At 44.8% G+C, this 288358-nt stretch overlaps 3 protein-coding genes across 10 annotated transcripts; 2 read left to right on the top strand and 1 right to left on the bottom strand.

Annotated features, from left to right (window-relative positions):
• The first annotated feature begins 102897 nt into the window (after positions 1–102897).
• Positions 102898–154468, top strand: FN1 (fibronectin 1). 7 transcript variants are annotated; one of them, XM_085585493.1, is made up of 47 exons: positions 102898–103150; positions 103375–103503; positions 104953–105090; positions 106909–107040; positions 107161–107298; positions 109672–109830; positions 111244–111444; positions 111901–112080; positions 113515–113691; positions 114137–114289; positions 116126–116254; positions 117727–117870; positions 119585–119706; positions 120913–121090; positions 121212–121388; positions 122930–123058; positions 123181–123270; positions 123808–124002; positions 125305–125577; positions 128503–128769; positions 130316–130410; positions 130724–130892; positions 131163–131249; positions 132000–132191; positions 134509–134781; positions 135827–136009; positions 137287–137376; positions 137507–137776; positions 138129–138245; positions 138603–138767; positions 139415–139570; positions 140288–140401; positions 142049–142318; positions 144062–144249; positions 145301–145388; positions 145561–145737; positions 145960–146049; positions 146257–146436; positions 146978–147067; positions 147884–147983; positions 148119–148350; positions 148901–149039; positions 149895–150059; positions 151113–151238; positions 151797–151903; positions 152429–152539; positions 152863–153712. In XM_085585493.1, exons 1-47 carry the CDS (start codon positions 102994–102996, stop codon positions 152935–152937), a joined length of 7317 nt encoding a protein of 2438 aa, XP_085441619.1. In that variant the 5' UTR covers positions 102898–102993; the 3' UTR covers positions 152938–153712. The 7 variants fall into 7 exon arrangements, with proteins under 7 accessions (XP_085441619.1, XP_085441618.1, XP_021392899.1 ...); XM_085585492.1 differs by lacking the exon at positions 152863–153712 and adding an exon at positions 153754–154468 and having other exon boundaries at positions 147884–148350; XM_021537224.3 differs by having other exon boundaries at positions 147884–148350.
• Positions 154469–157218: 2750 nt separating this feature from the next.
• On the bottom strand, positions 157219–177264 carry ATIC (5-aminoimidazole-4-carboxamide ribonucleotide formyltransferase/IMP cyclohydrolase). Its single transcript, XM_021537219.3, has 16 exons — positions 177227–177264; positions 176744–176870; positions 175521–175597; positions 174466–174532; positions 172119–172207; positions 170647–170798; positions 170373–170529; positions 169115–169240; positions 168916–169023; positions 167597–167682; positions 166378–166467; positions 165301–165429; positions 164315–164407; positions 159636–159818; positions 157972–158127; positions 157219–157530 (listed from the first exon to the last, which is right to left on the bottom strand). Exons 1-16 carry the CDS (start codon positions 177246–177248, stop codon positions 157411–157413), a joined length of 1782 nt encoding a protein of 593 aa, XP_021392894.1. The 5' UTR covers positions 177249–177264; the 3' UTR covers positions 157219–157410.
• Positions 177265–177353: 89 nt separating this feature from the next.
• Positions 177354–284712, top strand: ABCA12 (ATP binding cassette subfamily A member 12). 2 transcript variants are annotated; one of them, XM_085585491.1, is made up of 56 exons: positions 177354–177613; positions 177692–177779; positions 193935–200603; positions 204384–204477; positions 216351–216498; positions 218762–218850; positions 220377–220486; positions 221195–221380; positions 222216–222394; positions 225320–225432; positions 226489–226585; positions 226714–230853; positions 231462–231577; positions 232190–232296; positions 233746–233999; positions 234110–234222; positions 234691–234815; positions 235592–235765; positions 236652–236816; positions 237853–238054; positions 238644–238783; positions 239343–239462; positions 240595–240685; positions 242020–242199; positions 243079–243385; positions 245394–245508; positions 246825–247154; positions 248117–248186; positions 248287–248421; positions 249088–249243; positions 249995–250172; positions 251693–251911; positions 252551–252747; positions 253351–253511; positions 254273–254497; positions 255306–255444; positions 256721–256973; positions 258623–258709; positions 259506–259599; positions 261097–261224; positions 262078–262165; positions 262621–262726; positions 266092–266146; positions 266848–267025; positions 269272–269387; positions 270138–270297; positions 271546–271814; positions 272372–272582; positions 274095–274204; positions 274743–274887; positions 275016–275150; positions 275922–276025; positions 276268–276360; positions 276811–276916; positions 277555–277692; positions 278909–284712. In XM_085585491.1, exons 3-56 carry the CDS (start codon positions 200535–200537, stop codon positions 279026–279028), a joined length of 11940 nt encoding a protein of 3979 aa, XP_085441617.1. In that variant the 5' UTR covers positions 177354–177613; positions 177692–177779; positions 193935–200534; the 3' UTR covers positions 279029–284712. The 2 variants fall into 2 exon arrangements, with proteins under 2 accessions (XP_085441617.1, XP_077641321.1); XM_077785195.2 differs by having other exon boundaries at positions 177354–177779; positions 193935–194097; positions 194609–200603.
• The last annotated feature ends 3646 nt before the right edge of the window (positions 284713–288358 follow it).

Here is a 288358-nt window from a genome sequence, read left to right as displayed (position 1 = left end):
TATCTTCTCCTCTTCCTCCCACCCACCTGATCCAGCAGATGCAGCTGGTCGGGGCATTCCTTGCCCGTGGAATCTGGAAGGAAATCTGCAGCAAGTCACCAGTGCTGGATCTGCCTCTCTCCTGTGGGGATCAGGACTCTGCTGAGGAAAAGCAGATAGGGTTTCACACAATCCAAAGCACATGTACAGTAACTAAAGCTGTGTAAGCACTTTTCTTTCCTGGGGAAATTTTCCAAACGTATGTTTCAAAGGAATGTGAAAATATCCCCCCTCCTTCCTTGCTTGCTTCCTATAAGTCCAGCCCAATGTGGACAATCCCCTCAGACTCTGCTCTAGGAGAGATTTAAGGGCCGGTAAGAGGTAGGGATGACAAGGCTGGGAATTCATGTCCTGAGCAGCCAGTGCAGAGCAGGCCCCTAGGAAAGGACTTACCAGTCATAAAAACCACTTAAGGTTAATCATACAGTGCTGCTGTGAGAAAACACACTGAGGCACTCAAATCCAGTGAAAATGGGTATGTTTGGGGTCATTTCCCTCTATTTAAGCACCATCAGATATTTGTGCCCTTCACAGACAATTCAACTTTTTGGACATCCCCTCCTCCTCCAGGAATGTCCATGCAAAAGGAAATTTCTCCATGGGAAGTAGTTTGTTTAAAAGCCAGTTTTCATGGGGGAGGAGAAAAGCAAAGCCTTGAGCAAACATTCTGACCAGCTGCTTGGTGCACGTACTGGCTGCAGTGGCTGGGGGCTGCACTGGGCTGCTAAAGACAGAGCTCCAGGGGGATGAGGCAAAGGTCTGGGGTCTCCAGCACAGGAATGACATGGACATGCTGGAGTGAGTCCAAAGACGAGCCATGAAGACGATCAGAGAGATGGAGCAGCTCTGCTCTGCAGAAAGGCTGGGAGAATTGGGATTTTTCACGCTGGAGAAGAGAAGGATTTGGGGTGACCTAACTGGGACCTTCCAGTGCCTGAGGAGCTGACAAAAAATGTGAAGAGAAACAACTTACAAGGGCCTGGAGTGACAGTGCAAGGGGGAATGGCTCCCCACTGCCAGAGGGCAGGGTTAGATCAGACACTGGGGAAAAATTCTTCCCTTTGAGGGTGGTGATGCCCTGGCACAGGGCACCCAGAGAAGCTGTGGCTGCCCTTGGATCCCTGGACTTGTTCCAGGCCAGGCTGGATGGGGCTTGGAGCAACCTGGGATAGAGGAAGGTGTCCTTGCCCATGGCAGAGATGAGTTTTAATGTCCCTTCCAACCCAGACCACTCTGGGACTCTATGAGAATGTTTGATGAGCAATGCCCAACCCTTCTGCAGGAGCTGAGCAGGGAATCAGCTCTCAGGATGGTGCCCATGAACACGGAGCCAACATGCCCTTCTGATCCCATGATGGCTGCTCCCACATCCTGCACCCTTCCCTTACTCTGAGAGAAACACAGATCTGCTGTGCTGAAGTGGGTATGGTATGCCCATGTGCACTGACACATGAGTGTGTATGTGGATTAACAGACTCCAGTGTCCCCCACTCATCCCTAGGGGCTGAGCATGGCCCTTGTCCAGAGTGAGGGATGCAAGAATCCTCAGGGCCATGTGGGAAGCAGATATCCCTTGGGAAATGGCTGAAAACCCCATCTATATCCACAGCTTTGCACTACATATCCCCAACATTGAGCTGAGTCATTCCAGACAGGCTTATCAAAGATAATTTCCCCTTTAATTCCAAAAGCATTTGCTGGTTATAATTACTCTTCTCTTAAAAAAGAAAAAAAAAAAAAAAAAAAAAAAAACAAACCAAACAAAAAAACCAAAACCAAAACCAAACAAAACCCCAGGAAAAACTCCAACCCACTGAGAAAAAGCATCCTCCTCCAAGCAGTGTACACATAAATTCATGGAGAAGGAATGACAAACTCCCAGTGGGAGTTTCTGGTGGGTCACCACATTAGGTTGTAGACTTTTGTATTCTCACAAATTGTCATGTAAAATGACATTGAGGGTCTGCACAAAGTACCCATTACGGCCATTTTATTTCATATCTGGATTTAACCAGTAAACCTACAGGTCAGCTTCCACAGAAGAAGAAGAGCTATAGGTTTTTCAGGAGCTTAAGTTCCAAAATCCTTCCCAGTGTCCCAGACTGTGTGTGTGACTGAAACAAGCACCAGAGGTGAGGAGAAGGAATTAAATGTTTGAGCTTAATTCCCAGGGAATGTCACTCAGCAGAGCTGCTTTGTGTATTTGTGTCTATTTACATCCACTGAGGATCTAAAATTACAGTTTAAGCAGGAAGCTAAACCTGTAGTTTTTATCAAGCCTAAGCAGTTGAATTTAATGCTCAGGAGCAGGAAGGACTGGGAGGAGAGCTAGACTTGAGAAATTATAATAAGAGACAATTTTCACCTTATTATCCACCTCAAGAAAACCAAGCCTTTTAAATATGCCTCAGGATAGAAGCCACAAAATGTTATTTAACATTGGAAAAGCCTTTCTGGAACTTACAGCAGCTTTCAGTCATGGAAAGCCAAAAATACATCCAGATCTTCTTTTTTTCTTTTTTTTTTTTCCTTTTTTTTTTTCTTTTTTTTTTTTTTTTCAGACAACTCCAGTTTAGAAACTCCTGACACCAAACCTTCCAAAATTGTCCAGACTTGCTCAAAATCACAGACAGAAATGAACAGCAGTCTCAGAAATGGGAAAGGCCAGAAGCCACTAAGCAGGAATCTACTTTTGTAACCAGGAGCTTTCTTTGATCTCTTTTACAGGTAATGGGCAGACCTCAGACTCAGCATCCCTTTGGGAGGGGTGAGAGAGGCATGAGCTGAGTGATCCTGCAGAATTCCCGGCGTGGGGGAACTGAGGTGGGCAGCTGTAGAAAGACTTAGTGATGTGCTGAGGGCCAGGAGAGCTCTGCAAAGGAAATCTGCCTCTCCCAAGGGCACACAAATGCAGGAGCTGAGCTCCACATGGCCTGCAGGAAGGAACGTGAGCAGGAGCCAGGTGAAAGGCCTGACCTGTCATCAGCTCCCCCTCCCAGGGCCCAGGGCAGAGCAAAACAAGATGTCAGGAGAGCTCCCAGCCCTCCCCATCCCTGCTGGTTGTGCCTGGGGCTGTGTCCCCTCTCCGCTCTGGAACCCTTGGCCCAGTCGTGCTGGCCACTGCTCCAAAGCTCAGGTGCAGGGGGAGCAAGTGAACACAGGATTTCTGCAACCCCAGGCAGGGGAGCAGCTTCACTTTGAAGGGAAAACAGCATGGAGAGAGCTGCAAGATCCTGTCCCCAGCAACAGAACTGCTTCCCACTCTAGCATTGTTTTTATAGTCAGCTTTTTAACTGGAAACAGCCTTCCCTCTGCTACAGCTCTGCTCCTCCAAGCTTATTCCAGAGGGATCTGGTAAGGATTTGTCTGTATCTGAGCTCAACACACAACCCTCTGGCACAGAGGGAAAAGGCTTCCTTCAGTAGGTCACAACTAGATTTCAGTGTCAGTTTAGTTATTATTCACAACATCTCTGCCTGGAAATTTCTACAAACACAAGCAAAAAGTACCAGGCTGTGGGGACAGCCATGCAAACTTCCAGGATGAAGTTTCTGTCTTTCCCACCCTTTCTGGGAGAGGCTGAAGGACCCTTTTTCTCACTGTGGTCCAACAGTGTGATCCTAAACCAGCCAGGACCTGATGCAATTCCCAGGAATGAGATTTCCTTTAATCCATGGGCTCTTGTCTTTGCCCTCTCAGCAGTATCTGCAGCAGAGTGCACTTCACAGCACAGCCTGATTCCTGAGTGATGCACAGTTCACAAATGCTCAGTAGAGCTCCTTGAGCACGTTACGGACAGGAAAATGATACACTACCGACAGCAAGCTGCTGGGTGCTACCCATTGATTACTCCTTTATTGACCACCCCTCACCCCCCCTTCCAACCACTTGGAATAAAAGACTTGCTATTAAAACTGAGCTCTTTTGAAAGCACAGAAGTGCACAGAGATGAAATTTCTTCCCAGACGTGGAGGTGACCTCTATTTACTATAAACATTATCCCACATTTAAATTTGGAAAAGAAACAAGGGTGAGGCAAGGAGTCGAGATTCCGGTCAGAGCTTCCCTGCAGTCAGAGGTGAGCTCTGGTGCCAAGGCTTGCTCGAGCCCTCCTGCCTGCCTGCTTCCACAGGATCTTTGGATCACTCTGTACATGTTTCAGACTGGGTGGGGGAAAGGTTCCTTTGCACAGACATCTGATGAGGCTTACTCACAAGTGTTACTCACCAGCCACTTGCTTGTGGGCAAGGAGAAGTTCAAGCCCCATTCTTTGCTCAGACCCAAGAAACAGCCACAAATCACCTTAAAGCAAAAGGGTTGGGTTTGACTCAAGATCATGTACCCTGTGGTTTGTATGAAAAAGCAACATCAGTTAGAAGGAATTTCTCTCAGCTGAAAGTCAGGAAAAACATTTTTGCCACACAACCCCTCTGCAGCAGCACAAGCCTAAGCCAGGCCTCAGTGAAGTAAGACCCTACATCCCATTCCCTTTATGTGTGTGCTTGCAATTCCAAGTCAGGCTGTTGCATCCCACACACACAAAAGTGAACAAAAGCTGATGCTGCCAACTTGAAGTCTGAAGCTTCAAATACCCCCATTCCACGAGGGGGTCAAGAGGAAACCCAACTTGCTGCAGCCTGAAGGTCCTTTCATGTGAAGGAATTTCATGTCCAGGTCCTGCTGGCTTTGGAAAACACCTGGATCTAGAGCCAGCTCAAAGCCCTGTCTATAAACAACCCCTGCAAACCCAAAGCTGAAGCCTGAAGGCACTGGTGTGACAGCCTGAGCTGAGAGAACTGCAGTGAAGATCCAGGTAGCCTGCAGAGTACACATTGTCCTTCTAACTGCCATACCTCACCTTGCACAGCTTTTTCTTGAATCCAGCAGTATAAAGGGGTCAGGAAATAAAAAAATAGCTAAAATCACTGGTAATTTAAAATTAATTAAAAGAAAGGAGAATATTATTTTACATATTCCCCCACCACTGTACAGACCCTGTTTCCTATTAAAGGCAACTGTGTGTAGTGTTTCCATTAAGATTCTGCTTCCTGTTGTGTAACATGGAATGTTAAAAATCTCAATATCGCTTCAGAAGTTATTACAAACTCCAGAGAGTTTTCTATTCCCAAGAAATCTCTCCCAGTGGGAAGCTGGAATAGTTCCTGCAGAATTTACAGCAAATGCCTCAGACCCTATGTAATATTTATGGTGTCCCTCTCATCTTATCCAGGCTGGTTTGTTTCTCTGCTGCTGTGAAAGAAAAGCCTGTTTCAATGGTTCAGGGCTGTGACACTCACTTTGAAGGATATTGAAATGGATACAACAGCCACAGGAAATGTTCCAGTCTCACTGAGATACCTCGGAGAGGTATTCAGTCAAATGAGAATTCACTAAGCTGATTCCCAGGAAAAAAAAAAAAATTAAAAATCACTGTAACATAATGAAGAAAGAGAAAGAAACATGACAGATCTCCATTCATGGCTTGCCAGATCTGGATTCCATGAAAGACAGGAGAAAAATTCCCATTCACTTTCATGGGAATAGGATTTTGACCCTGAAGGTCTTCCATTCAAACAGAATTATGATGCATCTTTAAACCTTGTGAGAATTAGGTGACATTCTATTTTACATTAAAAAGAAATCACGGTATTCTGGGATATATTTGCATGGCCACAGCTCACAGATACCACAGTCCTTCTTACAGAACCATAAATTGGGGCAGCAGAACAAGCCAGGTGGGGTCATCAGTGCTTCAGTTACTGAGTCAAGGGCAGAGGTGCCACCTCCAAACTGCTGCTCCAATATTGCTCCACATATCAAAGTGCCTGGGCTCTATCAACTGCAGAATAAATGTCTGCTCCAGAGCTGTTCTCACTTTGCTGCCTGTGGGAGAAATGAATGTACAGTGGCAATAGCTGTGTGTTCTAACCTGCCAGAAGAAGTAGAGATAATAATGCCCCTTTGGGTTGAGCTTGGTACAAGATATAAATGACAAACAGATAATCAAACTGACAGAGAGGAGGGTTAGATGAGAGATTAGCAAGAAATTGTTCCCTGTGAGGATGGGGAGGCCCTGGCACACAGCAGCTGTGCCTGCCCCATAATCCCTGGCAGTGTCCAAGGCCAAGCTGGATGGGATTTAGAGCATCCTGGCATAGTGGAAGATGTCCCTGCCCATGGCAGAGGGTGAGACCTTCCCAACCCAAACCATTCTGTGATTCTCTTATTCTATGTGTGCATACTGACAACTCCTTCAGTGAATCCTTTTGCAGTCCTACATCCGAAACTTTCAGAACTAGAGGTCACAGCTCAAAGTCCATATTTAAGTCCCTAGATCAGACTAGGATTCCCATGTGCTGGGCACTCAGCAGCTTTCACTCATCCAGAGGGAAGATGATGGGTACACAGTACTTTTTAAATACAAGTATTTTCTGTGGAGTTGTGAAGCCTGCAACTGCAGACAGCTCGTCCCAGAGGTGCTGGAGGCATCAGTCAAGTTGAAAGTTAGGGAAATGGGATGTGGCATCTGGATGAAAGGGATGAAATGAACAAAGATGGAGCCAGGGGCCAGAACTGAGTCCTGGCTGTGCAATCTGCTAGATGGGACATCAGCTCTCCGAGGGAATGGCCGGAGCATGAGTCATTGCAAGGTGGTCTGAGCAAAGTCCTGGGAAACATTGCCAAGATCAACCTGCCCTGCTCTCTGTGGATGGGCGACTCAGCCCAACAGGGCAGCCCATGTCTCTTTCTGTCTCCACAAACAGAGAGGAGATTATGTGGGAAGGAGGATCCCACATTAGCTGTATCCTTGAGGGCAGATTATAGTTCAGGAAACAAACAGTCCTAGAAGCGAGGAACAGCAGGAGTGCTAAGCCTTCATGGTCATTTTTAGCCTCCTTTGCATATTCACACGTACACAGGAAGAGAATTCATCACAGCAAATAAACCACAGCCCTGGCTTGGACATGGACAAATAGTTCTGGATGACTGGAGGGTGATGTTGCAGTGAAAGGAATCAAAATTTTAGTATGATGTCTCAAGAGACATTTAGAGTGGAGAAGATGGGAAACTCTTCATCCAGAGAGCACATTGATGGAAGATCCATGGGACAAAAAGAAATAGTAGCTGCTCCATATTGAAAAGCAGAGATACTGAGGGGAGCAGTAAAAAGATTAAAGTTGGTGTCTGGTTTTATTTAACAACATCATTAATTCCTTGAGAATCAAAAGGAGTGAGTACATTCTCATCTGAAATGACTTTGAGACACGTAGCCAACATCCGTATTGCACTGAGCACTCAGAAATACGAGGAGGAAACAGTGAAACAAGATTTCAGTTCAGTATAGGGAATGCCAGAGAGAGACAGTGATCCAAACTGCAGATATTCTGTGGAAGAAATACAATTTGAGAGCAGGGACTGGGGTGAAGGTTGTCCTCTGAGACATGGATTTATAAAACAGTAAGGCAAGACAGCCGTAATAAATTGGACATAGCTACTGTGTGCAACAGAGAAGGAGCATCTCTGGCAAAGGGATCACTAGTGAGATTATAGGGATATTACTGATGAATCCAAACTTAAATGGAAAAGAAAAAGAAAAGGCAGGCAAGAATAACAGGAATGATTAAGGGATGTGTGAATATAACTTTAGGGCTCATTGAAATAAATTTAGAAAACTCTTAACAGAAGACAAAATTACCTTTTACTTTAAAAACATTGATAATCCCTCATTAGAAACTACGTATTTGTTGAGAAAAATGTGCTCAAAATATCATGATTTCATAAACCTAGTACAGGATGCAGATGAGGGAGAAGTCAACTAGTATTTCCATAAAACGGCAACAACCACAGTGCAGAGACAGACTCATAAAGGTATTAAAGACAAGTATCAAATCCTGGTATCCAAAATGAGTCCTTAGCCAGCATAAATGTCTGTTTACCTATTCCCTGGGTTTTAAGAGGGAATTTGTGAATTTACTATTTGGGAGATATGGGGGAAAGCTGAATTTAAGGAGAAATGGCCTCTCTTTGCATATGAGAGCTAGTCCTGGTTTGTTTACATTTTCCTTTCCTGGGATGATTTCAAATGAGTTTGCTGCTCATGGCTGTCGGCTGCAGTCGGAGCGTGCAGTGAGAAGGAATTGATAAAAATGCCTCTTGGGATTTCCATGCTAAATATCAGAGCATTCCCCTCATGTCGAGCAGCCTGATTAGACCAGACAAAGCACTTGAAGAACAGAAGTCTAATGCAGGAAGCAAGTCTGTGTGGAAGGAGGCAAAGACAGGCCTGGCTCACATCACCAGCAAATCCTGCACCCCCAGGAATCCTGTATTTCTCCATGGAAATGATACCTTATATTTTAAGCTTTTCTGTTCTGTTTGGGTGTGCAGTTTTTAGCTTTATATTAAGTGTTACTAAGGTCTTTTCACAGGGTGGTGAAGACAAAACAATCCTATTCTAGCTGGAGAGTCAAGGACAATCTCTTCAAACTTCAGGACCAAAGCATAAACAACATGAGAACAGGAGGGTGGGCAAGCAAGCAATGAGGATGAAACTTCATCATTTGAAACTATTAATTGGACAGTTAACTCCTGTATGCAAATGGACTAAAACTTATAAAAATGTGAGATCTTGTGACCAAGCCCTCTTTTGCTTCCATCTTGGAGCCATCCAGGCAGAGCCACAACTGTGGCTCTGGTGGGAGCTGGGCTTGGGTATGGGCTCTCTGCAGGCAGCATGTGGTTGGGGCTGCTTGGACAACACGGTGTATCCTATCTTTCCTGCACGATGGTAGGGAATTTCTTGTGGGACTAATGGCTTGATCGTTAGCCAGAGAGGGGCTGAATTCATCACGAATTCCTCTCACACCTCATTACCGCCCCGCCACCCCGGGCTGCCTCTGTTTGTTTAAGTGGAGCTCCTCAAGTCGGAGGATGCTCGTTAGGAGCCGGCTACGATAAACACAGCACTTGTGCACTTGCCTAATTTGGTACCTCTGATGAGCCAGAACTTAATAAATGCAAACTGCTACCCAAATTACTTAGATTTGTTCAGTCATTTTCTGTCTTCCTCAGCATATTCTGTGGGCTGATCTCATTACATTCTCCTTCATGCCAGGTTTTTTTGTCTATCTGAACTTTCTTTTTCCACTAGAAGCCTCCAAGCTGGGCTCCTCTCAGACACTTTGCATATATTATTTCACTGCTTCAGTGGAATGGTTCAAATTATAATTTTCCAGCTGAGATACAAAGACTAATTCATTCAAGACCACCTTTTTTTTGTGCGTGTGTGCATGTGTGTGCGACAGTGTAGAGTTCTCTGTGGCCCTTGAGGAAATAAAATGCACCCAAAGTGCTCTGGGAAAATTGGGAGCAAGACAGAGAAAGCAATCTGTGGAGCAAAGTCATGTGCTATCAAGTGTATCCCATGCACTCTTTGGGGATGAGCTGATTGTCTCTGGATGGTGGGAGAGAGGACAAGAAACCAGACACAGAGAATGCTGATTGACAAATACAAATCTGGGCTGAAATCCTCTGCTGATACTAATCAAATCAAATCCACAGCAGGAGTCAATACCAAGAAACTGGCTGCTAATTTTTGTGGCTAAGCATCCAGCCACGAGCACCGGTGTTATACTGGGGAGCCCAGGAAGGGATGTGCATCCTTCTCCTTGTTCCTGGTCTGAGTAAGGCAGGAACCACCAAGAGCACTGCATTCACTTCTGGGATCCCCAGCAGAGCCCAGAGGAGGTCACAGAAATGATCAGAGGGATGGAGCACCTCTGCTATGAGGAAAGGCTGAGACAATTGGCAATATTCAGCCAGGAAAAGGAAAAGGGGACCTCACTGTGGCCTTTCAGCTCTGAAAGGGGGCCTGTAAGAGAAATGGAGATGGACATTTTAGCAGGACCTCTTGCTTTGGGACAAAGGGGGATGGTTCTAAACTGAAGGACGATCAGTTTAGATTAGATATAAGGAGGAAGCTTTTAACAATGAGGCCCTGGCACAGGTTGCCCAGAGAAGTTGTGGCTGCCCCGTTCCTGCAAGTGTCAAAGGTCAGGCTGGACAGAGCTCTCAGCAACCTGATCCAGTGTAAAATGTCCCTGCTCACTGCAGGGGGTGGGACTGAATGACCTTTGAAGGTCCCTTCCTACCCAAAATATTCTGGGATTTTGTGATCTCTGCTCTGGTGTTTGTGCCAGGGGTGATCTCACCTCCAGCTCTTGGGAAACCAGGCTTAGGTGCCTTGTCCATTTTTCCTGGGATGGACAAACTGGACAGGGAGGGCTGGTGACATGCCATGGGGCCTCTGGATACAGCAGAGTGCGTCACCATCTGATCGTCAGCATGCAGGTTTAGAGCTCCAGGGACTGTTCCATGGCTGTAATCCCAGAGAAGTCATTCAGGGCAACTGAGAAATGTGCCAGGTAGGTGCCTAAAATGAAGATGGAAGTGTCTCTCATTGCCTTGGCCCCACATTCCTGCCTATCCTGGAAGGACACCAGGGAGATCATCCATGAGAGCATGACTGGCAAACAGAGAAACAGTGTGGGCAGTGGGATGTCACAGGACAAAGGGAGACACATGGGAAAGGCTGAATCTAGCTTTATTTCTACCATTCCATGGCCATAATCCTGATATTTGACAAGTAGCTCAAATTCACTTAGTGTAATGTTATAAAGTAAATAGCTTTGATCCAGTGTGTTTAATTTAAAGCACTTACATGTTATTTATTCTTTTAGTGTGAGGAACAGATTGCACTTTCTTTAATAATGTCTAAGAAATAAGGATTTCCAATCCCCACACAGAGCAAAATTCATACCAGCAATACAACTGTGAAAAGTGATTTCCTCGAGCCTGTTTTCATGCAGAAAAAACAATTCTTGTGCCTCAGGAATCAGTGTGGCCTTGTATTGAAATATAGTGCATCAAATAACTGGAAGAATATTTGGAAAATTAACTCATGAATGACTCGTGAAGTAGAGAAATTGGTAAGTGCTCAGTCACAGCAACAGTAAAGAATTGATATGATGATAAAAATAATGGAGAATATATTAAGGGCCTCAGGGGAAAAAAGAAAAAAGGAGAAAAAGAAGGAATTAGTTTGCAAGATATGATTGTTTTTGAAACGTTTGCCTAGCAACAGCCCAACAAATGCTCCAAGTATCGCTGTATTTCATATTCTCACAGCAATACCACATCATGTTTCAACACAAGCCAGCCCTGAAATCCACCCTGGTGACCTCAGCTGCCCTGCTCTGGTGCTTGGGCATCTCGCAGCTCCCACCCTTCCCGAGCCCTGGCCGATTGCAGCCCCGGCTGGCCATGGCAGGGCACAGAGTGCATCTGTTTCCGCTATCCTACGTTGCAACAGCCTGTTCCCCACTTGCTGTCGCCTGGCACTATGGAAGAAAACAGCTCAATGTGCCAATTTCCCTGTCTGTGCCCTGGTGGCAGCTGGTGGTGTCCACCTCTGCCCACTCAGCTCTGCCTGACCTCACTTTCCCCACATGCTGTCTGAGCTGGAGAAGTCAAAGTCAGGTCAAGTTCTTGTGTTCCAAGCCCAGGTAAAATCTCTTCCTCACTCAGAGTTATAACTCTTCCTCAGAGTTATGTTTATTTTCCCATCATCTCACTCATGGCTTTGCTTTTCAGAGCAGACCTGAAAATTTGAGTCTAACAGCAGAAACAAATCAGGGGATTTAAACAAAGTCCAATGCACTGCTGGGAAAGGAAAGGTGCCAATCTGCTGGAAATTTAGCCTGTCAGAAATAAGGTTCGGATCCATTTGTGTCCCTGCTATGCCACAGAGCTTGGATGTAAGTGAGAACAGTTTTCAGCATAAATAGTGGCCATGCAGTGAGAAGCAGAGTTGTGTACATGGAGGGAAGGCTTGGGATGGCACATGGCTCCCCTTAGTTCTGAGCCTGCTGTTTCCACAGTTATACCACTATTTTCAAAAAGGGGGTGGATTTAGATGCTCCTGTCTCTCAGCAATGGTGTTTGTCCCTGAAGATGAGCTCAGGTTCCTGGATTGCCTGCTAAGCCCTGTCCTCAGAGGGAGCTGGGAGACCCTGGTGCTGTGGAGGCATTATCTCAGGAGAATGGCAGCTCGTGCTGCACTCTGAACTCCGAGGCAGCTGTGACCAAGAAGCCTTCATCCAGACACACCTCTCCAGTCTACTCTCTTGTACCCTTGGCCACTAGAGCAACAGGTCTCATGGCAGGCAGCAGGGACAGCACAGCCTCACCACCCCAGAAATGGACAGAAGCACATTCTGTCTCCTGCCAATGCGGTTCTGGAGAGGTGACCTCTGCCAGAGGGATGAGGCAAACAGCCAAGCAGGTACGGCTTTAATCAGGTGCCCTTTTGAGGCAAAAGGCCTTCATCACCTGTGTCACTGTGAAATTTGGGCAGGCTTCGAGCAGAGGAGTGGGCACCAAACACAAGACAGCTCCATGTACCTGCTATGCCTGGCAGCTCTGCTGTACTCAGTAGTGCACCTGAGTGTGTACTCCAGATGGAGATCCTTTGCCAGGATAAATTTTGTCCCCAGCAGGAGGGCCAGGCAGTGTAATTAGATCAGCTAACCCTTAAAATACAGAGAAAGCCCAGCCCAAGGCCACCCAGGAGCAATTTTGAACTGAGAGTAGTTCAGCAGCTGTCCTTGGGTGGCTGCAAACTGCTTTTATGAGCGCAATTGCAGGAAGCAGGGACTGCACATCATCACCTCTGTTTTCCAGGTCCAGGTCCTGCAGGCCTTGGTTTCATGGTAACTGGAAACAGATCTTTGTTGTTGCATTTGTGCATTTGTGTTGATCTAACACAACCCCTTTTCTGTTAAAATTACCTAGACTATATGAGGTAGAATTTAGTCTCACATCCTGCTTTTGCGTATGTCAGAACCCACCCAATTCCTACCACAGCATAACATTTACCAACATGGAGCTCACCCAGCAGCATTTTTAGAACATTTCTGAGATAGAAAAATTACTTTACATGGAATCACCTTGCTGTCATCATATTTAATCTAGTGCTGGGAACCTGAGACATCACAGTTTTCACATCCCTATCACAGATCAGATGCAGAGGGATCAGTGCATCAATGGCCCATCAGCTGCTGCCTGCAAAGCACACTGTGGCCCACAGAGGAAAGTATGGCAGTGACAAGTGTTATTTATTAATCTATGAGTTAATAACCCTTTATTTTGTAGCATATCTCTGACTTTGGTCATCACACCCTTCCCACCTCCCGATTCCAAACCACAGAGGGTTGCGATACAGAATACATCTGTTTCCTGTTTCAAAAATTGCAATTACACATTTACAACCAGCACATTTACAACCAGCACCCTCATCTGAGATTCAGAGGCAAGCAGTCTGTATTTACAAGTATTATGTGCTCCTGAATATATCAGGCTCCTTTGCATTGCACTGCCTGCTGAAAATGCAGAATAGACAAATACAGGAGAAAGAACATTCCCGTTCCTCTTTTTTCTCTTATTGCTATTAAAATTAAATAGGTGTTTGGGATAATCTATCTAACAAAAATAAGTAATTGTAATGACACACAGGGAGAAAAGACAATTATTTAAATTGGTCATAAATGTTCTTTACTAAGATATTAGTAGTAGTAGTAGTAGTAGTAGTAGTAGTAGTCATGAGAACCTGTAGGCCAAGTAAGGGTATGTGCTGGCTTCGCTACTTCACTGAAGCAAGGCTAGTGGGTAAAACCTTGGCCAAAAGAAATCAGTGGTTAAAAGGCCCCTGTGCCTTGGCTCCAGGCTCCATCACACACCTACAGGTTCTGTGCAGTGCAGCTCCTCAGGCTCCTCAGATGCTCTGGGAAAAAGCCTGGCCAGCCCACAATTTAGGCTTTCCATCACCTGCTGACATGTTGGGTGGAAGCTCTTCCTCCTGCCATTCTGGTAGGTAGTGAGGCTGAGGGAATTGCATCCCTTTGACCCTTCCTTTCCCTCTGCCTCCTCAAGTTAAACAGCTTGAGACTGATGGGCCCAGCCCTGTGCTCAGGGATAAACACTGGTGAAAGTATTTGCAGACACAGGACCATAATCTTGAGACCAGCACTGATCCCAGATATGATTTTGTTTATGACTGTCAGTTCTGGGGAATGACTGAAATCCCAAGGGAAAAGCCTGTGTTTCAAGATGCTTGCAACATCTTATCCCCCAGCCTGACTCAAGTGAGCAGCCTGACTTGCCAGAGCAATCAGTATGTAAAATCACAATCAGAGGTAAAATCACACTGATGTAGGATGGATACGTTCTGCAAGCAGAGTTGGGAGTTGGAAACATGCAGACCTGCAAAATGCTGGCACTTTGCAGGCTGAGAATTTGCAAATGCTTTGGCCAGCTGTGGGTTCATCCATGGTGAAATCTTGTGTGGACTGGCTGTGTAAGAAAAGAGAAAACAGACTCCTGCACAGGCATGCTGCTGCTTGAGCAAGTGAATCACCTGTCTCCTTGGCTCATTACTTGGCATATTCCCTTCTCCTTGCTAGAGCATCAAATGTAAATACCTTTATTGCTCGTGAGCTCCATGGTGTGCCAATCTGCAGGGGATCAGCTCTCTGCTACCAGCTCTTCCCTCCCCAATTCTTTCTTTGAGCTCCTGAGTGCAAAACAAGGTCTTCCAAAAGAGTTGCTGCTGCCCAAAATATGGAATAGGAACCAAACCTCTGAACCTCAGGTGCACACAGTATATACATCCTTCTTTCCCCCCCTCCAGAATGTGAATCAATACTATTCATAAATAATATAAGCTATGACACCTTAGCTTTTAGCTTGGAAAACAGTGGCCTGGATTTTCAGGGTAGTTTAAACCTCAGCACACACATCAACACAATGGCCAGCACACACATCAACACAATGGCCAGCACACACGGCTTCCTGTAAAGGTCTAATCTCTTTAGATTAGAGGGAATTTTAGCAGGCACTTCCCAGCCTCAGAGTAACAGTGCTGCAACACTGACAAACCCATCAAGAGAACAGGCAACAGGAGGGATTCCTGAATTGCAGGAGCTCACCTGTTTTTCCTGGGCCAGCAACCAGAGTTTGGGAGCTCCAAAGTTAGCTTGGTGTGTTTACAGGGAGATCTGCTGCTCACACAATTTGCTGATGTTTCGCAGGCTGCTTTGCAGATGTGACTGGGCTAAGGAGAGGCCCCTGGAGACCCAACTCACCTACAAAAAACGCTCATATTTGCAGTGGCTCTTTCCCTTTGGGACAGCTCATGGCTTGTATGAGTGCACTGTTCCCTGAGTAAAAGCATGTCTGGATGACTGAGCCCAGAGAGTTCCACCCAGCTGCTGACTGCTCAGCAGGGCTCAGTCTTGGGGCAGTTCTGTTTAATACCTTTACTGACAACCCAGACAAGGGGATCGAGGGCACCCTCAGTAAGTCTGAGCCAAGCTGGCAGGAGCATTGATCTGCTGGAGGGTAGGAGCTTGGACTACTCTGATTTTATTTCAGGAGGCCATAGCAGATTAGGGTAAGGAAAAGAGAAAGCATTGTGTCAGATCAGCATTAACTCCAAGAAAAGGAAGGGGGGAATCCTGATGTGCATTTCATCTGCCACAATCAGGAAGTGCTGCAGACATCTCCTCAGCATCATCTGCTGTCCTTATTTCTTCTCCGGGGTTGAGGCACACTGGAGACAAAAGATTTTGCAGCCCCAGCAGAAATGTTTGTGGAATGTTTATCTGATCAGCTAAAGCCTTTGAAGGCTTGCTTTGGTAAAGAGTTGTAACACTTCATCATTCAGATGCAACTGAAACACTCCATGTCTCATTTTTGCAAGAGAGGCTTTTTTTTCGGGCAGCAAATTGGTGTTTTGTACCAACAGCAAGAGCTGGGATGAAGTCAGGGTACCACAGTTCATGGAATTATTTATTTTTCTGGACAAAGCTAGAAATGGGGCTACATGCTGTTTCATGTTTGTCAGACACACTGCACTGTACACCAAACAAGCAGTCCCTGAAGGGGAAAAGAGTCCCCAAACCCCAGTTTTGCTGCTAACTGTACAGTGAGATGTAAACTCCCTCCCTATGCTCTGCATGGAAAGAAAACCTGATGCTGGTTACTCCTTTCTGCATCACAAAGGAGACTGCACAAAAGGGAAAAAGCATCTCTGCTAAGAGTAAGACTGCTGGCCGTTCAGCATGGAAAAAGTGATGTCAGAGACACAGTTTGGGAAGAGCCAGATTATTCGCCTGTTCCACAGTTTGGGAGTAATCCCTGGGCAGTAACCCCTGGGCAGCCAGGTTCTGCTTCCTGCCCTATCACATGTGATGGGGTGAAATTAAAGCAAGCCTCGTTATCATCCTGTAACACCACTTAGCATATCCCAATTTTGAGGCTACCGGAGAGATACATGGAAAAGTCTTGGTGTGATCAGTCTCCAAGCTGGACAGTTACAGCTCACATGGAGCAGGGCTGTGTGGGTCTCACAGTCATGTTCTGTGGTCAGGGTTACATTTGCAACCGTGTTTCCTGGTGCTTTCTCTGCTTTCCAGGTGTTTTTACAAGCTTGGCTGCTTGATACATTGCAAGGGACAAACACTTCTGGTTTTCCATATGATGCCCAGCAGGGACACTTAAGACATCCTAAATGGCAGCTGAACTGAGCTCACCTTTCTGACCACTGCTCCAGCTGCTTTCAGCTTTCTCCCCAAGCTAAATCGTTGATCACAAGAGTTCTCTGTGCCTGCAGGTGCTACATATTCATTCATGTCATCTCAAAGACCACAAGCTCGGACGTATGTCAGGCTGAAATTCCAGCTTCAAGGGGAAAAAACAAACTTCAGGGAGACTATAATGTGCCTGATCTTACTTCTTTGTCACAGGACATCAGCTCACCATTCTGAGCTACAGCAGATCTGCTTTTAAAGCCCATCTGCCCTCTAGTCCATTTTTGTCCAGGACATGTGCCCTGTTCTGAGCTCAGCTGGGCAGTGGTGGGGCCATATCAATACTTCAGCTTGACACCAGCCCCTTCTAAAGCTCAGTTCTGTAGCAGAGGCTTAATCTAGGCTGGGTCCAGCTTAGTAGTTCCTGAATTGTCAGCAGAAAAATGCACACCATGCACATACAAGACTGGTGGTGGGAAAGTCTCCCAAAAATGACTGATGATCCCTGTAACTTCCACTAGCAATAACTTGCTTCAGTGCAATTAATTCCTGTAAATCTCCTGATGATACCAGCTATCTCCTACAGACACTGCTGTAGTCTCCTCTAATCTTCAACTGCAGAAAGAATTTTCTTTATAACTTTCTTGTCTCTATGGGGAACATTGTCATTTCTGCTTTCTGACTTTTGGTGTCACAGAGTTGCTCCAAACCTTCTCCCAAGTCTCTTTCCTCTCACCTTACTTTTTTTTTTTTCCTTATTTTTAAAACTTTTTTTAGGCTTTTAGTTGCATTGCTCCTGGTATTGCTTCATCTGTGCAACTTTTGTTGCTGAAGCAAATGGGGCTGGAGCTTGAGCAATGCAAGTTCAGAGCAAGAAATGAGATAACTGAGGCAGGAATGAGACAAGGCAATGTCCTGTTCTTGCGAAAGAGAAATATAAAATATAAATTTCTGAGGCTGCAAACAAGCCCTTTCTGATGGATTAAACCACAGCATTACAGGCTGCAGCAAAGGATGCTTTCAACATTTTCAGGGCTGTGGTGTTTAGGATTAATTTAGGATATTTTGCTTTTGCCATGATTTGAAATCTTTCATACCGCCACAAGGCAAAGAGCAACAACTGTGTACTTTAATCTTTGCAGTTCCTCAAAGATATTGAAATGTTTGAAATCCACTGCACTCCACGGGATGCTTGAAAGTATTCCTTTAAAAGGAAATTATTGTTGAGACATCAATGTCAATACAGTGATAGCTTCGCTAAAGTTCCACTAGCTACAAAGAAAATGTTTATTTTATGTATCCTTCCATGATTCCTTGAATGTACTGAGCATTATAAATTCTTCTAGGAAAAATTACTGTTTATATACAAGTTTTATTAGCACAGTACCACATGACCTGATGTTAATGGGCTGGGGGGACTAGAAAGAGGCAAAACCATTTTGCTTGGAGAAGAATAAAATATAAAGGGACAAAATATTATTTAGATGATAAGCTGAAGCCCAGAGAAATTGAGGAATCTGCCCAAAGTCCCATAGACACAGATAATCCTACATTTTCACATTCTTACCCTGACTTACGTCCGGGGTGAGCACCATGGATATTTCCTAGGGAGATCTTTGGCCCCATTAGCTTAGATTTTAGAAAATCTCAAGCTATGCTAATTAATTAATTAATTAATTGCCCTGTACTATATACAGGATGAGGAGCCATTAAAATGAGCACAACCTACAGTTCTGCTCTAGAGTTATGTGTCTGCAGGGCCCATCAGTAGTGCTGCATTGTTTTTTCTTTCAGCCAAAATGCAGGAATTAATATTGGACTATGAACTTTCCAAATTCACTCACAATCTGATCTCTGCTAAGCAGATCCCTACAGATAACTCTTTCTTCTTAAAAACTGTCTTCCAAGTTCCCTAATAAAGAAATCAAGGTAAACCAATCATAGTTTTTTTCTAACTTCTACTGAGTTTTGTTTTGAGTTTCTATATTGAGTTTTAGATATCAGTTAATGGCACGAGTATGATGACATCTATCAGTATGATTTGCCATTTGACTTGAACTTCGAGTAAAAAGTCTTTCTGCCCCATATCCCATATCCTTGTGTTTTGATTATTGACAATATGGAGGAAAATAAAAAAAAATAAATGTTTCTGCCCCTTTTTCACTACTGTATAGGTGAACATCCTAAAGTGTAACACAACTATGGAGAACCATGTGTGGGAAGGAAGTGGGAACAAGCAGTACTTGTGAGTGGGTGATTTTAACTCGAGTGAAACATCCTTTTCTTATCTATACCCCCTGCTGAATTCACTTTGACTCAAACCACTCCCACGAGGCTTTGCTGTGTGGGGAGGCTGAAGTCAGGGTTCAAACTCAGGCTAAAAGTGCAGTGGAAACTCACCCTGAACAGTTCAGAAAACTTTAGATTTTTGGCATCCACATTTCTAAGATGTCATGAGCTATCTCAGTTATGCTGGGGAAAAGAAAAAAACAACCAAAGGAAAAAGAAGAAAAGAAAAAGTATTTCTGATGTTGCCAGTACTGGAGACCAAGAAGAATTTTTTTTTTTTTCCTGGTGGTACAAAAACATTTGTCTGCATTTTTTTCAGAGAAAATGCTGCTCTCTGTTGTTGCGAGCAGCAGAGACAGGTTTTGTTTTTTTTTTTTCCCACTGTAGCACTACCCTGCTTTGCACAAAGCATCCTGATACAGCTACAGGTAGGATGAACCTCATCTTCTTCTGCAGGCATCTCTGCACTGGGAACATCCCCCACAGAATTAATTAACTGCTCCCAGCTTCCCTTGAGCACAAATGATACTCATTTCTAGAAGTTAATGCCCATTTCTGTGGGGAAACTGCCCATTTTTCCCTGCAGAGCATGGCCAGTCCCTGCCACCGAGGAACACGATTAACCTGACAGCCAAGCAGCGATAGAAGGAAATTATGGATGACAATTATATCCAGAGTTATCTAAATCAAGCAGAAGCACTTGGGAAAGTTATAATGCATAATTCAGGTTGAAGCTGACCTTTAACTACTGCAGGCTGAAATCTTTTTCTGAAGCAGGATATCTTGAGAACTGGTTCATAAAGGGCTTTCTGCACATTTCTCTGATGCCCTGAGCAAAAACACACTCTGGTAAACAAGAAACCAGCTCCAGGAACTGTTGGCCTAATCTGGACTTACAACTCCTGATTGTTAAAAGTTTCAGGTGAATATATGTGTTTAGTTTAGGAGAGAAATGAAGGACAGATGCTGCTAAGGTCTTACAGGCAATCAGGATATCATTACCAGAGCTGTAGTCAAGTTAAACCGTTACTATTCTCAGTTTTATTTGGATTTTACTTTAATCCCACAGAATCCAATAAAATATACCTTCTTGGAAAATATAATATGAAAGGATCCTATTGAAGCACCTGCTGTCCTTGCCAATAAGCTGTAAAAGAGGGAAAGACATTTGGAAACTAGTGTTCAGAGACTGGGCAGGAGGACTGGAAACTTTGTGGAGATGCTGCTGTGTTGTCCTGTTTATCTTCTTTCCCTCTTCTTGCTCAGCTGGCCAGCAGTTAAGAAGAAGTATTTTGCCTCTTGTGAGTCATACTTACCAGAAACATTTTGCTTTGGGCATCTCCTTGTTGCCACAATCCTGGTCCCCTTCTTTCTGTATTTCTCATTTAAATGGAAAGACACCAGCTACTCTTTGGAAATATTACATGCTCTTGTATGAGGAGCACTACATTGGGCATGTCCAAATCTTTCCATTACAGCAATTCAGGAACAACTGCAAATAACATTTGTAATCAGAGTAGGACCCATAAGATGAGTCACTGATGTCTGAGAAGTTCCTGATTATGGCAATTCATGGGGAGGGGGTGGTTAAAGAGAGGGAGAAAAGGAAGCTTGGCTCTGATCCAGACTCATATCTCTACTGGAAGAGCAGGAGAAATAATAAAACCTTTCCAAAAACACCACATGGGGAAACAGCCATTGTTTCCTCCAATCTTTTCTATCCTGTGGGGCAGAGCAGTAGACTCAGGAGAGGAACTCTCACCACATACAATCAGCTGCTCCAAGAGGTTTCTAAGAGGGTCAAAGATTATGCTTCCAGTGGAATGTGGTGGAGGAGGAAGTGAGTGGCCATGCTGCCCTGTCTCTGCCCTGTGTCTGCCCTGCAGGACCTCCTTGAGCAGGGTGTACCCTGCCTCCTGCTTTGGGTGCTGAAATCAGTGGAAAGTCCCTCAGCACTTCAAGCTTCAGTGAATCACATTCCCTTTTCAATTTGCAATCGGGGAAAGGAGTTATCCACAGGCTTGGCCTGCTCAGAAGGCTGTGAGAGCCCCAGTCCCACCTGATGGAAGCCACTGGCCTTCACCAGCCACCAGAGAAGAGGCACCAGCTTAGAGCTGGTGACAGCCACTGCCAAAATAGCCTTGGAAGCTTCCATGCCTACCTCTAGCCTTTCCTGGGTGCAGGATGGACTGTGACATCCCTCTAGGCTGGCAAACCTTTTAGTTTTCAATCTAAATAAGCAAGGTCCTGTTGTTTCTGGCATTTCATGTCAAGAATTGCATTACAGTTGATGGGGACCTACCAAATAGTCACGTTGAGAACAACCCCAAGTTACTTCTGATCCACCAGTACTGATAGTTGTGAGGTATTCTGCCTCTCTGAGAAGTTCTGAAATTCAGAGTGATTACCTAACTCAGGCATGGCTGAACCCTCGGCAGATGGTTTCTACAGTGTTCCTCACCGTCCTTCCCAGAACTACAAACTTAACTGAGGGCAAGCACATCCTCCTTGTTGTCTGGTCATTGCCAGTGATACTGCTGTGTGGATCCCAAACCTTCCTGGAAGGAGCCCTTCCCTGTACTCAGCATGGGTCATTTTTTAACATATGCAAGTGAAGGATGGTGCCTTGAAGGTGACCCACTCTACATAGCCTAGCAGATGGATCTTCAAAGAATATCTGGAACCACTGTGCACGGGGAAAGTATTAATAAGGGCATCACAAATTTGCATGACTCCACCCAACAACTCAGTGGGCTTATCCTTCCTTTCTCCAACAGCTGCTTCTGAGTTATGGTAACTGTTGGAAAGAGCTGGAGGTTTGGATCATAACCGCTGCCTTTTGTAGCAGGGGACGTTAGAATTTACAATAATACGGTACAAAACCAACCTTTTCCAAAGCTTCTGATTCCAGTAATAACTTGTCTCTCACCCTGACATGGGTCTTGCTGTTGTGCTGCCACTGCTTCCACTACTTGGATTGCTCAGCTGATACAATCAGTTCCTCGAGTTTTCTGCCCCTCAGAGGCTTATCATAGTCCTGAGTCCAGAAGAGGGTCCCTGCACCAGAAGTTTTCCTTTTTTTCTCCCTATCTCATGCTGAATTTCCATCCTCTGCCCCATGAAATTACTACAGAAGGTATTCCTGTGTTATTCCTTTCCTGTCAGTGATCAATCAAAGCCATGCAGATCTGTTCTCACCCTCATTTTAATTTGTCTGCACCAGGACCTGAAGTTCAGGCTTCTATTTAGACCTGACTCTGCTATGTTTAACTTCACATTGTATTTAACCCTCTGAGTTTCTTGAAGGAGCACAGATGAGAATTTTCAACTATCCACCTTTCCCAGCTGAGGTCATGGGACCAATTCCCGCCCCTTTAAACACTGAGATAACCATTCCAAGACAAATCCTGTATACTTTGACACCCAGCTGAGGCCAGGCTTGGTTTGGGGGACAGTAATTCTCATCCAGTCAGGATGGACATGCTTCTCTGCTAGAATAGGAAAAGTTTCTGTAACACTTGTGGCCTCACACCTGGTTTGAGTGTAGGAGTCTGGTTTAAGTCCTGGAGTCAGGCGCTGGCCATCTTTGGTACAGATTTAAACCAAGCCTCTGGCTGCTGTAATTTATGCTAAAAGTCAGGACGAATGCCAAGCCAACTCACGATGCAGTGATTCAAAAAGTGACTGAGAGTCACATTCTCTCCATTATTCTTCTAATGATGAGCCCATTGCTGCAGATCTGAGCTAGGGAATGAATACCCCCGGAAGGCAGCAGAAAGTGAAATCATCCTGACGTGCCTCATTGCTTACCTGTGGTTTCTGCAACAGGCCCAGTGAGCACTCAAACCTCGGGGCAGAAATCTGTAAACTTGGCTGCTTCAGCTACAACTGAAATCAACTGCATGCAGGGAAATGTCTGCATCCCAAGAAAAGACATGATGGGAGGGCATCCAGGGAATGTGCTTGGTGCTAGAAACCAAGAGTGTTAGAGTTCCCATGAATTAGCACAGCATTGTTTCCAGATTAAAAAAGTGAACTGGTTTGGGTTGCAAACCAGAAGCAATTGTAGATTTCTTCAGTGCTCATCTTAAAGTTTTCCATGGATATTTGTCCACAGTTTGCAATCTTTTGGTTAAATGAATTACATTTACTTTTTTAGAAGTCTGGTTCTTTGGCCAAAGAGCTGGTAGGCCAGAGCACTTCTGATCAATTACACATGGTGCAAAGTTATCTGAGTTATCACTGAAGGATCTTTAGCATGGGATGAAAACAAATATTCCACCTTAGCTAAGCAGATGATGGTTTGGGGAGGTGCAAGGAATGGCAAAAGAAAAATGGAGGGCATGAATCGCTAGTTCTTGTCTCACTTTTCTCATGCAGCTCTGTGGGAGGCATTTCTGTGGGACATGATAATAAAAGCTGGGATGTTTTTCCACCCTATTTTTTTCATGCTTTCTTTGATTTTGCTGTAGATCCCAGAGGCCAGATGTCTTATATTAAAGGAAGAGTCACTTTGCTTCTCTTTGGGGACATATTTGGGGAAGGAAGAGAAGATTTTTCTTTTTGAAATGAGAGTTAAATTGACACACAATGGACAAATGGCAGGCAGAGGCCAGGCATACTGTTGATAGAGAAGATAACCCTGAACAGTGAGGTTGATCACCACAAGACCTGAAGATATTTTATTAAAATAACTTTCAGAAGCTTTTTGGGCCATCCTACAACTAAGGGTGATCTGACATTGTGAGTACCTTTGCCTCCCAGGGGATCCTTCCCATCTCCCCAGTGGGATAAGGATGTGAGGGATGACATAACTCCTTCCTCTGTGCAGCTGCCTCAGCTCTGACGGGAACAAATGATGGCAGCCTGCTGATGGCAGACACATTAGTCATGCTCCCACTGTTAATTGGGCTTCTGCATCTGGCTGGCTTCATCTGCTACCCCTTGTAACACACTGACAGCATAAGCCATGTCCGTGCCAAACGAATTCCTACACTCCACAACTTGGGACCCCAATCCTGCATTTGAGCTTCTCACCGATACTTTGCATAAATGTCATCATTCTTGAAGGAAGCTGTACTCAATAAATCGCTCCCTTGATGCTGCTTTGGGAATGGGATGTGGATGTCATTGATCTCCACTGGACCGGAGAGCAGCTGGGGCACTGAGATCACTCCCCACAAATCCCAGAGAAGCCTAGCAGAGGTGGTTAGCCCAGTTAAAATCTGCAGCACATCCTTTCCACACTCACCACAACCTTTAGGCAGACCTAACAAAACAAGGCGGTGAGCATGAAACACCAAAAGCCTTACTAACTAGAATGTATTACTGGAAGGGAGTGAGGGACCACAGGCATTTTGGTGTCCTGAGGTCCTGTGGTGGCATGTCCTTCAGAAAGAGACTCCAGCTCATTCCTGCCAATGCAAACTCAAGAGCGCTTCAGTAGTGGGTGGCAGCGGCGCGGGGAAAGCGAGCAGAGAGCGCTGCAGTGCCTCCAGCTGCAGATGTGCCCAACAGCTGGAGCACCACCAGGGTCCTCAGCTCTGCCCAGCTCCCTGCAGCCCTGAGTGTCCACCATCCACCAGGAGTCCCAAGGGAGCTCATTTCCTCCATCTTTCCTAGAGGCATCCAGCGGCAGCTACTCCGCTAGGATTTATGGAGCTCCCGCTGGGAGACGGAACACAGATTCACATGAGTCATTAAGTTCTGCCAGCAGGATGACCTTAAAAATGGATATTTTAGAAGGGTTTTTGTTGGCATTGCTTACTCAGTTAAATGCTTATAACATAATTGCTAAGGGGGAAAAAAGGATGTTTTCAGGAAAAAAAAAAAGTACAACCCAAACACAAAAATACTTCACAGAACCTAAACAAACTACACACATTTCTGCAAATTATTTATGGTGGAATTGGCTGTTGTGCTCAAGTGAGTTACAAGGATCAGGTTGTCTATGTCCACAAAAGCAGGATCTTACCCAGAAGCTTAATTTTTAACTTAAGGGAAAGCAATAGAAAGAGCTGCTGCAGAAGGCATTAGCATCAAAATACACCTGGTCATATATTACTCTCACAATATTGTTGTCATTAAAGGACAAACTCAAAAGAATGCTTGATTTTTGCAAATCAGATTTTTTGCAAGTCTGATTTTTGCTTTCAGTCAATTCTAGAAAATCTGAACCATTTAGCCAAAAATTGTTCATTCAATCCATTCAAATATTTGAATTTTTTTCTTCGTTCTGAAGTTTTGACTACATTGAATGAAAATATATCCTAATTATAAGTAATGATTACCAAAAATCACCAGCAACAAGTTAAAACTGTCATTCTCTCTCTTCCACTGAATTTTTCTTTCCTACAATTTCAGTATTACCAGAAGTAGCCCAGCTTCCCAAAATACTCGGATTATCCGACTGCCTCTGCACTGACTCACAGGGAAGCTGTGGACAGCAGCTTGCAGACAATACTTTCCATCTGTCCATAAAATCCCCCTCACTGACCATGGCAGGTTTAATAAGACAGGTTTAAGGGCTGCTATACCTTACATGCTGTACCTGCAAGGTGAGCTGCTCTCCCTGCTTTTGGGAGTGCCCTTATTCCTCTGCCTGCTCCTCCAGCAGGGCTCCTTCTCCCTCTCCTGCATTACTGAGTCCCTTCCCTGGAGTATCTGAAGGAGACAACAAGAAAGATGGAGAGAAACTATTTGCAAGGGCTTGGAGTCACAGAACATGGAGGAATGACTTCCCACTGCCAGAGGGCAGGGTTAGGTGGGATACTGAGAAGAAATTCCTCCCTGTAAGGGTGCAGAGGCCCTGGCACAGGGTGCCTGGAGGAACTGTGGCTGCCTCATCTCTGGAAGTGTCCAAGGTCAGGTTGGATGGGGCTTGGAGCAACCTGGGGTAGTGGAAGGTGTCCCTGCCCATGGCAGGGGGTGGTACTGGATGATCTTGAATGTCCCTTCCAATCCAAACCATTCTGTGATTTTCTGATTCTGACCAGTTTAGCAAAGGTGCTGACACAGTAATGGGCACTAAGGAAGGAGTTTGAGCCCCTGATCCCACTGCTACTGTCCAGCTGGGAACCATCACTGCTTCATAACATAGAGAGAAATGCAGGTATCTTGGATTTTGGCTCAGCCAGAGTCATTGGCTCCTGCTGACCACCTAAGTGAACCCACCAGAGCAACAGAAGGAATTGATTGGACTGAGAAAACAGCTATAATTAGAAATGGGTTAAAACAGATGAACAGACCTCATCACTTGTTTTTTGTTTGCTTTAGCAAAACCAATACCAAGAATGGTTTGGCTGCAGGCCTCATTTCTGAGCTCATCATATTCACGGGTGGATCTGGGAATAAGAGAAATGGTTTCTGTCAAAAGCTGTCAGCAGAGAAAGAGCAAACTATTCTCCATTTCAGCATGCTCCCACATTTGTATAGCTGAACCCGCTCTGACCATCACCACAGCTGTCACCACGGCTTTGCAAATTCAGTGGCTGGATGAATCTGTGAAGCTGCTTCTCTTCACTTCAGCGGCGAAGTATTCACTCTGAATTCAGACTGGGACTCTACAGAAGGGGTCCCTGTCCCTTAGCCAAGGATCATCAGCTCTGGGGAGTGACCCAGGGCAAACTAACACTGCAGACTCTGCTCAGGTGTCACCAAGGGGCTTTGGTGGTGCAGGAGGAAGTAAATTATAATCCAAAAGCAGGAGGAAGTAAATTATAATCCAATCCAAACTAATTTCCCTTCTGCCTCCCTCTCCTTCCTTACCCTCATTTCTATGCAAATCCACACATATGTGAGTGTCTGACTGAAGTCAAGTGCCACTCAAAGGTAGTGCTACCAAGTTCAAGAGTTTTATTTAAGCTGCAGCTACGCAAGCCAATAATTGCATAAGCCCCTTTATTGGAGGAGCTCTGAACATGGAATAAGACAGGTTTAAGTGCTATTACAGCTCCAGAATTTCTTATGAGTTCTACAATCTGAAACTAATCCAGGAAAACACTTTACCAAAATTTATCTTCCACACCACATACATCCATTGAACTACATCTTTATCAACCCATTGATTTATAAAACATTAATTAGCAGAACCAGCTGTGATATTTTTGGTATATTCATTTTTATGGAAAAAACTCCTCAGCCATTTTACCATTCCAGTATCAAGGAATGATGGAATGTTATTATTAAATGTGTTTCCTTAGGCACTATCAACTCTCACACATTCCCACATCAGCTGCTTTTTTAAGAAGTTCTTCATCTGTATGGAAATATTAAAGCCTTGCTGCACAAGAGGTCTCCCTCATTTGTTGGTTCTACAAGTACCAGGGACCTTTTTTGCAGCTATTGGGAGTAACAGCTCTGCTCATCTCTCCCATTCACTCGCAGAGCTGGGCCATTGATGTTTGCAGTTGCAATCCAGCCAGAGCCACGCTGAGTTTTACTAACAGAGGATCTGATCTAATCCGTCTGAACTCCTCTGCTTGCTCAAGCACAGCTACAAAGCCTTTGCTGTGATTCTGCCAGCTTTCATCAGCTACCTTGGTCGGGGCTGAACTCTTCCTGGATGGGAGTTTTCCAAGAAAAATCCAGCAAGAAGCCAGCCCTCCAGCACAGCGCTCGCGGGCATGGTGCTGTCGGAGGAGCCGCATTTCAGATGTGGTCACCAGCAGGCGTGGGTTCAGCACTGACTCAAAGGGAAGAATACCACCCCCTGAATCACCAGCACAGCTTCCTCCAAACCTTGAGGTTTCCTGGCCCTACATGAGAAGAGGTTTCTGTCCCTTCTGACATTTTTGTTTACTTTCTGTAATTTTCCACTATGCTAGACATCCATGGATTTTTTCTCACTGGAGCAAGACAGACAGTGCCCCAGTCAGTTCACCTGGATTGTGATATGCCTAAGGCCTGGCATCCCACCACCAACCTCTCATGCCAGAAGCTGGCGCTTTGTAGCCTGTTAAGGTGGGCACGCTCACTGAAAGTCTCATAAGGGAGATTGGTGACACTGGCTCACTTTCTGTAGACCTTCTTGTGACCTTCTCCAAGGTTAATGAAAGAAAAAAAAGTAGGAAAACAGGGAAAATGCAGAGGGAAAGGAACAAAACCACCATTCCTGCTACTCCTCAGAGGCTGTGGCAGTCCAAGTAACACTCACTACAGGCCCTGGTGCAGCAGGAGCTGTGCATCCATCACTGCACAAGACCAAAAGCAAGACCCCCTCCACCTGCACCCTCACAGGGAGCTCAGACACAAATCTCTGCTTTCTCTGGGATTACTCCAAACTCAGTGCCAGGCTTTGCAGCTCTGCACTTGTGGGTGGCATGGAATGGCATCCATAGTTCATGATAATGGATAATGGATCTCCTGCTGCTCCCTGAGCTACAGAAACAACTTTCCAACTAAGAAATTTTTCCTCATCTTCAACCTGAACCTCCCCTGGCCCAGCCTGAGGCCATTCCCTCTCCTCCTGTCCCTGTTCCCTGAGAGCAGGGCCCTACCCCCCGGCTGTCCCCTCCTGTCAGGAGCTGTGCAGAGCCACAAGGGCCCCCCGAGCCTCCTTTTCTCCAGGCTGAGCCCTTTTCCAGCCCTCTCAGCTACTCCAGGTGCTCCAGCCCCTTCCCTGGTTCCATCCCCTTCCCTGGACAAGCTCTAGCATGTCTTTCTTGTCATGAGGGGCCCAAAACTGGACACAAGATTTGAGAGCCCAGCACAGAGGACAGGCACAGGGGACAGGCACTGCCCTGGGCCTGTGGCCACACTGTGCTGCTTCAAGCCATTGACCTTTTTCTCCATGAACCAACTGACACTCAATGACCAAGTGAAAGAGGAATGTGAGACCTCTCTCTCATCATATTTCATCCTGAAAATGAATGTACATGGGTAAAGGCTGCTTTCCCCTGTTCTGGGAAGAGAGCTGCTATCTCTTTTGAGGTTGTGGGCTTTTTGTGGGTTGTTGTCAGGGAACCCAGGAGATGGGGAGGTCCTTACCATAAGGGGGAAACGTGCAAGATTCTGTAAATTCAGAGTGAGAGAATCTGCATTCATTGCAGTCCCTGTGTTCTTTTCCATTAAATACATTGATGCAATGGCCCAAGGGCCTCAGAAGCCAAACAGCATTCAGAGAAGGTTCTGAAGGGGCATAAAATTCCTGCAGAATTTTATGAAGCCGGGATCAAAAAGCCCACACATATTCTTATACATGTCCTGAACCTCATCATGATGTTCAAAGGAACAAACCAAGCTCTTTTATCCATCTTCATTACCTGAAAATGATGCTTCCCCTGCCCTTACATTTAGAATACAGGATCCAGTCTTTATTCCAGGACATGGTTTTGAGCTCAGAGTTGGTGGGCTTCTGGGAGTCTGGGTATTCACTCAAGACTGTGAAAATCCCTCCCACTCAGAGGCCTTTTTAGCCAGACTGCTGCTGCTGTTCCTGACTCGAAGCTGACTCACTGAGCTTCTTGCTGTGCTGATGCTGCAAGACCATTTACCTGTGCCTCCATTCCCTCCTTGTCCTCTCCTTGCTGCAAGGAAGGGGATGAAGAGGCAGCAGGAAATGGGCAGTGTGAAATTCTCACTTGTGAATAAAAAGGAATAAAGCAAGTAAACATTTACAAGGGGGAAAGAGGAAATTAGATATGAAGGCACCTTAATAGAAAAGTTCCCAGCCCTGATAAGGACTCAAAAGAAAAGCAAACACAATTATTTTGAATCTGTTGGTCTATCCTGGATTATTACTGTTGGAAAACACTACATCAGTAAAGGAAAAAAGCAACGATGCCAGCAGAGGCAAAAGAATGACAAAAACCAGTTGTCCTAGAGGTAGGAAATGGAGGAGAATTTCTTGTTGACTTCCCAAGAAAATTCTTCTGCTAAACTTAGTAGATCTTGTCACTAAATATCTTGCAAAGGAAGGCATGCCTTTGCATATGCCTTTAGTTAGCTTAAAAGAACACATACTAGCAAACCTATTGTTTCTCAAGCTGACTCGAAATACTTTCTTGGAGGGAGTAGAAGCTCAGTGATATGGTTTTAAGTAAAAGGATCACCTGGTAAGGGAGGCAGCTGAACTATTCCCCTGCTGAAGAGCTCTCTACACCTAGGTCATATTTGATCAGCAAACATTTTCCTTTCATGCTGTTCTTACTAAATCTACTTACTGCAAGATATGTGCTGCAGCCAACTTCTGTGTGCTTCATCTCTTCCTCAGTTCAGCAAGAGCTTTGCTCAGGCCAAGGGTAATTTGTGGATTCAAATATTTTCCGAAGGTCAGAAAGGACCCATTTGCTTGTACATCTTCACCTCTTCCATCATCAAGACAGTGAACCTTATATCTTCTCTGTGGGTGGAAATAACTTTCTTTTCTACCTAAGCCACTTCCACTGGGCTCAAGAGTTTGTGACTGACCTGGGACATAATTTTCAAGAACAAACACTTGAACTTAGGGATGACTGTGACGTGTGATTTTGCCAGAATGGGCAATGTTGGAAGGGAGATCATCTAGTCCAAACTCCCTGCTCAGGCAGGGCATGTTACTAAAGATTGTGTCCAGACAGCTTTTAAGTATCTCCTACGAAAGAGACTACAATGTCTCCTTCAAACAGGATTTAATCTCATGAGTGCAGAAAAAATGTAATAACACAATTCCTTTTCCCTGTTGTCACTCCCCAAAACTCACAGGTCATTCAGACTCAAATTCCTGCTTAAATTGGTAAGAAACTTTACCGATTTCACCTGGATCTTTTGAAGGGAAGACTTCTGTATACAGGTATCAGCTTGATGGTCTTGTCCTTATACTCCATGCCTGCTCAGGTAGCGTCAAGCTGACAGAAAGGAAAATGCCCTCCTTTTGCTCCATTAATTCAATTTATTTACTCCATCCAGTGAAAAGTGACCCAAGACATTTATTAGGCTAAGGCACTTGTTTGGTTTTCCTTGGTCATAAACTCCTGGGAATGGTCAGAAGCATTTCCTGTTATTTCACCAGGCTCCACACAGGTGTCCACAAAAATCCTGGAGAGAGGGAAGAAGAGAAGAGCCCAGCTCTGCAGTTGTTGGTGAGCATTGCAGTGGACATACACACCGTCTCAGCCACGTGGAGATTGGAAAAGGAGCTCTGTGCTTGAAGAAGGAGCCTTGGCAGCTCCAGATTCTTCTGTGGCTCTCCTGGCCCTGCCACCAGAGCTAAACCTTCTGAGAGAGATGGTGGATAGGGATCAATCTGGTCGCTGCTGGGAATATTGGCCTCCACAGCAAAGGAATCCTCCCCTCCCTTTATTCCTTGTGTAAAACACAAAATGTAGAAGCCAAGCAGGTATAAAGTTACTCATTGGAGACACAAAATCACTGCTGGAAATGAGCAACACAGGTAAGGGGAACACTCAGACAGTCACAGCTGCACCCACAGAGCCTCACAGTGCAAGAGAAATGTGTCCAAATAACAGAGGCAGCTGCTCATAATCCCTGTGTGTTCCTTGCCTCCCTGAGGCCAGTACCATCCCTGTGCCAGGCACAGCAGAATCACATCCCATGAAAGGACTCCTGGGCTGGCAGCAGTTCCAAAAACACTTCCCTGCTGCTGATGGCATCTGGGCATTTCTCAAACTGTGTTGATTTATTCTCCTTGCAACCCTTTGAGGTAAAAAAACACCAGTGCCTGCACTTTGCACAGGAAAATTCGGGCATTAAAAGGTCACCGAGTAGCTTTGTACATCCCAGACAAGTCACTTATGCAGGAGAGCTTCCTTCCTCTTTCACTGGGAACATTCTGCTCCAGCTGACCCAGAGGAAAAGGCTCCAGCCCTCTGCCACCCATCCAAGGGCTCTCCAGTGTTAGAACAGTTATTTCCCAACAGCTCCAGACAAAATGACCCTGGCTTGGCTTTACTGAATTCTTCTCTTCCCCACCCTGCCCTAGGTCATTCTGAGAACGGACTTCATGACAAAAAAGGAACTGAAACACCAAGATGTGGCTCTGGCTTTTGAATACATATTGGGGAATTTCTTAAAAATGCCTAAGAATTAAAGGCATGCTGAAGTCAAGAGACCTGCTCCAGTCATCTTTGGGAAGCACCAGGTCAGGCAGCCAAGCCCTGCTTCCACACCATTTGTGCTCCCAGATTTTGCATCAAAAAAGTCTCAAAGACAGCACCACGACAACACAAATGCACTTTTCCACCCTTCTCTGCTTCCCCTCGCAGGGCCTCCTGTTTCTTTTGCAGTTCTGATGGGACTTTGACTGGAGGCTCTGGTGCAGGCATTAGTAATCCTAGAGCCTCTGTATCCTACAGCAGGCAGGAGCTGGCAGGTAGGGAGAAGTTGTAAGGAAACTTTGCTAAAAGCCAGAGCACTGTTCTTGTGCAGAGCTCCAGCTTTTCAGACCTCCCCTCCTGTCCCTGCTGACACTGTCTGTGCACAGCCATCTGTGTCAGGACAGCTGGGAGAACAGGGATTCAGTGCAGACAGGGAGACACTGCCAAAAACTTCTGCAGAGTCACCAGATAAGCCTTGTGGCCAGATAGTCCATGAAGGAATAAATTCTGCTTGTATTTCCCACAAGAGCATGACACTAAATTCACCCCTTCCTCATTTTTTTGTTGTTTTGTTTGCTGTTGTTGTTGGGGTTTTTTTGTTTGTTTGATTGTTTTTGGTGTTTCAGCACCTTCTGCATCTGTTAAACAAGGTAATATAAGGATGCAGAAGAAAAAAGACTCATCAGTGTCCCTTTAGCATAACTAGCTGCTGCTTGAAGAATTATATAATAACATGCAATAAAATAAACCTTCACTTAAAATGAAAGTTTTTCATAAAGCCCCTTTACTTTTGTTCAGTGGAAACTCATTTAAACTTGATTTATTGCACCTTGGAATCTAAAGCTTCAGATGAGATTAATGGGCTGTTTTTTGGTTACATCATCGTCATGGATTGTCAAGACAAGCCTACAGTGAATTCACAAAGGAAAGTTTGGTTACAGTACCCTGTTAAAACACTGGAGCAATTGCTGTTTCTAAGTAACTCAATTGGATAACATAACAGATAGGCTTCATGAGAATAAATATGGAATTTCCACTGTATTAGAACAGTGAGCTGTAGCCATGTTTTACATTACAGGAATAGGTCATATATTTTTAATACATTAGACATGACTCATTCTTCAGTCTACACTCTGATTGGCTGAAAGAACATATTTTTCCCCTTTTGGACTGTGTTTTTGAGGGATTTTGAGCTCTGTACTTACACTTTCTAGTATGCAAGTTGACAGTGGTAGTAGAGAGGCTGGAAAAGGAGGATGTTCAAAGGCAGAAAAGACCATCCTGTACCCTGCTGCCATGATCTAAAGAAAGGCTGTAGGGACAAGCAGCACTCATAGAGCAAAGGGTTTATCTATAATAGGGCAGCACCCACAGACTCCTTGGAATTTGGATCCCACAGGTTCAAAGCCAGCACCAAACGCATCCTCCCACCCTACAAGTGAAACAGCATTTTTCATTGCTGCTGGAAAAAAAGAAGATTCACTCCACAACCATGTCCAGCAACTACAACTTTGACACATTTTCTGAGGTTTCCTATGGGAGAGAGTGTGATTTCCATCAGATATCCACGTAAAGAAGAGTGAAAACCACTCCAAGTCCCAGCTTCAGCCAGCAAAGCCTGAGGGCCACATCACAAGTGGCACGAGGGGGCTCGAGCCCCCACCCAGAACTGCCGGACAGAATTCCCCATGCAAAGAGAAATTCCCAAGGGACAACAGGACACCTTAAAGTGGGAGCCTCCCCCCAGCTCTCCAGCAGGCTCCACATGTTTTAACAGCTTGACAGGCTTCCAGAAATGCAGCCTGGAGCCAGTAAATAAAGAGCTTAGTCAATAGGAGATGCAAAGAGTGATACTGTTTGCTAACTTACATCCAACCCATACAGATAGCCAAGCAATTGGATTTGGCTTCGTTTCCACACAATCTCCATCCCTGGGGGTATCTAGTTTAGAAAGCAAATTTCTTTACAATGAAATGGATTTGGCAGACCTGCTGCAAATTAAGTTCATCTTGAGGGCAAAGAAAAAAACCCACCACCACCCTCCCAACACAGCTAAGCAGTTTACTGTGTAATTTATGTCAAATTATTGGTTGCTAGGAGGAATAGATCCAGATTTGCCTGCATTTGCTATAGGAAAGGATTATAGATCTTTCATTCAGGCCATCAGAAGCATTATCAGAACTGCTACTTAGTCTGCCAAATGTCTGATAAATGACCTTTGGGGGATTTTGTCCTTAGAGGTTTTGTTTCTTTAACAGCCTTGTTTAAACCATGGTGAAGGACATGAGCAGGCTGTAAGGCTGAGCCATACATGGAGCTTTTGGAGGACGAATAAAATCAGAGTATTTGAGCTTATAAATATCTCAGATTCTTAAATCTCCAGAGGGGAAGTTGTGAGAAAGTGCAATAAAACCAGAAAAGTTCATATTTCTCAAAGATATAAACTAAAGAGCGGAAAAAAAAAAAAAAAAAAGAAAAGAAAAAAGGAAATTAAACCAGACTTTAAAATACACAGTTTTATAGGCGAAAAAAAAAGTTTTTAGGTTTCTTTTGGGATTAATGGTGAACCAGCTTTACTTCCTACCCTGCTATAAAGAGCTTGTATTCAAGAAGGAGTTGGGTTTAGTCAAAAATTATCAACAGCGCAATTTTGTTTACAATTTCACATCTACAGACATGCTTGCACTTTGCTTGGTGTCAGATTTGATCTGAAACAATTATAGGATCCTACCAAGTAAATGAAAGCCAGCTATCAACACAGGCCAGACTGTTCAGAATTGTTAAATATATATCCTTTCCCAAAAGGATGAATCTTTGTAGCACATGAGCATCTGTTATATTCAGCTCTGATGTATTTTCTTTGAACGTTGGAAGCACCCAGAAAAGCAGCACAGGGTAATTAAGCCTGAGACTAAAAGCCAGCACTTTTATAGGCCTTAGCAGACATTTCTCAGTAGTTCACAGGGCTTACCATAAATTTGCATGTTTGTTTAACTTAACTGGGACTATATGCTGGAGGAGGTTTCTCTTCTGCTTTTATAGATAATTTTTCTAATCAAAGAAATTAAAATTCATTCAAAAGCAGCATGGTGAAGCAGAGAATTCTGCAGCTGTGCTCTGGCACAAGTGCTGGGACAGACAGAGATGAAATTCAGCTCCCCAGTGCCATGGGCCAAAGACATTTAGATTGTGGCCCATGACTTGATCTGTGGTTTCCAAAGCAGGAGCTCATGATCAGGGCACAGGTGAGCCATAACAGGGTCCTTTTTCACATCCTTTGTGGCCACCTGCTCCCTCCCTAACTAACCTGGGGCCAAATTGTGCTCAGCCCAAAGGTGTTTATTGGTGCTTATAATGGTCAGACTAAAGGTTGTGCTCCAGCAGCTGAACTGAGGCCATCAAACCACCAGCAGGAGGGAAGCTGGTCTTGACGCTGTGAATTTACCTTGGGGCCACCTATGATTGAGGATGAGACCTGTTGTAAAGTCAGGATAGAACAGTTAGAAGAGAGAACAGTTTGAAAAGTTTCTATTCTGTAATTTCAGCTCCCATAATCACCTGCACTGGCCAGCTCAGTCCCTCTTTAGAGCAAGTTACCCTCACAACTCCATGATGCAAAGAGCCACGGCATTGCTTTTGAATTAAAGCAAGTGCATCCACATACAACACATGAGTGGAAAGTCAGTTTTATGGAATGGGAATTCCCTTCGTCTTAGGGCCTCCTCAATGATCCAATCAACAGAGTAGAAGTTGAGAAATTCCAAAAGGATTTGCACATGTATTTTTCTGTCCAGCAGCTGAGGCAACTCCACCATCCAGGCATAAAAGGTCACCTGCCCTCCACTACAAGTGGGCTACAGGACAATGTCCCATTGAGCAGGTGTGAGTTTGCTTTCAGGTAACCATTAACAGGAGCTCAATGTACAGACAAACAGCCCCTCTTGCCACCCACTCTTCCAGGTGCCACAGGGATGAACCCCAGCAGTGTCTGCAGTTACAGACCTGTGTGGGCCCGGGGAGTCCTTCACAATCCTTCCTTTGACCTTCATTTCGCCCTGGTCCAGCCTTGTTCAGGAATTACTTAATACCCCATAACCCCACCCCTGTTTTCTCATGGGGAGACACAGCTCTGGGAGAACAAGCTGCACTTTGCACAGTTCCTGAGCAGGTTTTCCTTTGAGCTGGAAAAGCACATGCATTTGACTAAAAGACAACAGAGGCTGTATGGATGAAAAATGTACTTGGGACCAACAAATCTAGTGAACGTGTTGAATCAAGACTTTGAGTGCCCTGTTCTCGGTGGTGATCATTTCTTTATGTGACTTAAGATGTGTTTTTTGACAATAAACCCTGAAGTTGTTTCTAAGTGCTTTGGGTTTCTGGAGCCTTCTGTCACATAATCTACTGATAGGGGAGGGTGTGTAAATAGAGTTGGGTGAAACTGTAGAATTTTTGACCAGTTAGTTTGGTCAAGAAAAATGCAGCTATGGCTGTAGATGGTTTAAACAAAAATAATTGTCAAAATGAACAGGATGGCACTGATTTATCAGAATTTCTGGTCTTTGTGGGGCTAAAATATGCACTGTTAGCAGCAGTATTTCTGAAGCAACCAGGTGCTTTCATTGTACCTGTTCACAGCACCTGCGTGAAAGGCATTTTAAAAGTCCCTCAGAAAAATAATCTGTTCTATATATTCTTCATGCTTCCTTGCTCATTTCATTGCAGGGAGTTGGACTAGATGACCTTTGAATGTCCCTTAGAACTCAAACCATTCTATCATTCTTCAAAAGTACCATGAATCACTGCCCAAAAAATGCTTTCTGTAGCTTGCAAAGGTTTGTCCTCTGCAAATTACTGCAAATTAACTAATGGGAATGAAAACACAATTAAGAAACCTTCATGGTAGCCCATGACCAACTCCTTGATAACCTTCTCAGGGCATACACATGTGATTTGGTTATGTCATGTGTCCCGCTGTTTCCAAACTATTCCATAGAAACCAAGAGAATCTGGGGGCATGAATCACCTCAATACAAGTTCTGTTACAGGTCGGCAAAGGAAGGGGAGGGAATAGCCAACTTAAACAGCACAGGTAATTGATCTCACATTCTTCTGTTTATACACCCACTGCCCTGAAGGCACATTGTGAGTCCCTCCAGATTGCTTGAAACGTCATTTCTTTCCCGTGTTTCCTTAGAGACAGAGGTGAATCAGCCTGGAGAAAAGCAGCTGGAGTCAATAAAAATTCCAGAGGGATAACCTGGCCCCTCCACCTCTTTGCCTAAGACATTCAGAGCAGGGCTCTGCTTTCTCCTGTTACTTCAGTCTCAGGGGATTCTGTTTTGAGGGAGGAATGCAACACCCTCTCATCAAACTGGAAGGATCTCTGGGGGGGTTCCTCTACTCTTTCAGCTGTTTCCCTGTTTTCCCATGCTGTGTTTACCCTCCTGTATGTGTTGGTAAGTGAATGGCTCAGGCAATCCTGCCTGCCTGTTCCTGCAGCTCTGAGCACCAGCTAGTTCGTCTCCTCTGTCCTGCTGACACAGAGTTATTACATTAATGCCTTGGTGAGGCACTTAGGGACCAACGATTCCAGGTGTCATTTGCAACCCACTGGATTGGAGGGAATCTCTCACTTGGCTGGATCAGGACCAGGTGCAGCAGAGCTGGAGCTTTATTCCACCTCCCAGCCTCTTCACCTTCAGCACATGCCTCCTCCAGGTGTACCCTGGAGGTTACTCAGGTGATAAAAGACACTCCTGTTCAAATCCTCTCCCTTCCAAGCTCATCACCTCTGCAGAGATGCTGTGCTTGGTGGAAAATGCCCCAAATCAGCAATGAAGGACATGAGATGTGACCACCTTTAAAAGGCATAATAAAACATTCATCTGGAAGCTGCACAGCTCCTGAACCTGTGGGGCTTTTTGTAAATGCCACTCAAATTACTTAACTGCTTCAATTCATTTAAAAAGATGAGGAATAATCACAGAAGGGTCAGGGCATGGAAATACAGTTAAAACAAAAAGAAACAGATGCCTCTAAAAGAAATGGCATGTTTGTTATCATTTACTTCTGGAGTTAGAATTAATAGTCAGTGGCCAGAGAAATACTTCCAACTTGCCTCTGGTAATTCTTTTAAATTGATTTCTTCCATGCTTAAATTTGCATTTTACCTTTATCTCTTTTATGAACTTAAACACAATCTACAGCCCCACATTTTTTGTTCTAAATTCTAAGCTTTGAAGCTACTACCACACAGCTCCAGACATTGTGGTTGTATATTTAGTGTGTTAATGTATAACAGGTTTCATTCATAAGCCTCAATATATTGTGGAGCATAACACAGCCAGAGTCAGATCTGCTGTGATCAGCAGAGGCTCCATTCAAGAAGAAGGAAACTCAGCCTCTTTGCCTCCTTCCTTCTGGGGAAAGCCTTTGAAATTCACAGCAGAGCATAAAAAAATGAGAAGTTCCCTCCTACTCCTTCCAATTTCAACACGTTGCCCTTTTTTTTTTTTCATTCATGAGTGTAGAAGCTATTAATAAAATCCCTGAATGAGAGTGGTTAACCCCCAAAAGTGACACATACCTTAGGATTTGCAAGCCAACATGACAACAGTCAAAACAGAAATCAGCCTCTCAATATCTCAACACATAACGCTGTCTGCACTTAAAAAAAATCCATGAGACTGCATCATATCAGCTGCAGACAGATGAGTCACTAGAAAGCCTGAGACAAGCAGACCTAGAGTCACCTCCAGCCTGGAAAACACTTCCTGTCTTTAATGAAGAAGTGGAGGATTCTGTCAGTGAAGCAGAAGTCCTGGCAGGCAGATGCCCTGGGCTTCCCATCCTCTCCTGGGGAAGGAGGAACCGAGGGCAAAGAGGAGTTGGGGGAAAGGAAGAATGAAGCTCTCTGCAGCTGGTACAGCAACCAGGTTTGCTCATGAGCAAAGAAACAGAACAGCCCTCAAAGGAAAAATATGGCATGAGGCACAGACATTTTGTTTTGCAGGGCAGCAAAAGTTTTGGCTGGCTGGATTTCTCATTCCTGTCTCGCCCAGCAAAGCTGGCATTTTGCTTTTCCTCTCCTAAAAGCACCTTTCCATGGCAAGATTTAGTGCCAACAAGGAATAGCATCTATCCAATTGACCATGTGTGTCCCAGCAGGCAGTGCTGGAGGGATTGCAGCGAGACAGGACATCTGTGTGGGGGCCCTCTGCCCTTAGCAGGTCAATCTGTGACTGTAACACCTTCTCTCTCCCCCAGGCACTCTGATAATAAACCAGCAAAAGCCCAAATTACCAGGTCATTCCCCTTTCCTGGTGCTGGAGACCTCCCAGGTGGGATTCATATCCCAGCTTTCCTAAGGTAGTGTGGGCCTGCCCTCAGTACAAATGGCTTGGGTTAAAACCTACTTCTCTCTTGATTTGTCAGCTTTATTTACACGGTTCCTTTATTGACAAAATCTTCACCAGTCCTACCCTTACAGATTTTCAGGAGAAATGGAAACAAAATTTCTTCAGTCAAACTGCTCTTAGTTCTTATTAAAAGAAATCAGAAAAATAACTCCTGTCACTACCTCTGCTTGCACTTCTCAGACCTCTCTTGCAAGTTTTAAAGAGAAAAGGGGCTGCACAACCTCAGACCTGTCCTTTGAGACTGTCAGACCCCAGACCCAGTCACGTTACCCCATTTTCCCTTGGCAGCTGTGCCCCACAGCACCGAGCCTGTCACAAGAAGCTTTGAGGGTGGAGCAGGTAGGGCACAGCTCCTAGCCCCAGGAAAAACATCCCTGAAAGTTTGTCTTGCTCCATTTCCAATAACTCCACACCCAGAAGGGAGCAGCAATCCAGGGCAAAGGAGCTCTCAGCCCAGGAGGGAGCAGGAGAGGGGTGCCTGGGCTGAACCAGGGCCGTTTGCTGGGCATGGAGGGAAATCCAGCTGCTTTGCAGCCTGGTGAGCCCCTTGGACACAAGGACAGGAGCTGTTTTGATGAACAACACAGCCAAGGTGGGTTCAGACAGAGGCCTTGTTTTGACCCAGTCCAAGTCTTTAGATGCCATCTGAAAAACAAAGAATGAAAGGTTCGTTATCACCCAGAAATGAAGGGACAAGAAGAATAAAGTGCAAATGGATAACAGTGAGGGATGGAGAAGAGACATATTTGGAAATACTTCATACTTGGAAAGAGTAGCACAGAATCCATTTCTCTCAATGGGATAAATTAAATACCTCGGCTCTGAGCAACCATAATGCTTGAAATACAAATATTTATGAGCTCTAGTTTGCTCTTTCTTGCCCCTTTTATTTTCTTCTGATTAATGCCTTACCAATAGTCTGGGGTGCTGGGCATAGTACCGATCTACATCAGCTCCTGAACATTGCAGAGCTCAAAACAAGCCAAGAGGAGAGGAACGTGCACCAATAAACTACAGAAAATCTACAAGTTTTCCAGCCCTAGGAAACTGGAAAGCATTTGTCTGGGAAAATACCTGCCTCATGTACTTTATGGTCAATGTGGCCTTTTCTCAAACCTGCTTGTTTGGACCACAAACTATCCCCTAACAAAACAATTTCTAATAGGAAAACACAGCTTCCTAACCCTGTTTAGCTCTATGGGATACAGCAGCCCAGATAAATTTTCTTTATGGACATCTGTAAAGTGTTCCACTTTTGAGGACAGGGTTAGTGGCCCGTTGCCATCATTTGAGTGGAGATGGGGAGGCTCCTCATTCCCAGTTGGGCTTCCCAACCACTGGCTAACTATTTCCCTGCCATATCCCAGCTGCTCAGGCTCTCAGCAGAGCTAGAAGCAACATTTCATGTACATTCAAAGCACTCCAAAGATAGCAGCTGAATTTCTTAGCATGTAAAGTAGTTATTAGTGTTCTGCTCTTGGCTGAAGGGATTTCCCCACAAAACCCAGGTCCTGAATGAGGAAGGAGGGGGGTATCCAGTGCTGTTTCTTTGAGGACACCTGGCCATGCAGCAGCACAGGATCTCTGGGTTACACACTGCAAAAGATGGGGAAAAAATGAATGCACATTATCTCCTATATGCACCACTGATCCCAAGCACCTGACTCTCCAACTGCAGAGTTCCAAAGAAAACAACATCCTTTTTATCCTGTGAAAAACATTACCTCAAAAATTGTTTACCCATAATCTCCAAGTTTCTGGCAAAGAAGAAGAAGCAAGTGCTGATTTTTTAAATCCCTAGGTGAAAAGGAGAAAAGATTACCTGCCTTAACTCCATCCTTTGTTGCTCTTTGGAGTTAAGACAGGGAATTATTTCTGCACAGCAAAGGACCAGCCCATCCAAAACAAGAGCAGACACACACAGACACACCACCCAACACCTCATTTTACTAACACAGGTGCCTTGAGTGCTATCATGGTCATCTCTCTGTAACTCCAACAGTGTCTGAAGAAAAAAATAGACAGGAAGAGAGGCAGGGAGTATGAATGGTGTAAAGTTTTAAGTGTGGATACATGTGCTTTATTAAATATTGTCTGCCAAATGTTCTAATGCTGGAGGAACTTTGCCAAGCAGGAATTTGGCTCTGTGTGCTTCTTTGTCTATTTATTTGGTTTCTTTAAGCTTTATCCCAGCTCTCAGTTTAATGTGTTCTGGATACACAAGTAGGTCTAAGACAGTGATGCCCCTCCTAAATATTTATCAAGAAAGTCACAGGCTGGTCCTTTCTCAGGGAAACCCTTGAGCAGAATTTAACTTTTTGGTAAAGGTCCCACTGCTCCACATGATGGTTGCTCTTATGCCTGTACTGAAGATTTTACAGATACTCAGCAAGTCCCAGCTTTGCTTTCTGACAATCATGAATATAAAGAAAATTGCTTCTTCCTTCATCCATTGGCTGGTATTTACAGCAGCCGATTCTTTCCTTTCTACAACTCAAACCACACCATCTCTTTGTTTGACTAGACAATAAGCTAGCAGCAAGTGATGTTTACTTAAAGTATCTTCAAAGAGTGTCAGAGCACGCAGGCCCCATACAAAGCTATTCTACACAATCCACTTGCCTGTTTACAAAGCTGCAAGGCAAACCAGTGTTTTCATGTTTTATCTGAGATAAAACTCATGTTGGGTGCTTTGAGCAGTGCATACAACAATACCAGATATCTGGGTTAAAACAAAACCACAGGTCAGTATTGTCAGCTGAGTAAAGGAAGTAAAAGGAAGCTTTTAGTCTTTCTCCTCATCAGCTGCTCCTATTTGCCACTGGAGCTAAGGACTGATGCTGAATGTATGAAGTCCTTAGAATCCTTTTTATGCCTTCCATGCCAAAGCCCTTGGAATCCCCTTTCATTTTTCCTCCCAAGCAATAAGAAGCAAGGCCACCACTCTGCTACAAGCCAGGCATGATCCTCACAAAGTGGTTTTTAACAACAAATTTCAAGAAGTATAAAAATGCTCCAGGGTCAAAAAGACCTTTCTGGAGCAGGAGGATCAATCACACACAGGTCAACAGCACTGAGCATAGCTAAAGGCTGGAATTTCCTATAATTAATAGCAAGTGTTTAAGAATATAATTACCCCTCACTAACCAAGAGTGCAGAGTTGCACTTTTACATACTAAAGTTCAAGCAGCCAAGTCAGATGGACTGCTCCGTCCCACCATCAAAATTTTAGCTACTAGCTTGTAAAACAAAAAGCAAAAAACATCAGGAGGTGGATGGGGATGATGTGCTGGGTTTGAGTCACCCTGAGCAGACCTGACCAGCATGGCCATCCTTTGAGTGTGCTACAGCCATCAGTTCTTGGGTAGGGGCAATGCCAGTGCTGCCCTGTGTGCTGTGCCAGGTACACAGTGTGCCCCTGTGAGCTGTGGAAAGATGCCCTAGTTTGAACCCTGTGCTTAAGGCAAACCAGAGCTAATTTATGGATGAGGGATGAAGCAAATGCTTCAATGTCTGTCTGGCTGCCCAGCCCACAGGCATGCCTCGCTGCCAGAAGGATTTTGGGTGGTTGGGGAAGTCAGCCCAGGTTGGTCTCAGCAGCTACACCAGCTTAAAGAGCTCCCACCTTTGCCTGTCTGCCATCAATGATTCCCTCTGCTCTGACAGCCCACTTGACCCCAGAGCTTGCCAGGACACAGCATGAGTGAACAGATCAGGTTAGACTTCACTTCGAGGATTATTTTACAGCCTGGAGCAGTTCACTGATGAATTTACCTGCTGTTTTACCAAATGCATGCCAGGCACTGGGTTACAACAAGCAGGTGAAAGGAGGGGACAAAGGGGATGCTTTAAGCTACTATTGCTCATGGGGAAGGAACAGTGGATCTACCCCTGGGATTGGGGAGCAGCTGCAGAGGATGTGGGAATCCTTTCTGGATTCAGGTGACTTTAATCTCTTCTGGGGCAATCTTGTCGCCTTGAACTAAGGAGTCACTAGCAGACAGACACTCTTTAATGCTGCTCAGTTAAGTTATTCATAATTAAAATTTAAACATTCCCTGTGATAATGCCACTGTGCCAACCTTCTGGATGCTCTTTTCCCTAAAATCCCACTAATTTGCCAGTATCATGCTGTTGATGAGTTGCTCAAAACAGAACACATGTTGCTAAGGGTCATAAACACTGGGCTGTAAGCTCCATGCTTCAGAACCCAGTGCTTGAGGGCACTGAGGCTACCATGTAATTAACAGCCAAAGGAGCTGGGAATTGCACGTGGTACAGGAGCAGCCAGTGTAGAAACACCATCTGTGCAGACCAGTTAGAAAAGGGGATCTCTCATCCCTGCAGCCTGGGGAGCACAGAGGTGTCTGGGTTTGATCTCCATGGCTGCCTTGCCACCGCACTTGTCAATGCAAGGCTCATGCCAGCACAAAACTATTTGTGGTTTAAGGCTACGAGGCAGTTCTAGGTAAGCCACAAATGTTTGTGTCCCAGAACAAGCATTTCCATGGTGCCCAGACAACCCAGAAGAATGGCTGTGATTGAGCTGTCAGGCAGATGCACAGACTCCTGTCTAGACACACAGAGCACACGTCAGGCCAGGGCAGGTGGATGGACACAGGATGGCAATGTGGGTGGCAGCAGGAGGCTGAAGGCAGCACTGTTCCACAGCACAGCAGATATCTCAGCTTCCATCTGTGTAACCAGGGCCAGATGCCCTTGCAGAGAGTATCTGGCACATGTCCTCCTTGGTCTTCCTTGAGGCTACATTCTGTCACAAGCCCACATGAGATTTGGTGTTTGCTGTCGTGTTCATGAGTGCAGCAGCATCATAACCATGGGCACATCAGGACAAATGGATTTGAGCAGAGAAAATAATTTGAGGGTAAATTAAGCTTTTGAAATTTGCTCCCAAATTATAACTCATTTCCTTGAAAGGAAGCCTGTGTACTGAATTCTCAAAAACTGGAGCCTCAGCCCTTTGTTGGAGATTCACCTCTTTGGGAACTAAAGTGGAATTAGCAATTGGACTGCAATGCACCTTTCCCTCTTGCCCCACATTTAAGTGGGACAAATTATGCCAATCCATGCTAAAAGCTCAGGCTGGGCAGATTTCAAACCACTGCTGAGCAGGATTCACCAGTCAAGTTATAACTTAGCAACAAAACCTTCCATCCAGCAAAGTATCCATACATCCAGCTGGACATCTGCCCAGACCACAGAGCTGTTCAAACAGCCTTGCTGGAGAATTCAGTGCCCCAGAAGTCAGTCTCCAAGCCAGAGTCTCCCAATAACTTCAACAAAAAAATATCTGCACCCAGTCATTAAAAGGAGTCAATGCTGTCAGTGACTGAAGGAAATGGCAGGTCCCTTGCTAGTTCAACAAGTAATTATGTATCCTGTTTGTGAAAATGTTCCCTGCCAATGGAAACATCATTTTTAATAATTTTTAAGAGGTTGTTTTTTTTAATAGCCACTCTATAAAGCAAGCTGGGAATAAATATCCATTAAAATCAGATCTAGAACTCAGCAGTAAAGCAAAAAGCAAATGCAATGGGTTTCACTTGGTAAACTTTCTCTCCCATGGTCCCAGGCCCCACAGAGCTGCCTCACTGTGCTGTGCTCTCTGCAATCCTTTCAGCAACTCCCTCATCTCCACTAAAACTCAAACTGGGCAGGCCAAGCTCTCCAGTGACATCAAATCATATGGCTTTTCACAAATTACCTAGATCTTTAGCCCTCAGACCCCTTTGCTAATTTTTCCCAGCCCTCTCCTGTCTCATTTCCATCTGCAAGGAGCACAAACCAGTCCTGAGAGACAAACTGGATCAAACAGATGCCACCCATCACAGCACTTCAGACACAACAGGCTGTGACAGAACCCCAAAGAAGAAAAATGCCTTAAAAAAAAAAAAAAAAAAAAAAGGCATGGTTTTGCACTCATATCAAGCAAATCCCTAAGCACCTAAGCATGAGCGTTAAAATACAGCCTGCCCTTGGGAATTCTGTTTTAAATAAGGTTGATCAGGTTTGGACAGAGCAGAAGAAACTTCTACCTTGGCACATAAGCAATGCTCTCCTGAGGTTGCTGCTGACCACTTCCCTTGGGACACTGGCTCAAACTGGAGGCATGAGGAAGCCAAAGGGACAAGCTAGTTAGATTATATAAACTTATTTTGCTAGTATAAAAATAAACAGAATTTGATTTTTTTTTCTGAAAGCACTTAAAGCAGACATTGTTTTTGCAAGCTTTCCCAAGGTTTTTAAGGATGTGCCTCAAATTTTTAATGCAAATACCAAGAGTACATTTTGACTACCAGAATGAAAAATATTTTGAAAAACATTTTTGCTGGAAGTTTTATAATTAAAAAAAAAAAAAAAAAAAAAATCAGCAAAAAAAAAAATACTTCACAGAGGTACATTTCTGTGGAAAATTTTGTTTTTAAAAAGCCCATTGATTTTCATATAATTTTCTGGACTGCTACTAACAGGAGAAAAGCTGCTCTCAGTCATAAACAGGAATGTGGAGACAGAGGTTTTGGGTCTGTGCAGGTAAGTGCATCTTCACCTTGGCTTTCAGCTCCACGTAGCCTCATCTGGCTGCATTTCCTGACAAAAGAGTCAAGCCATAGCTGGAGTTGCCTACTGTAAAATACAACCTAATCTGCTACAGTGATCAGCTGAGCAGCAGGGCAGTGGTCAGTCCTGCATTTCCATGGATGCAGAGCTCCCGAGGGCTGGAATGCCCTGTCCATGCACCTGGACCCCAGAAAGAGTCATGGCTCTTTTGAAGTGTGATTACAGCTGTGCAAATAATTACATTTTGGTTCCAGGGCTGGATCTGAAAACATGCTATTCTCTTTCAGATCCATCCAAAATTATTTCAAAATTTTGAGTGCACCAAGAGATAGAAACCATCCGGCTCCCACCTGGAGTCAAACGAAACGTTGCATTTCCAGAAGGACAGAGAGAAAATATCATTTTAAATGTGAATTGTTAGTCAGCAAAACTTCCCTCTGCACACAGCAGCAATGAAACAGTGTGGAGGGGCTTGCAAATCAGCCCCTCCAGAAGGCACAGATTGCCACAGCATGGATGAGAAAGGCAGGAGGCACCATGAAGTGGCTGTAGAGCTCATGCCAGCCTGGCACCTTCCCTCGCCCCTGCCTGTGTCCCAGAACACGCAGAGCTGGGCTCAGGGGTGCAGATCGTGCCCATGGCCCTGCCTCCTCTGCGACTGCTCTGTGCAGCCAAAACTCCATCCACACACGCACTCCTCACAGCAGCCCGAGCTGCAAAGCTGGTTCTTCACTGCATTTCCATTTGGCTCCTCCTCTCCTTTGTAGGAAGGGCTTGCAAAGGGGACTTCTGTCAAGTCCCTGAAGTTTGTGGAAAGGGAAAGGTTGTGCGAATGCTGAACAGCAAAATATTAGATGCTAGAGTCCAACATTAGCAAGTCCAACAGTATTATGCCAAGGCGAGTGCTGATCCAAATCACACAGTATTCCCAAACACATTTGGAAAACAAAATTTGCTATTTATGCCTTTCCTGCCAGTATCATCTTAAAATAATCTGGAAACTGATTTTGACTTCTTACAATTAGCTTTCTATTAGCTCTTGTTGGCTCCCCAGAGGCTGAGGAAGCCACCAGGAGCACTGCCATCACTCACTGTGTGACCCCATATGAGACACCAGCTAGGACACACATGGAACAGAGCAGCCAGTGCCCTGTGAGGCCTCAGGGCATGGATCTCCTTTTGGAGAAACCCCTCATGCCAGAAGAGCCCCACAGAAGTCAGCAGGAATCCATATGACAGATTTTGTAACCTGATGTGGGCTTACATAGGTGGGGTGGATGAAAGATAACAAATGACATTTCCTGCCACAGGAAATGCCAGTTCTCATCCCTTGGGATTGTCACCCGAGCCTGGCTGGAGCAACACAGCTCCTGCTGTTATCCTGAATATAAATCTGCATCGAGCTCTCCTTCAAGTAGTTTGCATATAAAGTGAAGCTGGCATACTTTGGCACATGAAAACGGATTTAATGAAGGCCTGGTCTAAAACTGCTTGGTGCTTGCCAAGAATATTTCACCAAATCCGAGCAGGCAGTGGGCCAGGCTCTCGCTGTTCCAGATGCATCAGGCTCCTATTCTGAGAGCATGGATGACTCACCCAGACAAACTCCAGGCTCGGTGTGGAGGGTGGAGGAAACAGCCTGGTCCAGTGTGAAGACACAGAATCAGTGGGAGCCTCTGCATTGCTTCAGCAGCCTTGGATCTGCACCTAGGAGTGTTTGTATTCCCAGCATGCATTTCCCTAAAAATATCCCAGCACTGAGATACCTCCTCCAATTCTCCCTCTGTCATCTCCTCTGATTTTAGTTTGATGATCAGAAGTCAAATTCCTCCGGTGTTCATTCTCTGTTTCAACAAACTTCCATGTTTCATTCTCTGTTTCATAGCAGAGAATAACCCAAAAATCCCATCCAATGTTCTTCAGTCCCTGCAGACTCAAGTCTAACAGTGAGTATGAGATACTTTAATTTGCCTTTTATTTAAATTAAAGCTGCCATATTATATTGAGAAGAACCTCTGTTAATTGTTAAATCATATTCCTAACATAACATCAATTATAATTGATAGTTACCTACCTTGCATATGCAACAGAAAGAAAAAGTGACAACATAAAATTCTATAATAAAAATCTCCAGGCACCACTGTTTAGAAATTTGTGATTTAAGGTTTAGATTTGCTTTCCAACTCCTGGCTGCAGCAGAGGATTGAAGAGAAATGGTCTTGTATTCAACAGCTTTAACAAGGTGTGAGAAAAGGGTCTGAGGTGAACATGCTGGATTGGAGAAGACAAAGGTGGAGGATCAGTCACAGCAGAAAGGGGACCTGGGTGTTTGAAGATTTCTTGCACCCAGCCTAGCTCAGTCTGGAGCTGAGGATAGAGAACCATGAAGACAACATGCATGGAATGGCTGAGGTCCTCAGTTAATGCACATGGTCTGACACGTTGGTGCAGCAGTAAATTGTTTTAGAAAACAAGTCAGTCCTTTGGACAGGACTTACCCTGATTTCCAAGGCCAGCAGCCCCCCCCCCACCCCCCCCAGCCCGAGTCCTGCACTGCCAAGGGGTGCAAGACTCCTTTGCACTCCGTGATTTCCAGCCTTACAAACTGAATGTGCCATAATCACAGTTTGCTACTGCAGTCTCTCCTTCACTCCTTGTGCTGATGCTCCAGGCAAAGTTTCACTGCAATGCACATACCACCAGAAATGTGCCTGTGGTTCATGGAAGCCTAAATTTGAACTTCTTAATAGCATAACAAAAACAACTGAGAAGTAACTCAGTGCATCATCCATGGCATTTATTAATCTTAGATCACACATGCTCACTGGCTGCTTTTTGGTAGCCGTCAGCAGAGATTTATTTCCTTCCAAATGATTTCTCCCTTCTTGAGTCAGAAGGGACCTATGTGAAAAAGTCATCCTTTGGAAAAATACAGTAAAAGCAAAATCCTGTCCTAAATTGCTCCTTTTCAACATAGCCTGCATTACAGTAGCTTGTAGCAGAATAACTCAAGAAACAAAGCTGCCTTTCTGCCACAGAAGAGGCTGAGAGAGACAGTTAACACTTAATGTTTACATCCTTCTCTAGACAGACGATTGTTTTTCTTGCCCAACCAAATATGTATATCTGGCCTGTCTCCAGTGCCCAGTGGTGCTGCTGTCATACTTTACCCTGTCTCCAGAAAAAAAAGAGAAATGCCTGATGCTTTTTCTAACAAACCAAGCTAGACACTATTTCCTAAGTTCACCATTTGAGCACTCCCTGCTTACTCTGAAAATCCTGGAAATGTCCAATGACAGCAGCTGAGTACTCACTACCAGCAGTCTTGCTTCTTCTTATGGTTCAAATGCCTTCAGCAGCAAAAATGCTGCAGATTAATCTTCTGCTAAACAGGGTAAAGGTGTCAAGTGCTCATTTACAGCTTTCTCCATAAATCTGTTTTTTTCTCAGGGCTGAGAACTTTGCTGATGAAGAACTCCAGCAGAGGCCTTTCCCTTGACACCAGCAAGAGTTGGATCAGGCCTAGAGCAGCTATAAACATGAGACTTCCCTGCCTCAAACAAAACTTGTGAGCTCTTGTGCTTGGAATTTTACACTTTTCAATCCAAACTCATCAGAATCTATTTCTGGAAGCTTTCAAAAAATCCCAGGAAGCCTTTCTTGGACTTGGAATTGTACAATATATCTTTACATCCATCACTGAAGAAGTCAAGGCAATAAATAAATAAATCCATGAATTCTCCTTTTCTTCAGCCTGCCATTAAATTTAAGTGCCTCAGACAGCAGAAGTTTATATCCACAATTAAGCTGGACCTCCATGAACTAAGAGGTTGCAACTTTCATTTTTATTATGGGTTGACTGAGCCATTTGCAAGGGATTTCACCTTAAAGCAGAAAACCTGCCAGCACCAGAGGATGGCTGGGTTCATGTTAAAAGTACCAGGTCCATGAGTTTTCTTGGGCCTGGGAGCATGTCCTAAGCCTGGTCAAGTGTTAAAAGGAGCCTTTCAAAACTCTTTGTGGACTGAGTTAGGCAAAAATACTACCTTAAGGTTGCTCTTGCAACATCTCTTTTCCTTCACATTAGTCTCAGAATCACTTGGCCTAAGCTAGCTGTACTTCTCCAGATGAGGTTCATCACTGACTTCCCAACAGCTTCCTTCCAAACTAGAAGTGATTACATGAACATAATTAAGACACTATAATCCTCTTAATTTAATGAACACCTCTTAAAGTAATGGTTCCCCACCACAGATCCCAAATCAAGGGGAACTTCATTCAAGTACCCAAATGAATTTGGGCTGGTCTCCAAAAAGCTGATCCATGCACAATATTATGTATTTCCACAGGAGAAAAATAAACTGAAGCTATGGCTAAGGCAGCATTTTCCTAGGGAATCCCCTATGTCCTTTCTCCACCAGCACAAAGGATGAATCATTTGTAAAATGAGACGATATAGCACAGACACAGGAAGATTTTTTGAAGATGAATGGAGGGATCATATAAATACTGCACAGATAAAATTAGTGTGTATTAGTCAGATATATTTACTTTTCACAGGCAGCCAATTTCACCTTACTGTCACATAAAAGCCTGGCAAACTTCATGTGAAGAGTGGGCAAGTGTATCAAAGGAAAAATTGGCAGAACATCCTCCTAAATTTAGTATTTACATTAAGTGGAGCTATTTCAAAGAGTGATTTTTTTTCCATTTTAAATTATTAATAAACCCCACCACAAGATCAAAAATCAGAACTTCAAATACTCTGAAATCAGGACTCCCACCTTCATTGAAAGAATGATTATGCAAGTGTTAGCAGGCGGAGGGATAAAAGGGGAGATATAGAATTGGGCCCTTTGGTTATATATAGAAAAAAAATGGTACATCAGTTCAGCCCTAAGACTGGACACTGAATTCCCAGAGAAATGAAAAAACAGTTGATATTTTTAGTGAAAAACAGAGAATATACCAAAGAGTATTCTTAGCTTCCCACTGACAAAAGCACTAAAAAGAAACCTAAAATCTTTGAATTTGGCTGCCTGGCTTTGCCTCTAGACCTAAAGAAGAGACACTCAACATTAAAAGCAGCATCTGTCTGGAACTCACACTGAACATCAGGAACAGGAATGCAGAGTGGAAACAAAGATAAAGAAAGACATTCATTTGTACTGCCAGCAGAACACCAGAGAGTAACTTATAAACTAGCAGGAGTGTACACCACAACCAACAAGTGCTATAACTTCCTTTACAGAACCTTTTTCTTTCCTTGACAGCCCATGGAAGAATGGGAATACAGCAAAACCGAGAAGAATTCTGCAAGGATTAAGTCAAGCCACCTCTGCATTCACAGGCAGGTTGACTACAGGTTTTTATGTTAACCACCCTGAGGGGTGCTATAAAGGAAAGAGACAATTTCAGGTACCTCTAGCAAATCTTAGAGCATGCAGGCTCTGGAGAGTGAGGGGATGAGATCCTTTAGGCTCTCCCGTGGGAAGGATGTAGGACAGAGTGGCATCAACACTAGATATTGAAGCTGTGTTATAATAGGTGCCTCTTGGAACAGTCCTTTGGTTTCTCAGTGCATCAGCACATCAGCTCCTTTCAGGTGTTCACACAACTATACCCATGTTGCCTGGCAGTTTAATGAAGATATTTTTGTACTGTTGGTAAAACAGCAGAAAATTCCAGTCTTTCTGGATATGTAAGCCATGGTTTCCTGCTGTCTCAGGAATCTCTGTGGACCTTTACCATTAAACTTTAAACAGAAAGTGATAGGAAGTGGATATAAATCCTTGGAGGTGAAGCTAAACCATTCCCATCAACCAGATATTGTCTTTTCCCCTCATCAAGACCTCTGGGGCCAACTCTTCCCCAGTTTTCATAACAGCAGGAGTTTGGATTCTTAGTTCATAATTCCCATTTATCCCTGAAACAGACCACAGAACTCAGGATTTAGAATCCTTGTGCATATATTTAAATTAAAGACTATCAACTTTCAAGCAGAAGCTGAGTCAAGTAACTTTAGGCAGATACTAGATGGGGACAAAGTGTGCACTGATGTACACACACCCTCTGTTAATCAGGATATCCCAAATGAGCTGCTGCTACCTTGATGACTGAGAAGGAGGGACTCAAGGCCTCTTTTTCATCCCTAGATTCACAGACCTGCAGAATCATTCCATCCCTGCTTCCATAGGAGGTATATCTCAGAAGCTGCACATCAGGATATCCTGATAGGCAGGAGGGAATATTTTTAAGCAAGAATCATAATTCTTTCCTGACTGCTAACATCTGTTTGCTAAAGCCTACAGAACTTCCCTGGAGTTTTGAGGTTTAAAAACATTGCTTGAAGATGACATACTAAATATTATTAAAATGTGCCTCATAATCCACACCCAAAACCCCCCAAAGAACATTTCATATTTTCAGTCTTCGGTCAACAAAACTTTTTTGGACTGTTTTTAGCTCCTTAAATGATGACTATTTAATTAAAAATGAGCCTATATACCAGTATTGAGAGGGAACTAGACAGCCATAAGCCCACAAGACCAACTTTGAACTAAGCTATGATTGGAAAACAGTGGTTACATCCAACATCATCACCTTATTGGGAACTGGGATAACTTGCAAACACGCTCACTGAGCCACTGTGTAAAGGTAAATAAATGGTAGAAGGATATTTCCCATCTCAGACATCCTTGGAAGGCCTGCAATGGTGCAGCATTACTCCAGGAAACTCTAGTCACCATTCAGGAACCTCGTTCCTCTCTGGGCACAGCTGTGACTTTAAGCACTCTGCTGCCCTTCTGCAGCCACCACTCCTTCTCCTCCTGGATGATGTGCATTGACACTGATCTCCCACAGTCTTGGTCTGCATTCAGATTGCTGGGCTTTTTCTCACTCTTCCCTTTCCCCTAAAATCAATTCTATTCACTTTTGTGATTTAGGAAGCTTCTCCTTCACCATACCTCATTTGCTTTGTGTCACTGAGTGATTGGCTCAGGTAGATGGATGAGACATTTTTAAGATCCCAGGTAGAAACTCCCATGTCTGGAAACCCAGAAATTGGCAGAATGTGGTGAAGAGAGACCTTCACCAAGCAGTCAGAGAAAGACACTCCTTTCTGCTGGTAACACAGAGATAAGACATAGATGTACACCACTATTTCAACATATGTGACTCATTTTTGGAAATTTTTTTGAAGATTCTAACTAGAAATTTAGCCTTTGATTTTTAAGTCATGAGTGACTACTCCTGCCCTGTTGATCTCCTCCCTGCAGGTTATGCAGATAAAAGAGAGTTCTCTCTTGTACCTCTCTTCAAGCTAAAACAAATAACATTTTCAGACACCTCTTGCATAAAAGCCGTTCTGCACCCTTGATCTATTTTTGTCCTTCTCTGTATACTTTATTCTCTTTTTGGGTATCAAATAGCACACAAAGTCCTTAAGGGAATGATGTGCTGAGGATCTATACATTGCCACAAGTTTAGTTTACTATGTTTTCTGTTTTGGTAGTTCTTAAAATCTGTGAGCTGAGTGACTATTTCCATACAATCACCTATTGCAGCTTTTACTGAAAAAGCTGGGTTTAAAACATTCCAACTCACTAGGAGCTAGAGCTGCACATGGATGATGAAATCCCAGACTGGTCACATAGGGGACACAGCCATATTGATCAGGGGGATATGACAGTCTTAAGTGGCAGCTCTCTGAGCTCAGGGACCAACAGAGCATCCCAACCTGACCTGTCACCTCAGCACCTGGATGTGCACACAGTTCTTACAATCTGACACCACCTCCACCAGCAAAAGACTGGGCAGGACCTCACCCTTTAGGCAGGCAACAGGCAAACATGGTCTGGCCATAATGTGTTTATGTATGTATAAATATGTATGTTTATATAGGTACACATATAGGGAGATCTTAATAAAGTCCCTTTGAACTTTATTTTTAGGCCAGCTGAAAACCACAGATGTAGGGGCCTGCTTTTTGGCAGGGATCCAGCTGTGCACATTTTCAGCATCTGGAATGCTAATGAGGCCAGCTCTGTCTAAATGAGCTCTTTAGCACTGCTTGTTGCCAGCTTCCCAAAACAGCAGCCAAAGAGCACTTAGCATAACGTGCTTCACAAAAGATGAAAGGATGGTTCAAATACCTGTTTAAGCCTTCAGTGAATCCCCTTTCTCCAACGAAACTCAGGTTTTTTTGACAATGTCAAAGCTATTTCTCATGTTTGTTTCCCTTGGACCTATTGGAGTCTATCAAAACACATTGGACTGGCTCAGATCAGCTCTGATGCTCCGTGTGCCGCTGATTGGGCTGAAAAACTGCTCCTTTTCAAGGCTACCCAGCACACAGCCACCTCTGGGGTTCCTATCCCCACTTCTCCACATCAGCAGGGAGAAATCACTTGCAACCAGAGCAGCAGAAGGAATTTACCTTGCCTGGGCATGCACCAAGTGTTTGGAAGCTTCATCATCGTCGTACAGTGTAAAGCCTGGGGCCCAGCTTACACAGGTCACCTTCTGCCTTTATAGTTCTGAACAAGCCATGCTACCCCCAAGATATAAAAATCTTCCAGATACAAATGAATCTACTTCCCTCCTCCATATATCTGATACCTTTGACAACTTTGCTTTGGTGCAGGTTTACGTTAAGACCTGGCTTGGTGCAGTATTTCTTATTTATAGACAAATGGGGTAAGAGTTTCTCAAATACAGCAGCCTACGATAGGCCAAGTGCATTTGCTGTAATTGAACTCCAAAAAGGAGGCAGGAAAAGGTTCTCTTTTTGCTACCCAAAGTCAAGGCCATTTTACTAATGCCTTCCCAAACTCCCTTTCCAGTCAAGCTGACAGTAATTCATGGAGCTTCATGCCAACACCAAGACAGCCATCAAACATGATAAGTATTAACTTTTTATATGAAATCTAAAAACTAGCTCTGTCTAGACAGGAAAGGATGAGTAATCAAGCTTGCCAATCAATCCAGCTGCATAGGTTTGCAAGGATATTTGTTTTAGTCAGCATTTCACTTCTCACTGGCAAGTTCCACCTTCTGCTGATACTCCTATTATGCTCCAGTTTAATTTTCTAACCCCAGGCTCATGAGGCCTCCAATGAGAGGTGTCCCTTTACTGCCAACTGGCTATGCCTTCCAGCTTTGCAGAGCTCCTGTTTCTCCTGGCCTAGAGAACAGAGAAAACCTTTTCATGTATGGTTAAAAGCCAATCTGGTGAGTTACCCTGATACATCTCAGGAGGAGTCATCTCAGTCAAGCCAGCAGGAATCCCATGGGAGTATTCTGCACATGGGATTGCACATATGAGATCAGCCACTCCACTCAGCGCCATTAATTGCTTTTCGTTTTGGTGTTACCTGATTTTTCAAAATTCAGCAGAAAGTATTAATATTCTCTGGAGGAGAGGGGAATCTCAGCCTTCAAAGTCTTTATGAGAATATCCTGAGTTTGTTTAATGATGAGATTTTGATCTTTCCTTTGCTTTTCAAAGGAAAAGTCAAAGGTTTTCAGAGGCTGTTTAAACCTTGAGATAATTGGTGACTTTAGGAATTTTAGGAGAGCTTAGGACAAACCACTGCTCTCAAGACCTGGTGCAGAAGAGGTTTCAACCCATGGGGCCCTGATTGTCATCAGCTGCTTACAGATCGCCCATCTATTACCCTGAATTTGGAAGGTGACCCCATTTGTGGCCATTCCTGTTGGCTCCCTGCAAAGACATCCAGAGACATTGCTCCGAAAGGAGGAGGTCATGTTTCCAAGACTGCTAAAAGAGTTCCCCAGATGAAAACACAAATTCCAAAAGCTTTGGTTCCCATAAGGGCACTGGCTTAGGGTGAGTGCCAGTTGGAAGAACTGCTCAAAAAGACCATTGGGATTTTTTTCCTCCATATGTGTATATTGTAGAAGAGTACCTATGTTATGGAAGTGCTTCAGAATTTTTCTTCTATTATTTGTGGAACATGAGCATTCAGTATCTCCAGGTACTGGACAACAGCCCAAATTCCCAAAGTTTCACGACAACAGAGCCTTTGTCTGAAATCTCATCCCAAAGTTTATTATTAAGTGCTTGGTGCTGTCACTCAGAGGTGTCAGTCACTCAGCCAGGGCACAGACACAACTTCTGATGGCAGAGGTAACTGTTTACAGCTCCTTCCCCTCTCACCTCCAACCTCCCTCAGGAGAACCAAGAACAGCTACAAGCAAATTCACATTTGCCAGCCCAACTGTGGGTGGGCTTCCATATAACACGTGATATTTCATTTGCCCATGTCAGTGGTGGAAAACTACTATGTTTGTGTAGAAAGCAAGCAGCCAATAATCCATATTCTCTTTTTAGTTCATTTTGGATGAGTTCAACTTGTTAGAAGAGAGCTTTTGGCTCTGATAAGCAGAGGAAATGGAAAAGCCCAGCTTGGCCTTTGTCTGAGATTTGCTTTTCTCAGTCTGCAGTAGGTTTGAAACTTGTGAATTTTTTGGATAGCACAATGGTTGGCTTATGCAGCCATGGCAGGTTTAGGCTCAACCTGAGTGGCATTCAAGATGAGAAGAGCTGGTAGAAATGAATGGCCAGATAAAAAGCTTTCTCTGGAGAGTTTCCAATACTGCCACCTATGCAAACTGAGCTCTGGCTCAAATTCTGGAAAAATTGTTGGCTTTAATTTGTCGTGTTTCCCTTATACTATGGGAAGCCTGTAACCATAGCTGGTAGTATTATTATCACCTCTGCTTTAAATATAATACCTAGCTCAGCCTAGTTTTGTCTACAGTGATAAATGCCAGCTCAAAATGTATATTTATACACCAAATTTCATCAGAGGATCACAGAATGGTTTGGGTTGAAGGAACTTTAAAGCCCATCCAGTTCCACCCCCTGCAATGGGCAGGAACATCTTCCACTATCCAGCTTGCTCCAAACCCTGTCCAGGCTGGCCTTGGACACTTCCAGGGATCCAGGGGCAGCCACAGCTTCTCTGGGCACCCTGTGCAGTGCAAGGAGAAAGCTGAATATGAAGGAACCTATGCCATTTGTAACTTTAGGACATGAGTTGTATTCATACAAAAGAGAATTTTTTAAGGTAACTTTAAAGGGCTTAAAGGGCTCACTTTGGGAATGGGACATTTGGCTTTCCAAGCTGTTGAACACACCAAGTCTCTTCTTTTCCTATGGAAACAGCAACAGAACAGGCAGTCATATGACTAAGTAGAAGAATGACTGCTGTCTGCATGACAGCATGGATGAACGTAAAATTTAAAAAAACCGAAGTGTTCAAACAGCATTGGAGAGCAAAGTCACTGTGCTGCCACTGCTGGCCCACCACTGTGGCCTGAAAATGGGCCAGGGAGAGAAGAACATAAAGCCATCCTCCCCTCAACATTGCATATAAATACAAGCAACACTATTAAGACACTAGCATGAGAACTATGGAAAATTAAAGATGCCTAGAAGAGAGGCACAATTTCCAGCTCTTAAACAGCACATTTCAAAAGTGTATTTAAAACAGGCATTTCTTACCCACACAAATCTAACTCTGGAGTTAGATGAGCTTGGGACATGGGAAGTTGGACACTTTCAGTTCAGGCACATATTTAAGTGTATTTTGAGGCTGTTGAAGAAGTCTGTATTTCAGGTATTAATAGAAATCAGATACTATTTATACAAAGAGGTTTGGTTCAAACACCCCCTCCCCAAGTTTAAATGTGAAGAACTGAACTCCAGCCTGGACTACCAGCTCTTTGCATGGCACTGGCAGCATAAAAGGGATCTGGCACTGGCAGCATAAGAGGGATCTTTTCTGCAATCTTCCTCAAAATCATGCAGAAAGACTTCATACATCATTAAGCCTCAAAAGGTTCTTGGTTTCAAAATGTGCATGACAGTAATATATTGATATATTTTTACCAGGAATTTAAATGCCCCACAAAAAGACACCATAGACACCATAAAAGATCATAAAATATACCCATCACCTTTCCAACAGCAAAGTCATAGCCAACATTTTCATCCACACTGAGTTTGCATATGCAGAACAAGACTCACTAGGTAGGTTTTGGTGACTTGCGCAGAAGTGTAACATAGCACTCCTTGGTTAGTGGAGAAAGCAGCCAAAACACACCAGTAAATTATTTGCTAAGATTATATTAAAAAATACTAAGCCTTGCTGAATAATAAAAGAATACTAATGACTAATAGAAAAAGCAACCAGAAATTAATGATTAGACAGGCAATCAAATCAACTACAAAATGGACCTGGTTCTAGATAAATCAAGTTATTTATCCATGCTAGAAAATACCCAATAGAATAAGTTTCTGGAGGTCAGCAGTTGACTATTATGATTTCTTTTACACCAGCTGGCTAAAAGGTTTTCTATGAGAAAGCACCATTTGGTTTCAGAGTGTAAGTTTCATTTTCTTCTAAACTGAATTAGGTCAGTGGCAGATATCTAAACACCCTAAAGGCTCTTGGGCACACAACCAAGTTAGGAGCTACTCTAGGCACACTAAGATGCAGACAGTGATTAAAAACTTGTTTTTTAAAACTCTTAGTGAAAGTATGGTCAAATTTTTAAAGCATCTCAGAGATTTGGAGGATTAAGTGATTTGTATTCCCTTCAATGTATTTTAGTCTCTCTCAGAAGATGCATAAAGAACAGAACATTTAGTTTAGCTCACTCATTTTTGCTTTTCTTCCAAACATGATTATTTTTGGATTCCCCATCTGAGCTAGCTTAAACTTCAGGGAATATTAGGCAAAATTGTAGATAAAAACCCTAAAACTTAGAATAAGTATGGTGTTGCATCCTTCCCTAAATCAGGACAAATGCAAGATAAAAAAATAAGCAATTCCTGGCTAATGAAACCTGGTCACAACCCATCCCTCAGAACATTCTTAGTACATTATAGAAGATACACACAATGACTGAAAATAATGTTTGCAAAAACAAAAGGAAACCAAGACTATTTCCATTTCCTGGCTCCTGTTTCACTCTCCAGTAGGAGCTGGTTATTCATCTGAGTTGCTGGTCATCAGGACTCATGGACATTTTACAGGTTCTTAGTCTGTAAAAAACTCAACGAGATGTGAAACAGGTCAAGGATTTATCAACTGCTTATAGGATAACCTTTCATCAGCCTCTCAATTTCACACCTTTTTTATATATGTTTTATATAAATTTATATTTGGCTTGTAGCAAAATAGGTCATGTTCAGTAAAGAGCATATTCTGAGTTTTGCAAAGTCAGCCATTGCACAGATTTCCACCCAAGCTGTAGTTCCCACACCACTGTTCACTTGGGACAGGAACTCAGTGAGGGGTCAATTGTGCTGCTTGATGTAGATGGTGACCCCTGTATTCACTCCCTGAGGTTCTAGAATGTTCAGCTGGATGGGGGAAGAGAAGCAGCCCCACACTGCTGGCACCTTCTAGGCAGAGCCAGGAGAGGTACAAAACCCACACCGAAACTCCTTCAACTCTATTAAAGTCGTTGTTAGATGATATTGAAGGGCAAGACTGACTCCAGCCCTATGCACCACCAGGAAAATAACGTGTTGTAACCTCCCAAGGTGCTCTGACATCCTTTTTCAGTGTCCCTTGTCTTTCAAGGCTGAGATTCTGTCTGTGCCCTACAGCATCACTCAGGCAGGGAGTGGTGGCAGAGGTTCTCCCCTTGGACCCACACAAACAGAGCCACATCACTGCAGCACAGGCAGGAAATGTCTGGAGCCTCCAGGCTGAGATGGGGCATTTCGGCACTGCCACTGCAGACAAGGCGTTCACTGCAGTCAACTACTCAGCCTGTGTATTTAAGGGCTCAGTAAATAACTATTCAGGTGTTGGTTTTTTCAAACATACCGATGGTATTTTCATCAAAAGACCCTTTCTACAGAAATAGATGAAGGAGAAAAAAAAATATTTATTCAGAGTGTGTTTCAGGGAAGCGTCACTGGCTGGTGTTTTATGGTAAATGATTACCGTGTTCTGGGACAAACAGACCTGGCAGGCCAGACTTACTCCTGTCCTTGAACTGGGACAGGTGCAAGAGGAATAGCCTGGACTTTGTCTGCTCAGGCCCTGCTGAAGGAGAAGGAATTTTTCCATCCAGTCTACTTGAGAATAGCACTTGAGTGCCCAGAGTCACTAGAGCACAACACTGTCCCCATCATTGTGACCCTCCTTTTGCCATCTCTTACTAAACCTTCCCAAAGAGGTATCAGTAGTGATGGGTTCACCCTCACACTCTTCAGAACTTCTGAGCTACTGGGTCACACAAATATTCAGCTCCTCTTTTGAAAGAAAAGCTGCAGACACATCTGTGCCTGGTATTCAGATACATGTTCTAGGCCCCAACAGAAAGACTTCGAACCATATAGCTCAGAAAAGTTTCTGAAAAAGGAGAAAAAAGTTGTTCTAAGGAGTAGGCCATAATATTTCTTCTCATCTACAGAAGGTTCTTCCCTAGTTACTGTTCTGATCTTCAGGCAGGAATTTTAGGTGGTCTCTATTTTAGGAGCACTTAGGAAATAGCCCTCTAGCTCTGCAGTCAACTTCTTCTAAGTCTGCCTGCAACATCAGATGCTGGGAAATGGCAGGAAAAGATGGATCCAGTTGGACTGACACTCTGACAGCTGCTCCTACCAGAACCTTTCTCACAATTGCTCACACAGCCTGGAACAGTATGAATCTGAAGTGACTCATGTGATGGCATATAGTCAGTAAGGCCGGGGCCTTTTGTACAGGGATACAAGGCCATGCTGTGCCTCTGTTACAAAGCAGGGAGACAGGCCACAACTGCTCCACATCCAGTGAGCAAGCAGAGGCTTGCTGCCAGTTGTGCCAAAAGGGGCACTTAAACCAGCCAGCAACTCAGTCTGGTCTCAGGAAGGCACGCAGCCAGCCAGCCTGACACTTGCAGCAAGGTCTGGAAGCTGTAGTAATGTGAGGAATCCTCCACGTACATATTTTTGGTTGATCCCAAAAGCTGAATTTTGACCTGTGCGTTAGGATTGGAGACCAGACTCCTGCATTGTACCCCCCTGTATAAAATAGGGGCTCCAAGGAAGTCAGCTAGCTATAGAAATGTATGTGCTCTGGAGCTCAACATGCTGCTTGTGACCCATCCATTTTGGAGGTTTCACCTCTTACAGTTCCCTCTGTCACTCCAAGGACACAGGCACTTTCTGTGTTGGCTCAGCCCAAGCGGGTCGCCTCATTCAGTGACAAGTACCTCATCCTGGAACAAGACACAGAAGTTCCACTGGGGGCTAATAAAGAACACTGATCCAAACAAAACTCAGTAAAATGGGCCTGGCATCCCAGTTTGGCTCATCTCACTTGACAGAGTGCTTGGTGAGTTACACAACTTCACTATGAAAGATCACAAATGTTTATATCCAACAGATTTCCCAGCACTGGCAGTTAGAGCATGGCAAGACTCCTTTGCTCTACAAGTGTCCAACAAATAATCATGTGAGCCCCTCCCAGGTGACCTTTTAAGGCAGGTTTGGATAAAGATCCCTCCAAAGTGTCCATAAAAGATTGTTACTTTACCAAGAAGCATCCTGAAATCACTTACACCAGTAAGAAAAAACCCCACAAGGCAGTGGGCATCAGATTTCATTCCATGACAGAATCTTTATAATGTATGTACAAGTCTCTCATAGCTGAGCTGAAGTCAGCTACTGCACAGTGAGCATCTGCCCACAAGCCAGATTTAAATCTAAACTAAATCTAAGTGGGAAACAAACCACTTGATTTGGCCCTGAGATAGGTAAGAAGCTGGGTTATGCACTCAAGAGTTGCAGGGGGAAAAGAGATTTTCAGGTGGCAAACAAAACCAACAGATCCTTATATCCAGATTTTCTGAGGATAGAAGGTTACTACTCACTGTTTCATGTGCTATACAACACAAAGCCTTCACGCCCATGTTACACTTTGCCATGTGGTTCTTGCATTTACAAACTCCCCAGAATTAACTCACAAAATGGGGTTAGGGTTTCCCTGGGAAACAGTGCAAGTCTGCTCAGAAAAGCATTTCTGGGAAATGTAGACAAACACTGGGCCAAAGCTTCTGCTGGCCCAGCTCCACTGAAATCAGGGCAGCAGCAGATAATTCAGCCATACATTCTTAGAGCATCACTGCTCAAAAATCTCTCCCAGATGGGAACAAAGAAACAAACAAGATATATTCTCATTAAGAAGAAATTAGATAAATTTATTTAATCAGAGATAGAAACATTCAACTCCTACCTCTCACTATATCAAGAGTTTCCCAAATGACCATCAGCTGACACTACAAAATCTCTGAACTTCAGAGGAAACAGGAAAAAGAAACAAACAGAAATGAAAGGGAGGTGCTGTTAAGGGGAAAACAATAAATTGTTTTCCTCAAAGCTAATATTCCTTTTTAGGAGGCCAAATTGATCATTGTTTCACTCAATTTAGCAAACACCAGACCTATAAAAAAGGATTTTAAAGGCAAGTTGAAATTGCTTAATATACCCAAACTGGCATAACTTCAAGAAACAAAACACTGTAAAATTAGTGCTGCCAATTAGAACACCACAATCTTTCAAAGGGCAACAAATAACCACATCGGTTCTGCTAATCTTTCTGATAGCATCAAAAACAGAGGCTTCAATTCATCTTCCCTGCTCCAGCAGCTCCCCTCCTTCCAGAGAAGGTGGTGTCATTCACAGGAAGGGAAGCAGGACATTCCTGCCACCACCATGGGTGTTTGCAAGAGCTGGCTCATGCCTCCAATGAGTGGTACCACAACTCTGTGGCTGATTTACACTTCTGTAATTAAATCACAATTCACCTCAAGGAGAAAGTGCATAATATTCAACCAGGTCAAATTTTCCCAAGACCTGTAAACTCTTCACATACCTGCCAAGTCTCCTGGAGTAAATGCTCACAGCATCTAGGGGAAACCAACCTGCCCCTTAGCTCATGAAAATGAAGGGATGAGAACACAAAATACCCCAGCACCCTCTGCCTTCTCCGTCCACACAGGGACAAACTCCCAAATGAATGTCCATAAAACATCCAGCACTCTGACTACATTCACATTAAAGGAAGCTAATTCCCTTCTACTGGTAAATGCTAAGGCATGCCAGTAGCATCAAGAATTAGGATGCTTTAGCAGGTTTGAAATGGCCAGAAGATATACTGAAGTTGTTAATTTTTTTGTCTGCTGTATCACCAGCATCCAAAATATTCTCTCCTATGGAACAATCCACCAGATGTGCTCAAACTGTGCATTGCTCCCATTTCAACAGCATCACCCCTGCACTTTGTGAGACATTTAACAGATCTGAGTGTATCTGAGGCTTGAGGTGTCCCCAGGTATCTCGGATTCCAAGCTGCACAATGGCTTCTGGCTGCAGCCATCCACAGTGCTGCAGCCTCAAGGTTTTGCTGGAAGACCCATGGATTATGACACCTCATTTTTCAAATGAGGGTGATCTTTTAAAGGAAAGGGCTCCAGATATAAATGCAACTGGAAACAGAATGTCATCACAGGGAAGAGATGCAGGCTGAGAATATCCAGCCAAAAGATTTGCGCTCATTTCAACCTAAATTCTGAATCCTTTGGTGCCTTTCAAAGCTTTCACAATACCAACGTTTTATGATACTGATTGAGTTTTGGTTTTACTTTGTTTTTCAGTGCCTGAATTCACTTCCAGTTCAAGTATTACAGCTCTAAAAATCCTCCTTCAAGATACCACTAAGTAGTGTCTCATAAAAAAGCTAACCACTCAAAAAAAAATTTTTTTTTTTTTTTTAATAGAGTTTTCATTAGCTGTGGTGGTACCTTAGCACTGCATTTGCCTTCCTGTAGTTCCAAACAAGCACCAGGGCAACACTTCCACTTCCTTCCCCCTCTGTACTTGGTGGGACAGATTTCCCTTTCCTCCCTTTTGGGCACAGAATTGCTGCCATAGAAATTAATCAATCATCAGAGTCTCACAGTGGTTATCAAGTTTATATATGAAGTGATGATGGACCTTGAATAGTTTCAAACACCAGCTATTCATTGTGTATTATTCTCCACCTTCTGATTTAATGAGCATTTGTGACAGCTCAATCAGCTCCCACTGAGACACTTGCACTGTCCCTCACTTTATCCAGCAGCTCTTGTGAAGCAGCAAAGCAGCTGGACTTGGAAAAATATCCACTTATCAGTCCTTGCAGTTCTTAAGAGTTATGTGAGGCTTCATTATAAACCTTGGAGGTAATTAGAATTAGAGATTTGATTAATTTGTCAAATATGAGCTACATAAGCAGTTCACACACTTTCTCTTGAAATTAACCTTAAGTGCTTATTTTTCTATCAAGAAATATTTGGGAAGGAAAAGTAGAGCAATCTATTCTGCTGGAATTATGATATAAAAAAAGTTTCATTTGTACCTAAGATGGAAGAAAGAGGTATTAATGTAAACCAAATATTATAAAGGGCTAAGATTTTTACTGCTAAATATGTTTGTTCTCGTTCCAGTTGTGGAAAACAGCAACTTGCCTCTTCTAGAAAGCAGTGTAATTCCAGCAATAGAAGTCAAAAGAAGTGGATTAATTCAGCTAAACCCTGACTTCCCTGGAACAAAAGCTGGTTTTGTTCCACATCTGTCTGGATTTCTCAAGGAAGCCTCTGACCCCACAACACTCTACAGAATATCCACTACCATGCAATAGCTTCCTTTTCCATTTTAAATTGGGAGCACTCGTATTTGGACATGAGCTAAACAAGGTGAGATTAAATTCCTCAATTCAGAGTTAAGCTATCTGATGGCACTATTATGTATTTTTTCAGATTCAAAATACTGCCTTCATCTTCCACCACATGAGAAAATCACTTTCACCTGCTACAGCATTTTTTAGCCCTGAGAAGCAGCCTTCTGTTTAAAATACAGGTAGAACTGAGCACTAAATAAATGTATTCTCTTACTGTTCTCTTGGATAACTGTGCTTTTTTAGATTTTTGTTGGTTTGTTTTGTTGCTACATGAAGTACACCTGCTCTGGAGAGATGTGTCAGGAAGCTTTACCCTGCTGAAGTCCTTTATTGTGACATTTGAACTGGAGACATCAAAATCTCCCATGTAAGTTTTATTCCAAATCCATCTTATCTAGCAAGCAAAGTCTGGAGGTTTTAGCTGCTTGTCTCCTTTTTCTGAAAGAGTAGAATTCAGCTCAAAAACTGAAAAATAAGGAGAGCTAAAATCCCAGGCTCATCTTTAGGCTAGTACTGCAGTCTGTGACATCTGACATTACTAAGAACAGTCAAGGTGAACTCCAGCCTTGCAGCCATATCTTATCACAGCTTATCAACCAAAAGTATTGAGAGTTGATGCCACTCTGGAAACTTCTCCCCCAAAAAATGATGTGGTTTCAGAGACTCTAGCTGTTCTTTAAAATATTGTGTTTGTTTTTTTCCTATTGATTGCTTTGTTTGTCACATACAATGCCAGTTCACATCTTGGGCACTCTGCAATTGGGTTTTGTGGGGTTTTTTTGATAATTTTTAACCCAAGGGTTTTGCAAGCAGATGAGTAGAAAGAAACATGTTCCTAACAGCCAGATGAGATCATCCCGTGTCATGTGTGATCTCTCACCCTCCCAGATTCAGACAATACCCTATAGACTTTGAATGTAACCATGTGATGCGAGTGTGTATCACAACAGTTCTCGGAAATGGGGGAATCTGGAACATGTCCTCTTTGCTTGCATTCAAACTGTTGATATCTTGCTGAAAAAGGACATTGTGAGGAGAGACATGCTGCTCAGCAAGACAAGGGGGTAGGCAACAGCTGGATGGTATCCCTGCAAATCCAAACATTTAGGAACAGCTTAACCCAAGGAAAGTCATGGCTGTCACTGCATTTCGAGGTGCCCAAGGCAGAGCTGCCAGATTGGCGCAAAGTCTGCCATCCTTCCTCAGCCTGTTTTATCAACACCTGGAACAATTTGCTGTCAAAGATTAAGCTGCCAGTGCCAGGATGGTGTGGGAGGAGTACAACCCAGCACTGCTCCTTTTCCATGCCCCAGAGCTGTTCAGCCCACCCAGGCACTGCCACAGCTTTCTCTGCCTGAAGCACAGTTCAGCAGCCACTCTGACAGCATCTACTGAAAAGGAATGCTAATTTCTTCCTTAATTCAGAGTTAAGCATCACACAGGGATTTATTGGTTACAGAAATGCTGTAAATAAAGACTACATGCTCCAAATATGGCATATTTTTTCTACCATGAGTGCTGCAGAAAAAGGAGTCTTGCCTGTAATATATTGGTTAAATAAATATAAACATCACAAATATTAATACAAGAAGTGTAGTGCAGAAGAGAACTCAGAGCCAGCTCAGCTGAGAGTGCAGGAGCACAGGGAAATTGCCCAATGCGTGCCCCAGGGGTGTAGAGCCACCAAGCCATCCCTCTTGAAGTTTGATTAGTTATTACTTAGGTGGATGCTGCATAACAGTGACCCCAGGATGGAACTGACCTTCCTATTAAGCAGAAGCCAAGTGTTTTAATGAGCATTTAAAAAATAATAAAGGCAGATGAGCATCCAGCATGAAACATTTCACCTGTCCCCAGGTATGCACAGAAGTATCTTCATGTCTGATTAGCCTGGAAATCTAAAAATTTGATCTCCAGCTTCAACTGCAGCTTTTCCTTAGCTTGGACCATTTACAAAAACTCTCCCTAGTGGGGAACTCCCAGGTATCCTCTGAGCAAGAGGTTACAGTTCACAGCGAAGTTGCTCCACATATATTGAATAATATTCAAAACTCACATTTAAAGAGTGATCAGATATCAGCTATTTGATTATTGCATAATCATAAGAGTTTTAGAACAGAGCTTGCTTTTAGGATTTAAGCACCTGATAAAAGAAATGGGGTCTAATATCTAAAGAGAAACATTGGGAGATTGGAGAAGAAAAACAACAAGTTTAGGAATGGGACAAGGATGGCTTTCTACAGAAAATCCAAGTGTTCAAGAGAACACTGGCTGGCAGAAAGCAAGGAGAAATGTGTGGAACAGATGAAACTACGTGTGGATTGACCAGCCTCCTAAGATCATCCCTACTGGAAATTCACTGCTCATCTGCAAGAACAAGGGATTATTTGACCATAGCTGGATAGAAATCAAAACCCTCAGGAACATGGTCTAAAAAGCAAGACAGCATCATCCTTGATATTTTTCTGTTTTGCTCCTTACATAACAACAGTAGAAAGACTGGACCCACTGTGTTTGGACTTCTTATGGAATACACAGATTATTCTGTGTTTGGAGCTGGAGAAATGCCTGTAACAGCTGGAATCATACTGAATGACAAGCTATGGAAGGAACACCCTGATCTATGAAATAAAGATGAGAAACAGCACAAAGTCTCAGACAAGGTCACTGGAAGCCACAAAAGGGAAGATCTCAGGAGAGATGCCCAGGTGAAGGTGCAGCCCTGGAAGCAGCAGGGTGGCAGGAGCTGGCTGTGTTTGAACAGGCGGGTCTAGGAGAGGCTGCAAGTAGTGTGGGGTTTGCCTTCCATCAGCAACTTTCTCACAGCTGCACAGGAAAATAGGAAAAACCCCAAATTTCACTGAAAATATCTCTAGCTCTTTATGAGGATCATGCTTTTTTCTAACAAAGACAAGCAGAATTTATGTACTTTTCTTCATACCAAAGTAATAGTACAAGGCTTTACATAAGTGTTTAGATAAATGTTTGTTAGTCTTACAGTCATAAGTGATGACTAAACCCAGATGAGAAATCTTGGCAGAGAGCAGCAGCGAGGATTGAAGGAATGTTTTACCAAAAAGACAATAATAAGCTTTTTTCTTTGCTTTAGTTCAGTAGATAAGGCATTCAGGGATATTTGAAATCTTTGTTCAGATCTCTGCTCTACTTTGCTGTGCCCAACACACTGGGCTCATCTGCAGGATTGTCAATTCTGATATAGATCTTGATACAAGCTTCTAAAGCAGAATCTTAACTGAAGTGGTTTGGGATAAGCTTTTCATCAAAATATGTATGTTTGTGGTCAAGTTCTGTGTTAGGGAGGCTTTGCTCTGAAAAGAAAAAGAGTCTCAACATTGATGATCATCCAGGAGCTAGAAAATAAATCTGTGCAAAGTGTAAATTATCTCATCCAAGAAATCAGATAATCTTCTAGGTCATACAGATAAATACTTTTCTATTTAAATCATTGGTTAAAAGTAGAAAATGATGGATATTTGACACACACAAGTAACAAGAGTGGCTGAGACCCGCACGGTTATGGTTATTGTGCCATAGTGCAGCAAGTCTGGACAGTTATTTTGATTTCTGCTTTTCCAAAGTGTTCTTTTCAGGTGGGAAATAAATTATTTTCAGAAGTTAAAAACTTCCGAAGAAAGAAAAAAAAAGTTCTTCAAATGCTTCATTTTAGTTACAAAACTGCATCCTTCCTGATCTGAACAAAAACCAGGTGAATCCAGATCCCTGATTTGGAATTAATATTGTCACAAATCTGTAGTGTCCATTACGTGTTCGGGGGAAGAATTTACTGCTGTTATACATAATTTTTACAATTATTTTACAGCATTTTCTTGAAGATGCCCTTTCAGAGCAAGTTTTCAGGGTTTCATGTTTTTAAAGCTTTTGTTTTTTAAAAGTATAGGAATGTCAAAGCAGCAGGTATTTCCACATGAAAACTCCTCAGTGTTGACTGCCAAAATCTAACACTGAATCCCACAAACTCCAGATAAAACTATGGATACAACAACAATCCCTCCCAAGCCTTTACCACTGTCTAGTTGAAAAATCACAGCTTGCAGAGAAACTAAACCCAGTGGGGTGGGTGTCTTAAGTCTGAAATGCACAGCAAAGAATTTTTACTTTTGTTTATTTATAATGATATTGATCAGACTAGCATTGAGGATATGTAAAAAATCTACACTGTCATAGGTAAAATAGCATTCAAGAGCAAATAATAAAACCTGGGATGTGGTTCTGAACATAGACAGTTGATTTAAAGCTGCACAACTCTACAGCCACACCATTTTCTGAGGTACTTTTATTATTATTTATTAAACCCTACAAACCAATTTGTCGTTGTCCTAAAGTGCATGCTCTTAATTATGCTCCTGTTCAAAAAGTCTTATTAGTGCTTTGTGAAATGTGTGTATTGCAAATGGAAAAATTAAGAGAAAGAGACATTAAATGTAAGCCCAAATAAAAGGTTTTCTCATTAATAGTTAAACTGACTGTATTTAATTTGCTTTTCTGTTTGTGTGTTTTTCTCTTAGCAACAAGGGGGAAAACAGCCTTTTAACCATAAGAAACTATAACTGTAAGAGCATAAAAACTGACATAGAAAATAGGATATCTGGAAGTACCTACCAAAAATCACTTACACTGTTTAGGCTACAAATTGACGATATTCCTCTACTTTTGAAGGAATGCAGATTTGTGTAACTACAAACAAACACTTAGAATTGTATTTTGAAGACATTCTTCCCAAAAAGCTTTACATGTGGAACCCATTCAAATCCTGTGAAAACCCTGAGGACTTTTATTCAGACTATTTCCAACTCAGTGAGATTATTCATTTATTTTAAATTAGTCACCAGTTTATATATTTGCAGAAGTGAGTGTGCATGAAAGATTTCTTACATCCCACTGAAATACAGACATCTCTGCAGCAAGACAAAGCTGTTCACAAGCTCCACACCACAGAAGAAATAAATCCATCAGGTTCAAGAAAGGCACAATACAACAGCTTAAATTAAAACTTCACCAGGACTAGACTTTACATCATTTCCCCAGGCAAAAAGCACAACACAAGCTATTCAGCAATATGTTCACAAGTCAAAACTTTGCCTCTGCATCTCTGATGTGGTTTATCTTAATTTAGCAAACCCCAGAGGAGAGTGCCACTGATTTGAGTGCTATTAGCATCACCTGCATGGGATGAGATATTGCACAGCAAAGCTGGGAGGGGAACATGCTCAAACATTTCCCAACCCAGAGGCTGCAGAATTTCTGAGTAACTAGAGGAGGTAAGTTTTACTAAGTATTAGCATACAGGTGACAGAAAAAAATAACCCTTTGTACCTGTTATCATTCTGTAAATCTCAGGATGGGAATGACTGCCACAGCCTGTTAGGCAGGTCTCACACAGCCTTAAAGTCTCCCTAACACCTCACCACAGACTGGTGTGATGAGGAGCTCCAAGGCAGCCCTGGGCTCTTCTTTTCACAAACATATTTCAAACAAGTATTTGTTGTTAGTAAACACCAAGGAAAACATGCACACCTTTGCACCTTCCAGCATGGCTTAGAAATTAATGATCCATGAGTTGGCAGCACACCTTCTCCTTCCTTGAGGTTGAAATAACAGCAAAGTGCAGAACAGGGTTTTAACAAGAGACTTCCCAGAGCATGGAGATCTCCAGCAAATCCCTTTTCCTTAATCTCCATTACTGTATAACCAGCTGCTGTTTGTGAGCTTTCTGAGGAAGCTCTTATCAGGTGGGGGAAATCAAGGGTCAGAAAAAGAGCTGGGCACTGCTTAATCCTCTCTCAGGGTTTCTTTCCTCCATCACCATGCTAATCTCAGCCTGAACATTGCCCACAGGTAAGAACCAAGCCCCCCTGCAGTTAGGAGAACAAAAAGGCAAAGAAGATTATGATCTTGAATCAAGATGGGGAACGCAGGTGGAATTCGCTGCAGTGGCTTGAGGGGTCAGAATGGCTTTAGCAGGACCAGTGATATGATTTAGCTGACAGCAGGGATGGGGTGGTCCCTGCCTTTTTTGCTGTAAAAACTTCAGCAGGCTCTGGTAACCTTGCAGCATCACCATGACTTGGGCTGCTCTTAAATTCCTTGACTGAGCAACACTTAAGGCTGCAAGTTATGTGCATCAAGCATTAAGCAGGCTCTCCAGCATTTAGAACATCCCTGCAGGAGCTGTTTGTAGAGCCAGGAGAGACCAGCAGGTGCACCTGTACTGAACCTGCTCCTGGGTAGCATCTTATCAACAGAGCACCTTTTTTGCAGCATATTGCAGGAGCAGTAACTTCCTCCCGCAGCCTATGGCAGGTTTGTCTAAGCAGTTCTACACACTGAGCTACGCTATCAATATTGGAGGAGATACATTATCACAAAAATGTGTTTCCTTTTAGCAAACTCAATGTTCCTTGTCTAACTTCAGAGAGGAAATAGCTGCTCTCATTCTGGATTTTCAGTTTGACTCCAGCCCACAATTCAACTGTGCTTATTGGAAGTGGCAGGCTCTGAAGGACTGGTGTGCCTCCAAGTTTGGGAAATAACCAGTAACCAGTTTGGGATGCTCACTGCATCCTGCCACATCCAGGGGAACTTAGAACCAAGTCCCACCAGCCCCTCTAACCTAAAGCACCCTCACACTGTGTTTGGGCAGGCCCAAAACAATCAGTGATACCTGTGAAGATCAAGGGGTCATCAGCAGACAGGATCAGCTGATCCAGAATGCTGGAATTCACATTTCCTGGTGAGATTTTGCTCAACAAGCTGACTGCATCTGTGACTTAGATAAAACAGCCTGATCCCTGCTGATGTCCTGCTGCCTGTGGTACACACAGAGCAGCTGGTTTTAGTCCTTTTGGAAACCAGATCTACCTCATTCCCTCTAATGCCTCCTGGAAACAATCCCATCAAGGAAGAATTCAAGACAGGGAGGCAAAGAGGTAACAGCATGAGGACAGGGTCTGCAGGCTTCATCCACAAACTCTTTGGGGTTAATCTGTGACCTAGAGAATAGAATGGGGAATGGGATGTAAATCCTGGATGCCCCATGAAGGTATCATCACTTGATGCAATGGAAATTGATACAAGGCTGCTTCATGAGTGCTGGGGCTTCCAGCACTCAGAAAAGTGGGGAGGTAGAGGCAACGTCTCAGATGCATTTAAACAAAGCCTTATAAGTTCTAAATTTTAGAACATATAAGTTTAGAACATTTAGTTCTTAAATGTTATAAGTCCTGTGTTTAATTCTAAGTTTTGGTTTACAGGCCTAGAGTTCTGGGAATTCCTTAAATTTCAGATTTCAACATCTCCCCCTTCTTTTTGCCCCAAGAACACTCCTTTGGTGGCTTTGTCAATCATCTTTTGTATGTACTGGAGCAGGCAAGGCACAGCTATAAGTACAAATATGATCACAAAGCTTTGCCTGCAGCAGGACTGTATGGACACATTTCAATGGGAGTATAACTAAATTCATCCTTAAGTTAGCTATAGTCTGATGTTCTCAGATAGCAAAGCCAAAAGCAGTTTACAAAAATGTCCTGAGCAGAAAGTATTTTGTTTGGACAGACAGACAGTGCACAAATATAACCCTACTGCTGCTGACTAAACCTTTTCAATACAAAACATAAGCTCCAAGTACATGCAGGAGCAAGTTTTTAGCATGAAACATGGAACTCAAAAATCAACTGTGCACATGTATAGTAGATATTGGAGAGAGAGCTAGCAGGATGAATCAGAGGTGGCTTGGAAAACACTCCCAGGACTTGCTTTTAACAAGGCTGACAACCTTTTGGTTTCTTAAATGATTGCATAGAGAGCTTTAAAGAAACAAAGAACACTGAAAAAACACATCACAGAGCCAAGTAAACACTCCACCCTAATAGGAAGTCTCTCCCCCCGCTTCTGATCAGATATTTCTGTGTGTTTTCAAGGCTGAATTTCAGATCCAACCTCAGAAGTTCCATTCTAATGGCTATTGGACAAATCCCCAGTACCATGCAGTGAGGAACCTTATTCCAAGCAGTGTTGTCGCAACAAAAATAAATTCAGTACTCTGGCTTTATGTTGGATTTCCTGAGTGACATATCTTGGTTGTAAGGTTCACAGGAAAATTCAGACTCAAGCTAGTTACAAACAACAACTTTAAAACTCCAAACTGAAAAGAAAGCTTCCAAGTCAGCATCAGACTTACACTGATTTGAATCCTGGGGGTTTGTGACAAACTCACACCAACACCATACATGACCAGTGGCTTCTAAAGTCTGGTGCAAAATACATCAGTTTTAGAACAACTAAATCATCCAACCCCTTTGGATTACTCTTTATTTTGTATTAAAAGAAACTTATGCATGATATGCCAAGTTTTTCTTCCCTGAGATCCTCCTGGAATGCCAGTGAAGATTTTTGCCTTCAGACCATTGAACATTTCTTAGTGCTGCTTAAGCCCTTCTGCACATTTCTGCCTGGGATTGTGCCTACCACTTAATTCCACTGCCAGGCTTGCACCAGGTCTCGTGGCTCACTTCATGTCCAAACCCAGAGTTAACTGCTCTCAAGTGAGAGGGGAGGATCTACTTACACGTACAACAGCCAGAGATATTTTTTTCCCCAAAAAAAATGTTTAAGAGAAGACACTTTAGTACAATTAAGAGAAGACATTTTTGTACAATTACTACAGGGGCAAGGAGCCACACTCCCATAGCAGTCCTCAGATAACTTTGTCACCTCAAATATTAGCCATGTCCAGGGAGGAGCATGAACCAAAACATTTGGACATCAAAAGAGCACTGGATTGGAATGTTTTCTCCATCTGTGCATTTGGAATAGGCAAGATTACTTTCGGCTTGTAGAGTATGAGAAAGTTCATTTCCAAAGCTTTTCCCAGAGAGATCAGGAGCAAAAAGCACCTTCATGCAAAAAATATTTGTTTCCAGAACATTACAGTAATTGTTGGTAGAACCTGTGAAAAACTGGATGAGCATTAGTTCTCCTAAAAGCAAGATCAAACTCCAGATTTTCTGAAAAGGTCTATCCTCAATAATTATTGATTATTGCAATTGTTTTTTGTTCTGTTGTTTTTCAGTTATTGTATGCTCTCAGTACACATGCTTGAAAGTACAACCCTGAAGGCTTCAAAGATTGAAAAATTAGGAAGTGACTTTCCACTAGTTTAGCCACTGGACCAGTATGAGCTGTCTGAACATTACCATAACAAACCACCATTACACCACTTCAAAATAATATTTGTATACTGAAGTTGTCTGTTATAAAGTCATCAACCTTTAGCAGTTTAAAAAAGGCACTAAATTATAGGGTGGAAGTGCTTAAACACAGTTTCATTTGCAGAGAGTTTGCAGAACAGTTTTGCTCTTTTATCAGGAGCTGGCAGACAAGGATTTCACATGTTTTTAAGATCCTGGCATGGAGGGGATTTTGGCTGATGTGACCATTTATGGCCTGATTCAAATACTACCAAACTTTGCCATTTACTGACATTCAGTACACTCAGACATTTACCTCTAATCTTGCAAGAGTAGTCCCATCAGCCTTGGCCCCAGTGGGATTGGTTTGTTTTGGTGACCTAAACACTCAGAGCCAGCCAAGTGCCATTAGTCTGGATGTGGGGAAACATCTTATTGCAGCACTGGCATCAGCACCTACTCCACCCTCCTCACAGCACCCAGAGCCAGGGCAAAATGAGGTAGAAAATACTGTTTCTAGGCAAGGACCACTAGGAATGCTCCCAAATCTTATTTTCTCAGCCTAAACCCAAAGTTTTATGGCTGATTGGATGGACACTGATTTATAAGGCAAGATTTCTCAAGCTGTTCCCTGGGCCACCACATACCTTGTGATCTAGGACAAATTATCTTTGCTCCCTCTGCCTCAGAAGATTTCTTATCTACTTCAAGCTCCTTTGGAGAAGCCAAGGACAGGGAAGGAAGGACACAGTTCCTGGTTTATTCATATGAACCAGAGGTACAGGATTCCTCCCACGTTGTGACTAATATCAGTAAGGTGTACCAGTATCTCCCCACCATTATATCTGCAAAGCCCAACATCATCAAGAAAGCTTAAAGTGATAAAGTTCACTGCTCTCATCATGTGCCATTCCCTGTGCATCACAGAGCTCTCAGATTAACTTGACCAAAGAGGAAGGAGCCTTTCAGTGAAGAGAAGTAGAGACCAGAGCAGACAGCTGGCCAAGGAGACAGACACATAGTACAGAATATTTTAAGTCAGGGAATTAACTCCTCAGCGCTGACTGAAGTATTTTGAGGGCAACAGGAGGCTGGTTTGCAGGCCAGGCTCTCACCTCTCCTGCCATGCTCCAGTGATGTGTCAGCAGGCTGATTTTTAGTCAACACAGCTGAAATGTTTCTTCTTTGCTGTCCCCACTCATGATGCTCTGGAGCAGAGTCACAGTCAGCTGTTCTGGGATGAGGCAACAGCCAGCTCATCCTACAGCTGGAGAAGGGAGCAGTCACAGCTTCCCCTGTGGCATTCCCAACAGGCCTCAGGTCTGAGAGCACAGCTCCTGGGACACAAATGGCACCCGAGGAGAGGGAGCTGTGCAAGCATGGACAGCAACAGCTGTTCAGCTTGGAGGTTTCTTTTCAAGTACCCTCCCTTTCTGCTCACCTTTGTGGCTTCCCTCACAGCTCCCACACAGGCAGACTTGGCTAAAAGAGCCCCCATGGGACCTCCTCCGCCCATAACCCTACTGGAGCAGCAACTTAAATAAATTCCTTCTATAGATGTGTTCTTCACCCAACACTTAAATACACCCCTCACCCCCAGATTCAGACACAAAGGAGCTCAGCTGCAAGGCTGATTCCTGACCATAGCATTGACACTTGGAATTGGCACACAGTCATTGATCTCAGGAATTAATTCCTGGAAGTCACATTCTTGGAAGCAGATGTTTAACACAGGGTTTGGCATCTCCCCTACCCTGCCATTCAAAGTTTCCTTCTGTATGTTGAGCATGGTCAAAACTCCCAATTGCAGATTTCAATTTTACTTGAAACCTCCAAGTCAGTTTTCACCCCAAATTAGAGAAGTTTTCTGTTTCAACAATTAAATTACCATCTCAGGAAAATGTCTGCTGGAGTTTAAAAAAAAAAAAAATTATATTTCAATAAAATTGAGGAGGTTTGTTCAAACAATGGTGTTTTGAAGCTTGATAAAACTAACTCAACATATTCCCCATGAAAGCATTATTGTGAAAGGAAATCCTTCATCTTTGTTTGCTTACTTGAGAGAGCTACACCAATGCCAGCATTTTACCATCAAAGTTTTGGATTTGTTAAAATAAATTTGTTTTGTGTGGAAGCTTTCTGTCAGAAGGCTTCCATCCACATGTGTTCTCCAGAGCTGTCAGCACAAGGCTCTGTCGGGCAGTGGGCTCTGGAAGAGGAGTCAGGAGGTTGCAGACAGGACCCCCAAAGATCAGCACCTCCCCACTGCTGAGAGACCATTGTTTGTGTGTCAATAAATATTCAGAAGCACAAGTTTTATATTCCTTACACTGAGCCCAGATTCCCACTTATTGCTTCAGCTCCATTTTTGCATGGTTTCCCCACCTCAGTGATTTTTGATCAATAAACCAAGAAGAAAAAATAACTCCAAGCTGTAAATACACTGTTTATAAAGCTTCTCATCTCAGTTTCTCCTAGCCATGCCTCAGGGTGGTAATTATCCAAGCAATGTCTCTGTTGAAGACACCAATTTGCTGCCCTGCAGGTTTCAGCCAGGTAAGAAGAATGCTCTGTGTTTCCATAAATCATATTTCTATCCAGGCTTTTGAAAGAGATACATAACATTTAATAAAGGTTGCCTTTTTGTAACTGAGGATCAGAACCTTAAAATATTTATGTTCAAAGAAATGATGGCAGATACTGCTCTTCTACTCTAGGAAAAAACCAAAGGGATGGCCAAGAAAGAAGAAATAAACAGATTTAAGAGCAGTAATATTAAGATTGGGATAATTCAAATAGTGGAAGGAAAATAATGAGGACTATTGAGTCACAGTCTGCAGCCTTTCTGCCTCTGCTGTGGTGTGGTGCAAGGACAATGCATTTCAGCCACAGTCTGTAAAATGAGCAATCTTCTGCCTGGGTGTAAAGCCAGAGGCAGCTGTAGGGAGCAGGGATAATGTGTGGATGACCATAGCCCAATCTCCCAGTTACCTCCTGACAGGGAGATTTTAGTTTGCCATCACTGCAGAAATAGCACAACCTCCAACTCTGTTGTTCCAGCCAACTACTGCCTGCACTCAAAATACTCCAAACTGACTCTCAACATAGACTGGGCTCTCAGCTAGTTAAAAAAATGAATAATACTGAATTCTATCAAGCTTGTAACCTCCCCAAGGTTCTGAACACCCCAAGGTGAGCTGAACACTGCTTTCAAAAGCTTGACCCTGATAACCCTCCCCACCATCTGGCAACAGGTCAAAGAATTCATTTCACCATGGGGGACAGCTGCAGGGTGAAGCCCAAGGACACTGATGGCTGCAGTTGAGTGCAGTACAAGCATTTGGAATTGCCTGGGCTGGAATAAAAGTACCAATAGAGCATTTCAGCTTTAAATGGGTGAAACTCACCATGACAAGCGTTCACACTTCGCTTCTTGTTGAGCCCTTAACAGCCAGCCTTGCCACAGCTGTAGAAGCCAGGAGCAAGACAGGATGAGGCCATAAATCTCCAGGAGGGATCCTAGAACTTCTCAATACACAGGAGGTATTAAAATTGGTGATTGAGTTTATTTCTTGCCCAAAATCTATCAGTCCTGGGATAAATTTCCCACCAGCTTGTATGACCACGATCAAAGGCAAATAGAACACCAGCAAACAGAGTCATGAATTTGGACAAGACTTTGCAGCACAGCTCCTTGTTCACAGATAACCCAGATGGCAATTACACAGTTCGTCTCCAAGAAATTATTTACAAATACTGCCTATCATCTATTTAATTTTACCAGATACAGTTCCCCAAACAGGCTGTGAACAACAGGAATGAGAAGAAACAGTGCTTTGCATTGGGATTTCACTCTGCCTGTTCCCCAGGGACCAAAAGCATACAAGATAGGTGGGTCTGTGAGTGGAAGACAGAAGAAATAGAAGGATTCCTCTAACCCTTAACTACTCCAGATGCTCTCTGTGCACCGTCCAGAAACAAGCCAGTCTTTGTCTCAGCCTGGACTTCTGTGCTGTGCTCAAAGAGGGAAGTATCACTCTGTCTAAACCTCATTACAAAAGCACTTTCAGTGGTTTCTGTAGAAATATTAACACTTCTCCATATAAGAAAACAAGACTTTCACCATTTGCCTACATGAACAAAGGACCGAGTTTGAATTGGTTTTTTTTTTTAAAAACACTAGAATTGGGATAATTGACAAAATATTGTAAACTCCTATTTATACACCACATTTGTTTTTCAAAGAAACTTATTTCATTGTCATAAAGGCCACAAACTGAAGAATTTTTTTTCATTCAAAGAAATAAACTTAATTTTTCTTCTTTAATAACAGGAAGTCTTCAAGCACTGTGTGAAATGTGCAGAGAAAACAACTCCATCATCTTGGCCAGGGAAAAAGCAAGGAAAACCCCCTTTGTAAAGCTCTTTCTCAAGAACATCATAGGCAATGTTTCTGTGAATCAGTATCTCCATGGTCAATCATTGACCATCCATTTGCTCATTTCCCACACACAAGGACGTGCTGTCTTCAGGCTTCTGTACCATGAATGGTCTCAGCTTTCCCACATGAAAACATGGAGAGATGCTTCTGAATACCTGTATTTATACAGTTTTGTTTGCTCTTTTGCACATCAGCACCAAGAATAGTTGTCTTACGTGCACAACTCATGGAACTACCCTGAAAAAAATTCCATCAAGAATACCCAAAACTTGATGAAAGGCATTACCTACTAAAAACTTCAAGACCGCTCTCTTTGCTCAGTCACAGAACTGTAGCTGAGCACTTGCTGATACTAGATGTAAGTTTATGCATAGCAAGGCACTAAATGAGAGCACAGGAAAAAAAAAATCTTTAAATTACTTTCATAATTAGTCTTCACAGGGGCTTTTAATCAGTCTCACACTTCAGAGGTACTCAAAGCAAGCAGGCCAAAAGGAGTACAAGGGTTTATTCCAGTCACAGCAGTTAGTAGCAGCAGAAAACACAGGCAGCACTACAAGCAGCAAGAGAGTCAATATTCTCTATTTAAAACATCATCCTGGGCATAAAGGAGATCCAGATAGTCAGCTCAGCTCTCTGCAATACTTTTGAGTTTTTAAGGAGAGAGTGCGTAATCAGAACAAAGCAAAATAGTCAGCATCCATCCCTTTTACACACAGACACAGCAGATTCTGCAACACAAGTTGTTCTCCAGAAAAAGCTCACTGTAGGAAATTTTTACACTTTTGAGCCTGGAGGAAGCTTCACGGCAGTCAGATAAAGCAATAGAAAGCCAGGGAAAATGGACACCATAGCTGTTCCAGGAATACCTCTTCCAAACCATGACCCACAGAGAATTTTGCACCAACAAGGACAGCACCTAGAGGAGACTCTGCCTTATAAAACAGCAGCTGCAGAGCTTCTTCTCCATTTAAAGGTTGTGAGCAGCAACCACGTGGCGCTTACCTTGGAATCCACCTGGCGTCCTCCCCTCCTCCCGTCCGGTTGCCACCCCAGTAATGAGCTTGCTAATGAGTTCGCTAATGAGCTAACTAGCGTCAGCTTTCTGCCGTAGCTGGGCACAAACACCGGGCTCCAGGCTGACAGAAGCTGAGGTTAATTTATGTCTCCCTTCCTTTTCAGACAACTGAAAAGGCCCAGTAAATCCCAAACTTAATTTGGTTCCAGTTTTGTTCAGTACACGCTAATATTTTGTATTTCAGAGGCAAAGATTCAGTGCCTCTTGCACTGCTCTCCCTTTGGCTCGAAGCCCTCTGTCATGCACGGGGGTTTGTCCACCTAAGCCATGCCATAAGGACTTGAGAAAGAACATTTTCCATCATAACCCTGCTTTGACCAGATTTTTCAAACCAGTTTTCCTTTACCCCAAATATATTAGAGGCAGCAGGAAGGGGCTGTCTGTTTCAAATCACACTCCTCACCCAATTTATTTTTCATCCTATTTATCCATTTATTTCTAATCACACCCTTTAGAACCATCAGTATTCCTCTTATTAATATCACAAGCCATTTGATTTTAATTATCACTCATTTACAGGAAGGGCATGGTTAAATTAAATTGTAATTTGTGAACTGACAACTCTCATTTGCAAAAAAATCAGCTGTACAGCCAGATTTTTCACCATCCCCCCACCAAGAAAAGCTGGGAAAGAGAAATCCAGCAAGGGAAAAATATGACAAAGAGCTTTAATAGTTCTTCTGGACACTATTATCACCCTTTAAGAAGCATATCAATCTCCCAGAGGGATGAACAGCAAAACTTTCCCTGTTTCAGTGGCACTAAGGTTGATAGCGTGGCTGGAAGGGAACCACAGATGATATTTCCAGGTTACTGCTCCAGGAGCATCCCACATCATCTGCTATGCAGATGTGTCCAGATGTGGGGGTGGCAGCCCCCATGGTCTGAGGCAGTCACATTTTAGAAAAAGGCAGCTCCCAGGCAGGGCAGGGTATGGCAGCAGACCCTCTGAGCCTGGGAATTCCAAGGACCACCCTCACCTCCATCAGCAGCTTTTTCATGAACCTTTTATATGTAAATCATATGTAAATTTTCTAGAATGTAAATTTTCTAGGGTCACGTTTTCTAGATCATGGAAGATATAGAAAGGGATTTTTCTTGTTAATCTGCAGACAAAAATACAAAAATGTGCTCTAGGAAGGGCCAAAGGAAGGCAGCACAGGGGCCTGCCCCATGGCTGCACAGACAAAAGGGCTTTGAGAGGAAAATGTATCCGCAGAGCTGCAGGAATGATTGCTTCCAGAAGAACATAGGAAATCCTCACCAGAGGGAGGTCTGAGGCCACTGACTCATCTGGTGCAAGGCAAAATTACTACTTCACAGTCATAAACCATTTAGGTTGGGAAAGACCTTGAAGATCATCAAGTCCAACCACTAACCCAGCAGCACGTCACATCCCTGAAATTATGCTGATTTGCAGAAGCAGATAGTCTGTGTCTAATGAAGTTGCATAGACAAGTTTACTCAACCAGCATTTTCCCTCACAGTCTCCAAGAACTTGAGTGTCCCCCTCAGATTGGTTGGTGGGTTTATTATTTTAGTAACATTCCCCACCACCCCATGGAGGAAAGTTGAAAGTTATCCTGGAAATATGCATTTACTCTCAGTTAGAATCAAAACATCAGAGGCTCTGCATCAGACAAAGAGGCACTCTGGAACCAAATTTGTCACATTTCTCACAGACAGTCCTTGCCAGTAATGCTATAAAAAAATGTTACCATTTCTTGCTATTTTAATGGTTCTTTCAACATCTGGTTATTTTCCTAAACACCCCAACTTCTGCATAACATGGTAAAAGACTGGTCCTGTTGTTAAATTCCTGTTTCTTTTTTAAAGATACATAATAAAGCTGGAATCTAATCTAAGATCTTTAAAGATATCACCCAGTAGGGAGGAAGAACAGGATTTTCTGAGCCAGCAATAAGAGTGGGAGCATCAGGCTCAGAGGGGCATCAGGCTCAGGCTGATATGGATTGGAGTGGATTTCTGGAAGTCAGCTGGTGCAACCTGCCTTCCCTTCTGAGGAGGGACAGTTTTGCTCAGGTCCTTATAGGCCTTTTCTAGGCAGGGTTTAACATCTCTAAAGCCACTTCAGCTATTGCAGGAAGCACAGCGACACCTCAAAGTAAATGCAGGGAGGCAGGAGAATAAGTCCATTGATGGGAAGTATAGGAAAATGGATGGAATTGTATCTAAAAACCATTTTTTTCTATCAATGCTACCCAGAATGACCATGAAGTTGTTTTCTGAGAGTTCATAGAGTTCCCATGGCATATCAACTCTGGATCTCCATACTATTATAATCCAGGATTCTCCAAAGACCTCTTCTGTGCTGTCAACGCCTTTAATTTTACCATTCATCTCAATTTATTTGGCATTTTTCTTAACAGCTCAGCTTCTAAAGACACAGAGCGCTAGAACAATGTCAACATTCATGGTGAAAAACCCCTGCTAGATTGTGGAGGAAAGCAGAACAGAGAACCTTACAGATTCCAAGGCCACAAGTCAAAAGCACCCCCAATTAATTTTATTAGTTCAACAGGCAGTGAAAGCTGGTTTGCTACCGAGCCACGTCAGATATGGGGATTCTCAATCATTTCCCCATTAGTGGAGCTTTCATAACATCTCTCCTGGGCACATTCAGACTTACTCACACCTGAGCTCACAATTCAATTTTTCCTTTCAGTCACAAGATCTCTCTCTCTCTCTCTCTCTCTCTCTCCTACTCAACAATTTATTGCTGACTCTTACAATGACAAAATTATCCTTGACATTTCTGCCTGGTGCAATGGTTTGGATTTAGTCAGTGGGTTCAGAAGTTGAGGGGAGAGGAGGATGATCAGCTAAGGAAACAAAGTGTGGGTGACACAGCTAAAAAGATCTCATAATCTTTAATCCAACCTCATATTTTCTAGAGATGTGACTCTCTTGAAATGATTGCTTGCAAGTAGCAAGACTCAAAGCAGAATTTATCATAAGGAGGCTCAAATGGGAACTTTGAGTGTTATTTTTTAGCATTATTGTATGGGTGCATAGACAGAATATAATGTTTTATCTTAGGAATTGGGAGGCATGGGAAACATCTGCTGTAAGCATGACCACTTCTTTAATATATTAAATACAGGCATGCTATAAAGGCAGATCACCCCATGTACTATTGAATTAAAAAATAAATATTGCAAAGCTTTATATCCTGGTTTCCTGTTGCTCAAGAGACATTTGTGATGAGGTTTCCAAGGAAGCAGTGTTTCACAAGCAGCTATCTAATTCTAGCTGCTGTGTCATGTTATAGAACAAGACTTTCTTCAGAGTGTTGGACTCACCACCCATTTGTCGCAACAAAATTTCCTACAAGTCTTTTTCCTTTTTTTTCTCTCTGCTACCAATTCTGCCCTTCATGTTTGAGTGATGTTTCTCTACCAAGAATGAGAAACCCTGTCTTTTCTATGATCGCTTCACTCTTTTTCTAATAAACACCTACTGCTATTAATCACTAGCTACCTAATTAAGCACTCTGCTTAATGTCCTGCAGTTGGAAAGCAAAATGTTATTGCCTGGGTTTTTTTTCCCTTTCACTATGGAAAGTGTTTAGCTTTTGACATATCCTGACCCTGCTTTTTGCAATAGTTTTTGCCATAGAAAAGGCAAATTCCCAAATCCTTGTTCTCAGAAACTTCTAAGGGTCCCAAAGCCATGAACAGAACAGTGTCTTGCTGCAGGAAATGGGGTAAATCTCCTCCATTTTCAGACATATTGACTGGTTTTATACTTCTGTCAATTCATCCAGCATTTAATCCAATTAAGAGTCACTCCATGGAGTTTTAAGATCTCCAGTGTACTCATCTCATCCTATCTCTTTGATCTTACGTTATCTTGGTCCACCAGAGACTCACAGTATTGCTTTCACATGTAATTCTGCTCTGCGTAATTTACCCCAGTGGAGGATTGTTATTTCATTTGTGTGGGTCCATCTCTTAAGGATCCTTCCTCCTGTTGCTGAATCACTTCCTCTACAACAAACTCTTTTTTTAAAATCAGGCTATGTAAGAACTGATGGTAAAGCATTTTGCAAAATGCTCTTAGAAAGACCCACTGGGGGAAAACAGTTATATGACAGTATTTCTGAGTGCAAGTTGCATGTCAACAAGGACTCCACTTAAAAGTCATATTAATGGAACCACCCAAATTCATAGAGCCAGCTTTGCAGGCATTAGTAGACCTTTGGTGGTCAAGATCAGCTGAATGTATTCCAGCCCCAGAATACTGAGTAGGCTGTGTAAATGGCCTCTGAACTGCTAAATTACATGGCATTGTTTTTACTGAATGATTAAAACACTCCAACACCCACAAAGAACTTCCAAAACAGCTGAGCAAATGCTTTCAGAGGGTGTCATGCTTTTTCCTTTCCATTTTTTCAGATATGCTCTTTTCCAGTTTTGTAACTGTTGTAAATAAAAGTGCTCAGACAGATGTTTGGCAAAAGCAAAGAAAAGGGGTCACAAAACCAATTAAAGCAAAATCAGCCTGTTCAGAGCTGAAGATATGGCTTCCAGTTTCTCTTCAAAAATAAATACAAATTCATGTGTCTTTATTTCAGTGAGCACAACCCAAGCTCATTTTACAATGTCTTCTGAGCAGAATGAAGAGCAACGAGGCATCACCCAGAGAAGGAAAAGCACAGAGGAAAGAATAATAGTAGAGTAGAAAGGCCAGAAATCCTTCTAAAAACAAAGCACATCATTAAAGGAGAAAAAAAGCTCCATTAAACATAATATCTGAGACAGCAATGTTTTTTTATACTTTATGATAGCTAAAATGATGATCAAGAATTCTAAAGCATGATGTTTTGTAAAACAAACTACAAGACACTCCTTGCCTTGAAGTATTTACTGCTTCATCATGGAAGGCAAGAGGCAGAGGAAAAGAAAATCCAGGCCCCAAAGAGTTGTAGGAGAGGGAGTGGGAACAGCACACTTATTCCCCTGACACCAGTTAAATGTTCAGTGCAACAACTCCCTAGTCTGTTATTTTCCTTCAGGAAGAATAGATTTCTACCACTTAAGAAGTGTTTTTTTATTTAAACCTATTTCTACTTCAAAGCCTGAAGTGCTGTTTTGTAAACCCATCAGGCTAGTCTCTCACCAGTGACATTTTCTATTAATAAGGAAAATAAGAAACGCAGCAGGAAGGAATTGATGAGAGGCTACCCCAGGACACAGGAGTGGCCCAAGAAAGCTGCACTCCTGTGGTCACAGAGACCAAGGTTTTCCAAAATCAGTAGGTGCACAGATGGGATGGCCAGCTGGGCTGTCCTGAGGTGGGAATCAGTGTCATGGTGATATGACCTTGGTCATGCCACAACACAGTCACAGTTCTCAGCTGTCTTTCATCACCATTTACAAGCAGCTATCAGGGCAGGGTATTCCATACTGGTGTGTTCCTGGAAACACTTGGCATTCCTGCAGCACTCAAAACAGCTATGGAGGAGAGGACATTTTGGACAAAAACCTTCTGGTCTTCATCAACTCCAATTGGTGCCCACCAGGACAGAGCTAAAAGTGAACTGGTACCAGCTGAACCTCTTGACACTGAATAGCAGACTTTGAAGAAATAGAAGTGAAGGGAATTTTGGTATCCACATGGCAAACATGAAAATAACACCTCTTTGTACCTATATGCAGCAACAATGCCGCGCTCTAACAACAGGGACCAACACTGAGTTGTGTCAACATATGACTCAGAAGAGGAGGAGGAGTGGAAGATGGAAAAACAGGCCAAAGGAAGGCAAGGCTGCTGGAAGAAAAGCAATCAAAAAGCAGCAGAGAAAGCAGCTGTATTCTGAAGGGAGCGTGTGCAACTCGGAAATCAGTTAAATTACGGGGAAATTCACCTTTCATACTTCCTAATGCTCCCAGCAAGCCTGCCTCACATTTTCAGAGGGGGCAGGGCAATGAAAAACATACTTGGGGATAATTAAGCAAACATAGGATGGTTAAGAAGGTAAAGCTGCTCTCCCTTCAACCCAAACCACCATTCCCAGCACCCCAGCTCAGAGCACATTCCATCCTTATTTTTCAAAGCAGCCCACTCCTGAGCTGCCAGCTGCTTTCCTAAGCAGGGAACACAGCAGGTTGTACAAGCAAGAAGGACAGAAGTCCAACCATGCAGGAAATCCATCAGGAACTGATAAACCCCTTACAGGTATGGGATTTCAAGGAAAGCAGGCCCATTCCTACATGTTGCGACTCCTATTTAATAGAGCAGGGCAAAAAATGCCAGAGATCTCATGTTTCCACCATTTGAAAGATCCTGAAAAAATAGAGACAGTTGCTTTTTTACAGTGGCCTCCTCGAGACTGTAACACAGAAGCAGCATTTAACAGATTCAGGGACATACCTGTGCAGAAAGTTAGCCCTAAATCATTGGAATTTCTTACGTGTCACCAAGGCTCATTACAGACATGTGTTTCAGGTAATAAACGAGCAATCTGACTTTCCAATCAGAGCAGACTCACATCCAAGGCATTTCAAAAGCCCTGCAATTTCAGCATTTATTTTCATTCCAAATCAAATGGAAATATTGCTTTCCAAGATTCTGATCAAAACAGAAGCAATCTGACTTTCATACCATGTTTTAAAAGAAAATTTTCTTTAAAATTTTTAAATTAGCATAAATTTTAAAAATCAGATTTTCTGCCCTTTTAGGGGTATTTGATATTATTAAAATGCTGGATCTGATTGTTTGGGAATTTTCTGGACATTTTGCTTACATTTCCAAAGTTCTGACTTTGAGGATACAGTAACTTCCAATAGCAAACTATTTCATAATGGCATTTGAGTCCCACAGATTCTCACCCAGGAATGCACTCAACACCTTGGGTCATGAAAGAATTAGAAGTAATAGCTATTAAGTTAAGCAAAAAGAAATAATACAAATTCCTAAGAGACACACAGGGCATTGCCCAGCACTTTTGATGTCACCTAATGACAAAGACATAGGGTAAAATCCACTAAGGAGGTAGGAAAAGTCAATTTGAGGGGATCTTCCTGCTTCTCTCAGGAGGCACCACTCTACATCAGCTGTATGTCATCATTAAAAACCCCATCCCATTTGCCACAATCGTAGGAGTGAAAGCCCACAGCCCTGGCTTAGTTTCAAATGGGATTTCGCCTGCTTATAATTTTACTTGTGGTTTTAACCAGAAAAAGTTGCTGTTCCCCTCTTGTTCCTGTAAATGCTGCTCTACAGGGATGTATATGGTGAATATGCTGCTTCATTCCTCCTGAGCCTACTTTCTCTTGAGTGATTATTTCCTTTGAATAAGTGTTTCCACTAAATAAGTTTTCTAGTGAATAATCATCCTTGTGAATAAATAAAGCACTTCAGGACCTTACAGGGTGGAGCTGTGGAGCACTTCTCCCATCCCAACTGTGGAACAGCTGGAAGAGATGTACCCTTGGCCTCCATGCTTAACCCTACATTTCAAGCCTCTTTCAGATTTGCCTATGATAAGAACAAAGCTCTTTAAGAGACATCTCATGAATAGCGAGGTCCTTGGTGAAAGCCTTTCTGAGGATTTCCACCCACTCTGTTTCAGGGACAGTGGCTCCTCTGGAATCAATTAAATTATTCCCAACTGCAGCAGCTAAAGATCTGGTCAGGTTATTCTCATTCCTGCCTCTTGCCCCAGCTCTGCAGCAGAGGAATTCATGCCTCCACAAACACCCTTGATCATTCTCTCCATGAAATCTGTCTCTGGCTGGTTTGCCCTGCTTTGCTTACTCAACATGCTGGCTGCTGTAACATCAAGGTGTTTGCAATACCAGGAAAGTCTTGGGTGTGAAAGGAAATTTTTATTGCCTCCTTAGCTGAGCACTTTACAATATGTGTTTTAATAAAATAGAGAGAGTCAAATTATTGCTGGTAAATGCCAATGCACAAGAGAGTTAATTAGGGCAGCAGCAGTCTGGCTGTGGAGCCTCTCTTGAGGGGTTCATGTGCTCAGGACAGCCAGAGCATGGATTCCCTGAATAAATGTCTCCTAAAATTGCAAGCTTATGCATTTAATCTTGATGCAAAAAATCACTGCTTTTGAAATCAGACTCATGATACACCAAGGGCCAAGTTTATCTCTGTTCCTACAGTATCATCCATCAGCCCTGAAGGAAATGGTGATCCTGATATGAGGGAGGTGTGCCAATGTGTATTTAACCTGGAGGAGATTACAAAATATTTCTTTATAGCTTCCAGTGAGAATAACTTTTGAGAGGTATTAGGCAAGATGGCATAATAGTCCTGCTAATCTCCTCCTCCACAGATTTAGTTTAGGCCAGTACATAATGATTTATTCAAAATAACCCCCAAAAATGTAGAGGACAATTGTCTGCTATGAGTTTATATCCAATAAATACCCTGGGTGTTTAATTGTGCATCGTTTTACATGCTGTAATCCCTCCACCAGCACTTCAGTGCAGATCAAAAGGCTGTCAGTCATCTTAAGCTTTTGCAAATCCTTCAGTGACTGTCAGAGCAAGACACTTTTTCTGTCTCTTGGAGATCTCTTGGGGCACTTCTTCTGTCTCTCGGGTAGAAATTCTGGCCCACCTGCCATAATTAAAAGTCAGGATACAAAATTAGGGGGAAGTGCAGGATGGTGTGATAGGCAGGATGAGTGTGGCTCCAGAGAAGGGAACAGGAGTAAGCAGGATCTCATGCCCGAGGGTGGCTGGGGTGGGTCAGAGGATGGAGGATGTGCTCCTGGAGGCAGTTTGGGTGCATGAGAAGAGGCTGAGAGTGCCCAACAGGAAAAGCATCACCATATGGGACTAAAAAGTGAAGGGAAAACCCCCTCGAGATTCGTGCGAGTGAGTAAACAATTCTATCCCTACCTGCCTGCAGGCAAGAGGCTTTGGTGTGAGTCTGCTGTTCCAGGCTTGGCCAAGGACACAGCCTGGGAAGATCCTGCAGTGTGATTCAGCCCAGTTTGTTTTGAAAAGCCCCACAAAAACACAAGCACATGTACAGGAGGCATGGAAACTGCAGCTTGTGTTGGGAGCACAGTTGCTGGGTTTATACACTTCAGCCAGGAAGAAAGGAATTCTCGTTGAAACTTGTTCTGTCTGTTGCTCTCTATGTAAACTTCATATATTTTGTGGGATGCTAAATCCACAGAGTAATCAGAATGCGTGGGGGGAAAAAAGAGGCAACATTTGCACATAGTCCAGTTTCCATTTCTGCTTTGCTGCTGCACATGATTAGCACATTGAACATAACTGCTAGCACTCACTTACAAAGACTATGAATAAATCATTCCTTTGATCTTCTTCAAAAAATAAGAGAAATAAAAGATAGGGTAGGATGAGGATTGCATTAAGTATGATAGTGTTTTGAATTTCTTCAGTCTTGAACGCTCTTTATTCAGGGACCGACATATTAAAATTTTAAATTATTCCCATTAAAACATTGTTCCCTGGTACAGCTGTCAAGAAGAAATAGAACATAACTAGGACATTTGTGTCTGTCCAAAAGTCACCAAAATTTCGAAGCATTCCCAAGGAGAACTCTCAAGGAAAGTGTCAGAATCCCAAATGACCTCGATATCACCTCCAAATCAATAGCTTGACATCTGATAGAGACAAGTGGAGAATGCTCAGCGATAAAGGGAGCTTATGCGGTGCAGCAGCAGAACTCAGGCAAAGAATTAAGGGATAAGGAAAATAACAGACTATAAAAATCAATGAGATGCTGTTGCCAAAAATTAGAACTCTCACTTTGGGCTGTAGGAAAGGAGAAAAGCGGTAAGAGAGTGTAGGCAAGACTCAGAGGCTGATCCCCATCCTCTGCCTGTGGTACCACTCCTGTTGTTCCGAAGCTTTTCAACAATTTGTCTAGGAACAAACTGTAAAGAGTCTAGAAGGGAGAAGGAGGAAAGGAATAAAAGATGATCAGATCTGAAAGTGAGTTTTATATGGGGAAAGAAGGAAGGAAAGAAGGAAAGATAGGGAAGGGAAGAGAATGAGAGAAAGAAAGAGAAAGAGAAAGAGAAGAGAAAGAGAAAGAGAAAGAGAAAGAGAAAGAGAAAGAGAAAGAGAAAGAGAAAGAGAAAGAGAAAGAGAAAGAGAAAGAGAAAGAGAAAGAGAAAGAGAAAGAGAAAGAGAAAGAGAGAAAGAGAAAGAGAAAGAGAAAGAGAAAGAGAAAGAGAAAGAGAAAGAGGAAAGAGAAAAGAGAAAAGAGAAAAGAGAAAGAGAGAGGAAGAGGAAGAGGAAGAGGAAGAGGAAGAGGAAGAGGAAGAGGAAGAGGAAGAGGAAGAGGAAGAGGAAGAGGAAGAGGAAGAGGAAGAGGAAGAGGAAGAGGAAGAGGAAGAGGAAGAGGAAGAGGAAGGAAGGAAGGAAGGAAGGAAGGAAGGAAGGAAGGAAGGAAGGAAGGAAGGAAGGAAGGAAGGAAGGAAGGAAGGAAGGAAGGAAGGAAGGAAGGAAGGAAGGAAGGAAGGAAGGAAGGAAGGAAGGAAGGAAGGAAATCAAGATCTGTCACTCTGAGGCTGCAGGGGAACATCCACAAATAGCATTACTGAGCAGAGTTTTTATCTTTAGTGGTTTAGGAAAAACTTCCTTCAGTACCAAAGTGCAGCATGTGCACTTGAGCAAACTGGAGACTGTTATTTTTTGGATTCTCTAACCTTACTTTCCAACTTTCCAACAAGAACCAGCAGTAACCAGGTCTACATGTGATTCCTCTCTGCAGTCAAGATTAATAGCTGAAATCTTGAACTTCTACAAACTGAAGGAGTTCTGCACCAGACTTGAAGGTAGTCCAGATCTCAAACTTTGAGTCCCAACATGTTCACTGTGAAAGTGAAGGTCAAAAACCAGTGAAATTCAAGTTTTCTCTGTTGCAAAGGACTCACGTCCATCCTTTCACCAGTAAAGCTGAACATATATAAAACCGGAGACAGAAATGATAGTTCTTGAAAAATAGTATGTTGTTTTTTGAAATGCAGAGGGGTTATTTTGAAGACTCAATTTGACTTCTTTATTTGTTCCCAAGGGAGAGTTTTTTATAAATCTAAATCCACCTGAGACACTGAGTGTTCTTTCTACCTTGAAAACAAACCAGTGTGAATTTTCATACACACAGACCCATTAGCAGACTAAATGGTTGACATCAGGATCTGCAGAGCAGAGATTTCCATCTTTTCTTTCATTTGTTGTACATAAAGTAATTTCCACTTACAACATCCAAAATAGCTATGTTTATAGCCCTTTGCAGGAAACAATTCTTGCATTGACATCTTTCCTCCCTGAGTCCCCTCAATATTGTTTTCCAAGTGAGTATCAGGATACCTAGAAATTGTAATAGTTTTTTTTTTATTATTATTATTATTTTATTTTTATTTTTTATTTTTTAATTTATTGCTGGTTGTTTTTCATTTATTGCTAAAAATTGCTATGACATTGAAGTTGAAGCCTTTATCTTTTTTCTTTAAAAATAAATGATATATCTTCTGTAAATTATACATTTATATAAATGATACATTTATAAATGATATATTCTAGAAATGCTACATTTAGTTTGTTCAACAGTAAGACTTTTTTCCCTACAAAGATGGACCTGAAAACTGATTTTCTCCCTGTTAACTTTCAGTTTTTCAAAGGGGAAAGCTGTCAGATTTTGCTGGCTTGAAAAGGACTTAAAATTGAATTTGAAAATAATTTCAAAACTTGAAAAGAGCATCATGTTATTCCATGTAGCACCTGACACTAGAGATAAGTGACCTGTGATTCTCTGAGATGCATTTTCTTCAGGAAGGGCAGTAGGCTTTCACAAGCATCTGGCCACAAATGAATTCCTGTGGAACACAGGGGGAACAGTTCTTGCAATCCAAGTATTTCAGTTCTTTAAAAAAAAAATGAACCATATTTCTTAATGCAAATTGGATAAGGGAAAATCTGCACAATAACGGAGGTGTGTTCAAGAGAGGATTCCTGGAAGAAAGGGACAGGGATGGCTGAAAATACAAAACACACAAGGAATCAAGGTATTTTACCATAGTAGTAGGAGAGATGATTAAGACAGAGATGTGTAAGCCAAGGTTTGCCCATAAAAGCCTTTGGTCCTTTAAACAAAATGAAAACAGGCTGTCACACCAGCAAAAAAGATGGTTATTACTGTAGACATAATAGACCTGCTATAAATTCACTTTTTGTCTGGCTTGGCCCTCTGCCATAAACGTGTTGCAAACTGTTGCAATGATGCCTCATAGCCTTCCTTGACACAGCATCCTAAATTTCTTCCTTAGAAAGTGTGCCTCCAAATTTTCACGTGCATACTGCTGGTTTAATTCCTCTGGCCATTGAGACAGAAAATAGTATTTTTAAGATGTCTTGCAGGTGAAGAGAGGTAAGTATACAGTAGATTAGGGGAATCTCACTTGTTCTCAGGAAAGTTTTTCCAAGATGTTGGATATCAGATCCAGGCCATATTAGAACCTGTCCACCAGTAACACCACAGTTTAGCAGATAAAATTAACACCTTCTGCCTGTGTTACTGCCTCCTGCTCTGAGCCCACTGCAGCAAAAGGGAACATTTGCTAAAAATGCCACAACCCTAATTTTAAAAGAAGTTTTGTGGTCCAATGTAGCAACAATTATACTTCAAGTAGCATCTGGACTTTATTAGATGCAAACACAGTTGGTAGACTTTGAGGAGGGGGAGAGATAAAAAATGTTCTCTCTGGAATATTTTAAACCAGAAGCATTCATCATGCACAGCATACCCTTATAATCTAACACAGGGCTTCAGGGTGATGGTGCAGTTCACTGCAAAGCTCTTGCTACTGCAGTGAGTTATTGTATTTATACTTCCATTGCCTCTGGCAACTTGCAAATGGTAACAGGTGAAAAGTTTTCTTTCTTCTTCACAGGATTCAGCAGTTGCTTGCAGCCTCATTCAGATTCCTTTGCAGCAGGAAAGACTGAAGACTGATTTCTGGTCCTTTCCTGACAGTTACGGACATTTGCTGAGCCTTTTCACTACAAAAAAACCCTTTATTTTTGGAAAGGCATCACTTACAGGTGATGTTTGTGATGCTCTCTCTGGTCTTGGCTCTTCTGGCACCAGTTTAACAAGGCCATGTCTTCTAGTTCCCGCTCAACAAACATGATGTAATTTGTTCATTGAGACTGAATTTATATTTAGTAGACACATTCATACAAATTTAATTATGAATCTAAATTAAAATGCCCAGGTCACAACATCCCGAAGTTATGCTTGGACTTAAAATCAATATCAAAAATCAGTTTTGTAAAGGAAGCTTCTTCTTTCAATAAGGCAAAACAAATCAGTGACTGATATCTAGTGTGGGATTTGAACACCAGAAAGTGTTACCTTCCATGGAGGTGAATGTGGTTCAGTTTATTTATATTCTACCATTTAGGAGAGAATTTCACCTAAAAGGACTTAAAGATGTAAGCAGTCACCCTTAGCTGAGGCATGTCAGCAGTGTTTCTGTGCACTCACAGAAACAAATAGTGTGCATAGCACTGAACACACCATGGGGCATAGAGTTTTAAAATTCATTTTATCTCTGTATGACCCCTGATTTAAAGTGCTGTGACTTGTACATTTTTTCCAAGTGCACTCCCCACTAACAAGGCATTAAGTGCACCTGGGATGCTGTGGCCTATTCTGCCATTCCTAAAAAAATGTATGCAGTAATGTATGCAGCACCAATAAATAAACAGATTTCTGGAACAACTCAGTAGCACTGAAACCTGCTGTGTGGCACTCGAGGACAACCGCAAATTAATCACTTTAAGATTGTCCTGAGGATGGATTAAGCTCAGGCCATTTCCTCTTTCCTCCTGCAGCTTGGCTGTAGCCAGCAGTGTTGGAAGGCACATTGTGTGTATCTGAGAACTGGATCTAAAAAGCCATTTAGCACCACTCATAAAAACTAACAAAGAGCATAAGCACACAAATATTAACTCATGAGGTCTCACTGATTCATGGAATGAACCTACACAGCTCTCCAGGGAGGGGGATTTGGCCAATATGCTTAAATCATGGGAGGGATTTTTCTAGATGCCAAAAGGATTAGGACGCTCCATTTGCATTAATACCCAGGCACTATGCAAGGACCCACAATGTCTTTGAAAATTCTTCTCCACGTGTTTGTTTCAGTATGAAATCATCTGGTGGGCTGCATCCTCCAGTGGGTGCATATCTGTTTGTTTCTTTTAAAAAGCTTGACTGCTTCCAAGAGCAGGAATAGACTCTTAGAAATACCTAATCAGTGTGTTCAGATCATAACCAATACAGCATTATGGGGTTTTATTTCCTGTTCTGTGTTGATTTTTAATTAACGTTGACATTTATATATAAAATACTTGATTTTCAAAAGGCTAACTGGAAACCCTCTTGTGGATTACCTCACCCAAGCACAGATTTTTTTAGTGTGCATATTTGTAATTGTTTGAAGGTTTTCCAAGCATGTCTTAAAGTCACACCACAGTTTTCAAACACACTTATGAGACTGTTATAAGTGTATGAAACTTCAAAGAAAAAAAAATTAATTTTACACAGTAATGGTGCTTAGAGTTTGTGATGGACATGGGATGTAGAAGGAATATTTAGGCCCACATCCTGTGAAGGCTGGCACACAAATTTAGGGATATAGCTGCAGTCCATGGATGTGGAGATGGGCATGGACAGTATGTATGCTTTTGTGAGGTTGCTCTGGCCTGCTTCAAAATCAGTGCCACTTTATGGTATTGAGTTTGGCTTTTCTATAAAGAAGGAAGAATTTTTAGTGGTCTTAAAGCATCAACCCTTTCCTGAGACTTGAGACAAAAAGAAAAGCATTAAACAGAAATTAGAAGACTGAGCCTGCTCCCAAAGAAACCAAGGTCAGAAATGGTCTCATTTCAGTGCAACAAAGTCTAGTAGTAAAATTTCTGCCTTCCTCTTAAATATTAGTCTTCCTTTGCTTCTCTCCTCATGTGTCTGCCACAGCTCTCATCTGTCCAGTAGCTGTGATCTGCTGCCAAGATTTGCTCTACTCTCCCTGTAATTGATGACCCTGTCATGCAGTTTATTCATACACACTTTTCCAGTGGCAAGGCTGAGGATACCAAGGTATCTAAATGCTGCTCACAGAGTGCAGGGAGTGAGCTCTGGATTGAAAAAGCACATGCCTGCCTTTATTCAGGTGACAGCTAAGGCAAATCAAATAGTGGAATAACTGCAGCAGGTAAAGCTACACACTTTAATTGGTCTTTGCAGGGTCAGAATGTGAGCCCTTCAGCTGTAAACCCTCACAGATCTCCAAGCTGAGAGCCAACAACAGCAAGGAATTCAGTGCCTTGAGCTGCCTCTGGCCTAACAGTGCTTCTCCCAGCTGATGTGCTTCCCACTGACAAGGTTTCTACCTGACACTGTTTCTACAGGAGCCAGGGGCATAAAGGACATGGCTGTATAGACTCGGGCACTAGGACACCAAAATTTACTGTCTTTCAATGAGATTCAGTCTCTCAAGCCTCTGGAACCTGGCCTGTCAGACAATCTTAGGTCATAAACACATGGCAGGCAGATGTCCTTAGGCTGTCCTGAGCCCCCTGCATTCAGAGGGGTTTAAACACCAGTATCCAGAGCCCATAGCTCTGCCACAGAGCCATCTTAAAACAAAGTTGGTAAAACACTACTGCTTTGTCTCTGATACTCAGGATTCTCTTGTCTTAATGATCTCTTTCCCATGCACAGATGCTCCACCTTCTATAAAAATTCCTATCAAAGGTGTGTGTCTCTCTTCCCCACTTTTTCTTCAATATAAGAAATGTCTCCAGCTGTTTTATTTGATACAGGAAAAAGAGTAATTTTTCAAATTTATATTTCAGGAAAATTTTCTCTAAAGAAACGAGACTTATACAGGCCCTTTGCAGCCTTCCATTTCTATGTCCCTGTGCACCAGTGAAAAAAAAAATTGAAAAAAGGAAGAAGGAAGAGTCCATCAGGAGATAAATTCTTTGTGTAGCACTAATTTTCAATACTACACATGCCACTTTTTGACTGTAAATTAATTGAAGATACCTTCTGTCAAAACTTCCCCTTCATTTTATGAGCATGTAATCTTCACTTTATACTGATGCACTCTGTGGAAAACGTGAATGTTGTTCCTGGAAAGTGAGCTATGACCTCTTTCCACATTGTATATAAATCTGGAGACTGTAATCAGATGCAGAAGCAATGTATATCTCCAGACTCTGAAGCTTCTACCTTCCCCTATAAATCTTTCAGATGGACAGCAAGTGGGTTTATACTAATCCCGCCGGATTAATACCCTAATCTGATGATACGTATTTAGGTAATGTTTACTTCAATTTCTGCATGATCTGGCTAAGCAAAAATGTGCCTCCAATAAATATATCTGGCTTGGGACATATTCAACCAGTACAAACACCAGATACATCATCAAGAGCTTTGGGATATTTGTTTTTTGCATACGACCAAGATATGATGCATCTTTGAAACACTTCCTACTTCACTTAATAATAATGTTCAGCTTTTTTGGTCTTGCCAGAAGCTATCCTGGACAACATAAAGAGAAACTTTCTCTTCAGACAGTGTCAAACTCTTCAGGTTTTTTTTGGTTTTTTCCCATTTATAAAAGCTTTTTTCCCCTCCATTTCCATCCCTATGGAAATGATAATCATTACTCTAGAACATCCTGCGAACAGGCTGAAATTCTGCACCTTTTAAGAAAAATGTGAATTTTTTGCTCAGTTCAAGGGGCTGGACTGCAATTACCTTATTATAAAGTAAGAGATTTAATTTTTCATCCATTACATGCCTAAGTAGCTGCCAGGCCACTGCTCCCATGCCATTACAGGAAAAGTGTAACCAAGAAAGTGTAGGCCAAACTATGAAGCCATTCCTCTGCCCAGCAGTCAAAGTGTTGGCTGGTCTTGAGAGGAGAATTCTGCAAGAGAAGAGATGTGTCTGAATCACTAGCTTTCCTGCAAAACACTTTGAAGCTTTAAATCAGTGTTTTAAGTGTTTGGAAGTAGTGAAACAGTTTCTTGGAATATGGGCATGGCTGCTTGTTCCAGGCAAACTGACTTGTTTTCACTTGTGATGTCCCAGTGGAAAACCTCTTGCAGCATCTCTCGCTAAGCCAACACACGTCAAGCCTGAATCCTATCAGTGGTAAAGCTTCCATTTCCACACAAACTCCTTTGGTGTGGCTGTATCAGGGTAGATGGCAAAAATAATTATGTAAAATGGCCCATGAAAACCATGTATATTTATTGTTACTACAGTCATTCATCATCTCAAGAGGGAGGACACTGCAAACTATAAATGCTGTCAGAAAGGCAAATGAAGTGAGGGACAGCTGTTGGGAAGCTCCAAATCAGTATGATTTCATGGATAGGTAGTTCATTACAGACTGAAAATACGAGCTCCAAGCCAGTCCAAGATGCAAAGAAACCCCAAAACCAAAATCAAAAAAATAGGCCAGAATCAAAAAACAGATGCAGACTATTATCAGTTTTGAGTGCCAAAAAAAAAAAAAAAAAAAAAAAGTCTAACCCACTATAATCAACAGTTGAAAGTAAAGAAGAAATTCAAAGGATTAATGACGGAGCAGAAATTTTCTGAGTCAGTATAGGAAGTCCTTTGCCATAAGGCTCAACTTTCAACCAAAATGAATACAAGCACAACTAGAAGGTAACTCAAAGCCACCCCAGAAACAATTGGGTAATGGGACATCAGGAATAAGCCAGCTCCATTTGCCAACTTGACTCCCTTTAGGGGTTTCCAATGAAAGTGATGGGAGGAAAAAAAAAAAATTCAATATTAATGCCTATAAAGAACCAAAATTGTCCCTTGGCAAAGCTCCCCAGAGAAGAATCATACCTGTAAGAAGCCCTGACTTCAGACTAATTGTGAGTTGACAGATTGACATAGAATGATACTCCAGCCTGCTTTATTACAATTTCTTGCTGGAAGCTCAGCCTCCACAGAGGGTTTGAATAAGTCAGAAACAGCCCTTCTGCCTTATTCTGGGCCTCTCTCTGGGCTGGATTCCCATCCACAGAAGAGAAAGAATTGTGAAAGTCCCACAGGAGAAGTGACACTATTGCTGGGCCATAGAAATGGCCAAATTAAAATAAATACATCAGAAACCAAGGAACATCATTCTGGCCTGGAATACCAGAAGGCAGAGGGTGGAAAAGCAATAAGAAGAAAGTGATAATGAAGACAGGAAGAAGACTCAAGTTCTACCCCAGAAGCTGAAAAGTGTAGAGCAGAGGCCAATGAGAACTTCTGGGCAGGGCTGAAAAACAAGTGAAAGTGAGAGCTTCTCTAATTTCTGAGAATGCAGCCAAAAAATCAGATTCTTCACAGTAAAAGAAGAAGAAGGAAACAAAAAAACCCAAAACAAAATAAAAAAGAAAAACTCTCAAAACTGGCAGCAAAAACCTATCCACACTCTTGACTCCATGTAATGCTGGGTGGAAGGGGTAAGAAAGAAACAGGGGACAAACTACAGCTTGGAGCCAAAACATTTCCCTTCTGCATGCTCCTGGCTCAGTTCAGCCCTTTGTGACTCTCTATTTCAACCCCTTATGCACTCCCCTATAATCATCATAATATGTGGCTGTTTGCTTGCTCAGTGTATTCAACTTCCTCACAGCAAGCCAAGCTCAACCCAGCACTAGCATTTATTTCTGGATTTTAACCAGGCCTGCCTAAAACCAAACAAGACTCAGTGCGGTTTGCCATATTCACTGGGAGAGAATAAAAGGAATTGCACTCAAATACCAGGGTTTGTGGCCAAGTTCACCTCATGCTGCTGATGGTGATATCACCATTATTTCACTTCACTTTAGTACTTTTAAAAATGCTGTGGAGAAAGGGAGGGGCTCAGCTCTGTTTCTGTGCTTTGAGGGAGATGCAAGTGTTCCTGACAAAATGAATATAACTGACTGTTGCCCTTTCATTAAAAGAAAAAACCCTTTATTAGTCAAAAGTCAAATTACTGTTAGAAACCCGTAATGACTGAATAAAAATGGCCAACAGAATGTGAGCAAGGCAGACATCAACTGGGAGATGGAACAGCCCTTGAGACAAAATAGTTCCAACTTCGCCTAAAATAACATTTTTCAAGAGCTGGCCCCGCTATTCTTGGTGTGGGACACCAAGCCAGGTCCCACAGTCCCAATCAGTGGTGCTTGTGACACATCCTGAAACGCCGACTCAGACTTCCAGAGCTGTCCTGAGAGTTCCCAGAGGTGCTACAGAACTCCCTGTTAGGGGCATCAGGATGGGGCATCCAAAGTATTTAGGGCAACATGGGTAGGATTCAGGCATCTGTGAAAGTCTCTGCCAAACATCTCAAAATGTGATGAAGAACAGGTTTTCAGCTCTTTGAAGATGGTGCTGCCCATCTGGAAGCTTCACCTGGGAATGAGGGACTTGTCCCATGCCACTTGCCTGCCAATTCCCACTGTTGTGGGTCTAATGAGAGTTCTCATTTTTGTTGATGTTTTGGCAACAGGAAGCATGTCAGGATCTCAGTTTCTGTTCTTAAATCACTAATATGTGATATAAACACCTCATTGAAAGTCAGGAAAACAAACAAACAACTCGAAAGCCCCAGGAGAACTCCTCTACCCGGGAAAGAATGGAAATCTCTTCCCCCTCGCCCTCCAAAGCTGCTCCCCTGATTTTGCAGGGAGTGGCTCACGAGGGTTAAATGTCTGGGGCTGACAGTACTGCAGACTCTAATGCAAAACAAGAGCTGTGGCTGCAAACTTCACTTCACTGGCAAACTACAACAATTTGGGTAGACCAAACTAAATCTCCTAATCCACGGACAGCTAGAGAAAGGAAATGCATTTTTCCATGTTGATGATATTGAACAGTTTGTTGGGAAGGACTAGGGAGGAGGGAGAAGTGAAGGAATTTCCATTGATAATGCCAGAGATGTAGTCAATGTCCTGTCATGGAGTGTTTATAGCCCATAAAATTCATTCCTGTGCTGTAGCCGGCATGGAGTTACATCTCCCTGAAGTTGCAGCTAACAGGCAGAAGGAATGGATTTCATTTCAAGAGCGATGTTCCGGATTCCTGGACAAGACACTCAGCAGTGAATGAAGCACTGTGCAGCACAGCCTCAGCAGCCTTGAAGTGAATTTTGCTGTGACCTAACAAAAACCACAGACTTGAAATTGTGATGATTCAGAAATTTTCAGCTCGCAGCAGGGGTTCTTGCAAAATATTTAGGAACTGCAGGAAGCATTTAATGGTCTCCCTATGTCAAGGAGAGGAATCCTGACCTTTTTTCTTCATGGTTCTTGTTCCTTATAAGCAATAATTTTAGAAGGATATAATTAAGCCCAAGTGGCCTTTTTTTCTAAGGTTGCTTATAGAATAACAAGTGACTTGGATTGATCCTGAATGTACTGATTCATCCTCTCTTTGCTGTTGGAATGTGCTGAAGAATGGCTACAGGGACAGACCATGCTCCCAGTCACACGTGTGGCTCCCCACAAGTGTGTGCAGTGAAGGAAATCAAGTGGAGAGGTTTATCTGCAGAGCAATACGATGGAGCAACAAAAGTCAGGAGAACCGTATAAGGGTATGTGCCTTTCCTAGCCAAGAGCCAAAAAGGTAGGATTTCAGTAGGAAAAAAATTTCAAATAAACCAAGAACATGAATCAGAATACCGATGGCTAAAGCACAGGTTTGGGACATTCCTAATCCTTATTTGGATGCAGAACCCATGAACGGGTGGTTTATAAATTCAAACTGATTTCATCTGAAGGAAGACTTCAGGTGAATCTTCCTTTCATTTCCTGTTAGCTTGAGGGACAAACTGACAGAGGGACGGAAAAGGAGATACATCCCTTTCCTGAAATAAATAAGAGACCTCTCACAAAATTTAACAGCATGCAATATCATAATTACTACATGCTTGTATTGTAATTACTGTCAGAGATTCCTTTAAAAAAGAAACCAGGCTGTTCCAAATCACATTGAGAGACTATAATCACATTGTAAGACTATTTCTGCTGGCTTGCAAATGATGGCTATGCAAGAAACTAATTTGAACACCACTGGAAATTATAATTTTGTTTTGTGTGCTTCCAGTAATGTTTTCTCAAACAAGGATCTTACATTTGTCCCTGTATTTGTGTAATTAATTCTGTGGAAAGCACTAGCACAGTCACACGCTTGCTGACACTGTCTTTTCCCATTCAAATTTCAGACAATACAATTTTCATTTTGTGTAAATACTTATACTGCATTTGAATACCTAAGTGCAGTGCAAAATTACATGATCTGGATTTAAAGTAGACAGAAATTAGGTCAATGTCAATAATTTAATCTTCATGGGAACTACACCTGATACATGAACCTTTTATATACCACTTGCAAATAATTGCTAAAAGCAGATATTTATTCCTCATATTTGCATATTCCACTACATCCTGTTCCTTGGGTACTTAGCTCTTACATTTAGCAGATTTCCCTGAGCAAATTTTATATATCATAACCCTGCTGTCCTTGAAGACTTCTCATAACCCTTTCCTTTACCATGCCAGCTGAGCTTAATTAGCAGCTTGTATCAGCAGCAGAATCTGTTCACACATTCATTGGCTCTTTATTGAGTAACTGGAAAAATGACCTCAAATTGCTTCCTCATTGCATATATGGATCGAAACTCCTCTTTCCCACTGACTTCCACTTAGTAATTCTTCCTTTGGAGCAAGCTAGGTAAAGTACATCCAATGCTCAAACAGCAGCATTTTCTGACAATGTGCTTTTCACCTGGCTTTTATCAGAGACTTCCAGACATAAGGTGGAATGTGAGATGGAATTTGAGGATGACACATCATATCTTAGGTCTTGGAAAAGCAGCAACAGTTTCTGAAAGCAGGTTCTCATTTCAAGAAACTGGATATTTGCTGGTTTATGATGCTATGTCCTGCTTCAAAAGCTAATACTCTCCCTTGCTGTGGCCACCTTAGTTCTGTGACTATTATGAGGGATAATGTGTGTCTGGTGACTCAAAAAAAATAGATTAAAAAAAAAGGCAGTGCAGTGGATCTAAAAATAAAAATTAGGAAAGGTGGGAGTTAGCTCACCACAGCTCACCTCAATTTACAGGTCAGGTTTCAATTTCCAGTAAGTTTTCAGCAGAGTAGGTTGTGTAAATGTATCTGTGGACACTCCTCATACAAGGGAAAAGAAATTTCCTTGAAAATAGATACCTGACATCACAAGTCCGTATTTTCCTGGAACAGAGCACGTGCTGGATCAGTACTCTGCCTGCTGACATAGCCTTCATCCCAGGAGTGATATTACTGCTTGCACGTCAGTAAAGAGAACACAATGGGCTTGCAGGAAGTGGAACCAGAGCGTGCTGCTCGGCATGCTGAAGAAGTCTTATGGAAAGCTGTGGATATTCACCTTAAAGATGTCTGGAAACAATGTACGCTACTTCACTCTCAGGTTTGTCTGAAGAGTTGCTTTTATACATCAGGAACTGCAGCAGACTTTTTAGGTTAACAATCCCTTTGCCAAGACAAAATATGTGTGAGAAGCATGAAACACAACCTTCCTGTATGGTCTGAACTTGGGTGCTGGTCGAGGCACCGTACCAGAATGGGGCATGCACTGTGCTTTGTTCACTGGCAGCCTGAGAGCCACACTTACTGTTCACACTCTCTGCTCTCTGCTTTGCAGTATTCCTTCAAACTAGGGAAAAGAAACACCTCCAGAGCAGCAGAGATGCCCATGGGAAGAAGAGAGATGGAAGAGGTTGACAAAATTTGTGTACAGCGAGGTTACATTAGGGCATCACGTTGAAGAACCCTTCTACTTAATAAAGGTTCAACACCTAGTATTTCTTTCACCTTTTTTTTTTTTCTCAGAGTTGATTTTAGACAGCAAGAAATAAAGTCAGACAAAGAAGGTGCTAAATTTATTTTGAATGGAATGCAATGACACCGATTTTCCAAGTGAGGTGTGAAAGCTTTTAACCTTGAGCTCTCAGCACTAGATAAAACATAACTCAGGGTTGCTATTTCCCACCCGTATGTTACACTTCACCTTCTCCCCTGTGCAGAACACTACTCCTCCTCAACGGAGCAGTATCCGCTTACAGGCAGCGCTGCTCCACGGGAAAAAAAGAAAAGTTTGCCTCTCCCCTCAAAAAAAGCCATTTTGTTCAGCCAGATGTTTTACAAAATGGCACGGCCGCTGTGCCTGAGGGGGGCCGGGCCTCCCACCCCGGCGGGGCTCGGCGGGGCGGTGGCGGCCCCCGCCCGGCCCCCGGCGGCGCCGAGGCCAATGGGCGCTGGGGCGGCGGCGGCCGCCTCCTCCCGCCCAGCCCGCCCTATATAGCGCCGGGCAGCGGCGCCGTGCCGTCCGTCGGGCTGTCCGTGCCGAGCCGTGCCGAGCCGTGCCGAGCCCAGCCGTGCCAGGATGCCGGGCCGCACCGTGTGGCGGCTGGCGCTGCTCGCCCTCTGCCTGGGGGCCGCGGCGGCGGGGGGACAGCGCCGCGGAGCCGGCGGCAAGAGCCGGCGGCAGGCGCAGACCCAAACCACCTCGCTGCCGCAGGGCACCGCCGCGCAGGGAAAGCGTGAGTACCGCCCGCGGGCAGGGCAGGGCGCGGGGCTTGGCACGGCGCGCCGGTGGCCTCGGGGCGCTTTGTCTGACCCCCGCGCTCGCCCGCAGCCGCCCCTCGGCTCGGCGGACCCGCACACGTGTGCGCCCCGCGCCCCGTCCCTCCCGGCTGCTGCCCTCGGTAACGCCGAACTTTGCTTTCTTTCCCCCTCTGTAACCCCACTCCTCCTCTTCCCCCAGAGACCTGCTATGACAATGGACGGTACTATCAGATAAACCAGCAGTGGGAGCGCACTTACCTGGGAAACACTCTGGTCTGTACCTGCTACGGTGGGAGCCGAGGGTTCAACTGCGAGAGCAAGCCCGAACGTAAGTTGGTGGCCCCTTTTGTCTGCGTCGAGACCCCAGCGCTTTTGGTGCCGAGTAAGCCAAGCCTTGTACGAGTTAGGGCTGGCAGCCCGGGTTTTCCACTGAAGTTTGGTACTTAGGGTCAGTAATGGGATCTACACTCAATTACACTGAAGATCTGGCTTGGGATTTTAAGAAATGCTTTTCATTAGCGATGGGCCTGCCACCAGAACCCTGAGCCAAACATCGCTCATCTCTCTGGAGGATTGGATCTAAACATTAATTTTGGAGCCAACCTCTTCTTTATAATGAACTGAACTGACTCCTGGACTCGCATGGGGAAGTTCAAATCTGGAGTCACTTTGCAGCTCTGGCTCTGCTCTGATTGCTTCACCCCAACTTTTCATAGCTGTGCAGTGTCGTCAGCTTGTTTAAAAATATTTCAACTTACAACTTTCCACAGCGTCCCGGCCATGCTGTGAGCTTTCTATAATTGAGTGTAAAATGAGATTGTTTAGTCTGTGCAGAAAAAGTTTAGGGAACAGAAAGAAGTTTAAATGCAAGGTCTGCTGGAGGATGTGTCTCTCCAGGATTCGGTGTAGTTCAGTTTATCAGATGCAATCTATCTCTATTGGTCTGAAGCCACTGGTTTGCCATAATTCCTTTATGTTGCTCTGGAGATAGAAGAGATGAAAATCTGGTTCCTGGCTGACGGTGTTCATGTAAGACAGATGTGAGCATCTCAGCCATCTGTTCTGTGAGGTTTGTGTGCTGCCTGGCTCACGACTGGAGTACTCTAAGGAGTCCCCTTACCCCATAAAAGAGGGTTCAATGTACTTTCCCTTCCCCTGCAGAGATTCCCAAGTTTTACAATTTTGAAATCCAACAGGAAGGTTTCCTTATGACACAATGAACTTTATCTGCCCAGCAGTGAAGAAAATTGTTCTGCTTCACATCTTGAGTCTGGTGGCAGCACTGATGTTCTGGATTCACTCACCTATGCATGAGTATGAGCAATACACAAGCAGTGAAATTTGCTGTTGACTTTGGTGGGACTGCTGCAGAATTTGGGATTAATCTACTCCATTTTTGCTAAGTCAGAGCAAGGAGGATTAGCATGACAAAGCACACAGTTTCCAGGGGTTGTTTGCTCCCTCCTGTCTTCCCTACTGTTGGCTTCAAACAGCTGGGATTGATGCTTTAAGGCATGCCTGCCATGTGCAACTTGTGGTTCCCTGAGGGAGGGAAGAAGAGGTTATTGAGCATCATGGGGCCCTTGAGGGGGCAAATTTCACCCAACTTCTTCTCTGCGGTTTTGTCCCATGAGGAAAGAGGAGGCTGATAGGCATTTTTCCCCAGGAAAAAAGGAGTATCTGTGTGAGGAGGCAAGGAATGTGTTTCCATTGATTGTACGTGTTACTGGTGTGGTTGCATGAAGCTGATTATTTAATTTTTTTTTCTCCCTCATAGCTGAAGAGACCTGCTTTGACAAATACACTGGATCCACTTACCGGGTCGGGGAGACCTATGAGCGCCCCAAGGACTCCATGATCTGGGACTGTACTTGCATTGGAGCTGGACGTGGGAGAATCAGCTGCACCATTGCCAGTATGTAACTAAGAGCCTCTTCCTAGAGCTATTGTTCCTTAGTGTCATATTTTCCACAGCAATTTACACACTATTCCCAGTGCCTGTTAGCTACAGTTGCATGGGGTTTAGTCCAAGGCTCACTAAAGCTTTGAAATTAAAAGTCCCTGCCCCATGTACATATATTTGCACAACCAAACTCCTCTTTTGTTTAAGAGGTCAAGTGCTATGTGAGGAAACATAGGCCAAAAATTACTGTTAGTGTCCAGCCATACAGGCTAGTAAGTTACTATGTACAAGAGTGTGTGGTACATCTTCACAGATGCAAGTATAAAAGTAGTTTTTTGACTGGAGATAGTCTGCTCTGGAGCTGATGGGTCAAAATAACACTGTCAGCATTAGTGGGACTACTCAGAATAAATGATAATAAGTGAATGCCACCTGATAGCCAATCCTTCATCCTCCAAAAACATCATTGAACTTGTCTCAGGGGGAACTGGGATTTGATATCCAGACAGCAGCTTAACATGTTCTGTAACTCCTTTTTCACTAGCCTGACCCATACTTTCCTCTTGCTCTTCCCTCTCTTCCCTTGGTCCTTTCTCCCCAGCTCCTGTTTCATGTCTCTGTCTGGAAATCCTTTCCTTATTGAGTCACTGAATTGTTCACAATTTCCCCTTAGTTCATAATTGGACTTTCTGTGAGCACAGAGGAAGATTGCTGTGTGTCAGGATTTCTAGACTGAGATTTCAAAGTCTCTGAGGTACCTTTTGAGAAAAGTCTTGCTGTTAAAAGTATCTAGTTTCTTGCTTAAGACACACATGCAGACCCTAGTAGTGTTGCCACAGAGGACTCTGAAACCAGCCATCATTGTAGCATGGGAAAAAAACAATGCATTGAATCTAACAAGTAATGCTGGAGCCCTTCTGAATTTAATGGCACTTTATTGGGCAGGGATGCTAAGTGTTGTAAGAAAAAGAGTCAGTAAGGAAATTGTGAGTGTAAGAGCAGCCTTGTTTCCTCATCATCAGCCTGGTTTAGAGCTCACTGGAGAGTCTCACTGACTGCAACTGGCTTTGAATCAATCTTCAGAGCTCTGAGATTCCCTGCTTTCACAAATGAGCCCACAAAACATTTTACTGGCTCTTAATAAATGATGGGATGTGGGTGTTTTCTTCTTTCTTTTTTTTCCTTGGATTCTTCTAAAGAAACAAACCCTATGTTTGCAAACTGCCCTGTACCATGCTGCCCTCCCTCAGCCTGGGCTGCCTCAGCGCTGTGGGGCACTGAGGAATCTGCCTTTCTGGGAAAAGCTTTCCAAACCCCAAAAAGAGGTCTGATTTCCCACTGGGCTGTCACACCAAGCACCTCCTTATCCTCTACGTGCTGTCCTGGCCACCATGTCCCTCATGAGTGGCCGCAGAGAAGCCCAAGTGGCATTGCCTCGAAGGAGATGGAGGCAAACCCTCTCTCGCCAGCCCTCAGCCTGAGAGCAAGGTGTGAGGTAGAAACAGGACCTCATCGCTCCCTGGCATTCCCTTTTTCACCAGCCAGACTTCGGCTGGGGTTTGGAGCAGGAGAAGTTAGCTGAGGGATGAGGACAGGGCCTGGGAAGTGCAGAAAATGGAGGGCGCCAATGGAAAAAGCTGGGAGCCAGTGGGAAATGGTGAGCGCCACTTTACAGGCTGATGTCCCCCCTCGTTCTCCTCAGTGTCCCTCCTCCGTGCTGCCCCTTACCCCGGCTGACTCCCTTTGCCCCTGGCCAGATCCCCTTACCTTGTTGCCACCATGCCATCCCCGGCGTGTCCCTCACCTCGGCTCCCCTGCCTGCCCCCACAGACCGCTGCCATGAGGGCGGCCAGTCCTACAAGATCGGCGACACGTGGCGCCGGCCGCACGAGACGGGCGGCTACATGCTGGAGTGCGTGTGCCTGGGCAACGGCAAGGGCGAGTGGACCTGCAAGCCCGTGGGTAAGCGGCTCCTTCCCCCTCAGCGCAGTCAGGGCGCGTGGGCCCTTTCTCCTTGTCTTCCCCGAGGTGTCCCTGCGTGGGAAGGCTCTGGGTGGGCTCTGATCCACTTTTCCCTCGCAGCCGAGCGATGCTACGACAACACGGCGGGGACGTCCTATGTGGTGGGAGAGACGTGGGAGAAGCCCTACCAGGGCTGGATGATGGTGGACTGCACCTGCCTCGGTGAGGGCAGCGGCCGCATCACCTGCACCTCCAGAAGTAAGTGCCAGCCTGGCAGCTGCCAGCTGCTCTGCTTTGTTTAGCTTACTTATTGTTTTATTTTCTTACTTACTTTTCATCCTGCATGGGAAAGGAAGGTTATTCCTTCCTCTGCCCTGTGCAAGTAACAGTGGTTTGAGAGGGATGGCCGTCCCCTGGGAAGTGGCAGGAAGCAGAGGAGGGGAGGGGGCCTGTGTGGTGCTCCAGTCACCGTTCGCACTCTGGGAACACTCAAGGGTGCCTGGATTCTTTGGGGATATAATCTCACGGAGAGAGAAATGTTTAAGGAATCTGTATGTCAGCTGAGCCACAGCCAGGCATCTCCCAGGAAGTCAGGGAAATGGCTTGGCCCACAAAATGGCAGAGCATTTAGCTTAGGATGCTTATTTCTGTGCTTTCGAGGAGCCTTCTGAGGGACAGTCGAGTGGTTTTTAAGTTAAAAACCCTTTACAACAGCTGGATCTGTAAGATTAAAACATTTTCTTACTTCTTTCTCTCTATTACTGTTTCATTTATTTGCTAGCTAAACTAGGGTTTGTTTTGCCTGCTCTCCCATCTCACCTATCACTTTTCCCACACCATGTCCTGCTCCAGCAGCACAGGTGGTTTTTTTTCAAAATGTTTTTGCATCATTGAGGGACATTACCATAAATACTCCATTTTATTTGTATTTGCAGAGCAAACAGGACTTTTAAAACCTAAAATCTTGCTTGTTTATTGACCTTCTGTTCCAGTCCTTTTAGCTCCACCACAGAGCTTACTTCTGTCTCAGGTTTATACCAGCTGCCTCAAGAAAATTTAACTTTGTACCTTACGCCTTGGTTTTGCAAGGTTTGAGAAACTCTTCTGTAGCCTTTCAATTGCCTCATATTCAGTTGCCTTGGGGCACACAAATAATAGATTTTTGCTGATGTAAACAGCAGACCTGATGATTTAAAAAGCAGTAAAGAATAAGACACTAAGGAGGGTTGAGAGTAAAATGGAAGATCTGGTGACACTTGGTCAAGAAATAAGCTATAAAAATCAACCCAGCCTTGACACTAATAAGTCTGTTAAAGACATGTGGGAAAAAAATCATTAGCTGTTAAATGGGAATGAATAAAACAGAATGTGTTGTTTGTGAATTTTGGAGGACTTATTATTAATAAAATGCATTTGGCAGTAGCTTTCTTTCCATAACTCGAGTCTGTGCTGTTGTATCATGGGGGAAATTGCAATATAAGGAGCTGTTCATTTTTCATTTTGATTTTTCAATTACATTTGAATAGAGAAATTCAAATTTATGTATATAAAATGATACCTCTAGCCCACAAAATGGCATTACACTTCAAGTGTGTGCTGCTGTTATGTATCTTTTATGGCAAGTATTTTCCAGAATCACAGTTGGTTGCTTCAGTGACATTTCATCTTTTCATTGGGAAGTGTGTCCATTAGATGCATTTTTTTCCCATTTGCAAAATTGTATGATGAATACCTTACCAATTTACCATACTTCTGGCAAATGCTCAATTTCTGGTCATTCTAGCAGTGTGAGTCAGTAACATGTTTTCTACATTCACATTATATCCCATGTGCTCTCTCAGTGGCAATCTGGCTTAATGCATATGTCCTTCCACAGTTCTTCATAAATCCATGTTCATTGATCCATGATTATATTTGAACCACGGTATCGGTTTTCCCTTGAATTAGAAGATAAAATGTTGTAGTGGAAGAAGAACTAGTTAATCCATGTGGATCTGGCATCCAGACAAAAGTAGTTTGTTGTGCTGTCCTTTGAACCCATTTGCTCAATTCACTGGGGGCTGTGGGTTATTAAAGAGATTTAGAAAGTCCTGGTATTACTTGAGCAGCTTGGATTTACTTCACTGCAGCTTCATGCAGGTTTCTTTTGAAAGAAATGGGATTTTATGTGTTGCCCTCAAACAGGTTTTAGTCCCTTCCAGATGAGAGAGAACCCTGAACTTGAACTGTGCCCTTTGTATAGTATTAAATGACCAAGCTGCAAAGACCTGTGTTTTTTTCTTAAAAGAAAAAAAGGGTCATTAAAACAAGTTTAGCTTTAGAGGTGTGTGCTAGACAGAATGGAGTTAGAATGGCTTTAAAAAGTAGCTTATTTTGACAATGGCTGCAAAGTGAAAGCACAGTTCTGGAAATGAATGAAAATCTTTCCTTAGGCTAAAGCACCAGGATTTTGGGATGCTCTCAGTCTGTGCAGACTTTAGTGCATGTCGGAATTGCAGCAGTGAGCTCCAGAGAATTAGGTGGGCCTTTTAAATTCAGGCTTTGAAGGATGAGCTTGGTTTGAATAAGTTGGCTGTCGAGTGCTGGAGCTGCCCAGTGCAGGCTCAGCTGAGAGTCACATTCCTCACACAGATCGCTGCAATGACCACGACACCAAGACTTCCTACAGGATTGGAGACACCTGGAGCAAGAAGGATAACCGTGGGAACCTGCTGCAGTGTGTCTGCACTGGCAACGGCAGAGGCGAATGGAAGTGTGAGAGACACACGTCCCTGCACACCACCAGCACTGGTAAGTGGGACATCGTGCCATGGAACGTTGGGAAGGGGAAGAGGAATAGCGCATTTTGGCATGCTAGGACTTGGAGTTGAGTTGTTCCATCCTAATTCAAGTATTTCAGAGTCTTGTCTGGGAAAGATCAGCAGCAGAGAGGGTCAGAGTTCAGAAGATGCTCCTTGTTTGTGCGTGTGGAGATAAGATTAATTGGAACCTTGCTTCCATGCACAAATGGGGCTGGCACATACAGATGGGATTGCCTGCACAATCACAGGGCAGTAAATCACATTTAGGGCCCTCCATCCACAGGAGCTATCTTTGTCTTGGGAGCATGGCTCTCCAAGTTAATGTTTGAACTTCATGTATTCGCCTCAGGGTAGCTTTCTTGAAATGTCCCTTATTTAAACCCCACTGAGACCATCTGGTTTCTTTGACATGATAAATACACCTACTAATGACTGAGCTTTAAAAACCCAAAAATGTCAAAGAATGTATACAATGCTGTTTAATGTGTACATGACATAGCTTGTAATTTCGGTATGAAATATTGCCTAGTTTATGGGTAGCATATTTTTTGTGCCCAAGGTTTAAATCTTCAGCTCCTAAATTCTTTTTTTGTCATTTTAAGGATCTAGGTTTCTTATCAGTGAGTGCAATGTAGAACTTCTATTTTCCTGCAGTGCCTGCACTAGATTTTTTTCTTGGTAAATGACCTTTAACTGTTTGGTACCATCAGGTTAACTTAAAACTCTCAGAAGATCTAAACTTCAAAATGTGTAACACTTCAAGGATGTCAGTATTTTCAAGGGTTTGTGTTATTACTTCCCCTATTTCAGCAGAGCTGATTTTGTGGAGATGCCTGTGGGAATCATTAGCAAAATTTTATATGATGTAGACAACAACAAGCCTCTTTGTCTCAGTATTATTCCAAATCAAAATGTGCTAAAAACTTTGATTCAAAATTTAAAAATTGCTGAGTAAAAGAATCCATTTTAAGTTTATTCTTCTTGTTTATCAATGAAAAAATCAAAATTAATCCTTTTTGCATTATTGCCTTACTTCCTTGGTAATTTTTATTCTCTTGTCAATGATCTTGATTTTTCTATTCTACATTTCCTTCAACTAATTTTTTTCCCAAAAAAAATCTGTTTTCTAAAGAATTGTATGAAAAAGTGTTTCTAAATGCTTTCTAAAGCGACTCTACAGAATTGGAAGCCAGAGGCTGTCATTAGCAGAGAGGGGGAGTCATTCTTCTAATTTTGAAATTTGCTAAATGGAATAATTAAGCCGCATTTTGGGAAGCTTAAGAGTGCCGTGCCTTCTGTCTGATGGAGTGCCTGAGGTTTTATTATCCCAGCATTTAATGGCAGCCTTCTGTTGCTGAGTTTTGAGTGCCACATGTCCCTTCTGTGCCACGTTGTGCTGCAGGCTCTGGCTCCCCCAGCATCACGAACGTGCAGACAGCGCTGTACCAGCCCCAGCCGCAGCAGCCGCAGCCCCAGCCCTACGGCCAGTGCATCACGGACAACGGTGTCATCTACTCGGTGGGCATGCAGTGGCTCAAGACACAGGGTAGCCAGCAAATGCTGTGCACCTGCCTGGGCAACGGAGTCAGCTGCCAGGAGATAGGTATGAGTTGCTGTGAGGTCTCTAGGACTGTTCTGTGGCTTAATTTCCAAGTAGACTCCTTCGTGTGCGTGTCAGAAATGTCCACTGAAGAAGACATACTGGAGAAGGGTGCAAGAGGGAAAGAAATGGTTTGGTTATTTGAAGCCTTGTTGTTTAGGGCAGAAACATTTCCCAGTGAGCTATTTATAACCTGCTGAGGGGAAACAGTGCCCTTGGGGAGCAGCATTAATAACTTTATTCAAATGGAGCTGCAATAATATATGTTTGGAAAAGAATGTGAGAGAATGCCACAGCTATGGAGCTGTCTGTTGGTGTGTATTGGCCCAGATCCATGGCAGTCAGTGTGGGTTCCCAGCAGCCAGCAACTTGGCCTGGAGGGGCTGTTGCTGTTTTGGAGCCCTGAAATTTGGGGATTGCTTTAAGCTGTAGTCTAATGCTGTGATTTTCTTTTTGAAGCCGTGACCCAAACGTATGGTGGCAATTCTGATGGAGAGCCCTGTGTCCTGCCTTTCACCTATGATGGAAGGACTTTCTATTCCTGCACCACCGAAGGCCGCACAGATGGGCACTTCTGGTGCAGCACCACTTCCAACTTTGAGCAGGACAGGAGATACTCCTTCTGTACCGAGCAGAATGGTGAGCTCTTCTCACAGGCTCTTCACATGCATGTGACCCTGATGGAGGTATGGAGGAAGGAGCAGAGGACACAGGAACAGGCTGCCTGACCAATTCCAGCAGCCTGGAAGGACTCAAGGCAGCAAGGCAGTGCTGTAGATGGAGGGCTGCCTGATGACAGAGTACTTGTATGCTCCTGGTGTCTTTGGAGGGTGCTACAGATGTCCTATTCTCTGTGATGAACTTAGAGCAGGAGTACCTGATCATGGTGGAGCTTTGGCCCAAAGGATGCTTGCTTATCTCTGGCTTTGCTCGGGTGAACTGCTTCAAGCAATGCCCATATTAGGCTGCAAAGAAAGGATGTCCATGGAGTACATTTTGTGCAGTCCTGTCACTCCCTCCATCCTGGCTGTCTAGCCAGGCTGCCATATATAGCAGTGATCTTGTGATTTGTGGTCACTGATCAGGATTTGGGGCATGACTAAGGCATCAGCATTCCCTGTTGTCTGTGGATGGTCAGTGTTCACAGCACAGATCTATCTACCTTTGTGGTTGCATGTCGTGAGTGTCTGTCAGACATGCATGGAGCAGTGTCTGTCCAAGCAGCTTCTTGGGATCTGACCTTGGAATGAATATTTCATGTTCCCACATGAAAATACTGCTTCTTACACTGCGTAGACACTTTCTTTAAAATTCTGTTCTACTTTGGTTGTTTTTTCCTGATAAGAGTCAAGCCTTTTTCTGCAGGGCATAAATACTTTATTTTTTAAAAAATAAACTAACCCCCCCAAAAAAACACCCAAACACTGTCCCTGTCCATTAATATGATCATGTTTCAGAGAGGCTTCTTGTGATACACTTTGGAAAGAGAAATGTGTTATAGAAAAATCTCAGTAAATATCTTGTTGTTCTCCAATATTTGTAAAGCAGAGTTGCTCAAGAGGTGATTAGTTCAGGTAGATTACAGCCCTCTTTCTACTGCTGCTTGCAAAACATGAAGCTTCCTGCCTGCAGGGAGGTTTTGGCTTGTCCTGTTGTACATAACTGAGCCGTAACCCTTTCCTGATGGTGAAGGCTTCCCTTAGAGCTGAAGGGCACCACTGGGAAATAGCTTCAGAGATAATACAGGTATGCTGAGAGCTGTGAGTTTATTTCATTCCTTAGGCCTTGAGAGAAGGCATCCTCAAAGCTACTTCCCAAGCACAGTAAGCTTTGGTTTTCCCTGTTTCCTGGGAATTCCCATGGCTGGCTCTACAGCTCGTTTCAGAGCAAAGCTTGAACTGAACTGACCTTATGCAAAGCTTATGTTTCCACATCTGAATTAATTAAAGCCAAGAAAAAGGCCTGTGGATTATATACAGGGCACATGTGGGGAAAAAGTAGTGCTAGTGGTTTGTTTTCCAAGCTCTTCCGTGCAGGCTGAATTTGCATCTGTTCTCTTCATTTTTCATACAGTTTTGGTCCAGACACGTGGTGGCAATTCCAATGGTGCTCTGTGCCACTTCCCCTTCCTGTATAACAACCGCAACTACACCGACTGTACTTCTGAGGGACGGAGGGACAACATGAAGTGGTGTGGAACCACTGAGAACTACGATGCTGACCAGAAGTTTGGGTTCTGCCCCATGGCTGGTAAGGCTGAGAGCCATAAAGGGGTTATGAAGCACCTGTATGTGGTTCTTTGAGCTGGAAAGGGAAGATCTCTCTGTTGTTGGTGATGTTGTACTGATGACTTCTAATGAGCTGAGTCTCAGCCCAAAGTCCTTGAAGGCATTTCTGAAGTTCTGTTTTGTCCTTTTTTCCCCTCATTATCTACCTCTAGCAGAGATTTAGGCAGTGCCAGGAGAAGGCAATTTTCATTGCTTCTTTGCTACAAGCCAATGATAGGCATGTTCTTCAGCTGGTGCAAACTGGTGTAGATCTGCTGGAGAACCTAAATTGGAGTGTGTGCCTAAAATTTCCTTGTTAAGATGCAGAAACCATTAGCTGATGTGAAGGGGCATTGCAAATGGTCTCAGTCCTCAAGATCTTGTCAGTTCTGGCCTCATGAATATCCTCTTGCTTTCTTCTCACCCAGCTCATGAAGAAATCTGCACAACCAATGATGGTGTCATGTACCGTGTTGGGGACCAGTGGGATAAGCAGCATGACATGGGCCACATGATGAGATGTACTTGTGTAGGAAATGGCCGTGGAGAATGGACCTGCATTGCCTATTCACAGCTCAGAGGTACTGATTTTCATGTTGATACCACCACTTCAGTCTAAGTGGGAGGTGGGAGAAATTGGTAATCTTTGCTGTCATTGTGGGCTTGAGTCCACACTTAAGAGCTGTGGATTACTCTTTGGAGTAGGAAGTGGATTAGAGCAGCTGTGAAGTTCTTGTCTTGTTTATGTGCTGGAAAAGTATATTCCAGCCTTTACAGGCTCTCAAGCAGAAGCAAACCTTGATTGTCTTGGTTGTGGTATCCCTCCTTTCTTTAGTCTACATTTAGGTATTGGCAGCACTGTGACTTTACATAGAGCTCAGTATAGGCACCTCCCTGCCTCAGGAACAGACGAAACTCCAGACTTGTCTGAAGTTTGAAAGCAGAGCTGTTGTGTTTTATTGTTCTGCAGTGAAATGTTCAATTCCTCTGTGCTGGATTAGCCTTTTGCTGGCTAATCTATATGAAAAGCTGGCAGGAAAACACGGAGATTACTCTTATTTATTTACTCATTTGTGTGAGTGGTCCAAGTGGAGAAGTACTTAAGCAACACCAAAAAAAGACTTAAAAGCACAGACATTTGATCATCCTGCAGCTAGCTCACAGCATTGGCTTCATGTCTGGAAAAGGCAGGGGGGTTGTTGTCAAGAGGCCAAGAAAGGACTCTTTAATACCACTGCTGAAGTGGGATATAATTTATAGGGAAAGGCTCACTCAAGGGCTTTGGAAGGGGTTTTTTAATGTGTTCCCTTCAGTGTGAAAGACACTGCTCAAAGTTCTGGTCTGTGCAAGTCCTGTTTCCACTTCCACAGCTAGTTCTCTGCAGTTCCATTCTGGAGATGAAGTGGTCTTACTTGCTGAGGAGAGGGAAGAGGTGCTTTGTTTTTTCAAAAGGCAAAGGTTATCTGAGTAGAGCTGTTGAAACACAGCAGCCAGACCTTGGTGCCTGCAGGAGAGTCTGAGTGCTCCTTGGTTTATCCAGATGCTGTGCCCATGGTGTGGGAAAATACCATGGGGAACAAAATCATGGGAATCGTGGACTCACTTCCCCAAGGACAGCTGGTCCAGGATTGACTCCAGACCTGAACTTGGGTCTCTTGGGTCCCACTTAACAAAACAACTTGCTTCTAGGCTTGTTTTCATGTTTGTTTTGTCTTTCTGCTCCTTGATGTGATTTAGGAGTTCTGGGCCGGCTTTAGGATGGCTTTAGGAATTCTGGGCCAGATCCCAGATGGACATTGAACCTAACAGAGTGATAACCATTGTACTACAGCATGGAGTCTGGTTACTGTGTTATGAGGGAAGAGTAGACTGGTGGGCACCAACAGCATCTTGTGTCTGTAAAAGGTCTGCCTCTGCCTTCAGATTACTACAGAGGGTAGCAGAGATACCCAGCAGCATAACATCATTAAGATGGCTGTACTTGATTGCATCTTCATAAATTTGGAACAGCCCTTTTCTCCTTGTGTAGTTGCAGTGGTTTGAGGCTGGAGAGTTTCAGCTGAGATGTTCCTCAGAGATGGTCGAAGAGTCAGTGTGATGCTTTAGATTTTTGTTCACATGTGGAATCTGTCTGAAGGAGCAACAAGGCAGTTCTGTAGCTGGATTGTGTCCTACAGACCTCTTTACTGCAAGTGTTGCTTATTTGTACAGTGCTGATAGATGAACTCGGAAGCAGGGCTGTGTGTGCAGCACTGTGAGTGTCACAGACTACAGAAAGGAGGGCTCCTTTCTGGCTTGGATGGAGCTGGTCATGGTCAGTCTATGTGCTGATCAAGCAGAGGGAATAATGTTCCAGGCAGAGGGGTTCTGTCTCAATGCTTAGACCTATTGCTGATAAACTCTACTCTCTCCCCCAGACCAGTGCATTGTGGATGGCATCACCTACGACGTGAACCAGACCTTCCACAAGCGCCATGATGAGGGGCACATGCTGAACTGCACCTGCTTTGGCCAGGGCCGGGGGAGATGGAAGTGTGATCCTGTTGGTGAGTCACCAGCTGTCCCCACTTGCCACACACCCTTTGTGGCTCTGTACAAACTGGCTGTAGTATGGAGAAACTGGTGTGTGAGTTTGGGCCCAGTCTTTGTCCACTTTCTGTCCTGAATTGTACAAAAACAAAAGTAAAAGCAGCTCTGCATTTGCTGGAGGGTAAGTGAAAGGGCATTTGTTAATTTAGGACATGTGCTTGGATTATCACACCTGCCACAGAAGAACCACGACTGTGGCAAGCATATGTTGTAAAATATAACAGGTTGTGGTAGCAGGGCAGTTAGCCTCAGGCTGTGGTGATTTGGCTGGATTCTGGTATCTCAGCTGTCAGCTTAGCAGGGCTCTCAGCCTGAACACTGATAAAACATGCAGCTGGGCCCTGATGCTAGGATCAGTTTTCTTACCTTTCTCTATCCTAAAATCTTTGAGAGTTTTCTCCCTGAACTGAGGAAGGAGCACTAGTGTATGTTAACTTACCTTGGACTGAATTGATTTTTTGGCTGCCCTTTGTTCTAGCAAAGAGAAAGCTCAGGATGAGAACACATGTTAATAGGGCTCTGGAGGTTAGTTAAAACCATCAAGATTCTCTGCAGGAATGAGATTTCATGTCTTCTTCCCCCCCACTTCCCTAGCAGACCTTGACTGGAAGATATGACCTGGTTCTTTGGTTTGCAATTACTAAGTCAAAGAGAGCTTCAAGCTATTGCCAAGAAAATCTATTAGAAATTACTAGTTGTGAAGCTCTGCTTTATTCACAGTAGTATCTGTACATGTTTGCTCAAGGAACGTAGATTGTGAAGCTCCTGAAAATTACTAGTTTGAAGGAAGGGGTGGGGGGATGATTTCAGCTATCTGTATAAGTGCAATTAAAGTTTTAATTTTGTTGGCTCTCTAAACCAAGTTCTTATTTATCCAAGAAAACAATGCTAGTAGTCACTGAAAATTTCTGTAGAGCCAGGCATATATGCCGTTGTCAGAGTAGAAAGTGTGCTGAAGTGCTGCACTGTGCTGTATTTCAGGATCTGTCCCCCTTTGGTTTATACAATGGTAAATCTGGAAAGATTCTGCTGGAAATAAAAGCATTCTGGGAACTATTAAAACATAAATGAATTGTGCTGAAGGCAGGAGGAATTTTTGCCTTTGATCTCTTTGAGAAGCAACATGGTTTAACTTTGGATGAGAGATGAACTCAATTGGCCAGGGCAGAATTGAGCTCCAGAGTGGATGGAATTCTTTCTAGAAGATAGAACCTACTGAAATGCATCAGAGCTGAATTAGCCCCCTAATATCCAACTTAATACATGCAGTGCTGTATTAACAACCTTGATTTGAGACTCAAGTTCTGTTGCCACTTTATGTACCTATATTTGCAAATAAACATCAGTGCTGCATTTCCTTGTGCAAAAGTCTTTTGGGACTTTTTTGTAGCTGTTTCACTGTGGTGAACTGTCCCTCTTGTGCCCTCAGACCAGTGCCAGGACTCAGAAACCCGCACCTTCTACCAAATTGGAGACTCCTGGGAGAAGTATGTCCATGGGGTCAGATACCAGTGCTACTGCTATGGTCGTGGGATTGGAGAATGGCATTGCCAGCCTCTGCAGACCTACCCAGGTAAGAAGCCCAGCAGAAAATGAACTCATCTGCTGAGTTGAGACATGAGGGAGGTCAGCTTTCCACCCCTCACCTGTTCAGGTTTCTGTACCTAATGCCTTCTGGTTTCCTTTTAAAACAAAGACACAAGCAGGTGTCAGAGGTTTATAAAGAGGGGCTCAAGCTTTTGCAGCTATTCCTGAGGGCGGGGTTATTTCAGAGGATCACCCTCAGAGCTCACAAGAGCTTGGGTTTACATTGCTTCTTGGTATTTAGTGATATCACAAGTGTAATCTTTAGCTTATATTTCCTGAAACTCACATATAGTTCTTCCTTTTTCGCTCATTACAGAAGCAAAAATCCATCATGGAACAAAATGTTTTTCCTGATCATTGCCCCAAAGAAATTAAATATTTGAACTCTTGTTTGTCCAAGCAATTCCAGGAACTCTATATAGGGATGGGCAATGCCTGTTTGTTGCTCAGCTTCAGTTCCCCGAACAGAATATAAAGGGGAACCTCTCTACTTGCCTGTTTAAGGTTGCAGCTGCCACTGCCTTAATCTGAATAAGATGAAGTATTAAAGCTTGCTGAGCTTCATTTACTCCTGTTGGACTGCCTAAACATCTCCCTGAGCTATGTGAAATATGCATGCCTCCAGCCTGGAGACCAGGGCTCAAGGCTGCTTTAGACATAAGAGTAACTGAAAATGTGTAAATAAACCAAATCTAATGTTTCTGAATGTAGATTTGGGTTAGGTGAGCGTTGAAATTTTCTGCCTGTGGGCACAGGTTTGTTTTTCTAGAAATCCTGTTAAATGGGAACAAGTATATATATTACATGGATGTCCAAATAAATTGTTATTAGAAATGTTGGGAATGGGGTGAGGGTGTAGGTATTTCATGGCTAAAACACTTTCCTGTAGATTCCAGGGATCTCTTTGCTGAGATTTTCTGAGAACAGAAATAAGGACAGTGCTGCTGCATGTTCAGTGACACCTCCCCAGTGAGGCCAGAAGGGACTGAAAGGATAACTATAGGCTCATAAAACCTGTCCTCCTCTATTGGAGAGCTTGTTGGAGGAAATAGGCCTGAGCCTGACCCAGCTAAATGCAATCAGTAGTCTTAAGCATTAGAGTGCTGCAGAACTTGTGTTTTCATCAGTTCATAGGCCTGTTTTGTCTCAGGACTTCCACCTACCCTTCTGATGTGATTTGTGTGTGGAAGAAAAGTCTCACTATCTGTGGAGTCCTCTGCAGAGTCATGAAAATTCAGTGTTTCAAATGAACTGATTAAGAAATTAAGTAAAATAGTAGATGATTAGTGTGTATTTTCAGGGTGTATTCAGTGTCAGATCAGAATTTTTCCCTCACCATGCTGCATGATTAAACTTGGATTTGGCAGATGGTTTTTATCAGCTTCCCTGCTGCCATTGCAGGAGATATTAATGAAGAAAATAATTATTTGCTGAGAAGTTCCCCCATCTCTTTGAACAGCAAAACTTTGCCTTGCAGACTTTTTCTATACTAGACCTTTCCCATTTTCCAGTTCAGTGGTAGCTTACAAAAAATGGACGTTAACTTCCCCACAGAATTTACTGGTTTTCTAGGTAGCAATGAAGGATTAAGGATAGAAAGAAAATAGAACTGATTTCCCATGTATAGAAATAGTGAGTCATGCAAATTTCTTGCTTTTTGATGACTCCACAACATTAAAACCAGCAATTCTTTTTTTTAGGCTCAGCTGGACCTGTTCAGGTGATCATCACAGAGAGTACAAATCAGCCAAACTCCCACCCCATCCAGTGGAATGCTCCTGAACGATCTCACATCACCCAGTACATCTTGCGCTGGAGACCTGTGAGTGCCACATTTGTCATCATTTGTTCCTCAAGAGCACTTTATTTGGCTTTTTGTGGTGTCTGAAAGAAGTGGCTGACACAATTTCGGTAAACTTGAGTTGCTTATTCAGTGTCTTTGTCCTCTTGAGGTCAACAGCTACTCTTGAGCATCAAGGAGAGCCAGTGCTGTATAAACACTTGAAGTTTTCTTGCCCAAACTTCACTGGTTGCTGTGCTCATAAAGTATTTTATTAAACAAAGCACTAGTACAGCAAGTGGACAAGTTTATATCCTTCCATACTGTAGGAATATAAATCCTTGTGGAAGCTTCTTCATCCAAATAAATACTGTGTATATCCAGAAACTACTGGGAAACATTTTATTCTAGTAATGTGGAGGTAAAAATGACTAGGATATGAAGTCATAAACAGCTTAGTCTAGGATTAAATAAACAGTCACTCCCATCTTTTCCAAAGTCTAAACCAAAACTGGTTAACCACAGCTTGTTGGCTGGTTCCTCTGTGAGCAGTGATTTGATTTAACCAACACAGATGAGCTGTCTTCCAGCTCCCCTGAGTACAGCTTCACAGAAGACCACTTAATGATTAAGAGCATTAGTATCTCAATGCTGCCTGTTATTAAGAGAACAATAAAGGCCCTGATCCAAAGCCATTCAAGGCACTCAAGACTTTTTACTGATTTCAGTGTATCTTGGATGAAGGCCTGAATGAAATGGACTTTAAAGCACTGGAGTACAAACCTCAGAGGATGGAGCATTATTTTAAAGCTTCCCATAGAGTTCAAACACAGGGTAGAAGTGAAGAACCTCTCTGTATATTGTTTTCAGATGATGGCTTAGTGTATTATTATGAACAAGCTTCAAAAGTATCTTTTCCAGGCACTACTTCATGCCTTACTGTGCTTTTAGTGAAGGAATGAGTTGAATTTATAACAAATAATGCCCCTTTTAAATGGCAAAGTTCATAGCTAGGTTGTTTTTAGTTTACCCATGTAAGACCTAATAACTCAATGCCATTGGTCCTGCTTCTTGGCATACTTTTCTCATCTCCTTTGAGTTGATTCTGTCTGTGCATTAAAGCCATTCAGGTCATACCTGTGTTTGAATATTACAGTGAGTAGTGACCACACAGCAGGTTAGGTCACTAGACTGCCCTGCTTGCAGCCTAGGGAGTCTCTCACTGTCTGAATGTCCTTTTTCTTGCAGAAAAACTCAGGAAGGCAGTGGAAGGAAGCCACTATCCCTGGCCACAGAAACTCCTACACCATCTCAGGCCTGAAGCCTGGTGTGATTTATGAGGGACAGCTCATCAGTGTCCAGCAGTATGGCCACAAAGAAGTCACCCGCTTTGATTTTACCACCACCAGCACCACAGCAGTGACAAGTGAGTTGAGCAGGGGGACATCCAGGAAAACCTCATTTCCTTCACCCATGTCCTAGCTTTGTGCATCCCAGTGAACACAAAAGTGATGTTTAATGCAACCTCTCTCTCCCCCCTCTTGTAGGCAACACTGTTTCAGGAGAGACAACTCTTCTTCCTCCCGTGGTTGCTACTTCAGAATCTGTCACTGAAATCACATCCAACAGCTTTGTTGTCTCCTGGGTTTCTGCTTCTGACACCGTTTCTGGATTCCGTGTTGAGTATGAGCTGAGCGAGGAGGGTGATGAGCCACAGTACCTTGGTGAGACAATACTGGAGTGTGCCAGACCAAAGCATTGCTCACAGCCAGGGCATCACTGCTTTGTGGCAGTCAGTAGAGCTGGTGTCAACAGTGAACATCTCCCTGTCTTTCAGTAGGATTCAGTTAGGATATGAGAGTAGCAGGAGCAGATCAGATCAAAAACTCACTTAGTTCATTGTCTTTTCTCCATTACTAGCTGGAAGAGAACAAGGCAAGTAAATAGCAATATTCCCTCAGAATACTGTACCCAAATTCTCCAGAGGAAAACTGCCTGAGTCAGGAGTAGTGGATGAGTTATTACTCTGAGTAGATAGAATTATTTTTATCTCCATGAATTTACTCAGTTTTTTTCCTTTTATAATCATGTAAAGTTACTGGCTTCTCACTGAAATGAGCATCAGATGAGAAGAGAACCAAATCTGTTTTTTTTTTTTTAACCTGCCTCCTGGATAATTTCCTTTGGCATACCTTTGTCCTTCTCCAGAGAGAACTCTTTCTGAAATGTCCTCTCATAGCTGCTTATCTCATGGATATCTCATGTTCCAGTCTGCTGTGTCAGTTTTGTTTGGATCAGATCTTCCTCATCTCTGATAATAAGGCAATTTAGCTGAGCTGGGAAGCTGGTTAAAGGCGCTGGACTCAGACACAGGAACTGAAACTTTTTCCAGTGTTTACTGTAGAGCCCATGGCACCACTACGTGTAATTTCATTTTAACTTCTTTTTCCTAATTTCCTGTATAAACAGTGGTAATACCAATATCTCACCTCAAGCATTTGAAGTTATAATAGTTACTGGGACATGAGTGTGGTAGAAGAACATGACAAAAAGAACAGCAGTCTCCTGACCTAATAATTCTTCCTAGAATCTTGCTCCCCTAAACTCATGGGTTTGCACACTGAGCAGAAGTGGCTCTTGTGGGGACTGCCAGCATTGTCACCACTTTTCTTTCTGCCCAGACAGCTGAGCTGTGCTGTGAAGCAGCTCCTGAGCTTGTCTGTCTGCAGACAGAGGTTTACAGGCAGATTGAAAGGCAATCCCCAGTTTCCCCTAAGATGCTTGGCTTCAGTCTGGTCAGCAAGGAGCTGCTTCTTGGGGAGTTTTCTACATCTGGCATGTAGGTGGACATCTGGGAAAAGGGAAAGAAGTTCACCAGCCCTCATAATGTCATTCTTCTTCACTCATGAGTCAGTGTTTCCACATAACCTACTGATGTGAAAGTTTTTCCATACATTTCTCTACTGAAAGTTCAACAGTCAGGGTATGAAATGAGTATTCAGCTGAGATGGCTACAATGTGCAGGGGCTGCTGCTCAAGCTGCCCTGCAGTATCCCACATCAAGCCTTGCTGTCCTTGGTTGCAGGTCCCAGATCTCCACACAGCTCTTCTGAGGTGAATCAAATGTGTTGCAGAGAAACTGTTGTTTTATTGCAGGAAGACTGTACTTAGCCCAGATTAGAACAGCCTTCTCAATTATTTAGTTTGGAGAGAAGGCAAGAAGATGGAATTGCTAAAACAAATTTTTCTCTCCTGCCTTCCTCAGATCTTCCAAGCACAGCCACTTCTGTCAACATCCCTGACTTGCTTCCTGGTCGCAAGTATATTGTTAATGTCTACCAGATTTCTGAAGAAGGAGAGCAGAATCTGATCCTGTCTACTTCACAGACTACAGGTATGTGTGGTTGGCTGTTGCTGCACTTCAAAAGCTGTTAGAAATCTGTTACTGTTTGCTCAAGAATTTTTTGTTACCTCTTACCCTCACACTTGCTGTTCTCCTGTGTTTGTCTTAAACAGCTCCTGATGCACCACCTGACCACACAGTGGAAAGTGTGGATGACACATCCATTGTCATCAGCTGGAGCAGACCACAGGCTCCAATCACAGGTTTGTCCACTTGGAATGCACTTATTCTGCATTATTGGTAGAATCTGAAATGTAGGTGAAAAAGAAAATTAAATATAACTCTGGGACAAAGGTGGTGCAAAATTCTGCCTGGTCAGAGAGACCAGCTGGAAAGCACATGGGCAGTTTAGCATTTCCTTGGCTTCAGTGGCTGAACCAAGCAATGCAGAAGGCTGGATGTAAAACAATTCCTTCAGGATTTGTGTTAAATAAAAACAAGCCCTGCGACCTTATATTTGTATCTGTCATCCAGACCATCCTATAATGAGCATGAGAACAGTACAGGCCTAAATCCACATGTCAGACCTCAGAGATTCTAACCCAGGTCAGATTGTGCCTTGGAAGGTGGTGTGAGTGTGTGGTCTGTAGATGGGACGTGAGCACAGGCAGGCCACAGGTCCTGCTGAAGTTCAAGACTATTTTTATCAAAGCTCAGCAGGGAGATCAGTTCAGCCCTCATTTCTAGCATTCTTTGTGCTTACTGTTTGTGCTGAGGATTACATATTTATCTTGCTTCAGGCTACAGGATTGTCTATGTACCCTCTGTGGAGGGCAGCAGCACAGAGCTCAATCTGCCTGACACTGCCACCTCTGTGACACTCAGTGACCTGATGCCAGGGGTTCAGTACAACATCAGCATCTATGCTGTGGAAGAAAACCAGGAGAGCACTCCTGTCTTCATCCAGCAGGAAACCACTGGGGTCCCACGCACAGGTAATGCTCATCTTCTGGGTTTCAGTCACTGAGATTTCTGTTGGTAGCTAAGGGAGTGCTTAAATGAACTCAGTTCTGGTTTTGTGGGTTTGACTTGGAAGTTTCACTGGTATTGAAGTTATGTAGTAAAATCATACTTACTAACACAGTCAAGACACCACACTGCATTAAGAGGGTTATCATTCCAGGGATTGGACTGCAGGCAGGTCTTGCATTGTCTGAAGAAGAGAGATCAATTTCCCAATTTATCTTACAGGGATTCTGCTAAGAAATCCTCTGAAGTGCCTGGTGTATCATTTTGACCCAGCACTTGGCTTGCAGGTGTTCAGGGTTATGTACTCAGACACCACAACAGATATTCAGATAGTTCACCTGACTTTTCCCTCTCCCTTCCAGTCCTACCCATTATTTTCCTTTGCAGTCAGTGGGGATAGGAGATTGCTCAGCATTGACTGATGTGCCAAAACAACACTGTAGGATCTAAACTTGAGGCACTCAGTATTTAAATAACTTCTGGTTTCAGGGTTCTTTAGTTATCCAGTTGGACTGAGTAACCAAACCAAAAGAAGGGATAGTGAAAGAATTGGGATTTGATGTGGTAAGCAGTGGAATTTCATGGTCTTGCAAGTTGCAAGCACGTGTTTGCAAATGGGAATTTACCAGGAATGAACTCAGCTCAATGATTTTACGGTTTGGCATCTGCATCTTCCAAAAATGTGCACTGGTTAACCTTAGGGCACTATCAGTCCTAGTCTCAAGGAACTTAATTTAAACACAGGAATTCAAGGGTACAGTACTGTGGCCCAGCACTGAGGGAACTGCATTTTGCATTTGACTATAGTAAGGCCAGATCAGCCCCTGAACTTGTTTAATTATAAAAGGTGGATTTCAAGTTAATCACAGACATTCAGAACATGCTGTGGGTTTTTAAAATCCTCTCTTTTAATTTTAGAAGGAGGTTACTGTTTCCAACCCCTGGAGTACTTTTTTTCCCCTCAGGCTTTGGTTCTGCATATACGTGAAGTTCTGTAGCATATTACATCTGGTTTTTCAGTCACAGAAAGATACCTTCTGAAGACATAGTATGCTTTAAAGTAGATTGTGATGTTTAGAATTGTAGTCTGCTTGTCTGGGAATGTGTGTAGGCATGTTTACAGTGAGGTTACCTTGACTGTTTAATTTGGTAAATATTCTTGGGCAAGTCGTTGTTCTTGCAAAATTCACTCTTTTTTTCCATCCGTGGAAACCTATAACTTCTGCTAAGGACTCCCTCTGACAATTGTTGTACCCCTGTGTTTTCAGATGAAGTGCCTTCCCCCAGAGATCTGCAGTTTGTGGAGGTTTCTGACATCAAGATCACCATCATGTGGACCCCACCCCAGAGCCAAGTGTCCGGCTATCGGGTGGAGGTGATCCCTGTCAACCGCCCTGGCCAGCATGGCCAGAGACTGCCCATCACCAGGAGCTCTTTTGCTGAAGTCATTGACCTGATCCCAGGAACAACCTATCTCTTCAAGATCTTTGCTGTAAACCAGGGCAGGGAGAGCAAACCTTTGACTGGAGAGCAAACCACCAGTAAGTGTCTTTCCTCTGTGCTTTTTTCAGCCTTTTGAAGTGTGGATTTCTCTGTTGCTTGGAGAAATGTATAAACAGAGCACTTGAAGTGCAACAGTTCTAGCCCAGGAGGTATCCCATCAGTAGGATGACAGGGCTGGGAATTCGTTCATTCTAACAATGATCTCTTCAGCAGATTTATCCTCCTCCAGGGCTTTCCAATGGGAGTTTAAGTCTCATGGTGCTTTAAAACAATTTTGTATGGCTGGAATTCAACTTTTTTATTACTGACTGAGAATTGATGGACCCTGCAGTTCTTTTACAGCACAGATCACAGCCTGTGATTTTTATATTTTTTTTCTTTTGCTGGTACCTTAGGGCAAATTTCAGTATGACTTAGAAGCCTTGCTGAGATTTCTCTGAAAGTCCCCATCTCCCTTCTGACAGCTCCATACCTATCTGGTTCCCCTGGCAGCAGTAGCAGTTGTGCCTGCACATGCAAGGAAGGATCATGCATGATTCCTCAGAACCTGATTGCTAATGATCTAGTGGCAGTGCAGCACCTCACCAGAGTGAGGAGAAATGCACTTTGTCAGGCATTGCTTTTTGCTTTGCAACAGGGCAGAGAAGAGAGAGGAGCAGTGGCTGGGCAAGATGTAGGTTTTCAGATGGAAGAATGTGTTTTATCTGGGTGGTTATCTCCATTTTTGATTAAGGAGGAGCAGATCAGACAGAACACAGGACATAGTTTGATCAGGTCCTGTTTATTGGGCAATAGAAGGGTGAGTGGGTATTTGTGATGTTCTTTGGCTGGGTCACTTTATTCAAAGGGACAAAATTCAGCTATGTGCATCTGCTGCTCTCCTGATGCTTTTCAGTAAATAAGACCAACTTCTGAGAACCCAGCCTGGCTCTTAGTAATATGAGAGGGAAGGAAATGGGATAATCAGCTGAATATAGCCATGCTGTTTGAGGAATATCTATATTTCCATCCATAAAGTTATGAGCAATGAATAGTGCCTGTCCCTTGATTGTGCAGGGAGAATGGGATCCTTATGTCCATCCTTTGCCATAAGTGTCTAATTTGAGCACAGCACAGATGGTGTGAGCACCCTCCCTGCTCTTTCAAGCGAGGCTTTCAAAAGCAAGGATGCGACTTAAGAATCTGAACTCTCTTGGAAGCGTTTAGAACAAGAAGGGCTCAGTTCCCAGCTAGATCTGTAATTTTTTGTGGTTGTTTTGAGGAGCCTGGGCTAGGTGTAGGGTTCCTCTGAAACTCCACAGAGGTGTACATTGGAGTATAGACATTTAATTCAGACAGCACAGTGCCCGTCACAAATGTCTGGAATCATTTTCCATAGGCTGTGATCATCCGCTTAACTGCTTTGCCTAAACCACATTGCAGAAACTATTCACATAAATTGCATCCTGTAATCGAAAGTCCTGGGAAACAGAAATCATTCAGGGTTCCCAAGGAAAACTCTGCAGCAAAAGTCTCTTCCCACGGTGTAAATGTGATTCTCTTTTTGGCCTTCCGTTAAAAAGCAGTCTACAAATAAACTCCAAGTGTGTGTGTGTGGCTTTTTAATCTTCCCCTTTTTCCTCTAGTATGGGGAGAGGAAGTGATAAAAGCCTAATAGAGCTGGCAAATTAAATTGTGCAGAAAGGAACTGACTTTAGGCTACACATTTTAGGAAGATACGATCTCTGTCAGATGAGACTTAGCCCAGTTCTAAAGTTCCAGCAGGGGATAAACTTGACTTTCAGCCTGTAGGTTGGAGATGGGCTTAAGCAGGGTTACACTCACCCTTTTTCTATTTGAATTCTCCCCAGTTTTTTCCAGGAGTGGAAGAAGGAAGGCCTCACTTCCTTTTTCCTTCCTTCTCAAAAAATGGGAGAAAACAAGAAGAACAAAACCATTCTCCTGCTGAATCACTGGGAGAGTGATGAAACATTAGATTTTTTTGCCAAAATATTACTTCTCCAGAAGGAGAAAAAAACATTTGCCAGCAAAAAAGAGCACTGATGAAACCTCATTGCTGTTAATTTCAACATCTGGTTAGAACCTAGAAAAAGTGGGGAGACTTGCCATGTGAACTCCTTGCTGCAGCCAGTGCTACCCTGCCTGCTGTGGGGGCAAATTACCCTCCAGAGCCTCACCTTGCCTCAGCCAGAGGTGGTGACATCTCCACCAGTCACTGTGGCTCCAGTGAAGGAGCTGAGCTGCCTCAGCCTCTTGTTTATGTAGTTATCTGGGTTATCAGCTTCAGCAGCTTCCCAGGGGCACTGATAAAAAGGGGAGGAAACTTGCTAAGAGCTGTTCCCTGAGTCCCCGGGGAGAGATGAGCATGCTTGGAATTGCTGGATGGTCGGTTCCATGGTGTGAATATTTTTAAGTAGATCTAGGAGCTGGTTTTCTGCAGAAAGTTGCTGACTATTACTTATTTTGACATTTGAATGACAAAGTAGGGATGGCTTATTTTGGGAAGGGATTTTGAGAGGACTGGGCAAGGATTTAAAAGAATAAATCTTTTTCATGGAAAAGGGCTAAAATTAGGTTTCCGTGCTTACACTGACAAGTCTAAACCAAGCTGGTTTTTAAAAAATGCTCAGAGCTCATGAGAAACTGTTGAAATTCCTGAGTGTGTTGGGGTCAACCTTTAGGCTGCCTTCCCCATGGGATGCAGAGATGGCAGCAACCCAAAACATTGCAGCCTGGAGTGCTCAGGTCTGCCTGTCTTGGTGTATTAATTGATGGCACTGAGGCATGGATGTAGAAGTGAAACAACTTTCCAGCTCTCTCAGGGTCCCACCTTCTCTCTTCCCTTCTGCTGCCCTCACACAATACATCAGAAACACAGGCCCAGTGCACACCATGGTTTGGAAGTGGGGGTGAGGTGGAGATTGAGCTGGGAAGCTGATGGGTGTTCTGCTTTGCCTCCCCAGAGCTCGATGCCCCCACCAACCTGCGGTTCCTCAACACCACGGAGCACTCGGTGCTGGTGCTGTGGACGCGGCCCCGCGCCGTGATCACGGGCTACAAGCTGACAGCAGGGCCCACCAGAGGAGGGCAGCCCCGCACCTACAACGTGGGACCCTCTGCCACCAAGTACCTCCTGAGGAACCTGCAGCCTGGCACCGAGTACACCGTGTACCTTGTGGCGGTTAAAGGCGACCTGCAGAGCAACAGGGAGACCGGGGTCTTCACCACCTGTGAGTGAGACGCACACACACATCACAGTCTCCTTTTGTACCATGGCCCTTCTTCAGAACTTGTGCTGAAAGTGCCTATTGTGAGTTAGAGAGGCAGCCTTTTGAAGTAGCATTCCAGCTCCTTGTTGTTCTTTCTAAACTCAGTGGCAGGAAAAAGAGCTATTTGCATCAAGAAGCTTTTAGTAAAATACATTTCAGCTTTCCTGATTATTAAAAACAAGAGGGAAAACTTACTACTGGTACCTCACTTTTTCCTTAACTGAATGTCAGAGAAATTTAATTTTACTCGATCTTCCTAATTGCTTGGTTTTGGCATGACAAATCAAGGAAAGAATGCTTTTAAAATGGACAAGGAATAATTAGTCTGGTACTTACATAAAGCTGAAAGCAGTCATTTCTTAAGCTTAGCAACACCATCTAAGGCAGCTCAACTGCAGTTACCCAAACGGACATACATGTTGTATTCTGTAGGTTTTTTTGGTTGTTGTTTTTGTTTGTATTTCAGTCATCTTTATTTGTGATGCTGGTTTGGAAGAAATCTTAAGCAAATTTTGGAGGGAAAGGGAGTTCTGTAACAGCCCCCACCTATGTCTGAAAAGAACAAATAGATCCAGTATTTAAATAATGATGATGCCATCACATAAACTAACAAAACTCAAAGCCACCCAAGCCCAGAACCACATCCTCTTTTCAAAAGAGAATGTGGTTTCTTTTAGAACAATATGAAACTAAAATAAGAGCTTAAACTTTTAATCAGAGTAACATTGTTGACATTGGCAAGGTGCTTTTTGCTGACAGTCTTATCTATAAATATTCCTCAATGAGAATGTGATTTGGTATCTTAGACTTAATATTGCCTTCAAATTCTGGCTTGTCTGAATGAAACCAGTCCAGTTTGAGACTATAGATTTGATTAAGCAAGCCTCTTCATTAATAACATTACTAACAAGGCCACTTCAGATTAAACTCAGTCTTGTTATTTAGGCTGATTCTGGCATGCACAAAGGCTTTGGCTTCTGTGTGATGCTTCTGACAGATGTCAGTGAGACCACAGATGCCTCAGACTGACGTTGGCTCCTTTCTGCTGACTTCACAAGATGTTGTTAAGGGATGAGATGGTCCTTGCTGGGACAGCTGGTTGACAGACAAAGGGTGTGGTGTTCTGCTGATTGGAAGGCATATGGTGGGTGAACCAAAAAAACAGCTGAGTTTTGAGGAACACTTTAGATATCATGCCAAAAACCAGGATTCCCCAGATTCTTGAAGCTGGATGCATAGAGCATCATGCATCCACTTGAGTATTTTTGTTTACCTCAGGATTAAAAGCTCTGGCTATTATTAGACCACTTGCATACTGTGCCTGTCAAGCACAGCAGCAGACAAAATCATCTGTCAGATCTCTTCCAAATCACTGGATTTTCAAAAGTGATCTAGTTCAGCATTCATTTCATACCTCTGGCTGTTCTTGCTGCTGTAGGTCAGGTTTTCAAACTGTTTGGAGGAATCACAGCAGGTAGACTTGAACTCTGGTCAATTCACTCCACAGATCAGCCTGCTGGCTCTGTTCCTCCTTTCAACACAGAAGTGACTGAGACCTCTATTGTCATTACCTGGACACCTGCCCCAAGGATTGGTTTCAAGGTAGGAAGAGCTGAGTCCTGTGTTGGTTTTTCCTCTTGCTTCACTGTGGTGGGGGGGACAGATTAAAGCCATTTCCTATGGACTGTGGTGAAGATGGCAGCACAGATGGGAGAGGTGCAAAGGGCCTGTTACTTACAGGGAGCTGTGACAGAAGTCAGTGCAGGGTGGGGTTTCAAGTCAAGTGGGACAGCTAGACCACAAGTTACAGGCCTAACAGCTGGAGTTCAGCATGAGAGCCCATAGTGCTGCTGTTGGATGATCAGACAGGGTGCTGACAGCTTGTGACTGAAAAGCAAACCTCTCTGCCCTGCAGCTGGGAGTGCGCCCAAGCCAGGGCGGAGAGGCTCCCCGCGAGGTGATCTCCGACTCCGGCAGCATTGTCATCTCTGGGCTGACCCCTGGTGTGGAGTACACCTACAGCCTGACAGTGCTGATGGATGGCCAGGAGAGAGAGACCCCCATCGTCAGGAGAGTCACTACACGTATGGCACCTGCTTTTCCACCATCATTCCTTCTCCCACTCCCCGCTGCCTTCTGGGAGGCAGTTCTGGTCTCTCCTCCCTGTCCTGGTCTGTTTTTTCTTTTCGATGCATAGGTGATAGTAGCACTGGTTCATGCAATGCAGGGACACAGCTTCAGGGGAGTATTTTTGGCTAATTCTAAAGGTTGAGGATATAATGGGGAAAGGGGTGTTGAGGCAGCCAGCATGATTGTCAGTGCTATCAGTGACCCATTTGTCTGAACACTTGCAGCACTGGCCCCACCGACCGGCCTGCGCCTGAAGTCCAATCCTGACACTGGCATCCTGATAGTCTCTTGGGAGAGAAGCACATCTCCAGGTAACCATGTGAACTCACTGTGCTCAAACTTCCTCTTGTAGCAGAATGCTAACACTTCTTTGGTGGTTCCTTGCAGTTTGATGAGAAATTAGCTGTTGATTAATTTAAAGAAAAATGTACATGTTTCTAGATATATTTAAGGTTCTAATTCACAACTTGCTGTAGGAATCTTAATGATATACATTCTGTGTAAAATGCTGCTTTGGAGCATGAATGTGACAGAATATTTCAGCAGTTTTAAGGATTTGAAGGTTTTCTTCAAGTATCTCCAGTGGTTGAAAAATAGTCTGAGGGAAGGAAAGAGAATAGGCAACAAAGATTTCTGCAAGTGACAAATGAGTTTGTGCTGTGGAAAGTGAATGTGGAAGTTCTGATAATGTTCAGGATGAAGTCTTCTCCCACAGTAGCTGATGGGAGCTGCACAACTGACTCCCATAAAAGACGTATTGAAAGTTTTTGAAAACCTCTGTTGGTAGCTGAATCTTTTCCTGAGTGAGTCCTGAGCGAAATTCCTCTCAACTCCTGAGATTTTCAGTTTGGTGAGGTGTCAGAAGGAAGACAAATTCCATGAGGGTGGCATGGCTAGCTCCTGGAAACTCAATTAGGGGTGCTTGACAAAGCAACCTCCTTCCTGCTGGGCCCAGGGTGACAGAATCACTTGTAAAATGTCACTTTTGCCTCAGCTGTTGCACTGATGAGTAAGGGAAGCGGATCCATTAGGAAACTCCTGACATGGCCTCTGTATTTCAGGCATCAGCGGGTACCGTGTGACCACTGCTCCCACAGATGGGCAGCAGGGCTCTACCCTGGAGGAGGTGGTGGGTGCAGATCAGACCACCTGCACCTTTGAGAACCTCAACCCTGGTGTGGAGTACAATGTCAGTGTCTACTCTGTCAAGGACGACCAGGAGAGTGTGCCCATCTCAGAAACCATCACACCAGGTAACGAAAGGATGAGCAACAATTTCAGCTGCCCAAGCTCAAATGGCACAAGAGCTCTACAATGCAGGACTTGTATTAGGCTGATGGTAGAGGGCTTAGACTTCACATTTAGTCTCAAGAAGCAGAATAGCCACATTCCAACCTGTAAGAGAATTTCTTACACCCGTGTACTTCTCTACATGGGCAGCCTGTGTTGTGCTTCACAGGCTGGTGGTCAGCACATGTATCTTCTGTATCAGTACACTGAGCTGGGCAGCAGCAACAGGGATTTAACTTAGCCCTGAAGTGCCCCAGCATCTGGAGCACAGCTGGTGGGAACAAGAAGTAGGTGAGCAGAGATATGAGTGGGAAGTGAGCACAGGAGAAATTCTGGCAGTACTAGTTGCAGAAGATCACTTGAGCACAATAGAGAGGAAAGCCAAGATGGAAAGGTTCATCACTGTAGCACTTGAGACACAGTGTGGGGTGTGCCACCTCAAATGACATCTGTGGGGACTGCAGAAACTGCCTTTGTAGCCACAGTAGAAAAATTAATATGCATTTCCCCAAATGGTTGCATTTAGTTCTCCTTTGTGAGGGCTTTGTTTGTTTTTGTTTCTGCTCTGAGATGATGCCAGCTACTATGTTTGCTTGCTCTTGTAACACTGCTTTAAAATTTCTGTGCTTCACTGAAGTGCTGTGTGCTCCCTGGGGTTAACTAATACTGTGATGCTGCATAGTTATGCAGTAATAGCTTTAGCCCTTCACCATCTTCTGGTGGGGGAAAGCTAAGAATGTATGTGTCTGGCTTTTACAACTCTTTAAAGGTGATATGGTACATGCATTCCATGTGGATAAACAATTATTTTACAGAAAACTGGCTTTTTTGTTTTTATCTGCTCTGTAAAATAAGTGTTTTCCAAAGACATCAAAATAGAACAAAACCACTGTTATTAAAGCAATATTTCTGTCTCGTAATTTCTTTTCAAACTAACTTGTAATGAGCAGGTTGTATACAGAGTCCTGCATCTTTGACTCACTGATGTCTGATCCTGAGTGAGGAAGAACATCCATTAGTTCCCACTGATTTCAGGATCACCCTGATAAAGTTACACAGCCAAATCTTGTGCCTTAAATCAATACCAGTTTATTGACTTGAGCAACTGAAGGTTTGGCCCTTGTCAATTGAACATGCATCTAAAATTCCCCATTCCCTGCCCAATTCTGCTGATCCTAACACGCAGGAAATGAGCACCTTTGCTAATGGAATAATATCAGTAGGGAAAACAATCCCAGCTGTGCTTATTTTCCCTATAGAAATTTAGGCAGCATCCAAAAGGTCATTAAAGGGCATTCTTATTCAGTGGCTACAACTTGGTATTTTGAACAATTTTAGCCACGTATGTCAGGCTCTTGGCCACATCATATGCTGGGCATAACCTCTGAATTCGGGGATGTTGTTACTCTTACAAAATTAATACCATCTAAAGGTCATTTTTAACAAATTCCATGTTTCCAAGGGGAGTGTTCTGTTACTTAGTGTTTCATATCATCTGTTTTCAGTGCATATATTGCAGTAGTTAGTTGGTAAGTAGAACCTGAGGAATTCTGGGCCAGATCCTCAAGCCATTGCAGGGATTTGAGGTTTTTTTCCAAGTGCACCGTAAATAGTTCAGACAGTGGATGATCTGCCCTGGAACTTTGTGAAGGTTCTCACCAGCTGAGGGTCTGATTTAGCCTCTTCATGTGAGTTGATATTTTTATGATCCCAGTGATAAAAGTTAGATTCACCATTTGAACAAAACAAGAATTTTAGAGGGTCAATCAACAGAGTTGTTGTTTTATTTACACTTCAGGAAATTTTGCTCTCTTGTAATTTACCTGTAGAAAGAAAAAAGGGCTGTGTTTTTTCTGCTTCTGTTTTTGTCAGAAAATGATGGGTCTTTGTGGCCTATCATTGCTCAAAGTAAATTTGTTGTAAGTTAAGTGCCTCATATAGGGCTCTTTAAAAATGATATGTGTAAAGATAAACTGGGGTTTCAGCTTCTGAGGGGATTGGGGTTTCAGCTTCTGTCTGCCCAGGGAAGCAGCTGGAAGACTGCATTGAAGGGTAAATCTAAGAAAACAAATGGAAACTAGCAAAAGCAAAAACACAACAAAAACCACCCCACCAAAATTCTTCCTTTTCCCCCAAACCCCAGGAGAAATTGTGCATATCACCACAATTGCTTCCAAAGTTCTGTCGATGTTAATAGTGATGAACACTGCTTTTTTCTCCTTTGTCTTTCTTTTGCCTCCGTGTGTCTCTGCCTCTCCCGTTTGCTCTTTAACTCATTAGAGGTGCCCCAGCTCACTGACCTAAGCTTTGTTGACATAACTGATTCGAGCATCGGCCTGAGGTGGACCCCGTTAAATGCCTCCACCATTATTGGGTACCGCATCACAGTAGTTGCGGCAGGAGAAAGTGTCCCCATTTTTGAAGATTTTGTGGACTCCTCAGTAGGATACTACACAGTGACAGGCTTGGAGCCGGGCATTGATTACGACATCAGTGTAATCACACTCATTAATGGCGGAGAGAGCGCCCCTACCACTCTGACACAGCAAACGGGTGAATTTTGAAAACTTCTGTGTTTTGTGACATGGATGGTGTCACTGGCTGTCACTGGCTGTTGGGGTGCTGGGGCTTTGTCCAAAGAGGAATTGAGCCGCTCGCTCGGGGAAGCCAGGCAGACCCAGCTCGCTCCTTTCCCCACATGGCAGCTGGGGATGGATTTGGCGCTGCTCCTTCTTGAATTGGAGGCATTCTAATACCATGAATGGCTGCAGACTTGCCAGGCTCATTCACCTTCTGCTGTTCAGTTTTCCAGGATCCAGTTGGAATCAAGAGCCTGAAATGTGAGCTGTGTGTTTGCCAGACTTTAAAACTGTGATGCCTCAAAATGGGTGTTAAAGGGCAGAGCAGCTCAGTAGACACCCTCCAGCCTTGACAGCTGTTTGTGCTTCCAGCAGCTTATTTCCATGGTGGCCCCACTCTTTCCACAATGCCCCAATGGATGCAGATGGACACCACTCCCTGAGTACATGCCAGTGACAGCCATGCCACACCATTAAGGGTCTCTATAGTGCATGAGCTGAAGGAGAGCTGGAAACTGGTTCTTGCATGAAATCCTGTTGTGTTTGAAAGTCCTGAGGCTGTAAATCCTTCAACATGAGTAGAAGTAGAGTCATAGGAAATTAGTGATATACCCTCTCCTCTCCTGTGTGTGCATGTATGGATTCTAGATGAGATTACTTTTCCATCTGTAAGCTGCTGTATGGCAACTTTAAACCTCTCTTGGCACCACATCTGTAATGCAAAATCCAGCTGCTAGAAGCACATTAGTGAAACTTGCTACCTTGTTTTTAAATTAGCCCCGTGGGGTACATTTAACATATCGGGAATTGCCAGGAGGTTAAAGCAGCCTGACAGTAGTGCAGACACATTTTTCTCTTAACTGTAGTAGAACCAAATGTAGTTTAGAAGTCTGTTTGCATGAGTCTGATGCCGTAGTCAGTTGTGCATGAGATACTTTCTCTGGTGGTTGACTCCCTTAACAGACATCTTGAGCAATATGAACCTGACAACTGAGGTAGGTTTGTTCTTTGCCGTGTAGCTGTGCCTCCTCCCACTGACCTGCGCTTCACTAACGTGGGGCCTGACACCATGAGGGTGACTTGGACTGCCCCGACTTCCATCGTGCTGAGCGGTTTCCTGGTTCGCTACTCCCCCGCCAAGAAGGAGGATGACGTTGCGGAGGTGACAGTCTCACCCTCAGACAACATGGTCATCTTAACAAGTAAGTGGGTTACCTGCATAAGTCAAACTAACATGAGAAGCCCCTCATCATAAAATTGTAAGATTACTAAGAGAAAAGACCTCAAAGGTCATTGAGTCATCAACCCAGCACTGCTGTTCTCACCACCAAGCCATATCCCCAAGTGCCAATCCACACACCACCTGAACACTTCCAGGGATGGTGACTCCATACCTGACCAACCTTTCAGGAAAGAAGTTTTTCCTGATACCCAACCTCAACCTCCCCTAGTGCAGCTTGAGGTCTTGTCTTTTCACTTGTTACCTGGGAGAAAAGACTGACCCCCACCTTGCTATGGCCTCCTTTCAAGTAGTTGTAGAGGGTGAGAAGGTCCGTGTGATGCAAGATGAGGCAAAAAAAATTGTTTAAGTGTGGCTGGCCAAATTCTCAGCTGATCTAAAGTGATGTTGCAAGTAGCCTCATAGAAACCCACACCAAATGGGATGTGGCCTGTAGCTTTACCCAAGTTAAAGCCAAACCACAGGCAAGCTTTTTTTCTATCAATCCAAGGACAGTGGTGAATCAGGCTATGAGGCAATTGCATTGATTTGTAGCCTGGTTAGGTATTAACAGTAAATACATGTTGTTAACCTGGTTTGCCAATAATGTCAAGGACTTGCAGTGTAGAGGTTCAGGAGAGGATCAGAATATGCAAAAGGTCATTGCTCCTTTGACTTTGTATGCTCAGACCAGAAAGCACATCCTGTTTTGGAACCTTACTGGACATGGCAGCAAAATATGGGCATTTACCAAAAGCTGACATTAATTTTTGGGGCAAAAGTTGTCTTGTATTTATAGCTGGGGATTTTTACTCTATCTGAGAATCTGGTTAAGTGAGATACAAGACCTGTGTTCAGAATAAAAAACTAAGTCTAGAGCTTGTCTGACTTAGGACAGCTGTTTTTGAAATCCTTGGCCCTGTTTCAGCTTATGTCAGCTAAAGCTCTGGCCTGGTGCATAGCTAAACTAGTAGATAACTAGAGTGGACCCTGTAAAAAGGTAATTGCTTCTAGTCAATCTCCACAAACTAGTGAAGCAATGAAGTAGGATCTCATGCTCATTCATGATAAAGCACTGCAAGGAACCGTAATGCCACAAAAATAACTGATTTAAACTTTGATTGTCCCAGAGGCTCAGATCTTCCATCAGGCAAAACCTGATTGTCTCCTCAGAAACACAGTTAAAATTGTATAGGTTGATTAACTTCTTGATGTTAGCAAAGAAACATTAACCCAGATTCCTGTTCTTCAACTCCACAGACCTGCTCCCTGGCACTGAATATCTGGTGAGAGTCTACAGCGTTTCTGAGCAGCATGAGAGTGCACCTTTGTATGGAATCCAGAAAACAGGTACTTGGATACACATGTGGGTAATGCCATCCTTTAAGAATTCATTAATGGGACTGATTTACATTTTTTTTCCTGTGATGATGCCAAGCAGTTTGGTTGAGATCAGCCTTGTGTCTCTTGAAACACCCAGGTCTTGATTCCCCCACTGGCCTGGACTTCTCGGATATAACGGCGAACTCCTTCACCGTGCACTGGATCGCTCCTCGTGCCACCATCACGGGCTACAGGATCCGCTACCAGCCCGAGCAGGGCGGGGCCCGGCCCAAGGAGGACCGTGTGCCCCCCTCCAGGAACTCCATCACCCTCACCAACCTGCTGCCAGGCACCGAGTATGTGGTCAGCATCGTTGCCATGAACGGCAGGGAGGAGAGCCTACCCTTGGTTGGCCAGCAGACAACAGGTGAGCCTGGAGGGAATGCCAGATTTGGATCATCCTCTAGCAAAGTCCTTGCTGGTAACCACATCTCCCCTGCCAGCTTCACTTGTGAGGAAATGCCTGTGTACTGAGGTAGGCCTGATTTAGGAGAAGGTGGGAGGACCCATGCTGCTTTCAGATGTTTCTAGGGCCAGCAGAACTATTTTCATTAAATCCAGTCCAATGCCATGTGGTTTTTAACCAGATACATCTCTTTGGAGAGGAGTATGCCCTGAGCCAAAGGATGGACAGACAGATGAGTAGCAGAGGAGCATGGTATAAGTGGAGTTTGTAGCTGATGTACAACTGCATTTAAATTCCTCCTCTGTTTTTCTAGTGTCTGATGTTCCAAGGGACCTGGAAGTCACCCCTACCAGCCCAACCAGCCTCAAGATTTCCTGGGATGCTCCTGCAGTGACAGTCCGATACTACCGGATCACTTATGGTGAAACAGGTGGGGGCAGGCTGCTACAGCTGGTCACAGACAGAAACTTTGTTCTGAGGCCATTAGAAAGCAGATTGCAAAGGCACCTTGGGCTGTAGCAGACATATAGGTGCCTTTTTGAAAAAAGAGCAAGTCATATTTTTTCTACCCAAAAGAAATAGTATCTGGAGTATTCCAGTAATTTGAAAGTGGTTCTATGTGCATGTTTAATTCTTTTCCTCAAAACAATTTTGACACAACAACCATGGAAATCAACAGGGTCCTGTCTTCAGCTTGATGCATGCAGGACTGTCCTGGTTTTTGTAGAGATTTTAAATGTATGCTTTACAGGTCCATCACATTTGTTTCTTAACCTGCTCTTGCTAGGTGGAAGCAGCCCAGTACAGGAGTTCACAGTGCCTGGCACCGTGTCTACTGCCACTATCACTGGCATCAAGCCTGGTGTTGAATACACCATCACTGTGTATGCTGTAACTGGCCGTGGAGACAGCCCTGCCAGCAGCAAGCCAGTCACTGTCACCTACAGGACAGGTGAGACCTGATTAAACCAAACAAGGCAAAAGCCCTTGCTTAGTGTTGGCTTTTCCCCATAAATGTATATCACTGATCCCTGTTTTCTTTTAGAAGCCATGGGCTGTAGGGCCATCAGTTTGTGGAGCTGTGTATCTTGGTGGCCCAGCATGGTGTCTGATGTGGCACAGAAGGGGCCTGTAGACTTGGAGAAGGAAAACCCTGTGCAGTTCGGATGGAGATAAAAGCAGTGCTCTACTGCTCATGGCAGAGTGGAAATCTGTTGGGCTCTCATAATGTGGGGTCACTGCTGGCTTATCTCCAGTGCTTCTCTGTCAGATTATGTGATCCTGAGACTTAACTTTCTAATGCCAAGACTGTTGTCTCACTTCTGATTTGGATATAGCTGAATCCTACTCATGCTGTAGCTGCAGATAAAGACATTAAGTAGCCTTTAAAACAACAAAAATCCTCAACTAATTTATATGAGATCGCTCATCCGTACATCATGGTTAAGGCTTTTTTGCTCTGGGCTAGGATGACATAAAAATAAATACCAGCATGTTTTCTCTTCCAAGCAGTGCAGAATAAAATCTAGCCAGGACATAACAATGGAGGGAAGGTTTCCTGTACCAACATACTCACAAAAAATTATTTTTGTTGCCCAGAAATAGACACACCATCCCAGATGCAAGTCACCGATGTGCAAGACAACAGTATCAGCATCAGATGGCTCCCTTCAACATCCCCAGTCACAGGGTATCGGGTCTCTGCTGTCCCTAAGAATGGACATGGGCCCTCAAAAACAAAACATGTCCCTGCAGGTAAGAGTCATGTCATCCTTCACTGGCTCTGTAAAGAATGCAAGGTGTGACCACTAAAATCCTGCTGCTGCTTGTACCTTTTTTGCCATCCTGCTGATTTTCAGTTCTGTCTCATCCAGGACAGATTTTTGCCCCAAAAGCTTCATATTTCTTTGACACCACTGTATTGCAAAAGTTTGTTCTTGGCAGCCTCAGTGTGGATGAAAAGCACCTGCATTTCAAAGAAATACCACTGGATTTTCTAGCATCCAAAAAAACTTGCTCTGAAATCCTTCTGGAAGTCACATAATGTGACCTTTGGTCACAGCATGGGTTCAGTCACACACACTACAGGTGTGTAGTGTTGTACCTGTGGAACCTGCCATGTCTGCTCCCAGGAAAAATGCACATTGTGTGCTCAGCAGGGCACTTGGGGATGCTTGTGATGCAGCTGAGTTGATGGTCAGTCTATCCTAAAAAATGATGAAAGCTGGTCTCCCTGTACCTTGTTTACCCACTGTGCTAATCTGCCCTTTCAGCTGTGGAGCCTTGGAGCAGGTGCAAATAGCAGTCGTGCACTGCCAGAGAAGCACGGTGCAATTTAAAGGCAAATTTGTCAGTCCCACCTTGTTTTAATAACATTTATTCATGGTGTGGCTCAGACAGGCCATTCATTTGAGGCCAGCTCTCTGCAGCTTTGTGCTGTTCTTTCTGACTGATGGTGTTCTTTCCTGCCAGATCAAACTCAAGTCACTATTGAAGGTCTGCAGCCCACCGTGGAGTACACAGTCAGTGTCTTTGCTCAGAATCAGAACGGGGAGAGCCAGCCCTTGGTTCAGACAGCTGTCACCAGTACGTATTTCACTTCATGGGAACAAGCACATGTTTTCTATTGATCTCTGAACCTACCATCACATTCCCAGGGAAAGCAAAAGCCAGAGGTCTGGTCTCCAGGAGAATGTGGGGTGGTCTGCCCCGTGAGAAGTACCATGCACCTAAACTGCAGATGCTGGCAAAAATGCAGTCCCTCTGCCTCAAGCACTGCCAAAATGCAATTTCCTGCCCCCTCAAAGTGCTGCGCTTCTTATTTTCTTTCACTAAAGCTGCAAAGTCTTTTGGGGTTTCATTTGCCATCAGCCAATCAGTGGATAAAATGTGCTAAGATTTATTTTGTGTGGAGCTAGGTGGCAAAGGTGATTGCTGTTAAGAGACTGGATTTGGCTTGGGAGCACTTGCCCTGTGTGAGAGAGTAAGGGAAACCACATGGGTTCTACCAAGATCTTGGGATGAAGCACTGCTAAACAAAGAATAATTCCAGGACTAAGGTGCTGTGTACAAAACAGCAGTCCTGCTCAGGTCACACAGGGGACTCAAGAGGGACCTTGTAACTCAGGGATACCTCTGGGGTAGGGATTTGTGTGATTCTTACTTCCCTCCTCAAGCTTGTGTTCAATGCCATGACTCAGCCCCAAACACTGCAGACAACAGGAGCTTCTCCAGAGCTTTGCAGAGATGAGTGAAGAGTCCACATTCAAACCAACAAATTCCTGGACAAAAATCACCTTTGCCAACTAGATAATGTTGGCAAAAAAAAAAATGAGGACTAATACAACATGGCAAATGTTGTATTAGGTGAAACTTTGTAGAAAAGCATGATTTTGAGCCAATATAAAAATTACCTGCTAGATCCTCCCATTTTGTGTAGCAGATGGGTGTATTTCTGTGATACCCACTCCTGACTTCTGAGGAACAAGGCTCACTTCCCCTTCTCTGAGCTCCCACCTTGCCAGGAAATCCTGTGAATTGATTTAATTGGGAGGTGTGCATATCACCCAGTTGCATCTGTGGACGTTCCCTGTGCACTCAATACAAAGCTGAAAAGTTTTTCTAACTGATTTTGCAATATAATATGCTGAGTAATTTTGCTTTCTTGATGAGTGTGTTAATTGGTTATTAATTTATGAAAGAAAATAGCGGGATGGATTCTCCGTGGACTGGCACTTAGCACAGCAGCTCACAGTAGTGAACAGCAAGTGCAGCATGAACTCAAAGTTACAGAGAACCCAGCTGGGTTCTCTGGCTGCCTTTGGCACTGGCAGCCATTTACATGGGAGAAATGGATTTTAACATTCCCATTTCTTTTTTTTCCCTTGTCCACTTTTAAGGTAGCTTAATGCTACTAGAGTTGTGTGAAAGAGGTTTTGGTGCCAAGGGGACTCAAAAATAGGTGAGAATTGATGCTCTGGCTGCTTTGAAGGTCACAATGCAGGTCCTTTTGGTTTCAACAAAGCCAAGATTGCCTTCCTGCTGCCTGGCACCTGCAAATTCAGGCTTAGAGATGTAAGCATGTGTGCAAGGTGCAGCACAGAGGAGAATCCAGTGCCCCCCTTGCCACACCAAACTGAAAACTGCTTTGCATGTAATCGAAATGCTTTTTATTTTCCTCACCCACAACCTGCTTTTTATCACTTAACCTCTTACCGTTAATTTGCCTAACAGACATTGACCGCCCTAAAGGACTAACATTCACTGAGGTGGATGTTGATTCCATCAAAATTGCTTGGGAAAGCCCTCAGGGGCAAGTCACCAGGTACAGGGTGACCTACTCAAGCCCTGAGGATGGAATCCATGAGCTATTGCCGGCCCCAGGTGGCGAAGAAGACACTGCTGAGCTGCATGGCCTCAGGCCAGGTTCTGAGTACACTATCAATATCGTTGCCATTTACGATGACATGGAGAGCCTGCCCCTCACTGGGACCCAGTCCACAGGTACAGCTCCCACCACCCCCAGCAGGCTGTGGCAGCAGTGGGTTCTGCCCAAGGGGTAAAGTGTGCTTCCATGTGCAGCTCTGCTCCGTGCGGGACAGCCCAAGGGGGCAGCCCAGGGGATGGGATTGCTCCTGAGGGATGGCTTGGCTGCGGCCAGAGAACTGCCTGGAGCAGAGTCAGCCTGCATACACATCAGGGAAGGCAGGCAAGAGAGCAGGATTTCAGGAACAGATCCTAGAGAAAGGAGGGAGGAGTGTCCAGTGGTGTCCTGTCCCTGGTCACGGAGCATGATCCATGGTGAGTGCTCTCACAATGCTCTTGTCTTGCCTTCAAGGTATGGGACACCTCAAAGCACAGGTAGTGACCAACAAGAGAGATGAGGGCAGCTTTTATGCTCCAGGGACCTTGCCAAATACCAGCAGGAAGGGCTGGCAGATTGCTGAACCTCAGGTCTCACAGAGTCTGCAGATCCCTCACTGGCGCTGCCGTAGGGACCACAGCCCACTGCATGCCCACACCCTCATCACCTCCACAGGAGAGTCCCTTCTGTGCCAGGCTGATCCAGCTACAATTCCATGCATTGAAAATTCCATTATGAAAAAGGAAAACTATTGCAAGGAATTAGCTTAATGTTGCTTCCAATATGGAATCCATTGCAAGCTTCCAGCATTACCAGATGTGACTTTATTACAAGGACAGGTAGCACCTGTGTAATAAAGGTTTCACATTCATTTGTGGCTGAAAAGTTGGCACTTTAATTCCAGGGGTGGAGTGAATTCAGTGGGTCCTAGTGTAGAGATCTGCTGTGCTAAACTGAAGCAAAATGATGTAATGATGGAACAGCTGGCTGACTACCTGCCAGAAATGCAAATATAATGCTTTTTCAAACACACCTCTGTGGTTTACCTTTTGAGGGCTGTTCAAAAGTGGATTTGAAGTAATTCAAGACTTTCCATTGACTCTCACGGGCTTTAGATTGGCTCTGACCTAAGCCAGAAGGAAGAATTATCCTGTATTTCCACTTTGTAAAACTGGAAAGCATTGATAGCAATGTGGGCACTATGCTAAGGTGTATCTTTACTCTGTTTACAGCCCCAGGCTTACCAACAGTAAGGCAAGAGAATATTTCAATGGACACTCCTTTTTTTAGGCAAGCATTTGTTTGTAAGGATAGTGGATGTGTTAGCTCCTGAACAGGAGCTTGTGTGATGAGCTTATGGCCACCACAGCTCTGCTTTTCCATTGCCTTGCTCGCTGTGTAAGTGGCTGTGAAATGCTTCCCCTCTCCATTTGCAGTATTTTTGTATCTTTTCTGCAATTCCTGAGCCTTCTTCCTACTTAGTTTTGTAAATCACCTATTGCATTTTGGAAACTGGGGCAAGTGGAGCAGGACTAAACCGTGAGCTGTGTGATGAAAAGCAGAGACTGGTAGAATAATTAAAACAGACTGGCCTACTAGAGATTTAAGCACCTTCCCAAGCCTTTACCTTATATCACAGCAAATGTCATTGCTCACTTAACTGCAGGGTTGAAGCATCTGTATCTCCTTATTTCTGCTGAAAAGTGTTTCTGTAGATTTGAGAATCTCCTCCTGAATAGCATCCCCTCCCACGGTGCTTTATGCCTGTGTTTGCCCAAGGCATTCCACTTTCCTGGCCTAAATCTCTTGTGTTCAGGAGAGAGTATTGTCTTATCCAAATGTCTTTTTTTAAAGTAACTGTGTGCCTGTCTGGATTTTTGCAGCAATTCCACCTCCAACAAACCTGAAGTTTACTCAGGTAACTCCCACCAGTCTCACCATCAACTGGAATGCACCCAACGTTCGCCTCACTGGCTACAGAGTCAGAGTGAACCCCAAAGAAAAGACTGGTCCTATGAAAGAAATCAACCTTTCTCCAGACAGCACATCTGCAGTTGTGTCTGGCTTGATGGTAACTTCTTTCTTTGTGTTGTGGGAAGGAAATTTTTGAAGAAATTTCAGATTCCTGTGTCAGGAGCTTCAGTTGGAGTAGATCATTACAGCTGCTAAGGGTCTGGCTCTGAAGCTCATAGCAAGTCAGCCTGCAGCTACTCAGCACTGTAGTTTTTTTAAAAGGCAAGTAATTGGCCTTCTGAAGCTGCATTCTACCCCCTTCTTCATCTAGCACAGAGAGACTAGATGTCTAATCAAATGCAAATTACTGGGTTCACAATCAAAAATAACCCAGCAAAATGCTTTTACTCATCTTTCACAAAAGAGGTCAGATAAAGCGATCTAACACAGAGATCTCAAGCTGTGATATGGGAGCTCTGGCAGTCTATTGCCTATTTTTAAGACATCTGCAAAATATAAGTTAAAAATACAAGTCTTTTGTGAGTAGGCTTAAATTTGCTATATAGCCATCTTCTCCGCTGGAAGCATTTCAGGAGTTCCTGAACTGGAGAAGGCTGAAAATAACTGCTTTTATGGTTCCTGTGATCTTAAAAAGCTACTGATGTGTTTTTAAGGAGTTTTATATGAATCATTTTCAAAAATGAGCCTTAAAAAACATTCTAATCTAAGTGGATCCATGGTTTGATGCAGCCAAGGACAAAACCCCCCATGCTGTTACATTCACAATTCTCTTTTATTCGCATCATTTTATTTTTTATCATAGCAAATAGCATCCATTAACCCTGGGAAAAATAGGAGGGAAATTAGAGTTTCTCTGAAGAATCAGCTTTGAAGCACAGATTCTGAAATGAGGGGTGATAAATAATCTTCCAGGATTTCTTCTGCTCCTGAGTGCACATATGCACAGTGTGTCAGGGTCCCTACTCTTCTATTTCAGCTGGAAATAATTAGAATTATGCCATCAGTCCTTCCCCAGTTTATTTTAAGGTTTCATGTTTCAGTAAGTGGTGACTGAGAAACATGGCTCCACCAAACACTGACTGAGGGCAGCAGTATTTCCCCCCGTGCTGGGTCCTTCTGCTAACGTGGTACAACTCTGTCCATTCTAGGTAGCAACCAAGTATGAAGTGAGTGTGTATGCCCTGAAGGACTCCCTGACCAGCAGACCAGCCCAGGGGGTGGTCACAACCCTTGAAAGTAAGTGATGCCCCCCCACACATGACCACTTAGTGCTGTGTGGGTGCAGAGGCCAGGAGCTGTGTCCAAGGTGGGGCTCTGTCCAAAGCTCCATCCCAGGCTGCACCAACACTTGGCTGGTAAGATTGCCAGTCCCCACTGTACTGACAGGAGCCCTTTCCCTTGTGTGCAGATGTGAGTCCCCCTCGCAGGCCCCGGGTGACAGATGTCACTGAGACAACCATCACCATTACCTGGAGGACCAAGACTGAGACCATCACTGGCTTCCTGGTGGAAGCCGTCCCTGCGGGTGGCCAGAACCCCATTCAGAGGACCATCAGCCCTGAGCTCAGGAGTTACACTATCACTGGTAAGTGAGGCCTTCTGCAGCTGCAGGGTCATATCAGAAAGTACACTGGCTTCTTTTGGAATTGACTATCCTTGATGAGGAATACTATAGGAACAAAAGGTGAGAAAAAATATCTGAGGCATCAAGACTAGGCTCCAGGAAGAGGTTCTCAAAAAAACTTCTGATGGCCATCTTAGATGGCTTCCTCTCCTTAGCTAACATTTGTGTTTCAACTTCTTTTAGGCTTGCAGCCTGGCACTGACTACAAGATCTACCTGTACACTCTGAACGAGAATGCACGCAGCTCCCCGGTGGTACTGGATGCCTCCACTGGTAATGATCTTGTCTGACCTTTTTGCTCATGTTAACGCACAGTAATCATATACGGCCAGTTAGGAGTCATCTGTATTTGATCACATTTAATATTCCCTGTGACTTAGAGCAATAGGTTTGAGAAGGTGTCAAACAGGTGTAGCTCAGGTGAAAAATATGCTGGTCTTTTCTGCATTTGACTTTTTAAACCCTTTTGTTTCCACCCAGCTATCGATGCTCCTTCTAACTTGCGCTTCCTTACAACCACGAGCAACTCCCTGCTGGCCACCTGGCAGCCTCCCCGAGCCAAGATCACGGGCTACATCATCAGATATGAGAAACCTGGCTCGCCAGTCAAGGAGGTCTTGCCTCGGCCCCGGCCCGGCACCACCGAGGCTACCATTACTGGTAACTCTGTTTTGTCTGGGAGCTCTTCACCTGAAACTCTTGAATTTCAAGAGAGAGGGAGGGGGATGCATTATAAAATGCATTGATGATTAGCTAATAGAGAAAACTGTGCTCCTTTATTGTGGTTTTCTAGTACTAGAGAGCGGTCCTATAAGTACACCTGTCCTACAAACACATTGCACTTCACTGATCAGAACAACCACCAGATTTGAACAGTCTGGTGCTTGTTTCCACTGTCACCACAATTGTTGTCCTTTAAAGGAAGAAAAGCCCCTGATTCTGGCACCCACCAGTCACATGTGCTAAACATCCCTTATATTTGGGCCCATGATCCCAGCTGACATGGTCAGACTGCAAACTTGCTCTGAGGAGCAGGAGAATGAACTCTGCACTGTCCTGAAAACCTCGGGTGTGAAATGTACATACCCAATACTGTAGCCATACCCACCACCTGTCATTCTGCCTTAGAACAATTTCAGACTTTTGAGTTGCTTTTCTTTTAGGATTATGTGTGAGAACTATGTCCTTCTTCCCTCCCTAGGTTTGGAACCTGGCACTGAATACATCATCTACATCATTGCTGTGAAGAACAGTCAGAAGAGTGAACCACTGGTTGGCAGAAGAAGGACAGGTAAAACAAAGCTCTGGATTGTTGTGTGCCAACAGGAGATAGCTTCTCCTTGGGGAATACGGTGTGAAAGACATTGAAGAACACTTGTGAAGGACTGAAATTTTTTTTTTTTTTAATGTCCTGTTCACACCATGCAGCCTCACCTTTTCTTTGAGTCAAATAGGCTTTGTTAGGAGGTTTTCCTTTCTAAGGATGTAGGAGGTACACTTCTAAATTTATATTAATAACATTTACCTGTGTTTGAACACTAGCAACAGAACAGTGTGCTTGATGCTGGATTCTTGCTTGGGTGCCTAATGGATAATTAAATCAAGAGTTAACATGACTGTGTAACACTCGATGGCCTCAAGTGCAGAATCCATTCCATTGGTTGCCTGTTGCATTCCTATTGCTTTGCAACTTTCACAGTACAAGATTGAGGTACCTATAGCAAGCAAAACATCAGCTGGACATCCAGATATGATCAAGGAGCAAGTTTCTTCCTCCTCACCAATGATTCCTCTTAAAATTATAACCTGCAACTATCTCTTGTAATAATTTCTTCTCAGTTTGAGCAGTGGTGATGGCTTCTTTGGGTTGCAGTGTTCAGAAGTGTTGCTCAGCTGTATGAAAATTTCATACCAGCACAGTTCTGCCTATGTGTAAAAGATGCAGAGGGAAATTAACTTTACACTCAGTGCAAGGTCATAAAAAGTGTGTTGCTTCTTAGGGTAATTGCTAATATTTGATGCTTGGGGTGGTGTAATGCAGCTGTTTGATTTGCCATTGGTGCTTTGTCACACTTTGCTTGACGGCCTCTAACCTTTCCTTGGCCAGATGATCTCCCCACTTTGATTAGCAGACCACACCCCAACCAGCCTGACATCCTGGACGTGCCTTCCATTGACGAGGGGACCCCTTACCTCACGAACAACAGGTATGACAACGGCAACGGTATCCAACTTCCAGGCTCCTCTGGGCACCCTCAGACAGTGGGACACCAGGGGCAGCAGGTCTTCTTCGAGGAGCACGGCTACAGGCGGCCTGGACCCACCACAGCCACTCCCCTCAGGCCGGGATCCAGGCAGCCGCTGCCCAGCGTGGACGAAGCCATCGAGATCCCGGGCTACCAGGTGCCCATCGTGGTGGAGCCCTCATACCCGCACTCGCGCGGGCCCCGGCGCAACGACAGCGCGGGGCAGGAGGCCCTGAGCCAGACCACCATCTCCTGGAGGCCGCTGCTGGAGAGCTCCGAGTACATCATCTCCTGCCAGCCTGTCAGCCAGGATGAGGACACGCTGCAGGTAACGGGCTGTCTCAGCAGAGGGATGGTGTAGCCTCACCTGAGCCTCTCAGGGCCCCAGTGCCTCTGCTGTGCTAAGGGAGTGCCAGGAATTAGCCTAAAGAGTCTGTTTAACACACAGCTGAGACCAGGATGGGTGAAAGCCTCCCTTGTCTCCTTTATGGAAAAGGCTACAAGATAAAACTGCAAAACCAGAAAAGTTTGAAATGCTGTCAGCAGTGATGTTTCACCAGGGAAGGGGCAGCTAGCTGAGTAGGAGTTTTAAAGATTTGAGGTGCTGCTTCTCCAAGCTACACCACTCTTCCTAGGAAGTCTCCCTTGGTTTCCTTGAAATGGCAAAGCTAACCCCTCGTGATCCATAGTCCGGAGTAGCCAAGTCTGACTTGGTATTGTTTGAAATTCCCAGAGTATTGAAGGGGAGTAGTCTGGCTCCATCATGGTACAGAGCATAGGGGACATCCTAAACATCCTGTCTCTCCTATGAGAGAGGTAACATCTAAAGGGTATTCCTTCCCACCTTTCTGGTGACCTGGCATTGTCTCTTGTTGCAGTTCAGGGTTCCTGGCACTTCCTCTAGTGCCACACTCAAGGGTCTCACAAGAGGGGCCACCTACAACATCATAGTGGAAGCCCTGAAGGACCACCGAAGGCAGAAGGTGCTGGAGGAGGTGGTCACAGTTGGCAACACTGGTAAGGAGCAGCCTTAGGGAGTCTGGCTGAACCTGTGCAGCCTCTGCCTCATTCCCCTTACTCAAGGTCACCTACCTGATGCCCAAGCTTGACAAAAGTTCAGAAAGGAAACTTCTGACAAGGACAGCTCATAGCAGGACACTGGGACAAGTGATTTGTGAGGTCCTCCGGTTCTGGATAACTGACACACACTGATGGTGGGATGAGAGCTGTCCTGAGCTGCTGTGCAAGCACAGAGTGTGTGCTTTGAGGCTGCAGACACACCCCAAGGCCCCAAGAGATCTGGAATTTGCTGTGCTTAAAGGGAGTCTTGTATCTGTCATAGACTGGACCATCAGCTCTTGACCCTGATTATCACACCTGAACTGGTGGCTGTAGAGCACCCACCAGCCAAGGCACCAGTCACTGCCAAACAACAGGGTCTGCTCTCCTTCTCCCATCCCCCTGCCATGACACAGAACCTGCAGCACCCCAAAAAGGTGCATGTGCAGCTATCAACCCCATGCTGTTCCTCAGCATCTTACAGCACATTTTCTCCTAAAAACAGGAAGAGTCAGGTTGTTGCTGACCAGTAGCAAATGCAAAAACTCACACTTGCTTGAAACTTGGCAAATCAAAATGAAAATAGCCTTCATGTCAGTTTTTTTATCATTCAACTGCTCTGACACATGCAAATGGAAAATAAATCACAGGGAGCTCGGCTGCTGACAATCGTCAAGTATATGCCCATGGGGTAACTCCATTACTGCCAGGATATTACAAGAAGAAAAAAGTGTGTATTCACTGAAAATCAGTCTGTCTTTCAGCAGTTCCCACTGCTGTGTGTGATGCCTGTTTCTTCTCTTTTTGTTCCAGTGTCTGAAGGATTAAACCAGCCAGCTGACGACACCTGCTTTGATACTTACACTGGCTCCTTCTATTCCATTGGCGAGGAATGGGAGCGCTTATCTGAAACTGGCTTTAAGCTCTGGTGCCAGTGTTTAGGCTTTGGCAGTGGCCATTTCAGATGTGACTCTTCTAGTGAGTAGCTTGCTGTTAACCATCCCCATGCCCACTCTCCCCCAGCACCAGTGCCATGTTTGACAGACTCAGCCTGATCCAAACATGATGCAAATGAAGGCAGGATCTGAAGTCCTTAAACGAGAGTGGTGTTTTGCATCATAAGAAGTGATGGAAAACCTTGATTGCCTCTGAGCTTTGCAGCTAATCTAGAATTGCCACCAGCAACAATCAATATTGTATTGATAAGAGACTTTCTTACCTTGACAGACATGCCTTGGCAATATGGAAAAGTATGGATTTCAGTGGGTATTACAGCCAGTGCTGGTATTACAATAAATCTGGTTTGCATTGCAGGCAGCCTTTGCAAAGCAGCTTGCAAAAACGGTTTTCTAATTTTTCTAACACTTCTGCCCAGGGCATTAAGTTTTATTCTTTGCAGAACTGTGTGGTTTACATGGAAAAATATCCAACTTGACACAAGGGAATGGAACAAAAAGTCTGTGATTGAGCAGTTTAACACAACACATACCCAGCTAATTGAAATTATGCTTTTAAATAGTGGAATAAGCTCAGCAAAGAGTATTTTTGCAATTTGCATAGATTCAGAGGAGTCTATGTAGACATTTAATTTTATAGGAAAATATGCTTATTTTACAGGATTAATATTTATATTTCATTATTTGATACTCATGGCTTACCCGTGGTGTCTTGCAAGATTGTGGTAAATTTTATGCTGGATATTTTTACAAAAAAGAGCATTTAAATATTTTTCTCTCCTTTCCTGCCCCACATCTATTAGATTCCTTTTCATTTCTTTTCATCTCCTATGAGCCAAACCACTTCTCCCCACTCTGTCACATCCTACTTTTTCCCCAAGAACCTCTACACATTTTCCAGAGCTAAAACAGCCTTCAGCAGTTAAAAACTGCAGGAGCTGAACCCATTCCCTCCTTGGGACTTAGATGAGCTGAGAAGATTCTTTCTCCTGACTTTCCTGAGACAATGCCAAGCTCTTTTCCTCCTGTTTGTATGTAGGATAACTCCTGATTCTTGTTCCCCTACCTTCTCCAGAGTGGTGCCATGACAATGGAGTTAACTACAAGATTGGGGAGAAGTGGGACAGACAAGGAGAGAATGGCCAGATGATGAGCTGCACCTGCCTTGGGAATGGAAAAGGAGAATTCAAGTGTGAACCTCGTGAGTGTCTTTGTGCTGTTAGTCTGAGCTCTCATGCAGCAAGTCTCAGCATCTCAGCTCTGTCCTGCCAGGGGGACAAGCAGATTATCGGTGTGTCTGGTTCAGGCTGAGCTGGTGACAGCTTTAGTCTGTTCCCACAAGAGATGAAGACATAAATCTCACTTTCCTGAGCTGGAAAAGAAGAAAACCTTTCGTTAGCTCAGGTCACAGCACACTGAGCACCTGTCTGCCTCTGGCCCTGGAGTTGCACACCAGGGATATGTCACTGTCTCAGAGGGGTGGATTACCCCAGCTGGACTTTCCTGCAGGGCCTCTTGCTTCAAGCTCCTCTGGCCTTCACACTGTGACTTAAAGTGCATTGCTCTTGTCAGGAAAACATCCCCCTGCTGTAGGTTAAAGTGTCTGGAGAGCTGTGAGCATGTCCGATGTTCCCCTGCTAGTCAGGGAGCCTCTGGTCAGACAAGGGGAGCACACTTCTCTTCTGATCACCTGGCTGCTTTGAGAATGCTTAAAGCCAAGCCCAGGCCCTGCATCTGAGCTCTGCCTGTGCCTCCACAGATGAGACCACGTGCTATGACGATGGGAAGATGTACCACGTTGGGGAGCAGTGGCAGAAGGAATACTTTGGGGCCATCTGCTCCTGCACTTGTTACGGAGGACAGCAGGTAAGCAGGAGGGAGGTGTTATGCTGGACACAGGAAGCTGTGCTGGGCTGCACTTAACAGACTGCTGGGTTTCAGGTCATGGAAGGGGCCAAAACAGGCCCATATAAGGAGAGAAGTGATTAGGAGGGCTGCAGTACTTGCATTGGTGCCTGTCTGGTGAGCACAGGAGCAGCCTCATTGGTGCTGGTGGCTCTAGCCTCATGTATGAATGATCATTAATGGCTTTAAGCTGAAGGACAGTAGTTTTAGATTTTATATCGGGAAGAAATTCTTCCCTGTGGGGGTGGTGAGGCCCTGGCACAGATTTCCCAGAGAAGCTGTGGCTGCCCCATCACTGGAAGTGTCACAAGGCCAGGCTGGATGGTGCTTGGAGCAGCCTGGGATAGTGGAAGGTGTCTCTGCCCACAGCAGGGGAGTGGAATGGGATGAGCTTTAGGCTCCCTCCCAGCCCAAACCAGTCTGGGATTCTGTGAGCCCTGGCAGCTCCTTGGCCATGGCACTGACAGACCTGTTCTGTCCCTGCAGGGCTGGCGCTGTGACAACTGCCGCAGGCCCAGCGTGGAGGTGGCCCCCGAAGGCTCTGCTGGCCACACCTACACACAGTTCACACAGAGGTACCACCAGGCCACCAACACTGTGAGTACAGCTTTCCTTTCTGCCCGTCCCGGTGGAGTCTGGCAGTGGTGGCGGGGTCGCTGCAGGGCTCGAGGGCGAGAGCAGCTGCGGGTTTGTGCTCCCCCAGTAGTGCATGGCAGCCCCCAGTACACACACACCTGCTTGAGCTCACCCTCCACACACACAGTGTCCCAGCAGGGCCTCGATGCATGCTCTGAGGCAGTAGTGCATGGAGTGATTTCCAGCTGTGTGCTTTGTGCTGGGAAACAGCCCCAGGCACTGCCAACAGCTCCCTGCACAAACCACACCCAGGAGCTCTAACTGATTTCCTTCCCTCCCGACAGAACGTCAACTGCCCCATTGAGTGTTTCATGCCCCTAGATGTACAGGCAGACACACAACAGCCACGGGGAAAGTAACATCGAGCAAGACTTCTTGCGGCCATGGCAACAGACAAACCAAAGTGTAAACCCCTATGTGCCAGGATTACCATCCAAACTGGAGTGATGCTAGCAAAACTGCATCTAGTGAGAATGGCCCCCTGCTCTGGAGCCATTTTCCCAGCTTAAGCTCAACTCACAGCTTCTCCAAGCGCCACTCTTGGAGTGTTTCAGACTTTTCTCATGATTGATAGTGATTGTCTTGGTTTTGCTCAAATTTTCAAATTTAAAGAGGGCAAGAAAAAAAAAAGGGGGAGGAGGGGGAGAGGTTGTAAATCACAAATTTGGTGGGGGATCAAAATACTAATGGGAAGGGAGGGTGTAGAAATTCAAGATTCTTGTGCTATGCAAGAGTACATTTGAGTACAACAATACTGAGGTTTAGGGATAGGAAAGTCCACCAAACACTTCTGCTTTCACATAAGCGTGCAGCCAGCAATAAGATAGGAACAGCAAATCCAATCACTGTGATATTTAAAATATGCACAGTCCTAATTCTTTCTTGATGGTCCTAGTATTTTTCTAGCTGTATCTTTATATCTCATACTGTTATTTATCAGTTTTGTTCCCCTGACCTTCAAGTGTTTTTATATGGGAATAAAATGTATGGAAGACACTTAGTATGCAGTTGACAAAAGAGGAATTTGGTGTAATTATGATCAGTGATTATTTTTATACTGTAAGTGCCAAAGCTTTACTACTGTGGAAAAGGAAAAAAAAACAACTCTTTTAATAAAAAGATTTACAAACCAGACATATAGTTTAAGGGATTCTCTTTGCTGCCATGGAATTTAGGATGAAGATGATTATTCTCAGCTGGATTATTCTGAGGTGGATAATTCTGAGCGGGATGATTCAGAGCTGGAGTAACATTGCCTTGACACGAGATGGAACAAACATCCCCAAGAAGAGTGAAGTAAACCTGGAGAGAATATTGGTAGAGCAGTTTGTTAATTAAAGGCTTCCAGCTGCACCCCTGCCCCTGTAGAGCGCAGATAGTGGGTAGGTATGGCACGGGCAGGAGGCACAGGCTTGCTTTGGGGCAACAGGGGAAGGGAGGGAAAGGCAAACAGCCCCTGCTTTGCACATGGACTGAGCTAGAGCTGGTTCCATACCTAGAATTCAATAAGCTTTCAGTGGCTGAGGTGCTAGAATTAGTGAGACAGTCCAAACCTGTGAAGTTGAATGTGTTCAAAGTTTCAAAACCCAGCAGGAGCCAGGCACCAGCTGGATCTAAGCCTGGGTGTTACAGGCACAGGGCCCTTTCTTGTCTCCTGTGCTTCTACCTCATGATGGGGAGGGAGGTAAACAAAAACCCTTTTGCTGAGAGTGAACCAAGTCAGCAGTGAGTCCCTTTGCTTGCTCTGCCAGGACCTGTCCAGCCTTTGCAAATGCAGAACAGGACAGGTCCTGTCAGGATTGCTGAGCCCCCTCCCCTTGGCTGCACACGCACTGTACTGCTCCAGTCACTGGTGTTCTCTGCACCCAATAAAGCATCACATGAAAACAACATTTGGCTTCTTGACATGTGGCAGCTGCCATCAGGGATTGCTATCTGCAGAGCACCCAAAACCTCTGCAACGACTAGGATGATCTACCCCACCAGTGTTCAAAAACCAAACATGTCCGTAAAAAAAGTGAGAACTAAAACTGCGTAGACAGAGACACACAGGAGTACTTTCCCATTAACCTAGATTGGTTTTCCCAAGTGAGGGCTACATAGTTTGGACCAGAGAACAACTCTGCAACAATCCTTTCACTTTGTCACTAAATAATTCACTTTGCCAACACACTGAAGGGAGTCAGAGTCCACCTCCTCTGCCACATCTCTTGTACCAGCAGCAAACACCTCCCCTGCCCACAGGGAGCATTTCAAGATAAAATCATTTAAACAGCATGTTTCCCCAAGCTCTCCGCAGAGGTTTGTCCGTGCCTTAAAGCACATGCTGCTCACAGCTATGCCAAGCCCTGCAGACTTTAAGCCTTTGGCAGTTCTTTTCCAGAACATGAGGCACATCTCCACAGGGCTTTATGTAGAGCCCAGGAACAACCAGAGTCAGGCCCTCTATCCAGGGAAAAGTCCCTTGGTGGCTGAAGAAGAAAATAAAACCCCTCTGTTAGTGGCTGCCAAGGCCCAGAATGATTCCTCCCTGCAGTGTTCACATCCACATTTTGGGAGCTGTTCTCCTGCCAGCACAGGACCTGCCAGGGGCAAGGTGCCACATGGTGACAGTGCAAATCCCAGCCTGGCAGCAGCTGCTCCTCAGAACACGTCGGCTGAAGGGACATTCCCGACATTCCTTCTGGGAAATGACACCAAGCAGAGCTCACAGTCTGCTCTTAATCCCTGCAAACATCCAAGGCAGAAGCAGATCAGCACACTTCAGGAGGGACACCGTGAGACCACCACAGCCCTTTCCTACAGCCACTCTCACAGCTTCAGGGGAAGCTTCCTTCAAGGGAGAGGGTGCCAGGCTAGTTGAAACTCTCACTGCAGCTCAGGGGACAAGCTATTCCCAGAGACATTCCTGTGAAGTCATCTCACACCTGAAACCAGACCAGAGATTTTTATCAACCTGTGCCCACTCAAGTGAGGCAGGATCGTCAAGAGCTCTTGTGTGGGACATAAAACAATCCAATTTCCCCCCTCTGACAACCTTACCACTGCAGGAGGCAGAACCATCCCTCTGCAGGTGCTGAGATGGTGTGTACGAGTCATGCAGCACAAGTTAGAGAGCAAGCAGGTCCTGGACAGAGCTATCAGCTGAGGTCGATATTTCCTATCTCATGCAGATCTCACCTGGAAGATCAGTACCTACTAATTGTATTCAGTAAAACAAACAGTGCCCCAAGGACAGTAAACAAAAGATCAGGGGAATACACACAACTGGGAGCTGCCAGTCTCTGTTTTAGCTAATGCTGTAGAAGATGCAGGTAAAGAATGGCCAGAGGGATTCCCTGGAGAATCTCTGCAGCAGGGTCTGTGCCAGCTGCAGCCACAATAGCAGGACAGAGAAGACATGTGAGGAACATTGTGGACTCTCCTCTGTGGAAGAGTCCCAAACCCCAGTTTTTAAAGTAAAACTCCAAGCAATGACAATTCAAGGGAATCAACAACACAGAAAACAGTCAGAAGCCAGGGTCAGCCCAGCAAAGGAACCAGCCAGAAATGGACCGTTTTTATTTTGAATTGCTGTGTTAATCCATATGAAAAAAGTAGAAGGCTCTCTACCCTGTCCTGTCTCATCCAGTCACTTGGAAATAATCCATTGTAGAGATCAGAAAAGACAAAATGATCCATTGTAGAGATCAGGGAAGAGAGGAGTCTGCTCGCTTTCAGGCTGGAGCAGGGGCAGATGGAATGAGAGTGTTAAAGGAAAACCAGTGTGTGGATTATGGTACCTTAAATAACTCACCTAGGAAGTGTCTCTTTGCTTTGCTCCATTTGAACCAGTCTGGATCAACCAACCAGGTAAGACAAAAGGCATGGCCACAGTCACAGCAAGTCAGCAGCACACCCCAAATTTCCCCTCTCCCAAGTCCATCTCCCACCTGGGCAGCCCTGCTTGAGCCAAGGGCACAAGTGCACACTCCTGCTCTGCACCAGCTGAGAGCCGAGCTCACAGAAGTGTTTATTGAAAATCTCTGGGCTGCTTCTTGGCAAAACTGAGCAGATTTTATAAAATGGAACCAATAAGAGAAAATCCCTTTAGAACAGGCACAGTGATTGCCAGCAAAAATGTGCCTGGGCTCATCCTGCACTTCTCTCACTGTGCTCCAGATTTTCACTTTGCTTTTTCCCAAACTGAAGTTCAATCTGCTTAATGCAAACTGCAGACAGCAGAGAAGGGAACTGGCTCCAGACACTTCCCCCATTCCAGCCTGTGAACTCTGCTCCCATAATAGAGACAGGCCTGTCAATGGGTCTTCCACCGTGGAGAAATCAACTGGCAAAGCAGAGCGCAGGGCAGGATTCAGGGCACCAAACCTCAGAGTGGCTCATGCCCCCTTATCCTCCCAGGGAAGAGGATAATGGATTAAAAGTACCTGCTGACCCAAAAAACCCCTACCAAGCCAACTTGGTTCAGGACAATGCAGATCTTTATCAGTTCCACGGGAAGCTGAGCAGAAGCCAGGCTTTCACACCATTCCACAGGCCATCTACTGAATTAGCAGTCTGGACCATAAAACCTACCTCAAAAATAAACCTTTTTCCTGAGAGTACAGAATTTGGATGACAAGGACCACACAGACAGCACGTAGCTAACAAGTGTATGTTTATTTGCAAAAGACACTGATTTTCTACGCTGGAAGCCAACTTGTACCTCTTCCTTCTCCCTGAACACAGGGAAAGGCCTCTTCAGAGTGAGCACCTCTTGCTAAGCACAGGCTGCAGGAGCCTCCCAGTGACAGCAGTGACATCTGGCTGCTGGTGAGGCTGTGCCCAGAGGCTCAGTGGTGGAACAGACGGAGGTTGGTGTGGATGAGGGTGATCCCCAGCTCGTTGCAGGCCTCGATCACGACGTCGTCGGCAGCCGAGCCCGACGGGGCAGCAATGAACTGCACTCCACTCTGCACACAAGGAGGGGTCAGAGGATTAGAGGATGGAAACCCAAAATTCCCCTCAGTAGGAGCTGGCAGTCCCAGTTTTTCATCCACATCCCTCTCAACAAAGGCTTTCAGTCTCAAAGATGCTCCTTAAGGGAGCAGAAGTTCTCTTTGCTGCTCAGAAATAACTCTAAAATTGTTCCTTTGGAACCAACAGGCCTTGTCTCGATATTCCTAAATGGTTTAATAAACTTAATCCTCTATTCATCCCAAATCAACAAAATGAGCAATGACTGGATAATTACTGTCCATGTGAGAGCTGTAACCACCAGGAACATCCTTCCCAGATCTGCTATCCTAGTGCAGGGATTTTGCCCAGCAGTGCACACAGAATGAAAAGGACAATGGGCTGCACAGCCATTCCCCTGGAGCCACCCCAGCCTCCTGGCCCTGCCATGGCCTTACCCGCTTGGCTCTGTCGACGTTATCCCTAAAAGGGAAGAAGGCATCAGAGCTGAGGGACACATCAGAGAGTTTGGCAATCCACTGCTTCTTCTCTGCTTCCGTCAGCTGCTGGGGCACCTCTTCAAACATGGCCTGCCACTTCACCAGGTCCTCATCCTGCAGGCATGAGAAGCCAGCTCAGCCCCAGAGCACACAGCTCCCCCAGTTCCCTGCCAGGGGGATGAGTGATGGCCTTCCTCTGATTCCCGGGATTTCTGTTCCATGACTCTGCTGCTGGGAACCTCACACCAGGGGGTTTAAAACACACCAGCACCATCAGGTCTTTCTGCAGCCTTTTAACTCCTTCCCTCTCCTCACCACAGGACCTGAAGGCTTCTTTCTCTCCCTCCAGAATTCCAAGATGCTCTGCCTGCAGCGTGCTGCTCCATAAATGCCAGCAGGCATCTGGTAGATGACTTAACCCATGACCAATGTCAGCTCAGTTTATGATTCACCTTCTGGAACAGCAACTGATGCAGTTCTTACCCCTTTGAACAGCAACTGATGCAGTTCTTACCCCTTTAAACAAGCAACTGCTCACAAGGTGATTCACAAGGTCCCTAATCAAGCTCTTGGCTTTTGATACTTAAAAAGGACATACTATTTTGTTGTCTCACTATGGCCTGTAACAGGGACGTCAGAGGGATTCTGAGAATCCAAAATGCCAGACAAACAAACAGTTCTGTGTGAGAAGGAGCCACAGACAGGGCAGGGAGAACTGGAACACCAGCTGCAGCTTTAACCTGTCCTCACTGCTGGGAAGAACTAGAAGCTAAAGCCAAGCTGCTCACTTAGGCACAGGGCAGGCTCCAGCTCCCAGGGCTGTGGGTACAGTATGGGAGGTGCAAATCAAGGACACTTTGTCACAGGGCCAGTAAATGACTCTGGGGGATGGATCACCATCCTGGGCCCAGGATGGCCTGTGGGAGTCCAGAACATCCCTCTGGCTGCCCTGGCTGTCTCGAGACCCTGGCAGGGGGCTTGGAGCCCTTGGCACAAAGTCAAAAACACCTGTGGCTTTGATTTTAGCCCATGGAAAAAGCTGCCAACTTTGCATGAGGAATTGCAAGCCACAAGGGTTTGAGTAGTGTGATATTTGAATTAACACAGGGTGAAAAAGTAGAATTTTAGTTTTGAAATTAAGGGGTTCAGGGGGTCAAGATGGAGGGATTTGGGCGTGTCCTGGCCTTCTTCTTGTCCTCCATGTCTTGGTGTGATGGTGACACTTTTCTATTGGTTTAAGGTAGAGACAGTGTCTAACATAAGTGATAGATATTGGCACATTATTGTAAACATAGTGCACGTAGTTTTGAGTATAAAATGTAAACACCGCCCTGGGGAGGAGACAGAATGCCATGGCCGACCTGCTGGACAGAGCTCAGCAGGACAGAGAAAGAATGTTATAGAGAAGGAAGAATAAACAACCTTGAGAAGCCAATCCAACGCATTCAGACTCCTTCGGCTGCACAGGCTGGGAAACGAGGGCTTTTACAATCTTGGGATCATCCCAGCACCCAGACCCCGAGAACGGCCCAGCTCTGGAGTCACCCATTACAGCACACCCCAGGTACAACCAGCACAAAGAGCTGTCGTGGCAGGAGCTGTGCTGCAGGGGCAGCCCTCACCTCTCCGATGGTGTCGGTGACGTACTGATCGATGGCGTTGGAGATCTCGGCCCTCTTCACGCCCGCCCGGAACTTCATGGCCAGCACGCGGGGGTGGTGCCGCAGCCACCAGTTGTTGGCCTTGTCCCCGGCCAGGCGCGTGCAGTGGATCCGGGACTGCTGCCCCGCGCCGATCCCGATCACCTGGAGCACAGCGGGACAGCGCGCCGGGATCAGAGCCGAGCTGCACCCCACACAGGCTGCCAGGAAACACCTCCCCCAGCCAAGCAGAGAAGGTGGAGGTGGTTAGTGGGGGAATGCCTGCATTCCTGATCCTGTCTGCCCTGATAACTTCTACAGCTCTTTGGAGCTGACAGTCACAGATGTTCTTTCACCCTTCTAAATAACACAGCCCCAGCCATCAGTGTCAAAGCCTTAACCTCAGGAGAGTGACACAAGTATGGCTTCCTGCCTCTTCTGGAAAGGGGCACTTCAGTCACAGTGTTAATGCCTGAGCCCAGGCCACCCAATCATCATCTCTCCACTGAGTCAGGCACACACAGCTTAACCACATCAGCTGAGAGGTGCAGTTTGTCTGGCAAGGCTGATAAGGAAATAAACCCACTGCTCACTCAGGAATGCTGCTCAGTGGCACCATTACATCCATGAATTGTCAAGGCCCTGAAGCTACCACACATCTTCTATGCTGCCATCTGTCTCTATCCAGGCTTTTTGAAATAGCTGCTGCTAACCCTATTTAATAGCACTTGTGCTTGATCTCTAACAGATAAGCAAAATCCACACCATAATCAAGGAAGCTGCTATGAAAATACAGCACTGGCTCAGCTTCTGCAGCCAGATCCAGCCACCAGGGATGTCAGATTTGGGCTGGTAACTTTTATCCATCCTGTGGGTCCTGCTTCCTATGGACAGCTCCTGCCATTCCAATCTGGAGATCTGACAGGAAACAAGTCTCTCCCATCATTTCCTGCTCAGCCACAGCTGAGCTGTTCCCCAGACCTTCTTCAGGGACACAGTGCTGAGGCTGGAGGTGCTGGCCAGACTGGAACAGATGGTAAAGCCATAAGTAGCAGGCTGCCCTCAAAGGAATGAGTCATTTTTCTTCCCATTCATCAAGACACAGTGACTTCACCTCTTACCAGAACCATAAAACATTCTGCTGGATCCTGTTCCCCCAGGGAGCAAATGAAAGGCTTGGGAAGCTTGGGCTGCTATCAGATATAATCTGCTCAGCCATAACTGCAGTCACAGTGTGTAATAAACCATAAACCCACAGGGATATTGGTGGTACCACAAACACTGACCAGACACAAAGTTTCTTACAGTTTAGTGGCACCTTGTCCCTGACAAACATTGCTGATGTCCAGCCTCTGCTCTCAACCCACCCCCTTACACTTCCAAGGGACCCTGGACCCAAAGGAGCTCGACAGCAGCGTCACACTGGTGTGTTATCACTTCCATAGAGGTTTATCCTCCCTCCCTGCACCAAGGAGAGGGCTGGCTGTGTCCCACAGGAATTTTTAGCTGGGGATGCAGATGTTGGAGAGTACCCCACACTGACCTGCTGCTAGCAGGGGCCAAAATACCATGAAACATTCCCAAGTTTCTAATACTTGGGATGTTCTGTGTCCTTCCCCAGCCAGAATGATGTCTCAGTGTTCATCACATCCCTGTAAGCTGTGGCCTGGCACTCCTGTGATGGAACAGGCTGCTCTGCTACCTGTCAGCATCCAAGAACCTTTCTTTTCCTTTCCCCTCCTCTGTGAGCCACTCAAAGTATTTCACCTTTTTTGTGACCTAAATTTTGTCAACTGATGAGTTACTAAATTTTGGCTTGTATTCAACAACTCCAAAATGGCAGGGACTTTGTACTTCAGTTGATCAAAGTGATGCAGCCTGTAAATTCTTCACAAGCATCCCCACATCTGCAGAGGTTTGTCTGTAACACTGGTTCAAACCAGTTTTGCTTTTTTTTAAAAGCACAGGTTTTGATAGAATGCTGCTGGGGAAGATTTCCTCAATCCAGGCTGGAATTTCTGGTTTAAAGAAGAAAAATCAGTAGGCTGAGCTTCTGCTTAATAAAGCAGCCTCTAGACTTGTACCTGCATCTCCCCTCAGGCTGGCCTGTACCTATTCCCTGCCTTTTTCACTTTATAAAATCCTTCTTCCTACACCTCATCACTCCCTGCCCCATATGGTGCCCTTCCCCCCCCCCAAAAAAAAAAAAAAAAAAACCACAGCTGAACCTTCAAAAGCTTCCACAAAGGAGCCATTCCCCTCCTTTCCTACACAAAAATTAATTATGTTTCTTTCAGAGCCTAATCTCCTGGGAATCCAAAAGTGCTTAAGCAGAGCCTATTAAGTGTGAGCAGTGAAAGGCGACAGCAGCACAGGGTGAGTTGGGAAAAAAAAACCCAAAACTATCACTTAATAGAAAAAAGATTGGGTGAAAATTAAGAATTACTTGACTAAAAACACTTTGGTTCACAAGAGAGTCAAACACACTCCATAGATGGCATGCTGTGCAACAGCACAGAGTGGATGAGATGGATAATACCCAAAGGATTCTTGCAAAATGATCCAGACTGGTCTGGGTTTACTCAGATTAACCCTGGATAATGAATGAAAACAAAAACCCTAAAGACACTTGGAAATATAAAAATCTAATAAAGGACTTGACCATTGGGAAGACAAACAAACCAGGGAAGTCACTGGGAAAGCCTAAGGCAAATTAACAGGTTTGTTTTATGCTACTGTACAGAGACTAAAGAAAGAATAATTTAAAATTGCTAATTTAAAACATGATGGTGTCATTAAAGCAAGTGTAAATCAACGTGGTACAAGCTAGAAGTCAGCCAGAACAAGAGAAGTGTTTATTGCAATTAGTGGCAGCTGGTTTCCTGCAAATGAAGTGACACTCAGGTCTAGAAATGCTTCCCACTCCACACATTCCTGGAATGTACTAACACAGCTACCTTGCTGGAGGGGCTGATCCACTCCTGAACCCAGTGGGGCCATTCTGGATGTCTCATACACCAGAGCTTTCCTTGGCATCCCCATTTCTCAGGGATGCTGTGAGGCTTTAATAACCCCTGGAAAGCAAGCTGGACTTCCCAGGCTTGACTCATGTAACCCAAACGAGGGCAGAGCCTGGAAGAGCAGATGAAGAGTAGCAATGTGGAAGGTGCTTTCCACAAGAAAATCTGCAAGCCACCTCTGCAGCCCAGCCAGCTGAATCCCTGCCTGCCCAGGCTACTCCTCCTGCCCTCTCCCTTCCATATGGTACATCCATTACCACACACACTCTGGAAACATCTGCAGTACCATGCTCAGCCCAGACTTGCAAAAGCACTGGGGAAATTGGAAATTGCTGCTGTGATGAAGGGAAAGGAGCAAAGACAGGGACACCTTTGTTCTGGGGCTATGAGACCTAACACTGCTGAGTGCAGAGGATCATTTAAAAGCAAAAAAAAAATAATACCCAACATAAAGCAGAATAAAAGACAAATGCAGGATCTCCAGAGATGAGGAACCACACAGCACATGACCCCAGAAGTCCTGTGAGACAACACTGCAGCCTTTTCAGGCTGTACCAACAACCTTACAAACACACATTGGAGCCAGTGCAGGGAGAGCACTGCAGCTCAGTCTCTACCTGAAGGGTTCACTCTTTGATCCATTTTGCTGATTTATGATGTACCAAAGCTCAAAAACATTCTCTGTATTGTTCTTCTGTATTAATCCAGGCCTACTGAAAAACTTCCACGGAGAGCAAAGAGCCAGCTAAACAGCACCACAACAAGAATGATCTACTGGGCAACAATACAAAACTTTCAATACCTTTACAACTAACTTTTAGATAAATTATTTAGGCTGAACCCCTGGTGGCAACTTGGAAAGAATGGACTTTTTTAAAATTCCAAGATTCAAACTGATAGAGGGGAAGTTTAAGTTAGATATTAGAAATTCTTCCCTCTGAGGGTGCTGAGGCCCTAGCACGGGCTGACCAGAGAAGCTGTGGCTCCCCCTGGATCCCTGGAATTATTCCAGGCCAGGCTGGACAGGAGGTGTCCATGCCCATGGCAGGGGGTGGAATGAAATGGGCTTTAAGGTCCTTTCTGGCTCAAAAACACTTTGTAACTATAAGATTCATAATCTCAGTTACACATTTGATAATGCCCCTATAAATTCCAATATCCATCATCAGCTTTTTAAAAAAATATAATCAGCGAGAACAGAAGATTTTTATTGCTCCAGAAGGGTGGAAAAAAGAGAGCATATCCCATCTTTCAAAGGAAAAAGTGAAAACAAGGAAGCATTTGCACAGTCAGAATCCAGTTGAGAAACCTACTGTAATTTCCTAAGGCTCTGCACTGACTACAACACTCCCTGAGAAAAATTATATGAAAGAACAGTGTAGTTAGAAAGAAATGACTCAAAGCCACAGTGCAGAAGCATGTAAGAGCTTTTCCAAGCCCACCAACTAAAGAGCCAGCCCTGCCATTACCATGAATAAATGGCAGCAAGGTTTTGAAGCAGCCTCTTGAGAAGCAACTGTTCTGCACAGCACTGTGCAGGGCAGCTCCTCTGGCCCTGCTCAGCAGCTCCCCACGTGCTGAAGGGTTTTCCAGGCCTGCCTGTGAGCAGTGGGGTGGGGAAGCCCTGCTGCAGCTCCCTACCTGCCCATCCTTGGCGTAGCAGACCGAGTTGGACTGGGTGTACTTGACAGCGATGCTGGCCACGATCAGGTCCCGGACAGCAGCCTCGGGCAGCTGGAACAGAGCACCACTGTCAACAGCACCCTGACACCCCCAGCCATCATTACTGAAGCACATACAGGGAAAACAAGGCAGCTAAAATACCCTCAATTTGGTCAATTACCAGCAAATTTTGTTTGGATTAAAACCCATGAATGATTGGTTTGGCAGCTGATCTCCCAACTCTCAGGGGTAAGACTCAATCTCACTGGGTTCCATACTGGCCTTCAGCCTGAAAACTCCTCTGCATTTACTCTCATCAGATGTGCTCACAGGCAAAAACCAGGACTACAAGAATTAGAACTCCCAAAATTCCTGTTATTTTTAAGTTCCATTCCTAATTTAGGAAAATTATTTTTATTACCTCAATACCTGAACTTGCTTCTGAGCCCATGACTAATCGTGTGCTCATTAATGTCTGTTTTTAAATGAGAATGAGATCAGAGACAAAGAAACCACTGAAAACTTTCTAGTGAGGTGGGCTCTAATTGATGAGCAATAGCAGCCAGGCCAGAGTTTATACAACACCATGCACACAAAAGGGTGAGGTAAACAATGAATCAGGAGATCTGATGGCTCCTTAGCTCATGGCTATCTCACCATCAAAAACTGCACATGGTAACTTCTTGTTTACAAAGAGTATTTACAAGTATCATGGTAGTCTGAGAAAATGGGAAAGGTCCAGCTCCTCTTTTTATCCAAGGAATCAAAAGAAAGGAAAGCTATCTTGATTTACCCAAGTATATTAGGCCCAGAAAGTCCACTGCATTGTTTACTAAGAGCCAGTTAAACCTCATTAAAATATTTTAGGAGCTCTTGAAATTGCCCAGTGGTAAATTTCTTGATGAAGGCACAGCAGAGCTCTTTCATTCCCTGTGTCTTGAAGCTCATTTATCCCCCACACTCACATTTTTGTTCTTGGTGACAATGTTCTTGAACAGCGACCGGTCGATGACCGCGTTGTTCCTCTTCTGCATCAGGTTCAGGCCGTAGAGGGTTCGGACCTCCACGTCATCGGGCTCGTAGTGGGGATCCATCTGAAAGCCAAGGACAGCCCAATAAAGCACTTTTAGACCAAAACCTACAGCCTCCCAGTTTCCACACAAAGGGGAAAAACACACACACAGAGCCTTCCAGAGGAAGGCAGGAATATTTGGAGCTGCTTCCTACATGCCTCAAGCTACAACTCCCAGCCCTCTGTGACATCCAAGGAACAGTGAATGTGATTCTTTCCAGAGCTGCACTCTCGGGGCACATCTCCATCCCAGCTAGAAGCACAATTCATTTACACCAGCCCAGGGATCAGGTTAACTGGAACTGTGACGCTGCACTCAAGTCCACCCATGCATGGCCTTATTCAGAATTTTGGGAACCCTAGCTGAGGTTTCAGACAGGAAACAACCCAGACTAAGGAGACCAGCTCGAAATAGGAGCATGCACATGCTTTATGTGGTCTCCCTAATGCACTGAAATGTTTTAGACCAACTTTCCTTAGCACTGCTCTGCATTCAGCCCTGAAGATACAGGCTTCACCAATGGATGACCTCATCCTTGCAAAGTTAATTGAATTCCAGGAGGTAATCAGCTGCCAAGACTGTCTGCAATTTCATTCTTTCTTGCCTGAAGCTCCTGAGCCATCTTCTCCAGCTCCCCTGGCAGCTACACTACAATTGCAACTTCAGCTAAGCCTTGGATTTTCTTTTTGTGAGGCTATAGTGAAGTTCTTTGCTCATTTGTCTCTCAGAGGCAGCAGAAACAGCACCTGACAGCAATCTGTGATCCATGAGTCATGTTCACCAAAACTGGGTGATTGTGGAGTTCCAATAATCACTGCAGAACTAGGAAGGCAACCTGACACTGACTTGACAACACAATATTAATATTGCTTGACAAGCACGCTGGCTGCAGAATGTGAAGGTGCATCATCTCAGGTCCAAAGAGTCTGTGCTTCCAGCTTCATCCCTGACTGGAGCAGGGGTACAAACCTGGAGGACACAGTAAGCACCATTCTTCTTTTTGGAAAGGATTTTGAGAGCTTCTTCCTCATAGCCAGGAGCCACCACACCATCAGACACCTGCAACACAGAGAGATTTCAGCTTCCACAGGAGAAAAATGAAACAGGGGCTAAGCCTGGAAGCTGCACCAGCCATTTCCTGCACTGAAGACACACCTCTCTTGGGGTCTGTCTGTATCCTACAACAGCAAAAGCACTGTTACAGTATGGGTTTCAGTTCTGGAAACAAAAACCAGCAGAGCATTGTGAGCTCTGCACAGAAGTTAGTAAAAAGCACGTCATATCCCTCTAATCAGAATGGAACTAATAACTACGATCCTCCTCCAAGGGGAAACAGCTTGACCATGACATCCCCACTTCTCAGCCCTAATAGTAAACGTGGCTTAAAATCCAGTAAATCTTCATTTCAACAGTGACACTCCTAAGGAGGCAAAAACGCTGGAAAAAAACCTGTTAAGAGCATGGAAACAGAGTTTACATTCATCAGTGCTGCGAAGCAATACACAACTTCCACATCTGTGCCTTACAGTGTTGGTGAGGTTTTTTTCATTTTCAGCAGCACTGTACCAAACGCTACCCTCACAAACCAGCTAAATATGCTCTTTCATTTGTTTGGTATCATAAAATCACAGAATGGTTTGGCTTGGAAAAGGCCACCTCACTCCACCCTCCTGTTGTGGACAAGGACACCTCCCACCAGACAAGGTTGATCCAAACCTGAAAGATTCTGTGATTCTAAGGAAAAAAAAGCACAGCCTGGGAAGTGGCTGAGCCTACATGTAAGTGGCAGGTAGTAACTTATTTCCAAATTCCTGCCTTGGGCAAGGGGCTGGCCATCAGCATTCCAAGTCCTTCACTTCTCCCATGACAGCTGCTCAACCAGGCACTTGTGACAGCCTAACCAGGGTTCCTTTCCAGAGATTTGCAATCACCTTGTGGAAAGCAGCACTGCCAGCTCTGCTATTTCACAGGTTCCAGCACACACCCAGGTGATAATTGGTAGGGGAAAAAAAAAAGCATGAAAAGACTGGTGTAAATTCTGCACTCCAGATCAGAGCATTAAACCAATGGCCCAGTAAGTCTTCCTGGTAAAATGGTCAATTTCCAACAAAAAGGCTGTTACAAAGCAATGGCTGCATCTGAAATGATGCTCCTTGATGCCCTGGATTGATCTGCTGCTGCCACTGACCTCTCTGGAGATGATCTTGGCAGTAGCCACATCGCAGACATCGGACAGGGCAATGAAGTCACCAAAGGAGGACATCCGATCAGCACCTGAAAAACCCTGATTTTACTCATTTGTCAAACTTCAGCATCAGACAAAGAAAACTCTTCCCTCCTACAGTCCAGTCAATTGCTGTGAGAGCTAAGAATTCAATCCCACAGCAAAAATAACGAAAAAGAGGCCATAAAAGCAACGAGGATGAAAAATCCTACCTCAAACACATGGACCTTTATATATTCCCACAGTTCAGATATTCTTCCTTCTTCACTGCCTCTGTCAAAGCTCTAACTCTGTAATGACTACCTCCAGCACTGCAAGCAGCCCAGCTGTACCCTTGGTGGCAGGAGGACAAGGAGAGGCAAGGATCACACAGAAAGATTTTACATAGGAGACAGTTGGAAAAAGAGGAAAGCTTTTAGATGGCTATGCTCCCACCTGGCTTTTCCTGCAAGAAAGCAGATCCAGAAATGTGGCAATTTTTTTCTTCTTTTGTTTTAAAGTAAGTATTTCTATTTAATGGCATAGCTAAGGCAAAATCAATTCCCATTACAAATGTTCCACTGCTCAGGAAGGTCAGTTCTTCTGTCCCTGCCATTCTAAGGGTTTATTTTTCTAGCAATCATGCAATGGTTTTGTGAGAGCAACATTCAAAGGTGGTCTGTGAAAAATGAACTCAAGCCAACATGCTCTTTATCAAGTCTGCCTTGTTTTTTGTAATCTGTGCAGATTTTCCAGGAATGCCATGGAAAATGAGGCACATAGCAAAGTATCTCAGCTAAGCAGAGGATGCTGGTTTTGTTTACTTTTTTGTTTTTTTTTCTTTCTGTGAGCTCTGCAGTACAAGAGCATTAAAAAAACACCCATCAAATACCAGACAGAAGCATCTCTACTCAAGTTAAATATTCCTGAGCACCCCAATGCTGAGTGTGCTACCAGCACTGCTGTTTATCCAGATCCCTTAGTCAAAGCCCCATATATATATGTGTGTGTGTGTATATACAAATTTGAATATAAAAATACATCATCTTACAGGTCTTCTATATTCACCAAGGAACAGAATTCAAGCTAGTTTTAGCTCTTTGAAACCATATACAAGGGCTGCTCTCTTGGAAAGCAGCTCCCAATAGGCAATCAGGACAATCCTTACGGAGAAAACCCCTCTGGAGGAGGAGTGTGATGCAACGGGAAGAGCAGGGCAATAGCTGAGGATGCTGCTCAGGTGCTGGGCCCCAAGCTCAGTTCTTTGGGCAGGCTGCTTTGCTGTGGTTATTTGGAGCCCTCACCTCTGCTCCGGGCATAGGCAGAGGCCAAGGGTGTCAGGCTCTTGTGGAAGTCGTGCACCATGCACACTTGGGCCTCCTCCTCGCTGAGCGGAACTCCAACAGCAGCACCTAGTGGGAAACAGGAGCCAGGGCGCTGCAGCTGCTGCTGCCTGCCCCAGGAGCTGCCCACGCCCCCGGGGGCGAGCAGGGCCCGGCCTACCTGCGGGACTGACGTGCTTGAAGGAGGCTGCGGCCGGAATGCCCAGCGCCTGCTTCAGCTCCTTCACCAGCTGCCACGCATTGAGGGCATCGCAGAGGTTGATGAACCCGGGAGAGCCATTCACCACTGCAAACACAGCACACAGACATATTAAAGCAGCCAAACCCCTCTCCCCAGAGCCTAGAGAGCCAGCACAAAGGATTTGCCCAGAGAGCATTCAAATCACTACTAACTGTTCTTGTTCAATGACCCTGGCTCCTCAGCAACTGGTGGAGTGCCCAGAAATCCACACCAAGAGTAAAGGCCATTTAAAAGTCTGCTCTCAAAACGTTTTGCTCTGGCCCTGAAAGAACTGCTTGTACTGACATGGCAGCATGGTGAGCATTTGAGGAGACTGGAGAAGAAAAGATCATTTCAACAATAATCCACAGCCAGGAAGGGTGTTCTCCTGCCATACTGGGAGGCAGACTTGCAAGCAAATCAACCTCCAGCGCAGGAATGGAAAAGCTTCCTAAGAGGTGCCAGAGTTGAAATGGGAAAAATGCTGTAACACAAAGCTTCACTGCTTATTCAGCAGGGCAATGCCCACACGCATTGAAAGCGATCTCAAGAACAAGAGCAGCCAGACTTTCCCTCCAAGAGAAGGATTTCCCTCACTACAACAATGCTGTGGCAAGTGGCACAGCCTTGTAAAATGTAACGGAGATACACCAGACTTGTCCCAAATTTGCAAGTGAACTAGTATCCCTTCCTGCTGCCACCATCAGCAGAAGCAGCATTCTACAAACACAAGGTAATAAAATCCCTGTTCAAATCCATCAAAGAAAGAAAGACAAAAAAAACCAAAACCAATTCAAACCTAGAGAAAAACAGCTTGGTTTCTAGGCAGAGTAAATAGTGGCACAAAAAAATGGGGAAGATACTAAACAAAGAAAATTCCAAGTAGAAAAGCATCTTAAAAGAAAGTACACTACATACATCTGTTCAAATCATCTGGGACAAACAATCCTACAGCAACAGAGAACATGGAACTTCAATTGATCTAGTGGAGCTCAACAGAGCAGCCTTCCTGTCTCATACAGCTCAACCTTTAAGCGTGAAGTTAGTGCCACTCAGTAACAAAGCAGCTGTGAGTACACTGCTGGCCATTCCCTGGACTAAGGTACAAGATGTTTTTTCAGTTTCAAAGCCCTGTCCAAGCACCTCCATTCCCAGCTATCCCAGAGCTCCTTGTAGGCCAGCAGAGCCGGGGCCTCACCTGTCAGGGGCAGTTTGGGGCTCGTGGTGTAGAGCTGTGCAGGACTCTGGTGAGGGTTCATGCCGTACCTCAGGGGCAGCTGCGACACTCCCTTGCTGTACTCCTTCCTAAAGTAGTCAGAGATGGCTGCATCATACTGAGCAGTGTGGGTGAAGGCCTGGGGACACAACGGGGGACACCTGTCAACTCAGAAACATTTGGTGTTTAAAGAGGTAAAGAACCTCTTCCAACACAAGCCTGGCCCAGCCCTTCACGGCAGGAAAACGTGACCAACCTTGAGTGCCAGCAGCCGCCGGGTTTCCATGGCAGTGTCTTTGTCCCTTGACGCTGCCATCTCTTTAGCTACTGCAGCGTAGTCGGCAGGGTCACACAGGACTGTCACACGGGCGTGGTTCTTGGCAGCTGCCCGCAGCAAGGCCACTCCCCCTGCAAGAGAGGGGCACAGGCTGGAGCACTTCCCTCCTGGACTCAGCACAACCAGGAGGCACGGTGCCTGAGGCCAGGAAGGGACAGCACCATCGCTCCTTTGTGCCACATGAACGTGTCCCCTCCCTCCAGCACAGAGAGGGGTGAGAGTGCTCTTCAAAATGCTCAAGGCTGGTGGGTTTGACAATCTGCTGGTGAAGGTGCACACTGACTCGGCTTGGCAGACCCAGGCAGAGCTGCAGGGGCAAGGGAACGGGATGTGGGGTGTCTTGGTTTGAAATTTCCAACCTAAGACACTGGGGCAAGAGTATCTTCCAACAGCACAGCCACATCCCAAAGAAGATGGCTGTCCCCACACATGGTTTAACCACCATCCTCTGCACACTGGGTCTGCAGAAAGATTTGCTTTCACACTGCCACACAACAAAGGTTCCCAAATGTCTCTGCAAATAATAATGAATCTTGCCCAGGTCCTCCGTGTGAGATAAAATGCCACACTTCTCCCTTCAGTCTGACTGCACTGCTATTGCAACTCTTTAAATCACACAAGATACTAGGCTGCTGCAAAGGAAAAGTAGAGGCTGGCATTGCTTCATGCAGAGCAAGTATTACTCCATAAAACATTTAATAGAGAGCTCTGCTGGGCATCATTTGGACTAAACTACTGCAAGAAAATCCAATCCCAATCCAACCACATGGCACCTAATTGTGCCTGTGCTGTTCACAGGCTGCCAAGCAGAGAGGCTGCAGTGAAGGCACAGCAAGCCTTTGGTGTTAATAACTAGCAGCAAGAGAAAACATGCTAATGCAGGTGTCCATGCTTCCCAGCACAGGTCCTGAGCACTCTCCCACACATTCAGACCAACCCCTTTCTTTCTAATGGCTTTCTGCAGTGAACTCAGAGCAGTCCTGCTCACTGTCAGAGCACTTCCAGTGGCTCAGCTCTGCTCTCCAGAGCTCATGATATTTTAAATTTCTATTACACTGTCGTGCTGTAAAAGAGGTTTAGTCTGCTCTCATGTTTCAGCACGAAGCAGGTCCACCTGGCCTTTCCTAGCAGAGCTCTCAGGCTCCTTTAGGGCAGTGCAAGACTTGCCCCCCATGCAGCATGCCTTGCCAGCCTGTTATTGACACTTTAATTGCTTAAAAGCAACGAGGCTTACCCAACTATGCCTTCAGCCTGCTCCTTGCAGCTCCTGAGCAGACTTCCTTTACAGGTGTGCAAAGACCACCAAACAAAAAGAGAAGAGCTAAGACCACTCAGAGTTCAGAAGCATAGAGTCTGTCTCGAAAGCAGGTTTGCTCCCCCCTTCAACTTACCAATATCAATCTTTTCCACTGCATCCTGTACAGTCACACCAGGAGAAGACACGGTCTTCACAAAGGGGTACAGGTTACACACTACAACTCTGAGATTTAAGAAACTCGGTTATTCAGCAAGTAATAAAAGTGTCAAACTGGGTTTGGCAAGCACAATCCCCAGTGATTTTATGATCTTGTCTCTCAGATCAGGGACCAGCATAAAATCCTGTGGCCAAGAGTGGTGCTCAGCCCAAGGGCAAGTGATGGTATAGTGCATTATAACATTCAACAAACAATGACAGAGCCACAGCTTACAGCAATCAGATTGAAGGAAGAGCTTCTTTAAATACGTGTGCCTGAATATAAATGTTTAGTGATTTCGGTGCACAACATTTCAAAGAACTTCAAAATGGACTCTCACCAGTACTGAAAATGGGCATCCACCAATTCTCAAAAGAGTGTAAGCACCCAAGAAAGGTCCATTACAAATGAAGTACAATCAATCTAATTTTTCACAACTTTTCCAGGAGCAGAAAATGACCGACATGTCACCGTCTGGACTTTTAAAATACCAACAATATATGAAACCCGAGTGTGCAGCCTAAATGCCATAAAGCTTCTGTAGCACATGAAAGTGGGGGAGAAAATCGACTCTTCCCTCTCAAGCTAAGACTGGACCTTACTGGAATTAGTTTTTCCATCTGATCTGGAAGCAGGTCTGTATTCCATCAAGCATGATGTAATAACTTGCCTCTCTCATCCCACCAGAGCCACAGGAACTGCAGTGAAAAGAGGGATTCGTTCTGACCTTCAATAACAGGGTTTTTAATCCAAGAGAATTAATTTACTCTCTTGATCTGAGTACATGAAGGTATTGAACTCCCAAGGTATGCTCAGTGTGGCACAGAACTGCTGTGATGAGTACCCTTGTGTCCAACTTACAATATTCCTTTGTTCCCACTCCATGTGAACTCCAGCAGAAGGGATGATAAGTATGGCTTTCAGAAACTCCCGTCTCTAAATTTCTTACAACGTCTTTTATTGTCTCTTCTAATGTCCCCTTCCCCCCAACCCATTCATGCTCCTGACCTGCTGCAAACCATCAGGAACCAGTGGACTTTAACATTGCTAACGCTTTTACCTGTGCAAACCAAGACAATCAAAACCAGGCTTTCCTTCACTGACTTGGATATGCAAATTTTATGCAACTATGCAAAGGCAGTCCTGCTGAGGATCAGCTACTTCTGCCTTTTGCAAGAGAACCTGAATCCAAATTACCAGTCTGCATGCAAGTGCACCGTAAGTCACTGATGTACAGGCACATTATTCCCCCTGCAATTCAGCAGAGCCTGCTTTAATATGCAGAATGCTCTGAAGAGCCACCACTACTGAGCCATCTAAGAGGATTCCTGTGGTTTTAAATTTCAGGTTTTCAAATTCAGCCCAGAAATCAATCCATCAGTTTCTAAAAGTAATTTTGAAACTCCAGATGCATTCTGGCCCACAGTCATATTGTATCTCCCACCCTGGCTACACCTACAATTTGCTATGTCCAGCTGAGCCATTTGTTTCTGAACCAGGACCTACTCTCTGATGTACAACTGGTTATTCACAAGCAGTTGTTGGATGTTAACACCAGTTAGTTACATTCAGCCCCCAACTGCCCTGTGTGACTGAACTTAGTAGACACATTCTAACAAAACCTGAAAAAAAACCCTAAACTTTGGTACATTAGTGCACAAACTTTGTTACTTAAGCTTCTGGATGCAGCTCACTTGCTCCCAAGATGGCTTTCAAAGTTTAAGTTTTCTGTCTCTTATCTGTGTGTTTTCTGTCTGAACAAACGCAGTGTTCCTGACCCATTTTCTGTGTCTATTCTTTATTTATGTGTGGAAACTCAGTAAACATTATGCAAATATCAAAGGGTATATTTACTAAGCAAGCATTTCAAAATCGGGGATTGCCATCTGATCAGACACGTGGAACCAACTTGAGGGAAGACGAGCCAGCTTCAAAAGCACTGAACTCAACTCTGCAACACGTGTAACATGGCCCTACACTGACTGTGTGTAACGTGTCAAATTTCCCAGGGAACCATCAGAAATTCAAACTTTTGAATTCCCCGTGGAAACCACAACATAATTTTCTTGCTTGACTTTTCTCTTGTTACAAGTGGAGAAGAGGAGCCCGTAGAAAATTATGTTTTTAAATACATACTACATCCTGCCAGGGCAAAGAAAGGAGACTGCAGATCTGCTGGTGTGCAGAGGTTACAATTCCTACTGCTCCCCTTCGTTGGTGTTGACTGAGCTCTGTTGTTGGTTTTTGATTACTGATGGATTGCATGACATCCCCCAACATTTACCTTACAAGGCTGAAATCCTGTTTCTTCATATCAGCATTATCCTCTGGAATATTGCGAGCCAGGATGCCTAGTTACAAAAAACCAGTGCATCTTCATTAAAAAAGAGCTACATCACCAACAGGTTTTTAATTCAACATCTCCCTTCACACTGTGCTTTTGTCCTCAGAGCCTTTCTATCTTAATTTTTTCATTTTAGTTCAGACAGCACCCTCAGCCCCTGCGCCTTTATTTCACTTCACAGTCTTTGGCTGTTCAAATTCCATGATAACAGGTGCTTTTCCCCCAATGCTAAATCCTAGAGTATTACAAACTCTGACCAGCAACCTCAACACTGTACTTTCTAAGCACTCGGTTACTATCCTTAAAAGACTGAAACCATCATCAAGGGGAGAGAAAAAGGGCAACAGTACTATGAGACAAGGGAAGCAAGAGAGAATGAGCAGTGCAGGTGGCTGGTGGACATAGGAACTCAGAGAAACACGAGGGTGACAGGCTGGCACTGTGTGAGGAGCAGCACAGTCCTGTGTTCAGGGTCATGGGAGATTGTCTCCAGCCCTCACGTACAATGGGCAACAGGTTCCACTTGAGGCACCTCAAGCACAGCAACAGGAGATGAAAGAGCAGATGGATTAAGGTGCAGGCAAACCAGTTATCAGAGATCCTCCCTGCTGAAGAGGAGTCAGAGAACATCAGAGCATGCAGAAATCACCTCTAGAGCCTACGCTGTTGTGTTCCTTGTGCTGCACACCAGTCCCACCCACAGATTAAACTCCATGCAGCTGACTCTGCAAAGGCATTTACAAAGCAGCTCTGTTACTTATAGCCCCGGGGAGAGAGCTCTGCTAACTGCAGAGATCCCAGCATAGCAGCAAGGAGGTAATTCAGCCACCCTGCACTTCTCCACCCCGCGGCTTTTCACCTCTCCTTCTGTTCCTGGGGCAAATCTGTTCTCATTACTCGGTTCTTCCACACAACCCTTAAAAAAGGCACCTGTCAACTTCTCCTTACCCTCCCTGCACTCTTTTAGGGTGAAAGATGTATTAGCAAAAACATACCAGCATGGACTGCAGGATGAAGGGTTTTCACACGCCCACCAAGCATCTCAGGGAAGCCTGTCAGGTCCGAGACATCTCTGCCCAAAAAGAGAACAGCAAGATAACAGATGTGCCATACTGACTTTATCTAGAGGCTGAATAACCCAAACCAAAGAAAATGCATAGATTTCACAACAAAACCCCCCTATGTCAATGGGGCAACAACTGCTTTTCTTACAGATGGAAACAGAGTTCATGGGTCACAGCCAACTAAGCAGTACAGCTATTTCTTGAATACACTGGCATAACCAAGATAAGCAAACCCCAAGTCAGAATGGTTTCCACAGAGAATGGAGGTGCTCTTCCTCCCAGCTGAGTTTCACCACTCCTTGTGACTGTTTATGGTGGTAATAACAATGAGGGAAGGGGAAATGTGAGCATCCTTTGCTTCAGGCTTCACTGACAGCACAGCCAAGGGAACAGGTTGGAGAGACACAACCAAGGGCTGGTAACAGTGAGCTCTGGAAGTGATGTAGATTCGTGCTGATGTGTCACAGGGGCAAACCACTGTGTTCACAGGGAGCAAAAACAGAATCACAGTCACCTGTCCTGCCAAATATTTTTTTTTTTTCATCACTGCACCGAAACCCATTTTATTTGGCCAGAGCTGGCTTTTTAAATCACAGCATGGAAGAAACCAGAACAAATTTCCCCAGAATCATGCGCTAAACCAGCCAGTGACTGTACGTGACCTCTTTCCAACGGTGGATGCACAGCACTTAAAGGCTCCATCTGCATTAAGTGATTGTGCTGAGAAAATTATTTGTGACCAAGGAACTCCAGCAAGCTTCAACATGTTCCTGACATATCAGTGCTGTTCCAAGACCAGGCAAAGATCAGCTTCCATCTGGCTGTGAGGAGCAGCACTCAGGACAGATTATGAACATCAAGGTAACAGATTGTCCCATGGAAATAAAACTGGCTCAAGGCAGACGAGGAATCCCAACAAAAAGCTCCAACACCTCTCCTCACCGTAACACTCCTAAGCCTCAGCTGACAGACCCGTAGACAAAAAAGTTCTGAAATCTGCCTTGGGGTAGGGTTTTCTTTTTGTTGTTGTTTTTGAAGGGAAGACTTCTTTCAGACCAGTTTTCATGCATTTTTGTTTGCAGAGAAAACAATTTAAGCAATCTCAAGGCCTAAAAGAGTATTTTTGGTGGTGATGTACAGGGGAGTGTGAGTACCTGACCGGCAAGCCAGCATCCCTCAGGGACTTGGCTGTTCCTCCGGAGGCAATTAAACCCAGGCCAAGCGCATTCAGGCTCTTCGCAAATTCCACCAGGTTGGTTTTGTCAGAGACGCTGAGTAAAGCTGGCAGGCGGGAAGAGCACGAGTGTTCGGGTTTCAACGGCGGAACAGAGAAAACGACAGGATTAAGCGAGTAAAGCTTTTAGAAGTTGCGTAGTTTAGGAGTTTATGCGGTGCCGGGGGAGGGGAGGCAGCACCGGAGCCTCGCGGCTCTCCTCAGGGGAAGCCGCCCCTCCGGCGGCGCGGGCCCGATGCGGGAAGGAGGCACAGCCGGCCGGGGGACACGGCCCGCGCCGCCGGCCCGGGAGCCAGCGCCGAGCGCCTTCCGGGGCCGCCCCGCCGAGCCAGCCGGCGGCCATTGCGGCGGCACCCCCGCCCTCAGGGACACCCTCCCCGCCGCCATCGCCCGCCCGCCTTACCGAGCTGCTGCCGCGCCGCCATGGCGCCGTCCGTGCGTGCGGGAGGCGGGCGAGGACGAGCGGCCGCGGCCCGGCGGGATTTGGGCGCGGGAGGCGGAGGGGCGGCCCGGGCGGGCGGGGAATGGAGGGAGGCGGGCACGTGTGCGTTGGGACACACGCGTGTCGTGAGGCGCCCTGGAGGGTGAGGGTGGCCCGGGGCGTTCCCGCTGCACACGCACACTCACACACTCTCACACACTCACACACACACACACACACACACACACACACACACACACACACAACTCGTGTATCCATGAGCAATGTGAGCATTGATGTGAGTGCAGCACGCCCACGCAGGTCCATGTATGTGCACCTCGGTGGTGGGGAACCCAGCTTAGTACACAGGTGAAAAATGAGGTGCAAGTGAGGCAATATCTCTTCACAGTGGAAGGTGGTGCAGTAAGACCCATTAATTTTTTCCAGGAATACTGACAAGAGTTTCACCTATGGAAAGTCCTCTGGCAGAGCTTCCACACGGGCAGAGGCAAAGCACTCATTTACCAAGTCTGAGGTAAAAAATCTTTTGCAAACAGCAAAATGATGCTTTTCTTTATTTATTTTTTATTTGTCTCCTTAAGGGGAGCTTTTTTCCTCTCTGCGGGCCTTCAGATTTCCTGATTCTCCTTTGTTTGTTTGCATGTGGTTCACAGGTAACACTGCCTGGACATGCTGGCTTTAACTGGTTAAAATCTCTGCTGTGCCCCTGTACAGCCCAGCAGGGTCTAGCTGCAGCATCAGCAGTGCTCTGCAAGTAGAGAGCTCTGCAGTTAATTTGCAGCACAAGCCCTGGCCGCACCTGGTAATATTGAATCAGCAATTATGTCAGCACGGGCAGGCCCCTGAGGCATCCCTGCGTGTTTATGTCACATTCCCATCGGCCACGCAGGGGTTCACTGTACACCTGCAGCTCCCAGAGCACTCAGACTGCATTAGGCTCTCCACTTGCGTTAAAAAAAGAAGGAATAAATGGAAGTTTTTAGCTCTTGCAGGCAAAAAGGTGGGAAATACAACGCAAGTGCAGCTGGAAGGTCCAGACACTTGGCTGCTTTGATTTGTGAGTCTCTGAGCTTGGGCAGTATTGTCTATGTGAGGAAGAGTCAAGCCAGAAATATCAAACATACTGAATAAACCCAGTGTATATATTACTCTCAGTAGCAGCTAGTGACAAGCAGCAATAAATTACTGCTCAGAGGGTGTCTGGGGCCAAATGAAAATATACTGTTAAGTGGTACATGAGCACTATCATTATGAAAATACACACCTTGGAGAGAATAAAAGTTGTGCAAAGAGTACAGCTGAGGTGTGCTTTGATGACGATGCATGTATGAGCAATTTGACAGAGCACTGCATTTTAACCTAACGTTGGAGAGCAACTGTACATTCCAGCAGGGTGCCTGGTGGCCCTGTCAGCCTGTGCACAAGGACAGGGATGCTGCTGCCTTCAGACAAACAGTGGGAGGGATGTTATCATGGTCAATAATGGTGTTGGCTCTGTTACCTGTCCAGCAGTTCGTTGTCCCTTGGCACCTGAGGTGAGGTTTTTGTTTGTGCACGAGTGGCAGGGGGTGGTTTGGGCTTAATCCCTGTCCCAGCACAGGAGGGACATGGAGCTTTTGGAGCCAGTTCAGAGGAGGTCACCAACATGATTGAGGGATGGAGCACCTCTGCTATGAGGAAAGGCTGGGAGAATTGGGATTGTTGATCCTGGAGAAAAGAAGGATTTGGGATGACCTAATTGTGGCCTTCCAGTGCCTGAGGAGCTGACAAGAAAGATGGAGAGAGACTCTCTACAAGGGCCAGGAGTGACAGGACAATGGGAGATGGGGTCAGACTGAAAGAGAGCAGGGTTAGATTGGACATGGGGAAAAAATTCTTCCCTGTGAGGGTAGTGATGCCCTGGCACAGGCTGCCCGGAGAAGCTGTGGCTACCCCATCCCTGGAAGTGCCCAAGGCCAGGTTGGATGGGGCTTGGAGCAACCTGGGATAGTGGAAGGTGTCCCTGCCCATGGCAGGGGGTTAGAACTGGATGATCTTTAAGGGCCCTTCCAACCCAAACCATTCTGTGACTCTGTGTCTGAGAAGGGACGTTCTGGCTGTGTGCTAAAGGGGTGTCTGGATTTGGATGTGATTGATATGTCCTGGATGGCTTTTTGTGGATGGCTTGCAGGGAAATCATACAATCTCCCTCCCAGAGGTTTAGTTTTGCTTTATAAGGCTTAATTTTAATTTGTTTTGGTGATATTTAAAGGATATTCAAATATCCTGTGCTCTGCTCATGTCTCATCATTTATTCAATAGGAATGAGGTCTCATTGGAGCTTTTTCCTGGTGTTTTAAAGCATTACAGAAGCTCGTCCTGAGCCAAGAATGCAGTAACATCATATTGGAAATAATGGGAAGAGGTAAATGCTAGAATTACAAATACCACATTAAGGTTATTTCTAAATCATACTAGGGCCTACATCCAAGAAAGAAAAATCAGGCTTAATAAGCACTGTGCTCTGCTGTGTTAATAAGGAGAAGTAAAAAGAGGTTGAAGCTGAATAGAGGTATACAAAAGGGATTGTGTTGCTGGTGTTAGGACAATACCCTAGATTCCCTTCTCTTTAGGCTGTAGGGAGCAAGCAATGCTTTTTAGCTTGGCTCTGAGTCTCTGTTGTAAGTCTTGTTTTCTATTGTTGTTTTTTTTCCCATGTAGCAGACCAAGAAGGGTGTAGAAAAACAGGTCAGTCTGTTGATTAATTTGTTAGGGTAGGAAGCAAACAAGGTAGGATTCTCCAGCTACCTGCAGTTGCCAGTGGCTAGCAGAAGGTGGGCTGGGCCTGCCAGTGGACAAGGAAGACCCAGCCAAAAAGTAGGACTCCATTCAAAGTGGATATCCATGGCTGGCCTGGTTTGGAGCTTCAGAGATGAAGTGTCATGAGTGGTGAGCATTACACCAGTGGTCTGATCTGGATCTGTCTTAGCTCAGAAAAGGTGTCTCATCATCAGAAGGCTGCTTTGGAAAAACATGTTACTGTGGCTATCTCTGCCTGTATGAACACAGTCCTCAGCTTTGAAATTCCCCATCATGCCAAGCTTATCTTCCTTAACCAGGCCCTGCTTTCATTTACATCCCTCCCCACGCTTTTCCTCAACAACCCCTAGCCTGTGCTATGCTCTGTGTTGCCCTCAAGCAAAGGCTGTGGTATTCAGCAAAATGTAAGACAAATACACCTCTGTCCTACTCAAATTCCTACTCAAATTTTCTTCCCTGGCAGCAAGGAGAAGCAAGGAAGTATATTGTTCTGACATCTACTGTCTCCCTTGAGGATGCTGTTTGCCAGGCACTGGGCCTCAGTTTCTCCAGTCTCCCAGAGACCACAGTCTTGCAAGCACTTATCTATGCCCCTTACTCAATATTACGGGATTGCTTACTGCAAAAGCCTTCTGGAGGCTTGGAGTGCCCTATCTCAGATGCTGCACAACAGTAGAGGTGAGAGTGGAATTGAATCCAGGCTGCTTCTCGAGGGTTACTGCTATATGCAGGCTTTTGGTTTGTCTGCCTTGTGCTCTCGGGGTTCATGAGAACTTCAGGGTAAAATCTTCTTGGTGTATTCCAGGAGAAAAAGGGCTGCTAAGTATTGCTCTGTTGAAGCTTGTTTAAGAGCTGCATCACACTGCCTGTGCCATTCACTGTGAGTTAACTCTGGGGCAGCTTCAGCACTGAGCTGGCCAGGAGTGTTCCACAATAACAGAGAGGCTCAAGAGCCCTGATGCATTTCGAGTTTCTTTTTCAGCCCTTATCAGCTTGGAGCAGCTTTTGTTTTACTGTGCTCCTCGGAGGTCCCAGTTAAATCACATCCGTGCTGTGCCAGCTGTCGGCTGTCACTGTAAATCCCTGCTCAGGGTCCCATGGAGCGGCTGAGGTGACAGTGAGCCTTTAGCTGAAGTTCAGAGACACCAAAGAGCTCTGCACATTCAATTTGACCTGGGGTGTGAAGGTTATATCCCCTCTTCACTCACCATCACCACTGGTTGGTTTTCCCAAACCTCTGATATCAGTGTCTAATGCTTTTCTTGCAAAGGAACCAATTTCCTTTTAATAGAATAAATATTACAGATTTCAGCCTGAGTTATTCTCCTAATGCTCTGGTTTATGAATGAGACCCAAAGGTGCATAAACTGAAGGACGATTTATTTTCTGAATGCTCCCATTCCTTTCCTCCCAGAGGCTGGTTCCTATCCAAGCATAGAAGGAAAAATAATACTAAAAAAATATGAAATAGTTTCTCCTGTTGATGACTCAGTGCCTACTCTATGATCTGAACCCCACCTATAGGCTGTGGGTGAACAGGTCTATTTGCAATTGCAAATACGGGGTTTGCAGTAAAAAAAATCCTATCCACTTTGAGCTTCCTTGCCTTGTCAGGTTATTTGTGTGAAAGGAAGAATTCCCAGAGAAGAGGAAAGAGGAGCAAATACTTTGTATGGCTATTTTTGCTGTAAATGCAAAGAAATAACTTTATGCATAAATAACAGGCTGGTTTAGCTTTTCACAGAACCATGGAATCCCAGAATGGTTTGGGTTGGAAGGGACCTCAGACTCATTCCACCCCTGCCATGGGCAGGGACATCTTCCACTATCCCAGGTTGCTCCAAGCCCCATCCAACCTGGCCTTGGGCACTTCCAGGAATGGGGCAGCCACAGCTTCTCTGGGAAGTTGAAATCACCGATTCATCGGTGTCTCCCTTTGCCCCCAATGCTTTGGACATCAGTGTTTGTGTCCCTGGGTGCGAGGGCTGCTGCCGGGCGGGCTGTCCTGCCGGGCGAGCTGTCCTGCTTGTTCCCGCCGGGATCCTGCCGGGATGCTGCCAAATGTGCAGGGAACCGGCTCCCACTAGAGCGCGCTAGGACAGTTAAAATGGAGCTGGTTTTCCGCTGGCATCGCGGTGGAACCATCAAAGATGCCTATGTAAGGAACAGCATTTCTGGTTTTCAGCAGGGATTCTGCTTAAGTTCCCCATCTTTTGAGTACAGTTTCCCTGGATGAGTGTGCAGCAAAGCCAGCTGTAGCTGCCTTAGAGCACTGAGGTTTGGTTTGGGATGAGTGCTGGCAAAAACCTGTTGGAAAGCCCTGGCTTGGACAGAGAGCAGGGAGAAGCTTTGTCCTCAAGGCCTGTCTCATCTCACAGTCCCTTTGCTTGCTGCTCTGTAAGGCAGAGGAAGTGGAAATCCGTGCAGTACCTGGACATGGACAGGGGTCCACCTCAAAGTCCCACTGTTGGTCTGCTGTTGTCATTTGTGCATTTTGAAGCTACCCCTAGCAAACTTGCCCATCTTCACAGGAGAATTTCCTGCCTCCACCCAGGCCCTTAGACCCCTGTCTGCTACCCTCGTTTGCTTCATGTTTACTTAATTAGCCAGCTGAAGTATAATTCCTTTCATGATCTACGGTCTAATACATAAAGATGACAGTGACATGAATCTTGGCTTAGCTTTCAATTTGCATTTTAATTCATTGTGGTTCCCCAGATAGCTGGAATTTGCTCCAACAGGATCTGGAAGATGATGAAATGGGCGGGTGTTCTCCTGTGTCCCAGCGAGAGCCTGGAGCGATAGGTGACATAGTTTTACTGTCCACCAGGCACCATCTCTGGTAGATCTACAGCAAAAAGCAAAGCAAAGGTGAAAAGCAAAAATCCTAAAGGAGGAGCTTTTCTTAGTACAAAATGCAAACAGAGTCATGGCTCTGGTAGTTGAGAAGCATCTGGAAATCAGTGAAGCCTGGTGAGAGAGCCTGCAATGGATTCAGAAGGAACAGAGTGATTTTACATAGCAATCCAGCCCCAATCATCTCTGCTTCACAAACCCCTGACACTCGTACCTAGAGAAGAGAGAGACTGGGCAGGGAGGAAACAGTGATTTCCCTGAGTGGCAGACAAGCCATGTTGGCCATGAAGGGTTTAGGCACAAACCCCATCACTCCATGGGACTCATCTTTCCGTGTGACATCCAGGAGCTGGCTTCCAGGAAAGGAAGTGCTGTGAGCCTGTGTTCAGTTCCAGTTCTGGGCAACCACAGGAACACTGTCAGGCTCACAGGAGACTGACAGCAAACTCAGGCAGAGCTGCCATTTTCCTGAAATACCTGGACAAACAGCACCTTGCCAAAGGTGGCATGAGAAGGCTCTGTGGGAAAGACAGCCATAGGTGGTTATTTATCTGTTACATTAGAGCTAACTGAGATCCAGACCCTGGAGAGCCGGGATGCAGGATAAAAACAGGGCTTGCCGCAAGACCCTGTGAGCTGAATAGAAATCATGGCTAAATAGGAGGATGGGAAGAGAGACAGAGTTGTGTGAAGAGGCATGGCCAGCATCACACAGCAGGCAATGCCACAGCCAGCGAGGCTTGGAGCAGTCTCTAGCTGGCAGATGGTTTTAGTTGCAGCAAATCATCCATTTTCAGATTTTGCTGATTTTATACAGTCTAATTTTAATAACACAAGAAAAGCGTGAGACATTTTTTCATAAATCACTTGTTCCTTTCCTCTTTTTTCTTCCTTAGTAACTGTATTAGGTATCTGCATTTTGGCCTTAGAAACATGGTTAACATTTAAATGAAGAATTGTAGGGACAAAAAATTGAAAATAAATGTTTTCTCTGTGTTCAAAACCCAATGACTTTGGGTTCTCAGGAGTTTCTTGTGCTTTCTGAAAATGCTGTTCTCTTGTATGACCTGCATTCATAATCAGTTGTGGTTCCTTCTTTCTGTTCTGACCTTCCTTGCTCAGAGTCTTGAGTCACAACAAGTCTCGAGTCACAGGACAAGTCCTGGCTTTTCAAAATCGTCTTCCTGATGCTTTATGGCTAGAAAAAGAAGGGTTTTTTCCCCCCCAGAAAACATTATTCAATCAAGCTTTTTCATTTTTCACCTCAAAGCCAAGTTTCTCAGCTTTTCATTAAAAACCAAGTATTTGAAGTTGTTCAGGAGGCCTTAAAATGAACATTTCCAGGTTCTAGAATAAGCACTGTCATTTCCCAGATACTACTTTTCAGGAAAGTAGGATTTAATCATGTAACTTCTGTTCCATTTACTAGGTTCCATTAATATTTTGAGCTAGCTTAGTACAGCTGTTGGGGAATTGGGAAATGCAAGGTTATGATAAGCCAGTGCAAATTCAGTGAGGGGTGTTGGAGTTTCCCTGGATGAAACAGGGGGGAAAAGCCTGTTCACAGCTGAAATCTCTTGGGCAGGACTGAGTTCCATCAATCCTGGGCACAGGGCACCCGCGCTCATGTGGCAAATCCCCCAGAAGCAGCAGGGAGCCTTCAGGATGGGGAAGACAAACACCACCCCTCATTAGGCAGAGCTGAGGCAGGTACTAATTAACCTGGAGCTCCAGTGGTGCTGCTCATGCCTTGTGTCCTGATGATTCCTGACTCTCTTGGAGCAAGGGCAGGATCAGCATTGGCTCTGCTTGTAGTGCAGCTTTCCTCCACCTGTCTCCATGCATTTCAGGCATACAAACTGTGTCCCTGTGCCCATCTGTGCTCAGTGGCTCTGGAGCCACTGGTGTTTTGTGTGGAGCTGTTTTCCTGAGCTAAATTAGCAGACACATGGGGGTGACAATTTTGGCCCTATATGAGTTTGGTGGTAAAAACTGAGCCTGGGACTCAGGCCAAGGCAGCAGGGCCAGAGGGAATTTAATGGGTCTTCCTGCAAAACACAGCTACAGACTTTCAATTTACTTTCTTCAATTTGTCTAACTAATGTCTTCTCCAGCCCTGCTTTTAATTCACGATACTATCATCAATCACATAATTATGACCTCATCTCATTCTCTGTTAAGACTTGGGTGACAAATAAGGACAGGGTCACACTTCAGTTTGTGTTGCTGTGTTTTATTGTCTAGATGAAAAGAAGCAAACATGCTGGGGACAGAATTCCCAAAACATAAAATTCTGCTGACAATTTGCAACATTTAGCTATTTCTGGAGAGCTGGAAAGCAGGACTTTTTGGTTGGTTGGTTTTATTTACACTGTTTTCCACATAAATGCACACCTTGTCAGACCTGGGAACAGACTCCTTTTAACTCATCTCATGAGCACACATCAGCATCATAACAAACACACAGGGAGAAGAACTATTTCTCCAGGTAACAGGCAGCTTAATCTAGTGGGTTAGATAAAAATCGTTCAAATAGAATATGGAAAGTTCTTTTACAAATTAACCACTGCAAGGGACTGAAATTCCAGTGTTAGGCAGCCTCAAATTCCACTGATGCCGTAAGCCATGGCAAGGAGCACACTGAGAGTAGGAATTAAGAACATGATAGAATCATGTGAAAGGGTTTTTACGCCTGAATTAATGATGGAGATTTGGCTCTAATGTTGTGGTTTGGGGAAAGGATGGTTAATTATTCACATCCTGTATTTCTGTTCAGCTTTGACATTTTCCTGCCAAAACCTCCCTTTGCTGACACACTTCGTAATTTTGCTGAGTCATTAGCGTCATCCCATCTGGAAAGAGGGTGGCTCTATTCTTCACAGACATTTTAGGCTGAAGAGATCCTCTTCTAAGCATCTTGGGAAGATCCTGAATGCTGAATTCCATGGGGTTCCTTGTATTCCCAAGAAGGGATAAACCACAAGGCTGAGGGAAGTCTGGTGTTTGAAGTCTGATCCCTGGCTCTGTTGCAGACACTTGGAGCAGACTCTACCCTTGCACTACAGAAATAAACCATGAAGGTTGAAAATTAGAAGAGAAACATTTAGAATGTATGGAGTTTTTTTATAAGCCCATCAATTTTCAAGCTACTTTCACCATTTCCTGAGCCTAACTTTTGAGGTAGGCAATACCACAGAAACAATATCCACTTCCAACACGTGTATATTCACAAGCTTCTCATTGTTGGTACTATGAAAGCATTGCTGTTTCTCCTACAAATAATACCATGCAATACTATTCATAATGGTTTGATGGCATAATGGTCACAGTTGAGCTGTGCCATGCCATGCAGCAGTTTTGCTTCTCATTTCTCGTATTCACACTTGGTAGCTGAAATACTGCAGCCCTCTGAACTTGCTTTCCTGTTTCCCCCTGATTTTCACTCATGCTCAGATTAGCACTTAGTCATTTTTACAATCCCTGCCTTTCCCTGTGTTCTCTTCTCTACAGCATGACCAAAATTTGTTTGCACAGGATTTTTTATGAGCTTCTGCCCTCACTAAAAAAGGGCCAACTTGTCTTGGGAAGTTTCCCCCATCAGTTTTGACATCTCCTGCAGTTTGCCATTCCTTAGCATTAATTTCTATCACTTCCCCCGATTTCCCTGGAAGAAATTCTGATTAGGCAGTAAGTGCTGGGCTATCCATCATCTCATGCCAGTCACAAGTCACAGGGTTCTTCTCAGCCTGGAAGGCGCCGATCGTTCTTAATCAAGCCGAGCGTGCCACGGGTAACAGAGCTAAAGACCCGATTTCCGTGGCCATCCCCCTCCTGGGATCCTGTCTGAGCACGGCAGTAAGGCAGAGCTATTGTGAGAGCCCTGTAGCACAGCCCTGCAGCACAGCTGATTAAACCCCTGCAGAGCTCAGAGGGCTTCACAAAAGTCCTGTCAGTCAGCTTGCATTTGATTTCGGGTCTGATTTTCATTTGTTTACAGTGTCGCCCATTATGTGTAGAGTGTTTGCTAAACACTGAAGAATAATGGTCCTGTCCCAGGTAGCTGACAGCAGAAGGGCTGACAAAGGGAAGGAAGGCAGTAAAAGAGGTAATTTATGTATGAGTCATGCTTCCCAGCCAGCTGTGCTGATAAAAAATGGCCACTTTTATGGGAAGGCTGGAAAAGAGCAACGAAATTACCTTTCTGAAAAAAAAACAACCCAACCCAAACCAAACCAAACGAAATTTTGGACCAACAGTGTGATTAAAGATGACTTATTGCCAACAGTACAGGGAAGGGAGTCCTGAGGAGGCATTTGTGTTTATCAGGGAAAGATGTTTTGGCACAGACACCTGCACCTGAAACAATACGGAGACAGCAGCAGGAGGTCCTGCCTACGGCACAGAAAAACTTGATCAGGAGGCAGGAAAACAGAGGATACAAAGTGTGAGAGATGAGCAGTGTTAAGCAGGGGTGGAGTTAGGAGCTGGGAGCAGTTGCTGAGGCAGGGGAGGAAATCATTGGAGGTACTTTTTCGGAAAATTGCCGAGCAGTCCCTAATGCACAGAACTCTGCAGGAAGATTTATGTTGTCATCCAGCCACGTGACTCGGGGCCTGACTTTGCTCCACTTAGAGGCAATGACAGACTCCCATTGATTCATGGGAACCATAGAAATCAAAGAAAACTTGCTGTGGCAACTGGCTAATTCAATAAAAGCATTGATTTTTCCGGCTGGACAATTAGAGAGCATGAATGCAGTGTAGCTGATTTCTGTCTCTGAATTAATGTAACAAATGATCATTGATTCAAGTGAGAGGAAACTGAACCCCAAAGGAAAGGATCTTCCATAGTAAAAATCCCCCAGCCTATGTGGGCTGGACTTTAATGTGCCAGAGATAAAGCTGGTTATGATTCTGTGTCTCTCTTTGTTAGCACACTTAAGCATGAGTTGACTGTCACCTCACAGAGCAGCCAAGGTAAAGGCAGACACACAGGGCCAGGGAGAACACTGGGAAGGTGATGCAGGAGACCATGGTGTTCATAACAGGGAGTACCTCATAGCATCACTTCAGATGAATGGCTCTAGTTTTGCCCTGGGTTTGAAATAGAATCATGGAATGGTGTGAGTTGGAAGGGACCTTAAAGATCATCCACTTGCACCCCCTTGCCATGGGTAGGGACATCTTCCACTGTCCCAGGTTGCTCCAAGCACCATCCAACTTGGCACTGTACAAGGATGGGGCAGCCACAGCTTCTCTGGGCAACATGTGACAGGGTCTCACCACCCTCACAGGGAAGAATTTCTTCCTAACATCTGATCTAAACCTACTATTTGTCAGTGGGAGGCCATTCCCCTTGCCCTTGTAAATAGTCTCTTCATTTTTGTTATCAGCTCCTTCAGGCACTGGAAGCTCCAGTCAGGTCACCCCAAAACCTTCTCTCCAGGCTGAGAAATTCCAGTTCTCCCAGCCTTCCCCCACAGCAGAGGTGCTCCATCCTTCTGATCATCCTGGTGCTTCCTCTGGACTGGCTCAAACAGCTCCACATCCTTCCTGTGCTGGGCCCCCAGGGCTGGAGGCAGCTCTGCAGGTGGGGTCTCACCAGATTGGAGCACACAGCTCTCTCTTCCTCCACAGTGGGGAAGATACTTTGAGCCCCCCTTCAAAGCCTTAAAAGAGGAACTTCTTAAACCACATGCAGTAGCTGTGAACAGGCCCCAAGATTTCTGGGGCTGCTGGGTATTTGCAAACTTAGGTTATGGCTTCATGCTTTGCTGCTCTGGCTCAGGAGTCAGTGTTCCAGGCAGTGTGATGATTTATTTTATAAGAAACTGGTGTGCCACTTGTCCCATTTGCTGTTGAGATTAGTTCTAATGGTGTTGAAGCATCTTGAGCTCAGTGCACCATGGAAGCCCCCCAGACTGGGCTGAGGAGTCCCAGCTGCTGCCAAAGCCTGGTTGCAGCAGGGCACACATCCCGGTGTCCCCAGCCCCTGGCTTGAGGCTGGCTGCTGCCTGTGGGAGGTGCCACGGGTGTGCTGCAGCGCTGGCACAGGGCTGTCCCTGCCGGGTGTCACCCGGGGCAGGACAGGCAGTGACATTTAACAGCTGCGGTTGTTTGCGTCAGTGCCTGTGAGTCAGGCCCTGACCTGGGGGATGTTTCACCTCAGTCCCTGGGCTTTGACGTGGATGGGCCATCCCAGCACCCCTGACCTGCCAGAGACAGCCCCTCCTCTCATCTCCCCACTGCTTCTGTGCTTGGTGCTTTTTGTGCTCCGTTTCTAATGGCCTGTACCTGCAATAGAGATGTTCTGAGAGGGCCCAGCAGCAGGCACAATGAACCTCCTGCCCTTCATCACAGGAGCAGGAGTGAGGAGGTGTGATAAGAGTTGTGGAGCATTAATGGAGCGGGATGCTCAGCACTGGAGGGGAGGAGGGATATTTCGATCAGTCACCAGGATAAAAGCTAAGCTGCTTTACAACACAGCCCGCTGGAAAGTGGTGGTTAGAAAAACGTGTCTATTAAAAGGTCAGGTGTGGTCCTGAGTTCTGGGCTGACACTTGCACAAGCTGATAGATGATACATAATGAACACCTTATTAGATTAATTTTGTCTATTTGGGGTTGCTGTGAACAGCCCATTTGAAAACAGTAGATTTCTCTGAGGCTGCCAAATGCTGGTTGTTATTATTTCTGCAGCTAATACTGAATTTGTAACTAGTTTGAGAGCAGCTTATGCAATATTTGGTGATCAGATTTGGAGCATTAACTGGATAGCTTAACTACTTCATGTGCTTCTCTTCGCTGACCATGGGAACATAACTCTTAGAATCATATTTCCCATGTGCAACCATCAGAGGGACAGCCACAATTAAAGTTTTACTACCCCAAACCACTCAAACATCGTGGTGGCCTTTCTGATTACCATGTCTTTTTAGAGTCTGTGGTTGTCAGCTTTTCTTTTCAGTTGTGAGAGCTGAAAATTAATCTTTTGCTTCAAGTAAAGGAGTACTCTCACTTATATCCCACATGCCAGCACCAGAAACACTAGGGAGAAAAATGAAATACCTGAGAGCATAAAACTGCAAATGTACTTTCAGAATACAGGATAGGATTTACTCCCAGTAAACTGTCAGAACTCCTGCTGGAAGTGGAGAGTGCTTGCTGAAAAGCAACGTGAAAAGTGCCAGACTTATTTAAAAATTCACAGACACATTTTCATACTTAGAACTTCTCTCCCAGTGTAGTAACAGAGCTCCACTCCTGGAATGGCTGGTAGCTGTCATGGAAGCTTTTTGTTTCATATCAAAAGGTACAGAGGCAACAGTGGCACAGGCAAGAGAGCTTTGATGCAGGATGTTCAAAAGCCTGATTTCTGTTTCCTCTCCAAAGACAGGCCCTCCAGAAACCTTCCTTGACCTCTTCCAGGTATGAAATAGTCCAGGATGGGCTTTGGTGCTCCTCTTCATAAGATTCTTCCATGTCCTCCCTACAGACATCTTGCCAAACAACCAAGGAGAGTGTTGCTAGCACTGCTTTCTTCTGTGGATGGATTTTGATTATTAATAAATTGGTCAGGATGAATGGAACTAGTTCACATTTTGTCAAAGCAGCACAAGCAGGATGCTGCTTTTATGAGACTTGCCAGTGCCTCTTTCTCCTCCAGATCATCCCTTTCATGTGTCTGAGCAGCACTGAGGTGACTGCCTGCTTCATTAAGAGCTGCTACAGCACCAGCTACAGCAACCAGCTCAGGAAATGGTTTACAAACAGCAAAGAGGAAACTCAGAATGAAAAAGAGGGGAAGAAAGAGATGATTGCAGTTTTAAGTTGAATTTCCATGACCTTCCAAGCAGGCATTCCAGTATGAGTACATTAAATTCATGTATTTCTCAACAGCAAGGGCTGTTTAGCAATACAGACCTTTGGCACTGAAAGAGGCTGAAAACAAATCTTTGCAGCCAGCAGTAAAACACAAGGAGTGCCATGCTGAACATCACTGGGTCACATAGCTTGTTAAGGCAAGAGGCTGGAGGCTTATTTGTGCAATCCCTGCAAGAAATGTTGTCCTGTGACACACTCACTGTCAGAGATAACTGCCTTGGAGATTAAAAAATTAAAAATTAAAGGTAGCCCTTCAAATGCAGTGCTGTAGCCACACTAAAGGAAAATGCGCATACCCACAGACAGAACATGAAAGCTTTTTGAAACTTGAACCAAACTGCATTTGGACTTGGGTTGGAGCTATTGGTTGTTGCCTGTGGAAAAAAAAAAAAAAACTGCAAGAGATGCTTGTTGTGCATCCTCTGAACAACCTGATCTAGGGGAAGTGGTGAAGTAGCCCCTGCCCTTGTCAGGGACTTAGGCTGGGATGATCTTTAAGATCCCTTCCAACCCATGCCATTCTATCATTCTGTGATTGTAGAGATTGAGGAAAAAAAGTCTCAAAGCCAATGCATAATACAGGGTCTTGCCTGAAAGTTCCCAGCACCCAGTCCAGGAAAAAAACAGTGTGGGATTTTCACATTTTCTCCTGTAAGAAAGGAAATGTTTGACTCCTCAGCTTTTCTGATATCTGAATAATGAAGTAGTTCTAACCAGTGTTTATATGAAGTTTTGACTTTGGTGGTGCTTTGCATTGCAACCACAGCATGCCAAGAGCCTTCCTGCCATCCAGGAAAGGCCTCTGGCTCCCAGCTGGTGCCCCAGTCCTGCAAGGATTTTTTCCACAGGCTTTTCTTCCCATTTGTGGGGAGCTGTTCCACTTTTCAGTTGTCTGTGGAGTTAAGCATGTGTGTAAATGACTGTAGAAGTGGGTTATTTAAACTTTGGGTATGTAAGTGCTATACATTTTAAGATGGTTTCTTCCAGGGATTTTGCAGGCAGGTTTGAGTTTGCCCTGCTCGTACTCCAAGGAAAACTGAGGAAATGTGGAAATGTGTCTGTGGTTAGCTGACACACCATTCTAGCTCAGCTCATAGTGAACTCCAAGCATTGCAGCCACAGCTCTGTATACCTTTAAGAATCAAAGCAAATATAGAAATTCTTCAAGGATCAAGGCAAGGTGATACTGAAACTCCCTGTGCTCTCACACTACAGTGTGTAGCTATGTGTGTGTGAGTTATTCCACGTTCTTACATGCCAGAGTTTTTTTCTTCCAAAATCTCTCCCTTCCCAAGCCCACTGTTTAACCAGTGTTTGATCAGGATGTTTTAAGTAATGGTTTTCATCAACTTTTTCCATGGAATTTAAGATCACTGTCACAAAATACTGAGTTGTATCCAAGTGGCATTAACATACGGAACTGGGGGAGATTCCATAAACACCAGAGGCATAAGAACTCATTGTTTTACATTGGTGGGGCCCTGAGGCTCCTGCCTGCCTCCAAGTGATGAACTCCTGGGTAGCCTTTGTGTCCAAAGCAATCTGAAAATAGTCCTGCAGCACAGAATTTCTTGAAGTATTTTGTCCCATTGCTAGCCCACCCTTGTTCCAAATTAATCTGTATCTGTTTCATGTAAATGCAGGAGATAAATTGTTGATTCTACAATAGCTGGATTAGTCAAATGAAGACCATGTCTAAGTATCATGGAGTCCCCAATTGGCTGTTCATGGGCTGAGATGAAAAATGTTTCCAAAAGGAGACAGTCATCTGTTTGCTGATTTCTGCTATTACCTGTTATTTGTGCACCTCAGGTCTCTTCACCCAAGTCAAACAGCCTGAACTGGTGAGGAGGTTCATGCCTTGCTGTGTCATCTGCCTGATGCTGGATATTACCTCTTCATTTATCCTCTGGTTTAGCTTCTAGGAAGAAGTTATATCCCAGATAAATACACAACCTCATTTGCCAATCCCATCAGTAGTCCTTAATATTGTCATTCAGTTGTCAGGATGGCAAAACTGAGCCTTGCTCCCCAACTTGTAGTGAGATACAGGTATATATCTATCACAGTCTGCCTTGGAATTAGTTTTGGAAAGGCAGGCATCATTAGCTCTTTCCACTACATGGATTATTGTCTACAGAGGGCACCCTCTTCCATGGCATTTTTTCCTCAAGCAAACATTTGAGGATACTTCTGTTTTCTTGGAGGCAATGAATGTTGCTTCCAGTGGATCATCAAGTGTCTCATTATTAAATAATTAGAAAAGGTATTTTAGAAGCATTTTGACTGTAAAGAACCCCAATTACTGTTGTTACTACTACCTTCTGGCAATGCAGAGGAAGACACTGGTGAATCTTCTTTTGATCTTTGTTGAAACAAGCTGGAGAAAATGGGCAGACCTTTGGACTCTAAATAATGATGCTATCCATAAATAATAAAGCTCTTTGGGGCCCTTTGAAGACAGACTGTAACTTCCTGCCCAAGGGTGTTCATCTTCACCCAGGGGCACAGTGTCTGTCCTATGCTCCTCCCTTTTCATTGGTCCTGCTGCTTACATTTCTGATTGTGGTAGTTGTAATGGTATCTAAAAGGACACTCATCCTTTTGCATGGGTTTGAGGGGTATTTTATAAGAAGCTTTTATAAGGTAATTTTTTTTCTGGACAAACTTTTGGGGGGCAAGGAAAAGAAACCACAAGATTACAAACAATGTCACTTCTTGGAGATTTTTCAGACATCCAGATTGGCAGTGAGGGGAATTCTGGCCAGAAGCTGCAAAACCCAGGAAGATACTTGGAATATCTTGGACTTCAGACCAAGCAGTCCAGAATACATTGACCAAAGAGCCTTGCTAATAGTCCAAGGGGTCTGCCAAGCCTGCCAGACATTGGTGTTGTGGCTGTAGACAACTTGCCATTCAGCTTTACAGTGCACATGGAATGGACCAGCACAAACAGGACCTGTCTGACCTGCTGAGGAGGTCCTGCATGGTGCATCACTCTGTGCCCACCAAGCATGGCTGGGTTTGGGTGTGATTGACCATCTGTGGCTATCCAGAAGCTGCTGGACTTGCTGTGCAAATGCATCCAGCAGTACTGGAGATTGATTTCTCCTTTCTCTGTTCCATGCCCAGGATAACTTCCATGTGACAGCAAAATCGCAATATCAACTCAAGATTTCATTTCTGTTTGAAAAGTGAAACTACAGCGTAAGTCAACTCTCTGAGGTGTAAATCCAGAGCGGGGTCTGTCTGCTTGGATATCCAGGGGTGTGCATCTCACAGGACACCTCCCAAGGTAAGGACACATCAAGGAAGCCCCAGTGAGGGCATGCAGGTGGCAGGGAGAGGGGAGCTGCAATCTCAGGGTGTGCAGGTGAGGCCCAGGTGGGTGGCAGCACATCTTCCAGCACATCCTACAGCCCCTCCCAAGGAGCTGCCTCTGCAAGCACGTGTCCCACGCCTGCTCCTCAGCTCTCCAAGGACCAGCCATGTGCCTTGTGCTCAGGCACACACGGGCTTTGACATGCAGGCCATAAACTCAGGGCATGCCTTATAATGAGCCCTTCTCCTGTGCACTGCACTTCCTGAAAGACCAGGCTGATTCTCCCAGGAAGGGTGCCTGGTGCTACAGTCATTAGGGAAAGGAGGAGTGAGCACTCTCTCCCAGGCTGATTGCAGAGCCACCTTCCTTGCCCATTCAGTGAAGATTGCTCATCTCCACCCTGGGAGTCAGAGAATCAAACTCTCTTTTGGGACACCTGCCTTTTATCAGTGACCTAAGAGATCTTTAACTTTTCCTTTGCTAGGAGTGAAGGAGCTCTCAGAAATATTCTGTAGGTAAGCAAGCCTTTCTGTGCTCCTGTCTGTGCTCCTCCATCACTGTGGTGCTTGTGAGGGATTATTACAACACATATTTTTCTCTACAGCAAGCAAGTTCCCAGCTCCAGGAGGCTGACAGGCTTTGTGTAACTTGTCATTACTCATCAGCACTCCCCATGCTCATTTAGATCCCAGGGTGTGGTTTTAATTAGCTGATTTTGTAATAACACCCAGGTGACTTGGTGATGGATAGTCACCCTAGAAACCTATTAAGCAGGAGTGTGGTGGCTCCATGTCCTTAGACTACGCTCTCAGATTGCTGTTTGCTTCTAGACATTGAGCTTGTAGGGCTGCCTGTCTGCCCTTCCCTATAGCCTCCAAGCCTGTTGCTGGATAAATCCCACAGAAATGATCTGTAGATTCTTCCCTGAAATGTGCAACCAGGTAGTAGAGAAAGAATATGTTAAGTGACTGGGCTGGAAGTCCTGTGTTGTTTAGAAAGTCCATGTGGGAAGGAACATGTGTGAATGCACTCCAGCTATGCAGAGTACACACATTGCTCACAACTCAGCTGCTGAATCTGAGAAAACCTTTAAGTAGGTGTTTTATTACCCCATAATATAATAAAAATGTATGGTTTTTCCTATTTTTTGCATGATTGTGTACATTGGGTCAAACCACTGCATTATGGAACATAGGAAAAAACCTTTACTAAATCCACATGACTGAGGATTTAACTTCCTTTGATGTGCAAATATAGTTAATTTTTAATTTGATACAATTTTAATATTTCAGGAAATACGTTTCCATTGCATACAGAACAGCCCATCCATGTTACAGCTGTTGTCCCAAGCACATCCTGCCCCTGTGTTTCCTTATCCTTACAGTCTGTTCTTAGGCCTCTTAACTTGGAAGCTGTTTTATTGGAGTGTTTTTGGGCAGCTCTGCTGACGCTTCGGTTTGGAAAACACAAGTTGTGCCCAGCCTTGGAAATACCAATTGTTCTTTGCAAAGTCAAATCTATTTTTCACAGTGACCTTGCTTTGACCTTGTTATCAGCTTTGCTATGAATAGTGTGGTCCCTAATTAGTCCATCTGTCAGCTGTCCAGGCTCACGTGATGGGGCAGGAGCATTGCTGGCAGATTGGAAACCAGCTGAAAGTACAAAGAATGATAAATGAGAAATGTCAGGATTGGGATGCTGGTAGCCATCTCTTGTTGGCATCAGATCTGGTGTAACATTGTTAAAGATCTGAAGGAAGGGTCAAAGGATATCCTAATGAAAATCCCATATCACTTGCTCCAGCCTTGGGATTCAGTGGGTTTGTGTAGACTGGGAGCTGGGCCCTGGCCCCAAGGATAAGACCTTTTAGAAAGGGTTTTAATGAATCAGGCCCCAGCCATAACTGTGTGAGCACAACAAACCCCAAGTTAGTGGCTTCACTGCATGCTCTGAAGAGCTGTGCATTGCTGAGCAGCAATAGAGTGTAGGGTGGCTCTGCTGGTGACCTTCTGCTGTACCAGGGGTTGTTGGTGCCTGCCAGTATCTACCAGCAGCTACTGCCTTTCACTGCTCATTTTGTGCCCACAAGTCTTTGCTGATTAACTTTTAATCCTGATGGAGTGTTGCGTGTCGATGGGATCACAGGAGTTTGTAACCACTGGAAAAGGGGGAGTGTGGAGCCTGCAAGCAACCCTGTGGCAAGGTAGGTGTGTGTATGTGTGGGAGCCTCACAAATCCAGCCCTTGGTGCTGGGCGTGGTGGGAAATGATTCATGCACCTGTGGGTTTGCTAGGACCAGATGTGGCTGAAGGTGACCTTGGGAGCAAAGGAGTAGGGTGAAAGACTGGCTGGGAACTTCTGAACAGAGGCACCATGGCTTTAAAACCAAAAGTTACATTTCCTTGCCTTTTCCTAAATCTGCTCCAGCAGAGCATTGTTGACATAAGAGGAAAAACCCCAATGATGAGCTCTTCTGCAAATCCTGTCCCAAATGTTTCAGCTTGTCATGCCTCTAATTCATTTGCAGGAAGGTTGGACTCAGGCTAAAATAAAATTTATTTTCATGCTCATCTGCTCTGCTATCAAGAATATCTCAAAGCTCTACTTGGTCAGGGGATTTGTTCCTGGAAACAAGGCTGCCTTGCCAGAATAAGGAGTTAATGTCCAAGAACTTTAAGCCAAAAATCAGCTGCACATTTCTCCTTGACCTCTTTGGAGCAGTCCCTGTGTGATATAATCCTTGTATATTGATGACAGTGAGAGATGACTTGAGGGAAAATTGCTTCCAGGAAGAGCTGCTTTGCAAATGCATTTTAATGGGGGGCGGGAACCACCAATCAATAGTGGAAATGTGTTTGGTGGCAGAGTGGTACCCTGGTGGTGCCATATCACCTGCAGTTTCATAGGGACTAAAAACAGTGCTGCCCATTTTAGTTTTTCAGAGTGTTCTGAATGTTTTTTAAAAATGCTGAGTGAGCATCTCTCTCAAAACCGTCTTGTGCCCGAATTTAGGCACCCAGGAAATGTGTAGGAATTTGCATTTCCAGGTTCCTGCCATGCCATTGGAAGGAACTAGGAGCAATTCTCAGAGAGTATGTGTAGCTTCTCCTGGGTAACACCATGGGCTGCTCAACAAAAACCATTTTTTACCATTTCTCAAGTGATGTTTCAGTTTGTCTTACACCACTGCAGCATCATCCAGTGCTGTGTTGCCTAATGCTGGCAAGTTGTCAGGCAACTGCTGCTCCACCTGCGAGGGAGGCAGGGCTTTCAATTGGTTCTAGACTTTTAAATGCTACCTTCCTTGGTGCTGCAAGGGCACGTGATGTTAGAATCACAGAATTGGTGAGGTTGGAAAAGACCTCAAAGTCCAAACATCTATGCAGCTTCCACCATGTTCTCCTCAGAACCATGTCCCCAAGTGCCACATCCACACGTCTTTTTCAGCATTTCCAGGGATAGAGACTGGCACTGACTTCAAGGGGGTAGATATTCTGCCCTATCAGGTTTGATCCCTGTGTATTTCTCAGCCAAGCCAGGAGTGTTCATGAGCAGACAGCTGCATTTTGTGGTGCTGCTGTGTGGACCTTTTATTTTGGCCAAAAAACCAGTGAAATATGAACTATAAGTACGGCCATTTTTTCTCATACCCCGCTGTGTTAAGGCTGAAGAGAGCCCCCAACACCCCCTGACTGACCCTGTGCAGCAGCTCCTCCACAGCAGTTTGTTCATGGATCCCTGCCATGCTGCTGCCTGTGGCACTCACAGCTGCCAGCCCTGACATGTGGGACCAGTAAGAACATGTCCTGCAAGAGTGTTTCCAGCACCCTGGCAGGTCATTCACACATGGGCTTTATTCTGTCTTGCATCATTTGCCTTATTTCTCATAGAGGAAACTGGGCACACTTGGGAAGCACAAATGCATTCATTGTTACTGAAATAAAAACAACTCTACTTGAAAGAGCATCCAAGGAAAGGGCTGTTGGTGAGTTCTGGCTCTGTGGGGTGATTCCTCCTGCCCTGGAAGCTGCAGCCCCTGCAGAGTGATGTGAGCTGCAGTACAGGGGATGAATCATGGTTCTTATCATTTGCATTGGATAGAAACACAGTTCAGAGCTCCCCTGAGAGCTTCCTCGGCTCCATGGGCACAGAAACAGATGTACTTTTCTTCTCAGTGGTCTGAACCACCCCTCAGTGGGTTTGCCCTTCAGCCCAGAAGAGCCCTATTGTTCAACCAGAGGAATAAACCGAGGAGGTATTAGGAGAGGGAAGAATTTGGACTTTCTCTTCTTTTCCCCTCTGGCTATTTGCACATTGGCACTCAGGTCACTTTGTCCACAGCCTCCTGTGCCATCTGCAGAAATTATTAAGTACAGGAATTAAAAAGCAGAAGAGTATAATGGTTTAATAAAGTCCTCATCTTGTCTTTTGGAACAGGAATGTTGTGGTGTTTGGGGAGTTGAATGCAGGTGCTCTGAGAGCCAACTGACATTGAGTTATTCTGATTTTACAGTGATGATCTCGAACAAATTATCCTTTGGGTACTTCCCAAGGGGAATGTTTGTTGACTCAAATCACAAAGGAAGTAAGGATGTGCATTTGCTTGGGAAAATTATTATCCAAATCATAGTGCTCTTTTGAAACAGTTGTTTGACTGAATACCAAAAAGAAGCAATCAGACACTTGCCTTAGAAGACCTTGGCAAGGCAGTGAATGGTGAAATTATAAATTTCTTCTCTCTTACCTCCTCAGAGCAGAATTATCTATATTTGGATTTCTTTTTTCAGCCCCAGAGAGGAAGTGAATGAAGTTTTCAAATCCTGTTTGGATGAAATGCAGTGAATCTGGCCATGCCTCCTATGTGGAGCTGAACTGGAAGTGTCCCAAGGAGTAATGCTTGTTCTCAACTCCCAGACTCAAATGAGATCCCTGTCCCTCCTAAATATATTTAGTAGAGGAAAAAAAAAAAAAAAAAAAAAGAAAACGTAGACCTGGAAGGTTAGACATTTAGGTTTCTTCCCATTGCTATGAAAATTATACCAGGGAAGCCTTTTAGGTTAATTTTAGCTCCAGCTTCACTCCCACTGTTGGAATGTCCAATCTATTTAGGCTGAAGGTATGGTGGGGCAGGGACTGTTCTGGATTTGTTGTCATTCCCACCTTTGCAGTGCTTCCTCACCAATCCAGGTAAGCTGTTTCCATTCACCAAGTACCACATCTCTCTCTTCCTCTCCTCTCTTCCTGTCAGTACTTTCAGCAACCCTTGGATCAAAACTCCTCTGCAGCCACCTCCACTCTGGACCCTAGGTGGTTTGGCAAGGACTCTTTGAAGATGGTTTTCATTTTTGAGGCCTGAAGTTTGTTGAAGTTTGTGGCTGAAAGAAATGCCATGCACAGGAATGTTTTTGGATGTCTTTTGTGGAATATACTGAGAACAGTGATGTTTTCCATTGCTTGCCAAGTGCTTCAAGGATGATCTCCGTGTTAGCAGACACTTGAGGGGGACCAGAACTCTTCCAGCTGACCAGAGCCCATCAAGCAAATCCATATTTCAGATTTATGCTGGTCCTTTTGTGCAATGAGCAGTTCCCTGTGCTGTCATTGCTTTCCACTGTACCTGCCTCTTGTGTTTCCTCTCATCTTTGGCTGTTCTTTTTAGGTACCACTAGCTTGGGAAATTCAATGATTAGTTGAACAATGAGTATTCAAGCCACACTAGTGCTCTGAAGTCTTGTGAAATCTGACCCGTTCTCAGGAGACTTGGTGCTTTTCATGGAAACCAGTCAGTGAGAACCCCAGGACTCGATTTCCTGGAGGAAAGGGAAGCTGCAGGAAGCCAAGCAGTTACATCAGTCCCTGAGATGCATGCTGTGGCTGTGGATGCCTTCTTCCCAGGCATTCCCTGTGAACTCAGGGAAGTCAGACTGGCCTGGCAAGTGGCCTAACTTTGCTGCTGATGACACCTCTCCAGCAGAAGTGGTGTGTGGGCAGACAGGGAGTTTCATCATGGGGAGGAGGAGGCATGTATCACCTTTTGTTTAAGCAGAAGCATCTTTTTGGAATGCTATCCATTTTATCGGGGAGGGCTTGGACAGGGAGCATCCAGGAGAGGCTGCATATTGTAATTAACACAAGTGGAGGCAGGCTGCTGCATCTGCCCGCCCGCCCGGAGAGGAAGAACCTGTTGAATTTGCTAGGAGCTATTGCTGTGAGGACAGAGCCACAGTTCCTGGGAGTACAGCAGCCACAAGTGGATGGAGTAGCTGCTTCAGAGCTATGCTGTGGGGAAGAGGCAGAGGCCTGGATTTTGGACGCTGGATGCCCTTTTGGGTTAGAGCCTCCACTTTTGCCTCCTAAGTGCGGGAAGGAAGAACACGCAGCTCCCTTGCTTTCAGTCGGATGAGCCAAGGATGGCTGCGCTCTCCCAGCACCTCAGGATCCTGCTCTGGAAGAACTGGCTGAGTGTCAAGAGGCAGCTGGTGAGTGTGGGAACAGGGGAGTGCAGGAAGGGGAACCTGGAAACACCGGGAGCTGAGGAGAGAGAGGGGCACTGCAGAGAGGAAGGTTGTGCTGTTAGAATGGGAGAGTGGTGGTAGAAGCAGAAGGAAGGAAGGAAGGGAATGGCACAGAAGTGAAGGTGGGTCTTGTGTGAAGCTCAGGAGTACAGACTGAGTACTAGGGATGCCTCTCTTGATCCCTCGGGACAGTGTCTGTACAAACAAAACCATGCACAGAACAAACAAAACCATGCACAGACTCGTGGGCAGACCTGAGTCAGGGCTGCAGTTCTGTACCTGCTGCTATGTGAGCAGACCCCGTGCCTGGTGCACAGCCTCTGAGGAGCCTCTGGGATTTAGGGGTGATGGGACTGCCCTTACACAGAGGCATTTGTAAAGGATGGATAACAAAAACGTAGCCCTGAGAGATGCAGGTAGGACAGATTTCCAGTGCAGTCCAGTGTGCTGCAAATCAAACACCCCAATGATCTTTCTGTCCAAAAGATAAACCATTGCCAGAAATGTCCAAAGAGGGATCTGAGCTGCAGCAGCATCAGGGAGCAAATGTTCCTTCTAATGGCATTGCATGGCCAGTTTTGTCCCAGTCCAGTGTTGGTACAGTGTTGGTGTGTGGTATTTTCAGCTGAAGCCTGGGCAGTTCAGGGAGCTGCACCATAACTTGTGCTCCAGTAACCCAAACGTGGTGGGGTTTAAACTTGCCCTGGTGGAATGGAAACCTTGGCAGGCACAGAAGTGCTGACCAAAGAAAGAGGTTCATGGAGAGTGTGATGTGAGGGTGAAGTGAAAGGCCTTGCATGACTGTGTGCTTCTGCAAGGTCTCTTCCAGCTTACCCTGCCCTATCTCCTGGTTGTGGAGCCTGATTCAGAGAGATGCTGAGTGCCTCTGACTCCTGTGGATATGCTGTGTGCCTCAGAGTGTTCTTCACTGCTGCAAAATACACTTCTCCTGAGATGCAGAAGAATTCCAATAAATTACCTCTAATTTCTTGAGAGAAATTGTAATAGCCTTGTTAAAAGCAGAAGGCTTGGGTCCCTTTCAACTCTTGTGTACCCTGAGTAAATGCCACCTAAGCCCTACCTGTGCTTCTGACCACAGTCTGACTTGCTGTAATTCTGGTTTCCTGTGGAGTTGAAATATCAACTCTGTAGAACTGAAATGCCAATTAAAATAAAAATCTGGCCACTGCTGACTATTTAATGGCAGGCATGCTTTGCAGCCCTCCTTTATTTCCCTCTCTTGCTCCAAATTAGGGAGCTTGCTCAGGCTGAGGAGGCTGTGAGGAGGTGAACTCCAATCTTTTTGGGAGCAAAGTCAGGCTTGAGCGCCAAAGGTAACTGGAGATATTGGTGCCTCTTGTGTGTTGCACTTCATTATCTAAACATAGGCAGAAAGGGGAGAGAAAATGTGCACTCACCCAGAGATCATAAGTAAGCTCTCAGAGATTAAATCAATTTTTAGCAGTGAAATAATCCAGCAACTAAGAGATTATGCAACCAACATCACAGTTCTTAATGTCCCAAGAGCCAGATTGAGGTTGGTTGTTGTTCCATTCAAGCCAAGATGTTCCACCTGCAAACAGTTTGGCCAGGGTGGTTGTCTTGTTTTTGTTTATTAGAAATGCCTGGGACAGTGGGAATGCTGCGATGTTGCAACTGATGTGCCCAGCTACTATTAAATCCAATTAAGTCACAGGACAGAGATACTGAGAGAAGACATGTCTGGAAAGTGGGGAGTATAAGCACCATTGTGTCCCTCAAAATGGGGAGGGACAATGATTTTCCTGAGTAGGAGCAATCAGTATTCATTTATTGTCCCAGGAATGTGACAGATGTCCAGCCCTTCCTTTAGGCAGCTTCTGACTAATATCAGTTTCTGTGCTGTTACCCCATAATTTTACTTTAGCCTGTGTGGTACTAAACAAGGAGGACACATTAATAATACCATTTGCATGAGAATTAATCTCAGTTAAACTGCATGTTTGAGCACTGATTATAGAGAAAGCATCTGATATAAAAAAATTCTAAAATATGTCAGTGTCAGTGATGGATCTTGTTACAGGTTGGCAGTGTATACATAAAAAGCAGGAAGGGTATGGTCTGTCTAAGCTAAATGTGGCTAAATGCTAAAATTATAGGAGCACCTTCTGAAGGGGTGTGGGGGGAGGTGGTTTGATGTCTGTCACCTACCTATTTTGAGGCATGAGTTTGCTCCTACTTTCAAGCCTGAGTCACCTCATCAGGGACGATAGGGATGGAGCTGCTGTAGAACAACCATCTTTAAGTTGAATTGCTCTCCAGGATTTGTTTGTCTGTCTGTTTGGCTTTATGTTTCACTGAGTGTTACAGGAAATGAAAACACGGTTATGGGCTTGGAATTACTTTGTAAACAGGCTTTGGGTAATATCTGCTGATCTGAAATAAAATAGCAACACAACAATGAAAAAGGGGATTATTTTGAAGAAAGACATCTTTGCAGTTCCAAAAATTGACCTGAAGATAGAACAGCAATTTTGTAGCACACAGTAGTTTCAGTTTAACTACTGATGAATGGAAAACTCTTAATCTAGTAAGCATGGGAGCCAGCTCTCCAGCTAGTGCAAAAGCAAGGGATTATTTGAATAATTCCAATTTCCTAGCTCACAAAACTCCAGGGTTTGTATTTTAAAGTTTTGGGCATCTTTCCTAGATTGGTTTACTATAGTACATGATTAATTCTAGTGTTTTCTTAATTCTTGTCCAATGAAAGGGGCAACCCTCATAGAGACAAGAGTTCTATACATAGTCATGTGTTTTTCAACACATCAGGGCAATATTACATTATTTCTCTTCCACCTTAGGCTAGATATGTGGAAGAAATTCTTCCCTGTGAGGGTGGGGAGGCCTTGGCACAGATTGCCCAGAGAGGCTGTGGCTGCCCCATCAATGGCAGTGTCCAATGCCAGGTTTGGGGCACCCTGGCAAAGTGGAAGGTGTCCCTTCCCATGGCAGCGGGTGGGACTGTATCAGCTTTAAGGTCCCTTTAACCAAAACCATTCTGGGAATCATCTCAGCCCATCTGTATGGACTGCTACTGGAGATGGAAAGGTGGCAGGGATTTGGGCTGCTGGGATCAGAAATTCTTATAAGGGAATTTGATTGATGATGGGTGTTCAGATGTGTGTTCTGTAAGCTGGTTGCACAACTCCATAAACCCCTTCCTCTACTGTGCTTGAGCTCCACATCTTGTGAATGACCACTGTGAAAATCCTTTCTTCCAGCTCTACCATGAGGATCCACTGGTTGTGGAAAACAGCTAAATTTTTTTGGGAAAACTGCTGTAGGCTTGTCAAAGACTTTAATTTTGGGGTGTAGGTCACTTGAAGTCCTATTTATCCATCATTTCACTGAAAGTGAAACCAAGCTTTCACACTGCAGCTGCTTTATCTTTTGGTTGGTGCTTCCCAGCGTGCCTTCAGTGTGACATAGCAGTGTCTCAAAGCTGGGTAAACACAGTCCCCCATAATTATCAGCCAAACTGAAACCTTGTGCTACTTTCAGCCTTGTTATTTGCTCTTGAAATCTTCGGTAGTTTTTCTTCCTGAATAGATAATGCTTGGATTTTAATTGTATGCATGCCAAGACAGGAGTGATTTACAATGCACCTCATAACTCACTTAGGGCACTGCTTGTACATTCCAGACAGGCTCTGGGTAACATCAATGTGACAAACGTAACCGATATATTTTCATTGCTGTTTTATAGGTATGGTCGTTTGTTTTAATTTCCTGGCCTGTGGTTGTTTTCATAATCTTGGCCATTATCCGTCTCAAATTCCCTCCAGAACCGCAGCAAAACTGTAAGTAACTGGTTTGTTTTTATGTCTGTGGGGTTTAGTTCTCATTTCAGTGACTGATGTGTTTATTTGATGGCTTTTGTTACTTTTACAAATTTGGCTCCGTGTAGTTTCCAGTGGAGATTTCCTGGGATGCATCATGCTGTAAATAAAATATGTGTGCTCCTCTGAGGTTGTTTTTGCTCATGTTTTGTTTTTTTTTTTTCCAAATTAGCTTTATAATTAGAAAACAACCTTAAAGAACTGTCTCATCAAGATTTATTCAGATACTGCTCTGTAGACAGCAATATAAATTTCCAGGATAAACTGAAGAAGAGGGCAGCTGAGGGAGAGCTTACTCAGTAAAATGAGTGAGGGCAGAGGCTGCAAGTGTGATTATGCAGGTGAGGTGGCAAACATAAGATTGGTCAACATGAAAGGTTTTACCTTGTGCATGTCACAGGCAAAATGTGCACATTGAAGTATCTCACTGCTGAGGCTCAGTTTAAGAGTGATAACTTGCTTGGCTCCTGGGACCTGATGGTGTATGTGAGCCCCTTGTAATAAAAATAGCAGCTCCTTGGGTGGGTCAGTAGTTGTTGGGGGTCAAATGGGTGAAAGTTTGCACAAGCTGGTTCTCACTTGCAAGCCTTGCTCCTTGGGTCAGGAAGTGTCCATCTCAGAGCAGGGATGCACTTGGGTCTGCTCTAAAGCACTTCTGCTGATTAGTGAGTCCTTACCACCATCAGAAGCATGCCCCAGCCATGAACACATTTGTTCATGAATTTATAGAGTAAAGCAGAGCAAGGAATTAATCCAATTAGGAGTTTTTTTTATCTTTCACAGTGTTAGTTTTGAGTTGAATCAAATGATAGAGCCATAGAATGGTTTGGCTTGGAAGGGACCTTAAGGATTTTCAACAGCTGGTTGATAGCAGAGACACCACCATGGATGACCCACATGGGGCTGTCATGGGCCTGCAGGAGCAAAGGCCTGGCATGGGCAAGGCTGGGGGTTTGTATCTGGGGCAGGGAGACTGATGCAGGAGGAGAGGAGACAGTGCCTGGCAGCAGAGGAGACAAGCACTTGGCTCCCAAAGTTTGTAGCTATCCCTGTGTGAGATGTGGCTGGGAGGGATGTGCCTATGAACACTGGGAATGTTCACCCTGCTGAGTGACAGTTGTGAGTCTCTAGTTAGAAACTCCTCACTCCTGTGAGGTGTGAGAAAGGACCACACTGTGGCAAGTATCAGACATGAAATTAGGATAGTCCTTGTTGCAGAGAGCTCACAGCCTAATCCCACTGCAGCACTGTGCACCTCCCTCCATAGGCAGGGATGGAGCGCCAGAGCAAATTCTTCCTGAAAGTATCATAGGAATTCTTTAATGGGAAAAGACATTCTTGATGTGTTGGGATAATTTTTTTAACCCCAAACCTACCTGCTGTCAGCCAAAGACCTCTTTAGGCATGTTATATATTCCAAGTTCTCCCGAATTCCCTTGAGCCAGTTGGAGCAGGCAAGACAGGACACGTTGTACTTTGTGAAAACCCTGGATTTTGCCAAGTGTGGAAATGTCAGGCCTCCCACACTGCCCCACCAGTTGTGCTTCCTGTCCCCAATAAATCAGATAGGTTAGATGTCAAGGGAGCCATCTGGATGGGGAAATATTTATTCTTTTATTTGACAGGGTTATTCATTTGAACCTATATTTATTTGGAGCATTTTTGCTCTGGATGATCAGGTCCCTGCCTTAATGAATTAACAGAAATAATCTTATGAACTGCAAGTAGCACCATCAGTTGTGCTTTGCAGGAAAGGGGAAAGTTGGGCAGCATCTTTGGATGAGTTCCTTTTCCTTCTGTAGATTAATTTTATTTTAGTACAAGTCTCAGTAAGTATGTGAGTAGGTGTCTGTCTCAGAAGTGGATGATAGGAACTCTCTATTGCAAGAGAGGTTTTTTGCTGGAAAATAAAGGTTTTGGTGTATTGTTGTGATCCAGATGTTCAGAGACCATCTAAGTATCCCAAAAGAATAGAGAAGGATGCTAACCAGAGCATCAAAAAGCCGGTTTCTGCTGCTATTATAGTTAAATAAGGACAGTTGCTTGACAATTAATTTTTTTTTTTTTTTGACAACTGGAAAAAATGTATCAAACTTTTTGCTTGAAAAGCAAAAGATAAATCACTTGGGAACTTTCCTTTCTGATAGAAAAGCAGGTGGGGGTGGACACATCTAGGAAAACTATTACAGGAGGGGATTTTATTCATTTTATTCATAAAATTCACCTTATGCTGAGTTCCAGTGCCTGCCTTAAGACAGAATCATTAAGTAGTGACAAGAAGCTGTTTCCATTTCTGCTGTCAAGAGATTATTGCAGGTAGACAAAAGTGAGGAAGCACAGAATCAATGGTACAGAGATGGAATAAGCTACTCAGATGCTGAGGTTTGGAGCCTTAGAGATAACCCCACAGAAAATCCCACTCTGCAAGCTTTATCTCGTGTATTCAGGGCCAGAGAAATATCATTAAATCTGGTTGGTTTTTTTTTTTCACTTAAAACAGCTCTAATTTGAGACAGTAATTTCTTCTGAAGGGCAGCTAATACACATTGAATAGATGGAGGATTATGTAGAGAAATTACCTGGCAAATATCAGTCAAGGGTGAACAAATGGCAAGGGTTTCCTGCAGGAGCAAGTTGCTTGTCCTGAATTATATTGTGTAGCAACTTAATGCAAAGGGAGCTTGTGCCAGGGTGAGCTTCAGAGGGAAATGACATGCCAAATAAATGTCATCATTCAAGGGATGCTCATAGGAGAACTAAGAACTGAGGAAAACAAGGAGCTGAAGTCTGATAAATAATTTTCTTCACAGCTAAAGCATCTTGTATCTAGGAGGTAAAAAAAAACAAAACCCTATCTCTCTTCTTTATTCAGGGATTCTGTTTGATGATGTGTTTCCAGGTCAGCAGAGATGGTTGTCAGGAGAAATGAAAAAGAGATTTCACTGTCTGCATATCCAGTTTCTGTGATGATCCCAGAGTCTTACAAACAAAATCCCCATTCAACTTACTATTCACATTGCAGTTGTGACTTCTGACCTTTTTATTTCAGCCTTTGTCTTTGCTAGGAGACATTGGAATGTGTATGTGTTGAATAGGAAACCCTGGACTGGAAGGCTGCAGGTGAAAGCCACTAGGTTTGATGGTATCATCCAGACTTTTGTGCCTGTATCACCTGTTTTCTGGAGCAGGGACACAAGTCCCTTTCCATCCTACAGGCTTTAGCAAGGTATGGGAGTTGTGCAGGAGATACAATCTGTCCCTCAGGGCTCAGCCCACTCAGTCTGCAGAGGAGCCCAATTACGCTCTTGCTTTAAGGAGCTGTCACACCCTGTCACACCCTCCTCGCCCCATTTCTTCCTTTCCTGCTGGCCTCCTCTCCCCTGCTGTCAGATGAACCTCATCAGTATTCCCGGTAGGAGCTCTCTTGGGTGTGGTTACCCCTGCCCTCGCTCGGAACCCTGCTCAGCTGGGCTGTGGGGTCCCAGGATGTGGGACAATCCTCACCCCTGTTAGACCCTGGGTCTGCTCCTGCGGCACTCCCAGGGACAGCTGGGCTGTGAAACCTGTGCCTCATTCACAGACAGTTCTTCTTCATGGAAAGTAGCTGTGCTCTTGGGTCTGCTCTTAAATCCACCAAATTCTGCCAGGGAATTTGTTGGCAGAACTTTTCCCAATGAGGCAGTTTCTACCATTCACCTCTGCCCAGAATTCCCCCTAGATTTCCCCAGCAAGGGTACATTGCATTCACTCAGAGATGTTTGTCAGAGAGAGACTCAGCAGCAGAGTCGTCCACCAGGCTGCTCTTTGCAGCCAGTGTTCTGGGGAATATCGTGAGAATTGGTCAGTACCAGCACAGCTGTTTGGGTCTAGCTTAGGCCAGAGCTGTGTGGCACAACAGTGTGTAGGAACAGATACTCTGCCCTCACTCTTGGCTCCAGTGCTCCTGGGGGAAGGAAGGCCAGGGATAGGCTCTGTCTCTGAGATATATCCATTGAATCTTGATGTGATGGGTAGCTGGGATTTGAACAGCTCCAGAACTGGCTGAAAAAATCAGTACAGGCCCCTGAGCAGAGCTCTCCGATGCATTAGAAGATATTTCACCTGGAGGTGAGAGAACTCTGAAAATATGCTGTACTTTATAGGAATTTGCCTCTTAGTTGGAGGCACCTGTGTTCATCTCTTTTCCCAGTAATGTGGAAGAATTAATAGGTTCCCATGCTAATTACAGGGAGTTGGGATGATGGCTCAGCTGCACAGGCCACTCCATTCATTTGGATAAGTCACGGATATTTATGCAAGTCATAATCCACCCCCAGGGTTCAGCCTGTTCTGCACACAGACAAGCACACATCAGACTTTAGGCTCTCCTTCACCACTTGCCTGTGGTGGAGCAGCCCCACTCCTTGTGTTCCTTTATACTGCTTCATTTTCCTCCCCTTCTTTTCTGCCAGGCTTCCCCCTTTTTCAACACATCAGATTCTTGCCTGTGCCCATCTGCAGTGATTTGGGAAATGCCCCACCGAGTCTCTGGCTTCAGTGTGAATGTTTTGTTTCATTCTGTTGTGCTAGGGAGCAGACTGCCATATAACCTTCTGTTTCATTAAACCAGAGCTGAAGGAGGTATGGGTTATATTAATTAACCCCACATTTGCTGAATAGACATACACACTGATCTCCTTACACTGATCTCCAGCCATACAGTTCCTTGTTTTCCCCTTGGCTTGGAGATCAATTAGCTTAAAGAGGGCACTGTGATGTTTGTAATGCCTCCCTTGTCATAAATCTCCACACTTCCCTTTCTTTCTGCAGACTCTTCTGCCTTCTGGGGTGTGACTGAAGGATGTTCAGAGTTGGAGATGGGAACTCCTGACTTACCACTGTGATTTTTCCTTCCCCATTGAAGCAGGGCCTTGGGGCGGTCACTTAATTCTAATTGACTTCCTGAAACATCTCAGTCCAGGGATCTAAACATCTCAGTCCAAGGATCTAAAAGGGCAGAGGTATTTTTCCAAAGGTGCTGAGCAGCTTGGCTTAGACTGAAATTAGCAGTTGTTGATGTGTGTGTTTCTGGAAAGGAGGTCACTTTTGTTTAAAGAATCCAAACTTGGGCTCTGGAGGCACTCAGCATTGAAAGATGTTGGTTGTGTAAACACAGTTTTTGTGCAGGTGTTTTTGCAAGAGTCTAGATATGGATTTAAGCTTTTAGGTTCCAGTTTCTTGCTGGGAAATGTCCTGACTCTCTTCTTAAGTCCTGTTTGGGTAGTCCCCTGCTGCTCATACCAACAAGATCAACCTGGCTGCGTTACAAGACCTGGTTAGCCTTGTCTGCCTTAAATATTGCTTTGAAAGAGCCCTCTAGGAAAGGGGCTTGTGTGCAGTTACTGCTTTCTCCTGGTGTGTTTGTGGAGCAGGCAGTGGAGCATCCCTTCTTAGCACTGTCAACCTCCTCAGCTCTGCCCCATGGTGCAGACAGCAGCTCTGTCTTTTCCCCACCTTGCCCTGAGTTTGCAATACCTCTTCAAAGGGTTCCACGTTCCACCTCCTCTCCTTTGTTCCTGTCTTTGGTTTGGAGGTTCTTTCTCCTCCTTTTACACCTGCTGCTCTTTGGCTCCTTTGTGATTTTTATGCTCTCTGCTCTTTGTTCTCCCTGATCCACGAACCCAATGTGATCAGACCGCAGTGCTGATTTTTAATTTATTAAATAAGGAGGTGGAAGTGGAAGGTCTGTGGGCGAGCAAAACCAGCTTGCCCAGTCTTAATAAGCATGGAAGTAGATTCTGTCTGCTCTGGGCTGGTCTTATTGCAGAGCCTGAAGTGCTTGGGGGAAGAATTGGGCAACAAAATGAAATGCTTCTTCCGTGGAGGCCACAGAGGGAGGAGTGGCTGTGAGTTGTCTGCTGCTTTGACTGAAGTGTCCTAGGCAGGCAGCTGAGGACATAATGAGAAAATAAGGATCTTGTTGCTGTAAAGATAAAAATATACAAGCTTTTAAATCTCACCCAGCCACATTGGGTATCCGGGGGGTTTGGATGGATTTATCTGGGGTCCTGCTGTGCTTTCATTTCAAACATCAGGAGATGCAAAAGGAGGCTGTAGTGAGGTGGGGATCAGTCTGTTCTGCCATGTCTCAAGTGAAAAGATGACAGGAAACAGCCTTGAATTATGCTAGGGGAGGGTCAGATTAGATGTTAGGAAAAAAAATGCACTGAAATGTCACAGCAATAGAAGTGCTAGGGCAATTAAATACACTCTTTTAATAGGTAAGGCGTAAGCCAGCTGGATATTCATGTATAAAAAGTGCCCTGCTTAAAAATTAATCTCATCCCATAGATTTGGTGATTTGGTTTAGTTTTTAGAGAGAGATTCAAAGTCCTAGCATTAGCATAAAGCTTTGTACAAAAAAAAAAAAAAATAGGCAACTTAACTTGTTACTGATAAATAGATGTGAACAAAGCTGGAAATGGACAGTTGCATGTGGTTGAAGGGAAGCAGGATCTTTGTCATGTCGTGAAACAGGCACTTTTATCTTTTTGGCTGTTGAAAAAGCAGAAATTAAAATTTAAAGTGATGCTATGTGATAATGAGAAAGACTAGAAGGGAACTCAGAAGGTTATGTGTACACAAACACAGCCAAACATTTGGCATAGAAAGTTGGGAGGAGGTGACCAGAGCAGAAAATATTCTCACTAGAAGTTTTTGTGACTCTTGAGATAAATGTGGATCACAGGTGATAAACAGTTTGGGATCTTTTTCTGCTCTGGGTTAGACCCCCACTGCTCAGGGGTGATTTTAAGAGAGCTTGCAGGAACACAGCACAGAGTGTTCCCTCCACTGCAAAAATCTTGAAAGGTTTAAGATTTCTTCAGCCAGAAGCTGAAGGGGTTTGAGCCATGTGATCATTTAAGTAGCTGCTGACAAATCTATTTTTGTGAATTGTCTAATTCTTTCGAAATCAATGTCTGCTTTGTCCTGTTGCACTAAGTTCTACAACATTTTGGTATTTGTTACAAAAATGTGGTTTTGGTCCTTTTTGCTGGCTATGTCCTGATCTCACTGTGCTTTGCTGTCCCTGTGTTGTGAGGAGTGATCATTTTTTCACCCTTTTACTCACTGATTCCTTACTTTATTTATTTCTTTATCAAACCACTTTTTGGCCACCTTTTCCCTAGCTGAAAAGTCACAGTTATGATGTTGCCTTTTATGATTTGGCAATGATTGAGTGCATTTCCAATTAAACACAATACTTCCTAATGAAGCCATTGGCTCATTAGTGCCTCCAATTCACCAGTGGCAGAGTTGAGGTTTGGATGGATTTTTTTATGAATTATGGGAGGAATTTGGAAGGACTTAGAACTTAGGACTTAGGTAGTGTCAGAGTGTGTGAATGTTGAAGGCAAGCAAATTTTTTCATGCCCAAGTAGTGGTGATATGACTCTAAACTAGAGGTGGTAGAAACAGAAAAACTCAGCTGGGGACTGCTGTGGTCATGATGCTGTGCCTCTGATCTGCTGAATTCCTGGCTGGATCAGCAGATGGCTGGACTCAGCTATAATGCAAATGCCACAAACTTCAGTGCAGTGGAAGCAGCAAAATCAATGTGGCAATGTGAAACATGGTCCATTTAGGTTTAAACATTTGGGTCAATTTCAATTAATCTTATAGACCATAGTGAAATAGTAATTTTCATCTCTCTTGTATGACATTTAGAATCACCCTGACATTTCTCATTGGTATTATACTAAGCATCTTTACTTGAAGAAAACAAAATGTTTTGCTTGTGTTGAAGGGAAGTGTGCTGGAATTTACAACATTCAGAAAAATAGGAGAAATTAATTTTCTTCTTTTTATTCTAAATGAGAACAAATGGGGAAAAGCCAGAATTTTCAGTGGCATATGTGCATTAATTGGTATCTTATGTTTGTTATTACTGCTCTGCATGCCTTGTTTCTTTCCAGCTCTTGGAGATGTGGCTGGCCTGGTTAGATGCTGCTGAACAGGGAGAGCCAGCCCATGCAGCACTGAGCCCTTGGCCTCCTCTGCCCTTTGGGGTGCCTTTTTCCTTCAGTTTCTGAGCCTTTCTCTCAGTGGGGATAGAAAACCAAAACGCTCTGTCGGAAGACACAGTAAAAGCCTCAGCACTTGGGATTCTGCTGCTGGCAGACCCAAAGTCAGTCCTTGCTAACAGGATACACATCTAGGCTTGGATTTTGGTTGCAGAGGTGTCAGTTTGGCCAGAAATGTGAGAGGGTGATCTCTCAGCTCAGACATGTGGCAGCAGTGGGTGCAGTGATCTCTCCCCCTTGACTCATGGGCACTGGTAGTGGGACCCTTCAAGGGAAATTGTAGTTTTGGCAAATTAGGAGGTTTAAAGCTAAAGCCAATGGAGAGGTTGAAAAAAGAATTTTGTCATGTGTTGTGGATCTGCTCTAGTGTGTGATGTGGGATCATAAAGCTGGGGCTTGGATATGGCATTGCCGTAGGTTTGAGTGTGAGAAGGTGCTGCCTGTGGAAAACAAAGGGATTCCCAACAGTAGAAATACTGCAAAAGTCTCTAGTGAGAGTGCTACACTTCAGATTGGGAAACTCTCACCGTGGAAAGACTGTCCTTTACAATTTGTATCTGCAGAGCAGGTACAACTCTCCTTCTGTCACATTTGGTAGCTGGTGCTTACATTGTGCACTGATGTCACTGGTGTGCTGGATAAACCTCAGCCAAGGCAGGGACAGGTCAGTATGGAGATCTCCTGAAGCAGCTTCCTCCCTGGCCATCCCTGCAGTGGTTACAGGGCCAGCAGGGAATTCATCTGTGTGGACAGGACAGCCCATGTGGCTCTGTGGGGTCACATCTCCTCACCAAGAGCAGGGGGATGGAGGGCCGGAGCATGAGGCAGGGAAAGCATTAATCTCATGGCTCACCTTGGCATCAGTAAATTCCTTCCTTTGCAGGGCTGAGAGCCAGCGTGGGTCTAACTTACACCACATGTGTATCTGGCCCAAACATTTTGAGTTTTTCTGTGTCACAGTCTTTCTCAAAAAACTTCCTTAATTCTCTAACTGCTGTCAGAGCCCAGGCCTCTTCCAGAAGTGTCCTCCCTGGCATTGCCACTGCTCCTGTGCCAAAAGCATGGTGGGGTAAACTTGTTCGTGCCTGCAGTGACTCAGGGATGGATCAGGCCCCATGGCTGCATCCAGCTGCCAGCAAACTGCTCAGCATCTACTGAGAGCTGGCAGAGCCTCAGCAAGTGCCTCAACCTCATGGGCCAAGGATGTCTTCACAGGCATTATGCCACCACCATGAGTGGCAGCACTTCCAAACTTCAGGTCACAAATTCCTGGCTCTTTATATTTGGGGCTGCTGTTTCAAAAGAGGAAGAAGAACTGATACCATCACTGTGTTCTGACACTGATCACTTCACTTGTGATAGAGTAGCTGATTGTTTAATTGCCCACTTAGTTCAAAGTGTGGCACTTTTGAGTCCAATTCTAGAATTTGTTATTGCTATAGTTGTACCTCAAGGAAGAGTCTTCCTCTGATCTGATTCATCAGGATCTCTTGCTTAATCACCTCTGTAAACATCTGGCATGTCTCTGAAGAAGACCAGTGCTCCCCAGACCCATCCTCGTGTTCCCCTTTCAGCTTTACCCTGAGGAGTTACACAGCTTTAGCTGCTCCTGGCCTACTAAAAGACATGGACTTAGCTCCTGACTGTGTGGTTGTTGGTAGGTGTGGAGGGCATTGAAGGGTGGAGCTCCACACATTGTGGCTACACCCTCCATCCCAGGCCCCATGGCTTCTCACATCTTTGAAGCTTCATTTTGGTGGGGACATCGATCCAGTGAGGTCTGTGGTGTGCATTTTTGGATTGGTGTGCAAGTCAATGCCCTACGTGGGAATGAGGGTGTGGGAGATGAGAAGGAAGATGAGAGGATGCCCGTGTGTGCAGAACACTGTGCAGGGTTGTAATTGGTGATCCCAAAGGGCAGACATGGCAGGGATATTCACACAAGGATGCTTCCAGATTAAAGTACCATGCTCTAAAATTTCCCTCATGGGCAGCAAATTAATTACCCTACAACACCTTTAGAATGATTGTTGCTTGGTCCTGTGGCCCCAACACCAGAAGTTCTGCCTGTAGGGATAAGGGAGCTCTTTTGCTACCCTTGGTGCTCTGAGGTTGCTGAGAGCTGGTTCAGCCAGCTCTGTAACTCCTGAAGGAGGGAAGGTGTAATTCCTGAGGTGGCTTGAGGGATGCAGGGAGTCCTGGGAGAAGCTTCCCACAGCAGGGAGCCTTCTCCTCTGGCAGGTATACATGTACTTTAATTTTCTCTTATACTCCTAATTCTCCACTGAGGTGTAGAAGAGTATCACACCACCATCAAAGTTGGTGCCTATACCTCTGCAGGTCTCAGGGGCCTCTGTACTGGTTGCTGTTTTGCCCAAAGCAATGGGAACTCCTGTGCTAAACCATGAACTCATGTGTTCTGACCCAAAAGTGCAGTGATCAGCTGTGCTGAGGAAAACTTAGGAAAATCCAGTATCCATCAAGGAGACCAACAGCTATGGAATCCACCTACCCCTGCCAAGCCCTCTGGGAGCATCTGGGGTTTGACCACTGCTATAATGAATAAATGCTGTACAAATGTAGTACTGTGTCCTTGTTGGAGGGGTGAGAGATAAACCTGTGCCTGGGTGAGAGTCTCAGGTCATCTTTGAAGACTAGAGAACAAGGTAATCAATTACCACAAGCCTGCCCGCAGGCCTTCAGCAAATCTGGCTCCTTGCCATAGCAGAAATAATAGCAAAGTCCTTTGCCAGGTAATTTTCCAAATGATTGTTTTAAATAATATGTTGCCATGATCCAGCAAAAGAGTTTGGAGATTTATGAGAGCATTTGTCTCTGAGAGGAAGAGCAGCCGTGAACTCTGCGGGCTGGCAGCGAGCAGCACGGGGCAAGTGGCACATAAAACACTCGAGTGTCTCATTGCTCAGGTCCACTCTGTGTCTGGAGAAATGGGAGACAGGGACACAGATCTCATCGCTCAGCACTGGCTGCCAGCATCCCAGGTCACCAGGCAGATGGTGCTGGAGCTGCTCTGAGCTGGGAGGATGCACAGTGGGTGGTGGTGATGGATTGCTCCTCTGCCTTCTCAGGGCAGCTCTGCTCAAAAAGCAAAGGTGTTTGTTGGTCCTGGATCCATTGCCCCTTCCTGCGGTAAAAGCTGAGAAAAAGCCCTGTTTTAACAGCCTGGCTTGGAAATAAAGATTGTGGCATTGTGTAGAAACCAATCCAACAAGTCTTGGAGAACATGTTCTCATGGGTGCTTACTCTGGCCATGTGCCTGCTTTCACTTTACTTTTTTTTAAGGCAGAATTAGAATATCTTAGTCTAAGGGGTTTTTTGTCATTTCTTTCCTTTTGTTGGATTTTGGAGTGAAGGGGGGAAATGTGCAGTGCTTCAGGACTGACAGTATGACTATCCTATGAACAAATAGTTTGGCTCTTCTTCCTATTAACTGGGACCCTGAGCAACTGGGTCTAGTGGGAGGTGTCCCTGCCCATGGCAGGACCATTGGAAGTGGACAGCCTTCAAGGTTTCTTCCAAGCCAAACCATTCTATGTGATGTGATGATTTTGTCAGTGTTGAGGAGGTGCTTGTAGTGGGATTTGTCAGATGATACTGCCAGGGTGGAGTCAGTGAAAGGAGCCTCTGTGAAGCTAAGAATGTGTCCTGTTGTTTAAGAAGGGGAAATAGCACATCCTGACAGAAACATGTGGCCAAAATGTGCATGTCCTCATCATCATAATGGCATTTTCTCTCTCTTTCTCCCTCCAGGTTACCTTGCACCCCGAAACCTTCCCAGTGCAGGCTTCTTCCCATTCCTGCAAACAGTGCTGTGTGATTCCGATGCCAGGTGTAAAGGCACACCATACACACCAGAAGATCTGCTGCCAAGACTTAATGACATCTCATCCCTCAGACTGTAAGGGAATCTGAATATTTCCAGGTGTTAGGAGCTGTAAAACAAAGCCTGTTTTGAGGGGGAGGGAGCATCCGTGCATGTCTGTGTGTATGTACAAATTTGTCCACAAAAGATATACCTCAACTACCTGTTCTAACAGATGTCTGATGCTTAGAAAAGAGAATATCAGCTGCACTGGACACTTCAGAAATAATAAAATTAGGGACAGCTCTCAGGAACTGTCCCTAACTGTCCCTAACTGTCCACTGATTCAGGCTTGAATTTTCTACTGAAGGGAATTTTGCTCCCTGAGAAAAACTCTTCAGCTCACCCACATCATAGCAAAGGAACGTGTTTTTGCACAACTGTGGGTCAGGTCAGTGATAAGACTTGCCCACAGAGCAGCCCAGAATGTTGACCTGCCACTGAGAGGGACCAGTTCAGGATGTTTTGGCTGAAAGTTTGGATGTTAGTTCTGGAGCAACTGCTCTTTGAGCAGGTACTCCAAGTGCCAGCCAGAATGGGTGTCCTCTCTGTAAGCCATCAGACATGTTGGGAAACACATGAAAATGCAGAAACAATTTTTGCCCACGCAAGCACAGAGATTTGCAGCATGGAGCTGGCTGGGCATGTTTTGTTGGAATGTCCATTTGCTGAAATGTAAATGTTCAGTGGGACCATTTCAATTCTCCATGTTCCAGCTGAAGTCAACTAGCATTTGCTTTGAGGCATGCCAGCCAGGGTAGTTTCTACATCTTGGCTGCCCAGTTCTGACAGACCCGTGGGGAACATGCCACACAGAGCCTGGCTGGTTCATGGAGAGCTAAAAATCTGAGCATCTCACAATGGCCCTGGTTACTCATGTTTGCTTTCAGGTGAGAAGCTGCTCCATAATCAGAGTCTCAAAATCCCCCTTGGCCACAACTTGAGAGTATGAAGAGCTGGAGTAGGCCCCACCAGAGAGCACATCTGGCAGTCTTGGGGTTGGTGGCTCCTTAAGGATCCTCCTTAGTGCAGAGGGAATCATTTCTCAGGTGAATTCAGTGGTCAGAATCTCTCCATGAATGGGAAGGATGACTAAGGATGTGGCAACTGAAGTTGCACAAGGTGAATCCTAATCAAGTTCAAGGCCATGCAGCAGAAGAGAGGAGGGAAGGCAAAGCCACCTGGAGATTGGATGCCTGGATTCACAGCTCTGTTCCTTAGTGTCATTGTTTTTCCCTAGAATGTTAAACAATGGTTCATTTAGGGTATTGAAATTAAGAAATAGGAGCTTCTAGTGCCAAAGCTGGAGGTCTTCCATGGGTTTGAATAGCTACAAATCCTCCTTACTTTCTGCTTTTGGTTTCTGAAAAGCTGTTTAGGAAATAAGTGGGTTTTCCTGCCAAATGAAAACCAAAGGATTTGTCCAAATTTTATATCAAGCATCTTGACCACTCTTGATGCTTGAGGCTGTCTGTGGGAATTATCATTATAGATATGTGGTCATACCACCCCTTGCATGGTCAGTGTCAGCCTTGGTGTGTTCTACAAGGAAAATCACCAACTATTAAGCAGCCACAGCAAAACTAGCAGGATGCAGCAGAATCTAAAACCTCAGGAAAAGGTTCCTTGGGAAGGGGAAGGCTCCAGATGAATAGGTGCAGCTCTGCCTCAGGGGTGCAGGTTCCCCATTGGTGAGTTTGTCACAAAGTGTTTGAGCTGTGGCCCTTCACTACCTGGTTATACTGTTTTGTAATATTCAGCTAATCCAGGTTGTTTTTCTTTCTCCTCTCCCATTGTGCAACTCACTGAAGCTCTTGTTAAGCTGTTTTATAACTTGTCCTAAAACTATGTATAACCAGAGGTCAGCAGAGAAAATGAGCAAGGTTCTCTCCTTTATTCTGTTCCTTAGAGTCATTTATCAAGGTGTGCATGGTAAGATTGCTTGAAATTTCTCTTAATAAAAGGGAACCAAGTCTAAAAATCAAGCTCAGCAACCTTTTCTCCTTTAGTGGAATGTATGGGAAGGATGAGTAAGGTCCTGTTGTCTGGAAGGATTTCTTGGTAAGGCCATGCACTTTATAGCCATGGAGTTCTGTACTTTTGCTTCCCCAAAATATGTGCCAGGCCTCCAGAAGGAACCAGGCTTTTTCATAACCCAGATTTCAACACACCTGCCATGAAATCCAGCCATTGACACATTCTGAGTTAAAGCAGTAAGTTAATTAGAAGAAATTCTGGCAATTGTTACAGGTGTCTCTTATTTTTTTCCTTTTTTCTTCTTTTCTTTTTTTTCCCCCAGCAAGCGCAGGAGCTCATCCAGTGTAGCCAAGGACAGGCAGCCATCACCATGGAGTGCAGAGGTTCCTGAAAGCAGGAATGCTTCACTGGGTAGGTTACTCACTGCTCTAGGAAATTCTGCACTTTGAAAGCAGATCTTTTGAAGATCTCTGGACAGAGCTGCAATTCTTAGAGCACTGCTGAAATTATTTATGTGTTTCATAGAGGCACGTGACCATGGCCATGACATTTGTGTAAATTCTTGGGAACAAGTACAAGTAGCTGTAGAGAAGACTTTGGAATTTGGCCAAGAAACCAGGATTAAATGGTTGTGTTTCACAGGAGCAATGCAAGATCACAGATTGATTGGACATTAATTAGAGACCTGGCTATTTATGGAATGTTGCCCTTTTACTACCTACAAATTCTCCATAAACAACTTATGATTTTTTTTTCAAAAGGGTTTTTATCCACAGTTATCCAGCAAATAAGTTGTCTTCTGTGCCAGAGTGGATATTTATTGTTGGTGATTGAGGCTTCTGGGTCTCTGACCACTCTGCTTGTCAGAGAGCCGAGTCCTCGAAAGCCGGATAGCGTAATGAAATCTTCCTCTATGAAGGCGGGACGGCTCACAGGCGGCTTTTTTCCAGGAGCGTTTATTGAGGAACAGCAATTCAGGGAGCGAAGGGAAAACAACCACTCCGGGAGGGAGCTCGCTCTGAGAGCCTCGAACAGGGGGCGGAATCGGGATTATAACGGGGACAAGAGAGGGAGGGTCCAGGCATGAAGCGTTCAGTGAGGGAAGGCTTCGGGGGCAGAGTCAGGGTCGAGTGGCAGGGTTATAACCAATGAGGGTAAAGGGAAAGAGCGGTTTCAGGGAAGGAACCAATGGAGGTATAAAGAACAAAGAATTTTCTAGCACCAAGGGATGACAGACATACTGATTGATAACAGGGGAGGCAGGGAACTACACACCTGTCACCTCCCAGGGTAATTCGGGGGGACAGTTTCCCAAGTCCCCTCCCACAGGTGATGTTCTCCTCTGATGTGATTCTCTTTCCTGAAGGAACTTCAGTCTGAAAGTTTCCATAAAATCATTACAATTATTATTTATTGATGGCAATGGCTGGTACAATCTGCAAGCCATCATGATAGATAGTCCTTTCTGCAGGGAGCTCACGATGAAATGAATGATTACAGATTTGCATTTTCCTGTTCTGCTCCAGCCATTCACTGTTCCAATTAGCATTCCTGCCAGCACCCTCCGTGGTGCACAGACAGAAAAATGCAGAATGCAAAAGGGACCAAGTGCAGAGGCGTGGGGAGGGGAAAAGTAAATCAATGAACAGTTATGGGATCTATTGACTCTTGCTAATGGTCAGGGGGGAAATCAGTTCTACATTTTATTTTTTAAAAAAAATTAAATTATAGGTCATTGCCCCATATAAAAAATTACAGTGTCATCCAGAATTTAATTGTATCAGAAAAAACCCTAAAGTACTTACAGGTAGCCATTGGCTGTACCTTTGGAAACAGATTGATAATGCTGTAGGTAGCTGTCCTGTGTCCTGGTTTTATGTAGCAAAGAGTTTTTAAAAGCCATAAGTAAAATACAGTATTTCAAACCGTTATTGCAGCATTTGGAGATTTGGTATCTCATGGAGAAAAAAACCTTCAGAATGTTTCATCACCATCCAACTTGACTTCCAGCACCCACACGTTCAACAAGGTCTTCAGTTTTGAGAAGGTAAGTCTGTATTTGCATAATAGCTGAGCATGAACATTTATGTATCCTCATATTTAAAGAACTAGAAACTCAAACTACCAACACACAGCTTTTGTTGCTTATGTGAATGAGCTTGATTTTGGAAACACAGTGATTGTGGGTGGATTTTTAAGCTTTGTGGCTTTTTATCCTCTAGGCAGAAACCAGGCAAACCCTGAGACATAATACCATGAAATATAAAATACAGTCACACACAAGAAATACCCTGAGATACTTAGTTCAGAACTTGTGTGAGTTAAGATGTTTGCAATATATTTTTTTTCTTATGAAATCAAAGATATGATACAGGCTTTGACATTCAAGTATTTATTTGCCCATGGATAGTCCTGCAGTGGCATCAGAGGCACTGTGTATTTATTGTATAGGTATTCAATATTTATAGAATCTATTCCTTTGTAATAGAAATTTGTTACAATGTAGTGGTCACTGCTTTTGTGGTTTGGTGTCAAGGCCTACAAACACTTTTGCACACATTTCTCTTTGTAATAGATGAGGTCTTTGAAGGGTTTTAGTGATGTTGTTCAGCTGTTAGAATTCTGTCTATGCTATGACCACAATGCTTTTCAGATGTCACTGCTATCCCTTAAAAAAAGTCTCATCACTGCATTTAGTACCATCCCATATACAGTGTTGCTTTACAGCCCCCTGAATGTGTTGTTGTTCTTTCAGAGCCAGCCCCAGTACTCCACTGCAGGGAACCTCAGGGCCCTGCTGTGCCAGGTCTTGTCGCGGTACCTGGCGCATCCCGGTGCCACGGGAGGGAGCATGGCAGCCAATATCCACCACACCTTCTGCTTCACCAACTCCTCACTTCTGGAGTCCTTTGCCCAGGAGTTCAGGACCCAGCTCTCCCAGGTGAGTGCCTGGGACCTTCCCTGGGGGCTGCAGCTGGGAGCTGTGGCAGTTCACACCCGTCAGGCAGGGTTGGGAGCTACAACACGGCCCCTCGTGGGCAGGAGTTGCTCATCTCTGTACCCAAGTGCAAGTAGGGCACAGTGAGGCTGAGTTAAATCTTGTGCATGGGGTTAGCCCAAAGACCTTCCAAGCTGAGTACATGGATTGGAAAGCCAAGGGTCATCCAGCCATCAGCTCATGGCTGCTAAGGTTTCTCACCACGCCTAGGCCTTGCTTTTTATCTTTGTTTGCCCTGCTGCAGTGGCAGGTCAGTAGAAGAGCATGAGGATGTTGTGTAAATAAGAATTTTTAAACCTTGGGAAAGCAATAAATTTATTTGTGTATTACCTCAGCAGTATAACTTCATCCAGTGACTCCTGCATCTCATCCAACAATTCATGATTAAAGCAGTACTTGTCTTTGGGAAAGTAATATAATTAAAGGAAATTAATCCTTTAAAGATAAAGCCTTTTTTTTTTTCTTTTTTTTTTTTTTTCCTTTGCCAAGGTTAGGGTTGATATTAATTTTCTTGTATTCCTAGTCTTTGGACTCTTTAGCTCATTGTGAATCGTAGGGCTTGTCTGAACAGAGAATTTATTGTACAACCTGGGGTGTGAACGTAAAACACAGTCACACTCTCAGTTATTGCCTGTCCTTTGAATGTATTGTTTGCAGACTTGCATACAAGTGCAGTGCCAGCTGAAAAACATAAAAGAACTCCCCAGCAGCAAGGCTTCTGGTTATTAAATAATTCCTTCTGGTTCTTAAATAATTTCTTACATTTTTATTTGTTAAGGTGCAGCACAACGCAGAGTACCAGGAGACCTTCGTCAATGAAATGGTCTCATTTCTGACACTCGTCTCCCAAGTGCAGAATGACACCTCCCTGTGGCACCTGCTTTTGCTGGCCCCAGATGTGTTTCAGGACAACATGCAACTGCAAGACATAATTGATTTCCTTCAGAATCCAAGCAGGTAAAACAGAGAAACTGGCAGGAGAAGCCCTGAAAGCTGGTGGGTTTGTTTACTGACCTCTAAGGACATCACCTATCCTCTTGAAAGAAGGGTGTTACCTTAAAGGCATTATTTGTTTGGGGAATGATGCAGCTCCATGCTAATGCAACTCTAAGGGTGTCTGTGGACTGTGAGCAGTGTGATGTTTTTCAGTGACTCTTGTTTCAGTCTTTCAATGGGAACTTGATATAAACTCCTGAGTTTTCTCCCGGCCTGTTTAGAGGTACTGTCATGCCCTTGTACAGATAGAAAAGCTGGTGAGTCACAGGCACTGCCTCTGGTGGAAGAAAAACCCTCCTGGCTGGATGAAGAAAGCAGCTGGCTGCTTCTTTCCAGAAAAGCACAGAGCCAAGTTCAGGTTGCTTTGGAACACCTCAAGCACTTGTAGGGGAGCCATAATGTTGTTTTTTAAAACTGATTACCCAATATACTGCTGGGTTAATCTTTCAAGACTGATCCCAAGAAAGCAGAGAAGAGAGGGAGCCTGGTTTTCTTCCATATGGGCTTAACACATCTGACTTGCAGAAGAAAGTGCCAGTTATGTATCTGCTCAGTGGTTATATGAAAAACAGAGCTGGCTTAACTGCATTATTTAACTGTACTGAAATATTTGATGCAGTTTGCACCTAAGGCAATACAAATTTCTAAAATGGGCTTAGCCTTGAAATCCGTTTCCTGGGCTGTAGTTTTGGTTAAACTCTACCTGATCTCCAGAAGATGTGAGTTACTCAAGATTAGGGGACTCTGTTCCAAATCATCTTCTGGATGTGTGACTAACTCTGCTATAAAATATTCTGGATAGTCCAGTTGTTGCAGTACATGGAGGACACCAAGAAACTGAGTGTCTTCAGACTGCTTTTTGTTTTTAGCTTGCATATATGAGCAGTTGTGTTAAGAAGCCAAAAGAAGTTGTAGAAGCTTTGCCACTTAGATTGCACCCAGGCTTAGAGGGACTCACTTTTGATCACTGGTGTGTTGCTGAGGCACTTAGAAACCTGTACATTTAATATCAAGGTAATTTTCCATGCTGCATTGTGAGACCCATGTGTAAGGATAATGTCCCTATCCTTAAAGGAGTCAGCAGCAGTGTGGCAAGAATTGTAATTTTATTCAGAAGCGTTTTGTTCATGCTGCTGTTTCAGTCACAGGATTATTACATTTGTTTGCTTTTTCTGGCTTGCAGAACCCAGCCTGAGAACCAGCCCTGTTGTAGTGCCCAGGGAGAATTAATATTTACTGTGCTGCTCTGCTTTGCTCTCCAGCTGCAGAGCTGGGGGAAGTTATCATAGGCACGACAAAGAGGCACATAGAATTTCATCACCAGAACTGTGCAGTGCTTTTATGCCTGGCATCTGGCACTGTAAATGCATGAGTAAAGAGTTATTGCAAAGAGATTGCACAAATAGTACTTTTAATGATGCTTACAATAGCACATCTTAGTGAGCCTGGCCACGTCTCTTACTCAGGCAGGACTGAACTGCTAAAGAAATGCTGTTCGGGGATTTGGTTGGTTTTTGTTGTTTTTTGTTGGTTTTTTTTTGTGGTAGAAATACGAAGGTATAGAAGAGAAGAACTTTTGCTCATTGTTGCATCTGTATGAACCAAGTCATAAACACCACCAGTGTGAAACAGTAACTTCCAAGTCATGAATCCTACAGAAAGTTTTGTGGCAAATTTTATTACTCACAAAAACCTGGTTTGCAGACTGATTTCACAAATGTTCCTGTTCGTTGCTCCAAGATAATTTTTCAGCTGAGCACGTAAGCTGAGCTTTTTCTCCACAGCCAAAGTCTGCAGAAACCCTGCAAGACTGAAATAAAAGGGCAGCAGCATCTCTTGTTTCCATGTTTGCTGCCTTCTGATATGCGTGATATGCATCCATTTTTGGCAAGCCTGTTTCTGCCTCCTCCTTGGCTCTGCCATTGCTCAGCTAAATTTGTCATTTATAACTGGGTTTCTTCCCCTCTAAGACTCTTACAAGCACATCTGCAGAATGAAAATGATGAGCACCAAGCCCACAAAACCTGCATGGAGACATTATGTTAAATTAGGAGAGAAGAGATTCCCAGTGCTCTGTTCTCAGTAGCAGCCTGTTCCCACAGATTAGTATGTATTTATTCATGCCACTGAGATCAGCCCAGCCAGGTTCTTTGTGTATCACCTGCAGAACTTGAGGCAGGTAAGAGAGAGATGGTGCATTTCAGTGACCCCACAGCTACAGTGAAGGCTGCTCTTTGTACAGGAGAAGAAAAAGGGACTAATAATCACAGTGAAGTTTTCAGTAACCTGCACACCTGAGCAGGTAGTCCTTTAAATTAGTTCCTCTGTGATATAATATGCCTGATTATCAGATTGTTCCTTCCTAAGACTGAAAGACATTCCTTGCTTCCCTGTCAGCCTAGCTATTACAGCATGAAAAAGGAAAGAAGAATTGGAAATGGCAACAGTTATTTGTGATTGCTTCTTCCTTCCACACATGTTTTCCCCCCTGGGATCCCTGCTCTCCCGGAGCCTTGTCTCCTTGGTTCTTGGAGTTTTTTAGGAGGAAATTCCCCTGCAGCAGTGAATCACATGGCTGGTGTGTCACCTGGGTGTTTTCTGAGACCTGCTGGCTGGATTTTAGTGCCCTGTAGATCTTACATAACTCTCTGAAAAAGTATACCTAATGAGTGCCACCTGTGTGTTTGTGCTAATACACCACCACGACTTTCCCATCAAAGCCCCTGGTGTTTGTATCTTGTGCATGATCAAACAAATCATTAAAAATAGGGATGAAGTCCTGTCTGTCCAACATTTTAAGAATGATAGGCTGTATTCCAGCTATTTCCTATTAAAGCACATAAACCTGTAACCACAATGTATTTTCTTTTTTCTCCTCTCCTTCAGTGTTGTGCTGGCAGCTCAGAATGTCTCTGCATCTCTTGTGGGTGATGATAGATTCAAAACTGTTCAGAATGAGGTTACAGATTCTCCACATTCCCTGAACTGCTTGGAGCAAGGTAAGACTCTTCCATTGAGTCATATCTCTGCTGAAAACCTGTGGTGTTGAGGAGAAGCAAACTGCAGGCTAATAAATAACCATACAGATTGCACACTGTTCAGGGTTCAGCATAATGGGTTCTTCCTTCAGCTTTTTACAGATGCAAATAAAATGCCTAATTTCAAATGGAAAGGTAAAAAGGCTTGAGTTTGTCAGTAGACAATGAATTAACATGAGTTTGCAGCCTCAGTGGAAATGGGGAGCAGTAATGTTTTACCTTGATTTGCTTTTTTTGGGGGGTGATGTCAAAATCTGCCTCTGGTCGTGGACTCTGTGTAACTCAGCTTGGTGCAGCAAGGCAGGGGCTGGGGCTGGGCTGCACAGTGAGCTGTTTACATCCAGATGAGCCATTCCTTCAAATCTCTATCCCTTCCAGCAGAGGTATCCCCCTCTAACTGGGGATCTGGGAACAGGCAAGGGGAAGGAACTAAATGTTACAAGGGGCAGATGGGGATTGCAGTCCCTTCTCTACTTGTTTTGTGGAGATTGTGGAAGTTGAGGTGGATAAAAAGAAAGATGAGGTGTGCAAGAAGAGAAGACATGGAAAATGGCTGTTGAGAGGATTGGACACATGGGGATATCAAAATGAGTGCAAATGACTGTGAGAGACATAAATGATGCTGCAGACAAAGCTTATGTGTGTGCAGTAAAAAAGCAACCCTTAATGAAGGAAAAGGTACCGTAATAAATACTTGGCCACCTTACTCTGCACTACTGACAGCAAAGTGATCCTAAAGCAGGAGACCTCTGTTAGCATCCAGATCCCAGGAACATTGAATTGTTCCTGAATTATTTCAGCACAGAAAGTCACTTCTAGGATGCCATCCTCACTTCCCTTGAAAGACCAGGAAGAGCTACACCCCAAAAGAACACTCAGATTTGTAACCAGGATATTGTGGCTTGTGGTAGGAGTCTAAATTCATATGTGAATCTGAATAGATTTGCCATTATAGCATTTCTCAGGTTCCAGAATTACGTGATCTTTACTAATATGCTCTTCACATTTTTATTGTAGATAAAGAAAGAAGTTGGGTGACCAGATCTATTTGTAATTCCTTTGCTCACTGGAAAGACAATCACACTTTAGTATCTGAATTGGAGGAAGTTCTAAGGTGAGACATTAGCTAAAGGGGTATTACTAACAGTGTAATTCAAATATATGATCTTTGCTCTAAATCACCTTACATTTCCACTTGCATTGATTTCATATTCACTAAAACACTTTTTTGTTCCCCTCCAGAAAAATAAAGTCACCAGAGATTGGTGGAAAGCACTCCAAGAGGTCCATTAATTCAGATGATTTAGAAGCCATACAAAACCATCTACATCGTTTAAAAGGCTTTGAGGAAAAAATGAATAGAAGTGAATTAAAAAGCTTAAATCTATTCAGAAATTTGAAGAATGAAACATTACAGAAATTGTATGCATTTCTTGAACTGGGAATGAATCCACATCATGATTATAAATTAAAGGAACCATATAATAAGGAAATAATTGATGAAATCTATAACATCACATCACTGCAATTACAGAGTGACTTTAATGGGACTTCCATTTTCAAGACAATGACCCAGTGGAAAGAAATTCAGAGGGCTTTAAAATTAGCTACAATGCTTTGGAATCCAGCTCTCCTAAGTAATTCCAATTTTAGTACGTTGAAAACTAAGGATGCTCTCAAAATGTTGTTCTCCACAAACATGCCATCACTTCTGGAAAGTCTCAGAGACGGTTTGAGTGGATTGCAAGAAATCCCATCTGTGTTTTCTGATGATCTGCTTGAGCCTGAGTCTTACAGAAACTTCCCAGAGAAGCTCCTAGCTCTTGAGAAGATGATTTTTAGAATGATAGGCACAAATGTAGGTTATCAGTACCTCCTGCTGCCTGTGTTTGAGCTGATGAGGGCCGTAGAAAAGTCCATGGGTGAGGCCTGGTGGGATGAGTTGAACATCTACTGGCACATCGGGGAGAAGCTGAGATCCATGAGGTGGAATAACACAGCCATCATCGCCTATGGGCAGTTTTTGGAGGTGTTAAACAGCCATTTGCAAAAGCTGAATAATAAATCAAGTGGTGTCTTCAGTGAAGAGTTGGATCAGCTGTCACAATTCATAACAGCTGTGTTTAAAGAGTTTGGGGAAAGCTCTGGAGTAGCCAATATCTCACAAGTCACTCAAGCCATCCAAAAGACACTGTACATCTTAAAAGACTTACAGCTGAATTATAATGTCAGTACATTAAAATCTATAGATCTTTTCTTTAATTTTAACAATAAAACCCTGGAGAGCTTGTCTGAACTTCTGAGAACAGGAATGAAAATCCTTCATTATACAAGTGCCAGGGAAGGTTCCAGTGATGACATAATTAACCCTATCTATAATTTAACACATCTTCTACTGCAAGAGTTCAGCCAGTCTCCCTCACAGCACAATACCTCACTACAGGCAAAAATTTGGGAGTTCTTGCGATTAGCCTTGGATCCTTTCCTTGAGCACAGCAGCAATGGCTATAGGACACTCCAGAACTGCTCCTTTGAAGAGCTGCTCAATGTAGGCCTTGAGGTGCTGTTTGAAAATGCCACTCTGTGGGAGTCCTCAGCCAGGAGCCCCTGCAAGCCCCTCTTGGATTCCTTGAGCGTGGAGGGTGGGACAGGGAGCAATGACACCTTTACCAGGGTGTTCCAGCTGGCCATGAGCAACCTGAAACTGTCCCCAGAGTTTGCTGCTGCCTACAACAGCAGCAGGGAAAGCTTTTTCAAGGAGCTGTCGTGCCTCACCCAAGCTCTGCGTTTGTCTCTGAGTTTCCTTTCCAAGTTAAACCTTGTCTCTGAGCTGGGAAACTCATGGCTCCAGGAGAAGGCGAGAGCTCTGAATGCAGCCACAGAGGGGCTGGTGCAGGGTGATGCCTCATGCCCCATCCCAGCCCAGGATGTGGGTGATGTGTCCCCATCCCAGCTTTTGAACATGCTCCTTTCTGCCCTGCTGAACGAAACAGCGCTGAGCTCCCTGAATTCCTCAGCCAGCTCAGCAGCCTGGGAAGGGCTGCCTGTGTTTTCCCACCTGTCACCACCTGCTTCCATGAGGAACAGCAGTCTCTACGAGCTGCTACAGGTGGGCAGAGCTGCTTCCAGCCAGCCTGAGTGGGGACACTTCTCCCGGCTGTGGCATGCCACTGGCAGCCTGCTGACCTCCAAATGGAGCCTAACAGAAGTGGGCGAATATGTGGAACTCCTGCAAATTATGAAGAAAGCTCTAATCCTCGTGGACTTTGGGGTAGCTCCTGGAAAAGCACTTATGCTTCAGATCTTTCATAATTCTACTGAAGCAATTGAATCCTCAGATCTGAGTGATTTGCATCATTCTTTAAAACTCTTTCTCAATTCAACTTCTGCCACAGACAGCACACTGGACTTGGAAAGAATACTTCAAGAAGTACTTCCTCTGTATGATGGGGGTGGTGAAGGACTGTTCTACTCTAATCCCTATGGAAAAGAAAATCAAGATGTTCTCACTATGGCTGCAGTGATTTGGAATGAGATTATTTTAAACAGGACTAATTTTAATACAGAGAATGCATGGGAGGTTATCAAAATGCTTGCACTCGATGCAATCTCTCTTGAAGACATTGCAAATTATCTCAGCACAAATGAAAACGTGTCATCATTATTTTCTGACTTCTTGTTGACTCCTGGAATGTCTGAGAATTTTGTGGAACATCTTCTGTCCCTTGAGCAGCTTCTTGGTGCCATGGCAAAGGTGAATACCAGTGATCATTATCTGCTGATCTCTTCTTTGTCTCAGCTAATGCAAATACTCCTTCATGGAAGGCAGGAAAATGAACTTGATGCTTTCTGGCACATTGCTGACAGTCTTCAGTCATTGAACTGGAATAGCACAGACAGTCACACTGCCCAGTCACTTCTAGACATGCTGCAAAATCTGCTAAATACAATGGAAAATTACTCCAGTCTTCCTTTCAGTAAGGAACTGAAGCAGGTGCTAAACTATGCATCTTCCATCTTTGATCTGTATGATGAAGATGATTCCAGGGGAAACAACATCTCCATGTACTTTAAGGCCATGCAGAGGGGTATCTTAACTTTGAAAGGTTTGCAGAAAAGGTATAACGTAAGTGAGCTTGAATCTCTCAGCCTGTTACTTGATTCTTACAGTAACTATACCCAGAGACTGATGGAAATGTGGGGAGCAGGAATGAAAGTTCTTCATGACACCAACTTAAACAAAACATTTGAGGAAAAAATGGACGTTGTCTACAATTTCTCACATTTGCTGCTGCAGGAGTTCAGCCAGTCTCCCTCACAGCACAATACCTCACTACAGGCAAAAATTTGGGAGTTCTTGCGATTAGCCTTGGATCCTTTCCTTGAGCACAGCAGCAATGGCTATAGGACACTCCAGAACTGCTCTTTTGTAGAGCTGCTCAATGTAGGCCTTGAGGTGCTGTTTGAAAATGCCACTCTGTGGGAGTCCTCAGCCAGGAGCCCCTGCAAGCCCCTCTTGGATTCCTTGGGCGTGGAGGGTGGGACAGGGAGCAATGACACCTTTACCAGGGTGTTCCAGCTGGCCATGAGCAACCTGAAACTGTCCCCAGAGTTTGCTGCTGCCTACAACAGCAGCAGGGAAAGCTTTTTCAAGGAGCTGTCGTGCCTCACCCAAGCTCTGCGTTTGTCTCTGAGTTTCCTTTCCAAGTTAAACCTTGTCTCCGAGCTGGGAAACTCGTGGCTCCAGGAGAAGGCGAGAGCTCTGAATGCAGCCACAGAGGGGCTGGTGCAGGGTGATGCCTCATGCCCCATCCCAGCCCAGGATGTGGGTGATGTGTCCCCATCCCAGCTTTTGAACATGCTCCTTTCTGCCCTGCTGAACGAAACAGCGCTGAGCTCCCTGAATTTCTCTGACAATGCAACAGGCTGGAATAACCTGACCACGCTCTCCAGCGTGGCACAGGATGAGCTCCACAACTTGCTGCAGAGGCTCCAGGGTGCCTTCAGCCTCACCAAAGGCAGTTACTACACAAGTGCCTGGGATGTGTTTAACAGCCTCCTCAGCACCAAAGGGAATCCAGCTGAAGGAGCTTCCCTTGCAAGGCTGATGGAAGCAGTGGCAAGTGACTCTGCCAGCGATCTGTCTGCTCTAGAAATCACAGAAGCCACCCTCTACATTCTCAATGGGCTGAACATCTCTGGCCTGCTAAACGAGTTCAATATAAGTTCCAGCTCAGCTTTTCTCTCCAACAAGACTAGTTTTAACAGTGTGATTGATTTTGTTGCTCATCACTTCACTGTCGTGGCAGAAACCCTTTACAACAAGACCCTGCCTTGGACTCTGAGTGACCACACACTGTCCCCAACCAACTTGATCACACAGTGAGTTTGGGCTTTGGGTATTGTAACTATTGATGGGTTTTGACCACCATTCTCATTCCAGCATGAGAAGTATGGAATTTTCTTCCAGTGGAACAACCTAAGCCTGCAATCACTGTAATTTAGGACACAATGTATAATCTGGGTTAAATTGAAGAAGAGCAAACTTCTCCTTGATCTGAAAGTCAGATTTACAGGAAATTTTGTGTGTTGGCATGTTTCAATGCACAGTGGAACAGAGTCCTGAAGGAGTGTCACCACCAGTGGTAGGCTCTTTGGAAAACCTTCCTTTGTGGTATGACTCTCTAATTTTTGATCCTCAGTCTCCCTTAGGTGTGCCTTTCCATCTATATAATGCATCCATCACATAGATGTGAACTTTTCAAGTGTGTTTTCTTATTTTGAGGTGAATGACAGCTTTGGGAAATAACAGCAAAAATAAGTGATGGAATAAAACTGGGGGGGGACCCACTTAGGAGAGATGGCTTTCATCTGGGATTCTTATTTACTCTGCTGAGGAACAGCATCCACAGCTGACAGGTCGCTCGCTAATATATACCTTGTTTTTTTTTGAAGGAGAAGCTGATTTAAATTCCCATCTTCTTTTTCAGATTTCTGTTTTTAGAATTTCAAAACACCATCTTGAAGGTGACAGCGAATAACAGCTATAACCCTTACCTGATGTGTTTAATAAATTCTGAGGAAGCTGAAGACAGGGAATTGACAGGTGATCATGATTTCATTAATGCTGAGGGGCCTCAGCTGGAATGTGTTTTGCCTAATGGTGGGAAGGAATGGTGCTACATGGTTTTATCTGCTGGCAATTAATTGGAGCTGTGAGATCTGTGGAAGCCAGACTGGGGTTTTGTTTATGTCATGTTGGGATTATGAGTTTCCATCCCAGTCTCTCCAGAAGGCACATCTCTTCTTTTTGGTGTGATGACATTCAGACAAAGCAATCTTAGAAATAGCAACATCTTTCCCTTCACAGCTTTATGTAGCTGTAATATGCCAGCAGTTATTTCTGAGAATTAACATTATATTTCACATAGATACTCATCATTTGTACTTATTGTAACACCTGAGAGGTTTTACCTGTGCACCTATTACCAGGATGGGGTGGATTTCACTAGGAACGGAGCATCTACTTGAACTCAATCCCTTATAACCCAGATTACAATTTAGGCCTTGCTCTGTGATTTCAGAGGTCCTCAGCTTTGGGAGTTTGTTGGAAAATAGCAGTACTCAGTTGGCCTCAGAATAAAAGTGTGCATATTCCCATCTGTGAAGTTTTTGGCATTTTTGTCTGGATTAACTATTGTTTTTTTCCCCTGCACAGAAAACATCACACTGCTTTTGAAGCAAACTCATCTGAAAAAGAACTCTTTTATGCAAAATAATACCTCTGAGAAACATTCATCCATACCAGAGCTCTTGAAGCTAAAAGTGAGTCTGCTTAAAATGGTTACTTGAAGGACATCCCACAGTGATACATGAATGCAATGACAGTCTTGAAAAACAGTATATGGAAAAAAGTTTTCTTAAGAGAACAGCTGATAAAAACTAGGACTGAAACTCTGTGTTCTGCCTACTGCCTATATTTGAAGGCCGTCTGTAAACTGGGTTGAGGAACTTGTTCTTTTATCTGTCCCTATGGGTGTACACCCATTTTTCAGAGAAGGTAGAGGTGTTCCTGTCCTCCCATGTGCTGGATAGGATGGCTCTGTTTTCTACCAGCTGTCCCAGAAGGATGAGCCCTGCAGAGATGGCCAGTGGCAGCGTATTCCTCAGTGCACCATTAGTTTTAAAATTCAGTATATTGAGACTTCCTGAAGCGCCTTACAGAGCTGAGATCATTCTAGGATGCCTCAGCTTCACTTGAGGAGGAGGTAGGGAGGAGTTCTCTGAGGCACAGATAGGGATTAGATACCTCTGCCCTGCTGAAAATCCGTGGAACTGTGCACTCCTAATTGGCAGTTAGCAGCATGACTAACTGGGTTACTGCTGTGCCTAAGGAGCTGCACCAGCACCAGCGTGGCTGGAGTCAAGTCCCCGCATGCTCCTCTACCCCCAGATGTCTCACAACAGCAGAATGGCTTCTGAGATTAAGCATCAGTATTGATTCATGGAGTTCCCTCACCAGCTTTGGGTTTGGCAATGCCTCATTTGAATAAAATGCTTCTTAGCCCATGCATTCATGACTGCACTAATAGCATGCATGCACTTTAGTCTATTGCTCCATATGAGAAATAGCATTTAAAAGTCCTTTTAAAAAATACAGCAGTATGCAATGTTGTTGCTGTGTAATATATCTGTAACAATAATATGATGAGCCTCAGTGTGACAGGTACTTAAGGGCATGAAGCTGAAAATAATTCTTCCCATAAGAGCCTGATAATGTAAATAATGATGTCAGACAAGAGGAAAGCCCATAATAGCAAAGGACTATAATTTTACATGGGTCGGCAGATGGGGAAGCTCTGAATTCTGGCCAAGTCCCTTTCCTGTGCTACAGTAGATGACCAGGTGTTAGCTGAAAGGCTAAACCTGTTGTGCAAGGTAGATTTATTTGGTCTCTAAGAAGATTAATTAGTAAACAGGTAAGTCAAATGGAGTATTGCTGTCTAACTGTGTTGGGCAGGGGAAATGACATGTTAAGGTTTGCAAGGTTTATTAGATCCAGCCAGGTCTGCCAGAAGTTCACACCATGATTGTCACAAGCTGTTCTACTGGAGACCTTTTGAATGAACTAAATATATATATATATTTAAAAATCCTAGTCGTAAGGAGAGACAGAAAGGGACAGCTAGACTCTTTAAAGCTTGCCTTTTATAATTCTATCATCTCACTGATGTTTGTGCATTTGTCTTCCTTTTTTCAAAATGTGTTTTGAAGATCTCTCACCTCCAGGATCTGACAGCACTTCTGTGTGACTATGAGAGCTTTAAGTCCATCCAGCAGCTCTGCCACCTCCCTGAGGTTCCCTTTGGGGAGCTGTGTGAGCAAGGCCAGACTCAGGAGCAGCTCCTCCATGCTGCTGAGCTGAGCAGCCAGCTTGTGACCAACATGCTAAGTCACAGGAGGATCTTCCAGGAACTCCAAAATGTACTCATTGGGGATGCCACAAACATCCAGGCACAGCTGAAGTGGTGAGGCTCTCCCTCTGAGCTAGACTATTTTAGTATTCTGTTTATGAAATGACTTCTTGCCTCCTTTTTGTATTCTCAGTTTTGTTTGTTGTTTTGTTTTTCCAATTCAGGCTTCAAGAAAATGTACCAGAAATTGCTTTCTTTCAAGAGATTCCTCAGTATATGGCTACTTTGAATTCCATGTTGAACATCACTGAGAGTTTAACAAACTTGAGCAAGCAAGGTACTCTTCTGTATTTTCTTTACAATGTTGGTAAACTTCACCACTGATACCACACTTTCTGCTGGAAATCCCAGAATTGCCTAGCTGCCCGGTAGAATTGGTATTAATGAAATAACCATACACCATGACCTTGGGGTCCTGTATCTGGGGTACTTCTAGAGCCTGCTCAAGACCACTTGGTGCTTTCTTGGTAAAGAAAGCAAAGTGTTTTCTTTACAAAGAAAGCACCAAGTCTTTCCATCTGAGCAAATTTTGCTGTCCTGAGATATCCTGATAACTTTAGCCCACAAACCAGACTGTAAAGCATAGGAACTAATGACTGTATGTTCCAAGTTTTTTTGGACTTTTTTCTTATCAGCAGTAAGGTACCACACTCCCATACTTCACATAAAGTCTTCTCCATGTGCTTGATTTGTTGTGTGTCTGGAGAAAGCTGTAATATCAATTGTTCTTTGATTGTTATTCCAGAAAAGTTGAGGGATGTGTTTAAAAATGTGGATCAGCTCAAAGAGGACCTCAGAAACACAACAGGAATGTCCACAGCCAGCATTGACGCTCTTCTGGAAGCATCTTTCCCAGAAAACAGCAGTCAGGTAAGTTTGCTATTATCCCTTTGGGAGGTCTTGTTGTTTTCTACTGCTTGGACCATTAAAACTATAATTTGTTACTGAATGCAGCTGAGCAGGTCACTGGGTGTGTGACAGCACAGATGACCCCACAGCAGAGCATGCTGTGGACTGGGGTAGCCACCAGGAATGCAGTAGGAGTATCACTGGTGTAAGCCCAGCCATTGGAGACTGGGAGCCATATGATCCCTTTGGCTGTCACCAGGTCAGCCAGGCACTGCCTGGAGCAGGGCACAACTCTCTGGGACACAGTAATGGGGGCTGAGCAGGGTCTTCAGTTGGTCCTGGACACTGAGAAGTTGTCCCAGTCCAGGTGAAAAAGTACATTTATAACCACAATGTGTGAGAGCAGTCAGGGTCCAAAAATACCCTCCCAAAATGAGTGATGAGCTTTCCTTCCTCAGCCTTCTGCTCCTGCAAGCAGAGCTCCAGATGCTTTTCCCCTTCCCAGCCATCTTGTCTGGACTGGGCCCCAAGGAGCATGCTCTTTTCCAAACTTCACATGCATCAGTCAATGAGAAATTGAAGCCACAAAAGCTTTTACTACTGTGCAAGCTGGGTAGTAAAACACAGTCCTTAGGATTTGTCCCTGGGAGCAGGAGTAATGGGCAGGCATTTTCTGGTTCTTGGGTGGTTGAAATATGACACTGTGGAAAGAACAACAGCCAGGCAAGATTAATCCAGGCATGGTGGAGCGTGCAGTGCACCTCTAACAGTTCTCTTTTCCCTTTGTGCACACCCAGCTCCTCTCTCAGGTGCTGCAGCTGGAGTCCTGCAGCGCCCATCCCGAGGACCCACAGCTGCAAGTGGTGGTGCAGGAGCTGTGCAGCCTCCCTCTGCCAGAGAGGACTCGCAGGACCTACCTCCTTGGGGTCACCCTGTTGAGACACTTGGACATTTACAATTTCTTATACAAGGTTAGTGCTGGATTTTTAGAGTGGTTTCTACAGTCCTTACTGCACGCGGTGGCTGAAAGGTTATAAAATATCATTGCAGTGGCCAGAAGCTACACTGATTTACACAAGCCAAAGATCAGGCTTTGCTCATGCAGCAATTTTTATTGTATATCCATGCTGTGAAGGCATGGATATAAATGAGAATCCCAGCTGGTGTAAAGCAGCAAACCTCATCTAAAGGCACTGGACCTACTTTAAATGCCTCCCTGTCTGCCACTATCCTTTATGTGCTGTCACAACCTCTTGAACACTCCCAGCTGACCCAAAAATACAGTACTGAGCTAAAATTTTTGAATCCTTGAAAAAGGAAGCCCTGAAAAAATTCCTGTAAAATATCTTTTCCCTATCTATTTGAAACTAAAAAGTTACTACATTATTCAAATTTCCACCCCCCCAGCTATAGAAACAGCATCTAAGAAAACATTCACAGAGAAGTTTGTATTTAAGAATACAGGAGTGATCCTGGGCAAAAAAAGTTGTCAAATGATAATGTCAATGAATTTGGGCTCAGGTCAAAAGTCACTCATAGTGTTTGACACCTGTGCTGTGTGAAATGAGAGATTTGATCATATCCCAGCCAGTATATGACAGATATTTCCCAACCGTAGGTGTTTGGAAACACACTGTTAGATTATGTAATGTTCAGGGGAATGGTTTGCAAAAGTGCTTGGGGATTTAGGAATACAAATCCCATTCATTTCCCATGGGACACCCACTCTGTAAAGCCTCCTTGCAGTTTTGAAAATCTCACAGAGCTCATGTTTGAGTTAACACAATATGGGTGTGTGCAAACCTGTGCATGCAGATTCCTGCTTATCATAATTGATTTCCTTCCTGCCTCTTGCAGATGTTTTTCCCCAAGGAACTTCAGAAACCCATGGACAAGATATTAGGCCTTCTGACAAAAATGGAATATTTCAGACACCAGGTTGAATCTGGCATTGATCCATTGCTACAAGCTATTCATTCCCTGAAAAAGCTCCAACAGTCCAGGAAAATGCCACTGACTAAGGTATGTGTAGTCTGCATCTGCTTTTGAGGCAAAATGCCACTGAAATGGTTTCCACAGTAATTTCCTACCCTAGAAGCCACAAGTGCATTAAACCATAGATTCTGTTTCAAAGCAACAGTGTTCCAAGAAAAAGCTCTATCAAACTTGTCTCTGGAAGTGTTCAAAGCCAGGGTGGATGAGGCTTCTGGGAGGTGTCCCTGCCCATGGCAGAAGGTTGGAATGAGATGAGCTTTGGGGTCTCTTCCAACCCAAACCATTCTGTGATTCTGTGTTGCATTCCTAGTAGAGTTTTGATTTGGAGCAGTGGGACCATCATGTGCTCATGAGTGAGGTACATATGCTGTGGAAGAAACACTTGGAGCAAGAATGTCTTAAAGGAGAGAGGATTTCCAGCAAAGTACTGGAAGGATCAGCTGGTGAAAACAGCTAGAGAACTGTCCACTAAAGGCAAACCCACCAAAGTCAGCAGCAAAAAACTGCCTTAGCTTTAGTGTGCATTAGATCACACCAAAGCCTCAAGACTGCCCAAAACATTCAGTACAAACCCATTACTGCTCTGACAGCTGCAGTAACTCCAGGGTGCACTGCCTTCATCCGGCACAGTGCCCAATCCATCTCTGATCCATAGTCCAGGAGAGCACAAGTGACAGGAATTGTGCCTGGTCATCATTCTGCCTGCACATTGCAGAGCCACGTGCAGCCATGGACTAGATGGGGACAGTGATGTGCATATCCATGTGACAAATCTGTTATAACCAGGTGTGTGAATGTCACCAGGCACACATTATAGGGAATTTCTCTGCACACATTGTAGGCACTTCCCACATTGGCTGTCTTACCTGGAAATAAATGTGCCACCACTGTCATAACCAAAACCTGCATGATTTCCATAGAAAGTTCCTATTTTTGTAAATGCAAACCTCTCATAAGAAAGCAGTATAAAAATGTTCAGTCCTTTCCTTCTCATTCTGTTATTTCTCTCCAAGTGGGGTGCTTTCAGCGTGCAGGATTTATTTGTGTTTTGTCTTTTCTGCAGGCGTTATTTAAACCAAACAACTTCGGGATAACACATGGCACTTTTAAATCCATGTCAAAAGTCCTCTGCAACCAGGAGATCACACCCCTGTTTTTTGAGTCTTTGCTTCCAGACTTTGGAGACCCCGTAAGCAACAGTTCTCATGCAGAGGATGTCTATGTCCAAAAGATGATGAGGAAATATGGGATTCCTCGGAATTCCAGTAAGTCTGGCTTTTCCCTAGGGTACAAACATTTTGGAGCTGAACTCTGCTATTTCCAGACAGATCTAGTGCTGAGCTATTCTCCATATGTCTCTTGAGGGCTGTAAGTGCTCATTATTTATGGTAGCTGAAGATCTGCACTGCCCTAATTATTGGTGGTTTATTTCCATAAATGTTCAAAGGGAAAATTGCCTGTGCTGCAGAGCAGTGCTTGACACTGCACTGTCTCCCATTTGTTGATGATCTGGTCCTAGGGCTCGACAGGTCACTGCTTTTTCTTGATGTGTAGTTTTTCTGACTGTACTGACTTTATTAGCTCCTCTGAGTTCACAAAACTCCATTTAACCTTCAAGCAGATAATGCTGGCTCAAACATCGAGACTCTTGTTGTCTTGAGTTCAGCAACAGGAGATCTTGGGGGTGGATTGCTTTTGTCAAGATGCATTAGATCAGTCAGTGAAGAGGGCCCTGAAGTCATTCACTGGCCACAGCAAGAAACTGAGCAGATGGGAGAAAAAACACACTGGTAGCTTTCTTGTGTCGGGTCTGTTTGTTCTCTGTGCAATTTGTTTGCTTTTCTCCCCTTGCAGCCCCATTTTGCTTATCCTTTTACCTGGACCTGGTCAAGACCCCCACTGGAGCTCTGATTTGGTCTTTCTTAAAACCAATGGTGCTTGGGAAGATCCTTTTCACACCAGATACCCCAGAAACTCGAGCAATCATGGGAAAGGTATGGCTCTGTTCCAGGACATCAGGATACACCTACTCCAAAGGGCTGTAATTTATCTAGCACAGGCTTGTTTCCCTGGGAAGCAGAGGGCTGGTTTCTCACTGTTTGGAGTATTAATCAAATTATCTTTCCCTATTTGCCTTGCTGGCCTTATGAGTCATCTTTTGTCTTTGGTTTGAATCTTCTCTCCAGAAGCTGCTATTGGTCTAATATTTATAGGACAATTGTTTAAGGCCTTCAGTTTATGAAGTTTCATCCCCATATTTTCAGCCAGTAGGAGAGATGTGTCTCCCAGAACAAATGCTGTAACCAGTGCTTGTTCACAGGGAGACCAGAGGCTGAAGGAAAGCAGATATTCAAGACATGCTCTAAATAAATATAATAGTACTTGCATAAATTCAGTGTGTTAAAAGACATTTTGCCAAACCATAAGAGGATGCTAGGAAAAATCCTAAGGAAAACAAATTTGGTCTCTGCTGTTTTATTGATTTATTTATTGGTTAAAATCTGTAAGGTAATGAATAAATGAATCCTTTCATGTTGTGGGCTTCTTTTGTAGTCAAATGCAACCCTGGAGCAGATGGCTGAGTTAGCCCTGAAGTCCCAGGAGTGGCTGGACCAGTCTCCTGTCATCATGAATTCTCTGACTAAGTTAAACCAGACAGTTCCAATGATCAAGGTATGACTTCCTACCTCCCCTCTGTCTCTTGCCAGGAGGGAACTGGGAGGATGGATTTATTCACTGAAGTAAAGTGGGGTTCCAGGGACATCTTAAGTCAGCTGGGGACACCCCTCTGAGGGTGTCCTGGACTTCACAGTTTCTGTGCCTGCCTGTTCCCTTAACAGACATGCTCCTGACTCACCTTTCCCTGCAAATTCTCTTTCTCAAATGAACTGTTTGTAATATGCTCCCTGACCCTGTCCATGCTGGGGCCTGCTGGAGGGCTAAGATGAGCAGGAAACACTCTTCAGTTTGTAAATTAACTTTCTGCTTGATGGAGTGATCCAGCCAGCCAAGACCAGGCAAGAAATGACTTTTTCAGAAAATGAAACAGTATCTATAATAAGCATGTAGTTCTGGGTACATGTATAAGAGCTAGAAGATGTTTTGTACCTCAATGGATGTAAATAAAATTTCTTTTTCCCCCTCCTAAGAAGCCTAGCCTTGCTTGGATACAGAAAGCAGTGGACTGTAATGTTACATACACTTGTTTCCCATTCTCTGTAGTAAAAATTGTCTCCTTTTCTTGCAAAAATGAGATCCCTGGAATGCAAAAGCATTAGCAGTTAATTTTAGGGGCTGGAATTCATTCTAATTTCCACGTCACCAAGAGAAAATCCAGAGTGGAATATGCAAAAGTGAAATGAAATATTCTCTGCTGGTTGCAGTCATTGGTGAAATAATGAAGTATTCAACCAAACCTGAAAACCTGTACTGATCTCCAAGTTAAGTTTTGGTTGCCTATACATTGTGCACTGGCTGTGTTCACAGGACTTAAAACAGACCAAGGGAAATTTACTTCTACAATAACTAAAATTATCCATTATTTTTTTGATGGGACTCTAGTGTCTGGTGGAGACTGAGTAGGCATCCTTTCTTGACTCAAAGAAGACTGGGACTCAGAGAGCTCTCTGTGACATTCTCATTGCTGGCATTTCCCCACCCTGATTCAGAGTGAAGGGAGTAGGGAGATGGCTGTACAAATGTCCAGCAAAGGCAGCTGCTGTGTTGTAATTCAGAATTACACAGTGAGTGAGCTCAAGAAGCTTCTGGTCAAACTGATGCTTTGTCTTTCTCTGCTTATTGATAGAACGCCCTGCAGAATCCCTTTGTGCAGGTTTTTATCAAACTGATGGTGAATTTGGATGCAACTGAGCTCCTGAGTCAGATAAATGAACTGGGTAAGTGTGTCCATGATGTGCTGCCCTCTTCCTTACTTGTTCTTTGGGTCTGGGAGCTCCAGAGTCAGCCAGCTGCAGCCGTCTCCTAGTCTGCTCTTCTCTGGCCCATGTTGGAGGCTCCAGGGCAAGGCAGTCCCAGCTGTGATCCAGAAATCTTGCAGGAAAAGAGTCTTAGAGAGCAAAGTGCTGGTGTGAAGAGATGTTTCTCCTGGGTGCTAAGGGGTGGAGGGATGGGAGGCTCTGCCGCAGTGTGTGGCCACTGGAGGACACTGTTTAGCCATAATTATGACTTCAAATGAGCTACCTGGGACTCTGCTGGAAAATGTGGAGAGCTCCCTTGCATCGCAGCGAGGCTCAGATGAAAAGTTCTCCAGAGCAGAAAAGCCAGGGATCAGATAAATGTACCCAGGCTGATGGAGGCAGAGTCATCAGTGCAGGAGATGCTGTGCTGCCATTTTCTGTTCTCTGGTGGCCCTGCAAGACCCTCCAAGGTGACATTTGCTGAGAAATCACCGGCAACACAGGTGGTGGTACATCCCCTGTGAGTGCACAGCATGGGGATCACAGTCCCTTCCTGCCTTGCCTTGCTGTCCCTACCTGCCTTTGCAGTGAGTGGCCAGGCTTGTCACCATAAATCTGGACTGTGCCAGCAAAGCCCAGCAGCAGCCAAGAGTCATTATGGTCTGTTGCAGTCATTTGCATCCAGTTGGTGATGACCCCTGTGTTATTCATGAGCAACAACTCCTGCCTTAACTTGCCATAAAGCCACGATGCCTGCAGCAGCTGTTCCATATTAGTTACCTTGCATTATGCAGCCACCTTTGAAACCTGCCAGCAAACAGCAGCATCTTTATTAACTGCAGCATCAGGTTCAGTCCACACATCAGCACTGCGCACACAGCTCTGCCTTGATGTGCTTGGATAAAGCATGTCCTCCCCTGAGACACAGCAGCTCAACAGGCGAGTTGATTGCATCCTAAACCAGAGGGTGTGGAAGGAATGGTGAGCACCATGTGCTTGTCTAAAGCCTCAGCAGGTTAGTGGGGACTTCTGATTTGGGATGGCTGTCACATCCCATTGCTGGCATCCTCCCAAAGACAAACTCACGAGCATATTACAAATGATTAACATAAAAACTGGGTCAACAGCATGCCTTCATTGCATTGCTGAGTGCAGAAATGTCTTTCACACTTCATATTTAGCATGATGGGCTTTGGTATGTTTTCTTTCCTCCTTTCTGGTCTCACTGTCAGCGTGAAGGAGTGGAATGATGGAGTGGGTTTTTTGCTGGGTGTAGTGATGCTGGAAGGTTTGTTTGTGGGGTTTTTCCCTAGATGATATCCGGCTGGAATTGCAGAACAATGCCGACGTTGTCGACCAGCTGAACACTTTGGCTGCCCTGGCTGTGAATGTGTCCTCCTGCGTCTCCTTCAACCGCATCCGGCCAGTGCAGGACTTGGACGAGATGGAAGCGGTGGCCAAGGAGCTCTTCCTGAAGAATGAGCTGTTTGCAAGTATGTGACAGTCCCAAATCCCCCTGACAATTAAATTTCGCCTGATAGAGTGTGGGAATGCAGCATAAAATATTTGACTTTTCACCAGCAACTGTTGTGGTCACAGCTCCCACCACACTGCAGTTGATTTGGAGCAAGTGTGTGTGTGACCTGCACATAGAGACCTCCTTTTCATATCTCCTCTTACACCTCCCCTGTCTGTCAGCTGGTGATTTCTCTTGGTTAATTCTCAGTTTGAATAAAATCCCACTGCCCCAAGGTGATCTTTGTGCAGCCATTTCCTTTCAAGCTGCCACAAGAAAAAAAGGTGCTTTAATCAACAAAGGTATCACAGAATCATTCAGGTTGGAAAGACCTTTAAGATCTTCAAGCCCAAATATAAGACAATTCAATTTATTAGAAGGTCATAAATCACTTGAGGTATTCCAGCCAAGTGCTGTAATGGTGTACTGGGTCTTGCAAGTCACACTTTTCACTTTTATTGGATTGGATTGTGGGATCAGACTGCAGAGAGGGGTGGAGGGAGCAGGAAATAGGAACTTACATTTGTATCATTAATGCATCTTAATATTTAAAGAAAGCCCTCAATTAGGATTCTCTCATAAATCCTGTGACCTGTTTGGTTTTATACTTCATAATTGAGGGGCAGGTAGAAACTTCTCTTGGAACTCCAAACCCTGGTAATGTTTGTCCTTTCCCATAGTAGCAGTTTTCTTCTCTGTTCATCCTCTATTCTATCATATGTTTTATATATAGAATAATCAGGAAAAATGTTCTGGATAGAAAAATTTTGGTGAAGAAGCCTTGTAAAAATGAGTTCCTACATGTCTGTGTGTGCTGTCGACTCCAAAGGAAAGCCTTTTCCCTTTGTTTTCCCAGGTATAATTTTCAAGCTGCCTTCAAGGGCTGGCCACTCAGTTCATGGGGGCCTGTCCCTCCCTCCTGTGCTCAACTACACCATCCGAATGAGCAGCAGGATAACTCAAACCACCAACAGGATCCGGGAGCGCATCTGGACTGTGGGCCCGCACAACTCCACCTCCCAGAGCCAGATTTACAGCCGGGCCTTCATCTACATCCAGGACAGCATTGAAAGGGCCATTATTGAGCTGCAGACTGGCAAGAAACCAGAGGAAATAGCTGTTCAGGTCCAGGCCATGCCTTACCCCTGCTACAACAAGGATATGTAAGTTTGGGTGGCTTTTGCCTTCGTGTTTTGTGTCAACTCATCTTGGCAGACTGGTGGAGTTTACCATTCCTTAATACTATACTCACGTAGCATAAAAATAATTTAATTCTGTTCCATTGGGTTTTCTTCTCAAGACGCTGAAGAAAAGAGGGAAATACTGACCCTAAGATGGTCTGTTTGCCTTATTTTTTGGTTTTTGTGCTCTTTTTATACCTGGATTGTGGTGGTAACTTTAGGTTTTACAGCAGGTAAAACTCCCTGTCTCTATTTTACTACACACGGTGGGGTTGAGAGTTGGCAGAACTTGGGTTAAATACAAGTCTTGCCTTGTTCTGCAGGTGTTCACATGCAGACAATGCAGCAGAACTTATAAAACTGATTTTTTTCTGGGGGGGGGGGTGAAAGGGTACCTAGGTTTATGAGCTTTACAGTGGCCAAACTGAGTGGAAAACTCACAGGGAAGGGATTTCAGTGTCCCGCAGGGAGCACTGGAGGATGTTCAGCAAGAAGTATTGATAGATGTGAGGATCACTGTGCCCTGACTGAGGGTCTCCCTTGGAGCAAAGGGATAGGCTGGACCTAGGAGCTTTTCCTACTGAAAAACCTCCATGCCAAGTGCATGAGCCAAAAGTTTTTGTGGGAGCTATAAGATATCATTTAGGAGACACAGCAGGGCTGTGCATCTCCTGTGTCAGCTGTCACTGAAGAGAGCTGAGCACCTATAAACCTCCTCAGGACAGCAGCATGTGGGGTGCCCAGGACACAGGCAGGAAGCATCCAAACCCAGTTCTGCAGCACATTCCTGGATTATGGCTGAGAGAGAGTTTTGTGAGTGCTGGAAGCACTGATTCCAGTGCTGTCTGCTCCTTTTTGTTCTTGGGCTGCTGGGAAAATCACTTGCCTTTGGATTTCTCTCCCCAGCCCAGGTTCAGAGGGATGTGTTTGCTCAATTATTAAAATACCTCAAGGCTTTGGATTTGCATCCAGCTGAGGTCATCACAAAATGCCTGCTTATTGATTGGTATTGCACAGTTGTCATCCTGGAGAGAAAAGCAGGGAGAAAAAAAAAATATATATATAAACCAGTACACAAAAGGTGTTGGGCTATGCTGAATTTTTAGGAGCCTTTCTTGGTTCTTTATAAATAAGGCTTCATTTGCATGGAAGCATTTCCTAAAATGGTGGTTTATAGGAAATTTTCAGCTTTACAGGTAAAAAAAGGTTTGAAAACAAATGTAGTGTTCATTTCTCACTGTTAATATGCTGTTATCCTGGAATAATATACATTATTCCAGGAATAACAGTGATTATGGGTTTTAAGTCAAGTTTAGAAAACATAAACCCTGCAGTTGCAGTGAAGGGGATTCCCTGCTATAAAAACTTGCTTTCCATGTAAAAAGGAGAAATTTATTGTTGGCCATTGTTTTTTTGGTTTGTTGTTTTTGGTTTTTTTTTTCTTCACACATCTGTCACTGGGAGAAGGTTTTAACTAAAATGAGGAGCCAAGAAACATGTCCTGGGTCTGCCTGACCTGTGGGGTGCTAGGACAGACAACCTGTAGGAAAGCACCCACATCCAGACTCCAACACCAGGAAATCTGGCCTGATCATGAAATTTGACCATTATATCTGTGAACAGAACTGGGAATTATGGCTCGTTGCTGTGGTATTTCCAAATGGATTACAGCCCATCAGAGAGCCAGGAGATGCCACTGCCCATGGTGTTTTCTGCTCCTGCCAGTGGTGCTGCTAAGCAAGGAAAACCCTCTGCAATATTAAAAAAAAAAATATTCTGAGCAGTCAGGAGTTTGATGAATTGAAAATCCAATGCAATGGCAAAGGAGTCTTTTTTGTTTTTTGTAATTATTAATTTTACTCCACATTTTGAAATATAAGTATGTCTTTCCCTGTGCCAGAGTATTGTTCTGAAAAAATATATTTTTGTATAAAGCCTTAATCCCCAGAATATTTTGTATTCAGCTAAAGCTTGCTTTTGCCTTTTACAGGTTCTTAACCAGCGTGACCTACTCTCTTCCATTTGCTCTGATGGCTGCCTGGGTGCTGTTTATAGCTGATTTTGTTAAAACACTTGTTCAGGAGAAAGATCTGAGGCTTTATGAGGTACGGGGAAACTTTCTGGGGCGTGCAGAATTATAAACAGATTTTCCTTATTCGTGGTTAGTGTGTCTGATGTTCAATATTAAATGGAGCAAAACAAGCATTAAGGAAAATATTCCAGATACCTATTGTTTGACCTGCAGTGTGTGAATTATGCCATTATAACCAAGCTCAAAGCCATGGAAATGCAGGGTGTTTGCCCTTCAAGTGAAGGGAATATTGCTTTGCAATGCTGAACACAGGAAACATGGGCACCTCACAAAATTACAGGGTTTCTGAAGATTTAAAGGTCTCTAAAAATTGACTTTGAATCATACCTACTGGGGACAAAGACATGAAAAGTGACTTATTTCCTATCTTTGAAGTTATTATACTTAATATTTCAGAAGGTGCTACATATTACATCAGCTCCTCTGAAATGAAGTTCTTCATTCAGGTTGCCTGTTGGAAAAGAAATGACATTGAGACATTGGGAATTTATTAAATTAACTCAGGTTTTCAGTGTGATCACTGTCAACAGAGATGAGCAGCAAAGAACTTTTGTCAAACTAAGCTTCAGCAAGCAACAAAAGCTTTGAGCAGATTGGTTTTTTATCCAACACCATGGAAACAAATACTGATTCACCCAAAACACTTCCAAGAAAGGACACTCTGACCTAGGATGAGATGGAAAATGAATGAACCCCAGTGTGTGCTCCCTGGCAGCCCTCTACTCTAATTTAGGCAAGGATTTTCACTGTCTCCAAGGACCTGGGCATCACTAATCTTTCTACCTGTGTAATAATCCACAAGAAGACACCAGCACCTATAGGTTCTTCTGGATTTATCAATACAAATTTTCAGTTTTATGCAAGTATGGAGAATTAAATCATCAGCTGATATAAATTAATATATCTTCCTCCTAACCATAGTAATTTAGCTGTTATTTTTTGTCTTGGGGTTGTGTGAGAAAGGTCCAAAGACATTTGAGAGCTTTTAGTCTTAAGCCACTGGATCAATTATCATTATTTTAATAAAACAACCAAAAGGCTTTAGAAAACTTACAAATCTAAGGCCAGAAGCTGCTTTGGAGCCTGTGGGCCATGACATTTGATCCTTGCAGGTCTTGTGTGGGCGTTTCTTTTCCAACAGACTGCTTTGCAAACCTTGGGCATTCCTGAAATGGGAGTGTGTGGTTTGTCCCTGGATAGAACAAGCATGGTCTGGTTGCAGGCCCTGTCCAGAAGCTGGAAAAAGAAATCATTCAATATCAGCACAAAGATCTCAACATTTCTCTCAAGTGCCATTTGTGATGGGTTTTTTTATCTTCCTCTCTGCAGTACATGAAGATGATGGGTGTCAATGCCAGCAGCCATTTCATTGCCTGGTTCATCGAGTGTGCCATCTTCCTCCTGATTACTGTCACCTTCCTCATTGTTGTTCTGAAAGTGGGTCAGATCCTTCCCAAAACAGACACAGCACTCCTCTTCCTGTACCTGATGGACTACAGCCTGTCCATCATAGCCATGAGCTACTTCATCAGTGTTTTCTTCAACAACACCAACATCGCGGCCTTGGTGGGCAGCCTGGTGTACATCCTCACCTTCTTCCCCTTCATCGTGCTGCTCGTCATCGAGAACCACTTGAGCTTCTCTGTCAAGAGCCTCCTGGTGAGTTCTGCTTCTCCATATTCCCAGGGATTATGTGGAGGCAGGGACCTCACTGCGCTGCGGTACACTCTTATTGTACCTCGTGACCCAAACGCAAGGGGGTTGGGTGCCTCTCTGAATTCCATCAGTGGGTGGTGACAAGCATGGTAGGAGAGTTGGCCATGGCCCTTTTGAGGGACACCTGGAATTAGCTGTGTCCCCTGACTGAAGGCACTCCTTGTGGAATTTTAGTGAGTTCCCACCTGCCAGCTGAATCACAGTAGTTTGAGCTGTGTACTTTCCCCTTTGGAATTGCAAAGGAAAATGGGGTGCTTTCACCCACTCTGAAGAAGTAGGTTGTCTCAGTGAAGGGTTTGGGTAGCAGGGCTGGCTCTATTCATTGCTGCCTCAGATCATCCTCTGGCTTCCTGTGTCTCAAATTCCTACACATGGGAGTAGATCTAAAGCCTTGTTTCTTACCAAGGGGCAGAGTAGGTAGGTGTTAGGTTCCAGAACCAGACACGTCACCAAATTCAGGGAATGACATCTATTAATGCAAGTGGTAAAAGAATTAACCATATGGCTCTATGAGGGGGGAGACACGTCACCAAATTCAGGGAATGACATCTATTAATGCAAGTGGTAAAAGAATTAACCATATGGCTCTATGAGGTAATTCTGAAGCACTGCTGTATTTCAAAAGCCTAAAATAAAGCCCTGTGTGAGCAAGGAAACTGCATCCTGGGTATGGAAACAAAAGAAAGTCAAGCCTTAAGGAGACATTTCAACCTGTCACCAGGTAACACTTCCCATCACAGGCCTGGTCCAGTGCTCCTTGTGACTGCTGAGAAAAGAAACAAATCCAACACTCATTTTTCTGGCTATTGGAATAACCCAGTGAGGAACCTGATTGGTTGACTGACCTGACTTCTCTTTGAGACTAATTCAAATGTTTTTTGTTTTCAATTTTGTTTATTCCCCAGAGTCTGTTGTCTCCAACTGCCTTCAGTTATGCAAGTCAATACATTGCTCGCTATGAGGCACAGGGCATAGGTGAGTTTATGGCTGACAAAGCCAGGTTTGAGCTCTCCTGAGGGTGGTATTTCACTGGCTGAGATGGGCTCTGATTGTATTTCTCAATTCCTCTCTGCAGGACTGCAGTGGGACAACATGTACAAGTCCCCAATGATTGGAGATAACACTTCCTTTGGCTGGATGTGCTGGCTCATTCTGATAGACTCCTTCATTTACTTCATCCTGGGGTGGTACATAAGGAATGTTTTCCCAGGTAAGGATGCAAAGCATTGAGGGTGGTGCTTTAGCATCTCTTTTGAAGAACAGTGAACACAGAGCTAGCTGAGGCAGTGAGACAGTGCACACACTCTGTCCCAGACCAAAGGGAGCACGACTTTGTGGATGTCTGAGCCTATAAATGGCACTGACAGAGAGCAGAGCATGGGAGAATTAGGGTTTCTCAGCCTATCACATGGGTAGGTGGGTCTCCTGAAGAAGCTGAAGCCAAGGACACAGGAGGGTGTGACTGCAGTCTGGTGGGTGAGAGTGGAGCATCTTAGACTGCATTTGTCAGCTGAGTGATTTCGAGCTGTGTTACTTACATCATTTGGTTTCAAAAAGTAATTCTTGCCTTGGGGCAAGAGCCAGTACATTTGTCTTTTGCTTTTCTTCCCACCTAATGAAGCAGTCCACTGGCATACGGAAATGTACCCAGTGGAAAATGTAAAGTTCTCCTGCCCTCCAGCTATGGAGTTACTCAGAATAACAAATTAGTGAGTGCTTCCTATTGTGCCAATCAGAAAAAGTCTTTAACAAGTCGTGGTAGTGCATGAGCATTATCAAGAAATCTCTGTAAAGTTAATTTTTGCTATTTTGAGTGCACCCCAACAGTGGCACTTCCTGAGGAACAGATAGCTGAACGAGACTCCTGTTCCTGCAGGTAGATATGGCATGGCTGCTCCCTGGTACTTCCCACTGCTTCCATCTTACTGGATTGAATACAACAGCTACCTGCCCTTCTGGAATGAGAAACAAAGAGGCCTGCTCTTCTCCAAGCTGATGTTAAGGAAAGAAGTCACCCTCCCCAACAAGATATGTATGTGCATACTAGAAGGGGTAGCAATAATAACTTATATTTTGGGTAAACAAAACCAAATTTGTAAAGGGGCACCATACTCAGAAAACACCATTGATTATTATTTTGAAGCACGGGAAAAATTGAAAGCTGGTACTTACATGAATGGAAATCTGGCCCTTAAATTATATTTGTTCTTCCTATTTGTTGTGGAGAGTCAGTATTGATTTTCACACTCATATACGTGTGTGTTGTAGTTGGGCAGTTGCCTTCTATGCCTGTCTCTCTGTGTAGAAATGCACTTTTGTTTGGGCATGCAAATACAGGTTTCTACTTGGCACAGGTTTCTACTTGGCAAAGGGCACGTGTGCTTCTTTGCTTATCTCTTTAAATATTTAGCCTGTAAAATATTGAGATCACACATAAAAGCTTGCTGGTTCCACCTAACTGAAAATAACTCTGTAGTTTTGCTTCATGTCCTCTAATTTCTATGCTTGTTTAGCATAAATAAACTTAGGTGCTCTGAAACACCTAAATATGAGACCTTTTCAGAAGTGATTAATGCCTGTTGTCAGGAGTTATTAGAAGCTTCAGAAGTAAAAAGGTAAAATCCCAGAGAGTTCAAAATCATACAGATCCAGTGACATGTTCTCAATATTCCTGGCTGAAAGGCACTTGCCTTTGCTGTATTTTGGCTTCCTCTGAGATGAGAAAAGTAGCACAACACCTGCTGCCCTGCAGTAACTCCCTGACCCTTCTCTTGGTGTCAAAGGTGCCCCCCACCCTCACGTGGAACCGGAGCCCACCGACCTCACCTTGGGAGTCTCCCTCCATGGCATAACAAAGGTTTATGGATCCAAAGCTGCAGTGAACAACCTCAGCCTCAACTTTTATGAAGGGAATATCACTTCCCTGCTGGGACACAATGGAGCTGGGAAAACTACAACCATGTGTGTATCCTTTAAAGCAGCTCTTTTTTATCCTGTGCAGTGTGGTTGGGTGAGCAAGAGGGCAAGTAGGGCTGTGCAGCAGTGGGAGACTGAGGAAGATGCTTCACAGGCCAAATCCCTCATGTAGTTTTATCTTGCTCATGGATGACCTCAGGACTTCCTTCATCTGTTAAAATTCTTTAGGTTCTAAAAGGTCCTTTCCTGCTTAGGAACATGTTTTTTAATCTGCTGAGATACCTGGGATACATAGCACAGCAGCTGTTCAGGTGTTTTGTTCCTTGGCCTGGGGTTAGGTTGTTCTGGAAGCCTGTGGGGAGCTCATGCACACACCGAAGTTGAAGTGATACTAGCAAGAAAACTTAATAAAGATACACTTCAGCTGTACAGACTCATGTGTTGGCTGGGCTGGAATGGCAGGGGATTAATGCATTGGCCTTTCAGTCTTGCTGTTTATAAATTATTATTTGACTTGTTAGATAACAGCACTAAAACAGACCTGTAGAACTTGATTTCTCCATTGATATATATATGCATATCTCTGAAAGGAACATTAAGCTGATAAATAGAAGCCTCAGAAGAACCAAAGTCAGTAAGACAGATGTGTGCTTCACCTCAGTTTATTATCAATTCACCTCATATTCTGTTTGCAAAGTGTAGCAAAGGTGATATGCAGAAAAGTATAAAACCTGCCTGAAACTTAGCACAGGCTTCAAATCCTGAGTAAGGTCACAAGTTACTGCTTTTAAATGATGGTTAAAAGTCCCAAGAGAGAGAGAAAACTCTTGTGAAGGTGAAGGGCGGTGTGAGATGCATCCTCTCCCTTTAGTCCCTGCAGGAGAGCACCAAAACTGAGCTGTAATGTGCAAGTAGTTATTCTGAGCAGAGGGAGTTTGACTCAGCACCTGCTTGGTGGGTGATTATTTGCTTGAAGTAGGTGAAAGTGCTGCCCACTGTGAGGCGTCTCATTGAGAAGTCCTCTCCCATTTCTCATGAATAATGGCAGTGAGATCAGGTCTCCATGCTCTGCTGTGGTTAGTCAAAGAGGTGGTTCTCAGTCTCAGCTGTGGCTACAGTATGAGGCTGTGTGGGCACTCCAGGCAAACCAGAGAATGAGTGACTGCATTCTCTGAATTCCCAGTAATTAAACTGGAAGTTAAGGGCATTCCTCAGTGTGTGGGATATGCAGTGGTCTGACCTAGGGAGAAGCAGGCTGCAGCAGGTAGAAGTAGAGGCGAGGAGTAGCCAGGGTGAGCTTTGAGCTTGCCCCTGCAATCCCACAGGGGGGAACAAGGATGTCCATGGATGTTAATTGGCCTCTGCTCTGCCAGAGCATGGCTGGGCCACAGGACATTTGGCTTATTTTCTTATTTTCACAGTGGGCAGTGGTGTCTGGCTGGAAGGAGTGGGAGGGGGATACAAGGAAACCTTGGAAGTGGTGATAGCTACAAGGCCACATGAAAAAAATTACCCATGGCTTCCTCCTTTTTCTAACTTGCTCTTTCTATTTATTTTTCCTTCAGATCTATTTTGACTGGGTTGTTCCCTACGTCATCAGGCACGATCTTTGTGTATGGCAAAGACATCAGGACTGACCAGGAGGTGATCAGGAAGAACATGGGGGTGTGCATGCAGCACGACGTGCTCTTCAACTACCTCACCACCAAGGAACACCTGCTTCTCTATGGCTACATCAAAGTCCCTCACTGCAGCAAACAAGAGCTCTACCAAGAAGTGAAGAGGTATAAAATTAGCTGGGCAGGAGAAAGGAGAGAAGCTGTCAAAATAGTCGTGTGGTGGTGCCAGTGCCCCTGCAAAGCTCAAAATCATGGATTAGAGGTGTTGTTCCAGCTCCAGCTTAGGGTTCAAATGGTGCCTTGCTCTGACTAGAGGAATGTATTGATACCTATACTGTAAGAAAACAATATATTTTCTCCAAGGGGTTTACAGGCTGCTGTGGCAATTATTTGGAGATGAATTTATAGGCCTAAGGGTCTACTCCTTGCTGCTTTACAGTTTACCCTGGGAAGAGATTTAATCAACCAGTCAGAAAGATGATGTTGTCTTTATTGGTTCTGTGGAGAAATGAAGCAACCAGGACATCCCAGGGAGTTTGGATCTTGGTGTTTCAGTTGATGGGGTTGAGCCTTTAACCTTGACTTGTCAGATTAAAACTTTGAAAACATCCTCAAAAATGTTTTAGATGAAAATCCCAATGACTGAGCTGCAGAGTGACTCTACACCGACTGCTCAGCAGAGCAGTCCATACTTGAGCAGGTTTTCATTTCCAGTTACAGTTTTTTCAAGTATTTTGAAATTCCCTGCTTGGAAAAGATGCTTAAATTACAACTTTTGAGGGTTGTTTTCCCTTTGTTTTCCAGGACTTTGAAGGAGACTGGGCTGTACAGCCATCGTCACAAGCTGGCTGGCACCCTGTCTGGGGGGATGAAGAGGAAGTTATCCATAGCTATTGCTCTCCTGGGGGGATCCAGGGTGGTGATTCTGGATGAACCAACCACAGGGGTGGATCCGTGCTCCCGGAGGAGTATTTGGGAAATCATCTCCAAGAATAAGAATGGTAATGTGATGAGATGTTGCCCAGAGACAAAGGTGATTTGTGTCACTTTACAAAGACAGTACCAATGGCTTTGAATTGTGGGTTTTGGAGGCCAGAGAGAAAGAATTTTGTGAGACTGGGATTTTGCAATTCTGGAGGGTGCATCCTGGTTGGTTTCTGTAAATTCACAGTGTCATTTAAAAAATAACTTCACCATAGAACACAGCTTACAATACTGTAATATTTGTCTCTCTTGTTGCCTTTAATCCAATTTCACTAATAATTTCAAAAAATGCAGTTGATTTTCACTTGATACTCCATGCCCCCTCATTCAGTGAGGCTTTCACCTGTCTCACTGTTGAGATAAGGACAGATCTGACCAGAATGTGATAAAATAAAATTGTTATAAACATTCACTGTATTGGTTTAACAATGTGGACTTACTTGCCATGGGCTGATCCAGAGCAAGGGGAAGCTCTGGAACCCCTGCGAATATATTGATGATATCATTGTGTAGGAGAATACAAAAGTTTTTGAGGAAGGAAAGAAAATAAGCCAAATCCTTCTGAAATCCAGTTTTGCCATAAAACCAGGTGTTCATTCTGTGGTGACTGTGTTTTCCAGGCAGAACCATCATTCTCTCCACACATCACCTGGACGAAGCAGAAGTTCTGAGTGACCGGATTGCTTTCCTAGAGCATGGAGGGCTCAAATGTTGTGGCTCACCTTTCTACCTCAAGGAAACCTTTGGGGATGGCTACCACCTGACCCTTACCAAAAAGAAGGTTTGTGTCTGAGCTGGTCCTAGAGCTCCTGGCAGCTCTGTCTCCAATGGAGTCACCAGGGCTGGTTGAGGGATGTATTAGCAGGAGCTAAGTGATCTCTATGGCCTTGTGAAAACAGGGATGTCAGGGCTCTGCTTTGTTGAAAAAGAGCAAGGTCTCCTTGAAGGTTAAAGGCAAGGATGCAGAATGTGAACTCTGCAGTTCAAAGGAATAAAGTGGGAAAAAAACTCATCCATAGTGTCTGGCATGGGGCAATGTGTTCTGCTTGCAAGGAGTGGGGAACTCTGCTCTTGCTAGCATTTATTAGAGTGCTGTTGGTAGCCCCAGCAGACAGGTACCCTGAGAGACCAGCCCTGCTTCCAGACTGCTGGCACTGGAGTCAGAGAAAATGAAGAAAGAGCCATGAGCAAGCCCCATTTTTCACGGGAAAAAGAGTGAGTTTGTGCTGGCAGCCACGTTAAGCTCTCTGCTGGCCAGGCCAGAGAGCTCTGTTGTACTACAAACCTCTAGCACTGCAAAGTGGTTGATTCAGACCAACCTGGTGAGGTTTTAGATGGACCAAGATGGGAGACTGTCACACATCCTTTTTTAAGGGCCAGAAACCCACTTTCATCTGCTTTTGATATTTACCCTGATATGATGGATAGCTGGGCTGAGATCACCAGTTGTGCTCTGGGAGAGGATTTGGGCTACGTCCTGCCGGAGGAAGGTTGACCTTGCCACCTTTTCAGTGACCACGGAGTGTTTTCCTCTTTTTTCAGAACATGATAGAGGAATGTGACACCACAGCAGTGACCTCCTTGATCCAGTCCTATCTCCCAGAGGCTTATCTCAAGGAGGATATTGGTGGAGAGCTCGTGTATGTGCTTCCCCCTTTCAAGTCCACTGTGTCAGGGGCCTACCAGGCCCTTCTCAGAGCCCTGGACACCAGCTTGAATGATCTTCACCTGGGCTGCTACGGGATTTCCAACACAACTGTAGAAGAGGTACGAGCTCAGGAGCTGCTGGATTTGCTGAAATGTCATGGAGATTAATTTCACAGCACTGTGTGGCTCTGCTCTCTGGGCATGTTAGAATTACGTGAGGGTTTCAGGCAGGGAGGAAGGGGGGTTACACTTAGGTGCACATGAGTGTGTAGATGCATCTATAAATCTATACACATACTAATGCACTGTCTCACCTTGCTGACAGCCTTTTCATGTTTTATCCAGAAAATGAGGCACTGAAGTTAAGACTGAGGAGAGAGTAATACAGGCACCTTTCTGCCCATGGGAAATCACTGGTCAAATAAACACATTTAATTGCATCAGAAATAAAAAGTAAATGATGAGCAGTGATGACCCATGTCTTGCAGAAGGGAGGGAGGGAGATTGTTACCTTCCTGCTCAGAATTTCTTGCTTTCTTTTAAGGTGTTTTCCTAAGGCATCAAGAATCAGTTGTACATCATATGCCATGTGCAGTTGTACATCATGACCCATGTGCCATGACTGCACACTCCTGGCATGGAGGCAGTGGGTTTGTCAGGAGCTAGAGGGTGAATATCCCAGGGAAACAGGTTTGAGTTTCCACTGTTGCAGCAGAACAGAGACAGGAGGTGAAAAGGGGTTGGATAACAAGCTTACATGGAAAAAAAGTTAATATCTCTCATGGAGCACAAAGGGAGTAGAAAGAGGATTGTAGTACATAACTGCTGCACCAACTATAGCTACAAAGCAAGAGAGTGGATTCTGGTAAGTGTTTTAGTAAATGGAGTCATTTGGAAAAATTTTCCTTTATATTTTCTTGCTCCATAGGTGTTCCTCAATCTGACAAAAGAGCTAGTGAAGGACCATCAAGAAGATGTTGCACTGCCCCATCAGCTGCCTGGAGTCAGTGGTCACACTGGTGGTGACGAAATGTCTCTGAGCACAGACACCTTCACAGAAAGAGACGGTACTCAATCACCTACAGGCTTTCTTCCAGATTTACTGCAGATGCAAACACCGACAGATGGACTGATTAGAGTTCCTTGACTTCTTTCTTTGTTGAAAACCACATTTCACCCAGCCAGGAATCACAAACCCTATAAATCACTGGAAATGCAGCACTCATCAGTCCTTTAGATCCCTTGCTTTGGAATAGTCTGAATCACAGGATAAATTACTGAAGGGGTTTTGTTTGCATCTGCCTTCCTTTAAATTGATCCAGGTTTTAATTTAATCAAATGCAGGATGTGGGTGAAAAAGTAAATGTGTACCTCTGAAAGTAATTGTCATAATAGATGTTAGAGGATTATTTCCCCATAGCTAGTAGAATTGGAAAGAAACTTCATGGAAATCCCTTAGCTTCTTGGAAAAGCAGCACAGCTCTGAGCTGGGTCCTCCTTGATGCTTTTTGATGTGCCCCAGACACTGCAGTTTGGTAAAGCAGCCCAAGGGAGCAGACAGTGGGGTAAATTCAGAAAAGAGCCAAGCTACACCACTATCTCTGGAGGATTGAGACCTCCTAAAGATGGCCCAGCCCAAAAATGAGACATACCTGGCTGCAATGCTTACACTGTTTTGTACTTATAAATATCCAAGGGACAACATAGAGGTATTTTTGTACTTCTCAAAGCTGACCTGCACTGTAAATGTTACTGTAAACAGTCACTCATGTAGAAAAGTGTTTTGTTGCACCCTTAAAAAAGGCTGAAAAGGATTTGCTTCATGGTGTATTATACAGGTTAATATTTCATAAAGAAGAATAGGTGGCACAGGATTTGGCTCTGCTTTTAGTATACTACAAAACCTGTCCATGCAAGAGGCCCAGAGGCTTGTGCTTGTTTTCTTATTTCAGGATTAATTCTGTTGTTTGTTTTTCTGAGGACTTGCTTTTTAAATTACGAAAAATTTCAGCTTGCAAATCTAAAAGAAAAATATGTTTCCCCTGTAAATTGCAGCTGGGTAGGAGGGATGTAGGAAGGAAAGATGGAAGCCTGTGTTCCTCTTGCAAGGTGTCACGCTGAAGGTCACTACACGTACACATTGAAATTTAACAAAATACTGATGTTCCATGAGCTTATGACTGGAATGCCGTCCCACTCCTGGTCCTGTGTTTGCTCCACCTTAGTAGTTTGGATTTGCCATCTTGTAAATGTGTGCAGGAAGCAAAATACCATCCCAGAGTGCTCCTTAACCATCATAGCATAAATGCTGAGCCGTGACCAAATGCCATCCTTTGTGCCCAGACCAGCTCCTGATCAGGTCCAAGAGCCTGCGGGGTTTGCCGCTGCTGCTGAAGAGAACCTCAGCCCTGTTCATCAAGAGGTTCCACCACACCCGCCGGGACGTCCGCGGCTTCATCGCCCAGGTCATCCTCCCCGTGCTCTTCGTGATGGCTGCCATGGGCCTGGGGACACTGAGGACCAAGGAGACCGAGTACCCCGAGCTGCTGCTGTCCCCCTCCCTGTATGGCACGGCCGACCAGGCAGACTTCTTTGGGTGAGTGCTGCTCCTCGGGACCCAGAGATGCCTTGAGAAGGCTGACCCAGAACAGAAACTAGACAGAGTTAAAGAATAAAGCAAGGATTTATGAAAAAGCCTCAATGGATCCATGTTGGGCAGCACAAGAGCCCAGCCAGGGCTGCGCCCCAGCTGAACCCAAAATGGTCACAAAATGGAGACCGGTCACGGGGTCTTTCACTTTTATAAGTTCATCTCCATTTGCATATTGGAGTTAATTGTCCAATTATAGCTTTAGGTTATGAAGTCCCATTCTCCTTGTTTTTCTCTCCCCATTCTGCCATTGTTTGTGCTCTTGGGCCTGGGATTTGGATCATTTGTCCTTGGTCCCCTGCTAGAAAAGGAATTGTTTTGTCTCCCTACTCTGAAGCGAGCTCACCATCCCCTAATACGAAGCTCAGAAGTACACACTAAAGCAGCACAGAATCTGAAAAATATAAAAGCTAAAACCTGAGGCATCAATTCATAACCCTTCAGGGTTATTTCTGAGCACAGCCAGTGTTCTAGACATAGGACATGTAGTTATGTTGTGCAGACAACACAGAGAAACCCTGTTCCCAAGGGATCTCTGAGGAGATGGCTTGGCTCAGACCAGAAAACTTCAGAAAAACCACCTTTCAGTTGGATTTAACTATGAAATGTCTGAGGAATGTTCTTGGTGTTTCCCATTGGAGTCCTTTAGCCCCATAGCAGCCATAGGGATTTTCTTAATGTATACATATATCCTCCTTCCCCAGTGTGAAATGAGGTACTCACATCAATTGACTCCAGTATTGCAATTCTGGGATCAAATTCTAGCCATCCTGTGAGCATTTCCCTCCTCTCTGTCAGCACAGGATTTGCTTTCCTGGCCAGGCCATGCTGGTCCAGGGCACACAAGCAATTGGAAGAGCTTGTGCTTTTCCAGGGTTGTTAGGATGCCACCACTGAATAATTTCATTCTCCTTAAAAATCCTGTTACCAAAACAACTGTAGTTGGTGTCATTTGATTTTCATGTTGTGAACCTCTTTTTTTCTCCACAATTCTCAGCTCTAAGTCAGAAATACAAAATTTAGCTCTAAGGTCCTCTGCTCTAGATGTACTTCCCAGGATTCCTCATACCTTTCCACTTCAGTCCTTCTGGATGGGGGAATGAGCCAGAGCTGCATGTCTGAGTCCTCTCTTCCTAATGTTCCCTGCTTTTCCTTTTGGATCATTGCCAGAGAGCTGGGGCAGAACCAAGGACAATCTTCTTGAATGGTCAAAACCAAGTGGATGTCACGGATGAGGAATCTGATTGAGACAGGGCTGCAAGCAGTTCCTGGAAATTGCAGTAGATTTTTCTCCCCATAAAGAGAAACTTGATTGTCCAAAAGTATCTTGCTTGGATCTAGTTGAGGGAAGATTATGCATCCTCTGCAACATCTAGAGGCAGCAAATCTCTGGAGTAGCTGAGGTGATGAGGGCTCCTTTTAAACCTGTGTGACTGTCCTCACGTACTGCGTGTCCTTCAGCGCTGCTTCCACAAATACTCAATTATTCAACATCTTAAATCCTGTTTCATTCAAACACAGTTTTCCTCTGCACAGTAGTAGTGGAAATTCTTTGAACCTTCTCCTGTTTTCTGTTTTTCTTTGTTAATTCTTAGGAATTTTAATGAAACCACAGCTGCTTTAGTTTCTTCGATGCTGGCTTTCCCTGGGACAGATAACACGTGCATGAACGAAAGCAATTCGTAAGTAGTTCTTGGGGTTTTTTCCACTTAAACTCCAAACCTGCAAGAGAATTGGCATGACACTATTAGCCATTAGACCTTAATAACCATCTTTGATCATCAGCAGAACTCTCATGGATTGGACTCCTGCATTATTAGGAGTGATAAGGAAGCAGCTTTGGTGATGGCAGGATGCCAGGATGAAAACAAGCAATTCTCCTCTCTGGGAAGAGGTCCTTGCCGCCTCAATAATTCCAATTATAACGTGAGCCCACACAGCAAGTCCTCAGCATGGTGTTTGTTACCTCTATCTAGGAGCTGTGCCATGAGGCTTGGTTTGTTTTGGGCTTTGCAGATAAATTCTCAGGATGGTAAAGTCCTGGGCAGACATGAACGCTCATGCAGGCAAATATTTACCCTGGGTGTTTGCAGTGACTACCCAGGCAACACAGCCCATCACAGGAGTGCCCAGGGATTGCCACAACAGCCCTTATTTCTGGGTAGGTTTCAGATGCTTTTGGCCTCTGAGTGACAATTCCTTGCACTGTCTACTGTAGGAATGAAGTGGTGCCTGGATTCCATCTGATAGCTGAGCAAATCCAGGCACAGGGAGCAGCAGGGAGGGCTCTCTGCCAAGGGGCACAGGAAGCAGCAGGAGGCTGGGGATTCCCTGAACCACGCAGAGCTGACAAGAAGCTCTGCTTTTTTGCTGGAGCTGCCCAACTGCCAGCCTTGCTGTCATTAAACATGACAGCAATTAGCTTCATTTGCACACCTGAGCCTAGAGAGCCTCAGAGGAAAATGTGTTCCTTTTCAGGCAGTGTCTAACAGAGGACATGCTTGGCCAGTGGATTACCAGTGGAAACCAGAGAACTAAGTATTCTGCCTGCAACTGCACAGATGGCATCCAGGTAATTTGGATAGATACAAAAGTGAGGAGCCTTGGGGGATAATTGGGGGCCTGCCTTGTTTGTTGGGAGTGGTTTTATGGGCTGACATGATGCTAAGGGGGACTCAGCATTCCAAGTCCTCTTGTCTCTCTTTGGCCTTGTTCAATTTGCACACTGGATAGCCACTGTCTGCAGCAGTCTGGGGACAGGAAAGGAAACAGCATCCTCAGAAGAATCACACCCTAACATCCCTGCCTTGCTTCCCATGGTGGGAAAAGGTTTAATGGTGTTCTTGAATGTTGTATGATTGTCCCTTTTGACAGAGGTGAACATGCGTTCAGGAGGAAGATTTCATCTTAGACAAGCACTACATAAAAACACAGCTACTTTTGCTGCTTGCTCTTCAGAATTTAAATTTATGCAAAGTCTAGATCTGTTCTTTGTTCTAAATATTAATGATTAATAATACTAATTATTTGCATTACAGTGGTACCTGCAGAGCCAGATATGGGTGCTGGTGGGATTTGCCTGCACATGGGGAAAAGGCAGAGTCTTCCCCAAGGGTGTTTTACAGTTTAGTTTGGGGTTGAGCTCTCCTCCCTCCAGTGCTGCTCACCTGTCCTCAGTTTTTGCCATAGCAAATAAACTGATGGCACAATGTGATGCCTTTTAACTTAAAGAATGTACTCTAGCTGAACGTTTCTAGTCGTTCTTTAAAACACAGCTATTTTGTGCAGTTTTTTGGAGATGCATTTAATTTCCCATCATTAAAAGTATTGGCATAATTTCTCCAGCAAGTTTGGATAATGTTCAAAGCTGATTCTCACCTCTAGCAGGCACAGGCAGGTGTTCCTCAGCATGGAGGAAGCTACTTTGTGTATTCAGATGAACAGATGCACAATGGGGGAGTCCAGGTCTTTTGTTATGGATGGGCTGAAGGAAGAAGCCAACATGCTGTCTGGGAGGACACTTCAACCTCATGAAACACTGATGTGACTGGCCCTCAGCATGTTAAATTACATATTCAGGACTAATTCAAGGTTTCTCTGAAGCCCAGGAAAACATTTCTATGACTGACAGTAAAGCAGAAATGTAGAGTGTAGCTGCTGAGAAATGGAATATGAGAGTTTGAGGCCACCACAGAGTTTTCTGCTCTGAGAGTTGTTTTGCCCTTTGCAGTTGTCTGTGCAGTCACTCTGCTAAGTAGGATCAGCCTTAATTCAGTCAAAATCTTCCTACATAGCATGAAGCACATTTCAAGGTCCCACTGATGCCAGGGGAACTGAAGGGTAGATTTAAGCAGAGGTTGTTTCTAAGCATGTCCCTGGATGTGTTTGGGACCATGTACAGTGATGTCTGCTGTGTGTCTGTGCACCCTGGCTTGGGAAGGAGCAGCCTCTGCAGGAATGGGGCTCAGCACCAGACTGCTGCCATGGCAAGCTCTCAATCTTGTCCTAATGTGGTGGTTTTTAGTTAAAACACAAACACTAAAGTTTTCCTTTGTTTGTCTCTCCTCAGACGTGTCCACAGACAAACTACACTCCCCCTCACAGGAGGACCTTCTCCACACGGACACTTTACAACCTGACAGGGCACAATGTGGAGACCTACATCCTGGCAACCACCAGAGACTTCCTGCAGAAACGGTACAGCACAAACCCCTCCTCTCTGCTGAGTGCCACTGGGAGCAAGGCAGGACATCCCACACCTCTCACATCCCCTCTGCCTGAAGAGCTGGCAGTGCTCTGGCAGGGGTTTAGAATCTGGTGAAAGGAGCTGAAGTGTCCTGCAATCATGGATAAAAGATAAAGGCTCCTGCAAGTGCTCTGCTTGATAAAACAGATCATAGCCTGGGGATAACATGTCAATCACCTGGCACATTGGGGCTGGATCTACAGCCAAGCCTTTGTCTGACTCAAATCTTTAAAAAGAGGAAAATCTGACACAGCCTGTCATGAAGTAAACCCTGGGGAGAGATTTTCCTCCAGATTTGACTCTCTGAAGTCTCTGTGTGTGCTTCACTTGGAGGAGTGCATCCATTCCAGTGAGAGCAGGGCCTGAGCGTTTCCTTGTGCTGTGGGGTGGGTCTGGGCTCTGCCAGGCAGTTGCACAGCAGGGCTTGGGGCAGAGGTCACCTGCCACTAAGGCTGGCAGGAGATGTGTCCATCTGCCCCTGATAAACTGAGCTGCTCATCTCCACAGTCAGAAGCAGCATCTCACCCCGGAGTGGCAGGCACAGCTCAGGAGTCCACTGGGCTCCAGGGTCTTCCTCAAACGGAGGCTTTCAGCAGTTTTGTGACACGGTTGCCAAGCTTCTGGGGTTTTCCCCCCAAAGAAAGGCTCCCAGGGGAGAGGTGGCTTGGCCCCATACTGGAATAAGCTCTCTGAAGTCAGGCTGGAATTGCCTGGGGGGGCAGTGGCACGTTGGCATGGCCCATCTGAGGGAATCAGAGCTTTGGGATGAGGGCAGCAATGCATTTCCCTCTGGTTTTCACTCAGGTATGGTGGCTGGAGCTTCGGGCTGCCTTTGACAGCAGATCTGCAGTTTGACATCAAGCCAGTGCCCCCCAACAGAACACTGACTAAGGTAAACAACCTCCACCTGCTCATCCTGGTGTGGGAAGTGGGGGATTCAGGAGAAACTATGTCAAGTTCATGGATATTCCAAATAAAAAAGCAAAACCCTCTGAAATCTGCAGCTTGGCATGACAAAGATACTTGTAGTTCATTTTCTTTTCTCTCCCCATTCTTCTTTATTGGTCTCATTTCTCTTGCTAGCAGGAGGCAATTTTTCTGCTGTCATAATTTTATTATACAGAGGTGAAAAGATCAATTAGTAGCACCTTTATCTCATGAGGGGATGTATGTACTATAACAAGGACTGGCTGGCGCATTCTGATATGCCAATTTCTCTGGTTCAGCTCAATGAAAATGTTGTAAAGCAGCAGGGCTAAAATGTGAGGTAGTTTGTACAAGTGAAACAGGACAAACACGTTGTCAGCAATAACTCCCAAATTGTTTCAATTTCTCAATTGTGTACAGGTGTGGTACAATCCTGAGGGTTATCACAGCCTCCCAGCTTATCTCAACAGCTTGAACAACTTCATTCTTCGAGCCAACTTGCCAAAAAATGAGACTTCCAGATATGGTAAGTGTCCCTTTACTTCTCCCCTTTGGAGGGATATCCTGGTTCTGCTGAAATCAATGACAACACTTACCTTCACTTCAGTGAGGCCTTTTCTTTATTCACTGTTCTGCAATTCCTTTCAAAACAGAATTGAAAAGCATTAATAAATCACAAAGTTCATTTGTCTTAGTCAGAGGCTCAGGGGAGCTGGACAGGGAGGACCCCAGCTCCTACGTAAAATGAGAAATGCCAGCAGTTGCTGATTGATTTATTGCCTCTCCTGGTACTGCAAGGGCTGGCTCTTGATAGGCGCCCATTAGTTATGCAGAGAAAAGCTCTGCTAGGTCATCTAGGGGTGGGTTAGATTAGGAAATTTGAATATGTCACCCTTCTGCTGAGAGCAGCCCAGGGTGTGTGGGCATCTGTGTGCCTGGGTTTGAGTGAGAGTGGGAAGGGCAGGATTAAGTGAGAAACATAATTTTCAGCTGTATTTCTGCTCTGACACCTGACATACACAGATCCAAGGGTTCTGATGGCCCATTCGGTGTCCTTATAGCTTCTCCTCCATAACACACTGCAGCAACCCAAATTCCTGCTGGTAAACCAGGGCACCCTTCCCTTTGCAGTTTAGCCTCTTTCAAAGTGCAGTGTGGGCACAAAGGTGTCTGCAGGTGTGTCTGCTTCCAGAGAGGGCCAGGGTGCAGAGACGATAGAGAGATTTATCTTGAGAAGTCTTACACAGAGATGTCTGGGCTCTGCTCTACCAAGAGCAGCAATTGTGTGCAGAAACACAAAAACCCTCCTGACTGACTTTCTTGGACCAGCAGTGCCCCTCCAGCCATGTCCTGGCCAGGCCCTGCTCATCTCAGAGGGCTGCTGTCCCTGGTGACACAGGGACAGGTGGCAGTGTCTCTTGGCTCACAGGACGTGTCTGAATTGAGCTATAATGGAACCACGCATCTGGCCTGAAGCTTTGAGTGTGACACCCTGAATTCCAGCAGCAGCAGATGCTGATCACAAGTGGCCCCAGTCTGTGCTGCTTCCCAGCTCACTCCACTGCACCAAGACTCCCCTCCCAGCCAGCTCAGCTCACAGGGAGTGACACCAGAGCCTTGTCCTGGCCACCCCTCAAACAGGGCCTGGCTGTCCCCTCTGGGGTTTGCAGTGTGCCCTCAGCTCACACATCACAGCTGCCCAGAGAGGAGACCCCAGCCAGGTGCTTCCAGCAGCAGGAACATCCCAGAGCAGCTGAATTATTAAGCAGTGAAGCTCCCTGCTCTGTCTCTCTATTCCCAACACATGCTGTAGCAAGAGCAAAGGCAGGAAGCTCTTGTGAACAGCCAGAAAGTTTTCACAGGGTAAGTTTTATACCATCAATATAGCAATTTTCTGGGGGAAAGAATAGCAGCAGTTTTTATTCCATCTGTTCCTCTGCTTACGTGTTTTTAGAAAGAAATGCTAAGTAGCAAATGACCAGACAGACAATTCTCTGCTTCCCACTAATCATCCAAGCCAGAGAAGGGGAGAAATGAGTGGATGAGGCTGGTTCCCCTGAGGTGGAGTAAATCCAGTCTGAAATACAACTGAAGGCACGTTCCGTGGGGTGCGCTCCTGGCAGCTCAATCGAGTTGTTGTTGTGACAAATAAATGATGGTTTAAGAACCATTGAAATGGCCAGATAAAAGTGTGTTGTCACTTCAGCAGTCAGAAAGAGGTGCCAGTCCTGCTTTAGAGGTTTGACTTAGACTGGGTATATTAAAAAAAAAAAACAAAAAAAACATAAAAAGCTTTTTACCCTGTCACTAAGCAAGTCATAATAGCTTTTGACTTCTATATATTGTGCTTTGTCTTCTCTCAATCCCAGCTAACAAAAAAGGAAGATGCATTGAAATGGAAATTTTGACTTCTAGCCTGAGCTCCAGTAAAGGAAAATGGCTTTATAGTGAGGTATTAACAGATTAGACAGACGGTATCTTTCTTTCTCTCTCTCCCTTTTGGAGAAGGGAAACATCTCCTGGCTGTTTGTATGGCTTTATCAGCAGTCCAAGATTTTAATCCCATTTCTCTCACTGATGACAAGACTGAGGTTTGGTTGGGCTTTTTTTTCCTCCAAAATTAATTTCTGATTAAATCCTCCCTTCCAAATTCATTTGTTCAGTATGACATTTGGTCAGCTAAACCCTCAGGTTCCTCCCTTCTGGTCCCCCTGTCAGAGTGCCCATTCTTAGGGAAAATTACCCAGAATAATTCTTCATCACATCATTCTTAAGGTCTGCCATCTGGCTGTAAGAAGTTTAAATTCCATAGGTGGCATGGTATAGAAAATCTCTGGATTTAAGAGCAGCTGGAGGTCCCCCAGCACTCCCTGAGGCATTTTCTTAAGTGTCAAAATATGAACTGAGAACCTCATTTTTAGGCACATAAACATGGGAACCCTTTCTCAGGCTCTGGAGTCATCCTGGGTGGGGCCAAGGCAGAGACCTGCACTGGAGGTTGGAAGTGGCCCAGCTGAGCCCCTCTGTGCTCTTCCTTTTGCTTTTGTGGGCACAAATTGCCTCCAGGTATGGCAAAAGCACTGTGGTGAACTGTGGGCTAGGTGCTCATTTTGGAGAAGGAGTACTTAAACCTCCTCTGAAGACACCTGCACATAAGCAGAGAAGTTCTCAGTTGCAGTTTGGGCCTGATACAAACCCATTTTTAATGGATTTTTTTTTTTTTTTAACATCACAGGGGACTTAGCAGTGTGATAATTAGACTTTTGCTAGTAACTGATCAAAATACTCTTTTTAATTTTTTTCCCTAGCTTTTTAAGACAGAATAGTTCACAATGAACTCACTGCCACACTGGGGGCAGAAGGTGTCTGTAGCTTACCTGGGTTTCTGCTCTGACCTCCACAGATCCCATATGGACAGACATCCATCACAGGCAGGTAGCAGCTGAGGAGGAGGGCAGCAGGGAAAGATTTGTTCCTGGTGAAAATAAACCAAATGGAACAAGGTGGGATCACCAAACTGCAGCTTTGAAACAGAACATTGATCACTTGGAAGGTGTCAGTAGTGAGAGATCTCAGCTGGAATGCACAGTCCCACAGGCCCTTGCCTGATTTGGGGTGTGGGATGGGAATGGTGCTGGCAGCCAGGTAGGTGTAGGAACAGGGCCAAGGGTTTGAATTTCAGATCTGCTGTGCAGCCAAGTGAAGGCCTACGAAAAAGGAGGATGCTCAAAATTCTGCCCAAGATCACACAGAGATGACAGAGAAGAAACACACTTTTGATCTGCTTTTCTTCTCTTTTCTCTCAGTTTTCTATGTTATTTCTATGTCAATATCAGGAGCTGGTGAAGGAAGCTTTAATTTGGATACATTTTCAATTTTTTTTTCCCATAGGTATTTTCCTATCAGCTCACCCATATCCTGGAGGACAGAGTCAAGAACAAGTAATGTAAGAAGATTCATTTGGCTGATGCCTGAATTTTTTAGCTTTAAATGGAGCAAACCAGCTTATTGCAAACCATAAACCAGCCTAAATTACTGGATATCTTTCTCTAAGTGATGAAACTGTCCTCACTTGAGTTCATTCCCCCTATATATGAATATTGTCCTGCTTGCCATGAGAGCTGGGGATTCCTGTGGGGGTTTTTGGTAGGATCTCATGGAGACCTAGAAGTCACAGTTACAGTCTCACACATTTGTGGGCATAATAATACTACTAGTAGTAGTAATAATAGTAATGGCATCATTTTCCTTTTGGCCCTTCCACTCCATGCTGGGGTCCAACAGTGCAGCTCAGTTCTGTGAGTCCCTTTGGGAAATCATTGCTTTGATAATTACCATCAGCAAAGGGAGCAAAGAAAGCAAGAAATTCTCCTCTGTGAGGGTGGTGAGGCCATCTCTGGAAGTGTCCAAGGCAAGGCTGAACAGGGCTTGGAGCAACCTGGGATAGTGGGAGGTGTCCCTGCCCATGGCAGGATGTGGAATGGGATGGGCTTTGAGATCCCTTCCAGCCCCAGACCATTCCAGGATTATAAAAGATGCTGTCCCAGAATCAGGACCTTATTGCTTCTAAACTCTAACCAAGCCTCACAGTGAGGGAAATCTACCACTTTCACTCACCAAATGCATCTTTGTCCCCTTTTTTCCCAGGCTCAACAGTTTACTGGACATCATAGTGTCCATGTCTGTTTTGGTTGGCTACTCCATCACCACAGCAAGCTTTGTGCTCTACATGGTCAAGGAGCACCAAACCAAAGCCAAGCAGCTGCAGCACATTTCAGGCATTGGGATGACAACCTACTGGGTGACCAACTTGGTTTATGATCTGGTAAATAATTCACATTCCTAAATGCACCAGGGGGAGCATTACACAGCACAGGGGGGAAAAAGGTTCTTTATTTAAAGTTCTTCTTACTGCTACCAAGAGTGTTGTGTAGTAATTGTTCTCCAAGGCACTGGGGACGATCAAATGTGAACTGCAGCACTGGATTCTGCTAAGCACAGGCATTCCTGCTCTCTGGAGTGTGTGTAAAACACCCAGCACATTTATACAGGAGCAGCACAGAACAGGCTGCAGCTTGATTTCCATCCCAGTACCCAGCTGCTGCTCTGACAGCTTGCAGGGCTGGATCTGCTGTCACCCAGGCTCCACAAATCTGGGGTGAGGCTTTGGGGCTCGAGGCTACAGCCAGTCTGGGAGCCCTGGCTGGGACAGCAGCAGGCATCCCACAGCTGACACAGCCCTGCTGGGCAAAAACCCATCTCTGGCTTGAATGCTGTCTGTAAGAGTCTGTGTTATAAAGTTTTTAAGCCAAGGAAAGGTACAAATGCAGCCTTGCAGGATCTGAGCAGTTCCTTTTCATGGTGCTGCATAGATGGACCTTGTTGAGCTCCCAGCACCTGTGCTGCATTCCCTGGCATAGGTGTGTCCTTGTTCTTCCTGAAGTTAAGTTTTCTCCTGGTGCAGAGGGTTCATGGCACTGATGGAAAGCATTGTTGGGCCCAAGGGAAAAATGTTTGTAGTGTCTGTAGGCTGAAGTGCTTTGTGTCTTCTGCATTCCCTGTGGTGCAGGGTGTCAGACCCTCACACAGGGAATGGGCAGTGCAAACTCGGCTCCTGAACTTGGACATTGCCAGCTGGGCTGCAGTGGTGACCAGTTCCCCCTAACCCATAAATTTCTGCAGATGCAGATCTGCAAGTGCCTAAAATCCCAGTGATACCATTGCTTCCTGAAACCAGGAAATCTTCAAGGGCATTTGGGGTGACCTGGCCCTCTTTGGGTGCAGGGAGGACCAAGGGCTGGAATCCCATGGAAGTGCCTGCCTGGAGGGGCTGCTGAGTGCAGGCAGCAGCACAAGGAAGGATCCCCTGCCCTGCAGGAGGAGTGGAAGGGGTCCCCAGGCAGCAGCCCAAGGATCCTCTGCCCTGCAGGAGGAGTGGAAGGGGTCCCAAGGCAGCAGCCCAAGGATCCTCTGCCCTGCAGGAGGAGTGGAAGGGGTCCCAAGGCAGCAGCACAAGGATCCCCTGCCCTGCAGGAGGAGTGGAAGGGGTCCCCAGGCAGCAGCCCAAGGATCCCCTGCCCTGCAGGAGGGCTGGAAGGGGTCCCCAGGCAGCAGCACAAGGATCCCCTGCTCTGCAGGAGGAGTGGAAGGGGTCCCCAGGCAGCAGCCCAAGGATCCCCTGCCCTGCAGGAGGGCTGGAAGGGGTCCCCAGGCAGCAGCACAAGGATCCCCTGCTCTGCAGGAGGAGTGGAAGGGGTCCCCAGGCAGCAGCCCAAGGATCCCCTGCCCTGCAGGAGGAGTGGAAGGGGTCCCAAGGCAGCAGCACAAGGATCCCCTGCCCTGCAGGAGGAGTGGAAGGGGTCCCCAGGCAGCAGCACAAGGATCCCCTGCCCTGCAGGAGGAGTGGAAGGGGTCCCCAGGCAGCGTGGCCCCAGCCTGGCTCGGCAGTGCACAGCAGGGAGGGTGGAGCCGGTCTGTGCCTGCCTGCCTGCCCCGGGCTCTCTCCAACGCTGCATATTTGTAAATCAGCCTATGGAAAAATCCCCAGAGTCCTTGCACAGTCGGTATTCAGCGGGCTGAAACTAATCCAGCGCTCTCAGCAACTTGATATTTCTCAGTGAATCCCTGCCAGTAAATTCTGCTAAATCCTGAAGCTGGGGAGGAGAGGGAGCTCTCCAGGCAGACATTTGGTAGGTCTCTGGCTTGACTCAACACTATAAAGACTAGATTTACAGGGCACAATGAAGTGGTCTGACTGCAAGGCTAACAGAAAACCCAAAGGGGTATTTTTCATTCACAACCTTTTTTTAAGGTACTTTCTGCCCATACTCCTCAATGGTGAGGCTTTGCCTATTCAAAGAGGCTTTGTGGGAATTCATCTGCAATTCATCTGGGGAGAATTGAGAGCCCACCTCTGTTTGGTTTCCCTAGAAAAACCATTCCCTTAGAAAAAACAAACCAAGCTGCATTTGTGGGACCAGATTCAGTCCTGTCATTGTTTCTTCTGTATGGTTGTAGGAAGGTGTTTCAGAGCTGTTGTCCTAGTAACACCTTTTTAATATCATTTTGCAGGTACTTTTTATGGTCCCTATTGGACTCTCAGTAGGAGTTATTTCAGCCTTCCAGATCCCAGCTTTCTGCAACAACCGTAACTTAGTGGCAGTATTTCTTCTGCTGTTGCTCTTTGGGTAAGTGTGGAGCTTAGTTATTTAAATATCACTGCACAGGGTAAGGAACTGGATCTTGCAAGCTGCTGCAGTCTGAGATCCAGGGGGGAATACATGGGCTTTTCTCTTCAACATGCACTTCACAAACAATGACAAAGTTGCTCCTTCCAGGAGCAGGGAGGTGAAGCATTGTTGTCATGCCTGCTTTATTCAAAGCAATCCCTATGTGAGATACAGAAATATTCAAGGTCCCAGAAACAGCCCAAGCTATAAGCAAATGCTTGCTGACCTCTTGCAAAGTTCAAGAACATTTTAATATCAAGAGAGCAAAATTAAACAGCAGTAGCACAATTCTGGAAAACTTAGGCAAACTCTTCTTGGCTTTGAATTCTCCAGGCCCAGTCTCTTTGTTTTCAGGTGGGGTTCCATGTGCAAAGTATTTATCATAAACTTCTTCTCCAAGTTCTAATAGGCACAAAGGCATTTTTCCTTCCTTTAAGCTCTGTAATGTGGAAATGTAGTTACGTGCCAAAACAGAACTGTTGTGTTCCAACTCTGGGGGTGTTCAAAGCCAGGTTAGACAGGGCTTGGAGCAATCTGATCTAGTGGCAGGTGTCCCTGCTCATGGCAGGGGGTGGAACTGGATAGGCTTTAAGCTCTTTTGCAACTCAAACCATTCAACAATTCTGTGATGTTTGATGTCTTCAATGGTTTGTTTTCAAAGTAGCCTTTGAGTTACCATGGTTTTCTCTGCACTGTTGGTATTTATAGATATGCATCATTTTCCTGGATGTACCTGCTGGCTGGGCTTTTCAAGGAAACAGGGATGGCCTTCATTGTTTATGTCTGTGTCAACCTGTTCTTCGGCATCAACACCATTATCACTCACTCTGTTGTGTTCCTGCTCTCCCAGGAAAAGGCCACAGACCAGGTAGGAGCCCCACAAGTACTGACCCTGTGGTGACACTGCAGGAGGCTCCTTGTGGGCTTGGTGGATTTGATCAGGTCCGTAGCAGCTGGACACAGTCACAGGATTTCATGGAGTACCCTACAGACAGGACATGAGTCACATGGATCTTGCTTGTCTGTAAATCTGCACCCCCAGCAAAGAAGGGGATGATGGTGACAGAGCGGAGGACATGAAAAGAAAGGGAGAAAACTGAGGACTCTTTCTATAACCACCCTGGTGATGGAGGGCAGGAGGTGGTGGAGATGCTTGATCAGAAGTTGTTGATGGACACTTCAAACCATTGCTGAGTTCTTGCAGCACGAGCTGTGGGGAGTGACAACTGAATAGCACTGCCCTGAGTCTGACATGTGCTGCAGTTAACCCAGCACCAGCTGTCTGTCATTTCAGACTGTAATGTAGTCATCTTCTCCCTGCAAGGATGAAAAACAACCCAGAGACAGTGATGATTCCCTAAAGTAAAGCCCTCTCTTAAACTGAGGGAATGGCTGGGATAAAATGCACACCTTACACTTAGATTTCTTTTTTTATGGAGGGAAATTACAATAGCTGGGCTGGATTTTTTTCTCTCTATCTGGACAGAGTTTGTTCAGCACCCCCTTGGATTTTAGGGAGATGCAATTATGATCACCTTTCATCTGTGCCCCAGTGGCAGGGAGTCAGTTCCCTTCCATGATAATTTAGTGCCTCTCCAGTTTGCTTTGTGCACTGATCCTTTCTTCTGCTAGATATGTACCAGAGTTCTTTACTGTGAGACTGTACTGGACTGTTCTGCTGTGAATTAGCTGGAAAAGCCCTTCTATGTCTGGAAAAGCCAAATCTTTTGGTTTATGGAGATGTTTGTCTTAGGAAAACAGACGGGGCAGTGCTCCAGGGGAGCAGGCTGTGCTGCACAGATTAGGGGGGCACAGTGGCAGGACTCAGCTCTCACTCATGGGTGGGTTCTGTGTGCTGGAGCAGCAGCAGGGACCATCCTGGGAACTGGCTGCTGTTTACTATGGGTGATCACAACCTCGGAGCTGCCTGTTGACTTTTATGACCTTGTGCCTGTGAAACGAGCTGTCTGCAGAGCTCTTTGCTCTCAATTTATCTCTGCTGAGACACAGGCAAATCCCAATGTAATTGTTACACTTCAGTCCCACGCTAAAACCTATAAATTTATTCCATGAATAAAAGCAGTGACTGACTGTGCTGCTCTTTGTTTTTTTCCAGGGCTTGCGTGATCTTGCTGAAAATTTAAGGCATGTGTTCCTTCTGTTCCCACAATTCTGCTTTGGCTATGGCTTGATTGAACTGTCTCAGGATCAGGCACTGCTGGGCTTCTTAAGGGCCTATGGAGTGGACTACCCTGACAAAACCTTTGAGCTGGACAAGACCACGTCCAAGCTGCTGGCCATGTTCATCCAGGGCACCGTGTTCTTTGCCATTCGACTCACAGTTCACGACAGGATGGTTCAGAGAGTCTGGAACAACGTCCTGGAGTAAGTGACATCTGGAGCCTGCCTGGGAACAGCCCCAGCCACAGCTCCCTGGTTTCATTCTGGGCTCCCGCACCAGCACTGGCAATTATGCAGCCCATAAATTTCCAGGACAATTTGTGAATGTGGAGTGAGTTTTCTCTGGCAGAAGTCCTGGTAATTAGAATATTAACTAACAGAGGTGTAGTTTACAGTCTCCTGGTAGCTGGTGCTGGCTGGCACTGCAGCCCTGGGCTCAGGGTTTGGTGGGTGGATGCTCGGCTGTTGGTGAGGGCAGTCATTCCACTGACAACCTCCTCTCTTTGGCTGTCCCCATCTCCTCTGCCCTGGGTGCACAGAGAGGAGTGAGAACATTCCTGTCACCTGCATTAGGAGTCTGTCCACAAGGCAGGACTCCAGCCCAGAATATCTGCTGAAAAAAGAGGGGAAAAATACAGGCAGGGAGAGAACACTATCTGAGTATTGTGTGCATGCCCTGGGATCACCATGGGAGGCTCCCTGGGATCTATCCCAGGTGCTGGCTGGTGCTGGAGGATAAGTCCCTCTCTGCCCTCCCCCAGGTTCCTATTTAACAGAGTCCATGGCAAAGCCTCCCTTCTGCCCCCCGTGGCTGTGGAGGATGGGGATGTCCAGGCTGAGAGGAGCCGGGTGGAGTCTGGCAAAGCTGACTTTGACGTGGTGCAGCTCCAGAACCTCACCAAGATCTACCACCTCCCTCACAAACGCATCACAGCAGTGAAGAACATCAGCCTTGGGATCCCTGCTGGGGAGGTGAGCGAGGGGAGAAGGCTGTGGGCACCTTCCCGTGTCACTGTCATCTTCTGTAATGGTTTGTTCTGCTCTGCCCTCTTCCTTTCTTTGCCTCATTTATTGATTCTTGGGGTTACAGCAGTGACGAAAGGTTCCTGGTACATTTGGGATGTCAAGTGACAGTTTGAATGCCTTAGAAGGAGGGAAAGTGGATGGGAATTGATGGAGCTCTATATTCAGAGCAGAATGTCTGCATGCTCTGTTTGTACAGTGCAGTCTTGGGGGGGGTCACTGGGGATCACCAGGTGGTAAATGAAGACAGCAGAACGTGTCCAGCTGAAATTATTCACCTGAATTGCATGGGAGATGGTGAGTCAGGCTTATCTGCTTGTGTTATCCCACCAGGGGAAGACAAATCACTTCAGCTGAACACACGTTTTCATTAATCAGAACCTAAAATTAACTCCAAAGAAAAAAAAAACACTTTGGTCATGTAGTGCAGTTGCCTCCCTTAGAAGTGAAAAGACAGGAGCACACAAACCACCTCTGAGATCCAGAGGAAACTGGAGAGCAGATTTTACCTCAGGCTGTGCACCTGACTTGTGGGGAAGTTTGGAATTAATCCTTGGCACCTGGCTTATTTTAATTGCCTGGGTCCCACTGAGATGAAAGGACAGTATCCTCACATGGACACTGTGCTATTCTTAATGGCTGAGAATTATTTATAAGCCAGGACTGGCATCGAGTGACTTCTAGCAAAATTCACCTTGATGCTGGTGGGAATTCAGGGCACCATTCCCCACCTGTAAGCAGAAGCTGTGGCCGTGCACTGCAGACTGTGCACAGATCCTGTTCCTACATGCACCAAGGTGGGGAAGAGCCATGGTTTGCTGTGCATCCCCAGCACAGGAGGACTTTCACATCAGCTGGTCTGTACTAATGATGGCCAAATAACAGTAATTATCAGCACAATGGAGATGGCTGATGCAACACACAACTGCCTGTATCCAACCTTAACAATAAAACGTGGGTTTTATCATGACATGCTGGAACTACATTACAGGAAGACAATTCTTCATTCTTTAAGCATTTAAAGCATTAACATAGTGCTTTGGTGATGCTATGTGACAAAAACCTTGTGTTGATCAAGGGTTTAACCAGTGCCAGCTCAAACCTCACTCGCCCCATTCCCAGGAGCAGTTCTGTCCCTGTCAAGGGGAGGCTTGGCACAGATGAGCTGATGGGGCTTTGGCCTGAGCTCCTGCAGAAATGCAGTAAAAGGACTGACTCTACTGAGTGGAGAGGCATCCTTGATTCTTCACCATATTAAACAAATGGTGCTAATATAAGCTGGAGTATATTGCACCATAAACAACCTCCATTATAACACTGGGATGCTCTGAGTTCCTCTGGCAATTCATCTTGCTCAAGGGGCTGGAAAAAGAAGGGGCAAGGTGCACTGAGCACCCATCTCAGAGCAATATTTCTGTGTTACAAATACAGCATGTTTAAATTCTGACTTTTCTTTCCCAGTGCTTTGGCTTGCTTGGTGTGAATGGAGCTGGAAAGACAACAATCTTTAAGATGCTGACAGGGGATATTGGAGCATCCAGTGGAAGGCTGCGGGTCCAGGATCATTCTGGGTATGATTTCTGGGGAAGCAAATCAACCTGAGAGCAGTTTTTAAGGCTGGGTGGCAAAGGAAAAGAAATGTAAAAGTCTGAAATAAACCACTCAAACCAGAGCAAAAGTAAATAAGCCAGGGAATTCATCCTTTGAAGGTGGCATGGTTGCTTCCTAGGGGGTTGCATTTTGGTGTTTGTTCCACTTCAGCCCATTGCAAATGGGATCAGGCTCAAGATCCTCAGCAGTGTGATCCCATTTCTAAGCCAGATCTGGAGACCAGCAGGGCTCACCTGAAAGCTTTCTTTAACAGGTGTCGTCTTGGTGGCAGCTGTGCCACCTGAGGTACTGCCAATAACTGGAGAGCTACATACTGGACACACAGCCTCTGCTGAACTGGGGCCCTGAAGGCTGGAGCTCTGCATCCACTGCATTTTCCTTCAAGGGTTGGGGAAGCGGGGTAGGGAGTAGGAGAAAGGGGTTTTCTCCCTCCTGTTTGATTCCAGAGTGCACTGGCAATTCAGTGTGTTTACAGTGATGTGCAACCTCCTTCCACAGGTCCTTGAATGACATCAGTGAGGCCCACTGGTCACTCTTTGGCTACTGTCCTCAAGAAGATGCCCTGGATGACCTGCTGACCGTGGAGGAGCACATGTATTACTATGCTCGGCTGCACGGCATCCCGGAAGGGGACATCAAGGGAGTGAGTAACAAGGGGTTTGACTTGCAGCATTTTTGTCATTTGGAGCCTTTAAATTAGTCTTTCAGTAGATACATGTGTGGTAATCCATGGCCTGGATGTGTTGTGGAAGCTGAACTCTTGCTCCCCAGGTTGTACTCCAGCTCCTCCACCGGCTGAACCTGATGGCCTACAAGGACAGAGTCACCTCTATGTGCAGCTATGGCACCAACAGGAAATTGTCAACTGCTCTGGCTCTCATTGGCAATCCATCCATTCTGCTGCTGGTGAGAAATGGGGTCTTGTTGAGGGAAGAGGAGCAGGTCCTTGGGCTGGCAGGAGAACTTGGACAGTCTCACAAAACCTCCTCAGGCACAGCTTAAGGGACACTACCCACGTGCCCATGCTTGGCCTGACAACAGAAACCATCACAGGACAGTTCAGGTTCCAGCAAACACTCATCTTTTCTTTGAGGGCATAAGAGAGTCTGGCAGCATCTTCCAGAAGTCAAAAATAGACCATATAGTCACCAATTAAATTCTCCTAGTTCCCAGCTCTGTCTTGTTTTTTATTTCTATCAACTTACTTGCACAGCCTTGCAAGAAAAACAGCAGCCAAGGCTCCAAAACAGTAGGAGAGCAAAGGGGCCACTCTCCTCAGAATTATAACATGATTGCTTTTTTAGGTTTGGCTTCCTGTCCTGTCTTTCACTTGAATTTCAAGTTCTTCCATGGGCTTACCCTGTTGGTAAAAATGTACATTTTTGTGCAGTTTTCCTACTTGCTGTGTACTGAATGTGTGCAGACCTCTGTGAGCAGGATTCCCAATATTAAGTTGGATACCTAGTGTACATAAACATCCCTTGTCCCAACTCCTATTGAGCCTAGCACTGCTGCCTTTACTTCTGACCACCTGCCAGTGCTCCTGCTGCTCTGTGAGATAAAAAATTCTAAATAAAAATACGATGGGGGAATTCCCTCTGTACTAACTGCTGCTTGAGCCCAGGGTTGTTTACCTTTTGAGTGCAAGTTTCCATCCAGTCCTGTCTTTCCCAATAGGATGAGCCAAGCTCTGGAATGGACCCGAATGCCAAACGCCACCTTTGGAAAATCATCAGTGAGGAAGTGCAGAACAAATGCTCGGTGATACTCACGTCCCACAGGTAGGGCTGGGCTGCTCTGCCTCCCTTTTTGGAGGCAGCAGAAGTGTGGAGAGACACATCCCTCACTGGTCCTTGCACAGTTTCAGAGCACCAAGCTGGGACAGGTTTGGGGGTTTGTTTGTGGCTGAATGTGGTATCCACAGACACCCTCTTTAGGGAAGATCAGTGGTGTTCTCCAGTTACTTAACCATATTTCTTTACCTTCTCAATGACTTACTCGAGTTTCTTGGTTGGTTTTGCAGCATGGAGGAGTGTGAAGCCCTCTGTACCAGGCTGGCCATCATGGTGAACGGGAGTTTCCAGTGCATTGGCTCTTTGCAGCACATCAAGAGCAGGTCAGTAAAATAAACCTATTTCACTTTTACTGAACAACCTCTGGAGTTACTCACCTACAGCTCTGAGTGCTCAGAACATGAGACCTGTGTTATCAAAACAATGACTTTTCCTTGTTCATGTCCCTTATACACACCACTGAAATTCTGTGTTAACTAATGCACTTTCTACTCTCTCACAGCCTGTCTACCAGAATGTGTCCCCCAAAGTATATCTGTTCACTGCCGCAAATGAGAAATGCGTATTAGGGTTGAGCTTTGGTTTTATTAGTTATAACAATAGCTCAGCTTCTTACTAAGTTTCACTCCAGGTTAACAGCCCTGACCCCATTCAAGCTGCACTGTGCCTGAATTAGATTTCCCCAAAGAGGCTGTGCAGCACTCTCAAAGGAGTTTCTTCATCTGTTTTTCTCTTTTTCTACAGTGTAATTGTGATTTTTCTTTTTACCCTAGATTTGGAAGAGGATTTACTGTGAAGATGCACCTAAACAGCAGCACAGTTTGCACTGAGAAGCTGACAGAGTTCATGAAGTCACACTTCCCAAATACATGCCTGAAGGTAAGCAAGGCAAATGCCTTCAGGGGAGGCTTTCAAAATCCCTTCAAACTGAGCAAGAAGATCCTTGCAAGGTGGATGTCTTGTGACATACTGTGCACGTAGATCTGAGCTCTCAGAGCCACACTTGTCACTGCTTTCAGCTACACTTTCCAAGGGCTGGAGCACTCCAGTTCCTGGTGGCTGAGGTAACATCAGCCAAACAGCAGCAGTGACCCTGTAAGGCAGCTGTTAGGTGACACTCTGCCCTGGGAATGCTCTTCCCACTGAAGCCTGGAATGGATGGAAACCCCCTTTAGGTTCAGTGGGTATTGAGATGCTGCCAGTACTTCCAGTAACTAAGTAATTGTAAAACCAGAGTAACTGAGTCACAAATCCCGTCCATTGTCTGTAACCCAATCTCTGCATGAATCAAAACTGCCCACCTGGAGCAGGAAAATGCTATGGCCACCCTGGAGCCTCCAGCCTTGCAGTTTAGTTGTGCTCCCGCAGTCACAAACCCCACAAGAACTCCCGGTGGGTAAATACTGGTCACTACCAGACAGTAAGATTCAGAAGGCACCACAGCCCCTGCCCCTTCATCCTCCTGTGGTCCAGCTGTTGGATCTGTTGGCTTTCCCCCACCACTCCTGTCCCCACAGGATCGGCACTTCAAGATGGTGGAGTACCACGTCCCGGTCTCTGCAGGAGGAGTAGCCAATATATTTGATCTCCTGGAAGGCAGCAAAGCAGCCTTCGACATCAGGCACTTCTCTGTGAGTCAGACAACGTTGGAGGAGGTAAGGAATTAATATGTGAGGCCATCCATTTAAAACTGCTAACAGGGGAGCAGAATGATGGTTGCACATAATGGACTGCTGCACACAATAGACTACAGTTTGAAAGGGATTTCCATCTATATTCCTCCTGGGGGTACTTTATCAGCACTGCTGCCTCCAGGTACCTCTGCTGGTGCTAGGGAAACACACAGAGGAAGCTGCCTGCAGTATGAAGGATCTGTTCTTCCCTCTGTCACTGCTGATTTCAGGAGCCTCGTGGGTGTGGATGAAGGGCAGGACTATGAATCACCCTCAAGTCCAGGGCTAGGCTTTCCACTGGTACTGAAAATATGCATAATCTCACTTTTCAACTTGGAAGTTCATTTAGCATTGCTCCAAACTTAGCTTTGGGCTTCATTCCATTATCCCTTGGAAGAACATTCCCAATGGCAACAAAATCTCATAGGGAGCACATCAGCTGAAGGGATTGCCACAAGAATGATCCAGAAGAAATCCCCCTGTTGAGCATCAGCACCTGGAATATTAGGTTTGTCCCAGACAGAGGAGCAGAGCTGCAGCCCTGTAGTGCTGTGGATTGTGACACAGCAGTCTGGGAGGGGATTTCCTCAGTGCTGCTTCAGTAAGGGGCAGTGGCTTGGAGAGAAACAGGCAGGCAAAGCACAGGAAGCCCCAGCTCAAATTCTGTGGGAGGACAGCTTGGCTCTGTGAATATGCAAATGTGATTGCAGGGAGTGTTCTGGTAAGAGTCCTTTCTGTATTCATTAGCTGCTGTTGAAAGGAAGGCTGTTAGGTGTGATTTCACACACCTCTCTCTACACTCTGCAGTTGTGTGTGCACAGATGTCAATTACACAGAGACAGATGGGTTTATGAAGTAATCATGGGACTGTATTACAGTGTGATTGAAACGAGCCACTGCATGGGCATTGCCTCACTGGCTCCTGGGGAGCCTGAGCGGCAGGACAATGAGCTTCCACGCAGGAATGTCTGCCTTTGGATCCTGGGTGGTGGTTCTGCAGTACAGGAGTACACATCCATTTATTTACATGAGCCCATAGAAGCCCAACAATTTGCAATTCTCAAATTCAGCGTGAATCCATCCCTGAGCGAGCTCTCCAGGCTCACAGTCAAATGAGCAGCCATGCCTTTTTTATATTCATTCGTGCTATAAATTATTTATGCTGTCACATACTGAGTGTTTTCCTTTAAAATTCCAGGTTTTCATCAACTTTGCTAAAGATCAAGCAGATCCTGATGGCGCGGACGCAGGTCCTGATGTGACGCTGGACAGCTCTGACACCAGTAGCCAGGCTAGCACCATAAGCTCCATCTATTGAAGGGATCCACCCACACGGGATCATAGAAGCTGGGGAAAAGACCTGACAGCCCCTCCAACCCTGTTTGAAGTGATTTTAGGGTGATGGGGATAAGCAGTCCCATTTTCTTAAAGTACTTTGTTTTTTGATATGTGCTTAATTAATGTCACTAGGAACATGGTAGGTGTTTGAGACTGGCACTTGGTTACAAATCAGATTGGTCTTTCCACAGGTTCTTTCCCCCCACCCCCAATTCTTGTGTTATGATCACTGTAATGGCTGTGAGGATTTAAACAGCACCACCTGCTGCTCGTGGCTGTTTGCTTGGAGCAGAGGAAATGTAGGCAGTGCAGGGTGTCTGACCACAGAGGAAAGCCCACGCTCCACTCCCTGCTCAGCAGCAGACTTCCTGGGTGACTGAGTGCAAGTGGCTCTGTTCTGACAGGCTCCCCCTGGGGAAATGGGGCTCATGGCCTTGCCCCTCCTCACAGGGGGGTTGTGAGGATGCAGGTGTTACGTACTGACAGTGGCAAAGGCCACTGGTGGGGGCCATCTTTGGTAATGACACAGAGCTTATCTGGTTATGTCAGCACAAATATAACTATTTTATGATTTAGTGCTTCCAGTGGTTTTGGTTTGTTCCTGTAGCTTATTCCAGCTCTGTGTAACTCCTCGAGTGAGTCCTCTGGTCCCAGGCAGTTCCTGGCTCTTGGTACCCAGTGGAAGATGATTCCCCCACGAGCCCCTTTCTCCTTCTGGCTGGAGTTCAGGGCTGCTCTGGAGCAGCCAAGGAGTGGTACAGGGCAGGTCTGTTGGCTGAAAGCTCTGACAGAAAAAGCTCTTTGCTTCATAAGATTGTATTTCCCTGAGCACAGTAGAAGCAAGGAGCATCCCCCTTTCTCATAAACCCTCCATCTCCAGCAGCTTTGCCTCTCTGTGTCCTCTCCAGTGACCTTCCTCCTCAACCCCACGTGCTGGCTGCCCTGTGACTCTGGAGCTGTGTTTTCCCACATAACAAGGCATCATTAGCTCCTGCTTCAAAGACTCTGCCTGCTGGCTTTAAAGGAGTGCTCTGCCCACTTCTGAGAGCAGCCCCCAGCAGCTGAATTCAGCACACCACCACACACATCCTGCTCTCTTCCCCCAGAATGATTAATAGATAGAATAGTTTAATATGATTCTTTATTATATGTATCAGCATAAGGCCCCAAAAACTTGGGTTTGGGTCAGGGCATTGATGTACCTTCAAGCACAAAATGAACTTAAACTCTGAGCTCAATAAACTTGCTGTTGCTGGTAAAACAGATTGCAGATAAAGCCTTACCTTGTGAGACCTGGGGTGGCCCATACAACTTACCTGGGTTTACCCACACAATTCCAGCCAGGTGGTTTCTTCTTCCTTTTTTTTAATTTCCCCAAACTAATTTGAGTCAAAGGAACCTTTGATGAAAACTGCAATGACACATCTTTGTTACCCTGACCATGAATTGGACTAGTTCAGCTCCTCTGTGATGCCAAGGTTTGCTGTGGTAATTGTGCAAGGAGTAGATACTTTGTAAAATCCCAAACACCCTTGATATTCAGTGGGATACTGAAGTTCAAGGTTTAGCTGCTGCAAGGAGGTCACGTCCTTTCTTTGGTCTTGGTGTAAACTTCTTACTGTTAGCAGGAGGAGTTTTATTATGGATTGAAAGTATTATCAAGCTTTGAATTATGCCTCAACCTGCTGACTGTAATTAAAACTGGGACTCAGCTTCTTTCTAGAATGCATTTGACACCTGCAGTTTATAAGTGACTGAAAAAGCTGCCCAGACATCCATTGTAGCTTCTATTATTATGTCTCCAGCTCTGCAAAAGCTCTTTTTTCTCATTTTCATTGCACATCTTACACAGATCACAGTATAAAATTAAGCTTTTCTCTAATGGAGGGCTTGTGCTCCCTGCAAAGGACTCAGAGCATGAATGCCAATGATTTAAATGCAGCCTTGTAATACCAATCAGAGTATTATTTTATTATGTCGATGGCTTTGCAACTGCCAGTGAAAGATGGATCTTCAGACTCTGTCCAGATGTACTTTACATGTAATTGAGGGAGACTGATACAAAACTATTCTTTTGTCCCTTTAGAGCCTACTAATCAAACAGGGAAAAAAAAAAAAAAAAAAGGAAGTGATTCATTGGAATACTTCATCAAGTTGCAATTTAATTGTGTAAAATAGAGTTTTGAGGAGAAAAAAAGCCAAAAGCATCCTTTGAATTCCCACCCAATTCTGGCATTAATAGAAACATCTGCTCCATGTGAAATGTGTCATGGCCATGATCTACGCTCCCCGTTCTCACTGGCAGGTAAAAATAAACCATCTGCTCTTGCAATCAAGTCTGTGGGTATTGGTCCAAGCAAGCCAGAGTTTATATACTGGGGGAATTTAACGGAGGCCCGTGGAGAAGCAGTTACATCCGTTTGGGGGCTGGAAGCATCTGGCAGGGAGGTTGTATATAACGTCACCGGGGGCTGAATTACCATTCACGCAACACTTTACAATCATCCCCGTTCCCTGCAGAGCCTCAGCTCCATCCTGTCCCTTTCAGAGGTAGGACACGCTCCAAGCTCAATTCTGAGGCAAAACCTTGGAAGCCAGCACTCTCCTGCCTCTGCACATCAGCTCCATGCCTCCCATCACCTCTTTGTTTCCCTGAGAAGGTTCTGGGGGTGGTGGGAATGTGGAGCACTGACTGAGAAGCCACTGATGAGAATCTGAAAGGTTCTGAGCAGGGTCTACAGGGCAGGGGAAGGACAGGTGTCACACTGGGTGTCCCCCACTGCCAGCACTCTCTGAATCTCCTCAGAAATTTCGGCTTTACATGACTCTGCTTCCAAAATGAGCCACCAGGCTGCCTCCGTCCTCTGGTCTGAGCAGGGAGCTGAGATTGCTGCCCTGGAGTGCTGTGTACCATGCACATCACCTCTCCAGGAGCCAGCGAGGAGTGCTGCAGTCCAGGGGAAACAAGCTCTTCATCTTCCTCCTTTATGCAGCATCACCTCAGTCACCCACTATCCCCCAAGGAGGCAGCAGTGCCAGGGTGAGCCCTCCCAGTGTGGTCACACAGCCCCAGGGGGCTCATTGGCAGCAGCCTCACCCCGGCTTCATTTAAAATGCATTTGACACAAGGGACAGGCAGTCCAGGAGGAATTGCAGAACTGGTTCTGTGCATTGCCAGGCTGATTGAAGCCAGGTTTGTAATTTGGGTTGTGGACTTGGAGACAATGATTCAAATCTCCGTCCTGGCTCTCCTTCATGTATCGCTTTGTGCTGTTCATGAGAGCACGGTGCTGCTCCAGCCTGATCCTTGCTTAGCTCCACTCTTGGTGCAAATAGCCACTGAGGGCTGGTTTGGCAAGGTCAGAAAGAGTCTGGCAGGGGCTGGGGAAAACTGTTCAGAGGAGCCAATGTTAAGTAAAATATTGTAAATATAAATTCAAGGTGTCTAATGAGATTTTTTTGTCCTTTCATGAGAGCTGCAGGAGTGGTTTTGTTACTGGGTCAGTTCAGAAAACGTCTTCATCTCAGATGAACACATCCAGGTAAACAAAATTCAGTGACTACTGAAGCTTAGGGGCTGGTAGTGCCCAAAGATGTGCAGCCTGTGAGGAGTCACTCCTGGAATCCAGAATTTGTGGGATCCATCCTCATAACAGGCTCAGGATGGGGCTTAGTCTGTTGTAGGAGCTTCAACTTCCTTCCATTGGTGCACTTTCACTGAAGTTGCTGTGAGGATTTTTGGCTTTTTACAAGCCAAGAAAAATATCTGTCTCTTCAGTTAATAGTGGAAGGGTTATTTTGTGAGCTGGTGAAGAAAGAAAAATGGGTTTTGGATGGCAACAGCACATAGCATGATTTTACTCTTTTTTTTTTTTTTTTTGTGGACAACAGCTGTGATCTTGCATACTCTAACAAAGTATCAACGCCATATTAAAAGTGAGCACAACACAGAAAAGCAGCAGTGGGGAAGGACAAAAAAAAATTGAATTCACCAGAATTATTATTCCATGTCAGTATTTAAATTTTAAAAAATCACTCTAATTAATTTAGTTGTTCAGGGAGAGGATGGAAAGAAGAAAGATGGCACTGAAATAATAAGAACAACATTAGTAAGGGACACAGCCAGCTCTTGCTGTTGGCACTGCTCCTCATGCTACTCACATACACAGCACTGGGAAGGAGGGAGCATGATGGGCCAGACCTGACTCCTCAAAGTGTCTGTAGAACACACAAGATGACCCCAGGGAGTATCAGAGTTTTGGGGCTGGAGGCTGCCCCTTGCCATGGTACAATCCTGCAGCACCTGGATGGTGGCACATGCCAGAATGGAAGAGTCCCACTGGTTAAGTCTGGGATGAAGGACACAGATCCTTGTGCCTGCAACACATGGAGCAACACTTGGAACCGGTTCCCTCTCCCAAGTGCTCATCCTGGGGGATGCAGCCCCTACTTCATTGCTCATGGCTGCTGGAAGACCCTTCTGGAAAGAAGGCATCCACCAGGGAGAGCAATCCTGAGGACCCCGTGCTGGGGGTGAGACAAGGAAATGGCAGCACTCCCACGAGCTGTAAGGCTCACAGGAACAGCCCCACTGCTGAGTGTCATGGAGGTGCTTTGGTTTTAAGCAGTGAGGCTTTCACTAGACCAGCAAGTTGGGTAGAAATGAAGCATGTCTTGGAAAGAGTTCAGGTCTCCAGTGACTTCACTGACAAAGAAAACAAATAACGGCCATGACAATTTATGGTAACGCACATGAGATGAAATCCAAGTGAAGACAGGGTGATATTTGAAGCTCTTACCTTCATTATCAGGTCCAGGTGAACTCTCAGGCCTCTACTCTCCATGTCCTGCTTGTCAGGGGAAGGGATTTTGCCCAGCCCTCTGCTTGAGTGTGCCCTGCCTATTTCCCAGCCAAAGACAAACAAATTGAAGCACATCTAGCATGGGACAGGGAGGAGGAAGCAGGATGATCTGCCTCTTCATAACCAGACCCAGCTGAGTTATTTCTGCACAAGACAGCAATGAATTTAAGTTAAAATGATACCAACCAGATTGAAATGCAATTAAAGGAATCCCCTTAGGGTTGTGCATCCAATTAGTAGCATACCTTTAATTACAGCAGTACAGTTCTAAAGAGACACATGTAAGAGGCCCAGCAGCACAGAGCTGAAGCCTGCCTGGTGACCCATATCCATGAGGTCCCAGAGGAGGTACACATGGGTTTGCATCACCAACAGTGGCCTGCTCCTCTCCTGGGAAAAAGCCCCCACAGGGTGGCCCAGCCTGGCCTGGGAGCAAGGTAGAGGAGAAACATCTTTTTCAGCTTTGTAAGAGCAATTTTCTCCAATGAACAACTGCTGGAAAACAATTAAGATCCAGGTGCTTCTAAAAGGTAAGACATTTTCCACACTTTTTTGTACATGACATTTCCCTCTTGCAGTGCCAGAATGCACCCTGCCTCAATGAACCGTGAAAGTTAAAGTAACAGAGTAGACTTTGATAAGAAAACTCATTAAAAAATTAGCACTGCAAACATTAGGAATTGCTAGAAACACCAGAGCACTTCTAGCTGTCCCTCGACCATCTCTGTGGAGTTACTTGAGGTAAAAGAACTTTAATTTTGAGCATAATGCCATCCCCAAAGCAGCCAGCTGTGAGTCTGGGGTATTGCCCTTGGTCTTGATAGTCCCTTGATAGTCCCTGTCAAAGCCTGTGGTCAGGCTGCTCTGGACAGCAGCAGGCTGTGCAACCACACCTTGCTCCCCCAGATTCCTATTTAAAATCCTGTCAAAGAGAGAAAATAAAGTTGAAGGAGACTCTCCTTTGCCCACTGTACCACGAAGCCTGAGGGCTGGCATGTGTTGATAACCCAGGTACCCCGTTTTGATGCAAACTCACATCAGCTTGCACCACGTGGAGCCCTGGGATCAATTCTGAGAGGTGCACAGAAGCAGGTGCTTCATCCATCTTCACAGACACCTCCTCAGGTGTTTCTTTAAGTACCTTCAATGTCAGTAAAATGAGCAAAAGTTGAGAGCATGGGCTTAATCAGATTAACAATTATAATCATTCCCATCCATCACTGCAAAGCAGCTGCAGCGCCACTGAGTCCGTTCTGCTCCAGGAACCTGGGGAATGGGAGCCATACCTGATTAGCCAGGCAAGGGCAGCTCGGGGCTTGCCATAAAGAGGAAGAGAGCCACTGCTCTGCCTGACTCCTTTATTCATTTTTTTATGAGCCTCCAGAGTATCCTCAGAAATTATTAAAGCCTCTCTGAGAGGCGCAGTGCCACAAAGGGAGCGATTCCTCCTGGGCTGGCGCTCATGCTGCAATAACGCCCTGTGAGAACATACCGGGGTGTGGGCAGTGAGGCCTCTCCTCCTACCTGCTTTCTGCAATTCAGCATTTGACCATCCTCATTACAGAGCCAGCAAGGGGCTTTCCCCCTGACAGTCAGCTCTTTGCCACACATGGGTGGATGGCAGCAAAGGCAAAGCTGGGATGTTTGCTATCAGCCACCCTGGCCACCCGTTTGAGGAACCCTCCTGCTCCTCAGCGTTGGGTTATGAACTGGGATATGTGAAATCTGGCAGGATTAGGGAATACCATGACATTGCAGCAATGGAGACCCTCACTGGGAGGATTTGGGCTGAAGACCAGGCAGTGTACAAGCATGTGCAACCTTTAATGGTCCTACAGCTAGGTCTGGGCCCCCAGATGCCTGCAGAGGATGGAGATGTTCCATGCCTGCTGCCCTGCCTTTCCTGACAGTGGAGGCAGCAGAACAGAGGGATGCAGCCTCAGATTGAGTTCATATTTCAACCATTCCGGGAATCCCCGAACCATATAACTCTGCTGGCCTACAGGAAAATGTCAGTCCAGGGTGAATGTCAGTGACCTGTGACAGCAAGAAACCGTCACAGCTCTCTTGGAGAGTCTTGCTGTTGTAAGGGGTCATTTTTCCACTGTGAATATCCTACATGGGGTGATTTCAGGGCTTGAAATTAGCTCATATATGATGCTAATATAGTGCCCCTGTGAATAATATAGCACCACTTCTCACAGCAAACGAAATGGAGAGGCAAGCGTCCCCCCTGGACTTCTAAGTTCCTGTATTAGTCATCAGCCTCATCCTGATAAATCAAAGCTGCTGTGTTGTACTTCCCTCCCAGCCCCTTTGGCATTCTTGAGCTCTGGCTCAAGCAGGAATTACAGGGTGAGTTGGCTTGGGCTGTGTAAGGGAGCACTCCAGCCTATGTGATTATACAAGTCCTTGAGATCACCTTAGGATGTGGGAAGCTGTTTTCTCATTCACCCAGGCTGTGTCATGCAGAGGTGCTCAGCACCCATCTAGTGAAAACAGGAGGGTCTGTGCCAGGGCTTTCCCACCCCACGGGCCTGCTTGCAGAGTGGGGCAGGAAAAAGGTGCCTATCCAAAGGGTTTGGATGGTTCAGGGCTGGGGAGTCCCAGCAGCAGCATCGGGCAGCGTGGGTGCAGGGCTGGGGATGGGCACTGGCCCTGGGAGGGCAGAGGAGCTCACAAAACTTCCTGCTTCCCTCAGGTGGATCAAGAGGAGGGATTCCAGCAAAACCAGAGCACAAAAATATGGGTTGTGCTTGCAGCATGGTACATTGGAGTGACAGACCCTGATAACCCAGAGGGGAGGGTGCAATGGTTTGGTGCTCTTCCCTGCAGAGGCTGGAGAAGCCAGACCTGCTCCCAGGCCAGAGGGAAACAGCCCCCATGGCTCACAGGTCAGACCACTGTTTCTTCTGGAAGTTTATGGCAATCCTATTTGTGGATTAAAATGCAGCTGCCGAGGCTGCTGGCATAGGATTTACAACGTGGCCTCAAAATACAGGAGAGAAGGAAAGCTGAACTCTTCTTTGATGTTTGCAAGTGTAAACTGCAGACCTGGGCTGAACACACTGTAAATAAGGATCATTAATCATCAGCTAAGTGCCGTGCAGTTGCTGTTATTTACTATAACAACATAAATCATCGGGAGCTGCTATCATGTTAATTTGGATTTAGTATGGATTAGTATGGAAAAAATAATATCCTCACCTATTTACAGAATACATAACACATACAGATGTGCTGTGGGTTTTGTTCCTTTGTTTCCTCCAGCCAGGATGCAAGTCAGGAAAACACTCTGGGAGATCTCCATGTGAGGGATTGCCAACAGTTCAGGCCAAGCTGCAGCCCAACAAATTCTGTCTGGTGCTGACACAGTAAATCAGCACTGAGGGGGAAAGCAAGGCCGGGAGGTCTTGGACCTGTTTTCCCCCTCCAGCCCCAGTGCAGAGCACTTCCCAGCTACTGCATTGCATCCATGGATCTCTGCAGTAACTCCACGGGTTTCCTTGTTTTTTTTATCTGCAGCTCAGCTCTGGCTTTCACATCTAAAAGCACCAGGCATGGGTTTTGTGGGATGCTGCAGCCTGCTGCTCCTCCCTTTGGAAGGAAGGCTTAGCAGGGAAGGAGCATTTCATCTTAAATTAAGGGAGCATTACCCACATATTTCATATTCTCCAGAAATGCCAGCTGTACTCCTTGCTGATGTATTATTTTTCCCCCTGATTTGCCTTTATTCAAGCTAAAAAGTGAGGCTGAGACACTCGTGCACTGGATCAAGGCTGGCAGGGCACCAACATGACCGTACTTGGTGTTTCGGGTGTGGAGCTCATGCCAGATTGGCTCCATCCCTCCACAGATCATTTCTAAATTTGGTGGAGACACATCTTCACTGCCCAGGGATCCTCAGTCTTGGTGTTTGGGTACAGCATCTGTCTCTGCCCTCAAGTACTCAGGCAAAGTGGGGGTGTCTTCTCTACCCCCCAAAATAACTCAAATTTTTTAAAGTGACATGGGTTTGTTGTTAAGGAATCAAAGCACATTTCTCTCCAAAGTCAGCCCAGCACTCACAGTCCTGGTTATCTGCTTTATCCTGCTGGAACTGGAGGTGCTGAGCCCTGACTGAAGGTGTGGAGATCCCTGACTGACCCCATGGAGGTCACCAGTACTGCTTTAGCTGGAGGTTAATTCTGATTAAGAATTAGGCCTTGATATCTGGGAAATAATTATGGTTTGTATTTTTAAAATGTAACTGGAATGGGAATTAAAAGAATTTGATTTTTTGGGGTGGCCCAAAGATTTCCCTTAGGCTTCAAGATGCAATGATACATTTAAAAACAGTCACAGGTAAAAAGAACAAAAGCAATGTTGCACCTGCACTTTTGACTCCATCGGATCAAAAATGCAAGTAATTGCCTTTAATGGTTTCTGTCATTTTTAACCTGTGTTTT

Source organism: Lonchura striata, chromosome 7 (assembly GCF_050655825.1).
Source record: "Lonchura striata isolate lonStrDom1 chromosome 7, ASM5065582v1, whole genome shotgun sequence".
In the NCBI taxonomy this organism is placed as follows: domain Eukaryota; kingdom Metazoa; phylum Chordata; class Aves; order Passeriformes; family Estrildidae; genus Lonchura; species Lonchura striata.
This window is presented reverse-complemented; position numbering and strand designations above follow the sequence as displayed.

Bases quoted from the DNA above. Each gene is read 5' to 3' on its own strand.
- FN1 (XM_085585492.1), top strand. From the start codon at position 102,994: ATGCCGGGCCGCACCGTGTGGCGGCTGGCGCTGCTCGCCCTCTGCCTG. The intron at 111,445-111,900 runs GTATGAGTTGCT...TTCTTTTTGAAG, and splicing joins AGTCAGCTGCCAGGAGATAG to CCGTGACCCAAACGTATGGT. The intron at 136,010-137,286 runs GTAAGTGGGTTA...TCAACTCCACAG, and splicing joins CAACATGGTCATCTTAACAA to ACCTGCTCCCTGGCACTGAA.
- ATIC (XM_021537219.3), bottom strand. From the start codon at position 177,248: ATGGCGGCGCGGCAGCAGCTCG. The intron at 175,598-176,743 runs GTACTCACACTC...CTTTTTGGGCAG, and splicing joins GATGCTGGCTTGCCGGTCAG to AGATGTCTCGGACCTGACAG. The intron at 167,683-168,915 runs GTGAGGGCTCCA...AGGGTTTTTCAG, and splicing joins TGCCTATGCCCGGAGCAGAG to GTGCTGATCGGATGTCCTCC.
- ABCA12 (XM_085585491.1), top strand. From the start codon at position 200,535: ATGGCTGCGCTCTCCCAGCACCTCAGGATCCTGCTCTGGAAGAACTGG. The intron at 256,974-258,622 runs GTGAGTGCTGCT...GTTAATTCTTAG, and splicing joins GACCAGGCAGACTTCTTTGG to GAATTTTAATGAAACCACAG. The intron at 258,710-259,505 runs GTAAGTAGTTCT...GTTCCTTTTCAG, and splicing joins TGCATGAACGAAAGCAATTC to GCAGTGTCTAACAGAGGACA.